General features: G+C 36.5%; 1 protein-coding gene across 2 annotated transcripts; it reads right to left on the bottom strand.

Moving 5' to 3' along the window:
- Positions 1 to 97,813: 97,813 nt before the first annotated feature.
- Positions 97,814 to 218,734, bottom strand: GABRA2 (gamma-aminobutyric acid type A receptor subunit alpha2). 2 transcript variants are annotated; one of them, XM_015534764.2, is made up of 11 exons: positions 218,510 to 218,734; positions 217,409 to 217,486; positions 214,639 to 214,754; positions 169,416 to 169,483; positions 148,763 to 148,983; positions 146,070 to 146,152; positions 141,452 to 141,595; positions 139,772 to 139,924; positions 111,405 to 111,607; positions 105,189 to 105,368; positions 97,814 to 100,000 (listed from the first exon to the last, which is right to left on the bottom strand). In XM_015534764.2, the coding sequence occupies exons 2-11, from the start codon at positions 217,477 to 217,479 to the stop codon at positions 99,704 to 99,706; spliced, it is 1,536 nt and encodes a 511-aa protein (XP_015390250.1). In that variant the 5' UTR covers positions 217,480 to 217,486; positions 218,510 to 218,734; the 3' UTR covers positions 97,814 to 99,703. The 2 variants fall into 2 exon arrangements, with proteins under 2 accessions (XP_015390250.1, XP_015390249.1); XM_015534763.2 differs by lacking the exon at positions 105,189 to 105,368.
- Between the last annotated feature and the right edge of the window lie 20,632 nt (positions 218,735 to 239,366).

The following is a 239,366-nucleotide window of genomic DNA, read 5'->3' as shown; positions in this document are numbered from 1 at the left end:
CCGGCACAGATGAGCTCTCGGGAGATGCTGAATATATAATTGAATGAATGAATGAGCGGGCTTGGTGCATTCCTGGTAATCACGTTTCCAACCCCCCGCCCCTTTCCGCTGCCCTTATGAGTGAGAGGATTGGCAGTCGCCTCTCCCAGGGCACCAAAAATGATGCTCATGAATAATCCCCGGCAAGAACAATCTCATTTTACAAAAACATAAGCAAAAATTCTATTTTAAAAAGGTCCTCTTAGCCATAGGAGTTGGAGACCTATTACATGGGTAGTCCTTGCTCTCTGCCTCCTCCCCAGTTGGCTTAGCGTTTGTGGAGCTCCAGTGTTTGGTACCTAACTTCAGAGGCTCTGCTTTGAGTTTGCAGCAGAGCCCAACAGTTACCATGGCAACCGGAAGCCTCTGGCAGATTGAACAACTGTACAGACGAAGACAGTGGTGGTGGTGGAAGCAGGCTCGCTCTGCCCAGCCATCTTCTGCCTTTATGCCTTCCTCAATCCCTGCTTCCCACTGAAGCCAACTGGGGTGGAGGTCTTTGGCGGTCTCATTAATCACCCCACCACTACCTGGAATTGACCAGATTCGGGGTGAACCGCATGTAAAAACCACGGAAGTTACTTGAGAGTATTTGTCTCCAGGGCAAACAATTCAAGGCAGAAGTAACAGTGTTTGCACAGGAGCATAAGGTAACTGTTGCTGCTACCTTATCTTCTGAAATCACTTAAAGGAACTGGATGGAGGTAACAAGCTTACAAATATTTTCTTGCCCAGAATAACAGATGGTGCAGTGCTGGGCTTTTCTCTTCTCTCTGATTGATTCTCCATCTTTTTAGTCTCCTCTGAAAATAGTATTGACTTCCTTGTTTTCCTTCTCCTACCAACCATTAATTAGGCGGCATTATTCTCTTTCACAAAGCATGCTAGTCAAGGTAGCTTATACCAAATAATTTATATAACAATAAAGTTTCATTATAATAGATTTAGAGGTGAATAAATTTAGTTAAAAGTTGATGCCAATATAAATCTGAGTAGGTTTTTTTTTTCTCCTTTAATTAAGAATGTGCTTTGGATAGCTATTTAACTGTTTCATTGGATGCCCACACTAATACACTGATCTGATTAGCCAGTGAACCAGGAATTAATTCACTATAAGTATCCAGTGAATACCAAATACCTGCCTGGTTACTCTTTGCATTATGTTAGCATTAGGGAAGATTTTTGCATATATTAATAGGAATATGACACTGCATGGTGTTATACAATAGTAGTTGATAGTTCATCCATCAAAAATTCTTAACAAGATTTCACTCTTCTTGTTCTCATAGATATCTGAAAGATGCTAAAAACAGTTAAGGAAAATTAATGGAGAGGAAAGGTGAAGGATATACCCTTGGGTAATTACATGTTGACTGTTTACTCTTATGAAAGATAAAAGACTGGAGTAATTTCTAGACTGGGAAATTTCCTGTGTTTTACAAAATCTAGATTTTTGAACAATTTTGTGTTGTAATATTTTCAAATTTATCTCGCTCTTTTCTTTCAAGTAATTTTATCTGACTTTATTTCTATCTCTTCCTTTGATTTTCCCCCTTTTTATAATATATGTCTTCTGGAAAACTGATCCTATTCTGCTGTCATAGTTAATTATAATTCCCTGTAAACTGAGTAAAAAGGATCTGAGCCCTCCAGAACCTGGAGAAGGAATAATTATTTTGGATATCAGCCATGTCTTGATCCTGATGTCTGTCTCATTTGATTTAATAAATCAAATGGGGCAGGGGAATGGTGACATATATTGTGAGTTCTAGAAAAATCCAAGTAGGTAAGCAAACAAACCATAGTCTCACAGACTATGTGCCCCCTGGCACTCAAGGGGAAACAGATCAGGTGCCTTGCACAATTCCAGAGGAGAAGGCCAGAAATTGGGCCAGTAAGGGACTGGAGGAAGCTCTCTGTCATCCATTGTGGCCATCATCTCCAACTTAAGACAATTGGACCACCTGAGACATTTATCAATATCTGGAGATATGTCTTCAGTTGTCACAATTTGGTGGGTGGGGGAAACTACTGGCATCTAGTGGGTAGAGTCCAGAGTTGCTGCCACACATTCTAAAATTCAAAAGAAAGCTGTCCCACCACAAAAACTTACAAAGTTCACACTATCAACAGTACCAAGGTTGAGAAGCTCCACAGTACAGATGAAGAAGATAGATACCCAGATTCTACTGTAGCTGATGATTTCCTTATATTGTCTTTGAGTCACCATTCTCTTCCTCCTTCCTTTGATAGGCTGAGCCACAACCATTATCCAGCCGTATCTGGCTGTAATGATGACCAAAGCATTGTGCACATCAATTTTCTTTTTTCCAGAATTTGTTCCAAAGGTATCATCTGAGAATAAAATGCTTGAGGTTCCTATTAAAAATGCAGATTCGTGGACTTCTCTCCAGACCTATGAATTATGATTTATAGCAAGAACCTCTGGCAATTATCATGCATTCAGAAAGTTTGAGAACAATTGTCCCATAATCATCTCACAATATAACCAATGCAATGTGACCTGATTATGTCTGTGCAGCCCTGGCCTTAGCAAAGCCAGGTTTTGACATACTCATCTGTCTGTTATTAATTTATTCATTAAAAAATAGTATTGAAAACTTCTGATGTCAGACACTGTGCCTGGAAGTAAGAATACAATAATGAACAAGAGTTGCAATTTTTGCTTCAGTTTCTTCACTTATATAAAATAGATAAGAATTACATTTAACTTATAGAGTTGTTTTAAGGATTAAATGGATTAATACATGGGGATCACTAAAACAGTACATGGATGGTAGGAATTACTCAAAAAAGTCATGGTTGTTAACTCATTGAGAGTAGGCTTCAAATTTGATTCATGTACCCCAGTCCTAGTTAGTCCCTGGCACCAAGTAGATATTTCTAGTAGGTACAGTCTAATAGGGTGGATGGAGAGGATTAGGGGATGGAGAGGATCGGCTGTTCTCACCACATCCTAAATATTATCATGATACCTGGTTTCTCCAAAGGGAGAAGACACTTTGAGTCCTGTTTGAGCTCTCCCAATGCACTTTTAGTCAGATGGCCACAAACTGTACATCAGTCAGAACAATAATAACAGATCCCTAAACTTATGTCTCAGTATCTTACTTGTTTTGTCTTGCCATATGCCACTCCCTCAGCTTAAGAGGTCTTTCCTGGGGTGCCTGGGTGGCTCAGTCGGTTGAGAGTCTGACTTCGGCTCAGGTCATGGTCTCAGACTCCGTGAGTTCGAGCCCCCCGTCGGGCTCTGTGCTGACAGCTCGGAGCCCGGAGCCTGTTTTGGATTCTGTGTCTCCCTCTCTCTCTGACCCTCCCTGTTCATGCTCTGTCTCTCTCTGTCTCAAAAATAAACATTTAAAAAAAAAAGATGTCTTTCCTCCTTTTCATTTGCCTTCTCTTGTCATTCTTTTCTAGTTAAGTTTCAGTCTTATTTCCCCCACCCCCCAAACCTTTATTGATTCTTCACACCATGCTAGTCTGTTGTATAGTCTGTCCTATAGTAATAGTTAAAATCTACTAAGTATTCACTACGTGTCACCACGCATTATACTTAACAGTTCTATAATACACATAGGTGCAATTGTCTTCTATCACTTAAAGCAACCATTTCATATTCATATCATAGAACATATCACCATTTTTGGAAACTACCTGTATTGCTACCTAAATTCTCAGTTTTATGTTTTTAAATCTTGTATCAAAGAGTTACATAAGTGCTTATCGGAACTCATATTAAATATGTGTATATTTAATATTTGTGTATATTTAATTAGTACCTTTCTGTCCCTAAAATGTAGCATGATGAAGGCAGAGATTTCATTTGTTTTCATCACCCTCTTTGCCAAAAACAGCGGCTAACAAGTACTAGACATTCAATAAATATCTGCAGAATAAATAAGTATTCAATGTATAATTGAATAAATAAACACATGAATGGCTTTAATCCTTTTATATATTTCTGGAGCCCTTAAGGGATCTCTATTCAACAGCACAAGTCTCAAGTGCCCGTCTCTAAGTGGACAAAATCTAAATTTTGTTGCTTGACTTGTTCCTTCCCATTGACCAGGGGAATTAATTATTTTTCTTATTTGCAGGTCAACATGATCAAATTTAACAAACCAAGACATCTTAATTTATGTAATCAAGTTATTATTTAAATCAAACAAGGAGGGAGGGCCAGCACAAAGAGATTTCAAGACTGAAGGCACAGACTCTTTTTTGTCAATCTGTTCAACCTCCTTAAACTTGTTATGTGGCCTCTCCAGTACAGCCAAGAGAGGGAGTTTAGAAGTGGAGCCTTGGTGGAAGACAGCAATGGAACTATAGCTTCCAACTCTAAGTCCATCCCATTTTTTTTGTTTGTTTGTATCTGTATTGTAATTTCTTAATATGGCTTTTTGCTGCTGGTTATCTCTAGTTTTTCTTGTATCTTCCATATTTTCCTTTCTATCTGATTTACCCACCAACATGCAAATATGCTCATATACAACATCAAAATATGCATAGACACACTATTAACCTCATTTCCCACTCTATCTTCCATTTTTATCACTGACTCCCATTAATAGCCATCCCTCCCTATTCCTTCATCATTCACCACTCACCAAACTCTGTGTTCTGGCTTCTGCCCCCATGACACCAATGCCTCTATGTTGCTAAATCCAGTAGACATTTCCCCTGGTCATCTTGTATGATCATCCATTCACCTGCATTTCTTCCAGTTGACCATTCCCTCTTTCCCAAAACCCTCCTCCATGCCATGGTACCATGCTTTCCTGCTTTTCCTCAAGTATCTTTAATAACTCTTTTTAGGCTTCTATACATGTTTGTTCCATCTGGCCCCAACATTGTAGAATTACTCAAATATCAGTTCAATTTCTTTTTGCTTCAAACTCTCACATTGAGCAACCTCATCTATTTTCCAAGATTATATATATATATATATATATATATATATATATATATATATTTTTTTTTTTTTTAATGGAAATATATCCCTTCAAATCACATTTCAAGTCTGGAATTTCTATTGGACTTTAGATGCATATGTCCAACTAATACCAGCCTAGCCAAACCAGAAACCTCACAGTTTCTCTAGATATATGTATTATCTGATCTATCATAAACTCTTCAGTTTAATTCCCATATGATTGCTATAAAAATTAAGTTAGTCAATTTATATAAAGCTCTTAGATAGTGCCTGGCACATAGTAAGTGCTCAGTTAATCTTAATTCTTGCTATTATTATTACCATTCGCCAATTTCTTTCTATTTCTCCTGCCAATTAATCCAAGCAGCCATCATCTTTTACTTGGACTACCACAACACCCTCCATATCCAATCATGCCTACCTCTAATTTGTTTTTTATATAACTATCAGATGGTCTTTTAACAAATAGACAGCTATGTTCTACTCAAACCATTCAATGATTTCCTATTGCATTTAGGACAAAAATGTCATATTATTATTATGGTCTTTGAGACCCTCTAGCTTCTGGCCCCTCCCTCTCTCCCCTACTCCACCTTAGCAGCTATCTCCTTCCTTCAATGTGTTCTAGCTAGAATCACACTCCTTTGTTTTTTTGTTTGTTTGTTTGTTTGTTTGTTTGTTGTTCTTGTTGTTTATTTTTTATTGTGACTTATTGATACTTTTGGCTTTTGCGGGTGATTTCCCTATACCTTGATCACTGCATTCACCCTTCACCCTTTGTCTGCTATTGTCCTCTTTTCTCAGCTTAACTGGCACATCTTCAAACAAGCCCCAATTCCCCAGTTTAAATTAAGTCCTCCATTGTGTCATCTAATATCACTCAGTACTTTTCCTTCCTTTCTTTTCCTTCCCACGGCACTTTTCCTTTCCTTCCTCAGTACCTTTCTTTCTTTCTTTCTTTCTTTCTTTCTTTCTTTCCTCCTCTCTTCCTTCCACTTGCTATATTTCATAATTCACTGATATATTTAGTTTGCGTTAGTTACTAAGCCTTATGGCTTCAAGCATTCTTCTATATACTAAAGATACCAAAATAACCAACAGTTTCATGGTCTTATGGAGCTAGCATTTTATTGAGCTCTCTATGATATAGATTATATATATCTTCATTCTTAAACATATTTTTATAAACATTTGTTTAATTTTTGTCTCTTATCCAAGCTGTCATTCTTTGATAACAAAAGTTTTTGTCTTTTCTTTGTTTCCAGTGTCTGGAATAGTGCCCCATCATGTCTGGGATACTGCCCCATCATAGCCATTAACTGAATGAATAAATGAATGAAGGAATGAATTACAAGTACCAGAAGTTGGAATTATATGAGTAAACCCTCATAAGCATCATGCATCATACGATTAATTTATATTTGGAAAAGATGGAATGTAGAGTTAGGTCACATAAATGTAAATCCTGTCTACACTAATTATTTTTTCATGATTTTTAGCAAGCCATGACATCTCTCAATTATCTCAGTAATGTCAGGTTTCTCAGTTAGAAAATGGAGATGACAATTACTCCAACCAAAACAGATATGAAGACTAAAAAAATAATTTTAGTATTACTTTTTGTAAACCATTAAATGATGTAGAAATACTAGTTGTTAACATTGTTGTAATTATTTTTTGATAATCAGTACCAAATTGTAGTAAGTAAAGAAAGCATGACAAGGAAATACAAAATATCAAGAGCTAACATTGATGTAGTCCTACAGTTTTCTAAACATTGTATGTCTTAGTTTATTTAGATATCCTAACTTATTGGAAGTCTAAAACAATCGTGGGAGGCAGGTACAATTATAATTCCTTTAGTTTACAGATGAGAAAACTGAAGAGCAGAGATTTACTTCCCCATATGACACAGCAAGTAAGTGCTAGAGCTGGGATTTGAATCTAGGGATTCAGGTTCCAGAGCCCATGTTTTGACCTGCCATGTGATATTGTCTTTTAGATGAGAGATAAAGCATAATGTCAGCTTCACAGAAAATCATCCATATTTCTTCTAAGACCACTTTCCCCTCTCAGTTTAACCAACACTGTTATTTCAGTGACTACATACCAGGGCATCATTATTGTGAAAACCTTTCATATTTTATTTTAAAAGACCAGCCCATAAAAATGTCAAAGGTGGGAAAGAGTTTTTGAAGAATGACCCTTAAGCAGCCATGTTTCAAAAGAATGTAAGTCCTGTTTAGGGTATGAGACACTTACAGGAAAGAGGTCCAGCTCTTGGAGATTCATCAAAGCCTGACATTTAATGGAAAACTTAAAAGGTCTTGATGGAGTTTTATTATATCAATTACTTATATAGTCTAATATATTTTATTTTAAACATACCTTGCTGGCAGGACTGGCATTGAAACAGTAACCCCAGGGCATCTTTGAATGGGCCCTATCCAGTACCTAACTCCCTTAACATCCAGTATATAGCCCTCAATGTGTCTATTTGTGTGGTTTTGACTAGTAGCTAACAAGTAATATAGTTTCCTATGGCCATTAAGGTCCAGACAGAGAGAACATCCTTTACCTTGCTTTGTCCTCCATCTTCTGTCTCACTGTAGCTCTTGGTCCAGCAAAGAACACAGCAACTACATGTAAATACTGGGAAACCATGGATAGTCTTCAAGTATACTCTTAGGCATGTGAGGAAGTGCCATACACATGAAAATAATTGTTTTTAATTACAAAAATCTGGGGAGCCCTTATAAACATAGATTCTAAGCTTATTGGATCAGGGTGGAAGGATTATAATGCTGGATTGTCAAATGTTTTAAATGAGTACATGCACTAAGCAAAGATTCTAGATTCAATATGTTTATTCAAGGGGTTAAGAGTATTTCCACCAGTTTGCTTAAATGGTTGATCATACCTTCACCCAAAGGTAACAAATAATTAAGTTAAAACATTTGTGATACTGAAAAGCAGATATCCAAAGTATGAGGAAGAAAAGGTAGTTGGTATGAATTTGTCTCACTCACCAACTCTAATCTATGCACCTAAATTTGTTCAAGGACACTCCGTTAACTTTAATGTATTAATCATGGAAGCTCCAGCAGCCTTGAAGGATTCTAGGGGGGACTATTACCTGTAGCCTGGGGATGACAGTGGAAAATGCTGCCATTAAATGGAATTCCCAAAATCCAATGAGGATAATGGGATACCAGGGATTCCTTACATTCAATGTGCATGATAAAACCCCAGAACAGCAAGAGCTGAGTGGCAGCACTTAATTACCAAAATAAAGGTGGGCATGGTTACAGAAATTGGCACTATAGGCAGTAACAGTGATCAGCATACTTTGACCTGTGGAGGTCCTCGGTGTTAGTCAACTGATCAAGGTGTCCTTAGAACTAACGTAGATGGTCAATCTATAGACTTCATATTGATTTGTGTATTATGAAAAATACTAGCTCTTGTGAAGAGAGGTGATTTGAATTTCCAGAAGAGCGTCCAAGCACCTCAACCAATTTTTACTCTTGAGTCAGTTTCTGGACCCAAAGTCTCTTAATAAAGGGGATATTCGGTTTCCTTGTAAAAGGTTGTGGCGACACAGACAAAAACTTATTCTGTAAATCTACCTCCTAGCCTTCCTCCCAGAAATTCTGCCAACATTTATCAGAGTGACTGTATTGCAGAAGTTGAATATCTAGACTCTAAGGCAAAAAAGGCCCTGGGTCTGACAGCAGTTCCTGGAGATCCAACATGCAACTGTAGTATAGTAACCACAGTAGAGATCTACAGAGATAACCGATGTATGGTTTGGTTACCACAGTGAGCCTGTGTGCACTTAAACTCATCATGTGATTTTATCCTAGTTAAAAATGCGTGGGTGTGAGGCACACACTCAGAAACCGGCAGAAGACCAGATTAGTTCCTTGACCTGTGGAGAAAAACCCAAGTAAAGGCCACAGAAAGACCTTTATCTATCAACATAATAAACAAAATGCAATACCACATTTCTGCCACATCAAGGACTTCAAAGGAGAAAAAGCAGTACTTCTTGCAACATTTGCATTCGGTTTTTCTGTGGGTATATGCCGAAGGCAGATGGATATAAAAGAATAACAGTGGATTATAAAATATCTAAGTAGTAATGATTCCAATTAGAACTGTTATCCACATTTTTTCATTGCTGGAGTTTCGACAATCCCCTGACACATGGTCTGCAGCAAATATTTTATTGCTGAATCCCATTAGAAGCTTACTTTTTAGTTGAGGTCAACAATACACTGTTGCTGAATTACCTCAGAGCTAAATCTAACATCCGTCCTAAGGACAGAATCTAGTCTAAAGGCACTTCTGTTGCCCTTCTATTGCATAAGGTGTCATAGTGTTCAATTACATTGATGACACCATGCTGGTAGGACTTGGGAAACAAAAAGAAGGAACTATTCTAAACACCTTGGTAAGGTGCATGCTAATGGAAGGCGGAAAAGAATTCCACAAAAATTCAGAGGCTTTCACCTTGATGAACTTTCTAGAGGATCAATGGCCTGTACATGTTCAGATATCCCTGTGAAGGTGAAGGGAACTTTGCTGTATCAGGTCTTTCTTATTATTGAGGAAGGAACATAATTCCTCTGGATTTTGGAGACAACAGATTCCTTATTTGGGTTCATTATTCCAACCCATTTGCCAAGTAACAAAGTCTATGCTTTATTAGTGCTTTTATTATTTTTATTGGGATTCTATAAAAGAGAAAATTGTGCACTAAGTTTAGATTATTGCACAAGCTGCTCTACCACTTGGGCCACAGGATACTGTAAATCCAATTATGTTTGACATGATTGTGGCAGATGGGGATACTGTATGGCACTTATGGGCAAACTCTTATTGGTGACTCACAAAGTAGACTTTTAAGATTTTAGAGCAAACCTACGCCATTCTATTCAGATTATTATCTTCTTTTAAGATATACATTCTGGCTTGTAACTGGTCTGTAACATAAAGAATGAACACTTTCCATGGGCCACCAAATTACCATACAATATGCGCTGCCCTTCATGAATTGATATTGTAGGGAACGGACAGAAGTCTATCATCAAACGAAAGCAACACACACGAGATCAGGATTGAGTGAAGCATGAAGCATAGATTAAGTCACATGAGCAAATGGCTCGTATGCCTATGGCCCATACTCCATCTCCATTGCCCTTCTTTCTCAATCATTGTCCTTAGAGCCCCATTAGGAGTTCCCTGAGACTAATTACTGAGGAACAAAAAAAGTCAGGCCTTACTTACAAATGGCTCTGTAGGATCTACAAGAACAATTCCAAAGTAGACAACTGCAGCTCTACAGTTTCACTCCATGACATTTCCAAATAAATTGGTAAAGAAAGGTCATCACAGTAGGAAGAACTTGTGAGTAGTGTACCTGTTTTGTTGTGTTTGTTTTTTTTTTCCTGAAATTAGAGATGGTCAGAGGCAGAATCCACACGGATTCACAGGCTGTGACTAAAGATCAGAGACTTGGAAAAGATACAGTTGGAAAAATAGTGACAAAAGGGTATGGGAAGAGACATCTAGATAAATTTATCTGAATGAACACATAATGCCAGCATATATTTTGATCCATCATCTGTGAATACTCACAAGGAATAGTTTCAGCAGAATAAGATGTTTATACTTTCATGAACAAGATGATGTTGTATGACTGTCAATTAGCCTCTTTCTCCAGCTATCCTCATCCTTACAGACTGTAGTCCTACATAAAGTGGGCACAGCAGCAGGGATGAATGTTGTACATGGTATCAACAACATAGATTCAACAAATATGGTCTGGCTTGCAAATTCCCAGGTTTTCAGTAATAGATAATAATACTTAGCTCCCAGTATGGTACCATTCCCCAAGGACATCAACCATCTACCCAGGAACAAATTGATTAAATTGGACCCTTCCAAGGATGCTGTTTTCTTCTGCAAGTTAGCTGAGGTGTCAAGAGGAGAGGTCGTGAAAAACCCCCCAGCTTCCAGTTTTTCTTCACTCTCTATCCTTTTGCTTGTCCCACAATTGATATCCTTGATGACCTGTAATCATTTCAGTCCTGCCACCACCCACAAAACTACACAAGCCTGACTCATTTTTAGCAAAAGTAAAAGGTGACCTGAAAAAAAAGTCCAAATTACAAAGTGTCTAAGAATATTAGTATCTAAATACCTGAAAATAAATAAGGTCTCATGTGTTGGTTCACAGTATTGAAGCCCTTTTACATTAACAGCTTAATGGACAAATCTCAGATAATACAGCAATCATTATCAGATATCTACATCTATTTCTTTGTACTTTTATACCGTATTTGTGTTCCATTTAAAAGAGCAGTTGCTCTTTTATATTATAGTGTTTGTCACTAAATGGTAAAGTGTCTATGGCAAAGGTTCTCTTTTTTTGTCTTTGTATTCCTAATATCTGGCTATAGTGGGCACCCTGTAAAACTGTTGAATGGAAAAGAGTGAATTTATGAATTACCTGCCACTCAGTATGTCCATCTATAGAAATGAGAACAACATTGAAGTCATAACAACGTAATCAAGCATTGGAGATTTGTTATATTTGGGTGCACAAGGTGGAATAAGTATGGGTTAATAAGGGTAGAGTTTTCTCATAAGCAATAGAGACGGTACAAGGATTTGGTGCAAGCTGAGCCCTTCAGAATTGTGTATACTGCATTTTTGTTGATCAAAACAAGACTTGAAAGTGAATGAGGGAAATTGTGTCTTGAGCACAAAAGAGGAATATATTTCTCTGGATATTCAGGATAGTGGTATATACCAGGAGTATGGATAATCAGTCTCTGAAGCAAATTGTGAGGCAAGGAATATAGAAACAAATTTATATTAAAATATTTGTAGGTAGAGTAGATAGGAAGGATAAAACTTATAAAACATGTGAATCATGGAAGAAACAAAGAAAGAAAGAAAGAGGGGAAGAGAGAGGGAAGGATGGAAAGAAGGAAGGAAGGAAGGAAGGAAGGGAGAAACAGAAAGAAAGAAATCACTAATACCAAATATAATGGCAAAACGCAAGTGATACATATTTGTTTGATGAATATATAAGTAAACTAATTAATGTTTTGCTAAATTTATCACCTTCCTAAGAATGTTAGAATATTTCTAGGAATTTAGCAAACATTTATAAGCCAATATAATAGTGATTCTTCTCTTAGGGTTTGGTGACCTTATAACGAAAGAATGGATGGAATTCATAGTCTTTGAACTCCTTTTTACACAAATAGTATGCATACCCTTTTTTTTTTCTGGGAAGAAGTTCCATCTCATTCTCATTGATTCAGCAAATACATGACTACCTACAGGGATCTGTACTTCCCTCTTTCAAAGGTTGAGAACTATTGCCCTAAAGTACTCATATAGCTGTTGATTTGCATGTGTGCCGATATATCCTCTAGGCCCACCACCAACATCATTTAAATTTTAAATGATCATGAATCCATATATCCTCAGAATAAAAAAGAATACAGTATGATCAAGAAAAAAAGTCAGATAATAAGACTTATCCACATTAATTTACACAGGGAATAGCCTCAGAAGTTTTGGGGGTTTTTTTGGCTTTGTTTTGTTTTGTTTTGTTTTTTTCATAAAGGGATCAAGATAGAGATTGGTGCTTTGAGATAATTTCGTCAATCCTCTTCTTTGGTTCAATTGTCTACATTGCAAGAACTTGCTGCTGACAGGGCGACAGTTCACAGTTTTGATGTCCTTGTAGTCCACATTATTTCAATCTGTCTAGTAGCTGTACTCTTTGTGAGTTTAAAGTTGTTTAGTCAACCAAACAAGGACAGTATAGATTGAATTGATCAATGTCACCTTGAAGGGAGATTAAAAGGCCTTTTTTGTAAGGTAGTGAAACACAGGAGGCTGGGAGAGAAAGCTTCCTAATATGCTGAATGACAGAATTAAGTTTTGAAAAAACCTTGATGCAGAAATGAATGTAAAGAACATCATTTCAGTTGTTTTAAATCATGGTTATTGAAATGTAATCTACAAATGGTAAATTTACCCTGTGTACGTGTACAATTACATAGGTTTTAACAAATGTATACCACCGTTGCTATGTAACCACTGTTGCTATGAAGATGTAGAATATTCCTATTATTACAAAAGTCTCCCCATAAACTTCATAGTTAGTCATGTCACATCCAGCCCTGGAAATTGTTGACTTGATTTCTATCTCTATACTTTGCCTTTTTCCAGAAAGTAATATAAACAGAACCATAAATTATGCAATCTTTTGTGTCTGTGTCTTTCATTTTGCTTAATAAATTTAAGATTCTGCCTTATCAGGTGTTCATCAATTTATGTTCCTTTGTTGCTAAACAGTATTTAATTTTAGAGCTGTACCAAGACTTATTTATTCATTCAACAGTTTATGTACATTTTTCCCAATGCATGTAGTTGCTGCTATACACATTCGTATATAGGTCCTTTACTGGATACATATATCTTTATTCTGTTAGTTGAATGTCTGGGAGGGTAATTGTTCACCACATATTATATTGTTGTACTACATTATTTATATTATATTATCTATATTATGTTATTTTCATACTATATCTAATTATGTTATATACTAATATTCACATCTTATATATTATATATGAGGTGCTAAATTGCTCTCCAAAGTGGCTGTACCATTTTGTTTTCCTGAATGCGATGTTTAAGAGTGGTTCTGCATCCTTGTCAACACTTGGCATTGCCAATTTTTTTAGCCATGTTACTAAGTGTGCAATGAAATCTCATTTGGGTTTTAATTTGCATTTCCCTAATAAATAATAACACTGAACTTCTTGAATGTGTTTGCCATCCGTATCTTTTTTTTAAATGTATTTATTTTGAGAGAGAGAGAGAGAGAGAGAGATAGTGTGAGTGGGTGAGGGGCAGAGAGAGAGGGAGACAGAGAATCCCAAGCAGGCTATGCACTGTCAGCACAGAGGCCAATGCAGGGTTCAGACTCATGAACCTTGAGCTCATGACCTGAGCTGACCCCAAGAGTCCGATGCTTAACCAACTGACCCACCTAGGTGCCCCTATATCTCTTTTATAATGAAGAATCTGTTCATTTTTTCTACTTTTAGTGGATGTATTATTATTATTATTATTATTGAATTGTGAGAGTTCACACAAGCCTTTTAATTGATACAGGTATATTGTGCTTCACAGATATTGTGTTTTTTAGAGATTGAAGTTTTGTGGCAACTCTGCATTGAGCAAGTCTATTGGTGCCATTTTTCCAACCGCATTTGCTCACTTTACATCTCTGTGATACATTTTGGTAATGCTCACAATATTTCAGACTTTTTCATTATTGTGGTATTTGTTACGGTGGTCTGTGATCAGTGATCTTTAATGTACTATTGTAATTGCTTGAGGGCACCATAAACCATGCCCATATAGGATGGCAAATTTAATTGGTAAATGTATGTGCTCTGACCGCTCCACCAACTGGCTATTCCCCCTCCTTTCTCCCTCTCCTCAGGCTTCCTTATTCCCTGAAATACAGCAATATTAAAATTAGGCCAGCTAATAACCTTACAGTGGCCTCTAAGTGTTCAAGCGAAAGAAAGAGCTACATATCTCTCACTTTAAATCAAAAGCTAGAAATGATTACGCTTAGTGAGGAAGGCATGTCGAAAGCCGAGATCAGTGGAAAGCTAAGACCATTGCACCAAAAACTAGCCAAGTTTTGAAGGCAGAGGAAAAGTTCTTGAAGGAAATTAAAAGTGGTATTCTAGTGAAGACAGGAATGATAAGAGAAACAGCCTTACTGCTCAAATGGAGAAAGTTTGAGTTGTCTGCATAAAAGACCACCAGTCATAACATTCCATGAAGCTAAAGGCTAATCTCATCAATTCTGTGAAGGCTGAGAGAGGTGAGGAAGCTGCAAGAAAAAAGTTTAAAGCTAGCAGAGGTTGGCTCATGAGGTTTAAGGAAAGAAGCCATTCTCCATAACACAAAAGTCCAAGTTGAGGCAGCAAGTGATATAGAAGCTGCAGCAGTTTTTCAGAAGATCTAGCTAAAATAGTTAATGACCATGACTACACTAAACAACAGATTTTTAATAGAGACGAAATGGCCTTTCATTGGAATAAGATGCTATCTAGGATTTTCATAGCTAGAGAGAAGTCAAGGCCTGGCTTCAAAGCTTCAAAGGGCAGGCTGACTCTCCTGTTGGGCTAATGCAGCTAGCAACTTTAAGTGGAAGCCAATGCTCATTTACCATTCCAAAAACTTCTAGAGTGTTTAAGAATTATGCTAAGTGCTCTGTAACTGGAACAGCAATGCCTGGATGAAGCACATCTGTTGACAACATGGTTTACTGAGTATTTTAACACCACTGTTGAAATCTGCTCAGAAAAAAGATTCCTTTATATTTCTGCTCAGTGGTGCCTGGCTGACTCAGTTGATAGAACATGTGACTCTTGATCTCAGTGTTGTGAGTTTGTCTCACATTGGGAGTGGAGATTACTTAAAAATGATATCCTAAAAAACAGATGTACAACAACATTAATGTTATTTTCATGCCTGCTAACACAACATCCATCCTGAAGCCTATAGATCAAAGAGTAATTTCAACGTTGAAGTCTGATTATTTAAGAAATATATAATTGGTAAGGCTATAGCTGTCTTAGATAATGATTCCTCTGATGGTGAAGTAAATTGAAAAACTTCTTGAATGATTCGCCATTCTAGATGCCATTAAGTCCATTTGTGATTCACAGGAAAAGGTAAAAATATCAACATGAACAGGAGTTTGGAAGAAGTGGATTCCGACCCTCACGGATGACTTTTAGGAGTTCACAACGACAGTAGAGGAAGTAACTGCAGATGTGGTGGAAATAGCAAGAGAAATAGAATGAGAAATGAAGCCTGAAGATGGGACTTAATTTCTGCCATCTCATGATCAAACTTTAAAGACTGAGGTGTTGCTTCTTAGGGATGAGAAAAAAAAAGTGGTTTCTTAAGATGGAATCTATTCCTGGTGAAAATTCTGTGAAGATTGTTGAAATGACAACAAAGCAATGAGAATATTACATAAATGTAGTTGATAAAGCAGTGACATGATTTGAGAAGATTCCAATGTTGAAAGAAGTTCGACTAGGGTAAAAACTTGTCAAAGAGCATTGCATGTTACAGAGAAATTTTTCACAAAAGAAAGAATTGATAAAAGAAAGAATGGATAGATATAGCAAACTTCATTATCGTCTTACTTTTTGCCATTGCTGTTTTATTTTAAGAAATTGCCACAGCCACCCCAACCTTCAGCAACAACCACTGTGATGTCAGCAGGCATCAACATTAAGACAAGACTCTTGGAGCACCTGGGTGGCTCAGTCGGTTAAGTGGTCGACTTCAGCTCAGGTCATGATCTTGTGGTTTCTGAGTTCGAGCCCCGCGACAGGCTCTGTGCTGGCAGCTCAGAGCCTGGAGCCTGCTTCAGACTCTGTGTCTCCTTCTCTCTTTGCCCCTCCCCTGCTCATGCTCTGTCTCTCTCTGTCTCTCAATAATAAATAAACGTTAAAAAAAATTAGAAAAAAAAAAAAAGATAAGACTCTCCACCAGCAAAAAGTTAACAACTCAGATGAAATCTCAGATGATGGGTAGAGTTTTCAGCAACACAGAATGTTTTGATTAAGGTATGTGCATTGTGTTTTCCAACATAATGATATTACACACTCAATAGACTATAGCATAGTATAAACAGAACTTGTATATGCACTGGGAAACCAAAACACTCATTTAAATCACTTTATCGTGATATTTGTTTTATTGCGGTGGTCTGGAACCAAACCCGGAGTATCTCAGAAATATGCCTGTATATGATTTGTAAATATTTCCTCCAAGAATGTAGTTTGCATATTTATTTTCTTTAGTTCTTTGAAGACCAAAAGTTTTTAATTTTGATGAAGTACAGTTGTCAATTTGGTTTTCTTTTACGGTTTCTGCTTTGTTTGTACTATCTAAAAACTCTTGCCTAATCCAAAGTCAGAAAGATTTTCTCTTATGACTTCTTTGCAGTTCTAGGTTTTGTGCTTAATTTTATCATTCAGTTTGTGTTGATTTTTATTTATTTTGCAAATGATGCATCAAATCCCCTTTTTTTCATTTATATGTTCAGTTGGTGTATGGACAACCAAATGGTCCAACCATTTGTTGGAAAGACTATCCTTTTTCGACTGAATTGCCTTACCACCTTCTGTTGAAAATTAATTTATAAAATATATGTAGTCATATTTCTGGGCTATCTCTTCTGGTCTTATGATCTACATGCCTATCCTTATGTCAATATCAAATTATCTGGATTACTATAGATTTAGGAGACCTCAGGAATAATGTATTTTAACAACTGTATTTTCTAGTCTCTTAGGTTCTTGATCTCTGCCGCCATTCAAATTTAGAGACCCACCACCATTTCTGCACCTAACTGCTCCATCGCTGAAACTATAATACCGGTATTTAATACTCAGATAAGAAATATACTTGGTGCAGCTTGTTTACTTGTCTTTGAGTTTGTCATCAGTCTATTCTGCTTGCCATTAAAGTCTTAAGAATTAACATTGAAGTTTGTGAGTCCATAAGAAAAGAGCCAAGTAGCAACTTGGTATACATAATGAAGATCATAGAAAAAAGTATACATTGCCTTCATGATACAAATATGTGGAGTAAAAAGCCTGTTGATCAGAGCTCAATGTTCTACACAGAGGTGTGGTGTCAGAGCCCTGCGACGGGATTTGCCAACGTGTTTCACACACAAACACTAATTCCATAAGATTTTAATCATTTCCAAAAATTCATTCCAAAAAGTAGTTATAGGTGACCCTTGAAAAAATGCAGGAGGTAGGGCCAATAACCTTGAAGTCAAAAATCCATGTAAACTTTTGACTCCACGAAAACTTTATTACTAAAAACCAACTGGCGACCATAAGCTGATGTTACAAATTAACAGTCAATTAACACATATTTTGTATGTGTTATGTAGTATATACTGTATTCTTACAATAAAGTAAGCTTATTAAGAAAAGAAAATGTTAAGAGAATCATAAAGAGAAACTACATTTACAGCATTGTACTATATTTATTGAAAAAGTCCACATATAAGTGGACCTGTGCAGTTCAAATCCATGTCGTCCAAGGGTCAACTGTTTCTGATTCAAATAAATATGATAATACTGGACTAAGGAGACTCGGGCTCCCATCCTATAGGGATTCTCAAAGGCTTTCATGTGTTTTGGGAATTTCCAAGAAGGGTAATTAATATTTAGAATTAATTATAAAATTTCCATCTTCATTTTTGTTTTCTTTTGTCTGTTTTCTTGGATTAACTCACAGTTTAAAGATTCTATAGAATGTTTTACAAAACGCTCCACTGTAATAAAAAATGACGTTGCTATAGTGTCTTCTTTGCATGTTTCCTTCACAAACATGTGGTAGCTTTGGGACACTGGTTTAGCATTCGGTGGTTTGATTTCCTAGTCAAATACCTTTCATCTGGAGATAAAGAGTTGATTTCACAATTGAGAACGAAGATTGAGATAGGAAAAAAAAACTATATTAGAAAAACTAATTGAAATCTTCTAGAATATTCAAAATAAAAATTAGTTGAAATTAGATACAATATTATTCTAAAATATTTGTATACTTGTATATACAAATACACATGGATTTGTAAAAATACAAATATTTGTATTTTTATTACAATTAAAAAATATATTGGTATATAAAATTAACAATAGGTGCCATTAAATGAACAATTACTTTTTAGTAGGATGTGTGTTAAGTCTTTTTGGATAAATTATTCATTTCATTTAATCCCTAGAAGAAGTCTTCCACTTTAATATTACTATATCTATTTTATAGACAAAGTAATGGAAACTCAGAGAAGTTAAATAACTTGCCCAGGGTTACACAGCTACTTAATGGCAGAGCTGATATTTAAATCTCAGATCTTCCTAACTGTAAAACCCTGCTGCTTTCTACTATACTTCAAAAGGATTTAAGGTTGCTTAAAGCTAAGAGCATATTTGCTTCATTTAAGTAACATGATGCTAGCAAAACATCAAAGAAGGAAATTGCAAATTAGATACCAATGGTAAAAAAGCATTGATTTCTTTAATCATCAGAGAAACTTGGGACTTGAATACTCAAAGTAACTAAAACTATGTATCCTACCTAAATTTAAAGATGTCCTCTCAATGTTTTTCTTTGTTCATTCTAATTTATTAGATGCATGGGTTCATTGACAGTACTTGATGATTGTAAATTAAGCTCAGGGTATCAGAATCTGCTAATGAAGAAATCAGTCTCACAACATCAGCTCAAGTGTCTTTATTATAGCATCTCATTAAAGAGATCATAAGCTTACTAAGAGACAAGATTAAATAATCACAATGTTACAGAGGTGAACATAATTTATCAGGTATAGAAGTACAAGCAGTAAATGTGACTACAGAGAAATACTAGAAAATAAAAATCATTCATATAAGCATATGAGCCATGGTCTCTGAATCTTTAAGTCACTGTCTGGTAATAAAATAGGTGCTTGGTAATATCTCAAAGCTATTTGAAGCTAGTATTATATATAACTCAAGGTAGAGAAGAGTTCTGTCAGGTTATGATATTTCCTTGTAGGACCATTTCCAATGAAGTCTGCAGCAAATTCTGATAAATTAAGCCTACACTGAGCTTCACCTCATGCATTACATGTGATATTGACTAGTACACGAATAAAAAGTCAGATCCTGAGCTATCATCCTGATGATGATTTGTTGGGAATGTCATCTGTGCAAACGCAAGCCCTGTTTTATGTTGAACAGAGGAAGTCTTGTAGCCAAAGGGATTTAAAGTACAACCCATCTCTAGCTACCAGACAGAACACTGATACATTTGGGAACTCATGGATTCAATGGAGACTCAAGAGACACAATTATTCAGATCAGAGATAGAGATCAGTCATTACAGTGACAGGGAGAAAAGCCTTTAGCAACAAGAAGTAAAATATGAACATTCCTGGATTGATTGGAAGATGTGGAAAAGGACAGGGTGAACACCCAGAAGAACAAGCAAAAAAACACCACAGATTCAATAACAGCCTCTCTTTTATAAAAAAGGGTAAATGTTATTTATCTGTTACTTAATGCAGAGAAACTAGAAATCAATAACAAAAGCCACTCCCTTAGAATTCACTGTGTATAATAATGGTACAGTAAATTACATGTAGTTTTCATAAATGAGTGTAGACTTAGTTATGCCTAATAAATCTTTTTGTCAACTTCAAACATTCCTGAGTAAAACAAAAAAGAAAATATCCAAATCCTGTTTCATACACATATATGAACCATGTGGATATTTTCTGAAAGTTAGAATTAACATTTTGGCTCCCAGAATGTACAAAATCAGGAATAAAAGAACTTTCTCAAATATTTCTGCTGTAACAAGCCTTAATTCTATTTGAGTATGATGCGCCTCAGTACCATTTACTTGTGTATTCTGAAAAATCTGTATTCACAGCTTGTCTTCTAAATAAACTGAGATTTTGGAGGGGAGGAAATCGTGTATTATTCATCTTCGTGTCTCTCTAGTGCTTAATGTATGCATGGAATACAGGAGGGGCATCATAAGTTCACTGAAATAAGCAATAAGGTGGAATGAATAAAGACTAACATAAAGAGAAACAATGTGTCGTTGCATAAAGACGATTGGAGCATGGATTAACAATTGGTCTTGGATGGTGATTTTGGCATTAATCTAAGCATGTTTTAAGGCTTAAATTCCTTCATCCGACATTGAGTCTCAACTAGATCAGTTGTTTTTAAATATTTGTTTATTTTTGTGTGTGTGTTCTCAGAAGAAAACTCACCACAAATCCCAATATACAAAAAGGGTAAAGATCGAGTCGTACTGGATACATCAGGAACATAGGTAATGGAGCCCTGTCTGCTTCTTCCATTCCTATTTGTTCTTATCACGTATCATGCAACAACAATCCTTAATCAACCTCCTAAATGAGAAGTGTAAAGAGTATAGTTGAAAACCATCATTCTACTACATGATCTTTAAGCAATGAGTAGATATAAGAAATGACATATTTATAGAATGCATGTGTAAATAACAATATAGATAAGTATATAATATATTAAAAGATATGACATATATTAAATATAAATACACAAAGAAATTATAATAAAAGAGTTTTTATAATTAAAGTAACATACCATCTCCATACCCCGTTCTTGGTGCATCTTGCTATATGATTGAGCAATCGTCGGGCTTTCCTATAAACTATTATAATGATCAATAAGTTGTTAGGAATGAAATACTTCTCTACTTATTTTTAAACATATTTGTTCTCATTTTTATAATTGTATGACCCCTTTTAATATACCTAATTTTTTTAAATAAATTTTTAATGTTTATTTATTTTGAGAGAGAGAGCACGCACATGTGTGAATGGGGGAGGGGCAGCGAGAGGGGGAGAAAAAAAATCCCAAGCAGGCTCCACGTCCCACATGGGGCTCAGCACAGAGCCCGGTGCAGGGCTCGATTTCACAAATTATGAGATCATCACCCAAGTCGAAATCAAGAGTTGGATGCTTAACCAACTGAGCCACCCAGGCATCCCTATACACCTGCTTTATAATGTCTAGCCCAGTTGTAGTACTAGAAGTATACAAAATAAGAAAGCAATTCAATATTAAAGATTCTTTCTCATGTGTGGTTCATTTTGAATTCCACGGTTTACTCTTCAGCTACTTTGTAAAGACTGTTTTCTTAATCTAATCAAATTATTCCCTTACTCATGAATTTAATAAGTGTACAGTTATATAGTAAATATTTTCTCTAAAAATAACTTGAAAATACTAATGAAAAATAATTTTTAAATTGCTATTACAGGTTTGTCATTATTTAAAAGTGGTGTAGGTTGTGTTTTACTTGATAATTACTTTGTAATCTTGACCTAAATATGATCATACATATTGAGTTCCTGCCTATTATTACCCTTTTTATTAATAGTGTGTCCTGATGTATACACTTTATTTTTTCTTTTAGTTTTCTTTTTAATGTTTATCTTATTATTTTTGAGACAGAGAAAGACAGAGCATGAGCGGGGGAGGGGCAGAGAGAGAGGGAGGCACAGAATCAGAAGCAGGCTCCAGACTCTAAGCTGTCAGCACAGAGCCCGACGCGGGGCTTGAACTCGTCAACTGCAAGATCATGACCTGAGCCGAAGTCAGATGCTCAACCCACTGAGGCCACCCAGGCGCCCCGTGATGTATACACTTTAAAACATTGTTTACCTTTTATGAAAATGGAAGATTAGCATTCGTTTGAAGTTATTCACTGCCAAGGAGATAGAATAAAATCTCCTTTGTATGTTTCAAATGCAGAATTTAAACCAAATATAGGTTTTATACATTTGTGAATTTAAAATAATGTTTTGAATAAGTTTTATGTTCCTTTTGTACTTACGTATTTAGCAAGGGAACATTAGTGTAGAAGATTCAGCTAAACACAGTCCTTGATTTTGTGGAAGCTATATAGTGAGCAAAAAGCAAAAATCCATTTAATAATAATACTCAAAGTTTTTTGAGTGCTCAGTTTGTGCCTGGCACTGTTCTAATATTTTTGAAAATGTTAAACAGAAAGGAATTTAGGAGCAGACTCAAAACTAAGCCCCTTGGAATGATTCTCTAGCCCTCTGTCAGCACCGGGAAATTGAAGGGTCAGAAAGCCACCACTGCAATTATTAGCTCCAAGAGCAACTCGTTTGCAGTTATAACCAGGATTTAGGAATTGCCATCTAGAATGTTGGATTCAGAGCCATTTCACTATCTCCTAGCAAAAATAAAATAAAATAAAATAAAAAGTCCTTGGGACGCCTCTCATACCACTTAGCTCATTTCCAAATTCAAATCTCTAATTCATCTGTTTGGCGAAGCTGAAATCAGATCCAAGGTCCCAAATCTAGGAAACTGGGAAAGACAGTTTCGGCACACTTGACAGAGGTTTAAAAAGTGTTTCGAGTGGGCCAATTCACCCCAAGTACTATTTTTGTGTGTTACGGTTGTACATTATTTTACAAATTGAGATTGGTTGTTTGAAAAGTTGAATCAAGGCAGAGGATCAAGAAAACCTGTATATTTCCTCCAGGCCTATATCAGGAATTGGCATAAATACTATTTTTTGTTCAGGGAAAACCCCTAATAGCCGTGGAAAACAAAAGTGCACCATTAGTAGGCCATGTATTTTTTAAAACTTTTAGGAGATAGAGGATCTTTAGGATCAAAATGATGAAGAAGTAAGATTGAAGCAAACTCATCACAATTTAAAATACAAACCAAGCCACTTCAAAGATTATCGTAATTCCACAACATTCCCAAACTAACATCAAGCAACAAGTGATCAAGGGGGACTCCTTGTCAATTCTCAGAGTTTTTAATTAATTAATTAATTAATTAATTAAGTTAGTTAGTTAATAATACACCTTCCCTTGAAGTTAAATTTGCTATAACAGCACAGCTGTCTAAAGAGTTTTAGTAGTGTTGTGTTTTGGAGGTGGGGGCTACTAAAAGGGGGCGACTAGAGACTTAGGACTCCTTAAAAAAATCAATATTCCAAGAATAAAAGACTCTTTATTTTGGCAATTAGGAAGGCACATAACCAGACTTTCTGTGTTTCACCCGTATAGTGTCAAGTGCAGCCTGCCAGGTAAGACTTCATTTTCTTTAAAAAAAAAAAAAATTAATGTTTATTTATTTTTGACACACACAGAGAGAGAGAGAGAGACAGAGCATGAGCAGGGGAGGGGCAGAGAGAGAGGGAGACACAGAATCCGAAGCAGGCTCCAGGCTCTGAGCTGTCAGCACAGAGCCCAACGCGGGGCTTGAACCCACAGACTGCGAGATCATGACCTGAGCTGAAGTCGGAAGCTCAACCGACTGAGCCACCCAGGCGCCCCAAGACTTCACTTTCTTATACAAAATATGAAGATGGCCAACAGCCTCCCTCCCCAGGCCCCGTTTCTGGGGTGAGACTTGTTTGGGAAATCAACCTATAACACTTGAATGGAAACCTACATTAAGTACCTATATAAATAAATCTGCATTTTCTTTCCTTAATGTAATAAATTTCCTAGAATTTTGAAGATAATAAACCTAAAGAAAAGGAAAAAAAAAATGAGCGATCAGAATAACTGAACCCAGAAGCAACAAAATGACTCAAAGAAAATCCTGAGTACTGAAATTCTCAGAGCAGTTTTGGGGGGAAATTAATCCAGGGGGAAAAAATTCTGCTTGGATAAAGGAGAAAGTATTAAATAATATGATACACTTACAATTTAAAAATATAAACTAAGTAAGTGTGGATTTGGCTAAAAATAAAATTTATTACCTGAAAGGAAAAATCAGCGAAGTCTTTCAGAACCTGGAGCATCATTCTAAAGGAGATATTTAGAGGCCTATCTAATGTGTTTTCCTTAAGAAGAGAACAAAGAAAATGGAAGAGGAGAAAGATATGCTGCTTTTGTTGTTGCTGTTGTTTGTTGTTGACCTTGTTTTACTTTTTTAGGGGTCAATTTCCCTAGAACTATCCTCAGATTGAAAGAGTCTATCGGGGCGCCTGGGTAGCTCAGCTGGTTGAGCGTCTGACTTTGGCTCAGGTCATGATCTCGCAGAGTTGGTGAGTTCGAGCCCCACGTCAGGCTCTGTGCTGACAGCTCAGAGCCTGGAGCCTGCTTGGGATTCTGTGTCTCCCTCTCTCTCTGACCCTCCCCCATTCATGCTCTGTCTCTCTCTCTGTCTTTCAAAAATAAAAACATTTGAAAAAAATTTTTTTCAAAAAGAAAGAGTCTATCAGATGCTGAGAAACCATTATTTCATTTTTTCCTTTAACGCAGACCTATTAACAAACTGGCAAAATTCTGGAAATCTTAAGATGAAAGATTTTAAAACCTTTCAGAGGGAAATAAACTATTAACTATAAAGGAGTAAGAATAAAATTTGGAGGCGCCTAGGTGGCTCAGTTGGCTAAACGTCCAACTTTGGCTCAGATCATGATCTCATGGTTCGTGGGTTCCAGCCCCACATCAGGCTCACTGCTGTCAGCACAGAACCCGCTTTGGATTCTCTGTCTCTCTCTCTCTCTCTACCCCTCCCCTACATGTGCTCTGTCTCTGTCAAAAGAAATAAATAAAATCTAACCAAAAAAAAGATTAAAGTTTGCATCAAATTCCTCTTTTTTGATGCTAAATATTAGGAATAGAATCATGTCTTTAAATTTCTGAATGAAATTCATTTTCAACTCAAAGCTATATTCTCAGTAATACTTTAACTTTGGAAGATGAAATGTATTTTTTCAGTCAAAAACTACTCTTCAAATAATCATTGTTAGTTCATCAGTTTATCATTTAAAGCATTTTTAAAGAATTCTATGAGAATATAAGGCAGAAATTTTACAAGGCAATTTAAATAAAGAGATAGATGTAGAATACAATAAAAACATTAGCTACAATTTAAAATGGTTGAGCCAGTGTTCCAAATCTAAATTACTTCTAAAGCATAATGAAAGACATTAAGCTATCAATCACAGTTCATATTTTAAAATAGTTGATTATTATGACATAAAATCTAGAACTGATTAAAATAATCATATATTATGAAAATATGATTAATTTCAGGAATGAAAAGAGGGTTAATTTCATTATCCTTCCTGAATACAATGGAAAAATCCCATTATAATCTCTATACACACTGAAAAAGTATTCAAGAAAATCTAACATGCGCTTATGATTACAAAGAAATAGTAACAAATTTGGATATAAAAATAAATTTATTTAATAGAAAATATCTATCAGAAATCTATCAAAAACTTCAAATGTAATGGTGAAAAATTAGATACATTTAAATTATAGTCAGACTAGATAAGAATGATGTTATTATTCAGTATCATCCTAGAAGAATTATTTTAATTGGCTTTATATTTTTAGAGCAGTTTAAGGTTCACAGAAAAATTGAGGGGAACTTGGAAGTATTTTGATAAAAAACACACACATTATATCTATTGAAAAGGAAGATTTGTAATTGTCATTAAATACATCATGTAAGTTGATGTGTAAACTCCATAAGAACAAGGACTATTCTGTCCTCAGAGGCTAGAAATTGCATTGCATATAGCAATACTTAATGCTTAAGTATTAAAGTGACCATGCAAAATAATGATGTGTAAATGTTGATAGTTTTTCTAAGCAACATAGAAAAAATTAAAATGAAGAAAAAAAACAACAAACTTATGAAAAATCTGGAATAGAACATAAATGTGTAGGGTCCAGGGGGTCCTGGGTGGCTCAGTCAATTGAGAGTCTAACTGCGGATTTTGGCTTAGGTAAATGATCCCAGGTCGTGAGACTGGGCCCTGAGCTGGGCTCCATGCTGAGCATGCAGCCTGCTTGGGATTCTCTCTCTCCCTCTCCCTCTGCCCCTTCCCCACTCACTCACATGCACGTACTCTCTCTCTTAAATAAGAAAAAAAAATTAAATTAAATAAGAGTGTAGGGCCCATGTAAAGATAATGCTGACACTTTCGTTAAGGACCTATAAGACAACTTGACAATAAATTAGAATATTTTATATTCTGGAATAGGAAATCTTTGTAAACATAAAGATGTGAATACTACTAAAATCAATGTTAAACTTTAAACAAAATAAAAAGACAAATGACAGACTCTAAGAAAATACTTGAAATATGCAAAATGCATTAGTAGCAGAATATATAAAGAGTTAAAGAATTTTCAAAAACAACATTAACAGACATGGATAGTTCACCAATAAATAACTTATAAGTATTCAGAAATACAATAAAACCTTGACTGTGAGTAACTTGTTCTGCAAATATTCTGCAAGACAAGCAAACATCTGTAAAACATTTTAACTTGATAAATGAGCAATGTCTTACAATACAATCAGTACGTGTTGCCGAATATCACATGATCACAACTGAGCCAATGGTTCTTGAAATTTGCTTTGATATACAAGTGCTTTGAATTCCAAGCATGTTTCTGGAATGAATTATGCTTGCAAAACAAGGTTTTATAGTACTGTCAAATCGAAAGGTAGTAATAAAAGTAAGCAAATGTAAATTAAAATGACAGTGGATATAATGTTTCACAATTTAGATGGGCAACGATTATTTGAAACTTTGTTATATTAAGATACTTTGCAGGTGAAATTTTGGTAAGAAAGTTCCAGCATGGAACCAACAGGTAAATATGTCAGATGTCATGCATTAAAGGTAAGAAGAACGTTTAAAAAAGAAAAAACTGAGAAAAACAATGGCCAACAGCATGCATGGACCAGAAGGATAGCTGGGTAAAGGTGGAAATGTGGTGGAGGAAGGGCCATATATGCCTAGAAAAGTGAAAACGGACAAAACTAAAAACTGAACACGATAGAAAAAAAAAGAAAAAAGGGTACAGTGAACAAAATTCATTTTTTTCCTAAATAGAAAATCCCTTGCACATTCCGAAGAAGTATTATGTATAATTCATATGGTTTAAGTAAAAAATGATAATATGCCATCAGAACACAGGGAAAAATAGCCTTCCTTTTCTGGATATTATCAACATGGCATAACAGAAGTAAAAATTGACCTAAACCTGAAGGGGAGAATCTCAGGCTAAGGATGAGCAAGTATGAAGCCCAAAGAGAGATAACATGATAATGGCCATCTAGAGATTAGGAATCACTAACGTGAGACCAATGCCTAGGGTAGATTTATGAAAGATAATTAATAGAAATTATGGATGTTTAGGCTGAGAAATAACAAACATTTTGAAAACATATAAAATGCTAATGTTTTTATATTATAAAAAATAGATACATAGCATAAACACACACACATTCACACATACACAACTGAAAACATACTCTGTCGTTAAAAAAAAAAAAAAAAAAAAGTTTTCCCAAGAATCTGTTTATAAAAAAGACAAAGAAAGGGAGAGAGGAAGAAAGAAGAGTGTGAATGAGAACTTGAAAGAATAAGATCCAAATACAAGTACTTATGTCACAAAGCAATAACTAGGTGGATCAGGGCACTGACAGCATTCTCCACATCATCTGGCATTTAATACACACTATTAAGTGTCGATCTCCCATTTTTACGTATGGGAACTCCAGTGAACTTTGCCCAGGTACTATTCGCACAGCTCTAACGACCAGCATTCTTAATGGATTGGATTATCTCCATTTTCTTTAGGGCAAGTGGAAATATTTAAAGTCACATTTACTTAGGAGTTTTGGCACATTATTTGCATAAACATTAACCTTACTGCTGACACTACTATTATAGTTAATATTTTTTATTGAAGATGAGCTGTGACAATAAGGAAATGTGGAGATCCTTTATAGTAATACATTATTCTTTCCATCTAAAAGAAAGCAAAAAAATAGTGCTGTTATCAAGCACAGTGAACACTGTTATTTGAGCAGTCCACTTGCTGGCTGTTAATCGTCCGTGACAAGACTTAATACTTGACTAGAGACCTGTGTTGTTTGACACGTAAGCCGTCATCTCTAGAATAGGGGCACGGCATGAAGGAACACTTATGGGTGAACGAGACAATGCAATCTAAATTTAGGAGCGTTGTAGACTGGATAGGGGTGGGCGGGGAAAGGGACAGAGAAAATGCTGCGCAGTACAGAAATTTAATCTGGCGTGATGAGGTAAAGCAAAGGCAACAGTTAGGCTTCCAAATACTACGAAGAGCAGGAATCCTGTATACAAACTCTGAAAGCGTGCCATCCTCATGATTGAACACCATCTCTAAGATGAATGATATTTGTTCTCTGTGTGTACTAGACAACGGGAAATCTGGGTCTTCAGCTGATAATCCCCAAGATTCACCAGAGCTGAATCCTGTCCTTGTCCTTGGTTAATACCAGGAGAAAGGGAAACGGTAGAGTTGCCTTTATAATTCCTCTCTGGGGGCGCCTGGGTGGCTCAGTCGTTTGAGCGGCCGACTTTGCTCGGGTCATGATCTCGCGGTCCGTGAGTTCAAGCCCCGCATCGGGCCCTGTGCTGACAGCTTGGAGCCTGGAGCCTGCTTCAGATTCTGTGTCTCCCTCTCTCTGGCCCTCCCCCGTTCATGCTCTGTCTCTCTCTGTCTCAAAAATAAATAAACATTGAAAAAAAAAATTTTTTTTTAATTTTATTTATAATTCCTCTCTGGAAGCATTTACTGTTGTTTTAGATTTAGTTAGCTTTTTTTTCTTTTTTTTTTAATTTGTTCTAGTCGTCTCTCTAAAAGTCTCAAAACCAGTTCCATCTTCATGCTGCTAATTTTATAAATATTAACCTGAAATTATTATTTCTTAACATGATCTGGAAAACAGAAGGAAGGTATGTGATCATTTGTAGGACTTACTTTTCAATATCTAGTATTTAAGCAATTGGATAACTATCCTTAACTTTAGCCTTTGAAAACTTGTAGCCTTTGAAAACTGAGACAATTTTCCTTCTTTCCCAGACTCTTAGAGAAGAGAATAGACTGACTTTCTGCTCATAAAACACCTCAGACTTTATAATTTATAATCTGCTGCTTCCTGCTCCCAGCTTTGTGCAAAAGAGTAGGAAAGGCAAGGTCTTTTCCAAGGTGCAATTTTAACTCACCACACACTGGTAAAAATTAGGCTTGAAATTCTGTTTACGTTCTTTACATTTTATGAATTCTCCTCATCTTTTTCAATCTTTATTTTTGTACATAAGTTCACAACACAAACGCTCCATTTGTTCACTAACGAATTCAGTCTTCTCACCACTTTATCTCTCTTGTTTGCTCTGACAACAGCAAACTTTCTTTCTTCCTTTCTTTCTTTCTTTCTTTCTTTCTTTCTCTTTCTCTTTGTTTCTTTGTTTTTTTATTGTTAATCATATTTCTCTTTTAAACGATATTTGGAGATTTTTTATTGTCTCTATTTTGAGATAGTATCACACTAAAACGGAAGTCACCTTGCTTGGATTATTATTTATAAATGCCAAAAGATGAAGGCTGGACGTTGGAGAGGAAAGACCAATTCTCTCATTTAACTAGTTTCCCCAGAAAGAGATCTTGACACTAGTAAAAGTTTCTGAATATTAGGGAATATAAAATCTCTGATTTTTTTTAAGTCTCAGAACATATTTATTTATGTTTATTTATCATTTTTAGGGCAATTCACATGTAAATTCTTGATAATGTGATAATTTTCAATGTTCTTTTCAAAAACTAAAGTAAAACAATTTTTAGAATCAAATTGATAATATCCATTAAGCGTCATAGATATTTAGGGAGGATACAAAACAAACTCTGTCTCTCTGAGTTTAAAATTTAGTTATAGAAACAATGTGTGGATACAATACAGAGGAATTCATAATACTAGGCAGTAAATAATAAATACCAAATGAATTTTATTGGTTAAAAGCTATTTAAGGAAACAAATTTGCTTAATAGGGGAACTTAACCTGCATATGGAAAGACGAAAACTTACTAGGACACTGGTCAGCAACTGACCACTCTGGTGAAAAAGTGATGTTTGGCTCATACTACTTGGATATAGAAGTATGGGAGAAAATTGAGGGTCATCTTAGGAGTGCTGTCTCCTGGTATTGCTGTCCTTGTTTTATTTGTACACAGTAGAGACAGGAGATTTACTCTAGTGACTGAATGCAGAATTAATAAGAAGAGGGGGACTGACTGCAGTAAACCAGTTAAAAGTTACTGCGGTAATTTCTGTGAAACGATAAAGGTCAAAATTAAAGTGGTGGCAGGTGGAAATGTGGTCGAAATTTGTCAGACTTTGGGTATTTCTTGGATATAAATGGCCACTTTCATCAAAGGAAAATGTAAATGTGGAAATAAGTAAAATCCCAATCAGGTTTAGTTTCTTCTTTCTGCCCTTTCTATGTAGCAGACACTATTTTGAATATGAAAATATATAAAATTGTGAACGAAGTCTCTCTTTTGAATAGAGAAAATCAGAATGTTTGGGACAAAATGAACATTTCTGGAAAAGAAACAATTATATCTGATCATAGTATGTGGTAGTTTATTAGGCACTTGGTGAATATGTATTAAACATCATATGTGTAAGCATGTGGATACGACAAGACATGGCATGTATCATATACCAACACTGACATACCAACCATATATGACACATATACACATATGATTTAGGATTTATATTAATTTTGTGGGATCAATACATACAAATCCACCTAGTATGATGATTTTATTTTAGAAGAAGTAGGTCACTGGTAATTTAGAGCTTTATGCTTTAATGATAGACTATAGCCTATTGATGGGTGGAAGTGTTGAATCACTCTATTGTACACCTGAAATTAATATAATACCGCACGTAAACTATACTGGAAATCAAATAAAATAAAACATAAAGAAAATAAAGAAAAAAGAAAAAAAACTATAGCCTTTTGGGAGCAAAGGCTGAATTTCTATTAATGCGATAATCTGAGAATTCAATAATTCAAGTTTTGCATGGCTCACGTTGATTTTAGTCAAGTTCAAAATTCTTATTTCAAATAAACTCGTTAGAAACTTACCATGTAAATGCTAAAGAAAGAAGGTGGTTCTTTATAAGTGTATCTACTATGCCCCCATGCTGTACCAGCCGTACAATTATTTTCAGATTAAATTCTCTCAACAACCTCGAAGACTAGATTTTAATTAACATAGTCATAATTCACAATAATTAATCATTTACTCCTAGCTACTATAGCACAAGGCACCATTGTATCTAGGGTTTTTTTTAGATAAAACTACTAACGATCATTTTAATGTGTAACTTTATGCTTTTAAATGCACACAAATGCCATTTATATACATAAAAAATATTTTTCCCAAATGGTGTTTCAGTGATAAAATGCTAAATCCTACTGCAGAAACAAACAATCACAGAACTGGACAAATCTACATGTCTCATGTATGTTCCATGTGCAACAAAAGCCAGCAAAGGAGCTCTGGTCATTGTTAAGTCAGAGACCTGGGCTGAGGACTCTGCCTTGACATGTTCTCAAGTTTACTGCAGTGGAAGGAATAACATACAATTAACCACTGGATTTGAAGGCTTTCGTTCAGAAAACAGACACATTACTGTAGCCAAAGCAAGTCGCACAGCCACATCAAACTTGGAAGGAAAACTGTATCTGAAGAACCCTAAGGAACACAACAAAGATGTGTAAGAAAATTTTTCTTTTTTTTATTCAAAAAGTCTTTTTCTTTTATGCTTATTTATTGTTGATAGAGAGAGAGAGACAGAGCACGAGTAGAGGAGGGGCAAAGAGAGAGGAAGACACAGAACCTGAAGCAGGCTCCAGGCTCTTAGCTGTCAGCACAGAGCCCAACATGGGGCTCAAACCCAGGAACCGTGAGATCATGACCTGAGCCAAAGTTGGACATTCAACCGACTGAGCCACCCAGGCGCCCCAAGATATGTAAGATAATTCTTCAACTTGACCTAAAAATGTTTGTGTGTGGGAGTGGCTAAAAATAATTTGCAGTAACTTAAATTTAATATTATAAAAATATTTGAAAACATTGTATTATATAAAAAAATAAAATTTCTATATTTTCTGGCTAGTGGTGTAATAGTAAACAGTTTGTGATCAGTCTGAGCGACACACTTTATCTAATGAATCTGTTTCTCTTCTTAAGAATCTGTAATATTTTTTATTGGAAAAATAAAGATGAATCAGATTCTACGTTTGGCCCAATATTTGGCAAAAAGACCCAAAATCTCTTCCAAATGACTACAAATCACAGTGAAGTAGTTGGATTATTTATAAAGAATAAGTTCTGAAAATCATACATTGAGATATTTAAATACGCCTTTCTAAATAATCCCCAAATGAGCAATGTTAAGTTGCCTGAGTTTTATAAGAAAATCTTCTGTATGACTTGATAAATACTTCCTTCAAGTGTACCAGAATTTCAAATTGTCGTTTTTATGGATGCATTTAACCACTGTTTATGTACTGACCTCATTTTCTCAATAACTTAAAGCCTGTGAACACTACTTCCTTTCCAGAAGTAATTTTACTTCAAGTCTGTGGGGAAAGGTTAGCACAATCAAAATGAATATATTACTTTAAATTTTATATCCCTTTAGCTCCCTGATTCACTGTATCTATCTTTTAAGCTCTTGGCCTTTTGACATCCCTAGACACAAATTCAAATAATGTGAAAAGTATATTACGTTGTAATTTGTGTGAAATATAGAAAAATGTCAAGGTTTTCATGGAAACGAATAAAAGTTCTGAACAAGTAAGGTGGCTATAATTTTTGAGACACAAAAATCTTTTTCTAAGTCATTGGGAAAGAAAGCTAGACAAATCAAATTATTATATATATGAGAAGGAGAAGGAGAGAAAGAGAGAAAGTTTTGCTGTTTAAATCACCTTGTGAACTTATAGTATTATACAGAGCTAAATATTAACTCATTGTAAGATTTTATTTAATCTGCATATTAAATATAGAGCCTTAATAAAATAAATGGAAAAGCAGATTTACATCCATTGAGCCCCTACTGTCTTTTAGACATGATGGTAGGCATATGGACAGGTAGGGAAGAGGTAAGATAGCTGATAGACAGGTGCTGCATATATACACACACACCTGTGTAATATACATAATATAATATGTATATAAATTCATATATACAAACTTGGGTGCTGTACATTACACCTGTGCTTGAATTTTCTTATTTATAAAATGAGGGCACTAATATCTACCTCACTGACTTACTATGAGGATTAAGTAAGGTAATTGTCAACATGCAAATACTCTCCTCCTGCATCTATTAAATGTCCCGTTTTATGGTCATTTTTTATTCATTCATTCAGCATCTTATTTTATTTTTTAACACATGTCAGTTTCCAAGTACCATGCAGACACTGGGGATTCTTTGTGTAATAAAACACATTCAAAGTAGCTGCCCTTGTGGAACTCATATTTTATTAACTCTGTACACTTAAAAAGAAAAAAAATCATTTATGAAACTTTTGATTTCCTGATTTTTACCCCACACTTTTGGTGACTAATTCTTTGAAGGTAATGTCTAAATAAATGACCCTTCCTTTGCTGTTTCAATGAAATAATTACCCTATTTACCTTCAGCCTTTCATAATCTTATACTTATAACCTCATTTTAATATTTTAATATTGAGTAGTGCCCAAGCATCCAAAAAAGATATTGTAAAAAAAAAAATACAGAAAAGGGAAGTTCCTACATTTGTCTACAGTTTTGTTCTCTTATTGTTCAATACAGCCATTTTCCCATTGGTTATCTTTGATATCCCCTAGACATAGCCTCTGACTAGTGGTCCTTTTTAAATCCTAAAAGTTGGGGCACCTGGGTGGCTCTGTCGGTTAAGCATCTGACTCTTGATTTTGGCTCAGATCATGAGCTTTCAGTTCATGAGTTCAAGCCCCACATAGGGTTTCATGCTGACAGTGCAGAGCCTGCTTGGCACTCCCTGTTTCCCTCGCTTTCTGCGCCTTGCCTGCTTGTACTCTCTCTCTCTCTCAAAAGGAAAGAGAGGAAGAAAGAAAAAAAAAGAAAGAAAAAGAAAGAAGAAAGAAAGAAAGAAAGAAAGAAAGAAAGAGAGAGAGAAAGAGAGAAAGAAGGAAGGAAGGAAGGAAAGAAAGAAAAAGAAATCCTAAAAGCTACCATTATGCCTAGGAATCAAATAGCAAAACACAATTCACTGTTGTCTTTACAAAAAGAAATTAAGTTTCCAAATATTCCAGGAAAAAAATCCGTGTTTTCACTACTCAATTTTGAATTAATAAGCCAAAGGCCTACAATTCTAGAATAGAAGTTTGAGGCCAGAAGTTATGAGGGCCAATGGCTAGCCTCTGTATTTGTCATCCCTTTTTTCTACTTTAACTCAAATACCCCATTGCCAATATTGTTAAAATAACTATTTTTCATAGGATAAGGTTGAACACTATATACAGGGGTTACAAAAGCAAACAACATAGAGGCTTACTCTATAACTCTAAATCTGATCATATTTCCTTTCTTATTGCAACAAGTTGCTACTCCAGCTGTTCATATTAAAGCTTATCTAGTAAGTCTTAATCTTAACCTTCCTCAGAACAGTAATTTGAACTTTTGAATATCATATGAGAATATTGCTAGCAAAATTATTGCAACGCATGATGTTCTTTTTTTACTATTTTTTTAAAAGTTTATTTATTTATGGTGAGAAAGAGGGAAGGGCAGAGATTGAGTGGGGGAGGGGCAGAGAAAGGGAGAGAGAATCCCAAGCAGACTCTATGCTGTCAGCACAGAGCCCAAAGTGGGGCTAGATCTCCCAAACTGTGAGATCATGACCTAAGCCAAAGCCAAGAGTCAGTTGTTTAACAGACTGTGCCACCCAGGCACCCCTCAATGGACGATGTTCTAATCTTTAGTAGTCTTGATAACGATTTTGATATTTATTGGACCCTAGATTTTTCAGAGTCACATATTTAGACAAAAATCATTTTGCACTTCTTCTCATGTCATTTTTGTGAGAGGCAGAAATTGAGTCGTAAAATGTCCAGGTAAGAAAACCAAAGTTTATAGAACCTGATCATCAAATAATCATAGTTAGTTAAAAGTTAAATTTGAAGAAAATCTCAGGTTCTGAGACCCTCACTGGAAGAGTCAGTCAATTAGTACAGATTCACAGTTTATTCTTCTCAGGCAGAATTTCACTTGTCCTTGGGTTTTCCTGTTTACAAATTATTACTAATTAGTCTTCAGGATATATATCAATTGATGGTGACTCTTATTAATTTCCTCTCCTACCCTTCCTTGTCTCCAGGAAATCATCTTGCTTCTGATTCCTCAAGCTCATCCAGCAGTGTCAGGCTTTCGAGTTTTTCTCATGAGCTCTCACTGCTCAGTTCTCTCTCTTTGTAGAGCTAACAACTTTTCCTCCTTCACCCTGAGCTCAAATGTGCTTTTTTCCCCCTAGGAAATATTGCCACGATTCCAAAGATGCTTCCTCAAAGTTCCCAAAGCATCTGTGGGTTAAAGCACCCGCCATCAAAGCATAAATATGTTTATAGAGAATTATATGTCAAAATTCTTGTTTCAACCACTATGTTACAACTTACTCAAAGGAAGATTCTGTCTCATTCATTGCTACAATCCTAGCATCAAATTTAATCCCCAACAGGCATGAAATAAATGTTAACATGACTGTTTTGGTGTAGGGATACACCAACACATTTATTCATATAATCTCTAATAAATAATTACAGAATACCCACCAGGTACCAGGTGCTATTCTGGATAAAAGGCTACACACTTTACAAGCAAATAAAATAGTTCAAAATTGCTATGAGGAGGTAAGCTTAAGTCACAAGTAAGAGGTATTTCTGAATCAGTTTTGGAATTCAGGGAAGGCTTTGACAAGAAGGTGATACTGAATCTAAGGTTCAAAGTGTGATATATTCCATTATCCCTTCCTTTTCGGAAATCCTGGAGCCGGATGTGTTTCCAACTTCAGAATTTTTTACATTTTAGTAAGGTAAATATGGTGCTTATATAGTAGGTCATGTAATATCCCTAACGGGGAATGGTAGCACTCCAGTATTAAGATATTTCTATTTCAGCAGAGAAATGGAAATGTTCACTTTAATTAGTAAATAATAACATCACATTAGTTCAAGTCAGATCTTGTTTCCAAATAAGCACAGGTCAGGTTAGGTCCAAGTTTCTTGCCAAATAAATTCCAAGACTCTTCTTGTTTCCAGAGCTTTTTGGGTTTTGAAATAGGAAACGGATGCTCTTGAACCTAAAATAAGAGCAAACATTTACTGGGTTCTTACATTTTGTTGGGCAAGGTTACTTTATATGCTTATGATTAAATCATTATTACAGCCCTGTAATGGATGTACTATTTTATGAGGCAGAGAGAGATTAAGTTCACTGAAAGACTTAAAATCACATAGCTGAGTGACTGAATCAGATTTAAAAGAAGGCAGTCTGGTGCTCGAGGCCATGTCTTTAACCACACACTGAAATGTCTTTCTGTAAGCTATGTAAATAAAGACAGTTGACAGCAGGATAGCAGGAAAAGGGAAATGAACGAAGAAGGAAGGGGAGTAGAGTACGTTCTAAACATTCTAAACCAGTATACCCAAAGTACAGAACAAAAAGCCTTATTCCAAACCAGTAACAGAGTTAGTATCTTATGATTTATTTGGCACCAAATGGGCAAAACTTAGGGGATAAGAGGTAGAACTCGGTAAACTCTATTCGGAACATTTTATGTTAAGTGCCTATGTGTTATTCCAAGGGAGATGTTCCTGTACAGTTGCACAAACGTATGGCTTGGTAAAGGGCGTAAGGTGAATATGTTGCCATGAGGTTATTAGCAAAAGAATTGTACTTAAGCCATGTGGATGAATGATATCCAGGCAAAATGTTTTGAAAGAGAGAAAGATTGTAAGGAAAAGAATAAATGCATCAAGAAACAAACTATGTAAAAGAAGATCTGAGGAAGGAGAATACTAGAGGAACCCAGAAATAGCACAGAGAGGTAGACAATACCGGAAGACTGTGATGTTCTAGAAGCCTGGGAAATACAATAATGCAATGAAAATAGAAGTTAATTTAATGCATATGAAACAAAATTCCAAGTATGTAATATGGAGGTATTAAGTATATCTTCTTTCTTAATTAAAAAAAATTGGTCAATGAAAAATAAAGATTACAATTATAAAATAAGTAGAAATCCTAACAAAACATTAAGAAAAAATCGTATGATAAGGTTAAAGAGTACAGTGGAAAATTGGCAGCCAAACACTCCGATTTTTTATGAAAAAGTAGTATTATATTGTGATTGTGAAATATGCTAAAACTGATCTATGGTAATGAAAGCACAATGTGGTAAAATCGATAACTGTTGAAAATATTACACTTGAAATGTGTGAATTGTGTATGTAAAATATACTTCAATAAAATTGTAAAGAGTAATGTTATGATAAGATAATAACATGATTATTATGAATTAATACTCTTTGAGTTAAAAGTCCAACTCCAGAAATTAGAAAATAGCAAAATTAAATAAATAAATAAATATATATATATATATATATATAAATAAAAACAAAAAAAATTAAACACCCTCAACTGGAAAATAATAAATATAAAAGCATAAATTAATCAATTAGATGAATAAAACCAGCCAACACAAGTAATCTTAGAGACATTTCATTTTTAAAAAATAAAGTAGATAAATATAAAAAAGAAAGCTCAAAGTCACAAAATTATAGAAAGGAGTCAGTAAATCCACAGCGATACAAAATATTTTTTAGAATTTCAAGAATTTGCCCACTATTTTTCTTATAGATGAGAAAATCTGGTATGGAAGGAAAACTTTTTAGAAAATACAATTTCTAAGTTTAACCTTAAAAATTAAAAAAGGAAAACCTGCAACTGCACTGAATTGTCATGAAAATAACAGAGAAAATTCAACATGAACAAACTCTAGATATTGACACTTCAGATGTGTTCTGAAGACAAGCTTCATCAGCATCACCTGGGAGCTTGTTAGAAATTCAAAACCTTGGGACATTTGGTGGCTCAGCATTTGACTTCGGCTCAGGTCATGATCTCACAGTTTGTGGGTTTGAACCCCGCGTCGGGCTCTGTGCTGACAGTTCAGAGACTGGAAGCTGCTTCGGATTCTGTGTCTTCCTCTCTCTCTGTCCCCACCCTGCTTGCACTCTCTCTTTCTCTTGAAAATAAATACACATTAAAAAAAAATTCATAATCTTGGCCTCAGAATCTTTACACTTACTAACTCAGTCTGTATAGTAACAAAATCTTCAGTAACTCGTATTCACTATGAAGTTCAGTATATATTGTTCTAGAGGTGAAAATACTTCAGAAGTGAGTTGTATCAAACATTCCAGGAGAAGATTATTCTAGTGTCATTTAAGTATTTTAGAGCATAAGGAGATAATGAAAGCTTCTAAGTTATGGAATTCTATGGAAAACTATTTTTAAAAGCAGCATAACTTTCATATGAAAATAAGAAGGATAATAAGAAATAGCCTAATTTCAGGGGCTCCTGGGTGGCTCAGTTGGTTAAGCGTCTGACTTCAGCTCAGGTCATGATCTCACGGTTTGTGGATTCGAGCTCCACATAGGGCTTTACTCTGACAGCAGAGCCTGCTTCAGATTCTCCGTCTCTCTCTCTCTCTGCCCCTCTCCCACTTGTGCTCTCTCTCTCAAAAATAAATAAACATTAAAAAAAGTCTCTATGTATTGTACACTATAAAATTTCACTAATAAGGGCCAAACTGAGAAAGAATTATGTATTTAAACAAAAAAAGGCCTAATCTTTCTTATATATCCTAATGTAAAACTTCAATATATTATTATAAAACAGTAGCACTTTAAAAATATTACACTGTGAAGCACAGAAGTTTAATGATATTATAAAATATTCACTATACTAATATGCTAAAATAAACATATGATCAACTTGATAGAATTTTAAAATGGAATTTCTAAAGCACAATATCAAATTATACTTTAAGAAAATGTTTATTGGGGTTTCTGGGTGGTTCAGTCGGTTACAGGTCCAACTCTTGATTTTGGCTCAGGTCATGATTTCACAGTTGGTAAGATCAAGCCCCACACTGGGCTTCATGCTGACAGTACACAGCCTCCTTGGGATTCTCTCTCTCCCTCTGTCTCTGTCCCTCCCCAACTCAAGCATTCTCTCTCTGTCTCTCTCTGTCTCTCTCTCTCTTTCAAAATAAATAAATAAACTTAAAAAAAAAAAGAAAAGAAAATGCTTATTATGGTGAAAAACTGAAACCTTTACATTTAAAATTGGCAACAAGACAAGGATGTCCAATCTCCCCACAACATAGTACTGGATATCCTAGCCTCAGCAATCAGACAAGAAAAAATGAAAGGCGTCTAAATTGGTAAAGAAATAAAATCATGACTATTAGCAGGTGACATAATAATATATATGGAAAACCCTAAAGACTGCACCAAAGAACTATTGGAACTTATAAATAAATTCAGTGAAGTTGCAGGACACAAAATTAATATATATAAATCTGTTGCATTTCTATACACTTACGACAAGCAGCAGAAAGGGAAATTAAGAGAACGATCCCATTTACAATTGCATCAAAAAGAATAAAATACCTAGGAATAAATTTAACCAAAGAGGTAGAAGACCTATACTCTGAAAACATAAGACACTGAAGACAACACAAATAGGAAGATGTACCATGCTCATGATTTAGAAGAAATAATATTATTAAAATGTTACTGCCCAAAGCAATGGATACATTCAATGCAATCCCTATCAAAATACCAATAGTCTTGTTCACAGAACTACAACAAAGAATTCTAAAATTTGTTTTGAAGCGCAAAAGATCTCGAATAGCCAAAGCCATCTTGAAAGAAGTACAGAACTGGAGATATCACCATCCCACATTTCAAGATATACTACAAAGCTATAGTAATCAAAATGTGTTGTACTGGCACATATATCAATGGAATAAGATTGAAAACCTAGAAATAAGCCATGCTTATATGGCCAATTAATCTACAACAAGGAGGCAAGTATATATGTAGGGGAAGATGGTATTGGTGTTGGAAACCTGGACGGCTGCATACAAAAGAATGATGCTGAACAACTTCTTATACTTTACACAACAATAAACTCAAAATTCATTAAAGACCTAAATATGAGTCTTGGAAACATTAAATTTCTGGAAGAAGACAGGCAGGAATCTCTTGGATATTAGCCTTAGTAACAGGTTTATATAAGAATATGCCTCCTCAGGAAAGGGAAACAAAAGCAAAATAAACTATTGGGACTACCCCAAAATAAAAATATTTTCTGCAGCAAAAGTAGCCACTAACAAAACAAAAGGCAACCTACTGAATGGGAGAAGATATATGCAACATCAACAAAGAGTTAAAATAATAAAACGTTAACAACTAAAATGTGTAAAGAATTTATACGACTCAACATCAAAAAAAAAACCCAATATGATTAAAAAATGGACAGAGGACTTGAATAGCCATTTTTCTGAAATGATAAACAAATGACAAACAGCCATTTTTCTGAAGAAGACAAACAAATGACCAAGGGACACAGGAAAAGATGCTCAGCATCACTAATCATCAGAGAAATGCAAAAAAAAAAAAAAAAAAAAAAAACACATTAAGATATCACTTCACACCAGGCAAAATGACTAGAATCAAAAAGACAAGAAATAACAAGTGTCGGTGAGGATGTGGAGAAAAGGGTTCCACAGTGGTGGGAATGTAAATTGGTACAATCCGGGTTGAAAATGATAAAGAGATTGCTCAAAAACCTAAAAATAGAATTGCCATATGATCCAGTGATTCCACTACTAGATATTTACCCAAAGAAAACAAAAACACTAATTTGAAAAGACATATGTACCCCTATATTTATTACAGCATATTTACAATAGCCATATATGGAAGTGTCCATCAGTCCATGAATGGATGAAGTGATATATATATATATATATATATATATATATATATATATATATAGAATGTTTCTCAGCCATAAATAAAATAGTATGTAATCTTGCCATTTGTGACAATGGATAGCCCTAGAGGATACTGTGCTAAGTGACATAAGTCAGACAGAGAAAGATAAATGTCATATGATTTCACTCATATGTGGAATCTAAAAAACAAAAAAACTTACTAAAAGCAAAACAAAATAAAAATACTCATAAATACAGAGAACAAACTGGTGGAGGAGAAGGCGGTAGGGAAGTTGGTGAAATAGGTGAAGGGGATTAAGAGGTACAAACTTACAGTTATAAAATAAATAAGTCATGGAGATGAAAAATACAACATAGGGAACATAGTCAATAATATTATAATAACACTGTATGGTGACAGATAGTAACTACACTTACCTGGTGAGCATTCTGTAATGTATAGAACTGTAATCCAATAATAAAAATTTAAAAATAAAATAAAATAAGAAAAATGATGAACTACAAAAAGGAAAAAAGAAAGTGCTCATTAAAATAAGCCAAATGATTGGTGTCCCTGGGTGGCTCAGTTGGTTGAGCGTCCAACACCAGCTCAGATCATGATCTCACAGTTTGTGCGTTTGAGCCCCCGCATCAGGCTTGCTGCTGCATAGAGCCGCTTCAGATCTTCTGTTCCCCTCTGTCTCTGTCTCTCCTCCACTTGCAATCTTATGTTCAAAAATAAAAAAATAAAAACATTGAAAAAATTTTTTTAAATAAGATGATTATTTATTTGGGTTTTATAATATGTATGTATATATATGTGTGTGTGTATATATATGTGTGTATGTATATATATGTAATCTATATGTAATATGGATGTATGTATATATGTATGTATATACATATATATACATATATGTATATGTACATATATACATATATACATATATAATATGTATGTAACATATATATAATATGTATGTATATATGTGTATATATATATACACACACACACATACATACATATATATAGAGAGAGATATCAAAATTCTAGCATAATGCTTAATTTTTTAAAGTTTATTTATTTATTTTGAGAGAGAGAAAGCACAAGTAGGGAGGGACAGAGGCAGAGGGAGAGAGAGGATCCCAAGCAGACTCTGCACTGCCAGCACAGAGCCCAACAGGGGGCTTGAACCCATGAACTGTGAGATCATGACATGAGCTGAAATCAGGAGTCAGAATTTAACCAATTGAGCCACCTAGTTGCCCCCATAACGCTTAATTTCTAACAAGTAACATGGTTAAAAAAAAAAAAAGTCGAGAAAACTCACTATGATTATCATTATTTAATATTTTGGGGGCTGCATTTTCCAACGTTATTTATAGAAGGGGAAAAATAGAGGACTATATTTGAAAACAAAGAGGCAAAATATCAACACCTTCAATTTATTTGATTATATAATTGGAAAATTCAAAATAATTCGTGAAAAACTATTAAAAATAAAATATTTAAAAATGATTCTTGACACCAGTTATTTTATAAGAATCAGTGGAAATAAACAACTTTGTTAAAAGTAGAAGAAAAAATATTCCATTTATAAAATCAAACATGAAAGTAGAGTGCAGGACCAAATCATAAAGATATCTGAAAGTAAAACTGTTAAAGAACGTAAAAAAATTAACTAAACCAAATCCATTTTTCATCACTATAACATGCAATATTGTTATAGTATAAATTATTCCTAAATTAATATGGCATATCATGACCCTATCAAAATTACCAATACTATTTTTATTTAGGGAAACTGTTTCTGCAATATACTTGGAAAAATAAACATGTGGAAATATCCAAGAAAATTCTGAGTAAAAGAAAAGGAAATCGTGGATAGTATTTCTCCAAGAGAGTAGATACATGTGTAACGCCACAGAAATAAAAAGTATTTGGTTTAGGGACAGAAACAAATAGACTCATGAAATAGAATTGAGACTTTAGCAAGAGAATGAACTGCTCACAACATTTATTATGATAAAGGTAGCATTTAAAGGCAGCAAGTAAAAAAAAATGCATTAATCCATAAATAGCACTGAGGCAACTGGAAAGATCTTTAAGCAACAGCATTAAAAACAAACAAACAAAAAAAACAATAGAAGGAAAGAAAGAAAGAAAGAGAGACAAAGAGGGATAGAGGGAGGGAAGGAGGGAGGGAGGAAGAAAGGGAAGAAGAAAGGAAGAAAAGGAAACATCTGGATATGTCAAAGAATTAATACAAAAAATGCAACACAAAAACATAAAGAAATAAAGCTTTAAAAGCACTTGAAAAAAATCATATATGCCATTTCATAATATTAGGATGGGAAAGATTTACTAATAAGGCATAAACCCAAAAGATAGAAAAAGACTGATAAAAATAGAGTTTACATAAAATTTTAACACATTTATAGAAAAACCATCATAAATGGTTATATGTATCATAAAAGCAAACATTGCATTGAGGAATCTATGGTAGGCAGAATTTTAATATGGCCCACAAGATTTCTAGCCTCTGAAAATCATAGGAGTGTAAATTCTTTTCTCTTAAATGTAGGAGGAATTTGTGACTTTTTTCTAACTGATAGAATATGGCAAAGGTGAATGGATTTTACAAATTTCATTAAGGTCCAGACGGTCAACTTTGAGTTAACCAAAAAGGGTTTTGAGTCTGTCCTGATCTAAAGGGTGAGCCACTTTTAAAAAAGATACAGACATTCCTTGAAAGAACAGGCAAAGCACCAGAATTTTTCCTCCCCATCTTGAAGATTCCAGCCCTCTTGTATAAGAGGGACTGTGAAAGGGCCATGAGGTGGGGGACAATGGGTGGCCTCCAGGACCTGAGATTGACTTTGAACATATTACTTTGGGAAATGAGACTGAGAGACTCTGGATTGTAATTATACATTCTTTTACCTTGAAATGTTTATTATTGCATCTATTACCTTCATAACTGATTTTAAGAAAGTATGTTTGAGGAGGGAAGTAAGTAGATCAGTGCAAACTGACAAGTGTGGAGAGACTATCCATAAAAATAAGATATTAGACAAGGCACAGTGACACAGAAATTAGATATTTAAATGCTGGTAGAAAAGGCACAGGAATAAAGAGAGTTTGAAAATAAAACAGAATGGCAAATGGTAGAATGAGAAACCCAAGAATGAAGAAATAAAGTAGTGGTTATGAAAATAACTCAATGCTTCATCACTTGGCAACCAGTCTTTTGTTGTTGTTGTTGTTGTTAACACTTACTCATTTTTGAGAGAGAGAGCATGAGTGGGAGAGGGGCAGAGAGAGAGAGCGATATACAGAATCCGAAGCAGGCTTCAGGCTCTGAGCTGTCAGCACAGAGCCTGAGGTGGGACTTAAACCCACGAACCGCGAGACCATGAACTGAGCCCAAGTCGGACCTGAGCTGAGGTCAGATGCTTAACCGACTGAGCCTTCAGGAGTCCCCCCACCTTTTTTTTTTAAGAGAGAGAGAAAGGGAAAGAGTGTGGGAGCAGGCAGTGAGAGAGAGAGAAAAAAAAATCTGAAGCAGGCCTCTCGCAGGGTGCAGAGACTGACTCGGGGCTTGATCTTACGACCTTGAGATCATGACCTGAGCCAAAATCAAGATTAGGCTGCTTAACTGACTGAGGCACTCAGGTGCCCTATTTGGCAATCAGCTTACTACTCAGGGAAGATTCACACACCTGGATGGATTGGACTTTGGGCACATCTTAAAACTATTTTCCAATATTTTTCTGTGTGTCTTCCCCCTCCCCCCCGCCCTAGCAACTTTGTCACTTAAGTCTTCCCCAGAATCATAGCACTGAATCAGAGATTAGCCTAGAAAGTATGTAGTCCAGTGATTCTCCATGCTGTGTTAAAGGAAGCAAAGAGAGCCCCGACTTAGACACAGTGATTCTCAAGTGAGAATGAAGGTCAGAGGGCAGAGTAATAGAACACAGTTATGGGCAAGTGCTCAGCAAGAGAAGATATTTCAAAGAACTGCCACATTTACAATCTAATTTTATCCTTAACATCCAAAAGACAGATAAGCTAGGGCTCACTATTTTTGTATTTCAAAGGAGTACCTGAGTGTAAAAAGGTTAAGTGACCATGTTACATGACAATATGTGTGCATATTTTGGTGGTTTCTATCTATAACACCATGTGAAAACTGAAAGTTTTAATGGGTTGTCTAAGGATCAGAACACTTTTTGACTGTTTGGAGAGTTTAAAGTGTTTTATATTCTCTAAAATTTCGTCTCTTTTACTACTAAGTGCAATTTTGTTTTCTGATCTAACGATTTCTTGACAGTAGTTATTTCTGTAAGGAGAGGATTATAGACGACTTTTCCTGGTTTCTTTTTTCATTTTTCTGCAATAAGCATGCATGGGATTTATAATCCCCAATCTATAACTGTTATAAGTTTTCAAAATTTATTTTAGTTCATTTTGAAACTTCCTGGCCATATAGCCCTTAAAAATATATCATGTAACATGAAATAACTTTTTAAAAGAACAAAATATTTCTATTAAAGACCAGAGGAAACATTTAAAACAAGATAGGAATAGCTTAGAATACTGGTTACAAACATGGCTCTGAAATCAAACTATTCGGGTTTCGGGTTCATATCCAAACTCTGTATGACATAATAAGACACAATAGACATTTGCTGGTAATGACAATTAGGTGAAATCGCTAAGGCATGCAAACTTTAGCATCAATACAACTTGTGTTGGAAAAGTGGCCTCATTATTGTTGCATGTATGACCATCTACAGACTACTGAACCTCTCTAACCCTCGGCGTTTTCGTGTGTAAAAGAAATATAAAACTTTGTTTACAAAGTCTGTCGGTGGCATCTGGGTGGCTTAGTTGGTTGAGCATCTGACTCTTGATTTTGGCTCAGGTCACAATCTCATGGTTCATGAATTCGAGCCCCACATTGGACTCTGTGCTGACAGATCAGAGCCTACTTGGGAATGTCTCTCTCTTTCCCTCTCTCTCTGCCTCTCTCTCTCTCTCTCTCTCAAAAATAAAATAAATAAACTTAAAAAAATACCCACAAAGTTTGTCAAACTAATAATGATTGCTATTCATTATTAATTAGATTATTGAGAATTATAAATTATTAATTATTACTGCTATCTTTGAGAATTACAAGGCCTAATTATCCTATGTGACATTTTGATCTTCATAAGGAATTATTTTGTGCATTATTACCCTGACTAGGTAATTTTATGAACCAGCATTAACAAAATAATTCAGAGATGTCTGACATATAAATATAATTCTACCAAGATCAATTAGTAAAAATATTAGAGGGCAGTTCTCTTGGTAAGCAACCATAAAAAGATGGTGAATGCCTTGCATATTCACTTAGCTTTGATGAGAAGAATCTTTTGCCCAAATAATATTTCAGGGAAAATGTGCAATTCATTGGTCAGTCTCAGAACCCCCCTACATACTAAGAAGGACAAATATCAACTTCTCTAACCCACTTATCAACACCGACTGTCTTTTTCTTTCAACAAATATTGACTGTATCCTTACTATAGGTCAATCACTGTTCTCAGGTCTAGAAACACATCAATAATGAACAAGATAGACAAATTTACTTTTCTGGTCAAGCTTAGAATACAAAGAGAAAAATAAGAAATAAATATATAAGTAAAGTCATTTTGGGTAGGTTAAGCACCATGAAGAAAACAAAACAGTGATTTGATAGAGTGACTCAGGAACAGGGAAAAAAGGCAAAATATTACACGGGATAGTCGGGGAAGACCTCTCTAATGTTATTGGATTGGAAATGAGATTTGCATGACAAAAAGGAAAGATGCATGAAAAGACCAGAGGAATGGAAATTGCAAGCAGAAAGAGATACCATGACCATCATTTATGAGATTGAGAATGGAGTAAGGTGAGATTGTAGCGGTAAACAATGGCCAGATCCTTTATTGTCTTGTATATCTGGTTAAGCCTGAAGGTTAACTCTCCTTAGTTTCGGAACAGCTATGTGAACAGTTTGTTACTTCTTGTTAATGGGGTTAACAGTATCTGGGGAACCCCATGTTGGCTGTGATCCAGGAGTGCTGTAGGAATGAGACTTCCTCAAATCAACTGTGATCACATGCACCCACTTGAATCGAAGTCTTTGTTTCTTGACTGCTGCGACAACTGGTTTAAAGATGTCAGGCATTTTGCTTTGCTTACACTTTGTTCTAAGCAAAGCCCATTATCTCAAAATCCAATAACTAAGTATTAATCATCTTAAACTAATTTTGTGTATGAATAGTTTCTTTTAAGAGGCTAAAAGGAAGAAAGTTTATTTTGTTCCCTTTAAGTACCACATGATTATACAATAAAAATGATATTAAAAATAGTGTATTACACTATTCTCTCCCATATTAGGGATTAAAATATTTCTTTAACAAGTCCTAAATCTTCTGTTTAACTCTTTAAGGAACAATTGATTTTTCTGGAATGCCCTAGGAATAACTGGAGGAATATAGAAATAAGACGTCATTCCTTCATTCTCTCTTTCCTGATTCACTCATATGTGAGTTTCAAAGTAAGCACTGAGTATCACAGCACTAAGGCAAGGGACCATTCATTTAAATGTTGAGGAAAAACAAGGAAATAGCAGACTGATTCTTTCCCTCCCCACAATTCTCCCAATCTCCCAATCTCCCAAGGCAAGAGCCTCTCCAGAAAAGAGCATTTCCCCCATAATGGCTTTAACTGGCAACAGTTTCTGCGGGTGTGACTCATTTGGACCGTGTTTTGATGGTTGCTAATCTCCCCGTTCATTGGCTTGCTATACATGGATAAGTTTTCCTTCTCTGGTGAGAGTAGGAGAGCATGAGTTAATCCTCTTCTAATTCTTTGCCCTTGACCATTTACACCGTAATGGGAGTTCAAGAGTGTGAGAGTGACCGGCAAATCTATCAAGCAAACTTTTACTCCTTTTTCCATGCGTATTGTGAGGCTACATTTCCTGTCTAACACTGCAGACAGATTTAGTGATTTATCTATTGCTGGTCAACATAAGATATTCAAAAGAGGGCTCTATCATCTTCTGAACCCTAAGTATGGCCAGGTGCAAATGATCACATTATTGCCTCACCCGTCAGATTGATGAAGACAAACACTGCAAACCTAAAAGCAAGGTACAGAAGATGGTGGAGCCACAGATGAAGAAACCTCAATCCCCAATCGTTCGGTGGAAAGCCACATTCATCAGGAATGCCCATTTGGAACTTTATGTAAGAAATCCAATTTTCATGTGTGTAAGCCATTTTTTGATGCATGTATCTTAACAATTATTGTCTTGAGGATAAAACAAGTGTTATATTTTATTTTTAAAAAATTTTTTTAACGTTTATTTATTTTTGAGACAGAGAGAGACAGAGCATGAATGGGGGAGGGTCAGAGAGAGGGAGACACAGAATCTGAAACAGGCTCCGGGCTCTGAGCGGTCAGCACAGGGGCCCGATGCGGGGCTCGAACTCACGGACCGCGAGATCATGACCTGAGCCGAAGTCGGCGCTCAACCGACTGAGCCACCCAGGCACCCCACAAGTGTTATATTTTAATTCAGAAAAAGAAAATTCGGAAAAGCTGGTTCTTTCCTGAAATACCAAACAAAGTGATGTTAACAAAGTCGTAAAGTATTTCTAAGAGGATCTGAAACATCTGAGTGTTCAGACACACAGCCCTTCAAGGAAAGTCTTCCTTTAGGAAAAATAAATCTTTCGCACTAGCTACACAGCCCTCTTATAATTATCAGACCATTGACTGCCAGAGAGATTTAACAAGAATGGATAAAATTGGATTATCGGAAAATAGAAAGGAGAACAAATTGTTAATAACATTTGTTGGAGTAAAAGAAATATGTTCACATAACTCAGAAAATTATGTTTTACTTTTAACCTACGTCTACACTCTTGGGACACTCATGTCACATGTTGGGATAATAAGAGAAGATTGTCATGTTCATTTCTGCTTATATTCAATAAAAGATCTGCATGCAGTATTACAGTTAGGTTTTGCAAGGGGTGTTTATGGTTCGGTTGGGGGCATTACATGCTCCTCTTATTTGGTCTTTAGATTGACATTTAGTCCCAATATAGCCCATATACAGTCCTATCTAAAAGGTGGCAACTTACATAAAAGCTATGAAATGGTATGAGAAGTCAATAAAGAGAATAAGGGTTACCAGGGAGGCTAAAACAATAGGCTCTAGATTAGTGTTGGAATTGGTCATTGAGAGGATGTGACTACTGATTGGCTGGTGAGCTAGACCTGGGTAATCAGAGGCTCCTTACTCTCTCCCCTGGCCTTGGAATGTACCTCCCATACTAGCAGCTGTTTCAAAGATGTGGCCTTGAAAGAGTAAGGTGTTGTTGAGACCATCTGGACTGAACATGTGACTGAACCCAGGTAAGACCTCTGTGTAAACTTTTAAGATGCTAGTGGATGGGGCTAGAGATCTGCTCTACTGGTGACTGCCAAAGACAAGCCTCTTATGTAGGCTCCCTTGCTTATTAAACCTGCCACTTACCAATCTGCAATGTCCCACCTCCTGTGGTCTCTCTTCACCTGTGTGTGCAAGGACCAGTTTCAGTTTTCACCCAGAAAACTCCTGAGGTTGCAAATGCACACAATTAGGCTTTCTGGTAACATACAGAAGTGATATGGTTACTCTTTTCTAACTTGCATGTCACAATTTAAAAGAACAGTAAAGTAAGTTGAAAAGTAATTTCACTACATCAACATTATTTACACCACACAGAGCATAATCAGTTCACACAAGATTGTATTATTTGGTGGTGGGGAGAGATTGATGACGGACCCAAAAGGTTGTACAGCATAGTAATCAACAAAGTTTTGAAGTTTGAATGGTCTAGATTTATTCTGTCCTTTGCCAACTGTGAGTCCTTGGCCATTTTATTTCACATCTTTGAACTTTGCTAGCCTCATATGTAATGTGACTAGAAATAATAAATACAATACACGTGAGATTTAAATAATATGATATGTTCATGATATTTAACACAGTGTTGGGCACATGACCAGCTTCCAATAAATGTTAAACATCTTTTCTAATAACCTTCATTATTCTTTTCCCCCCTAATTATGAAGTAACACGCAAAACTTCATACAAAATAGGGAATACATAGAAACACAGTAAAATGATAGGAACAAATCCTTGTTGAACATTTTCAAGTTGCTAGACTCCTTTTAAAGAATTTTCTACGTTTAACTCTTGTAACCTTTAAGAGCAATCCAGTTTTCTATCAAAGAGAAAACTTAGGCTCAGAAAAGATGAAGTAAACTAATCAAGATCACAGGACCAGAGTTAAGATAAATTAAAATGATTTCCAAGTGTGAACTTTTTTTTTTCAATATATGAAATTTATTGTTACATTGGTTTCCATACAACACCCAGTGCTCATCCCAAAAGGTGCCCTCCTCAATACCCATCCCCCACCCTCCCCTCCCTCCCACCCCCCATCAACCCTCAGTTTGTTCTCAGTTTTTAACAGTCTCTTATGCTTTGGCTCTCTCCCACTCTAACCTCTTTTTTTTTTTTCTTCTTCCTTCCCCTCCCCCATGGGTTTCTATTAAGTTTCTCAGGATCCACATAAGAGTGAAACCATATGGTATCTGTCTTTCTCTGTATGGCTTATTTCACTTCGCATCACACTCTCCAGTTCCATCCACGTTGCTACAAACGGCCATATTTCGTTCTTTCTCATTGCCATGTAGTATTCCATTGTGTATATAAACCACAATTTCTTTATCCATTCATCAGCTGATGCACTGTTGGTGGGAATGCAAACTGGTGCAGCCACTCTGGAAAACAGTGTGGAGGTTCCTCAGAAAATTAAAAATAGACCTACCCTATGACCCAGCAATAGCACTGCTAGGAATTTACCCAAGGGATACAGGAGTACTGATGCATAGGGGCACTTGTACCCCAATGTTTATAGCAGCACTCTCAACAATAGCCAAATCATGGAAAGAGCCAAGTGTGAACTTTTAAGTGTCATACTACACAAGGGTCCTCCATGATTCCACTACCCAGAAATCTCACTGCCCACCCATAAACCCCCTGACCAGAAGTAAGCATTGTTATATTCAGGATATGTCTTACCAGTACTTGTTTTGGTCAGATTGTTTATTATGATTTTTAACATATTCTTTATATTAGTTTCTTGGGGTTGCCAGAACAAAGTATCACAAACAAGATGGCTTAAAGCAACATAAATTTATTCTCCCAAGGCTCTGGAGTATAGAAGTCTGAAATTAAGATGTTGGTGGTGCCACACTCCCTCTGAAAGCTGTAGGGGAGGATCATTTCTTGCCTCTTCTAGCTATGGGTAGACCCAGGCATTTGCTACCTGTGGCTGCATAACTTCAAGCTGCCTTGGTCTTTACATGGCTGACTTACCTCTGTGCCTGCTTCTTCATATGGTATTCTCCTTGCATGTTTCTCTCTCCTCTTCTTATAAAGAAAATAGTTCATTGGGCTAAGGGCCCAGCCTAGTCCGATGTGACCTCAATTTAACTAATTACATCTGCAAGGACTCTTTTTCCAAATAAGGTCACTTGCTGAGCAACTGAGGATTAGGACTTCAGCTTATCTTTTTGAAGGACGCAATTCAACTCTTAACAGCCTTATAATAACATATGAAAGTAGATTTTTTCTTAATTTACATATTTTAAAGTACTACAATAAAGTACCTGTCAGGATAGTGAATAAGATGATTATAATTTTTTAGGTGATTTTTTAAGCTAAAAATATACTGGAAAACTATAAACTATTAGTGTATAAATACTTTTATTTCATATTGTCTTGGATTACCTGGATATATAGTTTTGTTTTGTTTTGTTTTGTTTTTTCACTTGCATTCTCCAAGCCTATAAAGTTTCTCTAACAGAATGGACTAGAAACAAAACCAAAATTGGGCTCATTTCTATCTGATGATGTGAAATTAGGAATTAATCATATTAGGAATAAAAGCTCCTGACAACTTTCTTGAGGTAATCCAAGGATGTTGAAAAAAGTGAAAGTAATTTTAAACTTTCTCTATCTGTATAATTAGAAAGTTCTACCATCTGGGTAATCGTGTTGTTCATTCAGCACCAATCAGTGACTATGCTTTTTCAGATCAGGCACTCTTTCTGCTCTATATTTCCTTTGCATCTTCACTCAATCCCTTCCATCTAATCACTGTAGAACACGAGTATCACAATAATTATGGAACCTTGATTTATATCATGATATGCATCTACAGACAAATTGAAGGATCAAGAGTGTTAATTCACTGTCGATTATTTATTGACAGCTATCAAGCATAGAGTATATCGCTAGATACAGTAGGTGATTCCAAAATGAGGAAACTTTCCATTCCTTAAGGACCTCAGAAACAAACTGAGGCAAATTTCCGACCTGTTGCTATGTAGTTTCAGAACTCCACATCTCTGTTTATTTTTACCCCATTTTATGCCACAAATAATTGATGTGACTCTTAAGATACATATTATGTAATAACATCAAAATTTTTTATTTGAGTATAGTTGGCACACAATGTTACATTAGTTTCAGGTGTACAACATAGTGATTTGACAAGTTTATACATTATGCTATGTTCACGGCAAGTGTAACTACCATCTGGCCCCATTACCACAGTATCACAATATTATTGACTGTTTCCTTATGCTGTGCCTTTTTTATCTGTGATTTATTTATCCTATACTGGTGTGTAATAACATTTTAAAAAAATAGTCTTTGGCATGGTGCCTGGTTGGCTCAGTAGGTTCCGCATCCAACTCTTGATTTCGGCTCAGGTCATGATCTCCCGGTGCATGAGACTGAGCCCTGCATTGGGCACTGTGGTAACAGTGTGGACCCTGCTTGGGATTCTCTCTCTGTCCCTCCCCCCCCCACTCACTGTCTCTCTCTCTCTCTCTCTCTCTCTCTCTCTCTCTCAAAATAAATAAATAAACTTAAAAAATAGTCTTTGGAAAAATAATCTAAAGTGATAGACTTTGACTACATCTTAAAATATTGTGAATATTCACATATGAAATATTTCAGAGATATCTATTGTTACAAATTCTAAATGTCTCTTCAACTAAAAGTGAAGCCATGTACACTTTCTCGTTTCTGGAACAACTAATAAAAGTGATCAAGTTTATAAAATGAGCTAGTGCTAAGTGTTATAATATGTATAAAAAACAAAATAGCCTACCAGTGACTTTAGCTTGGGTGAGAATGACTTATTTGCAAGCATGTTTCTCAAAACACATCAAAATAATTAGTTTTGCCTATTTTTCAAATAAGATCAATACATTCAGGATGTTGAATTTATATGTAATGAAAACATATGTGTGTATATTTCTTTAATATAAACTTTTTATGAAGTAGAATACACATACAGAAACGCATAAATCACAAGTGTGCAAATCAATAAATTTTCACGAATTAAACATGCATATGTAACCAGTAGCCAAGTCAAAAAGAATATGATCTGAATCCAAGAAGACTCCCTCCGACCACCTTCCAATTTACAACTTCACGAGTATAAGTACTTTTAACGTAACGGATTAGTTTAATCAGTTTTTTAACTAATGAAATCACACATATTCATCCATAATATTGGATGTAATTTTTTTATTCTCAGTCCATACACTACTGTACATTATTATTCCCAATCTGTAAATGACTATATATGTATTTTATATGTGTACTATATATATACAAAATATATATACATATATACATATGTATATATATACATGTATATATATACAAAATATATATTATAATACTATATAATTATTTTATCCAATCTACTCTTGATGCATATTTGAGTAGGGAGCATGTTGGACCACTAGCTAATTATTCCCAATAGTTCTGAGTTTTTAAAATATTTTTTAAATGTTTAAAACATATTTTTGAGTACTTTAAAAAACACTATGAAAAACCTCATGTACAGTTGAAAAACTACACGGTGCAAACGATCTATTGCAAATAGTGGAATGAGTCTTGGCATATCAATATTCTGACATGTGGAAGTCAGTGTTCTATTGTACAATCTTCTATTTCAAACTTTCAACAAATGTAAAACTTCTTCAACATATTCAACTTAGAAATTGCTTGACCATTAAAGGGCTTATTCTGACATCTTATTCAGAGATGCTATATTATTCATGATATGTGCAGAATTAGTTTCCTTTGCCCTGAGGGATTGTAAAGAATCCAAGATCATGCATCATGATTAAAGAGAAATTGAACAGTTAAATCCTTAAATACATGTGACAAGGAATAAGGCAACCCCTCCATGTTATCCAGGCTATTCTTTGGCCGCCTGCCAATGATGTTCAATCAGATGGGGACTTCCGACCAGATGCACTGCCTCTGAATTAGAAGGTCCATATTATTGCTCTCGATAAAAGCGCAAATGTACGTTGAAATGGCCCAAGTGTTCCAGCCTGCTGAGATTACTTTTCCTTTATAATTCAAATAAAATGAATATCTCTTCATCCACTCAGCTGGACATCTAAGACCCTTCGTGTATCTTCAGATGCCTGGCTGCCTGGTGCAGGCTGAGTCAGAGAAACTATTTTTCTTCTCATCACCTCTGGCCCCACGTGTCTCTTCTTTTAGGCCAAACTGAGCCCATGAAAGTATTTTGCTTAAACAAAAGTACATTTAACTTAAAAGGAAATAACACTCTCCACTAGTGGTACCATCAGTGGTAGTTTTAAATTATCATTTTTATTTTTTGCTTCCTTTATTGCATTACTTCGTTGTCATTCTTTATGTTTAAAAAATACATAACACGGTTTAAGTTCTATCATAAATATATTCATTGTTTTTTAAAGTTACTTTAAGACCTACCTCCCAATGCCAGGATCGATGGACTCCTGTGAGTGTTTAGTTCTTGGGAGACTCCAAGAATCAAGAAACTCCTGGAACGTTTTTCAAAATATTGCAGCAAATGTATTATTAAAGATACTCATGATCCTGAAATAACCTATGGGGACTGAATCACAATTTTACCATTTATTTGCTGGATGACATTTGACTGATTATGCTCTCTTCCTTACTTATGAAATGGAAACAATAATGGGATATATTCCATAGGGTTGTTGTGAGATAGTTTATGAAAGGCGGTGCCTGGCACATAATTAGAACCATATATGCACTGATTATTAATATTATAATTATTATCAAATGCTTCTAAAATACAATATATAACTATTATCTGTGAAATTCCAAACTAAAAGAAAATCAAAGTAATGTGTTCTTGGAAACGGGAAGGTTTTTGACTTCTACCTCCACTCTTTAACAGCTATGGAGCTTCAAGTTATTACCTAAGCCACCTGGGCTTCAATTTCCTTATCTGTAAAATGGGCACAGTTAATCCTACCTTGAAGTATTGTTCCAGGGATTCAGTGATACAATCAGTGGCATGCTCCAGGAGGTATATACAAAACTTCCAATAAATATGAACCTCCTTTACTCATTCCATTTTTTTTGATACTTGAGCGGGACGTTTTTTTTAATAGCTTACAGTCACTTGACAAGGGTAAAATAACCATTGTTCAAGGTGTTAGATTAGAGGTAGAGAGACAAAATGACTCATCACACCAAAACATGTCACATTTTATTCTACACTCCTGCCCAACAAACCAACAGAAAAGCATACAGTGTGGGATCTTAACACGAATGAAGTCTACTGCACAAATAAAACATGACACGTTCTGTACCTGACAGTTTCTCCATCACAGCAAGAATTATCGTTACACTCAACCGAAGAGAAGGATGTAACTTAGGTGGGTAAGATTTATAAACATTATGAGACTGGATTAAAATAAAATTCAAACAATACCTTGTAATCACAAGGATTAAATTGTTTCCATTTCAGAAAAACACGATCGTAAATATCATTTCATCTTCCAATTATTTTCTTTGCTGATAGTTTTAACCATTGTAAAACATATGATTTGGACAGAGCCAAAAAAAATGATCAAAATTCCAAGAAGCATGGTATTTACTTGTTCTACAATACGGCTGTTGACTTTTAAAAATACATTGTTGGAGGGGTGCCTAGGTGGCTCAATCGGTTGGGCGTCCAACTTCATCTCAGGTCATGATCTCATGGTCTGTGAGTTCGAGCCCCACATCAGGCTTTGTGCTGACAGCTCAGAACCTGGAGTCTCCTTCCAATTCTGTGTCTCCCTCTCTCTCTGTCCCTCCCCTGCTTATGTTCTCTTTCTCTCTCTCTCTCTCTCTCTCAGAAATAAGTGAACATTTAAAAAAATTTATAATACATTGCTGGAAATTTCATATATAAAATTATTTGTTGATTACTTATTGTAAGGGAAAAGACAGTTAATGATATTAAATTATATCGAAAAACCTCTTCTAAATATTCACTTTTTTCAACCAGAAACAGAACACAATTGTTCTTTTTTATTTTCTAAAACTGTAGCTAGTGTATTGCTGAAAGAGGAGGAAAAAAAGAGCAAGAATAGCTTTTGGAGTCTCAGGTTTCTAAAGTTTTTGACTAATGAGGGATCTTTACATCTATACCACAATATATCATTTCCTTGATGTGTTTAGTACCAAACATAATTGTTCTTTAGGTATCTTGTGATTGAAACACCACGGATATCAAAATACAGGAATTTGAGTGTCTAATGTAACAGGGATCCAATCTGATCTGTGATTTCAGACAAATGGGACTCTTGTTCCTAAACTTGTTCTAGATCTGGATTCTTTGGGGTTGAACCCAAAGAACAGAAAATCCCATTTTCTGTCTGTCTTCCTAAGACTACCAAGTTAGCATATTTGTATGGTATAACTCTAGACTAAGTCCATCTACCTAAGGGGGAAGGTCAACTCAAGAATGTTGAAGTGGAATAACTTTAATATCTTAAAATTTTTCTACTGAAAGTACATTTGTAAAAGACATAGTGACCCTCTCAGTCTTTTTTTTTTTTCGGTATTATCTGGAGGCTTTTATATTTATGCTTCTTTTGTAAATGACAATGTTCCTCCATCATGTTAGGGCTTAAGAATTCAGTTCTGTGTGTCAGACACATTTTTTCCTGATGTCATCCACAGCCATTGCTTCAGGAAATACTAACTTTGCTATTACTTCCAAATCTCTAGCTCTGGTTCAGTTTGCTGTAAGTTCCTTCAGATCCTCAAGGACTGCGAACTCAAAAAAACCAAACTCATTATCTTCCTTTCCCAACTTACTCCCCACTCCAACCAAATGTGTATCCTCCAATGCTCTCTTCATTTTAGTAAGTGGTGCCATTCTTATTATTCATCCAGTTTTGAAAGCCAGAAACACAATTAATCTTAGATCTTGTTTCTCCCTTTACAACCTATATCTAATCAGTTACTGAGATCTCTTCAACCTCCTAATTGGATCATAAATCTATATCTATATATATGCCCACATTTCCTGAATCTACTTGAAGAAACACCATCCTCTACTAAGATCACTACAAAAATCTTTTAAGTGATATCCCTGCATTCAGTCTTCCTCCATCTCCTTTTTCCATTGTCTTCACTATAGCCAGAGTGCTTCTAGAATGAAAAATATTGACCTATTGCAACACCTGGGTGGCTCAGTAGGTTAAGCATCTGACTTTGGCTCAGATCATGATCTCACGACTCATGAGTTCGAGCCCCACACTGGGCTCTGTGCTGACAGCTTAGAGCCTGCTTCAGATTCTGTGTCCCCCTCTCTCTTTTCCCCTCCCCTGCTCACACTCTCTCCCCTTCAAAAATAAACATTAAAAAATTTGAAAAACATATTGGCCTCTTATTACCACACATAAACCTTCAATATCTCCTCAAAGTACATAGAATTAAATCCAAACTTCTCCTTAGCTTATAAGACTCTTGATGACTTGCTTTTCCTTATTTGTTGAACATAAAATCCCATTACTTTATCAATTTATAATTCCAGCTACATGGTTCTCTCTTTTTTTCTTTAAATTCACATGCTTTACATACCATCATTCTGAAGCATCCTCTTGTTACTTTCCTACTCATCATTCAACTCTTAGTTTAGCAATCCCTGCCTCTAGAAGCCCCTCCCTGAACACTGTTCACCACTGTTGACCCCCAAATCAGTGTATGAGGGCAGAGCGAGAAAGTCTTAACACACTATGTTCATTACAAGACTTCCGTGGTGAAAAAGTGATAAAACGGCCGCCTAACTTTACTGTTAATTTAATATGACTGAAGAGAAGAAAAACCTTTCTGCAACTTAAATTATGCTTTATCATTAAGGATGATTTTAACAGATAGGAGTCACCATTCGTTTTCACTGCACCAGATAACAGTGCTGTTGTATGATTATTTAAGATGAATCTAATATCAACAAGGCCAAATTGAGGAGGAAAAATGAAAAACACATGTAAACATTTTCGTGGAGAAGTTACGCTCTGTTATTGCCAAATTGCTTAGGTTTAGATCCCCACTTTAACATTTACTAGCTCTACAAATGTGGGATGTAACTTAATTAGTTTGAATTTCGGTGTCTTTGCTTGAAAACAAGTGATAACAATTTCATCTCATAGAGTTGTTATAATAATTAAATAAGAGGCGCCTGGGTGGCTCAGTCAGTAGAGCATCTGACTTCAGCTCAGGTCATGATCTCGTGGTTCGTGAGTTCGAGCCCCACGTCGGGCTCTGTGCTGACAGCTCAGAGCCTGGAGCCTGCTTCAGAATCTGTCTCCCTCTTTCTCTCTGCCCCTTCTCTGCTTGTGTGCTCTCTCTCTCTCTCTCTCTCTCTCAAAAATGAACATTAAAAAATGTTTAAATAATTAAATAAGTTAAAACACACAAAACAGTTCTTATAACAGTGCCTGGTACATAGTGTTGATCGAATAAATGTTAATAGTAGTAATAGTGTTGTCAGTAGTTTTTAAGATGAGTAAATACCTGTAAATAAGCGCATTTTAGAACATTCAATGTTTTTATAAATGAAGAAAATTCGTTATCTCTGGACAAATATTTTCTTGAGCCAAAAATGAACAATCGTATAAGCCATCCCTTTCAGAAAAGGCCCTTCAATATTACAAATGAGGCTAATTCTCATTGTCAAGTGGTCTCTATTTCTCATTTTTAAGTAGTTTTTATTTCTTGCTACAAGAAATAAAGTATTTGAGAATTTCACTCAACTTGTAGTTTGAATTGAATCATTCATTGTCTCCAAAATTTTTTTTTATTGTACAAAATTATGGTATTAGATTTGAAAGACACTTTTTTTCACGTAACAATAATATCAGTACATCTGAGAAACATTAGCTTTAAGTGGAATGGTTACAAAATCAAAAGGCCATTCTTATTTAATATAAAAGTGATTTTTAACACTCCAGCTAAAGCTTCAATAATATTTCATAAAACCTGTTCAGTTATGTGATATAAATCCCAAAAGCTTAATTGCGCATTCTAACTGTTCATCTATTTATTAAGTGTTTATTATGAGCTGTAATTATGATGTTTTCTTACCATACTGTGAAGGATCTGACCCCTGACTATGACTTCATCTTCTGCCATCTTTCTCTGTTTTAACCATAATGTTTTCTTCCCTTTTCTTTAAGAACCTCAACCCCTCCCCCAGTTTGTACCTGGTGACTGTTCTGTGAGCAGTGCCCTTACTGCTGCAAAATTTCTTCTCATCCTTCCTGCTTTCTTTTCAACATCACCCTATAGAACATGATTTTGACCAAATTTTAGGAAGCAGTTCCCTCCTTCTATTATTCCCATATTTCCCTATTCTCTACCTTTTGTTTTCTTCATGCCATTTCAATTGCAATTTTAACGCTTTCTGTTAGTTTTTCTTTCTGTATGGAAGTTAAACTCCACAAAGGAAAGTATGATTCAGCCTTTGAGTCATTCACTGCTTTATCTCCAGGATCTGGAATGTTACCTAATATCTAGCATGTGCTCAATAAAAACCTGTCAGTGAACAAATTCACACATAAGCTAATGTGATTTCTTCTGAATACAAGAAAAGGAGGCACGGTTGGTGATAGCCAAAAATAGATGGCCTTTTCCATGCTGTTAAAGACATCACAGATGTTTTTCATTATGAAAGAACACCCGAACTGATTAAATGGTAAGATAGAGAAGGAAGGATTAAATGGTAAGATAGCAAAAAATATATATTTGTAAATATTATTTAATTCTTCAATAAGACAATTGTTTCTAAACTTAAAAGCAGAAAGAAGACATAAAATTAAGATCAGTAGGTTGAACTACATACAACTTAAAACTTAGTAGATACAGAGTAATGTAAAACAAAAATTTGAAACAAACAAAAAGAAAAAATATTTACAACACAAGTGGAAGGTGAAAGGTCAATTTTTAAGTCATAAATGTGTCATTCAGATGAGCAAGAACAATATAATTACATCAGAAATGAATAAGTAAACAACCAGAAATATATTTAATATATTAAATAGCCAGCAATAATTGGGTTTGGGTTTTTGCCATGTGCTCTATTTGAGACATTGTGCATTATACTTTACACACATTGTCTCATTAATTCTTCCAATAATCCTGTGAAGATAGACATTACTATTAACTCTATTTTGTCAAAGAGGAATCTGAGGAACAGAGATAATTAATTTGTTCAACATTAGACACTTCAGAAATAGGATATAGATTCAAACCAAGAACTATCTGGGGCAACAAAAAAAAGGTTTAAGTTGCTAATAACTCTGGTAGATGACAATTCTAAAATAGGGAAGCATACAAAGGAAGAGAATACAATTTCACAATTAAAGAATGGTCCTCTTGTTCCTTATTCCTTTATCACACTTCCTTGAAAATTCACAGCCTAGTTAAACGCCACCTACTCTACTTCTGACTCTGTGCAGCTCAACACATAATTCCTAACAGTGTACAACATGGTGAAATCGCCCCCATCATTAAAAAACTTGCCTTTTCTTTTCCTACTAGTTCCTGTCCCATTTATCGACACTTCTTTTGAATGAAATTCTGCAAAGTGTTTATAGTCCTTCTATCCAATTTCTTCCTTAATGTTTCTCTCTTAAATTCATTCATCTGGCTTTGACTTTTCTGCTTTTCAAAAACTACTCTTGTCCAGATTGTCAATGACCTTCACCTGGCTAAAATCAGGGGTAAACTTCCAGTTGTCACCATGTTATAGCAAACTGTAGCATTTAACAGAAACAACTACTTATTTTTCCCCATACATTCGTTTTCTTTTTCTTTTTTTTTTTTTTTTTAGTTTATTTATTTTTGAGAGAGAGACAGAGAGACAGAGAGAGAGAGCAAGTGGGGAAGGGGCAGAGAGAGAGAATTCTAAGCAGGCTCTGCACCACCAGCGCAGAGCTCGATGTAGGGCTTGAACTCACAAACCCCAAGATCATGACCTCAGCCAAAGCCAGTTGCTTAACATACTGAACCACCCAGGCGCCCCTCTATACATTTTCTATATACACATTCGTTTTCAGGATACACCACACTCTTGATTTTTCTATTTCCCCCAACATTATTTCTTCTAATTATTTTTGTTGTTGTTGTATGTTCTCCTCATCAATTGCTTAATAAGTTAATACCCCAGGAGTCAGTTTGGAACGTTTATCTTTTCTATCCAGATTCTGTCCCTTGGATATCCACCCAGTCTCATCATCTATACACTGACTTACTCGGTTTAATACTCAGCTTAAGATTTCCATCCTAGACCTCTGCCCTGGACATTAAATCATATATAACTTCATAACTTCATACTTGATATCTCTACCTAGACATCTGATATCTTTTCAAACTCAAGGTATCTACAACTAAAAACAAAACAAAACAACAACAAAACCCCTCCTCTTTTATCCTCCTTAATTCCCATGTCAGATAAGAGAAATTCTTTCATTTGCTCAGATTTTTAAAAATCATACTTAAGTCATTCTTTTAAAAAAATTATTCTTTTATTTACCTTATGATCGTAAGAACACTTACCAATAGATCTACTCTCAACAAATTTTTTTCAGTGTATATGTTATTGTTGACTATAGGTACAATGTTGTGCAGCAGATGTCTAGAGCTTAGACATTTCCTTCTCTCATCCCCTGGAAACCATCATTCCACTCTTTGATTCTGTGGATTCAACTATTCTTAATACCTCATCTAACTGGAATTATGCAGTATTTTGTTATTTCACTAGTTTATTTCACTTAGCATAATATCCTCAAGGTTCATTCATGTTGTCACATATTGCAGAATTTCCTTCCTTTTAAGGACCAGATAATATTGCATTGTATATATCTACCACTTTTTCTTTACCCATTCAGCTGTCAATGGATATTTAGGTTGTTTCCACATCTTAGATATTGTGAATAGTGCTGCAAAGATTGTGGAAATGTTCATGTCTCTTCAAGATCTTGATTTCAAATTCTTTGGATAAATACATAGAAAGAAGGAGTATTGCAGGATCATATGGTACTTGACTCCATTTCTCCCAAACACCACATCCAACTTACCAGGTAGTCCAGTTGGCTGCACCTCTGAAATACATCCTAAAATTTCGACCTGTGAATTTATAATTTCCATCAAATTTGGAAAGTTTAAAGCCATACATCTTCAAAATTTTGTCTCACCCCTCTGTTTGAAGTTATCTACAACTCATTTCTGCTCTTTCAGTTAATTTTTATTCCTCTCTTTATTTTGGATAGTTTCAATTCCGATGTCTTCAATTTCACTAAACTTTTCTTTTGTCATGCCTAATTAACCATTTTTACCCATTAATATCATTAATCCCACCCAGTGTATTTTTCATCTCAGTTCTTGTAGTTTTTATTGCTAGATGCTTGATTTGTGTCTTATTTATATCTTTTGTGTTTCTATGTAACGATTTGACCAAATGTAATACAGTTACAATATCCTTTTCTGCTGATTCTAAAATACAGGTCAATTTTTATTGATTGATTATTCTCTCCATGGTGGGCTGTGTTTTACTACCTTGAGTAATAGTTGATTGAATATCAGACATTATGAATTTTACCTTCTTGGGTGCTGGATATTTTTGAACTCTTATAAATCTTCTTAACCTTTGTTCTGGGATGTAGTAAATTTAGTTCTAAATGATTTGATCCTTTCAAGTCTTACTTCTGATTTGGTAGGTAGGTCCTGAGCAGGGCTCAGTCTATGACTAATTATCCCTGAGTATTGAGGCCAGATTACCCTGAGTTCTCTATTCAATGCCTTGTGAATTGTGAATTTCTCTAATCCGGCTCATGAGATGAGGCATTGATATCAGCCTGTGTGAGTGTTGTGTGAGTCCCTCTGTCTCTTTGGATGGTTATTCCTCTAACATTGATTCCTCATACATTTGTTCTGAGTAATTTTTCAGAATGCTTATGGTACCCTCTGCAGATTTCCAGAGTTCTCTCCTTCTGTGAAGCTCTCTCATCTCTAGCAGTCTGTCCAATGAACTATAACTGGATTGGTTTTGTTAGCTTCATCTCCTCAATTTATGAAATCCTCCAGGCTCAGCTTTAGTTGCCCCACCCATGCTGTGGATTCTAAACTCTCTCAAAGCTGTGGCCCTCACTTCATCTGTTTCCTGTCTCCCAGGGATCACTGTCTTTCATCCCCTGATATCTAATGTTTAAAAAAAAAATGTTGCTTTATCTATTTTGCCTGATTTTTTTGGAACTTTCAGATGTAACAGCAAATCACATCCCTGTTGCTCCAATTTGAACAGCTGCAAAAGTTGTCCTGTGGATTTTTAAAGGAGGAAAGAAAATAAGAGATGATATTTTCAAATATAGCTACATAACACATATATGTACTTCTTAGTACAATTACTGTGTTGTGCATTTTTTCTTCTTTTAACTACTTCATAGAGCTTCATTTTCACAGTTACTCTTAAAATATTTATGTAATTTACATTTTGCTAAACTATGAAGAAAGTTTACATTCATTTGAATAAGCTAAAATAAATGGGAAATAAAAACTATTACATTTTCTTATCTTCAGTAGATAGACCAATTACACTTGCTCCTTAGAGACAGAAAGAAAATATATTGTCACTTGCAATCTGACATATAGAAACAGTTTTTGAGTTAATTAAAATTAACTTTCATCAAGAAATGATTCTTGTCACTTAATCTGCATATCTAATACTGAATGCACTTGAGTAATTTACCAAAAGCATGCTCAATTTAAATTATTTCATAAAATCCCAGTTGACACAAATATGGACAAATATGAAAAAGGATGATTAATTTTCAATCAGCAATAATATTCGCATGTCTTACTTCATTTGACAGATTACTGGCTCAGAAAAAATTGAAAAAGACTTCACATAATTTTCTTTTTTTATGTAAACCTTTCTGAAAAATCAGAAAAAAAAATACAAATGGTATAGGCAATACAGATAATGCAGGAAAATGAAAGTTAATGATCTATTTTGATTGGGGTTGAGACAAATTAGTGTTTTATAGACAAAAAAAATAGTTTTTCTGATTCAGTGATTTGTACACTCAACTTGGAACAGAAAAATAAGTTAGTTTGGATTCAGCATGTGTTTGAGCTTGGAAAATTACTTAAATTTTCTGAGTATGAGTATCCTCATCTATAAAATCACAATATTAATTCTATCTGCAAATTTGCTGTGAAAACTAATTTTGCAGAGCTTTATATATGCACACTTATGATATAATCATTCTGCATTATTAAATATTTCAACACCTTTATTGTAATATATAAGATTAACTGGGGTGCATGGGTGGTTCAGTTGGTTAAGTGTCTGACTCTTGATTTCAGCTTAGGTCATGATCTTATGGTTCATGAATTCAAGCCCCACATCAGGGTCTGGGCTGACAGCATGGAGTCTGCTTGGGATTCTCTCTTTCTCTCTCTGCTCCTGTCCCACTCATTCTCTCTCTCTCTCTTTCTCTCTCCTCTCTCTCTCTCTCTCTCTCACACACACACAAACACACACCCACCATACATAAATACACATTTAAAAAAGATTAAATGAAATATACTATGAATTGTAGCAAACTGAGAGTGTATCTTCTCAATTAAAGATTTCTTTCAAAAATAATTTCCCCAATTAGAAAAACATTCTTCCTAATATGAAGATTCACGTGTCATTCTGTCAATGAGCACTAAAGAACACGTGTGTTTTAGCTTGAAACTGCCATTTACAATTTAATAAATAAGCAAAAACTATTCAATATTTTGCACATTAGAGGTTATTCATTATATATATATACATATATATATTATAAATACTGCAGACTATGCTATAAGTGATAATATATTTTAAGTTATTGTTGAGTGTTTTTAGAAGTTAAAACTATAAACTTTGTCCAAGTAGTAATAAGGAACTTGAAAAAAGAAATCATTCACAAACAAAAGACAACAAAATACCATGGGACAACATTGTCTGGGGATATAATAAACCAGGAAATCTGAAAAGAATCTTAATATAACTAGATCCTACATAAATCATTATTATTAATATCTTAAATTCAAAGAAGGAAGAAAAATCTCTGTGGAACATTTCCTCTTCTCAAAAAAGCAAACACAAACAAACAAATACCAGTAAGCTAAAAAGTGTGGAAGCCTGAAGGAAATACTAATAATAACTCAGAGACTCAATCTTGAATCCGGGTTAAAGTGATAACACTAAACCTGTGTACCTTGTATTTACAAGGGACAAGGCATCTCAGAAACATAGTACCCTTGGAGCCATGTAAGAACAAATACGGATTTTATCTGGACTAAAAGATACCCAACATGGATTCTCTAGATTCCCACATATTAAAATGAAAAATGTTGAATTCATAAGCAAAAATCATTGAGCATATAAGAGAATATGGAACTATTAGGGTCAGAGAAACAAACATATTGATGAAACATTCCTAATTAACTTAAATCCCCTAAAACATTTTAGATCATAGAAGAGAAAATAGAAAATAAAAGTAATTATTGAAAAAACATTTTTAAAATAAAAGACAAAATCATAAAAAATGAGTAGGAAATCAGTGAATATAAAAAATTCCCATAGATATAAAAATGAAACAAGAGAATTTTAGAAACATATACATAATATTGATATACACATCAGTGGATGAATAACAGTTTGGATACAGTTGAAGAAATCTCTAGTGAACTGAAGGACTTGAGGAAATTACCCAGAATGCAATTCAGAGAAACAAAGAGAAGAAATTATGAAGGAAAAAAATGAATCAATGTAAAGGATAGAAGATGATATTCTAATATTTAATCGAACTATTATAAAGGAATTTAGAGAAAATGGGAGAAATCTGATATTGGAAAAAAAAATCACTGAGTAAACTCTACAATGGTGAAGGACACAAATCCACAGACATAAAATCACAGGATATACTAAGCAGGATGAAAAAACAATCTATATAAATTGAAAACATTTGAACACAAAGGGTTGACCCTAAAAGAAATCAATAATATTGAAATCAGACCTCTTAACAGAAACAGTATAAGCCAGAGAACACAGGGATCATTATAAAATGTTTGAGGATTTTTTTAAGAAAAACATGTACTAGTAAAGATTGATATTAGTATATTTTTGGAAAAGTGACTATGTGTACAATTATATGAAAGTGCTTTCTACAAAATGTAGAAAAAGGGGAAATGAGAAAATGAATTTGGAGAAGATGTGAGATTACAAACAGGACAGGTACCAACTAAAAAACAAAAATAGAATGCATAAGAAAACTAAAGGTATAACCTCTAAACATACAAAAAGGAAAAAGTAGAGTATGAAAGAACAAAATGTCAAGTATTGAAAAAAAAAAAAAAGAGGGTAGAAAAGAAAATAGAAATTAATCCAAACATAGTTTTAAAAACTCTCGATAAAAATAAATTAAACTTAATATTTAAGGATAAATTGACAATGCAGGTTGAAAATATCCAGCTATATGCTATTTAAAAGCAACTCATGGGGCACCTTGGGTGGCTCAGTCAGTTAAGCGTGTGACCTTTGATTTTGGCTCAGGTTATGATCTCAGTGTTTATGAGATTGAGCCCTGCATCAGGCTCCACACTGTCAGCGTGGGATTCTCTCTCTCTTCCTCTCTTTCTGCCCATCCCTAACTCACACACACTCTCTCTCTCAAAATAAATTTAAAAAACATTTTAAAAATTGTTTTAAAAATGCAACTCATTTAAAGTATATGAATAGTTAAACGTGTGAAGCAAAAAGATGAGAAAATGTTAAATCAGGAAAAATGTTCACACAAATGAAAATTACATTAAATTTAGATAACATATTTTTAAGATAAAAAGATTTATTAAAAGTAAGTAGGATCACTACAAAATTATAAGATATTTATTTCACCAAGAAGATACAATAATTCTAAATCCATATGCTCCTAATAAAATTGTCTCAACCATAGAAAGTGAAAATGGATAAAAACTACAGGAAAACATGATAAAGTGACACTCATAGTTTTCTCAGTTATTGATTGATAGGACAGAAAATTTTTATAAATATTTCTAAATTTTGAATAATAAAAAATAATTTAAAAACTTTTGCATAGTGAAGGAAACCATCAACAAAATGAAAAGGCAACCTACTGACTGGGAGAAGATATTTGTGAATGACATATTCAATAAGTGGTTAATATCCAGAATGTATAAAGAACTTCCACAACTTGACACCAAAAAAACCCAAATAATTTTATTTAAAAATGACAGAGGATCTAAATAGACATTTCTTTTCCAAAAAGAGACACACAGATGACCACCAGAGACATGAAAAGATGTTCAACCACCACTAATCATCAGAGAAATAAAAATCAAAACCACAATGAGATTTCACCTCCATGAGTCAAAATAGCTAGAATCAAAAAGATAAGAAATGATAAAATGCTTTTTTGGTGAGGATGTGGGGAAAAGGGAACCCTCCTGTGCTGTAGATAGGAATGTGAATTGAAACCAGGGTAGAAAACAGTACAGGGATTCCTCAAAAAAATTGAAAACAGAAATGCCATATTATCCAGTAATTCTACTACTGGGTATTTACCCAAAGAAAGTGAGAACAGTAATTCAAAACGATATATACACCGCTATGTTTATTGCATCATTATTTACAACAGCCAAGATATGGAAGCAACCTAAGTGCTCATCAGTAGATGAATGGATAGATAAGATGTGGTGTATATACACACAATGAAATATCAGCCATAAAAAAAAAAAAATGTGATATGCCATTTGTGACAACATGGATGGACTTAGAGGGTATAATGCTAAGTAAAATAAATCAGAGAGAGAAAAACAAACACCTTACGCTTTCACTCATATGTGAAATTTAAAAAACAAAACAAATGAAAAAACTAAAAAAAGGGAGAGCAAACAAAAAAACAGACTCTCAAATACAGAAAACAAACTCTGGTTGCCAGAGGGGAGGTGCATGGGGGAATGAATGAAATAGATAATAGAGATTAGGAGGGACAAACTTTCAGTTAAAAAATAAATAAGTCATGGAAATGAAAAGTACACCATGGGAAATATATAGTCAAGAAGATTGTAATAATGTTGTTTGGTGAGAAAAGGCAACTACACTTATTACTGAATAATGTATAGAATTGTTGAATCATTATGTTGTGCACTTAGAAACTACTATGTTAATTATATCTCAGTCAAAACTAAAACAAGATAAAATAAAAAGGAAGAAGTGGAAAATATTTTTAAATAATACAAGTAACAATTTTGTTTGAAAAGTTATATTTAGAACTCTCAACCCAGCATTTGAAGAATAAACATTCTCCTCACACAGTAAGCTAATGTCAACAAATTAAAAAGAAATCTGTATCAAACAGAACCTCTTTCCTGAACTTATTAAAAATCAACAAAAAAGAGGGGTGCCTGGGTGGCTCAGTCGGTTGAGCGTCCAGCTTCAGCTCAGGTCATGATCTCACAGTTCGTGAGTTCGAGCCCCGCATCGGGCTCTGTGCTGATGGCTCAGAGCCTGGAGCCTGCTTTGAATTCTGTGTCTCCCTCTCTCTCTGCTCCTCCCCCATTCATGCTCTGTCTCTCTCTTTCAAAAATAATTAAAAACATTAAAAAAAATTAAAAAAAAAAGAAATCAACAAAAAAGAAATAAATAAAAATTCCCCCTTATTCTGGAAATTTTTAAAGCATACTTCTTCATAACTATGACTAAGAAAGAAATTTTGAAGGAAATTTAAAATTAAATATAATGGAGTAATGAAAACTATTACACAGAAAATTTGTGAAATACAGTTAAAGCAATATTTTGAAAATAATACGTAGCTATCAATGTTTATATTAGAAGAGTAGACTTTTCTTGGGGAACCTGGGTGGGTCAGTCAGTTAAGCCTCTGGTTCTTGATTTCAACTCAGGTTATGAGCTCATGGTTAGTGAGATCAGGCTCTGTGCTCTGTGCTGACAGTGTGGGGCCTGCTTGGGATTCTCTCTCCTTGCCTCTCTGTCCCTTCCCCATTCTCAAAGAAAATAAACTTAAAAAAAACCAAAAAACAAAAAAACAAAACAAAAAAAAAAAAACAGAAAACCTGACAATTTATTTTTTTCTTTTTTTTGAGAAAGAAAGAGAGAGAGCTCCTGTACACACACAAGCATGGAGAGAGGGACGGGTGGAAGAGGAAGAAGGAGATAGAGAGAATCTTTTGACCATGAGATCATGACCTGAGCTGAAATCAAGAGTTGGATGCTTAACTAACTGAGCCACCCAGGCGCCCCAAAACATGACAAGATTCCAATGATTAAATGAAAAAGTAGCAAAAAAACACAAGAATGAAACCTGAGAATCTAAAGAGAAATAATGAAGATCACAGAAATTAACAAAAAAAGAAATATATGCCTATTAGGGAAATTTTCACCAAAGCCAAAAGTCATGTTTTCTTGTAAAATATTAATAAAGTTAGCAAACTCCCCATTAGATTTCTATAGTAATAGAATCCCTATTACTGGCTAGGCACTTGGTCACCCGAATAATTGCTACATTCTTTAGCATCTCTGGTAGCTGTTTTGCCTATGTGATAAAGTTCTGAACAGTAAGAACTTAAGAATGTTCCTTGAAAAGAAGCATGAAGAATGCTTCCTTGAAAGAAGAATGTTCCTTGAAAGACAGCTGGCACATACCACGTGTCCCTTTTGCTTTGGCCTTTTTGCCTTCCTTCTTGCTTATACAAATATGATGGCTGAGAATGACTAGCCATGTTAAGGCAGGAAGTGATTTTGGGAGTAGAGGCTCTGAAATATTGAATAGGCTAGAACAAGATGAAACCCTATAAATCTGTAAAGCAAAGCCTTATATCAGCCCTGGACTGCCCGCCCTCAGACCTAAACAAAAGTAATGTATTTCGGGGCACCCAGTGGCTCAGTCGATTGAGTGTCTGACTTCAGCTCAGGTCATGATCTTGCAGTTGGTGAGTTCTAGCCCCACATGGGGAGCTCTGTGCTGACAGTTCAGAGCCTGGACCCTGCTTTGGATTCTGTGTCTCCGTCTCTCTCTGTCCCTTGCTTGCACTCTCTCCCCCAAAACATCAATAAACATTAAAATTTTTTTTTTAAAGTAATGTATTTCTACCTTACTTAAGCCACTGTTATTTTTAGTCACTATTAACTTGCATCCAAACCTAATCCTGATATAGATAAAATGTAGAAGGAAAAGACTATCACAAGAGATAGCTTCGGGGCGCCTGGGTGGCTCAGCTGGTTGAGCGTCTGGCTTCGGCTCAGGTCATGATCTCACAGTTTGTGAACTGGGCTCTGTGCTGACAGGTCAGTCTGGAGTCTGCTTCAGATTCTGTGTCTCCCTCTCTCTCTGCTCCTCCCCCACTCATGCTCTGTCTCGCTCTCTCCTTCAAAAATAAATTAAAAAACATTAAAAAAAATAGATAGCTTCTATTTTTTTCAGTTAAAAAATAAAAGGTGACTCATAAATTGAGAATTAATTGGGGAGAGAGGAAGAGATGAAGCTTTAAAGAGAGACAAGATACAAAATAATCACAATCTGGAATACTACTTGGCAATGAGAAAGAATGAAATATGGCCTTTTGTAGCAACATGGATGGAACTGGAGAGTGTTATGCTAAGTGAAATAAGTCATACAGAGGAAGACAGATAACATATGTTTTCACTCTTATGTGGATCCTGAGAAACTTAACAGAAGACCGTGGGGGAGGGGAAGAAAAAAAAAAAAAGGTTAGAGAGGGAGGGAGCCAAAACATAAGAGACTCAAAAAGAGAACAAACTGAGGATTGATGGGGGGTGGGAAGGAGGGGAAAGCGGGTGATGGGTATTCAGGAGGGCACCTGTTGGGATGAGCAGTGGGTGTTGTATGGAAACCAATTTTATAATAAATTTCATATTAAAAAAAATAATCACAATCATTTCAGAAAGTAAATACATTAGGGAACAAGCTAGTATTAACAGGGAGTTCTCAGGGGCCCCTGACAATCGTGACAGTGATTTAAAATTGCACCAATTTGCCAAGTGGTATAACTTTTCTCCAGCCTGGTTTAGTTGTTTGGGTTGAAGTATAGAGAAGGCAGATGGTTGGAAACAACCAGATACAGGTTTTACTGGGAAAGTATTAAGGAGAGAAAGTATGCCAAAAAGTTGAGAGTGTTTGCCAGGTATTTATTATCATAAATGGTGCACAAGACTGAGACCAGTCCAAAGGAAAAGAAGTGAGGAAATGATGAGGTCGGTAGGTTGTAGGTCTTAATGAAGTTCAAGAACTTTGTGGATACGTGGGAAGAGATGTGGACAATTCAAAGATTGTTGTCTGAGAAAGTATGATTATTGAAATTGAGTTCAAGATTTTCTATCTTCTCTTTCTAATAATTTTTCCCCCTGTCCTGGTAAAAAAAAAAAAAAAATGGGACAAGTTGTCTTCTGTATTGCAAATAAAATTAAAGTTCTTAATGAAAAAATTTTAAACATTTCAAAAAAAGAAATAAAATGATCTTCAGAGAGACACGATCCCAAGGGCTACACAGAAGGTTTTCTTGAAGTGTAGAACTACTATTGCCCAAAGGATTATTTTAGCAACTAGTGTAAACGTACAATTCTAATAAAAATATAGGCATCCCTCACCATTCGAACTCATGTGAACTGACAAACCTAATAGAATCATATTGTTTCATAGATTCTTGTGGAGGAAACTATATCCTTCCCTATATCTAAATTCTTAGATCTGAACTCTCTTTGATATTTGAAACAGGGAATCAAATATATTTTTTGCAGTAAGAGAATACATTTAGGTATCTATGTTACAATTTTCTTCATATCTTCAAACTAAATAAATTTTCAATTTCAAATTTTTGTACTATATTATTAATAAACCTTAGTAAAATATTTTAATTCTGCTCTTCACATTTTTCTTCACATCTCCACTTAATAAATCTGACGCTTCAATGATATCCTGCTGGCTTCAGTCTTAAAAGTTTTCTACTTCCTCAGACGTTTTTAAACCGTTTTACTTACGTTTTTCATCTGGCTATGTTTTAAAAGACAATCTTGACAAAAACACAAAAAAATACATTAAAAAAATCTATGTCTCTGAAACTTTTTCATGCTAAATGGCTTATAAGATTTCAAACAGCTGCGTATGTCAGAAGCTATTTTCAAAGAGTGGTGTTCAATGTACAGAGGTGGTCAGGCTTGGCTGAGATTGCTGCCGCTAATGGGTATTCACGTCTCTTTTGTGTTTCCCAGGTGGGGGAAATAGCATAATAGTATAGTTCATTAGCATCGCCAAGTGATTTAAATTGGATAGGTTATGAGCATAATTTCGGATGCTTGGAAGTCTGCAGACAAAGAAAGATCATAAATTGTAATATATGATTGTGGGAGTCAATTTCATTCCTAGGGGAATGAGGATTCTTGAAACAGACATAAGCTTTAACCTCCTTGTTATTTCCATTAAAGAGAGAAATAGAAAAAAATTTCCTTATCAATATAATGTATAGATGGTGAAGAATTATGGACTTTGAGAATTTATGAAAGGCATGATTTAAAATGATCTGTGGAACTCACAGGCTTCCATAGGCTATTAGCCTCAGACACATTGAACAGAGCCTAAAAAAGAGACTGTCAGACACAAAATGAATATACTTTGCTTCGATAGGCATTATTCTTACTCTTGAAACATAATAATTTCTTTAATTTAAAGTTCTAATGAGGCTTAAGTATAAAAACTAACTCTGGGAAATATAAAAGTGACTCATAGAAAGAGAAGAATAAGAATAATTCACAGGTAAAACTGTGTCTCGAAGAATTTTCAACAAGCAGAAATGGAGGGAAGATAAGGTATACACCCAGGAAAAGGGAAACACAAAGTCACAAAGAAGGAATAAATACATACAACCCATTTGCAGGTCAGGAAATCCTCCACTGAGGATAGCAGATAAAGTACTCGAAGGAAAAGACAAAGACAACTAGGCTCTATAATTTAGGATATGGTCAGTTATATTATGAAGAACTATCTCTATTTAGTTTGAATTTTATCCTTGTCTAATGATTAGCTATGAAATAGTACCCTGACATGATGAGATCTGGATTTTAGCCGGAAACTCTACTAGAGAGATGGAAGATGAACAGGAATGGAGACAGACAAGGTGAGGAAGTCATTCAAGAAGCCAAGGGAGAGAAACAGAGGTTGAGTGAAGGCAGAAGCATTGCGATCAAGAAAAGGAGAGAAATAAAAGAGATGTTTCAGGGAAAGAAGCAACAATTTCTTTTTTTCAAATGGACACAAGAACTGATGAGGGATTGAACACGAGAGTGGAAACAAAAACCAGAGACAACAGTGATGATAAGCATTCTTTTTTGAAACAGATGGTCACCAACATGGTCAGTACTAGGATGACCTTTCTGAGTGGATGGTTCCACCACTCAGATATTCACATGGTGGTGGTTGTGAGAATTTTCATACATACACATGAAAGTCTTAATAATATGTTTCCACAAAGGCTTTCAGATACCATTCTCTTTGAAATTACTTCTTCACAGAAAACAAGATGAAACAAAACAAACAAAAACCCGTGTAACTAATTGAGAAAAAAAAGGTGAATGTCACTCCACATTCACTAAAGAACCCTGGCAGTCAACTGTATGTTGCTCGGGCAAATCCACTTTGTTAAAATGAGGCGTTGACGATAATAAATATAGATACCTTTAATATACATTTTCCCTAAGTGCCACCACTATTATTTATCCACAAAAAAAATATTACTAAAGCATTCACCTATATATGAAGTGTTGCAGATTGGTCACACAAGTTACACAGACCACATCTTTCAGAGACTACCAAGGTACAAAGCTTTATGAAGGAACATCACCTCTCTGAAATAGTTCTCCTTGGTGAGTCCTGCATTATCAACACGCCTTTACTAGTGGCTGCTTGGAGATGGGCCTTTGGGGATTGATTCGTAAATAAAAAGCCTCATGAAATCCAAATCAAAGTTTATCAGTCTGAAATAAGGGTGCCAGACCCATTATTACCACCATCCTCACAAAAACAGAGATTAATTCATTTTATGTTATGCCCTTCATTCATCGCAGGAATTCTGGAAATTACCAAAATGATGGTTCTACAAGGTCATGCAAATATCCCTTGAGAAGGAGATGTTAAATGGATGAATCATGTACCTCACGGCAACCACAAATGCCCTTATTTGTCACTTCTTTGTAAGCAGTTGTGTCTCTGCACTTAACAATTATGTTTATTGTGTACTAAAAACGTTTTTCCCTTTACACTGTAAATGATATTAGTGAATATAAACCAAAAATTAAATGATCATATTTGCATTTGTTCCCAGGTTTCCTTGACTACCATACATCTATGCAATTAAATCTTGAGCATCTCCTAAAAAAAACTATTTCCAAGGAAAAGCGTTTTAAGAGTATCACTGTATTTTAAGACAGCTTCCAAAACACGGCTAAATGAGTTCACTCCATTGAACATGAGCAATTTGTCGAGATTTTAGTAAAAAGAAACGTGATGCAAAGATTAAATCTTACTCAGGACTTGGACAAATCAATAAAATTCAGGGTATTTTAATTTATATATCAAAACTATGCAACAAAGAATCCAGTACAATTTGTGGTTGTAAGAATCTAGCAGCATAAGTTGTGGCTGAGGTAACCTGAAGTATTCATCTACGTGATTTTTGTATATCCCTCCTTCTGGGCATTTTCCCCTTGTTCCATTTATAATTCACTAGGTTTCAGATATTCACTTCATGAGCAATCAAAAAGACAATAAATAGACAGAAATGTTATCATACATGTATATCAGCAAGATTTTCCACCCTCAGAAAATAATAAGTCAGCCGGTGCTGCATAATAATAAAGCTGATGCTTATGTCCCTTCTTCCACCTCTTCCTGGTTGTGTGACACTGGGCAAGTGACTTAACTCCACTGTGCCTCAGGATTCCCACTGGTAAAATTGCCATAGTATTAGTACTTGCCTTGTATTTCCTATGATCCTTAAATAAGTGGATTTATGAAAAATTATGTGTGTAGTGCCTACCAAACGAAACCTAGCTCAATAAATGTTAGTTATTATTTTCTTTAAAATTTTTTAATGTTTTTATTTATTTTTGTGAGAGAGAGAGAGATACAGAGACAGAGACAGAGAGTGGAGGCGTGGGGAAAGAGAGAGAAGAAAACACAGCATCCGAAGCAGGCTTGAGGCTCTGAGCTGTCAGCACAGAGCCCGACGTGGGGCTTGAACTCAGACCGGAGATCATGACCCGAGCCGAAGTCAGGTGCTCAACAGACTAAGCCACCCAGGCACCCCTAAATGTTAATTATTATTGGTAAGAATTGAACTGTGCAGAAAGGAAGAGAAAATGAGACAACTTAAAAGGCAAATAAAGAAGTAAATAAATCTGGATCCTGGTAGACTCTATGGTGAGGCTGGTAAGAATGAGGACCTCTCCAGCAAGGGAACCTGGAAGCAGGTTCAAGGCCGAGTTACTTGAAGAATTCATTCCCAAGATAGAGTCTGGAAACCAGCTGACGATGGAAGATAATCCCAAATACCTCTGAACATGTGGACATGGCGACTGCATGGGGGATCATGGAACATTGGGTCAGTTTCACCCTATGATCAAGGTAGGACTGGAGATGAGCAGATAGAGATTTCCCTGTGAGTAAGGTCAGCAGTAGACATATTATCTCTGTTACACAGGGTTCTGATTTGTGGGGTCCAACACACTTCTCCCTTTTTAATTTAAACATCTATACATACACACACGTAAAAATTTTAAAGTTCAAACTATTACAATCAAAAGTTCTAACAGTTAACCTACTGCTAGTTCCCATAAGACATTTTTTTGCTAATTACAAGGATGATGGAAACTTTATTTAAAACAAAACATGGATCATTTATTCATACCTGCCACCTGAAAGTTGAGCAGGACAATTCTTTCTTCCACCATCTATATATCCTCTGAAATAGAAAGTCCTATAATAGTATATACCAGACCCACTAATTAATACTAATAGTATATATTAATGCTATTCATTCTTAATAACAACTCTTGATCTAGTTGATTGGGACCTGGGAAATGGAAATGACGCTTGAACATTGTACCATGAAAAGCTTAATTCCCAAAACTTAAGTGCTCGGATGAAGAGATAAAGATCTGTGGCAACAGTGTCTTCTGGTGATTGGATTTAGAATAATAATAATGACTAGAAGAATGCCAATGATTTCTAATATTTACGGAACAATCCACTTGTACTGGGCACGGTATGTTATCTAATTCAGGGAATATCTGATAATGAATATAAACAGCATTAAATATATGGAGGAAATATAATAAGGAAGTGATTGTGTTATGGTTAACTATAGCAATAAGCTATGACCTGGGGAAATATAAATGTGTGACTTTTTTCTTCCTAGCACAGTGCTAGAGAGATGGGGAACACAGGCTTCCCTTCAAAAAGACTCTCAGGAGTCCACCTGTGACATTGGTAATTTTACCTAATTACCTGTTCCTAATATCTAATATCTGATTCAGAAATAAGACACTGTCAACAGACTACTGACAGTTCTTCTCTTGGTGACAGACCCATAATAATAAAAATGTGAAGGTAATGTATAAAATCGGAACAATTATGATGCTAATCTATAATAATAACAAAAAACTATTAAAGAAGCAAGAACATTCCGGCGTTCCTGGGTGGCTCAGTCAGCTAAGTGTCCAACTTTGACTCAGGTCATGATCTCACAGTTCGTGAGTTCAAGTCCCACACCGGGCTCTAGTGCTGACAGGTTAGGGCCTGGAGCCTGCTTCGGAGTCTGTGTCTCCCTCTGTCTCTGCCCCTCCTCTGCTCATGCTCTGTCTCTGTCTCTCTCTCTCAAAAACAAACAAATATACAAAAAAAAAAAAAAAAAAAAAACCCAAAACCAAAACCATTAAAAAATCATTAAAAAAAAAAAAAAGAAGCAAGGACATACTCCATATGTCTTAACACATTATCTCACTGTAGGCAGATCTAAATGAGAAATCAGATACTGGTGAAGAGTTAGCTCAGTGTGTAAGTAATCAGAACAAAGAAATATGATAAATTGAATATTAGTTTAAATTAGGCTTACTTTGCCTGATGCAACCATCTGCCAATAAGGATGATTTTGCCCATATTCAAGGACCAGGATATTCTAATAATGTGTTTGCTAAGTCTCTTCCTCCTCTAGTAGAGCTTAGATGGGCCCTGCAGACATTTGCTTCCAAGGATCTTTGTTAGGCTTCTGCAGCTGACTAACAACACTTGGCGATTTAAATTTTCTATTTTGAAATGTTGAAACTTGGAATCAGGTTATATTCCAGTCCATAAAACCTGGAAGATATTTTGTCACTTAAATGCGAATTTGAAACTTCTTTTTTGACTTTTGTGTTCAACGCTCCGAGACCAAATTTAATTCTTTGATTTCCTGCATTTTGAGATGTTGGGGTGCATACCTAATTGAGCCCTTAAATTTTGAATTATGTAAAAAAAATTCTGATTCTAAAATTTTAAGTCAATTTTCTGATTAGCCAAATTTCTCCCTACCGAAATGTTCAGCGTGCCATATGCGAGTTTACTATGTAATTCTTAGAATAGCCTAAGAATAATAATTGGAACCACATAAAAAGTGAGAACACATGCCGTCGTGATCTGCTTGCTCAGAACCTCGGCAAGACAAATCCCATTCTCCCTGACTTTCAGTCTGCAATTGTTATACCATAAATAACTTCCCTTTCTTTGTACATTAGCTTTAAATATGCATACCCACTCATCCCATTATTCTTAACCTGCGTGAACAGCTGGATTCATTACGGAAACAGAACTTTCTCTCTCTTCTGCAGAGAATGAGATGAGAGAATAATTTAAAACATTTACAACAATGAAGTGGCAAATAGGCACGATGTGGATGCCTTTCCTGGCTTTCTGTGCCAGTAGCTCCTTGTTTCCCTGTCTCCAGAGCACTCTGCTCTTCTTAATGGAGCCCAAGTGTCCTGTATTGCTTGCCCTATAATTTTCTGGACAGAGCGAGCTGGTGTGTGTGCCAAGAGAGAACGATACACTTCATTATCTTTTCAATTGGCCTGAAAATTATTTGTTTAAAAATCTTTCCCACTGTCACTTTTAGAAGTGTTTGCGAGAGTGATTGTTATAGATTTCCCTCTAATTATAATTTTGGAGTTGCCTCACATTCATACTCTCCGATAATTCAGGAAGAAACTGAACTTGAAGTTTAAAATCCACTTGTCTTCCCTGGCTTTGTTTCTTTCCCAAGAGTTGCCCCGTCGTTATTCATCGGTATTTTGGTTCACAAACTGCTCTCTTTTCATGCATTCAGTCATTCCCTTTTCATTCTCCTGAGAGCACTTCACAGTGCATCTTCTGAGGGACAGATTGTACCATGCTCTTAATTTCTCCCTTCACTACCCACAAAATTATCACATAACAGCACCGGAAATTTATCCAGTACAGCACTTCATCGCTGATGTCATTTTAGCTTGAGGAATGCTGTAATTTTAGGGTATTCTCCTGCCACATTTGCCTAGTGTACATTTCTAAAGCATTTCATCATTTTGTTCTCTAAACATTTCTACAATTTCAAGAGTCTTATAGAGATTCAATTGTGGTCTGTACACAAATTACATTAAAAAAATTCTGACCCAGGGGTGCCTGGGTGGCTCAGTAGGTTAAGTGTCCGACTTCAGCTCAGGTCATGATCTCACAGTCCGTGAGTTCGAGCCCCATGTCAGGCTCAGTGCTGACAGCTCAGAACCTGGAGCCTGCTTTGGATTCTGTGTCTCCCTCTCTCTCTGCCCCTCTCCTGCTCATGCTCTGTCTCTCTCTGTCTGAAAATTAAATAAAAACATTAAAAAAAAAATTCTGACCCAGACTTCTCAGGCGCCTTATTCTAGGCCTATATAACTACTGATGAACAAACCAATTTGAAAAACTATTGGCTTCTGACATTATCATATTTTAGTGTCTGATACATAATTTTCTTTCTCACCATATAGATTCCACTTCCCACAATTATTCCTCTTTTCCTCATCTTTCTGCAATGTGGCAGATGAAAGTTCTGCCTTAAAGAAAGGGCATTAATCAGCTCAGATCCCTTTGTTTTTCATACTAGTTTACGTTAATGAGATCAAAGGGTAGCTCTAAATCCATCTACCTACATTAGGAGTAGCAGGAAGGCATCAGAAAATGAGAGCCAAATGCAATCCTTTCTCTGCTGTTTACTAGGTTGTAATTTTCAAAAAAAAAAAAAAAAAAGAAGCAAAACCAAAACCTATTTGCATATCATTGTGATTTTTTTAAATGTTGTGGTTGACTTGGAGCAGAGTTTATTTCTAACACATTAGAAATCAATGTTTTGTCAATAGTTTGATGGAAAAGTTCTTAATATCCATGACATCACACTCTGAGAAGCCAGGCTAGCATCTTCATTTTTCAGACTCCTGTGTGGCAAGAGGTCCAGATTTGATCTAGATTCAGCCAAACAGGTAAACTTACACAAGACCTGAAAAGTGAAAGCCAGAAGAATGAAGGGCATCTCCTGCTCCTGTTTATTCTAATAAAGCATGGCCTAGAAGATTTGGAAGTTTCTCCATCAATATTAGCCATAGCAAATAACTCTTCCAACTTCACAGGACTTGGAAGCAGGGTACAGGCCTTCTCCTAACTTGGATTGTGGAGAACAGCACTCTTCTGCATCTGGACATAACAGCAGTTACATAACAGCGCTTCCTTGGTTATGATGTTTGATTGTGGCAGTGGGGTTAGTTCTGGAACCTGTGGCTTCCTGATTATAGAGGAGGTACTAGTTTTCTTGGTAGCTGTTCTGTAGCACATCTTTGAGAGACTTTCCTAACCTAGAAGACCTTCTTTTCTAGTCTTCCAAAGAGTCTCTCTACAATTTATATCCTATACGAAATCCATTCTTTTTTTTTTTTTTTTTTTGCGGGGGGGGGTGGTGGTCTACACCTTCACAATGATTGGTAAAATAGCTGGTGGCAAAAGTGTTTGAAAATAATAGATTCTTAAAGAAATGAAAATTTGGAGTTGATCAAGGGATCTGGTTCAGTTTAAAAAGGCAGTGTACTTACTAACATGAGATAGGCCACAGGTAGTCTCTGGTAAAGAAGTTGCTCGAATTCTGAGTTGTAGTGAGATCTTTGCCAAGTTATTTAATTTAAATTACCTGCCTCAATTTCCTCATCTGTATAATAGTACAAACTGGTGGCTTTGTTAGAAAGATAAATAAAATCATATATTTAAAGTGCCTAAAAAGATGTCTGGCAGGAGTGGTTTTGTTATTATTTTTTTAAGTATTGTTATCATTGTTGTTACTATTATTGCTGTGGTGGTTGTTTTTGTCAAGAACTGTGAAGTCTTGTTCACAAGTGAACTAGCCACAATTTTCTGAATACTGGCAGAAGATATGAGATTCCTGGGTCTGAGACAAAAATCAGTTCTATACTCAAAGCAATAACAGTAGCCAGCATAACGTCAAGTTGGCATCCATTTCCTGAGCCCATTTCTTACAGAGCAACAAGAAGAAATTCAGGAGGCACCTGCACACACACAATGGGTTATATTATAAGAGAAGATCTTCCAGTTCAGGGAAACTACGTTTTTGTGGGGTTTTTTTGTATGGAAAATAAGCCTGACTTGTGCCCCAGAGAGAGACATTACCTTTATCATACTGCACCGAAAACAACTTGACTTTGCTACTGTCTTTATCTTCTAGGGCTGTTTACTATACAAACATGTTTGAAAAGATCATTTGAAACAAAGGCAGCCAGTGCCTTTACATATGTGCAGAAACATGAAAGACTCATAGAGAATTGTTTCAAAAAGATCTCCCTCTGACTTGTATACTGCCTTGGCTTCTGGTGAATTTTTCCATGGGTATATGCCACCTTAGTGATTCCTCTGATAAGTCAGACTGATAGAGGCTTGGATTATATCTGTTCACTTTATCTCATATAGCATTTAACTAAGCCTATTATCAAGGCAACTTTAAGAAACAGGATGAAGCAAACCTGCAGTATTGACCACAACGGTGGTCTCCCGGGTTCTCAAACCCAACCAGCCGAGAAAATCCCATAAATCATCAGGGCTTATTTTAGGAAACCAGGAAATCTTCTCTATAAGCTTTCATATAAACCTTTCCACTTGTCCTGACACATTAATCCATGTAGAAAAGAATGCATTAACAATCACAGACTCTGCCCTGGCCCTCAAGAAGGAAGTCTTAGGACTATTCTATCATCCCTAATAACCCCAGCCAGTGAGTTGAGGGTGAGCTGAATGTCTTTATGGGTCAAGGTAGTGTCATTGATCACTTCAGATAAAGTCAGGAAACAAATGTCCTACTACCTTTTCTAATTGGATGACTCCAATTATAGGGATAAACTGCCCTCAGGATGCATATAAATAATGAGTCAGTTATCTCTCCAGGAAGCCCCTTTGAATAATCAAGGATAACCTCATTTTGGAAAGAGTTCTGCAGTCTGAAGTCTAAATGATCTACTGGCAGGCAATGTTTCCTTAAATACTTGAAGGTCTCTAAAGTACAATTTACCATGTTTTAAGGAGAAAAGAAAGTTTGTGCCTAGTTTCCATGCAAAAATGTACTCCTGGAGCACACGGGATACCCTTGGGGAAAAAAGTGTTATTTGCAATTGTCAGAGATCTCCAGCTGGGACCTATATAAGTTGAGAGAAGCACAGGATGACAGTGCTTCCAATGTGGCTGAGGACAAAATAAACATGAAATGGCCAGAAGAGGAGGGAAGTTACAATTATGAAGCATATTTCATCATCAGTTGGAAAAAAAAACAACGAACAGAAGTATTTATTCGTAATTTCTCTTGCCCTACTCTTATAGCTTTCTTTTTGTTTCTCTCCCACTTTGGTCCATATTTCACATAGCCTATAGTTGTGGAGATAGTTTAATATAATTACGAATATCAACACAGAATTATGACTGTACAAATGAAGGATTGAAATTAAACAGGTTCCAAAGAAAAATTCAAAGGCTTCTAGAATATTTTTTTTTCCTTTTGGAGCATTGTTGAATATATTTTTTGCTGTTCGGTGATGGTTTCATTATGTTTCAGATAAGCTTATTGTTATTTTTATTTTATTTTATTTTCTAATTTTAAGTATGGGAAGGGTACTAGTCGAAATAGAATAGGCAAATGGGCAAACTGTGGTTAACATGGCAAATTGATGGTAGAGTGACTTTGTACATTTTGGGAGTTTGACAGCTATTAAATATTATATAACCCAAGTTCTGGATGATGTATGTATGACCAATCAGAAGCAATTCTCTGAGATTTGGGAGAATTATGCAAGATGAAAACTGTGCATCTCTTTTCACTAACATGATAGATGTTAAGAGGCAGAACACAGAGTAAGAATTTAGTTGCTAAAAACCGGAAGCACAAGGTGGATCTGGACCAAGCAATATCATACTAGCTTTCTGGTTAGGGGTTTTCTTGACTGTGGCTGTAGTGTATGTGGATTCGGATCAGTGATTTCTTAATCATAGAACAGATAACAGCCTTCTTGGCCCAGTCCTCCAGTGTAGATATTATAAATTTTTCTGAAAAGTCATCCCAAGTTCTGTTTTATTAGCCTTCCTAACAATCCCATGGGCTATTTTTAAAACTCTGTAATAAGTTAGTTCCTGCTTAAAATACCTCGGTAGACTATTTTTGGCAAGTGAGGTATGATTAATATAGTGCCATAGGTTTACTCTATAAAAGTATTTATTTTTTAATGAGGTATATATCTTTAATGCCCTACAAACTATGACAGAGCTCTTATAAGAATATACTTCATGTTCCTATAGTTTCTTTTCTAAAATTATATCCAATAGTTCTGACTCCTTCAAACCTAAAATCAGAATCATTTCGATTTTACTGCTTTGAGTAATTGTCCCCTCCAGGCACTGAATTTTTAAGTAATTCATATTTCAGTGTTTATGGAGATACTTGCAGTTTTTCTATGAGCTGTTAATTACAAATGAAGTGGCTTTTTTAACAGCAAATACTAACACGATGGCCCCAGCTGCATCCTGATGTATGCAATCTGAAGATGTTTTCTAGACATTTATCTCTTTAATAACATAAGTCTACTTTGTTATTCAATTGAATAATAGAAGGCACAGCTATCACAGACAATGATGAAAGATCGAATGTTTCCGCATCATTAAGATAAAGTCACTCCCCTTTGAGATTTCAAGTAAAATCTGGCTAAGTCAATCACCAGAATTTCTTTTTAGAGAATTACTCAGTCAGGAAATCTGTTCACGTTTATTGAATATTTAGTATATACAAAGAACTGAAGTCTGCAATAGAGCATAGGAAAAACAATAGACAAAGCATCATTTCGAAATGATGACATTTAGTTACCCATGCCTGAAACTACATGCAGAAAGAGAAACAAACAAAACTCTAAGGGCTAGGATCTGAGGGCAACCAACTGAGCTGGTTTCCTTGAATACCTTTCCTAGTACTCTGTCACAGATCACAGAGTTTCAGCCTGGAGGTTCTTCATGGGCTAATATGATTTTTGTGAAATACTATTAAATATGTAAGGTGTTTATATTCATATTAATTCCTTTCAAGCCAAGAGACTTACAGAATGACTGCGTAATTTAATGGCAAGACCAGGGAATTTGAAATTCAAAATATTAAAAATGTGGTTTTAGGCAAGTCATTTAACCTTAGCTCAAAACAAACTATCCAGAATGCAGCACATAGAATTAAAGACATGGAAAACAAAAGTAGAAAGTTTAAGGAACATGGGGGATACAACTATAAGAGTTAACATAATGAATATTCCAGAAAGTGTTGGGAGAAAGGAGAAAGAAGGATTGTTAAAGATACAATGGATGACAATTTTCCAGAACTGATAAAAGAAACAACCCACAGGTTCAAAGACTCTCACTGAATTTCAATCAAACACTTTGATGTCAGATGGCCTTACTGCTTGCCATTAAGAATATTATATGACAGGGATGTCCACTCTCACCACTGTTGTTTAACATAGTGCTGGAAGTCCTAGACTCAGCAATCAGACAACAGAATGAAATAAAAGGATCCAAACTGGCAAAGAAGAAGTCAGACTTTCACTTTTTGCAGATGACATGATACTCTACATGGAAAACCTGAAAGCCACCACCAAAAAAACTGCCAGAACTGATAAATGAATTCAGCAAAGTCGCAGAATATAGAAAGAGGATATAGAAAGTCAGTATACAGAAATTGGTTGTATTTCTACACACCAATAATGAAGCAACAGAAAGAGATATCAAGTAATCGACCCCATTTAAAACTGCACCATAACCATAAAATGCCTAGGAATAAACCTAACCAAAGAGGTAAAAAGATCTGTATGCTGAAAACTATAGAAAGCTTATGAAGGAAATTGAGGAAGACACAAAGAAATGGAGAAACATTCCATGCTCATTGATTGAAAGAACAAATATTGTTAAAATGTTGATACTACCCAAAGCAATCTACACATTCAATGCAATCCCAATCAAAATAGTACCAGAATTCTTCTCAGAGCTAGAACAAATGATCCCAAAATTTGAATGGAACCACAAAAGACCCTGGATAGCCAAATAATGTTGGAAAAGAAAACTAAAGCTGAAGACATCACAATACCAGACTTTCACCTGGACTACAAAGCTGTAATCATCAAAACAGTATGGTATTGGTGCAAAAACAGACAAATAGACCAAAGGAATAGAATAAGGAACCCAGAGCTGGACCCACAAATGTGTGGCCAACTAATCTTCAACAAAACAGGAAAGAGTATCCAATGGAAAAAAGACAGTCTCTTTAGCAAATGGTGCTGTGAAAACTGGATAGCAACATGCAGAAGAATGAAACTAGACCACTTTCTTACACCATACACAAAAATAAACTCAAAATGGATGAAATACCTAAATGTGAGACAGGAACCCGTTCAAGTTCTAGAAGAGAAGACAGGCAACAACTTCTTCATCCTCAGATGCAGCAACTTCTTACTTATGTCTCTGAAAGCAAGGGAATTAAAAGCAAAAATGAACTATTAGGACTTCATCAAGATAAAAACCATCTGCACAGCAAAGGAAACAATCAAAGACTAAAAGGCAACCGATGGAATGGGAGAAAATATTTGCAATTGACATATTGGATGAAGGGTTATTATCCAAACTCTATAAAGAACTCACCAAACTCAACACCTGAAAAACAATCCAGTGAAGAAATGGGCAGAAGACACGAATAGACATTTTTCCAAAGAAGATATCCAAACGGTTAACAGACACATGAAAAGATGCTCAACATTGTTCATCATCAGGGAAAAACAAATCAAAAGTACATTGAGATACCACTTCACACATGTCAGAATGGCTAAAATTAACAACTTAGGAAACAACAGATGTTGGAGAGGATGTGGAGAAACAGGAACCCTCTTGCGCTGTTGGTGAGAATGCAAACTGGTGCAGCCACTCTAGAAAACAGTGTGGAGCTTCCTCAAAAAATTAAAAATAGAACTACCCTACAACTCAGCAATAGCACTATTAGGAATTTACACAAAGGATACAAGAGTGCTGATTCACAGGGGCACATGTAGCCCAGTGTTCACAACAGCCAAATTATAGAAAGAGCCCAAATGATCATCAACTGATGAATGGATAAATAATACTACTAGGAGTACTGGAATACTGCTTGGCAGTGAAAAAGAATGAAACCTTGCCATTTGCAACAATGTGGGTGGAACTGAAGGGTATGATGCTAAGGGAAATAAATCAGAGAAATATAGGTATCATATGTTTTCACTCATATGTGGAATTTGAGAAACTTAACAGAAGACCATGGGGGAAGGGAAGGGAAAAAAAAGTAGTTACAAACAGAGAGGGAGGCAAACCATGACTCTTAAATACAGAGAAAAAACTGAGGGTTGATGGGAGTGGAGGGGAAGGGGGGCGGAGAAAATGGGTGATGGGAGTTGAGGAACCACTTGTTGGGATGAGCCCTGGATGTAATATGCAAGTGATGAATCACGGGAATCTGCTCCAGAGGCCAGGAGCACACTGTACACACTGTATGTTAGCTAATATGACAATATATTAAAAAATGAACATTATAGATTAATAGGGAAAACATATATTAGTAAATGTGGGCAACATAGGAGCCCACTGATAAGCACTGGGCCATGCAAGCATAAGTTTTCCACAAAGGTGACTTATGCTTCATGCACAGTCCAGGTCAGTGAGAAGGGCGTGGAAATAGTATGAGCTTCATACATAAACAGAACTCCCCCACTCCAATGCAATGCCTATTTGTGAAATTGCTGAGAAATGCAAACAAAAAAAATGATGTGGAGCCTAATTTTACTTAGTGTAAGCTTAAGAAGTGTTATAAAAGTTGGCTGATGGTGTGCTCAAATCAAAAAAATTATAAATTGTTATCTAGTGTTTCAGTTCTATTGCTATTAAAATATCAGCTATAGCTCCATCAAATTTAAAGTACTAACTGGGATTCAGTATTATAGAAATTATAAAGACCTAAGCTTAATAATGATATATGCTTAACAAGTCATTGATAGTGACACCTTGTATAAACAAAACTTCATTTTTCTGAGTAGAAAGTGAAATGGTAAAATCGTGCCTTCAGAAATTAGTGCTGTACTACCTTGAAATATGCTAATCAAATAAGTTAAGTACATATTAAATTTTAGATGCAACTGTTAGATCTGTATCAAAATTTCTCAAGTGGTATAAAAAGTGCCCTAAGTAATTATGTTTGAATAAAGAAGCAGCGATGTACTCCATGCACATTTTAACTGTAAAATTTAATATTTAAGTAACGGTAAATGGCAAATTTGAGTGTGTGGAAACAGAAAAGACGAAGTCTTCAAATCTTGATGGCTACTTCCCTTTACTGAAATTCTAAGACTAATTATTTAGTCTCTTTTTCTGCCACTAATTGAAATAACATTGTATTCTCTTCTTAAAACTTTTATTTCGTCTTACCTATTTTATGTAATATTAGTGTTACCCAGCATGCATTCTGGGGTGATGAAAACAAGGTTTTCTAGCTCATTCTTGGTCATCAATACGGACTCCACTTACAACACATGTTCCAATTCCATTCCGCTCATCTCTTAGCCCTCTAGTTTTGGCATTGTTCCTGCAATTGAAATGTGTTGTTTGTAATTGTTCTATAATATTTCTTGCCAGAATAATTTCCATTTGACATTCAGCTTTAGTCTCTATTTAGTTCTGGAAATTTTAGGAAAGGAAACAGAAAGGCCAAACTTCTAACTCCATAGAAAACACTTTGATACCTCAGTTCCTCCCTTTCTGAAAACTACTGAGCAAAATAAAAATGTTGTCCTTTTATATATGGAATCTAAAAAGTTAATTTAATTAAAATTTTTATAAAATGTTTATTTATTTTTGAGAGAGAGAGAGACAGAGTGTGAGTGTGGGAGGGGCAGAGAGAGAGGGAGAAACAGAATGCAAAGCAGACTCCAGGCTCTGAGTTGTCCACACAGAGCCTCATGTGGGGCATGAACTCACAAACCATGAGATCATGACCTGAGCTGAAGTTGGTCGTTTGACTGAGCCACCCAGGTGCTTCAAAAATTAATTTAATTAAAAAACCTGAATTCATGGGTATGCAAGCTGGTGCAGCCACTCTAGAAAACAGTATGGAGATTCCTCAAAAAACTAAAAATAGAACTACCCTACGACCCAGCAATTGCACTGCTAGGCATTTATCCAAGGGATACAGGTGTGTTGTTTTGAAGGGACACATGCACCCCCATGTTTATAGCAGCACTATCAACAATAGCCAAAGTATGGAAAGAGCCCAAATGTCCATCGATGGATGAATGGATAAAGAAGATGTGGTATATATATACAATGGAGTATTACTCGGCAATCAAAAAGAATGAAATCTTGCCATTTGCAACCACATGAATGGAACTGGAGGGTATTATGCTAAGTGAAATTAGTCAGTCAGAGAAAGACAAAAATCATATGACTTCACTCATATGAGACAAAACAGATGAACATAAGGGAAGGGAAACAAAAATAATATAAAAACAGGGAGGGGGACAAAAGAGAAGAGACTCATAAATATGGAGAACAAACTGAGGGTTATGGGAGGGGTTGTGGGAGGGGGGATGGGCTAAATGGGTAAGGGGCACTAAGGATTCTACTCCTGAAATCATGGTTGTACTATATGCTGCCTAATTTGGATGTAAACTTAAAAAAATAAAAAATAAAAAAAATAAAAATAAAAAAAGAATTTTAAAAGAGGTAAAAAACCAAAACCTGAATTCATAGTAACAGTAGAATGGGAGTTATCAGAGGCAGGGATGTAGTGGAAAGGCAGGGGGAAAGGTAGGGTGGTAGTTGCCAGGGGCTAAAGGAAAGAGGCTCATGGGGAATAATTGTTTAATGGATACAGAGTTTCAGTTTTGCAAGATGAAAAGAGTTGTGGAGGTGGATGATGGTGATGGCACAACAATGTAAGTATACTTAACACCACTGACTGTACACTTAAAATGATTAAGGTAGTACATGTAATGTTATATATATTTACCACAATCAAAAAAACTGGAAAAAACACTTATGGAATATTTCTCTCCTACATTTTTGTGATGAAAACATAATTCTTTTTCACTCTTCCAACAACAGCAAATTTTTTTCTATCAGAATATAATTTCTAGTAAATTTCTTTTGTGATGAAAAATATGTGTCCTCTAGGAGGACCTGACATCTAAATCACAACCCACTTACCTGAGTCACCAATCACCTCTATACTTCTTGAGGGACCGTGTTGAGATGGGCAGTTGTCAGTATCATACAGTAGACGGCTTGTCATCCCAGTGTAGACTAAGCATGGGTGACTTTGGTAATGGAGACGTATGTGACAAAATCTATGATTTGCATGTGTTGTCTGCTCTCCTACACGTTAATTAGTTGTATTTCTACGTTACATACATTATGCAGACATACACATATTAACAGCTCAAATATAAACTATATCATCCTTAAGTAGTTGATTTGTATCGTTTGGAAAGTACAAAGATATGTATATGAGCATTGAGAACAATAGTATTTTTATTTGTCTCCCTTTTTTACATATTTTTAAATTGCGTCTTCCTTTTTGGAGTTTTCCAAAGGAAAAATAATTGTCTTTGAGTGTAACGGCCAATGTTTGAGGTGTAGGCTGAGCGTCACCCCTCTTCAATGGGCACTGCCTCTCTCTCTGTAGGCGGGGAGAGGGGAAGAGTGGCTGTGTTTATCTTCTTTACTTTAGATGATGCAGCTAATTGAGATTATTTTACTCAAAAATTTGAATCAAGCTACACAAGCACTGAGTTGTTACTCTAACACGTCAATAAAGTCCATAAAAACCCAGTTCTACCTTCCATCACCTCAGGGGCCTTAATGCTTACTCTGAGACCTCATATATCCTTTTGCTGGGTTCCTTTTGTGCTCATAGTGGTGGGCTTTCATTTTTACATTTATCTGACCTTTCATGTGCATTTTAGTTTGGAATTAAAGTTAGCTTTTAAACAGTAAGTATAAAAGCAACTCAAAACTGGTATGTTTCAGTTACTTTATTTTTTTTTAAGTTTATTTTATTTATTTTGAGGGAGAGAGGTAGATGAGAGGAGCATGCACATGAGCGGGGGAGGGGCAGAAATAGAGCGGGAGAGAGAGAATCCCAAGCAGGCTCTGCACTGACCAGGGGCTCAGTCTCAAGAACCGTGAGTTCACGACCTGAGCTGAGATCAAGAGCTGGTCACTTAACCGACTGAGCCACCCACGCACCCGTCAGTTATTAGTTCAGATGTTTTTATTATTCCACATATTAAGACATACTTTAGAAATTCTCTGTAAGACTATTGATTCATGGAAGAAAGGTGTAAAATCTTAAACCATTAATGGAATAAAGTGTTCCACAGGAGTGAGTTTGGTAAATGGACACCAAGTAATTAAACTCCTTAATGTGCACTAACGAAAGGTTAAAATTTTTAAAAATATTCATTTCCTTGATTTCTTAAACCAAAGACACTGGATATCATTCAACGTTTTCTCAAGGGGCAATTGAGGGATTCAGTGCTATTTTTACTCTTTGCTTCTGGTTGTTGCACTTTTCTAGTTTCCTATCTGCACTGGAAAACCTTCAAGAGTTAGTATGGACTACAGACCTGAGAATATAAACGTTTTTCCGTGTTGTAGTTTAACAATCTTCAGGTATGGCTATTATTTGAGTCTTACTGCTTTCTCAGCAGTTTCTTTGGATTTACATTTTAAAGGGGGGACAAAACTTCTAACTCCGCAGAAAGCCCTACAAAACTTCAGTTGCTCCTTTCCTGAATTCTTCAGAGCAAACGTGACAGAAATGCTTCCATTTATAGCATGCTTTCATCTACAAGAATTTGACAGCGCTGAGACTATCTATTGGTACTGGGGAAATGAGCCGAATGTTGTTGAAGAATGTAGCATTTTGCTGGCTATAATTTTACGGAGATGTGAATTTGAGGATGTAAATACTTACCTCAGTATTTAAATTTAGCGTACTTTCCCCTCAGGAAAATAGTAGCAAAAACATGTTAGTCTAAATGACTTTTTAAAAATATTTAAATTAAGAGTAAGAGTGATTTTAATTAATTATTAAATTTCCAGAATGCATACTTTGTTATATAAGGTTTGAAACTGTCACTTAAGGTCACTATATGATGTGAAAAATTAACTCGTAACATTCATTTCGTTTTATGGTTCTTTTTTTTTTTCTTTACTAATAGTGACTAAACTAAAAGCTATAGGCAAGCAGTGTAGGACCAATTTTTTTTTTTTAACTTCAAGTGATTTTAAAATGTGGATAGAGTTGAGAAATATTGCATGAGAACTTACCATGTTGATAAAAATTGCTTTGCTCTTATATCTTTTTGACTTTTAAAAGTATATCATATCAATGCTACTTGCAATAATAATAAAAAGAGCTCATTTAAATAATATTGCATTATTAAAAGAATAAGAAAGCTGTAATATTTCCCATTTACAAACAGAATGGTGAACTTGAGTCTATCTAACAAAAAGAAAATCTTATTTATTTTGTTGAATACGTTTATGTAAATGTGAACTTTTTATGATAGAAGGCAGTCAATTTTCTGGGTGAACTTAGGTTTTCCATAGCACCATTTTCTTAAAGTGTTAAAGGAATTGACATTTGCAATTTATGAACCCCTCCTAAAATTTCAGGGTAGGTTAATACTTTCTTTGTCACCCTGTAATTTTTTATTTTAAAAAGAAATTTAAGAAACTAACAACATTTAAAATCACTATTACAAAATATCAGTGTTATATCCCAATATAAAAAAAGTCACATTTACAATAAGTTCAATTCTTATAAGCAAACATGTAGTGAATGACCAGAGTACAAAAAACACAATTTTCAGATCAAATATATTTAAATTAATTTTAATAAGTACAAAAAGATAATGTTTAGCATTAATTTGCATGGGACTGATTAGTATCTTTTTTTAAACAGCAAGCATAATGACACAGCATATTGAATGACATTCAATAAAGGTCAAATTATCTTACACATGTGAAAAATAGTGACTTTTCCCAATTACAACAAGGTCACAAATTACAAATATTATTAGCTCTCAAATGATTTTCTCAAATGAGAAAAACTACCATACAAGTGTATTGTCACCCAGAAAATTTCAAATTTCACCTAATGTGAATAATTAAAGTTTGGTGTTAGAGCTTTATCATGCATTCCCTATGCATGTAACTTTATTATTAATGTGTAGCAAGGGAAAAACATTTCATTTTTTTTTTCAAATTTAGCAACAAATATGAAGCTTTCATAAGTTTTCATGCATGTCAACTCCAAAGGGAATATTTCATGAAAGGTCACATTCTTCGTTTTAGAGCCCACCAAAACCTGAATTTGTATATGCTCAGAAGAATCTTGAAAAAAATTTGGATCCCAATAAACGTGAAATCAATTATGGAGCAGGCACCTAAGATCAATAAGTAATCGAGGATTTATCCATGGATGGTAAAGTTTAATTTGTAAAAACTGGGGCTCAAAGTTCAGTTTCATTTAGACCATTCTAATCATATATCAAATTTCACACATTATGTAGAGTTTAAAACAGTCAAATGCTTCAATTACTATGTGGAAGATTTTTTAAAATAAATAAATGGGAACAAATCTATCAGCCATTATGTCTAAATTAATTCTATACCTAACTTCTTTGTTTTGCTTTCTTAATATGATTTGTTCTCACAAATAAACTTTGTTGGAGACACTCATATTTATTCAATAACATAGGCTGGAATTTGACAGTATGCTATAGGTAAAGTAAGTCTTCTAAAACAAAGCATGAAGAACTGAAATTTTCACACAAACTGAGCTAATTCAACACTGACAATCCCAATTCTGGCATTTATTTGTGGCCACTGTAGACTTCTTTCTATAAATAGTAACTTGCAACAAACTGATGAAGTCAATACATAATCCTTGTAGTCCAATGAGTTTAAATGTCATGAAACCAACGATATGGTAAACAAAAACAAAACCTCTCTGACCCCAACAAAACTGGCAAAAAAAAAAAAAAAAAAAGAAACAAAAAGAAAAAGAAAAAAAAGAGAGAGAGAGAAGAAAATAAAGAAGAAAACAAAATAGTGTTCTTAATCAACTTTAAGCATTTTTATATATTATCATTACCTATGGATCAAAAAATAAAAATGCAACATATTCCTAGAAACTAAATTGTGACTGATATTAATAACTAGTTTCACAAAAATGGATTCTTGGTTGCTGTACAGTTTAGTGTTTGCTGTTTGCTTGGTTTTGTCATATAGAAAACCAGATAGTGGTCTTTTTATTGGATTGGTGCTTCCCAAAATGTATGAATATAAATTTGAATTAAAGCAAAGAAAAATACAGCTTTTTTTTTTTTACTTCGTCTAAAATATGTGTTGGGTTGGCATGTTGGTGTCCAGAACTTCAAGAATCACACAGTGATTTACGGTTGTTGCGAGGACTGAATGAGGTAATCTATGTGAAGGGCTTAGAATGAACTCAGAACCATTTCAATTCAAAAAGGTATGAAACTAACCATAATGCATATAGAGGACTTGGCATCTGCATACGATCAACCAGATATTTAATTTAATGAAAGCTTTTACAAACCTTCATTGAGAAACTTGGAATTCAAAGATTTTCTTTCCTACCTTACAAGCAGAATTGTGAAATCATCTGGGCCAACTAGAAATACATCAGAACAATGTTGACAACTTTTATAGGAAGGATATATGTAACCATATGTATGGCTCAAGACTAAATTCCAATTAGTAAGTTTGTTATGGATCTACTGAAAAAACTATTCTATTGACTAAGTTAATTGCTAGTAATAAGAGCTACATTTGGGATTGGGCCCATTAATAAAATAAATTTTATAAATTTGTCTGAATTCCTCAAAATGTTCTTTCATACCTGCAAATACACACACACACACACACACACACACACACACACACACACAAACTCACATACACACACTCTTCTAATCAAAGCTAAGAACTTATTAAGGGTTCTTGGGGAAGATTACTATAAACTGAAACATCTATCAGTTGTTCTTCCCATCAGGCAACATATTAAGTGATGTTATGTATAAACTGCAACATAGAGAAAGTGATTTGAAGTGGGGTATATTAGTATGTATATAAGAAAATGTTCTTTACATATACAGACAAATACAGAATACTTCAACTAAATAAAATTGAAAACGGTGGTCCAAATATGTTGGATGATTAAGAATTTTCAAGAAAAACATGAGGATACAAAATTCTGATAAGAAACAGATAGATTTTGAATAATTTTTTGATTACCATTCCCACATGCCTTCACAAGAACTCCATCTATTTTAGCATTTTAATCATGGTGCTTACCATGATAGAATCATAACTGTTAAATGTTTCTGTATATATTTATGCATATTTAATTTCTCCCTTTTCTTGGGCATTAAAAGGGAAAATGCTTCACTGGGTTTAATTAGTAACAGACTCATTTTTTCCAGGAAGTTTTTCTCTTTGATATTTCTTTCACTATTTTTGAGGTCCTGAATTTGTTCTGAATTTGATGAAAATATGAGTGCTTACACTAATGGAAAACATTATTATCTTTTATACAAATGTTGATTATGAAAGACGGATATTAAAAATTTCATTAAATACTGAATTTCATCTTTTAAGCATGAATTCAATAAAGAAAAAGATTATAATTTGTCTTGTCCACACTGTTGAGTGATTTTTATAAAGTGTCTCTGGTTTCCAAGCATGGATATTAAAAATAACCACAGCCTTTTCCAGTTTAAATGTTATGCTTCTGTATACTCTGGATTAATAAGAGGGAAACCCACGGTTCCCATGAGACCTCAATTACACGGAAAAATGCACTACAGGGTAACAATGAGTTAGCTTGATTCCCTTAAAATTCCAAACCTTTTTATATGAAAAAAAAAAAAATCCTGGAAGTTGTTTCAGAAATATGCAGATGGTTGTAAGACTGTTACAAGACGAAGAACAGGATCAACCTATACAGTTTGATGTTTGGTAAAGTTATTAATATTTGGTGTTTGGTGAAGTTATTAATACTAATCAACCTATTGATATGGTCTTGGATCGCAAATTAAATAATAAACATTTCAGTGCTTCATAGGTATTGTCTAAGGTATCAAGAAGGAAGCATTTGAAAAAAGTCTTGATGCTGAAGAAACATGATTTTGCAGAAGGTGACTTGATTTACTTCCCTTGTCCTCCCACTGAAATGATAGGCTATGCCAAATATAGTAGAGACAAATACAGTAGAACAGGTTCCATAGAGCTTTGGTGTCCCTCTACAATCTACGATATCATGGCAGAGTTCAGTTCCCTTAGCCTCAGCCAGGACTATAAAAAGAACCACATCATAAACACATGAGATACACACACACACACACACACACACACACACGTACGTATGTATACATATATATATACATATATGTGTGTATATATACATACACATATGTGTGTACATATATATATATACCTATATATATATGTACATACACACACCAAAGAAATATATGAGTGAAATAATAGCATCTATGTCCTTTATAAGATAAACTATGAAATATTTAAGAAAAAAATTGAAAATCTCGCTCAAGGGGATCACTTATTCAAACCTGAGATAAATTCGAAAGAGAGAGATCCCTGAAGATTGCTAAGCAGTAACACTGGCATTTTAAAAATCACTGAAGTTTAAAATAATTACTAACCGGTTATATTTGTTCCGTTTTTGTATTTAAAACATAGGAACACGAATAGGAGGAAAAAACAAGACAGACACTATCTTAGCACACTCATGATCTTATAACTTATTAAAACAACTCTCAGTGCTAAATTAATTCACGTGTTCCATTTCGTCTTTGATTTTCAGTCTTTAGAAGAAGGAGATGCACTTTAATTTTCATCTAAATTCTGAGGGTGCAATATGAGTGTTATTAACACCATCATGGTGTGACACACAGTACGAGGTAAAAAAAAAATTGTTGAATAAATATTAGCTGAATCAGAGCAGCAGCTATACAAAAATGAGACTTTATCTCTAATATATGTACATGTACTTATCTACATTTTTTACATACCATAACTCTTTATGTCAATGTACAACTGCATAAAATAGGCATAATGTGGGCCAAAGAGACCTCTGATAGTGTATTAAAAATGTAATTCTTGAAAATTTGGTCTTATTTTAATAAATTTGTGTCACTTTTCTTTTGCATCTTTACAATGGTTTATGGAAAGCAGAATAATTTTAAACACTACGGTTCTATGATTTAAAATAATTTTCCATACAGCATCCTCCCTCTCTCCAGAAACACCAAAAGTTCCCTTTGATGTATAAATTTTAAAAGTTGGAGAAATGTGTAAAAAAATACACCAACATGAGAGAAATAATCAAAAATCCCAATCCACATCATCAGAAAATCTGAACTGTCAGGATGTTCTTAGGTTCAAATAAGATTTTGGCAATTCAAACTAAAAATAAGAATAACAAGAATAACTTTTCTGGCCACTCTACCTTAAATTTTAACGAAACTGGTGTCATCGATGTAGGCGCAGCCCTTTGTCAAAGGTAAAGAGGAGTCTCTTCTGTTGTCTTACAGAAACTGCTATTTACAACTATTTTTACATATGTACATATTTATAAATTTATAATTTAGAGTCAGATATTAAGGGGGAAATGTAGAACTTACAAGCACAATGTTTTTAAAGTGTAAAGTAATGTATACCGTACAAAGCATTTTTATTGCTTGCCTTCAAGCAAGGTGCATGTTCTCAGACTCTTACACACTTCCCTAAACTCTACAGATCCATGTTATATTTAAGTGTGTAGGAAAATAGGGTGTCTTCCATTTCAACGTACAAATAAAGTGTATGTGTTAAAACTTTTTAGATGACAAATAAGCTATAATTGGAAGGGAATTAAAGAAATACATTTATTAGCTCATGTTAACAATTTTATTTTATTAAGGATTATGGATTACCTTTTGTGAGGGAACTTTTAATGTCAAGCCTGTCTTCACGGCAAATTCTGTTAATAAGATGCATTTGTGACCTTGGTATTAATACAGTCATGCAAAGCACATAATAGAATCACACTAAAACAAAGAAAATGAAAAAAATAAATTTAAACGAGGCAAAGGAATAGCAATTTTTGTTGTGATTTTGCTTATTTCCATAAGATACTTCTTTTATTGATTTTATGAACATACTTATTTATGCACTATACTGAAATACTGTACAAAACTGCAGGAAATGCCACTATTTGACTACTTATGTTTCTACAAAAACACCATCATAAAGGTGTATCTATTAGTAAAAGTCAACTAATAACTGCTAATGTAGATGTGAGTCAAAAGGATTTTGGGTTTGCCAAAAATCTTAAATCTAGGCATGAGACACAATTGTTAACTTCTATTAACATATTTCAGGGGCATAGAGAGTATATTTTAAATATTAAAAGAAAAATGAATTTTACCCATTAATATTTAGTAATTATATAAAATTGAAAATTGTGGTTTCTAATTTAGCTATGTGTGTGCACTCTAATTTAGTTAATTAGTGTGTGTGTGTGTGTGTGTGTATACGTGTGTGCACGTTTATATTTGTGCATGTGAACTAATCCACAATCTGTTGGTGATGCTTTAAAGTTTCTGTTTAAAAATGTTCAACTCTTACCAAAACCTCTTCTGGTATACAAAGCTGTTGTAAATTTGAGTCAATGAAATTTAAAGTTGCAATTTACAAAAGCAGATTTACATAATTCTTATCTGAAAGCACTGCTTCAAGACAGAAAAATGTGCCAATTCACTGCCCTTTCCTTTGTAATTAGTGGCTTCTGAGTCCTGATGAAAAGAAGCCTTAAGGCAGAATTTGCAGTAAACAGGAAAGAAGAGAATCGTATAAGTGCTCATCTAGATACTGTGACACCTATGAATTCTCATCAGTGGGAGTTTTTGGCACAATTTTCTAATCCAATGTGAATGTTGTTCCACAGCAGCCAAACTGGATGCTTTTTCCAGTCTCCAGCACCAAGAAAATTTAGCTGATCAATTTCAATACAACACATACCTGGAAAGAGTAAGACACATTTGTCTTTTTTTTATTTTTATTGTTTTAATTTAAGGTAGTTTCCAATGATTATAATACTCTGTAGGATTTGAATTTTACTTTCAAATAAACTCTGATGCTAAAATGTAATGGCCATGACGTTCTGATAGTTATTAAATTCTAGGCATAATTAACATTCTGTCAGGAGTGACTCTTAACTATTTGAGCTTGTCATGCTGTAATATGTGCTATAGATGCTATACAGAGTAATTAAAAGCTGATTTCAGATCTCTAGTTTTTCTTCTGATGTGTGCTAAGCTTCCAATTACACTAGCAGGGATTCTGAGCACTCATGAAGGGCACTGATGTGGCAGATACAACGAGTTCTGTGATTTAGAAGAATTCCCCTTGGAATGAAAACGTTATCTTACGTTATAGTTAGGCAACAGTACAAAATAGTTCTATTTAAGACTTAAATCAAAAGAGTTCATAAAGTGTGGTATAGGATCCCCATTTTCATCACAATTAGAACAGTAGGAAATAAATCAGGTCACGTGAAATCCACTTTGAACGAGTTCCTAGGGTAAATCTTTAAAAAAGGCAATGGCTCTTTGGGCACGGGGTGCTTTCTGCCTGCGGTTCCGCAAGTTAGCAAATGCGTGTCTCCATTAGAGGTCTACTGGTAAGCTATATAGCTATATACATACTGTACACGTTGGTTCACAAATTAGCAGTTATTAGTCAGACTGTACATAGCAAAACAAAGGTGTATGTTCCTATACATCCCAAAGATCACCTGTGTCTAGATTCAAGGACTGACCCCTAATACAGGTTCTCTGTTTAAATACGTAGCCCAGTAAACTAAATTAAATGTACCAAACAAAACTGGGAAAACTATTCTAGACATTCTGTCAATTTTGCTAACACTGTTGAAGGTTTTCTTGGCTTCTGCTGGCTTGTTTTCCGGCTTCTTGTTGGGTTCTGGTGTGGTTGCACTCTTGGAGATGGTGGAGAGAACTGGGTCTTTTGAAAGATTCGGGGCGTAATTGGCAACAGCCACGGCGTAAGCATTGTTCTGTATCATGACAGAGGCTTTTTCTTTTTTCTATTGAAAAATACAAGAATTAACAGAATGTGGGTTGAGCCTGCCACTTAACATTTTCCAAACTCCAGTTCAAATTCTGCAGAAAAGCATCTTGATAAAAACATCATTATCAATTAGAAAGATGAAATTTAGGAAAATAAATAAAAGGAGTCCTAAAACCATGAGGAAATCCCCAGTGTAAAAATCAATGATACCATTTACCTGGAGAACCATGTTTTTTTGTTGTTGTTTACATGGAAAACAGTCAGAACCATAAATGCAATAAACGATGCAACATTTTGACTCTTACAAGTAGTTATTCAAATATTTGTTGAATGAATGAGTGAATGAATAAATGGAATGTAGAGACATTTTAACAAGAGAAATGATCATCTACAACATATGACCTCAATTTCTGAACAAAGAAATTTATCTTCTTGAACTAGATAACAGTATTTCTCTCCCTGGTGTCAAATGCTTTATTCATATGGTGGTAAACTAACCATATACAGGTGGCAGTGAAATAAATACTAAAAACATAGGACAAAGATAAAATACAAATTCTGCTTTTTGCCTAGCTCAACCACAAGCTGTTTCTCCTCATAATCCCCAGTTCAGTTCCCACCCACTCTAATCTGGCTCACAATTATCTCCTGCCTGGACCAAATTAAATGCTTTGTGCTCTCCCAGCTTGGCTTGACCTTGTCCAATCATTAGACACACTGTAGTCACAGGGATTTTTTTCAAGACACAAATGGGATCACGTCACTCCTCAGCTTAAATCCCTTAAATACACTCTCAAGGTCCTGAGAATAAAATCGATACCTCTTACCATGGCTTCTTTTCTTTGTTATATACCAGTCCCAGGAAATAACTTCAGTTTTCAGAATATTTCCTTGTTTGGTACCTTTGGCCATGCCACTTCCTTACTTGAATTGCCTCTCTCCATCCTGCATTTCCTGTTATCAATCCCCTCTCATACTTTGGTCTTGGTTTAGTCTTTGTCCTCAAAAAGACCTTCCCAGCCACTCTATGCAGCACAGTCTTTTTGCCCAAATGCATGCTTCACAGCACTCAGTTTACTTCCATCGTGGCATTTTTCAAAATGTATAAATTCTTTCTAGTGTGATTGATTGACGTTTTCTTTTCTCATTAGAATCTAAGTTCAATAAAGGCTGGTGCTACGTCTGTCTTGTTTACCATTATAAACTTACACTTAGCATGGTGCCTTCTACCTGGTAGGCACATAATATGCAGCTGAATTAATGAACCTGGAAACATAAATAACATTTATCTGCATTTCTATCTAACATAAATGTCTTCTTAGTTATCTAAATGCAAACAAAATTGAGCCAGCTATGAATTATCCAAAATAGTGAAGAGTGTAAATCAACAGATTTAGAGGACGAAGTGGCCTAGAACAGAATTTCAAATATCAATTATTTTCAATTAAGAATTCTCAAAATGTTCGGGGTGCCTGGGTGACTCAGTTAAGTGTCTGACTTCGGCTCAGGTCATGGTCTTGTGGTTCGTGGGTTCGAGCCGCGCATCAGGTTCTGTGCTGATAGGTTGGAGCCTGGAGCCTGCTTCAGATTCTGTGTCTCCCTCTCTCTCTGCCCCTCCCTACTCATGTTCTCTCTCTCTCTCTCTCATAAATAAACATTAAAATTTTTTTTAAAGAATTCTCAAAATGTTCAGGTAAAATGAGATAAGAAAGGTCCTCAGGGAGCCCAGAAGATCTAAAAACGGGCCTGGTTTTCCTGTCCTTTAGTGACATCAGGTTTCTCCCTCCTCTCTTTCCCTAGCTGATGAGGCATTCTTCCAGATGTGGCTGGAGTATAAAAGGAAAGGGGTTGAGGGTCTACCACTATGAAAGCTATAAAACAGCTTTTCTTCTGCAATGGCACACAAAGTTCCCATGTTACAAATGCAGGGGAATTTCCAAGTATGTAACTGACAGCGAGATGGTAACACGTGCTGAACACTAGGATGTGTCAGGTGGAGGGTTAAGACTGACAGTATTATTTGTAAAAAAACATCACTGCTGGGTAGGAGGTAAGTTCAATACTTAACCCCATGTTACAAATTTCAAACTAGAGGCTAAAGAGGTTTCGTGATATAACCAGGTCTCCTGTCTTAAGTGGCTGAAAAAGCACAAAAACTCCCATGTGTGTGACTTCTAAACCTCTGCTTTAAATATCATACTATGTGATATTACTCTTTGGAGAAGGTGTTTGAAACTTGGGAGTACACTCTTTCCTAAATTCCTAGTTTATATCACTAGGTCAATCTTCTAAAAAGACCCTTTAAACCATAAAGTATGTAACATACGGGGTTTATATTATCATTATTTCGAATATACGTAGATATCATTTAAAGTAATCTCAAATGGCACTTATAGAGAATTTGGACTGACCATGAGAATATTCTTTAACCTCTACCTGCTTCAGCTTCTAGTTTGAAAACAGGGAGATAATTATACCAAAGCCATAATGAACCACTGTGAGAATTAAGTGCGCAAATGAATACTCAAACCACATTGAAAAGCACAGTCTCTTAGCGGAGAGTAGGAATGGGTATAACTCAGTTACAAAATCTTGATTACTGGCTTACAAGATCCATTTTATATCTTTGAAAGAAGACATAAACATTGCATGGAGGAACCCAAAAAAGGTATCTTGGAAGAGGGACATTTAAGTTAGGTCAGGATTTATGGTGCAAGGTTTAGACATTTTGACAAAGAAACATAAATGTAAATGTCTTTTGTTGCAAGAAGCGTTTACAGATAGACTTTGTACTCTCACCAGCACCCTTCCTGCCTGACTTAATACCCTTCAACTGTATACAAACCCATAGGTGATGCTAAATTATTTAACAAACTCTGAAGCAGGGGCACTAACAAAACAAAACAGATACTCTGGTCAACCTGAACAAACATTGGCTGTAAATACCCAGAAGGGCTGTGCCAGAATGTACCAGCCAAATATCACCCTCAAATATTTTTGTATGTTGCTGGGTTTTTTTTTCCATCCCAATACTGTGGATATTATCATAAGCAGTGTTAAAAATAATTTTAATGTGTATTTGTAACTTCTATTGACTTAACTACGAAGAATAAAATTTCATCTTATTTTTTCTTCATTGTTCAAAGAATGGCTTCAATTTCTGAATATAAGTATGAACTTTGGAGGCAAGCTTAGTACCTGACAAGATGATGGCTTGGCTTCAAAATGCTCTCTAGGAACTTGGAAACTTGATTATTTTCAGAACCAATAGCAAGAAAAAGTGCAAGAGTCCTGAGTACTATGTTTAGTCAAAACCCAGTGGTTGGCACTTGTAATTTCTTACCAATTCACTGAATGAAGCGCAGGGCACTCTCATGGTACTAAAACTTCTCAATTCTTAGCCATAGCCCAGTCAAGCCTTTCTGGCGTAGATCTTACAAAGTCTTACAAAGTTATAAAATAACTCCCCTCAGTCCATTTGAAAGTAATTATCACAAATATACAGTAAAGCAAGTTGCTCCTATCTATTTAAAATTAAAATCATGTATCTAGAGAAAAATACTATTGAATTGATAGCTGACTTACAGTTCTTAGATCTGCTAAAGCAGAGTATACAGATTAAGTCCACATAATATATTCTATTACTATTCTTTGTAATTCATAGATCTACTATTGATAGTACTAAAAAATATTAGTATGCTAGGCCATTACAGAAGATATCACCTTGCTGTATTCACTGCTAACTTCTATCCACTGCTATTTTCTATTAATTTTAAGTGACTCTTGAATGGCTCTGTTACCAATATGCAGATGACTGACATAATACCTCTCACCAGAATTATCACCCATTATGTTTCATTAGACTTCTCTATCTACATATTCCATAGGTAATTAAAATGCAAAATATCCAGAAATGATTACAGGTTACTTTCACTCCCAACCTAATTCTATACACTCTCCTTTATTCCCTAACCTGTGAATGATACCACAATTGAGCCAGGAACTGATTACCAACCCATGCTGTTCCCCTATTTAGATCCATTTTATACAAACTCAGCTCAAAATCACATGTATTGAAACATTACTTCTTATTGCAATAATTACTCTTTCCATGCATGGGCTTCCACGACACCCTAGTGTTTGTCTCTATAGTGGCATGTATACTTCTTCCACTTATTTTTTTCTTCCACTTGACTGTAAGCTCCTTGAGAGCACAGACTGTGCAATGCAGAGCTCCTAGCATAGTTCCTGGCACAGAAGAGGCTCAAAAAATGTTTGCTTTATCATGAATGACATGTACTAGAATGATCACTGTGAGAAAAAATATATATTTAGAAAGTATATGATATATACAAACATGTAAAGTTATTTTGTAGAGTATAGTATTTATGAGATTCATAAAATTTAGATTCCCATAGGCTGTTCTATAATTCTATTATGTAATTATCCTGAAAGTCCACAATTTTACCATTCCACATGTTTGTGGAAGCTGTTTTGCTTGTAATTGAGACTTATATTAAGTGGGAAGGGGAAAATGTGGCTAATCACAAAATCAATAGATTATGTGTTTTTACACATTAATTGGGGGGAAAAGAGGAAAATACGCTACTATAGAATTTGTTGATGCTGTAGCTGAAGTGGAATTAAAAGTAAATACAGCACATACTAATTACATTTTCTATTTTTTAAACAATGTTTTATAGGATTCAGAATGTTCTGAGTTTATTACTTCATTAGAATGTAAAATTTCAAGTCTGGAAAATTCTTGATTGTAGAAATCAAAATGTCTTACACCATGGGGCAAACCAGTTTCAGCTTCCTTAGAGTGGTAGATAAAATACCGTGTTAATAACTTGAGCAAATGCTCTTGCTAAAATATAGACATCTGTTAGCATAGTGACCTGGGATATGAATAAAAATAATAATCACATGGTTGCAGAATTGGAAAGAATCGCAGATATTGTCCTTAGAATAAGGAAAGGGAGCGCTCATAAATGTAACACTAGATAAGACAGACTTTGGAAAAAACCCAAGGTTGCCAGAGTGGCAAATATATGCTCTTTCTATATACCATGTTGCTTTTTTTACAGTCATTGTGGCTACTAGCCAGCCCATTTCTTGTAAAGCAACAACATGCTCCTGGGTCAGATAATGCTATTGTTAACTGTCTGCTAACCATCCTGACTGAGAAAAGTGATACTTACAGAAGATTGTTTGAAGGTTATACAGTCCATCCACTTCTCTAAGTACTCTAAAGTCTTTCCTTGGATTAAATTGGGCCATGAGAAAGCTATATACTTGGACCATATTAGCTTAGCTCCTTGAAGAATTGCCTTCACTGAGTTGTATGTTAATGTAATGCCTTCAGCTTTTATTGAAGGGGACTACAAGAGACATCAATATGAAATTCATTACTGAGTTTATTGGGAAAATGTTGACATTACTTTCAATAGTACCCAGCTTTCCCTAATATAAAACCCATATGATATTGTTTTTAAAGAATTCAATGTAGGAAAATATTTTCTCTAAGAAAATCTATGCTTCCATTTTTTGATTACAAATAAGAGTAACTCCCGCCCCCCACCCCATGGTTTACTTTGGCATCCAAGAAGCTCAGAATTTAAAACTCAACTCCTCTAGCTATGGACTATAGCTAATGTTCTGGCCCAAACGGTGGACACATTTGCATTGTATTTTCCTTCATCCTGATATCTTACTTCTATTTATATTTTATTTTATAATAGTTAAGTGCATGCATTCTTTTGGTAAACTGCCTGAAATGCTTTTGGAACAAGGCAGGATGTTGAAAAATGCAAATAAATGAAGAAAACACTTGAAATGTGATGTTTTCTATGAATTGCATGGAGTGAATCACAAAACAATGGCACATTTCATGTTAGTTTGGATACTATGTTGTTAAATCTTTTTTTTAAATTTTTTAGTGTTTATTTATTTTTGAGAGAGAAAGAGAGACAGAATTGGATCTGGTAAAGGGCAGACATAGAAGGAAACATAGAATCAGAAGCAGGCTCCAGGCTCTGAACTGTCAGCACAGAACCCGACATGGGGCTCGAATCCATGCACTGTGAGATCATGACCTGAGCTAAAGTCGGTCACTTAACCGACTGAGCCACCCAGGTGCCCCAACTAAGTCTGTGTTTTAAGTAATTTAATATATGATGTGTTTGCAGAGAATATGCTTTTCTTGGCCAGTGGAGAACCACTGACTCAGATTGAGAAATGGAATCAGTCTCAAGAGATTAGAGTTATTTATTTTTTAAATTTAATTCAAATAAATTATGTGCTATTATTCCAGGTTATAGCAGAGAAAATGATGAGTGTGACAATACTACTATCTTCTTAGACCATGTAACCTACTGTTAGAAACACAAATTTATGATAAAAGTATAATTTACTAAGGTCACATAGAATGAATTTGTGTCAGGTACTGCAGAAAGATAAGAGAGGGCAGTAATTGGATTCACTTAGAAAGTTTCAGTGTTAAGTAAAAGCAGATGGGTATTAAGAAAGAAGTAGGAATTCATCAGTTACAGAAGGAAGGAGGGGGCATTTTGGTAAGAGGAATCTAATGTCATGGAGATGTGTAGCAGCATGGATATTGGGGGATGGTTTAACGGCTAGAGGAAGAACCCAAGCATGGACTTCAGGTCTGTGTTCAATCTTGGATGTACCACTTATTAGATGTGATCCTGAGTAAGTAACTTTATGGGAACAATCTATGGTTTCTCATTTCTTTTTTTTTTTTTCTTAAGGTTTTTATTTATTTATTTGTTTGTTTATTTGAGAGAGGGATAGAGCATGAGTGGGGGAGGGGCAGAAACAGAGGTAAGGAGAATCCCAAGCAGGCTCTGCTCCATCAGCAGAGTCCACATGGGGCTGAAATTCAGGAATCAGTGAGATAATGACTGAAGCCAAAACCAAGAGTCGGATGCTTAACCAACTGAGCCACCCACATGTCCCTGCAGTTTCTCATTTCTAACACAGAGATATTCCTAGGCACACGGTGGTAATGCACAATGAATAATAATAGTAATAACTTGAGCAAACGCTCTTGCTAAAATATAGACATCTGTAAAACAACAAGTAACTCAACATGTGAAACAAACTTATGAGAAAGTTATGTACTTGGACGATATCAGCTGACCAACTTGAAGAATTCATGAAAGAGTTCAATAATTAGCATTAAGATTTCAACAATTCACTGAAGAGCTGAAAAATGACCCTAGCACTAATGTAGAGGATGGACTGGAGGGAGACATGATTAGAGACAGTGTTCTCAGAGAACACTGAGCAAGGGCATAGTCCATGACAAGGACAAGAAAATAGGCACCATGTGATGACAGGTTAGATGTTAAGGGGTATTTCCAAATTGTTGGTATGTGAGATTAGGTTTTGCCAGAGATTTAAAAAAGGAAATGTGGGCATGGGAAATATACAAAATCAATTTAGAAGCTTTTATCTTTGTTTGTTGTATTTTTATTTTAAAAAAGATATGTAAAGATTGAGATAGTAGAGTCATATAGAAATGCCTAGGGAATAGGATGGATATATGATCCTAGAACTTAAAAGAAAGGTATAGGGTACAGTTATAGATACTATAAAAGCATGAGCTGTAGATTTGATTGGGCCGTACTTTATTCATTCAGACCATATTTACTGAGCAACTAATACACACAAGACCCAGTGCAAAAGGCCAACAGTGGATGATTTACTGAAATAAACATGGGCAGGTTATAATGATCAGTGAAGGAGATGAGGCATTATATACAATTACAAACTGTAATAAAAGATTTAATGTAAAAAATCAGGGTGCTAGACACACTTAAATGGGACTGAATCATTTCGGGGGGGTGCAGGGTTCAGAAATTTCCTGAAGATTGACATTTGTTCTCAGCACGAGTAGGATTATCTATTTGGGGACAGTAAATGGGTGGACACTGTTTAGTGTTGTAGACATTCCCACAAATACTATCTATAAAACCCTTAAAGTGAGAATCACATAGTGAATAGTAAAACCAAAAACAATAAAATAAAGCCAAATGACTGTCTTTAGGGGTAAACAAGAGCAGATGTTAGGGAGACAGTATCTACTGTGAACTCGGGCAAGGACTCTCAGAATAGAATGAATAAAGGCAGCTGCCAGGCCAGGATTTGAGGGCAGGAAGTTGCTATTCGAAGGCTTCTTGTAAAGAAATGCTGCTGACTTGCACCTGAATGGAGTTCTGAAGCCCAACAATATTCAATGGGTTGAATGGGGATCCCTTGAGAAAAATGAAAAATTATTATCTGATCTGAAAACGTGGAGGTTATTGGTGTCCGTCGGTTACAGGACAATACATGAAAAGGAAATCAGATTACAGTGGGCTGAGAATTAAATTGAAAGTGAGAACACAGACATCGTAGCACGGTTTTCAAAAAGCTTGAATGGAGAAGAAGATGGTAGAATCTGAAGGTGGGGGAATGGGTGACCTAGGATCTAGAGAGAGTTCTTGCCTCCATGGTAAATGAAACAGAGTAAGCATACTCCTTACTGAAAGGAAGGAGGCAGCTGGAAAGGAGAAGATGGCCTTGATGAAATGAGAAGAAAACAATAACCGATGCTTCAAGGCTGAGAAAAGAACAAGAGAGAAAGAGATTGAGAGCTGCAGTGGAAGAATTAGTCTAGGGCAAGCGGAAGAATGTTGGTTGTGAGGGAAGCTTCCAGAAGAACTTGGGGCATTTCATAATAAGATACGTTCTGTATATGGAAAGGAATAACAACTGGAGATGGAGCATTTGATCCAGCACTACACTTTTAGAGTGAAAAGTTTTGTAATCTAGTGTCACACCTGAGGCTAAAAGTAGTAAAACATCTCGTCCAAGATCACAGAGCACAGCAGGTAGGCTATGTCTTCTAACAGAGGGCTCAAATGTAGCTTGAATATGAATGGAGTGGATTTATGTATTTGCAAAAACCAACTTTCAAGATCAACAGAGTGCAATCTACATATAAATTGTATGTTAAATGTGTACTTCCTTTTTCAAACATATGCTAGTGGTATGCATCTTTGAGTCATTATTATTCTTATGATGCAAATTAATACTTGCCAGTTTACAAATGTTTAAGAACTTGTCATATGCTCTTTCTATTGACAGATGATTGAACTGCATTGACTTATGACACCAACTTCGAAAGCTGAGGACTTTTTCCAGTCTGATAAAACTGGAAGGACACCAACATGGGCAGTGGACAAAAATTCTATAATTCAAATAAATTATCATTTTCCACATAAAAAAATTTCTTCCTAAGGAAAACTAAAGCAGAGAAGCCTGAAAGTAGACTGCACTGAAATATTTTTTCAGGCAGATGTGCTAGTTTGGGGCACTCGATTTCCTTTCAGTCCTAAGAATGTGATTATTTCCAAGCTAAGTTTAGGGAGCACCTCCCAAAATTCATTTGAATCATGAAATTGGGTTGAGTACCCACTGATAAATTCACCACTGTAAAGACTGAACATTCTTTCCGTGAAGGCAGTGAAGTTTTTCCTTGGTGTTACATGTGCAGACTTCATAAAAGAAACTCTTAGATTCTTTATTCAACAAAAAATTCTCAAGGGCCTAGCTATGGAAAACTAAGAACAAGCAACGTGCCTGATACAATGTTCCCTTTAAATTAACCACTGAATTCCAACCACTTAGAACTGAAATAATATAACATTTGTTAGCTGTTTTCTTGCAGATGAGATGGGAACATCAATGATTTTGTCCTGGATTTATCTTTGCTCTGTGTGATTTGATATGTGGTTTGACTTAATTCCAGCATTCCTCAGTACTAGGTAATTGCTTTTAGAATGCATCATCATGAATGGGTTTTTTTGCATTTATAGGTACTTCTATTTTCCAAGTACAGGGAGAAGGTATTTTATTTGATATGCCAAATCACAATGTCAATTTGATTGGCACCCTCATAGCATTAAAAAGTGATATATCAATGAATATCTATATGGAGAATTTACCACAAACCACTATTTATCTTTTGTGACATATTTATAAACTTGTCTGGCATTTATAAATACATCTGGCATTTCATCTTCAAAAAAAGTTAGTATGAAAGCGCATGTGTAACTAATATAACTAAAAAGAAGTAATTGCATAGATAGCAATGAAAAAGCAGTACATTATATGGAAAATGAAAACATAAATCAATAATAAAATGTAATGGAAATGCTGAAATAACCTAGAAGTTAAGCATAGAAAGCTAATTGGATTCCCTTTAATATTTACTCAGTGGCTGTTAGTATGCAAAACGTTGCTTAGAAAATGAAATAAACCAGCACTTATTAAAACTTACAGTTTACAAAATTAGGAAAAAGAGCAAGACTTTTAAATTATAACATCAATCATTTGTATGCTTAAACTGCAATATGGTTCTAGAAATGAGAAAAAATTATATTTAAATAACTGACAAAGAAGTAAAATCACCAAGTATGTTATTCCAAATTTAATGGAAGAAGCATTTTAATAGGTGTATTATTAAAAAGAAGCCTTCCAAGTAGAACTTAACTATTAAGAATACTCTATATCTCACTGTGATACAGCCAAAGCTTCCTCTTAATGCAGATGAATAATAATCCATTAAATAAGAAAGGGAACAGATGTTATATTAATGCTCAAAACTTCCACTAGCTTCAGTACTTGAAACCTAAAAATGGACACCAACAATTCCCAAAGAAATTAATCTTAGAAACAAATGAGTCTCATAGACTACATGAGCAACTTAAACTTTCTGAGCATTCCAGCAGCTAAGTACTTATTCCATACAACATGGAAGAGATAACAATGTCGCTTGAACCTTTCTATCCAAGCAACAGCGATGAGGGTAGGTGAAGAGTAACTCAACTGCTGATAGAGCCTGAGATTCTACAACAGGTAAATTAAAGTCCACTTTCTTTTCAAATCTCTTTATTATAAAGCAGTGTGGTATTTAAGAGCATGAACTTCATGGTCAGATCTGCCATCACATATAGCTACTAACTAGTTGTGTGAGCTTGGGCAAGTAAATGACTTCACTAAGCCTTAGCTCCTTCATCAGAACAATGAGAATTAAAAAGAGACACTAGTCATAAAGTTGTAAAGATTACGTGATAGAACATATGTAAACAACTTAGCACAGTGCCTGACACACAGTCAGAGCTCAGCAGATGCTAGGGAGTGGTTTCAACAGAAGTCATACTCTAACAAGCACTCCTAAAGGATTTCAGGCAAAAGCATACTTTAAAAGAAATATGATTCACACACACACACACACACACACACACACACACACACACACACACACAATTTATATTTGAATGTTTTTAATGTCAATTTTTAGGAACATGTCTGTTATAAACTAAATCTGTTAGGGGATTCTCACTTACCTTGTCATTGACTACACTCTTCCCATCCCAAGCCCATCCTCTTTTGGTGAAGTAGTTAACAGTTGCAAATTCAATTAGGGCAGAGAACACAAATGCATAACAAACAGCAATAAACCAGTCCATGGCGGTTGCATAAGCCACTTTGGGGAGGGAGTTCCGAGCACTGATGCTTAGAGTTGTCATTGTTAGAACAGTTGTGACTCCTGCAGAAAGACAGGAACCAAAAACATCAACAGATACAAGACAGCATTGGAAATACTCTTTTTTCAAAGTTACTTTCACTGCCACTGTATCCACTTAAAAAAAAAACTGGAAGAACAGAGCAAAGTTAATTATCACAAATGGCTGTTATAATTCTTGAAGTAATAACTCCGAAATGCTTTAAGTTTTCATTTTTGTTGCTATGAATCTCCTTTTTCTCTTTTGAATACCGTTAAGGGTACAAAGGTTGGTGATAACTGAAGTAGAATTTCCTATGAGGAAAGTAGGTACTTTAAATTGATCCATCGTGCATTAACATTATTTTCAAAAAATCTCACACAAAGCCTCACATGCATTTATTCATCGTTTATTTAAAACATGCTAAGCAATGGACCAATCATCCACACCAGTGATCACAATGGAACTATGATTAAGACGTTCTTCATTCTAAGTATAGCTACCTAAATATGAAATTAATTCTGGATCGCTTAGCGTCATGAGGACATAATTTCTTTCATAACGAAGCTTAGAATCTATAGAAAATAAAACAAGCAACTAAACCCTAAATCTTATAAAATGCAAATCACTACATTTTAAGGAATATTTTATACTCTGCTCATTTAAAAAATAATTTAGTTCCTTTCACTGCAGAGCTTTTCTGCCAGTAGTCAGGGAAGTCAAAATGATTAAGTAAAAAGAAAGCAATAACGCAGGAGGTAAGCTGTAACATCAGCAGTCAAATGTCTGCAATTACCTGTTTTATCAGAGATCCAATAGAAGTTTAATTTCGTACATAGAGGGCACATTAAATTAAAAGAGTTAAAATGTTAAAGAAATGTTCATTCATATGTTAAAGTTGTATACTATTGTATTTTTTGCTTTCCCTGAGGATAAATAAAGCAGCCTTTTCTTCTCATCTGCAATAGAGTTAGGAATTCAAAATAGCAGTGAGTCTTTCATCATGAGTGAATGCATCTAGGAATACGATGGTAGTAGTAGGAATAAAAGGTAGAAAAGTAAATTTACTTCACCTACTACTAAGTCAATATTAAAAAACACATTTACAGAAACGCACTGCCCTTTCATGTCTCAAAGTGCAAGGTTTTAGACGACTGTGAAGATGTATTCTTTTGACAACTGGGTACAGGAGAATACTTAAACAGGAAACAAGACAGATAAAACCACACATATCCACAAGCAAAACCACATCTTCCCCAACGCATGTGCTTGCACAAACGCATGCATGCACACACATGTACACACACACATGCAAAATATAGCGATGCAAATGACAAATCAATATAGGAAAATATATTTAACTTCCTTAGCAGTTAAGGAAATATAAACAAAGTGATAATGAGATGCCTTTTTAAATTTTCTTTTTTTTTTACATTTATTTATTTTTGAGAAACAGAGTGAGACAAAGTGTGAGCGGGGGAGGGGCAGAGAGAGAAGGAGACACAGAATCTGAAGCAGGCTCCAGGCTCTGAGCAAGCGATCAGCACAGAGCCCGACGTGGGGCTCGAACCCACGAACTGTGAGATCATGACCTGAGCCGAAGTTGGATGCTTAACTGACCGAGCCACGCAGGTGCCCCAAGATGCCTTTTTAAAACAATATAGTCACCAAAATGTTAGCAAACTTCAAAAGATTTATACCACGCTAGTGTTGAAGAGAATGTCGGCAATGGGCATCCTTTCTGAATAGGGATTACAAATTGGTGTCATACCTAAGAAATTGTTACGTAATTCAAGGTCATAAAGATTTAGGGACGCCTGGGTGGCTCAGTCGGTTAAGCGTCCGACTTCATCTCAGGTCATGATCTTGTGGTTCGTGGGTTCAATCCCTGCATTGGGCTCTGTGCTGACAGCTCAGAGCCTGGAGCCTGCTTTGGATTCTGTGTCTCCCTCTCTCTGCCCCTCCCCCACTCACGCTCTGTCTCTCCCTCTCTCAAAAATAAGCAGTAATTTTTTTTTTATTTAAATGTATTTATAGGTATTTTATTTCTACTATTTTAATTTTTTTTTAATTTTTTTTCAACGTTTTTTATTTATTTTTGGGACAGAGAGAGACAGAGCATGAACGGGGGAGGGGCAGAGAGACAGGGAGACACAGAATCGGAAGCAGGCTCCAGGCTCCGAGCTGTCAGCACAGAGCCCGACGCGGGGCTCGAACTCGTGGACCGTGAGGTCATGACCTGAGCCGAAGTCGGACGCTTAACCGACTGTCTCGGGTCTTTATTGAGTGTTCACAAAGCTCTGTGTATACACGTGGACTTTTAGATTCCAAAATACATGTCAGTGCTTTTGAAACTACTTTTGTACAATTCTTCCTTAGCCCTTCCTCTCAAACTCTTTGGTCAGACCATTGTTTGTCCCAAATGTTATCCATCACCTCAGGCAGAAGCAACTAAAACATCTGCCTATAAATACTTTCAGTGACATCTTCCTGGTAGCAACTTTTGCACCAGGAGAATTCTGAGTCAGGTAACATACAAAGACAAGCTTTTTGCAAATGTCTTCCAGGGAGGCACCATAAAGTGCTGATAATACTTTCTGAATGAGCCCCATTTCCTCACCCTAATACCAGGAGGCTTTTATTTGGAATTTCATACTCCACCATTTTTGCTGGTATCTACCCTGATCCCCAGCAATTCTTCTAGATGGGGCGGGACAGTATAAAATACCGGTTAACTGTACTGTTATGTCCTCCGATGGCCTCCCAGTCACATGGCCTGGGTTTGAATCCTGCCTCCAATACTTGCTGTTTTTCTGTGACTTACAGCAAGTTCCTCAACCATTACTTTCTTCAAATACAAAATAGAATTATAAACTCTACCTTCTTTAGAGGTACGTTGTGACGGTTTAGTATGAATTTGGCATAAAATCTGGCACATCATAAGTGTTCAGGAAATGTCAGCTACTTTAATTCTTTTTTGTTAGCACTATTGCTATTAGAAATGTCTCTTACTGAAATGACAGCAGGAAAATATAAAGCGATAAATGATACACAAGGCTCTTTACATGAACACATCTTGTAAAAGTAAAAAGGTGGCAACCATTGGCATATTCATCGATTGGGAAATAGTTTAATAAATTGTTGATTACCTACACTAGTAATACCACAACAATATTACAAAGAGTAAAGCAGGGCTGTTAATTCATTGCAAATGTATCTACCATACATTTTGCTTAAAAATAGTTCATGATTCAATTTTCATGAAAATATCTGCACTTGGATATTTGTATCAATATAGATATACCTGTATGAGCTTAGTAAATAGAACATAAAACGAAAAAGGACACTTCAGTTACCACTTTGGGGAAGAAAGTGTTACGTGGTCTGGATGGATAAAATAGACAATGGACTTGTGACTGATTTTTTGTTGTTTCATTTCTTTGGTATTTTACTAGACAAGCATGAAAGAATACAATCTGTAAGGATATAATCTAAGATGGTAATATTAGTTACTTGGGGAATTAACATTGGAGGCAATTCATTTTTTTATTTTTTCCTTTTTTCTTGCAGTGACCTTGCTTTGTTTTTGCGATAAGACAAAAAAAATACAAGATTTTTAATTTAAAGAAGGGATACCTGATGACATTTATCATTTATAATTCAAGTGTGAATTTCTGGGAATGATTGATTGTTACATGAATGTTGACTAATTTAAAGTAGGTTAATCAAAAAATGCAAAGTTCAAATTATGGCAAACCACAAATTTAACTATGATTCTAATTCTACACTGCTAGTTTAAAATTAGATCTGGGTCTAGTCATTCAAACTACTAAAACATTCTAGCAATTCAATGAGTCTACTATGAAGTTATTTTTCACCATATTCAAATCTTCCCTATATCTAATTTTTTTCTTTCATCTGACTGTGTAAACTTGACAATAAAATTGGTAACACGGACTATGAGTTTCTACCTTTCCCCCCTTCCCCTTTTTTTCTTTTCACTGGAAGGGTGTGGTTCTCATATGCTAGCTTTCCTGCCTGCTAGTTCAGCCTCGCCTGTTCCCATGACACTATAAATAGAAGATCTGGGCATTAAAAAAAGAGGTGCACTTACTTGGTAAGCTCAGACCTTCCACATGCCTGTCTGCCAACAATGGGCATTTTTCTATACCTACTAGGGCCTCCAAAAATGAATGTTCCCACATTTTTTACCAGACTGTCTCTTTCTTTATCTCCTCTGTGTGACTACCATAACTCAATGCGTCCTTGGGAGGCCCAAGTTTCTTTCTCAGTAAAACAAAAGGCAAATAACTTACAGTGCTTTTAGCACTAAAATTCGATGCATATATGTGAAATACGTGTCACCATTCCCCACACACAGACAATATCTGACATACAGTTCTTTGATATTCTGGTTTCATTCTATGTTAACATTTCTTATGTAAGGTATAAGTGGCAAGACCTGAACTCAGGAGCTGAACAAATAGCATCAAAGTAAAGGAACACCAAGTGTTGGCTGCAAATATGTGCTGAGAGTATAAAATCAAATCGGGGGGTCGGGGGGGTGGTGATTTCAGCACAGAGACTGACACTGCGAGCTCCACAGCCAGATGCCTAAATCTTAATCTTGTGACCTTGGGGGACATTCCCCAGGCCCTTTGTTCCACAGTATCCTCATTTGTGAAGTGAAGATTATGAATAGTGTTTTCCCATAATGTTGATACAGTGACCAAAGAGTTACTGCATGTGAACCGGTATCTCTATTATAAAAAGGTGCCTCAGTGCATGTGCAGAAAAATATTACCCTGAAAGCAAAGTCAAGACAGATTTAAATCAGAGAAATGAAATGAAATGAAATGAAATGAAATGAAATGAAATGAAACAAGATGAAATGAAACAAAATCGATACGATACGATACGATACGATACGATACGATACGATACGATACAGTCCTCCTTTAGACTTTCATCCCCATCAGATGTTGTGTGTGAGTCTTTGTGGTTGGGGTGTGGGGTGGAAGTCTTGGAAACCAAACGGCACAACGCAATAGGACACAAATGTAAAATTGTGTGACACCACCTGCTGGTTACTGGCAGAAATGGCAGAAAAAAAAAACCCAGACATTCTGAAAACAAAAGTGCTAGATTTGTTTTTTTTTTTTAGCACTTACAAATAGAGTAATAAATGCACTTATTTTATTTTTAAGGTTGCAATTTTAACTCGTGACTGTCCTACATCTGAAGGATAAAAACACTGAAATTTTGTGTTAGGTGCAGAAATGAGAACTTAGATAACATATCTTGTCATAAAGCCTAATGAACTCAAACTCCACTAAATTAAAATTTGTGAGAATTTAGAAACCATCAACTATAATCTAGAAGAACATGTCTGAAAGGACACTTTTAGTGTGCACAATATTGTGAAAGACTATAACTTTTTTTTTTTTTTTTTTTTTTGCTTACCTGAATGTATCCTGGACTTAATACATTTAAAACTCACATCCCTCTACCCAATCCTTTTCTTCCTGAAGCCATTTTTCTCGGAGAAAGGCCCCTATGACCTAAAGGAAGCCATTTTCATCTTTGAGGTTGAAGCTGCAGTGACATGAATGTTTTCTCAGTTTGAGCAATTTGTCAGTCTAGGCAACATATTATCTCCTCTACCTAGGATCCTTCCCCCTCTTTTTTAAGAATACCTAATTCTCTTTCCTTCCCTAAGTACATTACTGAGTGCCTACTCAACGCCAGTTATTTTTGTAGGCACTGGGAACACACCAACGAACACGAGTGCAAAGATTCCTGCACTTCAGAGAGCATACTCCGCTGATGCGTTCTGCAGGATTTCACCCCTAAAGGCACCTGTGACCTGGTCCTATGGCTACCTCCATCACGTTGTGTCCTTCTTGAATTTTCTGTTGGTTTACATGACTGTATCCTCCCAGTGAACTACATGGAGTAGAGCCTTGTTCGTTGTCTTCTCCCCCAAAGGTAAAAGGGTGCTCAGCAGAGAGTAGGAGGCCATCAAATAGTTTCTAAATGAATTAATACATATTTACTGAAACTACGTCTCCAATGATCTGCAGCTGATAAGCATTAACTTCATTAGGATACCTGCAAGAAATCTATTCCTTCTTTTATAATGCACATAGGGGCGTCTGGGTGGCTCAGTCGGTTAAGCGGCCGACTTCGGCTCAGGTCATGATCTCGCGGTCCGTGAGTTCGAGCCCCACGTCAGGCTCTGTGCTGACAGCTCACGTCAGGCTCTGTGCTGACAGCTCAGAGCCTGGAGCCTGTTTTGGATTCTGTGTCTCCCTCTCTCTGACCCTCCCCCATTCATGCTCTGTCTCTCTCTGTCTCAAAAATAAATAAACGTTAAAAAAAATTTTATAATGCACATAAACATTTAGTCCTCATTTTGTGCTACACATGGTAGAGCTGTGAACGGAATGTGAGCAAAGCCACAAAAAGATAAAAGTTAAAATATATATTTTTTTAAAAGAGCACAAAGTAACCTAACATCACAACTGGGCAAGGTCTATGATGGACTGTAATCAAGCGATCTACCTAGACTGGGAATTTGAGTTAGGCTTCGCTAAGGAAATAAGGGGAAAAGTTAAAGCGGTCACCAGGCAAAGGAAGATAATGCTAGACTGGGGAAATAGCATGCATAGGAAGCCAGGGACATAAGGAAAGCATTTAAGAGAAATGAAAAGAAGCCTGGAAGGCAGGAAGACAGATTAGAGTTTCATGGAAGATGAGGCCAGAGTGGGAGGCAGGAGCCAGATCATTCAGAACCTGTTGGATGGTGTTAAGGTAATCTAACTTCTCATCAAGAGCAATGGGAAACCATTATACTGTTCATTTTAAGCAGGGTAATGGCATGATCACTTCTTATGTAAGATCACTCCTTTTGATTCTTAGAGCTTCCAATTCTTTACTTACATGACTGATCTCTTCTTGCATGTTGTTTATTTTTTCCATTAGGGACATTAACAGACTTAACAGATTAATCTTAGTTATTTTTAATTCCTTGTTTAATCATTCCAACATCTCTGTCATAACTGAGTCTGGTTCTGTGGTCTGCTTTTCCTCTTCCAACTGGTTTGATTTGTATTTTTTCCTTTTGGCATGCCTTCTATTTTTCTTCATCCGCCCTCCCACCCCCAAGTTTTATTGAGATATAATTGACACACATCCCCGATACTGTTTCGTTGAACTTTGACCATGTTCATTTGGGTAATGGAAACTGAGATAAACAGACGTTTAGTGCAGGATTTATGTCAGTCTGGCTATAGGGTGGCTGTGTTTAGTGTTTGCTATCACTATAGGTGCCACAGGATCCAAGTTCCTTTCATTTTCTTATTGCGGTTTTACCCTCTTGACTTTGGACTTCCCAAAGCACTCTTCCTCCCAGACTTCAGATCTTTCTGCTAAAAGCTATTGCTAGGTCACTCCTGGAGCTTTGCTGGTGTGGCAGGAAGGCGTAAGGGAGGGGGGCTGTTCTATAATCTTCTGATTGAACCTCAGTCTTCCGGTGGGCCTGTATCTTAGGCTGTAATCTTCACAACTGTGTCTCCTCTGGTACGTTTTATGCCCCATTCTTCTTACTCCCTTCCCTGGCTGCCGCATGCCCAATCCATTTCCTTGAAGTTCTGATCTCTGTTGAGTTTTCATGAGTTCACACCCCTTAGATGAGGGAGCGAGGCCAGAGGGGCTGGAGTGGGAGGATCGCCCTCCTGTTGGTTGGGATGAGGTTCTGCCCGGTCCCTTCTCCTGGACATGGCTTCAGTTATAGATAAGGCTCTCAGTGTATCATTGCAGTGCATGATGCTTTAGTAGTATCCCTTTCAGGTTAAACAAACAAAAAAAAAAACTTAGCTGCATCCCTCTCAATGTGTCTGCCTCTTCACAGTTTGGGATGGCACTTTGCCTGTCACCTCGATTCTCTTACAAATGCAATAAAAGTCTTTAATTTTCAGTTTGCTCAGCTTTTTCTTGTGGCAAGGATAAGAGTGACAACTTGCAAGCTCTTCACATGTCGGTGCTGAAGCCTGGAGCCCAGTGCCTTGATTTTAATGCATTATTTTGTATAACTTCCCATGTTATTAGTCAGATGTCTATTTTTTCTACTTCTGAATTTCTGGTTGTGTTCTGGGTAGTTGAGCTTGACAGATAATCAGAAACACTGGGGAACATTTAGCAATCAATATAATATAGGCAACCTTCTGGAACTGATGTCAGCAGATGACTGATAGTCATAAGGCAAATTCGGAAATCTCTGAATTCGGCCAGCATAATTAAATTTGAAACATAGATGCTCTGACAGTTCACTGTGTTCCTGATAACTGAATGTTAAAAGGGGGACTTTGAAAGCATATAAACATGAATCAAAATGAATTATGAGAGTATTGCTATAATATTGCTGTATTTACATCATTTTAAAATAACGTGTGGAAAATAGGAAAATTCAAGAAAAACCAAGTTTTTAATTCTATGCACCTAATTTATTCAATTAGCTTACCTAATATTCCACTCCCCCAACCCCCCACCAAACACACGCATTAACTGCCTTGATTGTATTTTTGGCAAAAAACGTTATGTGTGAAATCTGGCCAATTATTTAATTCTTTCCCCGTAAGCAAAATCAAAATTATATTTTAAGATTGAAAGTAAGAACTTCATACAGTAGTGTTACTAACCCTAATTTAACATCTATATACACTGTTAAATTAGCACTATGTTAAAAGCTCATGGCTACAGACTAAAATTTATTTGCAATCACGATGAATGTGAAAGTACATACATGAAAATGTATATGAATATTCAGAGACTCTAGAGAATCAGTAACACAGCCTCAAGCTATGAGGATCAGTTACTATTCCAAATCTGGGTTAAGTGCCCCTTTCATGTTACCAGAGAGCACCCTGCATATTCCCAAAACACAACATTCATAATATATGTTATATATATTGTTTACCCTCCCATCTCCTCAGACAGACTGTAACCTCTGCGAAGAGCAGGAATTATATCTTTCTTGTTTACCTTGTATCTGAAAGGTGTAGCATAGTGCCTGGAACATATTTTTGCATTAAATGAATGAATAAATATAGTTTATGAAGCAAGTACCCTATTTGTTGAGGTACAGAAACAGAAATGAGTGCCTATATTTGTGTGTGTTTGGAGTTAAATACATAAATACATAAAAATAACCTAATGCAGGGGCGCCTGGGTGGCTCAGTCGGTTAAGCGTCCGACTTCAGCTCAGGTCATGATCTCGCGGTCCGTGAGTTCGAGCCCCGCATCGGGCTCTGTGCTGACCGCTCAGAGCCTGGAGCCTGTTTCGGATTCTGTGTCTCCCTCTCTCTCTGACCCTCCCCCGTTCATGCTCTGTCTCTCTCTGTCTCAAAAATAAATAAATGTTAAAAAAAAATTTAAAAAAAAATAGCCTAATGCCAGCTATTTTTTCCAGAATTCAATTTCCAAGGAAATGGATGCCTTGTAATATTTAAGATTAGAGAGTATGTATGATCATTGCAACAGAGTTTTTATAGAAACATTTTATGTGTTCAATAACCTCATTCAGAATATTGTATATATAATAGTGTGTATATGGAATATAGAGAATATTTAGTACATAATGTGGAGATATATATGTATATATACATATTACACATATATAATGTTCCAGTTAGTTAAGCTTTAGAAAGTTATTAAGCTAAGCACCAGGTAAAGACTATGGTCTGGAACAGGTAGGAAAGTGGACAAAATACACTGAAAGCCCCCACCTCCCAACTTTCCTTTGACAATTTTGGTATAAGACATCCAAGGACATGATGGCCTTGGTACCAAAGACTTAGGCTTCCTCTTTCTTATTTCTTTTCCATTTTTAAGGTGTTGCCCATGTTCTGGAGGTTCAAGAGGGCTTGCCAACACCTGATCTGCATTTCAGCAAACAAAAGGGGAAAGGAGGAGAGCCACATCCACTCACTTTAAGGGCAAGTTTCTGAGCCTAAGGCTACAAATGGAAAATTATACTTAATTTTTGCTCCTATGTCTTTGAGAACTAGTCATACGACTACATTGAGCAATAAGAGAGGCAAAGAAACGTAGTCCTGATTGGGAGTCCACTGGTGGACTCAAGATTTCTAGTATTCTGTAAGTTATTAAAAGACAATTAATCATCTAACAAATGTACACTTGGGACTATCCAGAAATTTTCCTATGAAAATTTAGGAAAGGAAGAAAGGAATGTTTTGTATTGACCCTCTAACATGCCCAACTACCTGATAAATACATCTAAACTGAACAGACACACACTGGCCTCCGGCTACTCATGCCAATGTAATGGCTGTGCAAATGCAGCCTAAGACAGCCCCAAGGCCCACTTCGAAACAGTGCAGTCCCATTAAGTAGAGACTCCACAGCTACCAGTATTCGATACACATTCTGTCTTTTAACTACTCTTCTTCCATTCTCTTTGTGGGCTGTCCTTCACCACTGATCACTTAATTGTTCACATTCCACAAAGCAACACGCTGCTTTTCTAGTCTTCTTATGTTACTGCTCTCTCTTGACAGTATCATTTATTCCCATTTCCTAACCTCCTTCCATATCATGAAGATCTTCAGGGATATATCTCATGAGCTCCAGTCCCAAATATCTGAACATCTCCTGAATATCTCCACAAAATTTACTGAATCTCCTATACGACATTCATTTCCTCATTAAAGATGTATTCAGTCTCCTACATGCGTGTCACTTTGTTAAACATGCCTATATAAAAACATGAATGAAATGCTCAAGGAGAATATAATCTACCAGAAGATGCAGATAATTGGTAGACATGTTACACAGACAGTATAGCAAATGATGGAAAAGTATAGGGTCCTCTAAGACTCCCTATGGATATCTATTCACATTTTGGAGTAAGAGGAGGTTTCCAGGAAGAAGCAAGACATAAAAGGAGATTTGAAAAGTCTGGGAAATATGTTTATTGAAGGAAAAATATGGTACTAGGTCTGATGTAGGTCAACATAGCAAAAGGGGGCTAATAGAGTGGGTTAGGCTAGTGAGGCCTCACAAAGTTGTAATCATGGTAAAAGTTTCAGTCAGTGGTTGCATTGTAAAGCCACAGAAAGGGCTCATGCAGGAGAGGGTTATATAACTAAATTTGAGCTTCAGAAAGATCACTTTTGCTGTACTGCGTAGAATGGAACAGAGGAAGGTAAGATTAGGGGCAGGGAGAGCAGAGAAAACTTTTATAGTAATCCGACACAAAGGAGTCCCACAGAAATCTCAAATTTTAAACTGTCACAACTGAACCCAAACCTACGATGTCTTCCATAATTCTCTATTGTAGGGGAGAACAGTACATTTATCTAGTCACTCAGTTGGAAATCTAGGGGTGTTCTGCAATGCCTGCATTTCTCAAACCCTTCAGACTCACCAGGTCCTGCATATTCTCCCTCCCTAGTGTCGACATCTCAAGTCTGTAACTCCCTCTCCACCAATATCCATTGTCCTATTTTACGCTTTTATTATTTCTCACCCAGCTGATGTCAATTACCTCTTAATAATCACCTTGTATCATTCATACCGTTTCAGTCTTTTTATCTGTTATTCCGTATAAGACTCTTCGCCAAGCTCAAATATATCGATCTTACTCCTTTGCTAAAACACCCTTCAAGCAGTTTCCATGGCTTTAGCATGGGATGTAAGGCTGTAGAGGAACTGGCCTCCATCTGTCTAACTATCGTTACAAATAAATGAATCCCATGCCTAAGGCACACCCATCAATAATTGGTTGTTCTCTATAAGCTTCATGTTGCTTTTGATAACTATGTACCCTCTGCTTAGAATATGTCCTTTTCCAGCATACTAATTTGCAAGGCTTGACTTGATTCTTCTTCCCTTTGGGATTCTCTGAAGTCTTCTTCTTCAGATATAATTGTTTCTTCTTTTTGCTCTTACCTTATTTTAACATACTTCTCTCTTGGCACCCATAATTCTTTACTTCTGTCTCACTCCTCCACACTCTGAGCGGCTTGTGGGCATGTGGCTCATTGTGTCTTTTGAAAATGCTGCCACCTAACTCAGATTCTGGCAACAGTGAATACTCATTATCTGTTGGTTCACTGATTGAAAGAACTAATTTTAAAAACTGAACAGTAACAGCGGTGGACCATATCTGTAATTCTATACGAAGGAAAATACAAGTTAAGAATTTAGTAAGCTTTAAAATAAAGTAAGTTTAATCAGAACATTGTAATATAAATGTGATGTAAAGATAGTATAAATCTGTTGCACACAAGTCTCATATTCTTATATTACTCCAGATATGACAATAAAATGTGTCACTTAGAAGCACCTACTATAAGTACTATCATCATACTCACTTGCGGTTGAGGAAACTGAGGCTAAGTGAGTTGACTACCTTACTGAAGTTCATACTGTTACCAAGTAGGGGAAGTGGGATACAAAACTAGCAGTCAATCTCAAAAACCCACACTACTACATTACCCTGCCTAATCTATAAATAGAATCCTCTTTCAAAGTCAGTTGTATGACCATATCATGTATTTTTCAAGATCATGAATTCTAACCCTTGCATTTTACTGCTAAAGCCCCTAATATCTTAAGAAATTTTAAAGTTATATCATGCATTAAAGTGTTTATACATTGCTTGAGCAGTGGCTATGCACAGAGAAATGTGCACTAAAATCAGGCAAGAGTTTGGATTCTGCTTCTGCCAGAGCAGTTAGGTGACTTTCCTAAGCTTCAGTCCCTCCCCCATCTGCAAAATGGAAATGGTATTTTTAATGGATTTGGGAGGATTGTAGAAGCATCATATACGCCTGGTACACAGAATTGCTCAACAAATATTAGATTCTCCCTTTTTGCTCTCTCTCTCAGCCTCAGTGACTTTATCTCTAAAATGGGAATTATATATTTTATATGCCTGAACATTAAATGATATAAGCGAATGTCCCTTTTAGAACCCGTAAGACAAAGGGTACTAGCTTCTCTGTTATTTCTGAGTTTATTAAGGCCCCCAAAGTTTGGATAAAGAAGCTAAGAATCTAAACCAAGGATGCAAGAGTCCCATCTAGTGGTGGTTTAAGTAAAATCAAAAGACACAGGATTACACTGCTTAAATGGATCTCTAGAAAGCCTTGGGCTATTTTACTTTAGTTATTCATTTCCTATCTTGAGAAACCAAGGGGCTTACAAGCGAAGAGAAAGGAAAGCTTTGAGATTACCCTCCATTCTTCCATTGTTCCAAGAAAGCCCTCAGGTCTTTTCAGAGTGGATCCACAAATTTCTGGTCTTGTTAACCTATCATCTTCATGACTGAACTACTTTCTTCCTAGATTTCTAAAAGGTTATGATTCAGCTCTTTGATTAGGCATATTTTGATAGCCTTTTGCTGTCACATGGGTTTAGAAGTGTCATGATGACTTAAGACCAATGTCTTGTAAGAATTGCCCATCAACCATAATTTATTATATTTGAGAGGTGACTTATAAGAAACCTAGCATGGTTCACATCTAAGCTCAAATAATAACAGGAAAGAGGTAGACGTTCTGGATGAAAGTAAGGCTGGATGTAAAAATGGTTGAATACAGCTGGTCAGGAGGAGCACTGTGAAATCCCTGAGCCTCTATTTCATTACTTAAGAAATAAGAATCTAGTCTGGTGTTACTATAAATGTCACAGTAATTGTTTTGGACAGCACAATTCATATGTCTATGTTCCCCCAAATTCATATGTTGAAATCTAATCCCCAGTGTTAGGGAGGTGGAGCCTTTGGGAGGTGATTTGGTCATATAGGTGGAGCCCTCATGAATGGGACTACTGCCCTTTTAAGAAGAGGCCAGAAAGCAACTCTCTTTCAGCCATGTGAGGACATAATGAGAGATCAACAGTCCACACCTGAGAGGGCCTCACCAGAACCCCATCATGCTAGCATCCGGATCCCAGACTTCCAGTCTCCCAAACCATGCGAGATAAATTTCTCTTGTCTACAAGCCACGCAGTCTATGTACTTCATTGATGCAGCTTGAATTAAAACAGTAATATTCAGATTTCATGAGTTTAAAAAAATAATATATCCAGTATGATGACAATAAGACAATGAAAGAACAGGAGACTGCATAAAACACCATCTGTATAAACTCTCCATTGTTTTCAAATCCTTTTACTATTTCAGCTTTGTAATTGCATTGCCATAAAATGCAGAGTGACTGTTCAAATGTTAATAGTTTTGGTGACTTCTTATAGCTCCCTGAGGTGATTTAGCTGGGAGATAGTATGTTATTTGTGATGAATAATACATTATTAAAAAAAAAATTTATCACAAAAAAGTCGCCCAAGTGGAAATCATTTCCTTGAAAGACCAGGATTTTTGAAAATAAATAATAGCTTTTTTTTTTTGGCAGTTTAAAAACTAAGGATAAGTATGCAGTCAAAATTTTGCTCTAGTGAAACTAAATATTTAATGACCTAAACCTGTATGAACAGTGAAATACTCAGACTATAAAAGACATTATTTTCCATTTTGTTATTGCAAAGCTTAGAAGGAAGAAAACAAAAATTATATTTACAAAAAAATTGAAGCAAAACGCCCTCCTTTTGAAACACCTGAATTCTCCCTCATATATGCTATAAGGGTATCAGCTTTCACGGATGAGTTCCAAAACAAAGTAAATTATAGAGAAATGACTTTATAGACTGCAGTCAAAAGCAGTAATCAAATTCTTCACCTAGGACTAAACAGAAGTTTCTAATGACTACAGTGATGTTAATTCATGGAGCTATACTTTTAAAGACCTGGGTTAACCCAGTTAATTTTGCTAAAAAACGCAGAATATGACACCTGGAAGGACTGAACTTTGAAAAGCCATTTAATATATTAGATGCTGAACCATAATCAGATTGCATCAACTTTGGGGCAAGGAATAGGGCAAGCAAGGAATCTGAAATACCTTAATAGGTAACTACTGATACTAACAGTTAACTAGCAAACTCAAATCTGAAGGTTCACCTCAAGTTCTGATCTATGTTTAGTAAGCCTGACTCTCAAACAGAAATTAGCCCTGTATGAAGAAATCACCCAGGATATTTCTGACTTCAGGCTCTAAAAGAAAAAGGGAAAAAAAGGAAAAAGTAGTTTCACAGCATAACAGTGCAATAGAAAATGTGAAAGCATTGGAATCAAAGAGCTGTAAGGTCAAATTCTTTGTTACTGACCTGCTGTCTGATAATGAAATAGTCGCTTATATCTCCAGGTTTCAATGTTCTTGTCTGAAAAGGGGGATAATTACTTTCCTAACTGGAGTTCTGGTTTTTGTTTTCTTTTCAGAATTAAATAATGAGTAAATCTGAAGTGTCTAAGAGAGTATATGAGGACCAGAAGGTGTACAATAAATGCTATTGTATTTTTTTCCTCATCATTATGATTACACAGATTTCGGTATAGACAATGGGATAGGATAACCTGCCCTCATGATTTGAATGGTTATAACTCTATTGAAGTGATACTTGTACATCCTCGACAAAATCATAGGATACACTTTTAACTCTTTTCCCGTGCCCTTACTAATAAGTCATTCTCATCAATCAAGCTTAACCAGGCCACCTATATTCCCGAAACAGCTTCTAAATCTGCCTCCAGACTAGAACTAGCAAGGCTTTCTAATTTTCCTTGCCATGGTTTATTAATGTATTTTGCCTCAGTCACTTTCCTAATTGGCAGTGGCTGACTGGGATGCGTCGCCGACAGTGGGAAGGAGGGCGGCTGGTGGGCTGGCAGCTTGCTGATTAGCATGTGCTGCCTTGTGCCAAAGTCAATTCTGGGATGCCAGGTGTGCCTCCTGTTAGCACTCTGCAGCCCAAGCCTTGTGGAAGACGGGGATCTGGAATGCGTGTTGCAGAGACTGCTTCTGCCCTGCACGGGCTTTCCTTTTGTTGGTTTCAATTCCTGTTACCACCCAGGCATTCTACTCCCTTGGCCAGCTTCTTGCTGCTTTCCATTTAAAACCATGTACGTCTCCTTCTAAGGCTGCTCCAAGTGACTTTCTGAGTTTCTCTTTTTTGCTTTTAATTAAATTTTTTTTCCACCTTTCTTGAGGTATAAATTGACAGATAAAATCGTAACATATTTAAAGTGTACCATGTGCTGAATTGCTATACACTGTCAAATCCCCACCATAGTTAATAGACCCATCACCTCACATATTTACCTTTCCCCCCTTCTTTTGGCAAAAACATTTGAGTTCTAGTCCCTTAGAAAGTTTCAATACAATACAGTATTATCAACCACAGTTACCATGCTATACATTAGATCTTCAAACCTTATTCTTCTTATAACTGAAAGTTTGTGCCCTTTTACCAGCCTTTTCCTATTTTCCTCACCCTCCAGCCCTTGCCAGGCACCATTCCACTGTTTCTGTGAGTTCAACTGTCTCTCTCTTTGCTTTTGATTTTTTGTCCAGTTCTTACGGAATGCTTTTTCCTATCTCTTCGTGGCTTAATCATAGGCTGCAAATTCCTATGTCCATAGGAACTAGGCAGGGAAAATACATAGGTAAGGTGGGCAACAGTGAGGAGTAGTAGGGGCTGTGGCAGACCAGAGACTGCATGTCCAAAGGGGTTGTTGCTACTCAGTTCCCGTTCAGTGTTGCCATGCAAGAATACGAGTCCCTGTTTTACCAAATTTTCAGATTTTTTACAATCACCCTTTTTTAAACAATGGAAACGACTAGCATCTACACATATACATATGTTCCCATAATTATATATGCATATATTAAGATAATAAAGGATATATTATATGTAAAATCTATCTATTTACCATCTATCTACTATCTTTTCTATCCTATGTAACTCTATGGTATTCAGCAGCCGGTTCAGATAAAGTGAAAGAAATGGTCTTGTATATGAATATGGGAAATAGTTGAAACTGCAGAACCGGAGATTATAAACTCTAGCTAAAGGAACTTGAATTCAAGAAAGAAACACACACACACACACACACACACACCCCACTTGGATTCACAGAACATTCTACAGTATCCTTGGTTCTCAGGAAATAATCAAAGTTGCTCTTTGTTAAATATATAAAGCAATAAAAGTATCCGTTTGCTTTAAGACTTAAGAAACCCTGTGCACATACTGTTTCATGGATCCTCTCAGCACCTCTGTGAGGTAGATGACACACATTTTACATCCATTTACAGTGGAGAAAATCGTGTTTAGAGAGGTTACACACTTGTTTAATCTAGAAGTGGAGACAGGACCTGACAGGAGACAGAAGCTAAGCTCTCTTTGCTCCTGGTGCAGTATTTTTTCAAACATGTAGTAAGCACTCAAGAGTATTAGCTGCTTTATAATTAAAGAAAAAGATCTATATTCATTATTTCAGATCACAATTCTCTATTTACTGAACACCAGATACCTCATAATTAAGGAATTTTCTGCCAGACAGATGACTGGTCTCCCCAAAGTTTTAGTGGAATGTTTTTCTTATGTACCAATTTTATGACCACCTACAGTATGTAGCTCATATGTTCACATACCAGGTGCACAGAGCCCATTTTGTGTATAGCTTTTTAGAACTAAAGGAAGAAACAGGTTTTTCACTAACCAATTCCACTGTAAACAAGATGTTTCTAATATTAAATAACTTGCTGGACATGCTGCTGAGGGGAAAGGAATGCCCCAGAGTAGGACTAAATGTTGAGAGAATCAGACAATGATGAGGGAAACAGGATAAAGGGAAGGTAAGAATGGGGAAGGGAGGAAGAAGACTAGAGACAACATTGATAAAAGTATGAAGAAAGTAGGTATATTGATAACTCAAAATGAAAATCTTATAATTAGATATTTAACATTTGGCTTCATAACATATAGTGTATGTTGAGTAAAGAATTTTAACCTTACCCAAATAGAGGTTTGGCCTTTGCCTTCAGCTTCTGGGAGGAAATCTGTAGGCCTTGGAATAACACACCTGAGAGGAGTGGCTTTGTTTGCCTGAGGGCTATGGGCCAGTCAGCCAGTAACAACTGGATTTAAGGTGGCAGGTTGTTTATGTTTTTTTTAATGTTCACTTATTTACTTGGGAGAGAGAGAGAGAGAGAGAGAGAGAGAGAGAATCCAAAGCAGGCTCCATGCTATCAGCACAGAGCCTGATATGGGGCTTGAACTCACGAACCGTGAGATCATGATCTGAGCCAAAATCAAGAGTCAGATGTTTAAACAAATGAGCCACCCAGGCGCCCCAGGGTGGCATTTTGTTGTTGTTTGTTAGTTTGTTTGTTTGTTTTTACTATGCCACATTAGCTGGTCCTTCTAGGCAATGGAAACTGAGATCAGCCACAAGACCAGTCAACCATACCTATGTGACAGAGCCCCAACAAAGACTCTGGACATTCAAGTGTAGGTGAGCCTTCATGGTGGGCAACGTTCTGTATGTATGGTCACATATCAATGCCAGGAAAGCAATGCTGCCCATGGCTCCGTGTGGAAAGGACAAAGCTCTGCATCTGAACTTTGCTCAGACTCTATGCGTTTCTTCCCATGGCTGATTTTAGTCTGTACCTTTTCCCTGTAATAAACCATAACCGTGAGTATAACAGCATTTAGTGTATTTTATAAGTTCTAGCAGGTTATCAAACCTGAGGCTAGTCTTGGGAACCCCTTGACCTTACAGTTAGTGTCAGAGTGATTGCAGCCCTCTGCACTGTGTTCCTTCTAAACATAATTAGCTGATCAATTGCAATGGATAATTTTTTTTAATTGCTTTCCCAATAGCCATTCAATCTTCTTTTGGAAGTAGCCCTCTGACTTCAAAATTTAAAGAATTAAGAAACTACCTTTTAGTTTATATGATTTTAGTTTTGCCAGTCTACCTCTTTTTGAATTCACAAATGTATATGCTTGTCTGTCTACCTATCTCTACCATCTACCTATTTAAAATCAGTTTTCATTTACTTATTGTCTTAATTCAACTTATTTCCTATCCATTTAGAAAGAAACAAAAATAACTGCACTCTTTAAATTTAAATTCCAGAGGGGGAGACAAATTACATAAAAAATATTTTTCTGTAACATACCAAAAGATGATATATGCAATGGAGAAAAAAAATAGAGTAGGCTGGAGGAACAGAAATAGGATTGGGAAGTTGTTTACAAAGTTCAGGTAGACTGTTAGGTGGTTCTCTTTGAGAAAAAGACAGTTTAGAAAAGCCCAAAGGAAATGGAAGGAATGAGCCATACAGGTATCTGCGGTGAGAGAGGTCTGGGCAGTAAGAAGAGACAAAGCTCATAAGTGAATGAGTGGCATGTTCATGGAATAAGGAGGAGGCCAGTCTGGATGTTAGGCTAAGCGTAAGAGATAGGAAGGGTAGCAGAAGTAGAGCTTGGAGGTGGAGCGAGTTCATACTGCACTAAGACTTACTGACTTCTGAAGGGCCTTTCATTTTTACTCTGACTATATTGGTGAGCCAGTGGGTTTAGAGAACAGGCGTGACATGATCTGACTTATGTTTTGAAAGTATCCCTCTGGCTACCATGTTGGGAACAAAGTCCCACAAGAGTGGAAACACGAAACAACAAAAAGTCTAGTGCAGTGTTATGGATTGAATGTTTGCATTCTTCCAAAATTCATATGTTGAAGCCTCAATGCTTAGTGTGGCTGTATTTAGGGATGGAGTCTCTAAGGAAGTAACTGATATTAATTGAGGTCATAAGGATGGGGTTCTGATTCAATAGGACTCAATAGGATTAATGTCCACCCTGTCTTTCCCTTGTCCCCCCTCAACCCCATGTGAAGGCCAGGTGAGGACATATGAGAAGGTAGCCATCTGTAAGCCAGAATGAAAACTCTCACCAGAAGCCAACCCTGCTGGGCCTTGATGATGGATATTTAGCCTCCAGGATTGTGACAAAATAAATTTCTGTTGTTCAAGCCTCCCAGTCTGTGGCATTATGTTGTGGCATCCCAAGCAGACTAAGACATTCAGTGATCAAGGAGAGATATGATGGTGGTTCAGTCTAGGGTATGAGCAAGGTTATAGGTTTTAAGGAGAGGAGGAATGAAAGTTCAATTTTGTGCATAGTGAGTTTGAGATGTATACTGAAAATCCAAGGGGAGATGTAAGGAAGACAGTTGGAGGGAGGAGGTCTGGACAGAGATATAAATTTGGTAATTATCCCATCAAAATTGTAGCATACCATGATAAAGGATGAGATTACCCAAAGTAGAAAATATAGAGAAGAGAATGGCTAAATATTGATCCCTCGAGCCCTCTGATATCTAAGTGGTCTGGAAAAGAGTATGGAGCAAAGGAGACTCAGAAAGCATGAAAAGTAAGGGACAGCTCAAGACCATATGCCTATCTTGGAAACCAAATGAAGAAATTGTTTCCAACAAATATCTTCTCATTTAGTAGGAAGAAAGTACCCTTTCAAAGGCTGCTATTAGATCAAGTAAATTGATCTGAGAATTGGCCACTGGATTTAGCAATGATGAGGATTTCGACAGGAATAGTTTTGGTGAAACAGTAGAGACAAGCGTGAGTTGAGTGGGTCTGAGAGATCATGGGAGAAGAAAAATTGAAGATATTAAATAAACATAACTCTTCCAAGTAAAACTACTGAAAAGAAGAGAAATGAAATGAGGTGGCAGAGAGAGGGTTAGTAGAGTCATGGGAATTTGGTTTGAGGATGAGGTAAATAACATCTTATTTGTATTTCTGTTGAGATTATAAAGGATCACAGACACTGCTGATGTTAGAGAGAATGGGCAGGTATTGTTGGAATAATGTCCTTGAAGCAGCTGAGCAGGGATGAGTTATAGTGCACAGGTGAAAGGGTCAGCATTGTATAGAAACATAGTCAAGCAGAGTTTGTGAGTGTAGGCGCTTGAATAGATGAGGCTTTGGGATTCTAGGGAGGTTCTTTCCAATTGCTTCAGTTTTCTCAGTGAAGCAGAAATCAAGGTCATCATCACAGAGCTAAGTGAGATATAAATGTGATACAAACAGCAGTGTGAGGATGTGTGAGGAATTACTTTTTCTAATAGGAGCCCACAATTCTTCTTTCCTGTAGGAACTAGTCCTTCTCCATTTGCACAGTGGATCTGACAATACCCACTGGTTCAAAGGGTGGCTTGTAACCCAAGTCCCGCTAATAATTGTGTACCTGCCCACGATTATGCATTAGGACAAGAATGTGAACTGTGTTAAACCAATGAGACTCAGTTATGGAATTTTGAGATGGAATGCACATCTAAGATGTGTTTTTTGTCTACACTTACACAAGCTCATGGTTAATTACAAATGAAGTTAACTAAGGGGTATAAGCCAGCTTGACTTGTGTTTCACGTCACTGTAATTAAAAGAGCCTTGACTAAAATTGAATACACGCTAGCATATATGAAAGATTCTGAAATTCCCTTCAGACAAACAAAACACTGATGATATGATGTCAAAGAAGCTGGATTCCTGCCCAGATCTGTCTTCCCCAGAGGTTTACGGAGTTCATAACTCTCGAAATATGCCACTTGGGAAGTGATTACTGCTACTAAAACTAAAGCAAGATCTGACCATCCTTTATGTATATCCTGACAAGAAGGAGAGAATTAAGTCATAGATAATAAATAGTAACAATAATGCAAATAATTGCATAGCACTTATTATGTGCCAGAATTGTTCTAAGTGTTCCATGTGTGTACAAATATGTGTATGTGTGTGTTTATTCCTTAAACTATGTCATGAGGGAGTTTTTAGAATCCTAATTTCACAGAGGGGTGAAACTAAGGTGCAAATAAATTAAAAAAATAATAAACTGGCCAGAAGTGACCTAAATTGATAGTAACAGAACCAGATTTTGAACCAAGAAACCATGGTTCCAGAATATGTGCTCTTAATAATTTTATGGCCTTTATAGCAAACTACTATATTTTTCTTATGGTAGCAGAAACTACTAGCTACCAATCCAATATTTAGTCAGAGTATAATATTTGAACACTGAATTTATTCCACATGGCAATTTCTCAGATTCTCAGTTATGAGACCAAGTTGGGCTAATGATATATAAATAGAGATTATTGGGTGGGACTACTGGGAAACCTTATGAAGAGGTCTTTTGCCCTTTTTGCTTATTTCTTCCTGTTTCCTGGATATGAATGTGATGGCTGTAGCACCAACAGCCTTTTTGGCCCATGAAGCAAAACTCCATGCTAAGGATATCCAAGAAGAAAGACAGAAAGAAACTGAGTCCCTGATGCCCATAGTATGGCCATACTAGCCTTGGACCATCTACTTGTAGACTTTTATATGGGAAAAAAAAAGACCCTCATATATTCAGTCACTATATTTTGGATTCCCTGGTATATACAGTCAAACGGAATCATAGAAATCTGTAGAACTAAGAAGAAAAATGAGCAATCCAAATATATCTTGTTTGGAATTTTAATTATTTCCTAATTACTCACAGGAGCTTTGAAAGCACAAAGCCTGAGTTATAAGGTTAAAATCACCCAAGTGCTTTCTTATTCTATTGGCAATAGGGGGCAGTTACCTCATCAGGAAGGGAGCTATGTTTGATTTTTATTAAGGTACATCCCCCAAAGATCTAGAACAGTGCTGATAAATAGATGCTCAGTAAGTATTTCGCTGGTGTTGAATGAATTGAGCATGAACACTCAGAGAAATATCAAAGAAGGCTTTTATCATCGCAAGATACACGGGCAGTTCCTTTGAAAAAAGATCTTTGAAAAATATCAAGCTGGCTCTACAGTCACAAAATAAATGCAATAGACAAAAACTGAACAGATAAAGCCCAATATAATGGAACAAAGTCTCTAATACCAAGGGATACATATTATACTTTCTTTTTTTTTTAACATTTATTTATTATTGAAAGACAGAGACAGGCAGAGCATGAGCATGGCGGGGGGGCGCGCAGAGAGAGGGGGAGACACAGAATCTGAAGTGGGCTCCAGGCTCTGAGCCATCAGCACAGAGCCCAACGCGGGACTCGAACTCGCCGCGAGATCATGACCTGAGCAGAAGTCAGATGCTTTACCGACTGAGCCACCCAGGCACCCCCATATTGTAATTTCTATTCCTATGCCTACTATCTTGTTTGCTCTATTTTCTTTTTTGTTTTAATGTGTATTTATTTGGCGGGGGGGGGGGGGGGCGTGGCAGAGAGGGAGACACAGATCCGACTCCAGACTCTGTTCTTATTCTATTCATAGCATGAAGCCAGATCTCAAAGGTTGAAAAATTTGACTTCTGTCTCTCAGGGCATATTAATTTCTTAACTGTGATAGTTTTTAACCTGAGTGGGTTATCCATCACAGAAGGCCTTACAAGCATGAGGAGGGCAGATGATTTAAAGATCTCTCACTAGCTTGTAAACCCGACTATGAATTCAGAGACAGAGATCTGAAGAGGTTAGAGTTTGGCTTAGGTATCTGCTCTGTATCAGTCAGATGATGATGTTCAGATACAGATAGAGGCAGAAAACAGGGAATGGTGGAATGAAGGTGGAGTAGGATGGCTACGCAGCTTTCAAGTTCCACTGAAGCAAGACATCAGATTTTTGTTCATCTTCTACTTGTGCACACGCACATAACACATACACTCACACAGGATTATATTTATTACAAAACTTTACACAGAATAATTTGTAGAGATAATACTAAAAATGTTCTTACCACCTAACGGTTTTAATTGATACGAACATCTGACTTTTGGATGGATCCCTACATCTTTAGTGTAAATAATTCACATAAAGTGTACACATTCAAATATAGCCTGGATTCTTTTTTTACAAATGTATTTTTTTTTCAACGTTTTTTATTTATTTTTGGACAGAGAGAGACAGAGCATGAACGGGGGAGGGGCAGAGAGAGAGGGAGACACAGAATCGGAAACAGGCTCCAGGCTCCGAGCCATCAGCCCAGAGCCTGACGCGGGGCTCGAACTCACGGACCGCGAGATCGTGACCTGGCTGAAGTCGGACGCTTAACCGACTGCGCCACCCAGGCGCCCCTGGATTCTTAATTTTATACATGTTAACTTTCACAACCAATCTTTAAAAGCTTTGGTACATTTGATATACGCCAACCTAGCAACCTGGACTCTAACACATTCCATTGATTCAAAGTTAAATATTTATTCATGTATATATCTCTCCTGTATATTTAATTGGAGTCCTGTTGGCCTCTTTTAATGTATACATCTATGTCATTTATACTATGAAATCTGTCTTTATTTGCCTCAATTTATTTTCTTCACAACCTCTATTAAACAAATACTTCATCATTCTATTTTATCTGACACATATTTACATATAAATTTAGATCCTTCTGGAATATTAACTCAGTAACAATTATGTAATTTTATCCTAAATGTTTTTTCTGTATTACTTGTGCTCTGAAAATCATGCACCTTTATTGTTTAAACTATCTGAATGGAAGTTTTCTCTTATTTTTTGCCACATCATTTTTTTTTCTGCTTTTGACTCAAAAATTTGCAATTTTTGAAATAGGTATCTGAGAAGATACTTCTGAGTCTAAATCCTTGGAAATCTTTGATGTGCTCATTCCTTGCTGTTTTTTTTTTAATACGTGACTTTTAAAAATTATTTTACTAAGGTGAAATTCATATATATATATGTATATATACATATATACATGTATATATGTGTGTATATATATAATTAATATATATATATAATATATAATTAACCATTTTAAAGTATACAATTCAGCGGCATTTATGCATTCACAGTGTTCTGCAAACCACCACCTCTCTCTAGTTTCAAACCCTTTCATTACCCTAGAGGAACATCCTGTTCCTATTAAGGAACAACCAACCCCCCATTTTCCCTGCCTCCATTTACTGGCAACCACTAAATGTCGTCCATCTCTATGGATTTGCCTATTTGGGTAATTCTTATGAAAGGAATCATACAAAGACGTTTTGTGGCCACCTTCTTTCACTTAGCATGTTTTTTTTTTTTTTTAATTTTTTTTTAACGTTTTATTTATTTTTGAGACAGAGAGAGACAGAGCATGAACGGGGGAGGGGCAGAGAGAGAGGGAGACACAGAATCGGAAGCAGGCTCCAGGCTCTGAGCCATCAGCCCAGAGCCCAACGCGGGGCTCGAACTCACGGACCGCGAGATCGTGACCTGAGCTGAAGTCGGACGCTTAACCGACTGAGCCACCCAGGCGCCCCACTTAGCATGTTTTTCAAGTTCACCCATGTGGTAGCATGCTATCAGTATTTAGTCACTTTTATCGGTGAATAATGTCCCATTGTAAGTGTAAAGCATATTTTGGCTATCCATTCACCTGCTGAAGGAAATCTGTGTTGTTTCTACCTTTTGATTATTACAAACGATGCTGCTATAAACATTTGCATACAAGTTTCCATGGGAACAGATGTTTTTGCTAATCTTAGGTATATACCTCAAGGTGGAACCATAGGTCATATGGGAAAAAAATTCTATATTGAACTTTTTAAGGAAGTGCCAAACTACCGCCCACTGAGGTTACATCATTTTACATTCCCACCAGCAATACATAAGGGTTTCTATTTCTCCACAACATCACCAACACTTATTTCTTGTGGTTTTGTTTTCTTTTGTTTTGATAGTATTATTATTATTACCATCCCAATGTGTGTGAAATGTATTTTATTGTGGTTTTGATTTGTATTTCTTTAATGTCCAATGTTGTTTCACAGCATTTCATGTTCTTGTTTGCCATTTGTATACTTTCTTTATAAAAAAAAGCCTATTCAAGTTCTTTGTCCATTTTTTAAGTCTGGTTTTAGGGGTTGTTTTTTTTTGTTTGTTTGTTTTTTTTTTTGGAGTCTTAGAGTTCTTTATTAATTCAGGATATTAAATCCTTATCAGATATACAATTTGAAAGTATTTTCTCCCACATGTAAGTTGTCTTTTCACATTCTTGATAATGTTCCTTGAGGCACAAAGGTTTTCAAACTTCACGAATCCAATTTATTTACTTTTTCTTTGTCACTCATGCCTTTGGTGTCAAATCTAAGAATCCATTGCTAGGCTATGGTAAAGATTTATCATATGCTTTCTTTCAATAGCTTTATGGTTTTAGATTTTATGTTAAAGTTTTATATCCATTTGAGTTCACTGCTGTATCTGGAGTGAGGTAGGAGTCCAGCTTCATTTCTTTGTATGTGGTGGTCTTCTAGCTGCAGGTACCCTTGCCAAAAGTCCCTAGAGTGGTGTTAATACACTCAATTCACCGTGAATGTTTGTTTCTCTCTTGATTTTATTCTATTGATCTATATGCCTATCCTTATGCCACTACCACACTGTTTTGATTAATGTAGCTTTCTTTGTACTGTTTTGAAACTGGGAAATGTGTAGTAGCCAACTTTGTTTTTCTTTTTCCATATTATTTTGATTATTTGGAGCCTCTTATAATTCCCTATGAATTTGAGGATTGCCTTTTGCCATTTCTGTAAAAGAAGGCCATTGGACTTTTGACAGGTATTGAACTGAATCTATAGACCACTTTGGGGATTATTCCCATTTTAACAGTACTGTCTTCTAATCCATGATCATGTCTTTCCATGTACATGTCTAATCCATGTACATGTCTTTCCATTTAATTAGGTATTCTTTAATTTCTCTCAGCAAAGTTTTTTTAGTTTTTCAGTGGACAAGTCCTTCACCTACTTGGTTAAATTTATCCCTAGGTATTTTATTCTTTTTCAATGCATTGTAAATAGAATCATTGTCTTAATTTCCTTTTGAATGATTAATTGCTGGTGTTGAAAATCAAACCAATTTTTGTGCATTGATAATAAGAATAGCTAATATCATATAGCACGTATTAAATGTCAGTCATTGTTCTAAACATTTTGCATGCCTTCAAAATACTAAAATGAGTTGCTGTAGCCTGTTAAGATGGAGATACCTTGTGCTAGCCTGGGTTACAAGGCTCTTGTCATCTAGGCCTCAAACAATACTTCTATGTGTATGTATCTACACTAACACTGAAGAAGTTCACGGCAACTGAACACACTATGTGCTTCCATCCCTTGATGATATGGCACAGACTCCCTTTCTGGTAGGATTCCTGCCTAATTCCATCTGTCTGGGAAACTCCCATCATCCTTCAAGACTTAGCTCAAGTGTTAACTAAACTACTTAACCAGTTCTTTTAGAGAGGGTCCTTGCTGCTTTCTTGTAATAACTTTTATATACCTCTTTTATAATGCCTTAATCTTGTATCACCATTATCTCTTCTGCTTATTCTGTTGCCCTCCGCTATTACTGAACTAGTTGAATGCAGGGACTATATTTTATATGTATTTGAGCTCTAAGGCCTGGTACAATATCCAACAGAGTGTATCCTCAATAAAACGTTAAATGAATGAGGGGAACAAACACACAAAGGTAATCTACTTTGTGCAAGATGTGTTCAGCCTACTTCGATTCATCCAAAAAGCAGTAATTCCCCTGCATCGTTAAAATCAAGAAAATTACTTTATTAAACACACTAGTCGTAGTGAATGAGGGGTCTCTTTCTCTTTCTCTTCTTCCCTTTCTCTGTCTAACCTGAAATACAAAAATCATCTTTGTCCATCTAAAAAGAGAACAAAGCAGAAATAAACATAGAAAACCCAGAAATACAGTACTGTTATACTCCAAGTCAAAGCCTCTAAGAATATTCTCTTTATGCTAACATGGAAATAAATGATGAAAAGCAAAATGAAAAGAAGAGCAAACAGAGACGAAAGGAAGCAAACAATAAGAGACTCTTAAATACTGAGAACAAACTGAGGGTTGATGGGGGGGTGGGGGAGAGGGGAAAGTAGGTGATGGGCCTTGAGGAGGGCACCTGTTGGGATGAGCACTGGGTGTTGTATGGAAACCAATTTGACAATAAAAGAAGAGCAAAACAGAAAGAAGGCTGAATATATTTCCATAAAATCTGAGTAGTGTTTATATCTCTTATTAACAGGGTGGCACTGACTCTGTATTTAACTCTCTGAGCCTCAGCTTCCTCACCTCTAAAAGGAGCGGATATGCCCAGCCCCACACACCACAAATTACTGGTGTGAGTATCAAGAGAGATAATGCCTTTGAAAGTTTGCTACAAAACATAATGTGCTGTACAAGAAAGTGTGTAGTTATTCACTCACCGAACACAGTTCTTGCAGGAACAGATTCTCTGTTAAGCCAGAATGACACTTGGGAGAGAATGACAGTCATGATGCAAGGCAGATAGGTCTGAATCACAAAATACCCAATTTTTCTTTTCAAGTGGAAATGAGCTGTCATTACGGTATATTCACCTAGAAGAAAAATTTAAGAAGCTTAAGGAACTGTAATAGTCAATAGTTTGAACATTTTGGAAATGGAACAGATTTGAGAAAGAACAGTCCCTGATTTAAAAAAAAAAAAAAAAAGAATTTATCACATATACGCCATGAAAAGTATAAACCTTTAAATGCCTCTTTAGCATAGCAAGGATTTTTAAAAGTGAATTTTAATATTACCAAGAAACTTGCACTACATGCCTGAGGTACGGCATTTCTCTTTCTCTCCAGGTCATGCTTGTTGACCAAGAGGATACAGGATGCACAAATGCTCTCTGATCATGAATTATCTTACTTGCTCAGGTCTCTTATCCCCACTGATACCAACTTCCAGTCTCTGCTCTGATTGTTCTAACTCTCCGGCTTTTTAAAGTGCCAGTCTCTGGTCACATCTCCAAAACTGACCCGGTCTTTTGGCCCAAATTTTCCACTTTTGACCCTGTCACCCATTCTGATTGTCTCAATGTTGTATGTGTACTCTAATTCACTACCATTATTTCTATCCAGTCCTGAGAGCTACCTTCCTTTCTGGTCTCTGAGGTTACACCTGACAGATATACAATCATTAGTTCAACGTGACTGCTTTTTCTTAGATGAGTGTGGCCCTTAGAAAAGGCATCAGCTTGGGGCACCTGAGTGGCTCAGTCGGTTAAGTGTCTGACTTCGGCTCAAGCCATGATCTCATGGTTTGTGAGTTCAAGCCCTGCATCAGGCTCTGTGCTGACAGCTCAGAGCCTGGAGACTGCTTCAGATTCCGTGTCTCCCTCTCTCTCTAACCCTACTCTGCTCACGCTCTGTCTCTCTCTCAAAACTGAATAAACGGTAAAAAAAAATTTTTTTTAAAGAAAGAAAAGGCATCAGCTTTCCCATGCAGGCCAGTAGTAATTATCCAGAAATCGAGAGTTGAATAGTCATAAATTATCCAAAATAGGACGAAAATAATTAGAAAACTGGGGAAATTGTAACACTGTTTGAGGGTAAAATTGTCTTGTCTGAAAAGACATGCACTTTTTGAATTGGCAGTATATTTTAGACCACTGTTTCTAAACTTTGTGCACACCTCCTTGGAATCTCCTTGGAATCTTGTTAAAATGCAGATCCAGACTTAGTAGGAAGTCAGGTCTGAGACTGTAAATATCTAACAAGCTTCTACAATCTGTGCTGCTAGTTCTTGAGCCCAGGAGCAAAAGTTGTTAAGCAAACTAACGTATTTCCAATGACTTCAACCCATCAATTTTATTATAAACGTGCTTTTTTGCAGGGGGCACCTGGGTGGCTCAGTTGGTTAAGCGTCCAACTTCGGCTCAGGTCATGATCTCACAATTTGTGAGTTCCAGCCCTGTGTCGGGCTCTGTGCTGACAGCTCAGAGCCTGGAGCCTGCTTTGGATTCTGTGTCTCCCTCTCTCTCTGCCCCTCCCCAACTCATGCTCTGTCTCTCTGTCTCAAAAATAAATAAACATCAAAAAAAAAAAGTTGCTCCTTTTTAGGCTCATTTTACTAACCTGTACTGGATTTAATTGTCTCCTTCCCAATTGATTGGCCCAGAAGATCATATTGATTTAGCCTGGAACCATCAGGAGCAACTTGCACTGAATCAGATGCATTGTAAGTCCAAATATAAGTGACTTCTGAAGTGGTATATGCATCTGTAGAAAAAAAAAATTAAGCACTTTAGTTAAGAACCATCAACAAAGTGCAACATCAAAACTTATATATTACATAGAAACACTATTTATTATAAAACTTGATATTTATAGATAATATTTTATAGAGTAAAAAAAAGCCTTTGAAATTTACAACTTTCAATATGAAGAATGTTGAAGCAGATCAAGAGAGAAAATCATGACCGCAGAGTATTTTCATTGCAATCACTTTGAGAAGTGAACAGCAAATATCTCTTCAGAGCTTACAAAAATCACTGAGCCCTGAGATGGTTAAAATATCTTCCATAATTCCAAGGCAGTAGATGAAGACATTGTAATAAATAGCTTTTAAATACCCAAAGTCCATTTAAATGGCTTGCTTCGAAATAGCAATAGCAATCTCTTACGAAATAACATTTATAATTCAAAATGATAGCACTCTCTGGGCATAAAGGTAACTTATTACCATATGAGAATACTGATGAATTGCATTGTATTTAGTTTAAGGACTGTTTTTGTAATTAGTTTTGTAAGTTTTTCTTCAAAACCTTTCCCTGGTTAAGAACTAAATGACTTGGCTCTCATGATTCAATGCATTTCACTAGAAGAATGAGAACTAGTTATTGCAGAACATGTAAAATAAATCAGAATGCCATAATCTCATCAAGATATATGTACTCCTTAAAAGATGTTCATTTTAAAATCAATGCACATAGATCTCACTGGACTATACTTTCATAGCATCCCAGTTAATTTATGGACTGGCAATAGACAAAACATATACAGACCCGGTATAACCTTCTGATTTATTTGGCCAAAGATACAGAACTTAGCAGAAGTTAGATGATTCTAGTGCTGGAGGGCAGGCAGGATATCTTGTCTTAGCCTTTCTCTGGCCCCAGCATTTCCCCTGTAGCTGTTATGACCTCTCCATGAAGATAGTCTCTCCAGCAGTTGAATTAACAGATAATTATTGTTATACTACTGACCTGTTGAAGAACTTCTATGTACTTTTGCTCATGGGAATGTTTTAGAAGCATTAGTTACTCCTGGTTCTTGAGCAAACCTCAGCATTAGAGTTACTTGTCAATTGGAAGAGAGAAAGGATTAGCTGTCTCCAGCAATATCCCTGCCCCTAGCTCTCTGGGATTCCGGAAAATTCATTTACATGCCATCGACAAGTTTTCTAGTTTGATAACATTGTTCTGGGATGACCCTGCTACCTACGTTGATCCAAGGTCTGAGATAACAAATAAATTCACACTTAAGCATCAGTAACAATAAAGTGAATGTTTATGAGTTTGCATCTTATTTTCTGTGTGGTCTTTAATAGCATACTACAATGTTGCCTGGTTTCTGAGTGTTACTACTAAATGTTAGTATCAGTGAAATACTCTTTTCACTGTTTCCATATTCACATATATCCATAATTATATTATATTCTGTGAACCAATATTTGAAATAGGATTCTAAACATATATATATGTCTGTATATCTTTGTATGTGTGTGTATACACATTTAATAGCAGTTATATTCCTATAGTTGGCATATGAATTCTAGTTACTCTAAAGTCTAAGTCTGTATTAATTTCAATTAATCACTGATGATTCTGCTATTATGATTAAATAAGTAACATTGGTAATGTGGATAACTAGCAATCCATTTGCAGATCATCAAGTGGCTTGTTTTGTTTTCCCCATGAATATACATCAATAGTTGTGAATATTAATAAATTATGAAGTTTTCTTACGTGTAATCATTCTACTTTTGAATTATGATGTTTAACATTTAAACATCAATAAGAGAAAATAACACCCTACAAGTGCAGTGACACTTTTGAGGAACTAGTGAGACACTGAAGGGCTGGGACTCTATCTTGCTCATGTCTACACTGCTTGCACCTGGCACAGAGGCTGTCACCCAGAAAAAGTTCTTGGTTCATTCTTGCTAGATTGATCAATAAACTCGTAATATTTTCTTATGCTATTTAATTTTACAGAAGATGGAAATCTGCATAGGAGCCCAAGAATCTGTTAAAGAAAGTGACTGATACTTCCCATGTGTTTCATGAAAAAGCAATGATAGCATTTCATTAGTCAGACAGGAATATGGTTTTTAGAGACTGGTGAGAGAACACAAAGCAGAAAGTTATGAAAGACCAGAAAGGCATTCCTGGCCCACAAACACACATATAAACCAGGAGACCATTGCAGTGTTTATCAGTAAAGTGTAAAAAAGGAGAGAAAGATAGCTTGTTTTACACATTTTACTATAAACTCTATCTCTAAATTGGATTTTCATTAAATAATTACATTTAATTCTGGTAACTAGCCCATTTTTGAGTCCTAATCTGCATTAAACATCAAATGCACATTGACTTGATTCTGAATATTTGATAACCAGAAAAAAATCCCCAAATTATTTTTAATTATTAACTTTTATCCCAGAAGATGATTTACAATCTCCTTTGGACTAATGGACAGAATATATCCAGACTCCCATTCAGGAACTTTTAAATAGCAAGAAAATGTATAAAGAGGTAAGGCAACAGAAATAAGGCAAAACAAAAATGAATTCAAAATTGTACATTTATACAAAAGATGCTTCTTTAATTTGAGGACAATGATAAGTTTCCATAAATTCTATCACTTTAGGGGAGACAAGGGGGCTTGTAAGCAAGAGAGGAATAAATAAATGGCTGTTTCTGCCAAAATCTGTTGTGCCAACATTTTAAGGTTTGGGTTGGTTTGTTATACCATGCTTAATGTCCATACTTTTAACACTTATGGATCAGGCACCTACTATCGTCAAGGATCAGTAAAAGAATATACAAATTGTTCATTCAAAGTGTCAGAAAACAAACATGAATAAAATGAAATCCAAAAGCAATTACTTAGAGAATGCCTAACAATAAACTTTGCGTGTTGTCAGTATCACTTTGAGATGGAGAAAGCCATGTTCTCAAGCATGCAATATTTCACTACTCTGTGGACACACTACAGGGGATTTTTAAATTTAATTTAACATATTTTTAAGCATATTTATTGCATATGCAAAATGGAGACATCAAATCATTTATATTTGGTGCCTTAATGGTACTGACTTGCCCAGTGAAAAATTCCTTCCCCTCTTGAGCCGTTGCTGCATTTTGAATAAATCCTTTCCTTGGTATCAAGCCTTTTCAATTTTCTCTTTAATGCCATTTATGTAATGCAAATGAGGTTTTCTCTGCTGCATCTGCTGTAGTTTTTTCAGCATCATGTTTATGTTGTATAACATGATTGACTATCTTAAATAATTTTGGAAAAAATGCCAGTATTGAAGTGATGGTTTCCATGACAATAAAAGAAGGCTTTGTACTTAAAGAAGAGAGTCTCAAAGAAAATTGAAAGCTGACACCTTTTGTCAGAATGAACAGAACAAACGAGATTGAACTTCTCAATCCACAAGACTGTGGTCATCAAAATAATTAGAGGAGTTTGCATTCATATTGGCTATCTTTCTTCCCTTTTCTTTCACTTGATACAGTCTGTAGGGTAAAGGCACTTATTCAATCATGCATCTTTTTAACCAGGTGAGAGCACTTCATTTCTATTCAAGGGAATGAAAAATCAAAAGGTGCCCTGAATGGACAAAGATGGGGATACCTGAAAGAGCAAGGTAGGTTTCTGAAAAGCTTAGGTAATGGGACAGGCTAACACAAGAGAGAAGCTGTGACAGTCCTCTCCATGAATTTATCCCAAACCTGCCCTAAATGCTTTGTGGGCCTTGGGAGATGATTTGACCTTCCCTCTTTTCAATTATTCCAGCAGAGTGGATGCTTCTGCTTGACATACAAGATATAACCTCAGTGACCCAGAGAATAGCCAAATACACAGAGCCTTTTCTGAAATATTTCATGTACACAGACGGTGCCTGCATGCAGCAATCCAACTGCATCATCCCCTTCAAATTTATTTTAGGAAATTAAAAAAAAATTACTTCCATTTAGTTGAAAAGTAGGAAGATAATTGCACAGATCCAGCTTCTGTGCCTGCCATTTGCAACACGCTGATTATTGCTTTAATAAACAACAGAATCTAACCCTTACCATTCATTCCTAGTTATCAAAAAAAATTATTTTTGCATTTTTAGTGTGCTGGAACTTGGAAAAGAAGGTAAATGATATGGTCTGGACCTTGACAAGGAGCTACTAGACTACCTTTTCCCATGTATAAAAACACATGATGTTCTTTATCAGCAGTAAAACAAGGGATAATTTAAACACCATGATTAAAATATAATGACATTTGAGAGTACAATAGGGCTAGCAAATTAGTTCCTTGAGGGAAATCAGCAAGTCTTTTACTTCTATATCTTTTTGGGTAAATATTAAGCATTTCACAATACTAGAAGAAAAACTCTACAGTTGAGCATTGCAGCAAGCTCTCCTTGATTATATAGACCCAAAATATGTACCTCCATCCCCATACTTACAGCTGCCAAATTTCAGAGGACACGAATGAGCATCCATAGGGAAATCCTCCAAGTGCATTGGACATTCAGCTTGAACTGTAAGCCTAAAAGTGAAAATTTCACTCTTTGTTTAAGTAAATTGGCAAGTGACGACAAATCACTCCCTACTGTTGGGAACAGCATCAGTGATGAGGTGGGATCTTCATTAGAGCATTGTATTAGGCTAATTCACGTTGAAATGTTTTTGTTCTTTCACTTTTAGGTGATCCTTCAGAAGACATTAGCATATACAAAATCTGAGCTCAAATAACAATATTTATTTACAAATATTCTTAACCAATTTGTACTCTGTGATTTGTTAAGAAGAAGATATATATATATATATATATATACATATATATATATGTATATATATATATATATTTGAAGGGCTATTTGCACAATAACATTCACTATTAACATTTGAAATCCTAGAGAAAAAAAATAAAAGAATCTGTATTATAAAAAGAACACGACTTTCACCCATCAGCTCCTCAGCAACCACAGAGCAAAACTGATACAAGAATTCAGTATCGGCTCACAGGAGCTCCCTTCAAAAATATGTAAAATGAGTATCACATACTACATTTAGGTACATGAATTTAAATGTAGAAGTAGAAAGAGATACATATATAACTGTGCCTCCTAGAAATATCTTGTTGAAATTAGACTATTTGCTAAATTATGGACACATATTGTTAAATATTTTTTTCTGCATCTACATGATCACATTAAAGAGTAATCACGGCAAACTTGCTATAAAGAAAACTATCAATTATTCCATGTCTCACATAGGTAAAGTGTATAGAAAAGGTATTAAATTGAACTTATAGAAGACTCTTATCACAATAAAAAAATGTGGCCAACAACTTAATTATAGTTTATATACTTCTAAGTGAGTATTTAAGTAGAACTCCATGCAATATTTTCCAAAACTGTGTGTTCTCTGCCAATTATTTGTTTAAAGCCAAAATTTCCAGTCATTGGATTAATCCACAGGAATGATCAAAGTGTACGTTCAACAGGGGTAATGCATCTGTATTACAGGATTCAGAGAGAGAGGCAGAGAATAGCTAGCATCTCTGTGTTAGGCAATGGTCATTTAGTGAGTCCTTAAGAGTTTCTTCTTTAAAGATGAGAACTCTATGATTGCCCCTTCTTAAATAATTTACACAACTGAAATCCACCACTTAACATTTCATATGAAATAATATTACATAAAATGTCTCAAATATATGATTAATCTATATTTATTTAGTTAAGTTTATTTATTTTGAGAAAGAGTGCAAGTTGGGGAGGGGCAAAGAGAGAGGGAGAAAGAATCCTAAGCAGGCTCTGCATGGTCAACACAGAGCCTGACACGGGGCTTGAACTCACGAATTATGAGATCGTGACCTGAGCCAAAATCAAGAGTCAGATGCTTGACCGACTGAGCCACCCAGGCACCCATGACTAATCTGTATTTAATGCTGATAGTTACCAATGCTTCAAAGCCTTTATTAAACATTTACATTTTAGATTATACACCACTTAATTAGATTTGTGATTGTTTTGCTATATAAGTAACTTATTTTAAAAGATTAATTCATGAGAAGAGTTTAATGGAATACTTGCTAAAGTCAACAGCTATATATTTCTTTATATGATTTTCGAAAGGTTGAATCACATAAAATTGACACTACACGATATTATTTGATTTACAAGATGGCAATTCAGATTACTTAATGTATGTGCTTATGGTACCTGTAAGCCTTATTGAATAAAAACTACCTCTTTAAAAATATTTTTTTCTTTAGAGTAACTTCTATAAGGAGGACCAAAATATTAAGTAAAAGTTTGCTTAAAAAAAATCACTTAAAATTTTGATGGCATATCTGATGAAATATTAAAAATAAAATTACAGGTTGGTATAAAGGAAATTTTAAATCACGATATTTAAATTCCACTTAATTAAAATGTAGTGTCAAAAAGAAATAGCCAAAAATAATCAATTCGTCTTCTTCTTTATTTTTATTTTTATAATTAATTAATTAATTAATTTATTTATTTATTTTGGTGCATGCTGCGGAGGCGCAGGAGAGGGAGAAAGAAAGTCTCAAGCAGGCTCAATGTCTAGTGAGGAGCCTGACCCAGGGCTCGATCTCATAACCATGAGATCGTGACCTGAGCTGAAACAGTCTGACACTTAACTGACTGAGGCACCCAGACACCCCAAAAATAATCAATTCTTAATAATTAAGGTAATGTTTAAGCTTTAACACTAAGATGAGAATCAATCGCATAAATACTATTTTACCTTATTTTAATATCCAGGGATTTACAAAGCATACTATAAGTACTTCCATAATCTGTTATAAAAATGTTCAACTTGTGCTAATACTTGATGACTAGGTTGGTTGGTTGTTAATACATAGATTTCTTAGTATTTAAATTTTTTTTGATGCTTATTTATTTTTGAGAGAGAGAGAGAGAGAGAGCATGAGTTGGGGAGGAACCGAGAGAGAAGGAGACACAGAATCCGAAGCAGGCTCCAGGCTCTGAGCTGTGAGCACAGAGCCTGATGCGGGGTTTGAACCCACCAACTGCGAGATCATGACATGAGCTGAAGTCAGAGGCTCAACCGACTGAGCCACCCAGGCACCCCTAAATGCAACATATCAAACTTAAAAACATACCTCATTGTGTACAGCAGAGTTCCATCATCCTGGATTCGAAGAAGCTTATTTGGCATTGTCATATTATGAGCTACTGATTTTTTCCCATTATGAAAGAAGGTATCAGGAGTCCAGATTTTGCTAGCCATTAAATTGTTGAGTCGAAGAATGTTCATTGGGCCTTTAAATTTTAACCGTTCATCTTTCCATTTTTGTCGAAAGAAAACATCAATTGTATATTCCTGAAATATAAAGTATAATTCTTTTGAAAATAATAAATGTTTCAGATACAAGGACACTATAAAATTCCACCAAAAATAATATCAATAGTTTATAAAGAGGGAACACTATACTGACAGAAGTTTTGAAAGGTTATTTCTTTATCAATAAATGTTGACACTTCACAATGGGATAAGTATTGTGTTTATACAATTAGCTACATATTACTATTAAAAGAAAAGAATAAATCTATCTGGCTTCTTTAAACTGAACAAGGTTTTAAATGGTGTTACTGCATCCTATAGTTTCCAAGTATAGGAAAGGGGGCATGTTTGGCCAGGGTCTGGGTGATTATTCTAAGTATTTATCTCAAGGAAAAGCAGGTGGCCTTCTTAGTAGCTCCCCCGCCCCCCAAAAAAAGAAGGAAAAAAGAAACAACTATTAAACACACTGTCAAATCTGTATGAGTCATCATCTGCTGTTGCCAAAGGAACTATAAAATATCATATTTCTTTTTTAATCTTAAAAAATGGTGAGATACAGTATTGCTAGCAAGAAGTATTAGGGGATGATTATTTCAACAGAATTTATTTTATAAAATTAGTCATAAAAAACATACATGACAAGTTATTGGAATACTTAAAATACAAATATTTTGGAGATAAACTCCCTCAGGTTGAAACGTACTTTTAAATATTCATACAGACCAGCTAGTGATCGATTCCTATATTATGATTCTCTAACACTTTAAGTTAGCTTAATCAAGCTCTTTCTTGCCCTCTCTCTTTCTCATTCCTCCACTCCCTGACTTCCTCTCTCTCTCTCTCTGTACAAGAGGTACAATTCACAATTGTGATTAATACTGACAATCTTTAGATATTAAAACTTTTGTCAATATATGTTTGTGCAAACTCACATGATAGATCACCAAAGTGTTCAATTACACAGCCGAGACTGGAAAATCAGAAACTGTCTTTTGAGCCCAAAGCCACAGTCATCACATTTGAAATTAACACCTTAGCAATTGGCAGTTTCACAAACTACAATTATGCGTGTAAAAAAGGATAGATGAAAAAGGCCATCTACTTATGAAAATATCAAATCATTTGTACAAACCTTAATCAAACAGATGATTCTCAGTGAACTCTCAAAAACTGAATGGATGAAGACAGTAAGTATCAGCCATAGGTCATGACATACGAACAGAAAATAAGGAGAGGCTCTGGGCTGTGTCCCTGATCCTTAGGAGAAAATTTCACGGTTGAATTGATGCATTCAGTGAGTCCTTTCTTAAAAATATTTAATTTCATATAGGTGTAACTCAATTTTTTTAAGGAAAGATTTAGATTAAGAGATGAGTCTTTGTTATCTTAAGTTTTTCTAAACGTGTTTCTTTCCAACCACGTTCCATCAAATCCAAGCCTAACGTGAATACATAGGATATTTACTTGTTCAGGCAAACTGAATGCATTTTGTAACTTTTTATAAAACATCAAATTCAGATTTTCCATTTCTGTAAAATTAGGATAGGTTTTATCTGTTTCAGAAGCTATTTCTATGGCAATCATTTCCTGCAGATCTAACACATAGGAGATATGTAAGCTTTATACACAGTAAGTTTCAGGTGAGTTCTTTTTAAAAACTGCTTTCGGGAATACTGTTCGTTCCTGAGCATTCATGGTGTCCCAGGTGTGCCTGCCAACCTCTTAGAGAGAGCAATCTCTGACTCTTTCTCCCCCGCCCCACCCTAACCAGGCGTTCGTGTTATATTGCAGGCAATTTTAATAACCCACACTACCAGGCCTCACCTAAAGCAAGTTTCCTACCTGCCTGAGTGGGGAACTACTCACAACCACATTCCCAGTCCCTTGAACACCTGGAAAATACCCAGTCAGCTATCTGTGTATCTTCATTACTCCTAAAGCTTTCCATTACTTTCAGATCCCATACTGCAACTGTATGTTTCTTCCTCCCAACAAGCTTGCAAATCTTCACAAAAGGCACCATGGCTTTCTTTTGTGTATTATCTTAGCTTGTCTTCAGACATATGCAAGAGTGTAAAGAATATCATAAACATCTTGGAACCATCACCAGCAGAAATGCCATCACAAATATTATTGAAGCCTTCTTTCTCGTTTCTTCCTCCTCAATCACATTCCCCTACTCCCTGAGGAAACAATTATCTTGGATTTGGTGTTTATCATTCTCCTACACGTGCTTAAAATTTTATTACATAAGTGTATGTTTCTGTGTCACATTTTTAACACTTACGTAAATGGTATTATACAGTGCATACATTTCTGACACTGACTTTTTAGTCATATTACTGAAATCCATTCATGGCAATGTATCTTGTACTTGGACTCATTTTCATTGCTACATAGCATGACTTTTCAAGACTACTTCACAATATTCATCCTGTTTCTATATTCTTTTTTTTTTCTATTTCCAAACTGTAACTACTGCAAAGCAATACTGCCAAGAGCCTTATTATACAACGCTTTTAGGACAAAGGCCCCAGAGTTACTCTAAGCCAGAGGTTAGCAAACTTTTCCATAAGGGGCCAGTAAGTAAACATTATAGGCTTTATATATGGTATCACAACCACCCAACTTTGCTACTGTAGTGTGAAAGTCCTCACAAATAGTACTTAAATGAGTCAGTGTGGCTATATTCCAGTAAGTCTTTATATATAAAAATAAGTAACTGACAGAATTTGACCCATGGACCATGGTACGCCACCACTATTCTAGAATAAATCTACAAGTAGTATTACTAGAATGTACTATATGTGCATCCTCAACAAGATATTTTCTAGTTGAAATCCTAGAAGTCTTGTTTCTGTACAACCTGGTATAAACAGAAATGTTTCATTTTAGCCATTAAGATTCGTGTGAATGGTTCATAGTGCTACCATTCTGTATTAATAATGAAATTTACCACATTTTCGTATGTTTATTAAGTACTCTAGTTTTCTCTTTTATGAAGTGTTCATTTCATTTACTCAACTTCCTTTTAGGTTATCTTTTTCTTATTGAGTTATAGAAATTATTTACATTATATATTTTATTAAATATACTACTCAGTAAGAATTATACTAAGATTATAAAGATATACAAGTATCACAAATATATCCCTGTACATTTCCTCTAAAGATAAAAGTTCTGCTTTTTAAAATTTAGGTCCTGGAATTATTATGTGTCACATGAAACAGATTCTACTTTGTTTGTTTTCAAATAGAAAACAACTTTCTAGTTCATTTCGTGACTGTTCCATCTTTCCCCATAGATCTGCAATGGCATTTCTCTCATGTATATAGTGTGCATGTAGGTATGAAAATGTTTCTGAGATTTCTCTTCTTTTCTATTGTTTGTCTATCCAAGCATCAATTCCAAAGCCATGATTGCTATAGCTATCTAGTAAGCATAATTAATAGTATTTTCATTATTATTCAAAGACATTTTATAATTTCCATTATGTCTTTCCTTTTTCTATATGTAGGAGATAATGTGTTTTTATGTTTCCAAATGTGTTGGTTTCTTTTATTTATATTTTTTGTCATTGATGTTTAATTTTACTGCATTTGTAACAGGAAACTATGTTCTGAAGATACCATTTCCAATTTATTAACAACATCTTGGGAGATCTTTTATTATTGAATCTGACCATCTCTGTCTTTTAATGGTTATTGAGCTCATTTACATATCATGTGATTATTAATATATCAGACATGTCCCCAGGCTATACTGTTTTGAGCAGTGACAAAATGATAATTATGATGGCACCCCTAATATAGATATTCTTCATGATTGATGAAAATAAATAAGGAAAAAAAACTCTAGAAAATTAACCATGAAAGAATACACATACACACACACACACATACACACGTAGAAGAAAAGAAAATACCAAACTAAGAGAAAACTTAAGAACCATATGGTTCTTTAAGAACTTAAAGAACCACTTTATTTCATGTGACATATAACTTAAGATAAACAGTGTCTAATAGTGCTGAAAGATCTTGAGCTTAGTTTAGAAAAGAGTTCAGAAGCCAGAATGCAATGGGTTGAGAAATGAACAGAAGATACAAATGGGGGAAGCTTAAAGTACTCTCCCTACTCCTGAGTTTGTAAATGCCATTAAGGGAAATCAGTTTAACCATAAAATCTAGAGACTACTTAAGAGCAATTGGCTACTGCTGTGTAAGAAACACCTAAAATGCAGTAGTTTATAACAGCACCTATGTATTATTACCTCAGAAGACATGAGACCGGGAATCAGTTGATCTCACCTGGGCTCTGCTGATCTCAGCTGTTTCTGCTCCTGTGGTAGTGGCCACTGGCTGATCTAGGCTGCCACTGTGTAGGGCCACGGGGCAACTCAGCTCTGCTCCATGTGCCTCTAATCCTCCTGTAGGGGCCACAGGGCTACCTTGGGCTCATCTTTCTCATGACAGTGGCAGAAGTACAAAACGGCAAAACCCAATGCCATTTCAAGTCTTCACTTATGTAAGTACTGTCTCTTAACATCCCATTGGCCAAAGCAAGTCACATGGTTGAATTCAGTGACAAGTGTTATAGCAGGTCACCCTGTTATAGTAGGTCCACTCTCGATGGAAAGGCATTATACAGTTAAATGGAAAAAGATGTGTACATAAAAAGGAGTAAAGAGTGGGGGCTATGACTGCAACCTATCACACCAGCCCATGTGGGAGGAAATTAAAGGTTTTTATGAATGAATGAAGAATTTGAGAAAATCTGAGACTTTACTTCATTAGGGACTCTAAAGAAAGTTACATGGGCCTAATATCAGGGAGGCAGTTTGGTTTCAAGTCAGTAAATATAATACAATCAGCTGTATTGTAATAAATGAAGAGAGAGACTGTGAGCAGAAACAGGATATTCAGCTTAGAGCAGTGGTTTACAAAGTGGCGTATGTACATTCTTTTAGGTGTAAGAAGAAAATAGAGAATCCTTTTTTTTGTATAAAATTCTTATCCAAATCTAAGAAGTAAATGAAACTTTGTTAATAGTTCACATAGATAATAGCTAATAGATAATATAAGGAATGATATTGGCACTCTCAGTGCACCCATAAGCCATTCTATGGGAAAAGAAGGCACAGAAAATGGTCAAGTGATGTCTCATTCATTTGCTTGTAGTGCACTGTGATTTGGAATTGGGTGAATTTGCAAGTTACAATATCTAGTTTTGATTAAGCTAACTCTAATAAAAATATACAAGTGGCTTCAAAAAGTATTGCTACAGGATGCCATGGATTGAAGAAAAGACAAATAATCACACGAGCATAAGTGACAACAACAAAATCAGGGAGGTCAGTTCTGTGCTTAACCTGAGCTCTTCAGTAGCCACATAAAGACTGATGAACAAATCAATTCTAAAAAGAAATCTGCAAAAGCAAATTTATAATTATCAATGAGGCTATTTAAACTATGAGTTTATAGCCACTATTTTTGTTAATATGAAGTTTATTGTCAAACTGGTTTCCATACAACACCCAGTGCTCATCCCAACAGGTGCCTTCCTCAGTACCCATCACCCACCCCCCACCCCCATCAACCCTCAGATTGTTTTCAGTTTTTAAGAGTTTCCTATGGTATACCCACTATTTTTAATGCTAACATTCATCTTAAGCACATGCTGTACCCTGAAATACTGGTTACTGTGCCAAAAGGTTGGAAACAGCAAGTTGTTTTAAAAACTAAACATCCAGAACATAAGGACAAGCATCTAGAATTTCTGGATGAGTTTTTTAAAAATTGGCATAATGGTTCAGTAACTAATAGCTAATGATGTACTTCTTAAGTTTGAATTTATGTATCTTTTTCATTCATGAGTTATCAAAATATATATTAAAATATAAATTTAGAATCAGACTTTGATTGCTATTATTTTAAAGTACTTAAGAGGGGCGCCTGGGTGGCTCAGTCGGTTAAGCATCCGACTTCAGCTCAGGTCACGATCTCGCGGTCCGCGAGTTCGAGCCCCACGCCGGGCTCTGGGCTGATGGCTCAGAGCCTGGAGCTTGCTTCTGATTCTGTGTCTCCCTCTCTCTCTGCCCCTCCCCCGTTCATGCTGTGTCTCCCTCTGTCTCAAAAATAAATAAACGTTAAAAAAAAAATTAAAGAAAAAATAAAGTACTTAAGATACTTAAAAATAATAAAGTCCATTTAAACAGATTGCTAAAATATTATAAACAGCAATCTTAAATGAGAGCAAAAATAAATCTATTTTATTAATAAATATAACTATTTCTGAAATAATATATATTTTAACTTTATATTATTCCAATTTCTACTTTAGTGCTTATCTTACAATATTTCGTATGTTAATATAAAAGCATAAAGGTATATAAATATATAAATAAAAAGTTGATTCACTAGTTTTTGTGGTTTTGTTTTCTAAATTAAAAAGGCAGAGTAAGGAGATATTTCTTTTTTTTTTTTTAATTTTCTTAATGTTTATTTGTTTTTGAGAGAGAGAGAGAGAGAGAGCGAGCGAGCTGGGGAGGGGCAGAGAGAGAGGGAGACACAGAATCTGAAGTAGGCTCCAGGCTCTGAGCTGTCAGCACAGAACTGACACGGGGCTCAAATCCACGAACCTTGAGATCATGACCTAAGCCAAAGTCGGATGTTTAACTAACTAAGCCACACAGGCACCCCAGGAAATATTTCAATCAAATAATATTTATTGCATATCCACTAAGAAAAAAAGGATTTCCAAATTATTTGCATTTGAATATGCATATAAAATGCACATTCTCAATATATGAAAAAAATATTCTTGAAAGATTCCTTAAAATAAACTTCAGGTTTGCCATGAGTATGTGCTAACAGAGTAAATAATTGCTTGATTTGTGTGTACAAGAATATTGCCAGAAATACAAAACAATGCAATTTCTTCATACATCCTAAGACTCAGACCCATGAATTGAGATTCTAAAAGAAATAAACAATAACAAGATCAACTACAAAATCCCTCAAGTAATAAACAAATAACTAAGAAGCAAATTTAGAAAAAAACAAACAATTCACAAAGATGTAGCAGCATGCAGCTGTCCCATGGTCTATGCTCAGGAGACGTGAGCCTGACTGTGAGGTGAGACTGAGGAGTTGAAGAATCCACACACTTCAAGTATTGAAAAATTCTTTACAGGAAACTTAATCCAAATTCTTTTTCTTAGAGATGCAGTTATAGATAAATTGAGTCCACTTCCTGTTTCCAAGCTTGGTAGGGGCAGAATGTAGACAAGGATATAATTTCCAGTCCAATATTTTAACTACCAATAAGTATGGCTTCCATAATTTGTATTGCAAACAAGGAAGTCACTCTTTATTGCAGTTCATTGTATAAACAAGATTTCAAGACCACGTTAAGTCAGCGGAGGCAGCATATTTTTTAGTGCCTGACTACATTAATTATAAGTCAATGCATGTGGCCAATTTCTGAAGAATTATATCTACTCACTGAAATATAACCAAATCGCAAGGCTGCTCTTGGGGTGATTTCTCATTTACTTTGATTTAGTGAACGTATTTTAAAGTAGCAAAATTTATTTTATTTTACCCTTTTTGCTAATAAAGACTAGTCTCTTCTGAGTAAATCCAACCAGTGTATTTCCTCTATAACAAAGAAAAATGTGGTTTATGAAGCAGGTATATAGCTATTAAAGAAACGATACCCTTGGAACATATGGAATGGTTAAGCTCAAACACTTCAAGCTGGTACTCAAAAGGGTGTGAACAACACATGTAGCCCAGTATTAGCATTGCAAAAAATGCAAAAGCAAAACAAAACAAACAAAAAAAACCCACAAAAAAAAACAGAGAAGCTTAAGAACAGAGCAGCAGAGTGCCAATCAACCCCATTAATACAAGACCATAAAACTCTACTATGCAAGCTCACACAAACAGAGATTGCAGAATATCACAGCTACCGCGTCTTCTGACCACTGTGCAAGGAAGATAGATGTCTGGGATTTCTACTTGGAACCAGAGGTCGGGTAAGTTTCATGAAAAAATTAAAAACTGATACTGAAGATTCAGAATCTGATAGCGGATTGTTAAAATCTATCTAATTGAAATATTCAAAATGATTAATAGTTATAATAGTTAATTGCAATTCACTTTAATATAATGGTTTATTTAAACTTCACAATAACCTTATTAAATATGCTAAATATCCCCATTTCACAGTGGAAAATACTTCAGAAGCCATACTCATTAAAAAAGAGAGAATGGCAATTTTTGCACTCAATTATGCTTTCTAATACCACGCTCTTTTTGTTATACCATATATAAAAATAATCACTGGAGGCAGGACGTCACAGTGAAATTTCCATCTTTTTAGACCAATAAACAGATGAGAGTCACGGATTATGGAAGATTATAGGGAGAATTTAGTTGCAGAGCTGAAAATGAAGCTTTAGAATCTCTGCCAAAGTCTTCTTTCCACATTCAAAACTGACTTAAACATTAGATAAAAAGACAACAAAAATAATAAGTTAGGTAATATAAAATAGATGTTAAGAGCATGGGCTCTGAAGTCAGATTGATTAGGGTTCTTGACCTTGACCAGTTTATTTAATCTTACTATTTCAGTTGACTTATCTATAAAATGGTGATAATAATAAAACCTACTTCTTACAAGGATCAAGTTAAATAATATGTGTGAAGTTCTTAGAAACAGTTTGGACATCAGGAGGGGTAGCCTGATATGAATCACCTTCAAAATCTATTTCTCCCCCCATTCCCCAGACTCAACAAAAGGGCAGCGGGACAAGTAAGAGACACTCAGCAACAAAAGATCACGAAGTAAAGTGCCAGGGGCACAGGCTGAGCCACAAAAGGTCACAAAAAGCCCATTAAAGAATAAGCTACCTGTGTTTTGGTGTGGGGGGCAATAAAGAAGTAACTGCAAAGAAATCACAACTGTGTCCCATGAGAGAACCTGCATATGTCACCCACACAAATGGCACTAATTGCCAAGAGAGAACCACCAACAGAGTAAGCTGTAAGTGAAACATATTTTCCTCCTTTGTATGTCTCTTTCCCTTGCCCCAACTCTGGAAGACTCAGAAAGAAGAGAGGAAGAGCCTTTTGTCCATGGCACATGCCTTAGCTGTGAACATGGCTGAGAAAAGGGGAGATGATCTAACTAGCATAAAAGACTGATGTTTAAATCGGACTGTCTTGGACCCTTTGATATTTGAGTGAATGGAGAGCTACAGGGTACACTCAAGATATTGTCATGATGTGGGAAAAGGAGATCCAAAAATGAAGTGTTGGTGAGTTTGGTCGGTTGAATCTCTAAAGCCCTTGTGGGGGATGTCCAGATACTTTCTTCACAGCATCCAAGTCCCAGCATGATTTCTCCCTCCCTCTCCTCTCTAGCCTGGTGTTAAGCAGTCCCTCCTCCAACTGCACTCCGCCTGTAGCAATGCTGGATACTGCCTCTGATGTGCCATGTTCCACCTTACTACCCAAACTCACTGATGTCTGCTGCAGCGGCTTTTCCCTGCCAGTCCCTACATTTGGCCAACTTTGACTCCACACTGAGAACAAGGACTATGAACACATTCTTCAATGCTGTATCACCAGCATTTAACAAACTGCCTGGAACATAGGAAATAAACAACAATTAGTCCATGAAAGAGTGAATGAGAGACATCATTAGAAATGATATGTAGTTGAGGCACCTGGGTGGCTCAGTCAGTGAAATGTCCAACTCTTAATTTTGGCTCAGGTCATGACCTCATGGTTCGTGGGTTGGAGCGCAGAGCCTGCTTGGGACGGTCTGTCTGTATCTCTCTCTTTCACTCAAAATAAGTAAATAAGTAAAAATAAGAATAAAAAGAAATTAAAAGTAGCAACAAGGATTCTGGGCAAAAACAACTCTAAATCTATAAAGAGAAAGTCATCAGCAGACAGATGGTAGAAAAGCTCTCAGATATCTTGCAGCAACCAGTTACCTGCATGTGATACCCCAATCCTTAATTTCACAAGTGTGAAGTGTGCATGTTTACATGCGCGTGTCTGTGTAACTATATTAAAATAACCACAGTAGTCCTTTATTGTGTACAATAGTTGCATTTAGTTATGTTGGCACATCTCAAAAAAGCCATGCCATAACAAATGCTCTGGGAAAAGCGATCTACTATGTTTTAAAGTTTCGCTTGTGGATGGTTTTGCAGCTTTCTTTTTTGGGCAATTGGCTATAAGGCCTTCGTGATCTGGCTCTGAGTTCTTTTCTAGCCTCATCTCACCCCAAATCCCTTGAAGCATTCCAAGCTCTAGTCACACTGAATTTTTGCATTTTACTAAATTCAATCGGCCCTTCCAATTTATGCTAAAACTCTCCCCTCATTTGTCCTCTTTGGTTATGTTCTTTTCCTGGAAACCTTCTCAGATAGAGATATCCTATACCCACATCCCCTCTGCTCTATATTAATCCATAAGTACTTCAATAAAAGCGTGATCCCACTGTTCTAGAGTTGATAACTTTTCTTAGCTGTTTCCCCACATCACTGTGAACAACTTGAGGATAAGCACTGGTTATACTTAGGTATTTCAGCTCCCACACTGTGACAGACACAGAGCATGTACTTAGTAAATCTTGCTGAAATGAACAAACACAACTCATGCCTTGTAGTCACTCTGATGGTGGTAAAGAAGAAAGACATGTAAAGATTTTTATATTCCAGTATATAAAGACATAAAAACGTGTGAACACCCTGTGAAAGAACACAAGGACAAAAAGGACTGACCCTACTTGGAGTAGCCGACAGAGACACCAGAGAAGATGAAATTTGAGCTTGGCCTTGAATAAATGAAAGATCTCCAGTTGGCAAAGGAGAAGGGAAGCCTAACAAGAAAAGTGAAAAACATCTCCACGGAGTTGTTAAAGATAATAGCATGTTCAGAAAACAGTGAGAAGTTCAATGTGGTCTTTAAAAATAAAATCCTCACCAATAGTTATAATGCCTTACAGCTACTGCCCTCTGTCTCGCCTCCTCTCCTCAACCATGTTGCTTAAAAATGTTGCCTCCACAATTTCTGCATTTCCTCACCTCCCACACGCTCAACCCACTGCAATCTGGTTGCTTTTACCACGATCAGCAAATACCTCCTTGTTCCTAATCTAATGACACATTTGAATCCTTTTCTTGGCTTTACCACAACACATGACACTGTTGTTCTCTCCCTACTTTTGCACTGATCCTTTGCATTTGGCATTAAACTATTTTCTCCTGGTGTTGTGGGAAACCATTGGGAAAATCTTCACCATGGGATCCGAGACCTTCTGTGTCTGCCAACAATCTACATGCAACGGTAACCCCGGGAAAATGTATGGGAGTAGCCCCAATAGATAATATCCATTATTCTTGACCAAGGCAAACAAGTTCTACGTGGCTCTCCCCAAAAGACAGATTCCACTCTTGAAACCTGAGGAAAGAATACGCGACCTCAGCGATTTTAATTGAAAAAAATCACTCATTTTCAGCAATCACAGCTGTTTATTATTTGGTTTATAAAAGGAATGGGCAAATATTAAGCAATACCCCTCTACTTAGGAAGCCAAGACACCTGCGACTTGATGTATTTGGTTCCTGAAACCTCCCTCTTGCAAGAAGATAGGATGGAGTCAAACTAGTCACACCGCCTTTATTTGCCCTCTTTTCTGAAACTTTTGCCACATCCCCGAGGTTTTACTCTGAGCAACACCCTTGGGTTCTTCTCATTACGGAACAAACAATACCACCTTCAGTATACAGAATCCTACCTTGACAGAAGCCTGTAAGTGATACAAATATATGACTATTGCACATCACTGCATCTGAGGAGGAATAAAAGTCAGTAGTTTCTAACTTCTGCTGTTAAGGATCAAAACATAGTCTGTTTCAGAGAAGAGAATCCCCCTTCATGTTGACAGATATCCATGGCTGCTTCTCAGTCTCCTTTAATTTTTTTTTTTTTTTTTATTCTCTGGGGTGCCAGGGTGGCTCAGTCAGTTAAGCATCCACCTCCTGATTTCGGTTCAGATCATGATTCACCGTCGTGAGATTGACTCCCATGTCGAACTCCACACTGGAAGTGGGATCTGCTTAAGAGTCTCTCTCTCCATCTCCCTCTGCCCCTCCTCTGTCCCCCCCCCCCAAAATCTTATTTATATTCTTGTATTCTAGAGTTTCTGTGAAAGCATGATGAGCATTTCACTTGAAATCTCTTTCCTTGCCCAATGTTATGCATGCCCATGGTTTCAATTACCATCAAATGGCTTCCCAAACTATCTGCACTCCAGCCCTTCTTCTGAGCTCTGGATATATACCTGCACTTAGACATCTCCAATTACATTTCTCACAAAGACCCTAACTCGGTGACCAAAGGCATACGTTCTCATTCCCCAAACACCAAAACAAAAGCAAACTAAATTTTTTCCTGCTGTTTGTCATATCCCAGTGAGTGGTACCATCAACCCAATGCCCCAGGCCTTCATCCTGTGCTTTTCCTTCAACTCCTACATCCAACAGATCACCCAGTCTTACAGATTCTATCATGTGGAGATCTAATAAATCTTTTCAGGTTTTCCATCTTTGGGACCACAATTCTGGCCCAGTCCAGAGTCATTCTTGAGCGGAATAAAACAGCTTTCAAACTATCATTTCCTTTCCCTATCCTTTACTACAAATTACTGGATTGAAGAAAATCTGACTCCATCACATGCCTTCTGTATTACCCCACCCCCCCCAACCTTAAAATGGCTTGTTGCTGCCTTCAGCATAAAATCAAATACCTTAAACTGTTAAAATGCAGACTGGCATCCCACACAACTAGCAATTATGATCGCACAGATTGTAGAAGGAGCTCAGGAAACAGTCCAATCCAAGTGCCTATTGAATAACATTTTAAGGAACATTATTAAAAACTCTAAGAGGAGGGGCACCTGGGTGGCTCAGTCGGTTGAGCGTTTGACTATTTTGACTCAGGTCATGATCCCAAGGTTGTGGGATTGAGCCCCATTGTCTGGCTCCGTGCTGGGCCTGGAGCCTGTTTGAGATTCTCTCTTTCTCTTTCTCGCTGCCCCTCTCCCTCTGCCCCTTTCCCCTGCTCTCTCTGTCACACACACACACACACACACACACACACACACACATACACACACTCCCTCCCTCTCTCGCTCTCTAAAAAACAAACATCACACAAACAAATAAACCTTTAAGACGATACTGAAAAATATTGACTGACTAAATGAATGCTCTCAAAGTCTAATTTCTATCCTTCCAAATATCAATACCCTTCCAGTAACCAAATTCTACACGCTAGCTTTGAAGTGAGTAAAGATGATTACTTTACTTGTGATACGGTATACAGAATTCACCACGTTTATAACAGGTCTCCTTATCTAGCTACATTGACAAATAACAAGTTGATAAGGGTTATCACCTAAGTCTGGTGTCAATTTTTGACCAAATGTCAAGATCTAATAACTCTCAACCTCCCTATGATGTTAACTACCAGAATACGTTATATCTCACTAGCTTCTGGGGAGTCTAAGAGATAATGCAGTCTGTTTTCATAGAGACAGAAAAGTATCAACCAAAGGACTTTGAAATGATCAACAAATCAAGGTCAAAGCTTACCTGACTGCTTGCTGCTTAACAGTCTAATGGGAAACTTTGGCTCAGAAACCTGGAGGTGACTTCAAAGTTTGTACTGTTCGATTTCTAACCCTAACACTTAGCACTGCAAGAGATTATTGTTTGGGCTGAGGTTCTAGTCTAGCTTTTAGTGCAGTAATTGGTAGCTCAACCTGAAGAATATGCACATACAGCGAAAATGTTTACTAATATGAAAAAAGACCTATATAGAAACCAAGAAGAAAAGAAAAAACAAAACAACAGAGGAGTGAGTTACAAATTGCTAAAATGCACATGCCTACTACAAACTTTGTCAACTGTCAGCTACTAGTACATTCCCAACTTTAATTACCTTCTTACTCATGCATTTTTTAAATGTTGAAATAAAAGATTTTTAAACTTAATTGCAGACACTGCAATTAGAATCTTTAATTATAATTTAGATATGCAACTTTCTTTGGACAATTACACTAGTTAATGATTCTGAGCTAGCAGTGTGTATGTGTGTATGTGTGTGTGTGCATGTGTGTTTGTTCTTTTGGTTCTTAATTCTTTTTGCTATGCTGCTTTTTCCTCTCAGGCTAATGTCACAACAAATCTGCATCACTGACCTGAACAGGACGTAAGGGTTTGGGTCTATGCACACTGCATAGAAATAAATGAGTGTATCAGCTAAGCTACTATAAGGGAAATTAGACTTATTCTTTACTTTTTTTTCTCATTACCAAATTGTTCCTATAAGATATGAGTTAAATATCTTCATATCTACCTGTATATATGAGTAATAGTAATATAAGTGCATCTTCCATATATAATAAATGTCTTCCTCTTTAGAGTGTCACATGTAAGTTTCATTTCTTGGCCACCTATACTAACACAAATTCAAAATCTTCCTCATTATATATTGCTTCTCAGGAAAAGTAATATCAATACTGAAAATAATTCCATTTGGTTATCATGAAGACCAAATAATTTTTTTTCATAAAATGTGCATATGTTTTTGAATTCTGTCTTTCCTAATAGGTTTACAATATGCGTGTGTGTGTGTGTGTGTGTGTGTGTGTGCGCGCACGTGCATGTGTTATATGTATATAGAGGTCACTCAACTGTAATTTTTCCCACCTTCTTTCTTTAGATTTGAACTAATATCAAACAGCACCTGATGACTGACAAAAATACCTCTTGACTCTCACTCAAAATCCTTCCCATATCACACATTATTATGTACACCAATTATCAGTGTATCAACTCTCAGCTCCCATCCAGGCTCCCCTTTTTTGTGAGAGAGTATGTGTGTACCTGTGCATGTGTGTGTGTGTGGGGGGGGGGGTGTGTTCCTTGCCTGTTCATGATGCTTCACCCCTAGAAGTAGATGCTGCTTTCTGAATTTGCTAGTTCTGTGTTGCTTAGAGTCTTCTTTTACCCTGTTTTATTATATATATATACATATATATATATATATGTATACATATATATATTTTTTTTTCTTGAGACAGAGAGAGAGGGAATCTTAAGCAGGATCTATGCCCAGTGCAAAGCCTAACACACAGCTCGATCCCACAACCATGAGATCATGACCTGAGCCAAAACCAAGAGTCGGATGCTCAATCGACTGAGCCACCCAGGCACCCCTACCCTGTTCTATTATTAAAGCACCTGTTCTAGCTAATAATTCATTTTATTAGATTTTGTGTGTTCAAGTTCTGTTATAGCTCCTTTGGTTTGACTGAACTGGTCTGATGACAGAATAAGTACGTACCCACTCAGTGGTCTTGCAATTCATCAGACTTCTTCCAAGCCAACTATTGGTAAGATTAAGTAAGCAAGGTGAATAAAGATGGAAATAATGTAGAAAATCTGACATAACCAAAATAATTGCATAGACCGTAACAGGCTAGGTAATTCAAGGAAAATGTATCATTAGGAAAAAGGTCTAGGGCCTTCAAGTGTCTCAAGAGCCTACTAAGATGTTAAATATGTACTTCAGTTTAGGGAATACCTCCATATAAAAGTGCACATGTACACACACACATACACACTCCAAAATAGAAAAGGGAAAGTAAAAAAATAAAAATAAGTAATTTTGTTTAAATGTTGCCAACTTCAATTCCACTCAACTCAATTTAACCTATATCATATGGATCCTGAGTGCATTTTAATGTTTAATACAAAGTGTGGCAGGGCCCCCCATATATGAAGCGTATTTGGAGCCGGCTAGAATTGTTTTAAAGTTCTTGAGCTAGATTCACTGAAGAGGGCAAAATTTTTAATTCAACTCAGATGAAGGAGCTTAAATTTGTTCTGCTGCTAATGACTGCACACCTAACAACAGCTACCAGCTTTTTACTTTTAACTTTTGTGCATCAGCTTGTTAATATGTACCTTATTTTTAAGAATGACCGCAGCAAACAGAACCAAAGGCATGTAACTGCTAGGATTATGATTCCCAGATAATGACTGCTTGACTCACACATGGTCCTGCCCAGTTCTGGGGCATGTTGACCTTAACCTTTCAGTCTTCAACTTCACATGTCAGCACTCCCCGCTCTTGGTTTCAACTTGACATCCGTGGATTCCTAATGTCGAATGCTAAGCTTTAATTCTTGCAGGAGAATCGTAATGCTTTTCCATTTTTTTTTCTTACTTGACTTCAACCAGAATTTAGGATTTGTAAAAAAATATATATATAAATTTCCCAGGGCACCTGGGTGGCTTAGTTGGTTGAGTGTCCGGCTTTGGCTCAGGTCATGATCTTGCGGTTTGTGGGTTCGAGCTCTGCGTCAGGGTCTGTGTTGACAGCTCAGAGCCTGGAGCCTGCTTCCGATTCTGTGTCTCCCTCTCTCTGCCCCTCCCTCATGCATGCTCTGCCTCTCTCCCTCTCTCTCCTTCCCTCTCTCTCTCAAAAATGAATAAACATTAAACAATTACAAACAAAAAAAACAAAAAAAACAAAAAGAAAAAACATAAATTTCCCAACAAATGCCTGCAAGGAATTCCTGCATGAAGCACCAAATGATCACAGTTTCTTTTCCTTTTGTCTTTTTTTCCTCTAAATTTCAGCTTAAGTAAGGTATAATTGACAATAAAATTATAAGATAATTAAGGGTACAAAGTAATGACTGATATACGTATACATTGTGAAAGGCTTCCCCCATTTGGTTAATTAACACATCTATCAACTTATATTTCTCTTTGTGTGTGTGTGTGTGTGTGTGTGTGTGTGTGTGAAAACATTCAAGCACTACTCTCTTAGCTAATTTCAATTATAAAATATAGTGTTATTAACTACAGTCACCATGTTTTACACTGGATCTTCAGACCTTATTCATCTTGTAGCTGAAAATTTGTACTCTTTCACCAACCTCTCCCTATTTCCTCCACCCCAGCCCCTAGCAACTACTTATCTATCCTCTGTTTCTGAGGTTGAAATATTTTTATTTTTTTAATTTTTTTTTTTTTTTACATTTATTTACTTTTGAGAGACAGAGAAAGACAGAGCACAAGTCGGGGAGGGACAGAGAGAGAGAGGAGACACAGAATTTGAAGCAGACTCCAGGTTCTGAGCTGTCAGCACAGAGCCCGATGCGGAGCTTGAACCCGCAAACCACGAGATCATGACCTGAGCCGAAGTCGGACGCTCAACCAACTGAGCCACCCAGGCGCCCCGGAGATTTTTTTTAAATGTATTCCACATACAAGAGATAGCATGCAGTATTGGTCTTCTTCTGTCTGGCTTATTTCACTTAGCATAATACCCTCAAGGTCCAGATTGTTGCCACAAATCCAGATTTTTGTTTTTTCCCCCATGGCCAAATATTATTCATATACAAATCTATATGAATTACATATGTGTGTATAATATATATAACATTTCCCTATCTTGGCTCTTGTGAATAATGTTGCAATGAACATGGGAGTGCAGAAATCTCTTCGAAATCCTGTTTTCATGACCTTTGCGTATATACCCAGAGGGGGAATTGCTGAATCATACAATAGTTCTCTTTTCAAATTTTGAGAAACCCTCTTACAGTTTTCCACAGTGGCTGCGCCAATATACATTTCCACCAACAGTGCACAAGGGTTCCCTTTCTTCCACATCATAAACAACCCTTATCTCTTGTCTTTTTAATGACAGCCATACTAACAGGTGTGAGGTGATACCTCACGGTGGTATTGATTTGCATTTTCCTGATGCTCAGTGATGTCGGGCACTTGTCATGTACCAGTTGGTCATTTGTATGTCTTCCTTGTAAAAATGTCTATTCGGTCTTCTTTTAGAAATTGGATTGTTTGTCTTCTTTTCTATTGAGTTGTGTCAGTTTTTATTTTGGCTATTAACACCTTATCAGATATATGATTTGCGGGTATTTTCTCCCATTGTGTAGGCTGCCTTTCCATTCTGTCGACAGCTTCTTTTGCTATGCAGAAACTTTGTAGTTTGATGTAGTCCCACTTGTTAAGTTTTGCTTTTGTTGTTAGATCCAAAAAACCATTACCAAGACTGATGTCAAAGGGCTTCTCTCCCACGTTTTCTTCTAGGGGCATTATGGTTTCAGGTGTTCTGTTCAAGTCTTTAATCCATTTTGAGTTGAAGCTCCCTGCTTTCTAAATGTATGTTAGTAACCCCACAGTATGGTCAGAAGAAAAAGAAGGAGGATTAGTCTAATCCATTGTCACCACTGGAAAAAAGTCAACTTAAACATTTTGCCAAAAATATATGAGTGAGTGTGTCTAAAACCTCCATGAAATAGGGGCGCTTGGGGTGGCTCAGTTGGTTAAGTGTCTGACTTCGGCTAAGGTCATGATCTCACAGTTCGTGGGTTCAAGCCCTGCTTCGGACTCTGTGCTGACAGCTCAGAGCCTGGAGCCTGTTTCAGATTCTGTGTCTTCTCTCTCTCTCTGCCCCTCCCCTGTTCACGCTCTGTCTCTGTCTCAAGAGTAAATAAACATTTTAAAAAATTTATAAAACCTCCAGAAAATAAACATTTCATATGTCTAAAAGAAGTATATATTTTTCTATTTTTGATTTTTTTAGTTAGAATAATAAACTTTGCAAAAATAAAAACACAAAAAAGCAAAAACATTAAAAGTAACTGTAAGCACCAATATTCACAACAAAAAATCCACAACATTGAAAAATGTGATATTTGGGGTCCTATCTTATTTGCCTTTCTGATTTGGCTGGTAATAAGACATCAAAAGTAACATTAAAAGAACCTCCATTTATATACTATCCTGCTAGTTTTTCAGTGTAGTGCTTGACGAAATTCTGACTCTGATTCCACATAGAGGTCAGGTGCTCATTCTCTCTCTTTCTAATATTTGAGAGCATCTACCGAGACCAAGTGTACAGATATATTGTCTTTATAGCCAACCAGTAATGTTTGGAAGATGTATTCAGGCTAAATAGGTCTCTGTCATCTTTTCAAGTTCCTGTACACTTAAAATTGACCTGTAGAAAGAGGCAGATTAATATTTCAGATCACAATAGAGATACTGCAAGGGAGGGAGGAGGATTATGTTGAAGAGTAGTATTTTTTTCTGTTGCTGTACAATTGTGGCTAAGGCCTGGAGTTAAGAGGGAAAAAAGCACTTAAATCTGCACATTATATAATACGAAAGAACCTCAAAGACTTGCCAGTGTTCGGTATCAACCCCATCCCCAAAGCTGGGGATCATCACCCCTCTGCCACCTTTCATTTTCAGGTGTCCAAGTCAATTTATGAAAAGGCCCATGAGGGGTACCTGGGTGGCTCAGTCGGCTAAGCGTCTCACTTCAGCTCAGGTTATGATCTTGATCTCACAGTTCCTGAGTTCCAGCCCCAGGGCTCTCTGCTGTCAGGGCAGAGCCCACTTTGGATCCTCTTTATGCCCCTCCCCCAAGTGCATGTGGGTGAAAGTGCGTGCTCTTTCTCTCTCAAAAGTAAATAAACATTAAAAATTTTTAAACGTACTGTGAGGTCAAACAAGTGATTCTGGTGGAAGACAAAGCAAATTTCTTAAAGGACAAAAGTAGCATATCTGCTTCCTGAAGGAAAGGTAGAGAGGTCCCAACGAATTGGCTAACGTTTATAATTGTCCGCATTAAAGGAAAACTTTGTTTTTGTGTTTATTCCAATGAAAAACCTCCACATTTGGCATCCCTCCCCATGGGTTATCAGAGAAAGAAGTCAGGGAAGGGTGACATGGTGGAGGGTAACCAGACAAAGAAGGGATAAGGGCATTTCCTCTAATTCTCACTTCCTGGGCCATAAGGAAGATGGATAAAAAGTATTTCAACAAAAATTTCTATAACTGAGCACTATAGTTAGCAGTAGAAATGGAAGAGTTAATACTAAAATTGTTATGCTTAATCAATAATTATCTATGATGTGTCTAGCCCACCAGTTTCTACCCCAACTTAACAATTTCCCTCTTACACTCATCTCATTAAAAATAAATAAATAGACAGTGGTCTACAAAACTGTCCAGATTTTACTTATCAAACTCCAAGCAGGTCCTTGAATCCTAGAAAATGGTCCTCAGTAATATAATTATTTTTATTTAACTAATTGTTTACCACACTGTAGCTAGGTAGACAAGCTATGAAAAGAATATGAAATACAAAGTGTTAATATAAACACTCAAGCAGGGGTAGTGTATTGATATAAACAAGTATCTTTAATTCTCCAAGTATTGGGATAGACTAAATAGGCAGACACATAATTCTACAACACTAAAATTGCCTGTTTATTTTAACTTCCCCCCATATAACGGGAACATTTTATGAAGTAAAAATACTATTTAATGAAAAACTCACCATATCTGTATCTGAGACAGGGCCAAAACTGGTCACGTAGATGTTAGTGAAGACTTCAGTAATACTGTCTGGCATGAGAAAAAGAGATTAAACATAGATAATACATAATGAGAGCCACGGAAAGAGAAGGGGTCAAGTACATGGAATGATTAGAAGGCTGTGTGATACTTAGGAATATTGCTCTTTACTTTCTTTTCAACCTTCACAAACAACAAACATTTCTACATTGCTCAATTATTTTATAGGTTCTCACAATCATAAATGCTAAACGCCCAGAAGTATTATGACATTCTTACTTGGAAACTACACTGGATTTAGAGCATTTCGTTTTAAACATAGTTCTGAGAATTAGTAATGTCTTAGAATCTATCTTCGATGAACTAGTTTACAATAAATTTACTATCAGTGCTAAAAATAAAGTATGGTTCGTATGGTTACTGTTTGATATAGTCCTAAATTTTATTTTTAAAGTAAATATTTCAGATGGTATTTCATGATGGTACAGGTTTAGTTTGTAGATTGTAAACTAGTATATCTTCTCAGTAAAGCATAAAAGTGAATTATTAATCATTAGAAGTAGTTCAAATTAATATAAAAAGCATAATTATTCAGTGCCTTAAAAATAAAAGCAAATAACACATTAATCACAATGGATTACTTCCAAACAAACTTGCCTTTACATGTCCTTAGGAATGTATGAAATGCTAAGATTGAATTGAATTAGATTCAAAAGTTATGCAACTTATTAACTATAACACAATTAACTAGACTGCTCTTTTAACCAGGTATTTAGATCTTTGGTTTTAAATAAGCCAAATGGTGATGGGGGAAAGGCTCAAGGAAAAGATTTCAAAAGAAAAATTCTTCCAAGGTACTTATATTTAAAAAAAACAATAAATCCCTAATTTTTATTATCATGAATTGAGTGTCCCCTCTCCTGTCAAATCTGTAATTCCACGCAAACAATATCACAGACTATTTTTAATATTATGCTGGACACTAATTCACCACCATGAAAGAGAGAGTAAACAAAGTTTGGGGTATTGTTTCTACTGAGGCAAAAATTAAAAGTAAAAAGGATTTTGAAGTAACAGAGGAGGCTTTGAATGTTTACGCTTCAAAAGGCTTGAAAGATAATAACCTGCATGACAGACCTACGAGGTAGTATCTCTGTTACCATCTCACTATACACGTACACTGATGTGCACACATAAAGGTAAGGAAATGTGCCCAGTGACCCCACATGGTAGAGTGAAAACGGCCAGGCTTTAGAACCCAAGCAATCAGGCTCCTAAGCCGTCAGGGTAAATAAACCAAAGCACTAACCACAGTCAATAATACATTTGAAACTAAAAATGTTTTCTCATTAACTTTCTGTTCGCTGTAATACTCTGCACCAAAAACATGTAGTGTTCTAAATAAAGGCATTTATTCAACTTTATTATTTTTCTATCCTAGTTGATTCCCAAAACTGTTTTCATGAAATTTTACCATAAAACTCACATGAGACACAAATATATTTATAAAGTTAATTCTCAGCCGCCAGATACCCCAAAGACCTGAACAGGGTCAAGTTCATGGGCATGCAGCTCCTACAGTGTCATACAGCCCTGTGCCCAGAAAAGCCCACTTGGGTTTAATGTCCTGTTTTTGCTCTCCTGAAATTTCTTACTCATCTTTTGAATAAAGGGCCCTTCATTTTCATCTTGGACTAGGCCTAGTCTTTTTAGGCTGGTCCTAGCTGTGGACCAGTTTACGTAGCTGGTCCTGGACGTGAATTATATGTGCTATTAGAAAGAACTTACGGAAATGAGACTCAGGTTTCTTTGCTTTTTCCTCTTATTCATACCGAATCAATACTGTCACATTTATTCAATAAGCAATTGAATACAACTTTAGTCACTATAGATATCGATTTAAAATGTTCCAGAGACGAAAAACGTAAATGCTGAGGTAGTCTTCAGCCAAATAGAGGCAAATGAAATTACTCTCCTTAGTCTGGAGTAGTAAAGTTAGAGAAGAGAGATGACAAAATGTGTGAATATATTCATGCTAAGGATATGAGAAATATTCCCTATATGCCAAATGGCAAGGAAAGAGTACAGAAGAGTGTTATCAGTACCTTGTGGCTGCAGGAAAGTGCCAGCTAAGAATCCAAAGAGAGAAAAATAAGATTACCCTCAAAGCTCTAAGCAGTAAGAGCAACACCTAAAGACACAGATATGCAAAATTACCTTAAATAAATGATTTCATGGTTTATTAACTTCATAAGCAGAGTTAAAGAACGTATGCATTGCAGGGAATATTCTCCTGCTAGAGAAGTTCAAAAGAAGGAATATCAGCAAGGCAAACACGGACCATGAATACCCAAGAGCTGTCTGAGATCGAGAACGCGATTCTTGGTTGTGGGAAAAGAGTTGTAAACAACAAACGTGAAACAATAAAACATTTTGCTGTGATGACTACAGATATCTAATACATCTAACACAGCTTTCTAAGGTTCTACATTCAAAATGCTGTTGTTGATTATAATTTGCCTTTCCATAAGAGAAGAGAAGGGAAAGGAAGGAAGGGGAGGGGAGAAGAGGAGCAAAGAAATGAGATTTTGTGAGTATAAGTTAGTTTGATATCTTGTGACACTAATATGTCAAGGTCCATAGTATCTTCTGGTTAATTTTTGTTCCCCCATATGGATTTAGAACAGGGTTGAATTGTGTTGTTAATACCTGCTATAATATTCTGATTCTCGTGGACAGTTGTCTATTAGAGTAAGCAAATGAACTGAAAATCTGGTGGCAACCCCTGTCTCTTCAGTTTAAGGACTATGAAGATCTTCACCTTGACTCTCCTGACTCACTGCTTTCACATTGACTATTATCTCTTTCTCTTCCCTTCTTAGTTGATTGCTTATCTGCCTCTAAGTCTCTATTTAAATGTTCTCTCCTCCAAGAGAGGTCCACTCTGCCCCCTGTATAATGTAAGTCTACTTCCCTCATTTTTTCCCTCTTACACTTAATTTTTTCATAAGATATTTTAGAATTTGTCATTATTTTTATTCCTTAATTTTTGTATTCATTTTTTAGGGTTTTTGTTTGTTTGTTTGGTTGGTTGGTTTATCTCCCCAACCCAATTCAGATTCACAAAAAGACAAGGACTATGTCATTTCTGTCCACTGTTCTATCACCAGTGCTTAGCACAATGCCTGCCACATATTAGGTGCTTTATGTTTGAATTAACAAATAATTTCTAATTATAGTTCATGTAGATTATACACCTTTCTCCCAAATATCTCATCAACATTACAAATGGCTATGAATAGCTAAATGGGCACTGTCATTAGTGAAGACAGAGCCCAAACTATCCACTGACAGAGGGAGGTTGAAAGCATATGAAATTGCATCCCAGTGAAGAAAATTTAAATCTAGGAAAAGGGAAGAATAGACCTAGAGAAAGCACTATTTTAGTGGAAACAAAGACTTAACTGCTGATCAGTAAGCGACTTTTAACAGAAATGTATACCATGAGTTACCTCAAAATAATTATTTATAAGCTAAATTCTTGGCCTTAGAAATGCCAACAGCATAATATGCCAAAGAGGATCTTCTATATAGATTTTTCCAAAGGCAAAACAACACGAGGTTAATATTAGGTACTTGAGGAGAAATAATGAATGCACGCAGTAAACGTTAACGAAGGTGTGATCCTTAGGAACAATCATCAAATTCAGGATTTGAAAGGCACCTATCACTGGGGAGAGAGAAGGGAATAATCTGCACAAGGTTACAGAGGGGGTTTCTAATATATTCTGTTGTTTTCCTTCTTTTAAAATTCATCTTAATTTTGGCAAATTCTAAGATTTGATGAAGCTTGACATGAAATAAATGATACTATTCTCTATACTCTACTGAATGTTTGAAATACTTCATAAAAAACAGCAAAAATGGCCCTGAAGGCTATCCAAAATGAACATATCAATAGTTTTAAGAAGGGCTTAAATTCATTGATAAAATTGTTCTTCATTGAGTAATGCAGCATACAATAAAAACCAAACTCACTTTTTAAAAATCCTTTGCAAATAGCTAAGTTTGGTTCCTGAAGACAGTTAACATGTGTAGGAATGTGGGGTATCAGTTGCAAAGAAAGACAGATGTTGTATCAAAAGAGATACAATGTGCCACAAAGATGAGAATATTCTCTCTACATATATGGCAGCAGGGAATTCACTGAAGGACTCTGGGAGAATGTTAGTTGCAAGGCTATTATACTGGAAATGTTATGTTACATTTTTAATGTGGTTCTCCTGAATCAATGGAGATTGAAGACAATGTATCCAGTTTGGAAGATGGTGCAGTAGCTAAAGAAAGAAAACACAAAACAAAGAAAAACAAAACATGACACAAAACATGACATTGAGAAAAGGAAAGTGTAGAAGAAATCAAGAGAATAAAGTTTGGGTTTTGTAAAGTAGTACTGTTTTTTTTTTTGTTTTTTTTTTTAAATCTTTATTTCTGGGAGAGTGCAATCAGGGGAGGGGCAGAGAGAGGGGGACAGAGGATCTGAAGCAGGCTCTGTGCTGACAGCATTGAGCCTGATGTGGGGCTAGAACTCAAGAACCGCAAGACCATGACCTGAGCAGAAGTCACATGCTCACCGACTAAGCCACCCAGGTGCCCCAGTAGTATTGTTAAAAGATGCTGAAATAGGACCTTTTGTTTGGTACAAAGGACCTGTAGAACCTGAAAATGAGCAGTTGCCATAGAATTGTAGGGCATAAAACAAATGAGAGAGGACTGGAAATCATTACATCCTCAATGAGGTCCCTCTTACCATCCTATTTTAAAGTGCAAGTGTCCACAATGTTTCTCCCTGGCTTTACATGTTCACCGCCTTATGTTCACTGTTTACTGTCTATATCCATTAATAGGGTAGACACAAGCTAAATGTGGCTATCTAAATTTAATTTCAATTAGTTAAAATATTTGGTTCCTCAGTTGTACTTGCTACATTTCATCCACATGTAACTATTGCTACCACATTGCACAGCCCAGATGAACATTTCTATTGTTGCAGGAAGTTCTATCAGATAATACTGGTTTACATCCTCCCACTAGAAGCTAAACTCCATGAAGACAGGGACTTCTGCTTGTTTAGAAAAGTAAAGCCCTAGCACAGAACAACCCCTGGCATAGTGCATTTTCTTAATACATTTTTCTCAAATAAATTAATACATGAATTATCATTCTTAGTTCCGAGTCATTTAAAGCAGACATGGCATCTGCTATCATAATGCAATAGCCTATTGAGGAGAGATACTATGCAAAATCAAATAAATACACAATTACTGACATGATAATATGCTATAAGAGCATATAAGACTCCTGGAAATACCCAATTCACCTGGTGTCTGAAAATCCATGATCTTTTGATCATGCTTAACCTTAGAACATTTTTATCATCATAAAGAAGCCTTGCACACATCCCCTATCCTACTTCCTCCAGGCTCTCAAAACTAATAATTCAGTTTCAGTTTCCATGGATTTGCCTACTGTGGACATATCATATGAACAGAATCCCTTCTATTCCTATTCCTAGTTCATAGAAAGGTTTTGTTTGTTTTTTTTTTAAACTGAAGAAACGGTGTTGGATTTTGCCAAATACTTTTTATGGAATATGCAGATAAACTATTTGCCCTTTTTATTCTATTAATATGGCATATTACACCAATTTATTCTCATGTATTAAAGCAAATTTACATTCATGGAATAAGTTTCACTTGTTTTGGGTGCATAATTTTTTATATGTTGCTGGATTTAATTTGCTACTATTTTGTTGAGCATTTCAATGTCTATGTTCATAATGGATACTGGTCTGTAGTTTTCTTTTCATGTAATGCCTTTGTCTTATTTTAGTATCAGAGTAATACTGGAGTAAAAGAATGAGCTGCTAAGTATTCTCTTATTTTTAAAGAAGAATTTATGAAGTATTTAGTATCAGAGTAATACTGGAGTAAAAGAATGAGCTGCTAAGTATTCTCTTATTTTTAAAGAAGAATTTATGAAGTATTGGTGTTAATGTTCCTACAAATGTTTAGCAAGATTCATCAGTGAAGCCATATAAACCTGTAACTTGCTAAGACAGAAGCTGTATATTATTATTATTATTATTATTATTAATTCTATCTCTTTATTTAGGTCTATTCAGATTTTCAATTTTTTTGAGTGAGTGTTGGTAGTTTGAATCTTTCTAGGAATTTGTCCAATTCATCTAGGTTATTTAATTTCATGTCCTATAAATGCAATACAAATATATTCCCCTAGAGTATTTTTGTAAGACCATTGAAGCATTATTTACAACAGCCAAGATATGAAAGCAACCCAAGTGCTCAATGACTGATGAATGGAGAAAGAAGATGTGGTGTATATAAAGAATGGAATATTACTCATCCGTAAAAAAAGAAAGATGTTGCCTTTTGCAACAACATGGATGGACCTAGAGGGTATTACACTAAGTGAAATAGGTCAGAGAGGAAAAAAACAAATTCTGTATGATTTCATTTATATGTGGAATCTAAAAACAAAACGAACAAACGAAGAAAACAAACAGACTTTCAAATACAGAGAACAAACTGGTAGTTGTCTGGGGGAATGGTGGGTGGAAGGATAGGCAATATAGAAAAAGGAGATTAAGAGGCACCAAAAAAAAAAATCCCACAACAACAAGAACAAAACACTCCACCTAAAAGAAAATGATTAGCCAGGAAGGAGAATCCAGAGAAGCAATGGAATCAAAAGTAGAGAAGAATATGGTGTCTGAAAGATTAGAGATAGGAGTGTTAGAAACGCAATTTACACCCCTATGAAGAAGGGAGTGATAGGCAGTCACTGTTGGTGAAAGACGAAGCAATCTGAGGTCTAGAATTTTCACTGCATTTGAAGACATGGGGGCCATTCATGGAGGAAAGAATATGCACAGAGGCCAACATGGAGTAGGAGAAATGGGAGAGAAGAAGAAAAAGCTGCAGTGATTTTAAACAACTCTTAAGACGTTTGACTGTAAGGGGGAAGAGAACTCTAGCAACAGAGGAAGGTGCAGGGGGAAGAGACAGTTCTTTGTTTGCTTGTTTAAGGTGGAAGATGTTTGAGCAGATGGCAATACAGATGGAGGGACTGAGGTAGAGAGAAAAGATCAGTGATAGAGGAACATTTCTGAGTAAGCAGGCAGTGCATGCATTAAAAGAGACTGACAACGCATACACAGAAAGAAGGAGGAGGAGGGAATATCCTTGATTACATTGGGAGTGAACACAGTGTGGAAATAAATGGAAGTAGGTTTTTAGGTCTGGTGGCAGGAGGGTAAAGTAAGTTACTGGAGAAAAGAGAAATGTTATGTGCAAAATATCTGTACCTCATTCTCAGTATAATAGATAAAGATTCCAGCAAAAAGTTTGATGTTTCAGCAATTATAGTAACAACATTTAAAACAGTACCTATGCATTGAAGACCACAGTGATGTCTGCTGCCAGTTCTTTGTCCATACTCCCTTGACAATGACAATTCTCCTAAGAGCTAAGGTATTCTGACGCGAGCACCTTTGATTCTCTGCCTCACGGCTCTCCCTGGCTGTGCAGGCCAGACTGGAATTGCAGGGAAGTTGGGAACAACCATCAATCACTGATTGATGGGAGTGGGAGGACATAGAACGCAGCTTTCACTCTTCCTCACTGGAGACAACTCTCAGTCCTGTCCCACACCATTTCCTAGAAAACTCAGCGGGCGAGAGGGAATTAAACCCCAGTTGCCCTCAGCAGTAACCTGCTCAGTAGCATACCCTGTTTTGGGTCCTTTCTCTTCCCTGTGTTGCTTAGCTGTCTCCTCTTCTAGTACCTCCTGATACTAATTCCAAAGTTAATGCTTACCTGAGAGTCTGCTTCTGAGAGAAACCAAAGCTAAATGCAAAATTATTCAGTTATTCTAAGAAGAAAAAAATGATAATAATGAAAGACATGGGAAAGATATTAATTGTATTCACTGGAGCTAACCATCCAAACAATAAGCTATATTGTCTTTACGTCTGTAGTTTGGATATTAACAGTGATATTAATAAGGACACAAACTTACAATACTGGTAGAAAAATCAAACTGTGGATGAAATTAGATCATACTAATAATTTTGCTTACCATGTATCATAAATAGAATGTCACGCATATATTTTAAAACAAGTTAGTCACTGCTGTGTTTTACTTTAACTCTCTCAGCAACAACAAAGACACTTTGCTTCCTGGGATGATTCCCATCACACCTACATGTGCCATTTGTCATCATTCAATTTCCTTAAAGTCAACAAATACTAAGTGACTTGGGTATAAGGCATTTAGTGTTCTCTATTAAAAGCTGTAAACTTTGCATTTGATGATACAATATGTTGCCATTCTACCTCAAAGGAACTTTTGCACCTTGTCCAACATCTTCCTCCCAGTAGACACTCAATACATGTTTTTTAAAAAGGAATGATGACCCATACATGCGGTGCCTGGGTGGCTCACTTGGTTAAGCCTCCAACTCTTGGTTTTGGCTCAGGTCATGATCTCATGGTTTTTTGGGTTCAAGCCCTGCATCAGGCTCTGCACTGAAAACAAGGAACCTGTTTGGGATTCTCTCTCTCTCTCTCTCTCTCTCTCTCTCTCTCTCTCTCTCCCTCTCTCTGCACCTCCCTGCTCACTTGTTCTCTCTCTCAAAATAAAGAAATAAACATTAAAAAAAGTGGTGCACCTAGGTGGCTCAGTTGGTTAAGTATCTGACTTCAACTCAGGTCATGATCTCATAGCTCATGAGTTCGAGCCCCATGTCGGGCTCTGTGCTGACAGCTCAGAGCCTAGGGCCTGCTTCGGATTCCGTGTTTCCCTCTCTCTCTGCCCCTTCCCCACTCATGCTCTATCTCTCTCTCTCAAAAATAAACATTAACAAAATTAATAAAAAATTAAAAAAAAAGAAATGATGACCAGTACAGTGCTGCATTTAAATGGTCAGCAAAAATGCCTTTAAAAGCAGGAAGATTAAGAACAATAATAAAACCAGTATGTACTGTTTCAATACAATCATTTTTCATTATAGCTTTACATTTTGGTCTTTGATTCTTTGTGAGGATTTGGAAATTTTAAATTATCAACATATATTAAATATATAAAATTTCTTCTCAGTGTTAAGATCCCTGGTGCTTTTAAACTGTTGCTTCTTTATATATTGTTTGTTTTTGTAGTTTTGTTTACTGTGATCTTTTTCTACTAATGAAAATGCATTAGTTTAATAGGTAATTTTTAAATTACCTATTTAAGAATCGCCTATTTCAGAATCCTGAACAAGAAGCAAGATGACTATATGCCTATGAAGAGGACACAAAAAGTCCTTAAGCAATAAACTAAATACATCCAATCATGACAGTCACTGATTATGGGTTACAAATGAACCTGAATTAAGATCCCTGTAGGTACGGTCTGTCCCCAACAGAGTCTGGGACTCTTCTGGCCAGGTAGAACATTTGTAGTGCCTTCTCCCTCTTTGAAATGTCTTTTCTTTAATACTTAATCATCCCGCTTACTCTGGTGAGGAAGCTGAAGCCACACTTCTCTCCCCAAAGCACTACTAAAAGAAATCACATAGGAAAGGGAAGGAGACACTGAAGACACCTGATTCCCATCAGTTTAGTGGTCCCATTTGGTCCAACTAACAAACAGCTACTAAGGGTTTACTAACTACAGTTCAGAGACATCCACAGCCTGACAGACAAGTGAGAGAATGTTTCCGAAGGGAGGTTGTATGTGGCACCAGAAGCAATTTACATTCTTCAAGGTAATGTTTCATCAAGCAATTGCTACATTCTCAGCCTGGGACCCTGACAAGCAAAAGACAGAAGATGTGCTCCAAAATATCACTGCTACTACTCCCACTTATTCCCTTGTGAAAAAGATCTAGTGACCCCCATCCTTTCAGATTGTAAAAGATGACATACACAGCACATGGGATGTCCATATTCCAGGGGCACCTGGGTGGCTCAGTCGGTTAAGCATCAGACTCTTGATTTTGGCTCAGCTCATGATCTCAGGGTTGTGGGATCGAACCCCATTCCAGGCTCCCTGCTGACCACAGAGTCTGCTTGGGATTCATTCTCTCTCTCTCTCTCTCTCTCTCTCTCTCTCTCTCCCTCTCCCTCTCCCTCTCCCTCTCCCTCTTTCTCTCTCTCCTTCTGCCCCTCTCTCCCAGCTCTCTGTAAAATAAAAAAAATGAAATAAAATAAAGAGTCCATAAAATAGAGTCTGGGCACAGGATGTTACAAATCTAGTATTCCTGAGTTAGTAACCTGGAGCTTTTTAGTTGTTTTCTAAGTACTGATAGAAACGAGATTAACAACTAAGCTGTGAGAATTTAAAAATAAAAACTGTGCTCATATAAATTTATACTTTGCTCCCCAAATATACATTAATAAGGATTCTCATATCCAATATACAATAAGGATAAACTTTTATCTTTTTAAGAGTGAATTATTTTATAAGCCAAAATGAATTGAAAATTCTTAATGCACTAAGAAATATAATTCATATATATTACTATCATGGAATTGAAAAAATCTTACTATATTCATTTTCTTTATTATAAAATGGTACATAAGTTAAAGCATGCTCACAGTTTTTTTTTTATGATCTTTTCACCATCCCCGTAGAATACTGCTGTCAACAGCAAAATAATATTCACCTTGAAAAATAACTTTTCTGCTCTTTCTTCACTATTTTGTAAAAGGGAAGTGTTTAAATGTAATACAAGAATAACTATTGAAAAATACAATCCGAACAATTTCAAAAGCTTATATTGAACATGGCTTTCAAATATTCAAATTCTGCCTCCTCTATTTCCAGTCTTGGTGAAAGGTACCATGTCAGTCGTCACTCTCTTAGACTCAGTCTGACCTTCTTACACATATTCTACATCTTCATCATTCGCCAGCCTCTGTCAGTTACATTTCCTACAGATTTCTTGAATTTTCCTTTCATCCACATCTCACTGGCAATGACCTCCGGAATGGCCTCTTGGGCATTTTGCTAACTCCTATCAACCCTCCGTGATACTGGTAGAGTATTCCCGCCCAAGTAGAAATTGTGATGTTTCTTCTCTGATCATCTGATCAATCTTTTTCTCAATGACTCTCCTTTACCTAAGGGTCAAGTTTGAAGATTATAGCATGGCACATAAGACCATTCATGATCTGTCTTTGTCCACATTTCCATTCTCACCCATTGCTGTTCTATAATGAGTACCTTAACCATACAACACTCCATGTCATTCTCCTTCATTTCTTTTCTTTGTTTTTTTTTTTTTTACACTTGCAATTTCCTCTATATAAAATGTCCTCTCAATTAATGCTTGTTCTTAAAAATTGAGCTCAGATAACAGTTCAAGTGAAGCTGCCCTTACCATCCCTGGGGTATTTAATTAGTCTTTCTCTTGGTTCCAGGAGTTTTTACTCCTTCAAATGAAGTAATCAAATCACCTTGCAACTTTTAATGCATGAGAAGTTATCAGATCGTCCTGTGTTCCATACTCTAATTCACCACTCTACAACTCCCAGAACTTTATTTTATAGGAGTACCATAGAGTGTCATAGATAATCATAGAATGATATAAAGCAACATCCTAATAACAGTCATTTAAGTCATTTATCATTCACTGTTTTCTATCATGCAATTTACATTTTCTTTAGAGATACGGCTTAAGTAGGAAATTCATTTTGATCTTCCTGTTCAACTCTAAGTGGATAGCAGATTATGATCAAGGATAAGGCCAATACCAATCCTGACACACTTAAATATGAAATAAATCAAGTAATACCTTTATAACTTAGATAACTTTTTTCTGAAATAAATTACACATAGGAAGGAGTATTATGATGATGCTAAAATTGCTGAATTACATTAATCATATTTGGAAAAAATTTTAAGGCAAACTTTTGGATTTAGATGCTAAAAACAGTTCATTTTCTTCTTTTCTTTTCAAGTAGAATGCAGTTCTCACATTCAAAAATCCAACATTTTCCATCTACAACATTCCAGAGTTAAATGCATGGGGAGCCTTGTTGGCAATATTACAAACCCTTGCTATCTTTCCCTGAATCTCCTGGATCAGCCTCGAAAGAAACTGTACTTATAACATAGAGCTTATTGATATTCTAATTTGATGATAGTATCACTTTTCTTCTTAAAACTAAATTTGGCTTAAAGTAGAATGGAAGGAAAAAGAAATCTTTTGAAGTAATTAACTTTATCACCCATTACTGGATGCTGTTTCCTGATGGCATGTGCATTGAAAAATATTATGATTACTCTACATTTAACCTATAATTAGAAACTTTTAGAAACTTACATAGCAACTCTTAAATACTTGTCCTATCTGTTGAATTCTCCTTGTGTGATAATAAAAGGAACTTACTGTCTATTAAGCATTTACTGTATGCCTGGACTAGGTTAAATTTTTATATATAGTTGATTAAAATTTATTTTCAGGATCACCCTATGAACTATACATAATTATATTCAATTTATTCTTCATCTAAATTCAATAGCTAATAAGACACAGAGCTGCACTAAAACATTTTTCTCTAGCTTAAATCTCATGCTCATAACTACTCAATAATAAAATGTCATTCAAAAATTCAAAGATTTTTCATTTAGTTTCAGACTGTTTGGTATCATGAGTAGTGCCAGTATAATCAAACCATATACATTTACTACACATCTGTCAAACATGAGCCTCAGGGTATACATATATAGAAAGATATAATAATATAGAAATAACAGTAAAGAAACCTGCTGTCCAGTTCAGTAATCAGTGCTAGTTTTATGCAAAACATAATGTCATTTAAAGTTCAGTATGAAAAGTTTATATGGATATGCATGGGACACACACAGAAGTTTTTCATCTTATCATATATATCATATATGTATTTTATCATGTATATACACAATACATGCTATATGCGTGTGTTATATAATGGTATATATAACATATACATGTTGGTGTATATATAATTATATACATATATATACATATATATATATTAACATGTGTTATATGTACATTTGTGTGTACACATACCAATATATAACTTTTGGTGCTGAACTGCCCCCATATTGAAATCAAAACACATATCATTCTAGCTTAAATCTGGAACTTCTGAAGACAGCTATATGTAGAAAGTCACAGAGAAATGGATACATGAATTTTCTTCTTGCCTTGTTTCTTTCTTCCTATTTTTCTTCCTTCAAAATAAAACATAATTGAGTGCCTGTTACACTATAATTCTCTTAGATAAAAGACAAGGAACATAGTATGTGGCCACTGTGATCTTGGAGGGAAAAGAATCAAATAAACAGATTATTGTCCATGAAGTGTGCACAAACGATAAAGATGGTCAAACATGCTAAGGTGCGGCGTGAGGATGTGGGAAACGTGATGGTGAGGAGACAGGAAGCAGTGCAGTCAGAGCTGGGGAGTCGGAGGAGGCTTCTTAAGCTATCCTTTTTCATCTTTTAATTTTTTTAATGCTTATTTTTGAGAGAGAGGGGGGGCTGGGGAGGGGCAGAGGGAGAGGGAGACACAGAATTGGAAGCAGGCTCCAGGCTCTGAGCTGTCACAGAGCCCGATAGAGGGCTCGAACTTTGAATAGTGAGATCATGATCTGAGCTGAAGTCGGATGCTTAACGGACTGAGCCACCCAGGCGCCCCAGCCATCCTTCTATCTACAAAGCATGCTTCTTTTTACTCATTTTTTTTTCCTTTTGGTCTCAGAGCCTTTCCCTCTATCACTTCACCTCATTTGATTACAGGGCTTCACAGCTGCAAGCTAAGAAGAAAGGGGAGGGGTACCTATTACCTTTACTAAAATATTTATACTTGTGATAGGCCCCTTGGGTGAAATTTTAGGAGACCTGGATTTTTGCCGAGGAAGAAAATATTAGGCAAGTAGATTATGGAATTATAGAATTTGTGCCTCAAAAATGAGTGCAAAAACCTGTAGTAGAAGAAGCTCAAATGATTCACTAGATGCAAGAGAGAAATGGGAGGATTTTTAAAAATTAACTATGAAATTAAAGTGATCTAGAACTTTCTGGTGGTCTTTATAACTGTTTTGGATGCTGCACCTAGATGTGGTCAGGAATGCTCATTTTCATTTAATTCAAGCTCCCAAATTCATCATTCTTTGTGATTCGCAACACTATTTTACTTTGATCTGTCCTAGATCTATCCCTGAATACTAATTACATCTGCGTATTTTTTAGAACAAGCAAAATATTTTTATTTTAGACAACTGCAATGTAGAGATGCCAGAATTTTTTTACAACCAAAATTTTTTAAAGTCAGAATACTTGGGAAGATATACATATGTAATAACACGTAAGACTTATGTATGAAAAACTGACATTTTAAAATAGTGATTTATTAGTCTATAGCATGCTTTTAGTTTCTCAGCTCTGATCATACGTCTCACATAAAATATTTCAATGTAAATATTCCAGTTGCTTTATACCTTTTGTATTTGCACTTAAATTTTATCCTTTTTCCTTCTGCGCTCTGATACAATGTTATCGACAGGAGATCCCCACCCCACCCTAAAGTCAGACTCCAGCACTAAAAGTATTTGTTATATAAATTTGTCAGTTGATACATTTGGGGTTTTCCCAGAAAATCATTCTCCCTGTTCCCCCTTACTTATTCCAGTCGTTCCTGGTAGTCTTTTAAACTGCTGTTTCAACTCTCCAGACAGTTTTAAAAGGCAGCTGTGGTACAACCCCAGCTAACAGATCAAAGATATTCACCCCATGTTTGCCTTCACTGAGCTCAGAATGTGGGACTCTCAGCCCTTTGCTGGAAGGGCAGAGAATCACTGACAAATGAGCCTTTGCACCTCATGCAATAAAAACACAGACGGTTTATTTTCACAGGGACAGTTACAGCTAAATCAAGGTATTTCATTTGTGCCCTGATATGCTTCTTCACCCACAGCTCTCCTGGTCGGAACGGACACTACATCTCTGAACTCTATTTACAACTGTTAAGCTTCAACATTCTGCTTATATTTGTGACTCACTGATTACGATGAAAAAACAGAAATAGTAAGTGAGCTACAGAATTTATTTTTCCTTTGGTCCTCCCAGAAATAATGTTTGCTTCTCCTCTCAGTGTGAAAGTTTTTATGTATCCCATCTGTAAGTATTCACAAGAATATAAATCCAATGCAGAGAGAAAATACATCATTTCCAGAAAATATTGTGGCAGTTCTCTTTAGTTCCTAAGGATGTATCACCACATAAAGAGAAGAGCTAAAGTCCCCTTTTGCCCATGTGGGAGGAAATTTAGATAGACTTTTTTAGGACTTATTTAGTCAGGTAATTTCATCCATTGTCCTTTTCCACTGACTGCATAGTACTTGCCTCTATGTGGCCATAAAAAAATGAGGCCAGATCACTACCAAGGCTCTTAACAAGGGAGACTATTTTCTGCAATCAAGAAGGCTGTGGGCATCCATATTGATTTTGGAGAATGTCTGTAGCAAGTGCCTGGATCAGACAACTTGATAGGGGATGAATAGGCAGGGCTGGACCTAGATTAAGCTATAAAGAAATTTTCTCCAAAAGGCCTTGTTATTTTTTCATGCATACTGCTTTCTCTGAGTAATAGAGCTGCCCCCATACATCTCAAGGGTTCAACAATTATTCAGCACCAACTCTGTGCATATCATTTTCATGGTGCTGTGAAATGCAGCAAAGAAGATGCAAAGAAGCACAGGTGAGTTCACTGTTTTTTAAGTGTGTAAAACGAGAAGCTACAAATGTTAAGATAATAATAATCATTGTATTTATTGTTAACCATTCCAGATGCTTAGGCCAAGACCTTGTAATTATCCTTGACTTTCATTTTCCATACCCACATCCAGCCATGAGGAAATCTGTTGGCTCTGTCATCAAAATATATCCCAAATCCTACCACCTGTCCACCTGTGATCCACTCCATCATTGTCTCTCACCTTGATAACGATAATGCCCTCTTAACCGGTCCCCCAGCTTCTATCTTTGCCCTCATAGAGTCTCCTTTCATCACATCACACTGAGTAGATCTTATAAAACATAAGAAAATGGAATCTTGCCATGTTTCTCCTGGAACTCTGAGATTTATTACCCATTTCACTTAGAGTAATTGCCAAGGCTCATAGGATGGCCAACAAAGCCCTAAGTGATGTGAGCCATCCTGCCCATTACATATCTAACTTTGTCTCCTAGTAATTTCCCCCTTTATCAATTTGGCCTCCTTGCTCTAGGCACACTTTCACCTTACAGGCTTTGAACTGACTGCACCCTCCCCCATCCTAAAGTTGCTCTTTTCCCAGCTGTACACATAGATGACTTCTTTGACCTTCTTGATATCCTCATGGAAATGTCAGTATCTCAACGTGGCCTATATTGACTCTGTATAAACTGGAAAACGCTCTCTTACTCCCAGTTTTCTCACTATTCATGTCCCTGCTCTACTTTGTATTCGTTTTTAATTTTCTCCATAGTATTCATCACTTATAGCCAGACTATATATTGTACTTATTTTCTATGTTTATTTATTTCTGCTCAATTCACAAAAATGTAAGCAGGCGCAGGACTCTGTTTTGCCACTGATGTATGCCAATGGATTAAAACAACTGCTGGTAATAAATACTAGGCACCCAATAAATACTTATTAAATGAATGACTAAATTTATGAAAGAATGAATAAAAATAGCTTTTACTGAATGCATACTCTATGCCAGTGCTCTGCTTAGTATTTTGCATACATTATCTTGCCTCCTCTCATAAAACCCCGTGAGGTAGGTACTATTCCTCCTCTTGGCAAATGCAGAAACTGACATGTAGAAAAGTTTGTTACTTGGGGCACCTGGGTGGCTCAGTTGGTTGGGCATCCAACTTTGCCTCAGGTCATGATCTCGTGGTCTGTGGGTTTGAGCCCCGCATCAGGCTCTGTGCTGTCAGCTCAGAGCCCGGAGCCTGCTTTGGATTCTGTGTCTCCTTCTCTCTCTGCCCCTCCCCACTCTCTCTCTCTCCCTCAAAAATAAGTAAACTTTAAACATTTTTTTAAAAATTAAAAAAAAAAAAAAGGTTTGTTACTTGTCCAAGGTTACACAGCAGGTAAGTGGCAGAGCCGGGATTGAAACTCATGCCCAACTCTGAGACTTTGGATGTTAGCACTGTGACATGCTGAAAATAGCAACTTGATTCACTACTCAGTTCTGCATAATCATAAGCTCTGTTAGATTAGGAAAGGATTTAAGCTTTGTAGACTGGGAAGAGGAAAGTAATTATCAAGAGAAAGGTTATTCCCAGAGTCTAATCCTAATTTACAACAATTTTCAAAACAAGATACTGGCTCACAATGTTTCATAGAAAAAGGCAAGAAAAACACTGGGAACATGAATTATTTTTAATTTGTTATCCTTTTAATTCATTTCCTTATATCTTGATTCTCAGTTTTCTCCTGGGAATTATTCCTAACTTTCTCTAATGCTTGACCTCTGCTCTTGACCTTCAGTGAATCCCATACCTATCTATACCTTCCCTCTTCTTGTGCACATGATCTCATTTCAGATTTGAATCTGCCATCCAGTTTTGCCCCATCCATGCCAGACCTGGCACCACTTGTGTCTTAGATCCCAAAATTCCTTGGAGGAGGAGAGGCCTAACTATAATTATGCACACTAACTCACTTGATACATCCCTTACAGGCAGCCATCAACGGAGCAGATTCTTAATATGTGCATTCTGATAAAAATATCCTGGTCTACTCCCTTCGGAGGCACCCTCCACCCACACCAACACTTCACTTTCTTTCTCATTTGCCTGGTGAGTCACATCAGTGCTGGCAATTTATATTAAATGCTTCAATCCCAATTTCTTGCTTTCTTTTTTTGCCAGTATTTCCTTAACTTGAATAGTCCTTATAACTGCAATTGTTCACTTCCTACAGTAGAAACAGGGAGGAATGTATGGCAGTCAATAGACTCCTACTATTTTCAATGCGCTAAACAATATTTTTTTTAGGATTAAACATCCATCATGCTTTAAAAATACTTCAACAGATTGTCTTTCTAAATGGTGCCTTAAACAGCAGTTGTCCCTTTCTTCACAAGCTCAGTGAAGAGATAATACATCCTTTGGGGTCAGGCTATGCTCCATTTTCTCCCCAGTAGACCCTTTAATTGCAAATAACTTTTCTTAAATGGATTCTCAAATTTCTTTTTAAATCAAAGTTATTATTATATTAAAGAAAATAAGAGATGAATTGTTACATGTACAAAGCATTCACGACAGCACTTCCTGCAGGGTGGCTCATTTAAATATGCAGGATTCCTGATTTTCCCACTGCCAAACATGCCCCCTTGAGCATAAGAGCCCTCCAACAATCAGGACTATGTTCGGCATAGCACTACCAGAACACCACTGGAAGAAACTACATCACAGTCTAATATGCTACAAGTTTTCTGCCTTGTTTTCATTTCTTTATAATTTTCTGCATCACTTTAAAATATAACTAGGTCAATCAAGAATGGCAGTTCAACAGTAAGACTCATTACGGCTCTTTCTAAATATACGCTTCATCAGCTTATTAGACCACTTGGAACTAAATGTGGTTACACTTTTGTTTACGTCGCTCTTCCATTATTCTCATAATGGCACCGATGCATTGTCTATTCCAAGAGTCATGAGCACTTCTCTCCAGCTTCATTGAAACTGCTCGAATGTAACATCTCTTGCTTCCTGTAAATCTCCAACGTCATGTCCCTGTTCGCTGCTGGCTGGACCACACCTCCCAGTGCTCCAGACCACATCAATCCTCATGAAAGTATACCACTTACTTCCAAATTCACCTTTTAAGCTCCTAAAATCGATTTCCTCGACCACTGTTCTACTATGCTTCTCGCAAAACGTTAACAATTCTGGAGTTCTCTAAAAATCAAAATCTGCTTTCCTTTGCTCAGTTGTAATCTCTTTTCCCAAGACCTCTGATTTCTGATTTTATCTTGTCCAGTCCTTCTCTATGAAACTGCCAGAGCCAGGCAGCTAGTCAATTTTGTGACTTTCTTGAAATCTCCCATTCAAGAATCTGTTTGCTACAGATTCTTTACATGCTTGCCCGGGTACAAAGCATCCTCACAATTACCTGGGGGATACAACCAAACCCACTGAGCAAAAAGTGGCCACTGCTTTCCAGCTTCCCAAATTATGAAATCGACCAGCTCCTCTCCTGGATGTTTATCAGGCAGTCACAGGGGCTGGTGGCAGCTGTATCAGAATAAGTATGCCTTTGAGGGATCTGGAATGTGCATATCCAAATCACCAAGATTTACGTGAACCCCTGGGTCTGCAGAGATTGTCACAGGACAATCAGGGACAAATCTAATGGTTTCTATATTAGCATATTCTAATTTCCTAAGGAGGCAGGAGGATCAAGACAAAACTGCTGCCCTGCGGTGGTTTGATCTAGTGTTAGACGGAACCCCTATCTCTCATTCCTCACATTTTCATGGACCTTCCCCTCCCAAGTGGGAGTAATACTGAAATACCACTTTTAGCTCCACTTCTGGTGAGGATAGCAGGGTAGAGATGCTGAATCACTATGCTCTATACCTGAAACTAATATAACATGGGTGTCAACTATACTCAAATATGATGATGATGACGATATCCAAAGAAGCATACTGGGCGGGGAAGGAAATGACATTTCCAGTCCCATTCACTACGTGTTCATACCTCCCTGAGAGACAAGTAACTTTTATGGCAAGTGAGGTTGGGAGCAAGAACTGAAGATATCAGCTCTGCCACCTTCTCTGGTTTACCATCTACCTGCCCCGGGACAGCCACATCCTGTGTTCTTTTTTTCTTCCCATGACAAGCATACATCAGGCATAAGCCTGTCATCTAGAGACACAGCTGACAGTGTCCCCTTCCGGTTCTACTTTTGGTAGTTCTACACACCTGGAACGGTGACCGGGGTATGTGTGTGCCTCCTCGGGCCCAAATACTCCTTAGGGTGGAGTATTAGGGAGACTGAGGATGACCAACACCTAAACGATATTCTCCAATCTAGACTTGCCGGTAACAAAACTGATATTCTGTGCTCTTTATGTCTCGGGATTTAGGATGGGGAAAAAGAGTCTTCATACTGGCCTTACAAACCCTCAACAGCTGGCAAGGAGCAATTACACGTACTTTTCACCCCAAATGTGAAACTTCACTTAATTAGTGCCTCAGTTTCCTCAATTGTGCATTCAACTAATATTTAATGAACACATAACAAGTGCCAGGTACTGTTTTAGGGTCTGAGCACAAACAATGAACAACCAGACTAAAATGTCTGCATTCACAGAGCTTTCATTCTGTAAAATGGAAATAGTTGTATGACTTATGGTTGGTATGAAGATTAACTGGGTTAGTATATAAGATGCACTTACAGGGGCAACTGGGTGGCTCAGTCAGTCATGCTTCTGGCTCTGGATTTTGGCTCAGGTCATGATCTCATGGTTGGTGAGATCGAGCCCCATATTGGTCTCTGCACTGACCCCGTCGAGCCTGCTTGGGATTCTTTTTTGATGATGATGATATTCTTTCCTCCAGTTAGGGAAGCAATGCCAACCCTAACTGAGCAATTCTTGCTACTAATGCATTCTTCTTTCTCTGTGATTATCTCTGAGTTTCAGAGCCCCAGGATGTAATGATGCTTCTCAGGTGAACATATCTTCTAACTCCTGATTTCTCAACTACACTTGCAAACCCTATGCTTGGCTCCTTAGAGGACACTGTTGATTAATATACCATGCTGGGTCAGGGGAAACATTTTTCTGACTTTGAAAATACAGGACTTTCATTTGGCGTGTGTTTTGTTTTGCAACATTCAAGTAAAACATCCTCTGTATATCATACTTTTAATTGGATTGTGGTGGCAATACTGAAAAAATTATTCCCTCATAGTCTTCTTAGGACAGTAGGGCACTGCTAAATAAACACACAACCATGCAGTCAAAGCGGATGTTGACAAACAGAGCTGGCATTTCTTTTTTTTAAACTCATGATCTAGGATTTTATTTTACTGTCGAAGGAACCAGGCAGAAGTGTAGAGAAAGAAGGAGGGGAGAGGAAGGGAAGGGAAAGGAGAGAGAGAAGGAAGGAAGATGTTTGTTGGTTGGGGATGGTGAAGATCTCAGAGGCCTTTGTACAATTACTGGCTCATTCAAGTTGTTTTTGCTATTGCAGAGACAGGTCATTAAGCTTCAATGGATTTTCTCCTCTTTCTTCTCAAAAGCTTCATCCCAATCACAGAGCTCAGCAGCCCCTAGGCCTCCCGCCATCCCGCCCAGCACTTTTGCACACAGAACTGGCATTTCTTTAAGAGTATTCTAATTATTATCTCAGTTACACACATTGGCCAGTGAGGGATTCCAGACTTACATATATGCTGGGTTGGTTCTGGTATAGAAATGGCTACACTAACACACTCCTGACCTTAGGTCCACGTACAGCCATGTTCTCCCATGCAACTAGTCTAGACTTGTCTCAGATGGAACTCTCTGCATACTTTTCTCTCAGAGTCCTTTTATCTACATGCCATGACAGTTATGAGGATCTTATGTAGTAGCTTGGTTACTTGTTAGAATTTGTCCATTTGGATTCCTGTTTAACCATCTGTGACAGATCTATTTATCAGCCACACTAATGTTCTATACAGAAGGACTGATGAATTGTTTTCACAGGTAATGTATTAACTATCAAACACAGCTCATTTCTTCATGCATCCGTTCAACCACCGAGACTCGTGTTGTTATTTCCAAATGCTGTGATCTGCAATTTTGTCTTCATTTTGAAACAGGAAATCAAAACTTGGAGAACTTGAATATTGTAGTGTACATGGGGTCATAAAGATAATAAGTAGCTGACACATTCACTAAAATATGTTCCTCCTGACCCAAAGTCTATCAAAGTACAGATACTGGTCTGAAGAATTTTGTCAAAAGCTGGCCATTCATGTTTTAAAATCTAATGAAAATAATTCACTGAAAATTTAAGAAGATATTGTGGAACAAATTCCTTATGATACCTAACATTCTTTTATACATTGTCTCCACTTACACTTCAAATTTAAGGAGATATTCTTAAACTACCACTTAATGGGACTTAACATTTCTGACACTTTAGAGCCCACTTTTTATAGTGGCCACTCATGATATTCATTATTCTTAACTCTGTAGGACCCACACAAAGGCAGTAGCAGTCCTGTCACATATAACCGCTAAGTGTCCTATCCTCTACCTGGTTATGTGTTGTATATGTTAAACAACGTATCTACAATTGCCTGTTTCTAATATATTTTTAATAAACCAAGAAATATTTGGAAAACATTTGATGAGCTTTCTGCTGTTGGGAATTCTTTTTTTTTTTTTTTAAGTAATTACTTTCAGCATGGAAGGACTCCTCACAGTGACTTTTATTTTTACGTTACAATGCAACGATAAGTGACCTCAAGAGCAGTAGGATCTCCATTCACATCCCTGAAAAGACAGGGGTGGAAAGAAGAAAAACTGGGGAAAACAAGAGTCCCCTCTCCTGTCCTACCAGTTGTGAATGAACGAAACTGGAGCAATGAAACTAGATACAGTGCCTCAGAGCTCTTTGGGAATGTCATACATTCAGGAAATCCAAAAATAATAAAGATTGCATTCCTTGAAGCTCGAAAAAAGAAACTTCATTAAAAAATAAAAAAGGTTTTGTATGGTAAAGGTTAACTTATATTCCATCCAACAAGAAAACACAGTTTAGAAACAGAACTAGATTCAAAAAATCTTTAGATGGTATCATCACAACAAAACCATAAAAAGCTACTAAGCAAATGATTTGGGATTCTTTCTAAAGTTTTAATGACTGGTTATAAGCATCTACCATATGGTTGCTGGTCATTATTAAGAAGAGAGAAATTCAAGTCTTAGCAGACTCACATGCAGCAAAGCTATGGTTTGCCAACGGACAAAGATGATGAAGTTAAACCGGCTTATTCAATTATTAAACATTTGCTGAGTGACACTCTATGCAGGGTGTTGTGCTCAGTGCTGTAAGGATGAAACAATCAAGAAGACTTAGCTCCTACAGTCAAGAAAGTCATAATCTTCTCAGGAAGCTAAGGCATGTACAAAAATAACAATAATTCAGATCTTCCCTATTTAAGTAAAAGTCAGCAATTTTTTTCCACCGAATTTGCCTAAGTCAAAATCCTTTGAGCCATCCTTGGCTTGTCTAGTCTAACAAGTTATATACGCACTAACTGCAAGACACATCCATAATCAGGTGTTTTTGAAAATGGGTGAAGCAGCAATGGATACGATAAATGATAAAGCATGGATAATGAATATAAGGAATTAAAGAATAAAGTATTTCAAAAGGCCAGAAAGGAGACAGGTGGCAAGGAGAGTGTTAAAAATTAGTGGAGATAGCTAATAGGTAAGCATTAATGGGCAGAGCTAGGAGATGTTTACACCTGCAGAGGTACAGAAGGCATGAAGTCTCCAAGTTAAGAAAAGACTTTAGAAACATGAACACACAAGAGCAGCTAAGTCCCTGGGAATAGACGAGACCACCATCAAGAATGAAAATGAGAGCAAGAAATATCTACATGGATGGAAGGAGAAAGAGAAGTAAGTGGTCATCAGAGAGAAAAGAGGAAGAAACACACGAATAATAACACGACAAGATAATGGCCTACTGGAGAATATATAATGACTTTTAACTAATTTAAAGATCAATTTAGCAATGGAATGCTTAAAGAAAAAAATGCACTTTATTATATACAATTTCTAATGTGCATTAGTTTAGCCTTTCAACTGTAAAATTAATATTCTGAGATTTCATAAAATATTTAATAAAGATGCAAAACAATTAACAATCTTAAACTGGTTTCCAAAGACATTTATTCAATATAGGCAAGGGTGATAAAAATAAAAATAATTACTATGAATTATCAATAATGCACTTTAAAACTCAGTCATTTCAGAATATGTCATTTTATTCAGATGAATGTCAATTCTGAGCAACAACAGACATCTAAAAAACATTATTAAACCTAATTCAACTTTTCCAGAACAATTTTAAGAGAAAAATGCATTCACATATAATGGCTTAAAACTACAACACCTACAGCTGGTAATCTTGTCACATAAAAAAATAAAATGGAATTTCTTTATCTCTTGCTAAGGCTTAATAAAGAAGATATTTTGAAGATCATGCATCACATCAATGCTGTATCTCATCCTATCCATGGCATGTTACCACCTCCATGAAATGTCCATTCCTACACAATCAGTGGACATATAGTATCCCAAAACTTAGAATCAGAGAAATCTAAGTTCAAATCAGAGTTATATACTAATAATTTTGTAGACCTGTGCACATTACTTAAATTGTACGTGTTAACAATTTTCTTACAGATAGGTTTTAGAATGCTAACCTCACCGTGTTTTTGTAAGAATTAACTGAAGTGGTGTTTGTAAAGTATACCGTCTAGCACAGTTTAAACAATTCTTAAAAATGGTATGTTTTAATTAGCAATAGGAATTGTATTAATTTTATATTGCATAACAAATTATTGCAGCTTGAAACAACACACATTTCTTAGCTCTGTAGGTCAGTAGCCCAGCTTGGTGCAATTGTGTTCTCTGCTCAGTGTATGGAGCGGAAATCAGGCTGGGCTGTGTTCCTTTCTGGAGTTGGGGGACAGACAGATCAACTTACAAGCTCATTCAAATTGTTCACCAAATTCAGTTCCTTGCAGTTGTAAAGTTAAGGTCCCCATATCCTCGCCGGCTGCCATGTCTCATCCCCTAGTGGCTGTCCATGCTCCTTGCTGTGTGCTCCACTCCATCAGTGGAGAATCTCCTTCACATTAACTCCCTATCCAGTTTGAGTTCTCCCTGACTTCTCCACCTCTGGCCTCCAGAACCTGATTTAAAGGGCTTATAAAATTAGGTCAAGTCCACCCGAATAATCTGTCTTTTCTTAAAGATAAAGTGCCATATAACAAAGTCTACTCATGAGACTGGTAAGTTCACAGTCCCAGGGATTTTAAAGGACTTGTAAAACATGCTACAGGAATAATGAGGGACATCTTAGAATTCTATCTACCACCATGGTTGTGGTAACAGTCCTAATAACTGTCTATTGGATAACACTTTCAATCTTTTTAAAAAGTTACCTTTCTTTAAGTTTCGAAGAAATAGGTAATTAGGATGAGAAGCCTAATAAAGCCCCTTATGTTGTCATGCCAATTTAATGTTTACATATATTTATACACAGGAGATACAACATATTTATGGGAGTTTGAATTTCTAAAGAAAATCCAGAAGAAACTACCTTTTACCTGGCAGCTCATGTTTTCCCAGAAACACCTTCTTCTCCTGTTTTGTTCTACACTTCCATAGACATAATCTTGAAAGCCAGAAATTCCCTTTCATTTGGTTCCAATGTGTGGCAAGAAATACCATGTGATTCACAGATTCTGACAAACCTCTGAAGTTTAATTCTGTAACAAACTTTTACTGGAAAGGTATACCATAAAGGAAAAGTTTAATCACAAGTAACCCTAGGGTAACTAGTTAAAGATCATCCAACTTCATGAATTCTCTTTAAAAAATAGCTACTCATGCCCTATTTTTAAAGGATCTCTCATTTAAATTTGTTATTTCCTAAACTGTGAACAAATCTCCATGGGATGACATATTAGCAAAAACCAAAGGGCAACTGGGAAGTTGGCCACCAAGGAACACCTACCTACCTCACACCAGACACTCTTATGGGATCATTACACACATAATTTCATTTAATCCTTTTAACATTGCTGTGAATGGTAGTTTTTTTTTTAAGGTAATTGATTTATTTTGAGAGAGAGATAGAGGGAGAGCACGAGTGGGAGAGGGGCAGAGACAGAATACCAAGCAGATTGTGTCCGGTCCACGCGGTCAGCGCAAGAGCCGGACCTGGGGCTCCATCTCATGAACTGAGATCATGACCTTAGTTGATCTCAAGATCAGACGTTTAACCGACTGAATCACTAAGCCACCCAATGGTAGGGCACCTATTTTAATACCTATTTTACCCATGAAGAAACTGGGGCTCGGAGAAGGTAACTAATGTGTACAAAAACCACATAAATAGAACATTCTAAAGCCAGAATAGAAATCTAGGTTTATCAGACTCCAAAGCCTGATCTCTTTCCAAAGTACACTGCACTGCCTCATAAGGTTAACATGAGTCAAATAGTGGCAAAAGAAAATGCATCTAAGAAAAAGGCTTCTTGCATGTAATAATCCTTCATTCCTTTGGCTTTCATAGACTTACACCTTCTTCACATGTCATATTCTTTAAATTTAACTTACAATAAGCCAATAAAAGTGGAAATTTGTATGAATGATTGCATTAATTGCACAAATAATCTAAGTACCACTATACTATGTATCAGATAACGTTTGAATTATCTACCTAAACCACATGTTTTTCTCGTGTCATCATTAGCTACTCTTGAGCACAGAAACAGGAAAAAATTCTGACTCACATCAAGTAAGGGGTAAAAGCAGCAGAGTGAAATCAAAGATTCTGGCTTTAATTCACCAATGCCCTAAGAGATTTTCTACTAATAAATGTTCTTTCTGTCTCTTCGTATCTAAAGCCAAATCTAAGTCCAGGATGTATGTCAATGTCAAGGCTAAGAAATGTGATAATAAGAACCCCCAAGCAAATAGATGAGTAGTGTTGCAAACCATCCTTCTCTTTCCAGAGGTACTTATCCAGAAGCTAATGGTTACATGATTGTAATAAACAATGACCTCCCGACTTCCAGAGCAGAGATATTCTCATTGCTATTCAGCACCTTTGTTGGATTAAGGAGTTCTTTTTTTTTTTAATTTTTTTTTAACATTTATTTATTTTTGAGAGACAGAGCAACAGAGCATGAGTGGGAGATGATCAGAGAGAGAGGGAGGCACAGAATCTGAAGTAGGCTCCAGGCTCCGAGCTGTCAGCACAGAGCCCGACACAGGGCTTGAACTCACAAACTGTGAGATCATGACCTGGGCCAAAGTTGGATGCTTGATGGACTGAGCCACCCAGGCGCCCCAGGATTTGGGAGTGCTTGATTTCTGATTTATCAAAGGCTGTGGAGAAAGATGTATCCATTGGAATGTCCACACTATCTCAACATAATTATGTGACAAAGGGCAAACACTTGGCCTCTGGTTCTCTTTTTCTTACTAGGAAGGTAAGGGTCACCAAATTACCTACCTCGTGGGACTAATAAAGAGCATTAAATCACAGGTAAAGTGCTTAGCATATTACCTATTACCCAAAACATGTTAGATATTAGTAGTAATTTATTATGATTAGCAATATTTTATAATATTTAATTAACCTCCATAAGACAATTGAGAAATCTGAATAGACTGCATAATGTTAATAATGGTTGTTGCATAATCTTAACACAAAAAACATTTTAGACTTCGGCTACCCAGGTTTTTGAAATACATTTCTGCAGTTTTGTTTCTGTTTCTTTCTTATGGAACTAGTGGCTCTTCCAGAGCTTTGGTTTCAGACTTAGAATGCAGCACCCCAAGCACTACAGAAAACAGAACCCACGCCGTCTTCTGTCCATGACCATCGCTCATATGGTCCCCAATTCAGTAACAGCAAGGGCCACTACATTAGTCTACTTTACCGTATTAAGTATAAGCTCATCTTAATGGTTCTAATTTCATGTGCTACTGAATTCAAAGTTTGGCATAGCCACCGAACCCATTTATCAATCAACATTGTTTCTGAGAAAGATGACTCATTGTAAGGGATGTCAGAAGTCTAAGTCACTAAAATTTAAAGATAAAACTGACTGTTAAATGCCTACAACGTATATGGGAACCCAAAATAAGTAACTGTCCTAAGGATGTGTCTATGTATTTTCATATATATGAGTGTCGGATTCCCATACATACTCATTGGCAAATAATGAATTCTAGGTACTATGCCAGCCCCTGAGGACCTAGTAATGAACTGGAATGACGTGGCCTCTGCTCCTTGCCCATTTAATTGCACTCTCCCTGGCAATTACTGTCACAGAGGTTTGAGAATTCAGGCTAACACTTCAATGACTAGCTCCTCTTAAACACCTGCAATTCAGGTTACGGTTTTACAGCCCAAGTGGCAGAACTCTTTATTCCTGGGATCTGGCAGGGGCCCTGAAGGCATATCAAGTCAATACATCAAAAAAGTATTAACAATTAACTAATAAACATACTGTGTATGTTATACACAAAACACAGTTCATAAATTATACATCTTGAAAGAAGATATGACCTGTGCCACCAAATGGTGTATTGTGTGTCACGACTGAAGATAGCTGAGCCCTGAGAAAAGGGTACTTCTTGCAAGTTATGGTAAATATGAAGCTGCCAAGGATCTTCGATTCTACTTCTGAGTTGTACTTCCCCTCCTCCTTGAAGTTAAGCATGTCTACATGCCTGCCTTTGAGCAAAGGATCTGAGCAGAGGTGATACAGTGTCACATCTGGGCACAACCTCTAAGTAACAATATGGACCACACGTCCTTTCCCTGACACAGAGTCCAGCAATATTTTAGGTGGCGTAAGTCCAGCAGCCTGAGACCTTAAGTGAGGCTGATGTCTTGGACGGCTCAGGCCCTACAGACCCATCCACCCTCAGTGAACAGAGGTAGGTCCTGAGCAAGGTAAATGGGAGAGAAATAACACCTGATGTTTTAAGCTAAGCGTTGTTAATGACGCCTAAGCCAGTTAATTCAGACTCATACACTTAGGAAACAAAAGGAGGTCTCTGACCCTATAAAACAGAGCTGGCTCAGAACAGTCGTGCAAAAAAGCCCCTCTTGAAAGTTACTGAGGAAAATGCTGGTAACAGACTGATCCTCCTATACACGTTGACTTCTCACTTTTCACTAAGAGGGCACGAAAAAGTACTATGAGAGAAAAGAAAGAGATACCATCATTTTTAAACAGACACTTGAAGACGCATGATTCAGTCCAGTCAGTCCACACAGACCACCTGCGCCAGAATCAAGAACATTTCATGAAATGCAGATTCCTGGACCCAAGCCAAAACTGATTAAATCTTTGAGGATTTGCTAAATTGGTATTTAACAAATTCCCCAACTGATTCCCTCATAACCTTTATAAAAAATCCTGGTGTGTGGCCAGAGGCTGTAAACTAATAACGCTCAGGTGCGTTTTGTTTGCGATGCACCAAGATTTTATTTGTTTTGATTTGAATTAGAACTGGTTGGCCTTTAAGTATTAAGAAACTTCTCAAAAAACTGGTATTTCCAGCTTTTGAAAACTAATTAGAATATCCGGCAGCTCTTACCTAAAACACTTACGTAAAACTCAGCCACCTTTGCACAAGACATGCACGTGCCTCAGTTCTCTCAGTTCTCGGCTCCGTAATGTCAACTCATTCTTTTATTTGACCTGCCCAAGGGAATAATGGAGTTTGGTCCCTTTATTCTGATTTCTGACTGCCGTGTTTATAGATTGGAAATTGTATTCCGGAAAGTGAGAAAAAGGAAAATCACTGAAGAATGTTGAGCAAAAGAATTCCATAATCAAATTTAACTAAAAAAAAAAAAAAGCTGGAAATATAGAAGATAGACTAGGGCTAGGTTTACATACTCAAGTGTTTGGGGTTGGGGGCACAGCACATGACTTACTGGCCAGGCAGGTGACCTGACTAAGTGACATGGACTAAATGAGATCTCTGGCTAAACGTGAAGGACATACCTCCTCCATTTGGAAAGCTGTTACTTAGTTTCAATTGCTATCATCAATTCAATTTCTATTTCAGTTTCTGTCATCAGGAATTTCAGCCTGGGCTCACCAGCTCTGCGATTATTAAAAGAGAAGACAGAAATCCACATTTTTATTGGAAATGTCCTGATTTCTAAATGCTTTAAGTTGATTATTTTCAACAAAAAAATAAGCCAATCAATTGGGTTTATATCTACGTATTAGGGGACAGCAGAATTGGAGCCGGGAGACTGGAAAGAAGTCAAGAGCATTTGAAAAATTGTTCTCAATGGATTTTTAGCCCTTGTAGATTGACAAATATGGACTCCATTAAGAACTACAGGATGAAAACAAGTTTTAGGTGACAAAATTTCGCATTTCGTTTCTGGAAGTTTAAGAAATTCATACAAAAGGACACAGTTTATCAGTTCCTCATTAGTTCATCATCTATGCAACAGGTACTATGATTACTATCTCCCTCCTTGAAGCTCTACATGTGGTACTGGGGCTAGAACAAGAGGCAAGGGGTCACAAATCTTTGCCTGTAGAAATCTTAGATTCTAATAGGTGGGGCACCGAGTTACAAAACAGTACATTCATGTTGTGCCAAATATAGTAATGGATGACTTGTTCCATAGATATGTGTTGTATGACAGGGTGAGTCATGTAAGTAGTGACATCTACGCTCAAGCCTGAAGAAAGGAAAATGTATGTCCCAAGAGAAGTAACAGCCTGTGTAAAGGTCCACAGACTCAGGAAAGCCAAATGTATTAAAACATAAAAACTGAAACAAGGAGAGTGAATCTAAACCACTTTGTGAAAGGTAGTGATTAGTAGTGAGAAATGAGGACAGAAAGGTGACTAGAGGCCAGAGTCTGGAGGGACTGACTACCCTACGTGCTCTAGACTTGCTCCTGAAAGTGGTGGGTGGACACAGATGGGAGTCCATCTGGACAATGACAAGCAAATCCACGTCAGAAAACAGCGTCAGAACCAGAGAAAAATCTACATATGGGTCAATATTTGAGGATATGGAATTTAATGAGAATGTTCTGAGAAAATCATTAAAGTGCTAATCAGTAGGTGTTGAAAGTAAAGAACCTCAGGGAGCACATTTAAGAAGAGAATAAAGAGAAACCAAAGAATGAGACAGATCCAGAAGGGTAAAGAGACCAAGAGGAAAGAGTTTCAAGACAGGGCAGATCTATGACATCAAGCAGAGCACAGAAGTCACAGAGGGTGAGCTCTGAAAAGGAGCCGCGGTTCGTATCACTGACACAAAGCGTCCAGAGCAATGTGTAGGAACGTAAACACCAGTATCGGTAAATATAATTTTGTACACTTATCGCTACCTCACTGTGGCAGTCACTTACTTCCTCATCAAACCGTACCCAGCTTTAAGAGAAGCTCTTGATTGAAATTTTCATGCAATGGAACTACCGAGTTTTGTGCAAACTCCTAATTGCTGGCAGTGGGAAAACCCAACAGCCTTTGTACTTTCCTTGGCAGGCCAGACTGGAGCCGTTTAGCAGCCTTATTGGGCTAGCTTGTATGCAGGCTCGTACTCTAGTTCTCTACCATAAAGAAAACAATTGGTTTTAGACTTCTGTTCCAAGAACCTTATTTTCTACTCTATTTGCCTTGAAACAAGCCACAAAAGATGAGAGAAATTTCAGATGGCGGGGCCACTGCCGTTCTCAGCTACAGTCTCTCCCTCTTCATGTTGGGGAAACTGAGACACAGAGATGATGACTGGCTTGCTCAAGGTCATAGAGCTTTTATTTTAGAAAATGGGGCTTTTCATATATAAATAGTGGTTTTTATGCTTTTATACACTGGTTTGCCATCACAGCCTCTTCTGATCAAGGCAGAGGCCCTTCCCCTCTCAGTGTCTTTAAAATTAAAATATAAACAGTTATTTAAGAATTTAGGATCCTCCAGGTTTATAACCTTGTCTCTGTCAGGCACTAGAATACAAACCATGTATAATATTTTTTAAAGGAAATCTCACTTTTTATCTGTCCAAAGAGAAAAATTTGAAGCATCTTAAATAGAACATACAACAAGGAGAGGGTTCTATTATATTTTTACCCTGGAGATTACACACGTAGTAAACGTTTATTTACCACAATTCTATATTAAGGATTAAATTAGTTCTTTTATAATCAATTATTTACACTAGCTTAGTTTACAACCTTCATGTTAATAATATTTTTTCCACAACTAGTGAGTGCTGCAATATCCAACACATTTTAATGAAGCAGAGGTCAAATATCATCATGGCATTACCAGAGATTAGTGTTAATTTGTCAATAAGTATAAGGATACGTTCTTACTTATAGACTATGGTAGAATTAAGGTATACTCATAGCTGATAAAGAAACTTCACTTATTTTATGCAGCATATTCACAGAAATCAGTGGTCAATCTAATAATTTACTAGGAATCTTATGAAAGCATATGATAAGGAATAAATCGGTCTATGATTATACTTTTGATAAAAGTAAGGTTTATCACCACAACCTTTAGAAACAGAAATTATGAATTTCTAATTGTCAGAGTGAAGCATGAAAATAGTAATAGTAGTAATAATAACAACAACAAAACAACATTTAATGGGCACTTAAAGAATCTCCACCTTGCATTATATTCTTTATGAACGCCCCTAATGTTGTACAACACGGTAGCCATAACTGAGTACCTCCTGGCTACTCAAAGTGCAGCCCAGGGACCAGCAGCATTGGTATCATTTAGGAGCTTGTTACAAATGCAGCATCTTGAGCTCCACAGGGACATATGGAATCAAAATCTGCATTCTTAACAATCACTATCCAAGTTATTCACATGCAAATTAAAGTTTTTAAATACTTCAGGAAAATCAACTCATTGGAACTCATGTTTTCCATTTTACAGAGCAGGAAATTGAGGCACAAAGAGATTAATTTTTCTATTAGCATCAGTAGATGTGACAGCCATTGCTAGATACATACTGAATATCCAACGCATCTTTCTAATAAATCTCCAATTTTCCCAGATGCTCTCCTAGCTTGAAATAGCAATGAGATAAATGTGGAAATCAGCTGCAAGACCTGGGAAGCTTTACTTTTCTAATGAAAGGAACTAACAGAGATAGTGCCATCCCCTCCTTTTATTCCAGCCTTTACCACGGATATGATAGCTGGAGCTGCAGCAGCCATCTTGGGACCATGAGGTGACAGCATAAGGACAGAAGCCAACCCTAAGGAAGAGGAAGTGGTAAAATAAAAACAATCTGGGTTCTTGAGGCTCTTGATGCCATCACTTAAGAACTCAGTCTTCATTTGGAGCCACCTACTTACAGACCTTTGTGAGGAAAAACTGACTCCCACTGAAATCACCATAGATAGAGTTTTCTGTTAGTTTCCGACAAACACATCCCTAACTGATAAAGGCCATAATAATATTGTTTCACCTATATTTTATTGTTTTATTCCAACACTAGGAAGCAAGGTTTCCTTTATTTCCAACTGGCATTAAATCTGCACCCTAAAAAGCCACTCGGAATTACTATATCCTCCTCTAACGTCTTCAAGCAGAAGCACGTAAAGTGTCATCCATCCTCTCTGACCAGGTGGGGGAAATGATAGAAACGACAGGCCATAAAACAGTTCCCTAAAAGGAAGGGATGTGATGAAGAGACATGTGCTTTCCACTCCACTAACTTTCATATCCACTCACTTAAACACGCACCTGCCCACTTTGCTTAACCTCCCAGCTGGTCCAAGGCAACAGCAACAGCAGCAGAAATTGCAGCTGCCCTCTGCACCTGGTGGCAATCAGATGTCTGAGAGGAAGATGCCCGTATTAGAAGCTGTCGCCAAAAATGACAAGGTCTGGATTGGGTGTGGCAGCAGTCAAAGGAGAGTGACAAAGGCGGGCAACAGCAGTGTAACACACAGAACTGCATCGAAATGTATGCATTTCTGAGTCAGCAGCTGGGTCCCAGGGGACTTGCCATCACCCCCGTATTTCACGGAGAGTAATGTAAATCTTAAATGACCCACCCTGCCTGCTAGAGTTATGTATGAGTCATTCCATCAGCTTGGTGGCAGCCAAAAATACCTCCAAGAGCCCTTCAGATTATCTGGGAACCTTGAAACAAGGAAAGTTGAAAAGAAGTCGGCTGCACCAACAGTCCCCTCACTCCTTTATCTGCCTGGTCCTCTCCTTTAAGAATTCAGACACTGTTACTCGAATTTATCTGTTTCGAGGATAATGAGTCCATTTTTTTTATGTTTAATCTATTTTAAAGGGTGACATATTCTAATATAAGCACTGCTAATCATATGGTTCTAAATATAGCTTTCTTGTTAGTTATCTTTGATCCTACAATTCTGTTATCCTTATTAAGGCAAAAGCTACTCAAAATGATGAAAGGATAGCTTAGTTTTAATTCTTAGTATCGAGGGACTTGCTGTTCTCCCAGCAATGCCCTAATGATGACTTCTTTTTAAATGGGTCTACATTCACCCCCATTCTTTTATAACATTTTCACCACCTAAAACCAGCCCGCTTACTCTCCTAAGAGTGTAAAGTTTCTCTTCTTCTGATATCTGCTGGACGGATTCTTTTGCTGTTCTACAAAGCACGATCATCAGCCTCACATTTTTTGCTTCAATGATTATCTTCTCACATGTCCTAGATAACTAATTAAATCTACCCTCCCATATTCCCCTCTACCCGACCTGAACACCAGCCTTGTGATTCCATTTTCTTTTAATTAAGACTTCCTCTCTCTTGGTATCCAAACTTTAATCTTCCTTGTAAACCTAGCTGGCATTTTAGCCCACTCTGTCCTTTCTTGAGAAATTGGAGAGTTTATGTAATCTTGGTAACAAAAATGAATTTGTTCTATGTCCCTAATTTTCTGACTATGGCTGATTTGCTTAATTTCCACTGTAAAGGCTTCTAAAGAATTCATATAATTGAATATATTTGGACTCTCCAACCCAAATATATGAGTAGGAAGTCAGCATCTTGCTTCAAATGCTGAAATCTTCTTATGAGGAATTAGAGGTAAAATGGACCTTTCATCTTTTTCTAAAAGCCCCCCCAGTGACACTCTCTTCCTCCAAACCACTCCTCCAGTTCAAGTCTGGAGATCTTTTAGGTCCCAGAAAACTTTTTAACATATACCATTCTAAAACCACCTGATCCTTTTACCTTCTTAATGAAAATCAAATGGTTCCCAAATACTTGCTAAAATACCATAGGCATCCCAAAAAACATAATCTAAATATGGGCTTGGGGATGCTATTAAAAGATACTGTATATGTGTATATATATAAATTTATATATTTTTTTAATTTACTATTTTATGAGAGAGAGAGTGAGAGCATGTGCCAGGAGAGGGACAGAGGGAGACAGAGAGAGAACCTTAAGCAGGCTCAACACTCAGTGCAGAGCCCAACATGGCCTTGAGATCATGACCTAGGCCAAAATCAAGAGTCAGATACTCAACTGACTAAGCCACCCTGGCGCCCCAACGTTTATAATTTTTATCCTTTCTTCAACCTTCCTTAACCTTGTGACATAACTCTATTCTTCTATTCAGACACAAAATTCAATTGTACTACTCATTATATCATAATCATAAAATATCCCCCAAATCGATTACAATTTACTAACCACCTCCACAAAATAGTTGAAATAGCAGTTATCTTCTTTTTGACATATATTTTTCCTATGGCTACTATATCAAAAGAAGAACCATACTTTTTCTTTTATTGTGTTTTAAATCAAATTAACAATGCCCTAACTGAACATATCCTTGAAGAATGCTGAAATACTTTTATGCAGAAAGAATGTCACCACACATGTTCCTGGAACAATCTTTGTACTACATTTTGCATTCATTCCCCTAAAAAAGAACTAAGATCCCAAATGTTAATAAAGATACTTTTGAAAATGATGCTTTTATAAGAGTACTATTTTTTTAATTTTATGTGAAAACTTTTTTTTTTTTGTTTTGACATACTTTAAATATTGAAATAAACAAGAAGGAACATAAAAGGATAAAATAAAAACCAACATCACAACTTAGGTCAAGTTAAGACCTCATATGAACTCATATTTTTCTACATGCTAGTTTTTTAGTTTATTAAAAAGGTAAAATGAAAACATACAAAGATATCAAATTACTACTTAATCGAAGTTACTAAAAATGCAACAAACTAGTGGAAATTTGAGAGATCTACATTTTATGGTAAGTGATATCCTTAATTTTACAAGCTTCTATATGAAATACTTTTAGATTTAAACATTAATTATATTCTTATACATTACTTTTAAATGATAAGTTCTGTACCTCAAGGGATGAGGGTATTTCAAGTTAAAAACAAGTTTTCAGAATTCTGTGTTGGGTCGGGACCATTAAAAATTCAAAAGAAATAAACTGAATACTCATCACATTACACATCATGTAATTTATTTTTTTTTATTTCACAGGAAATGTCTAGTTATTATTTAACTCATCTCTAGCTCAAAAGAAATTAAAATAAGGCAGAAAGAAAAGTTTTCTTTACAAAGAGAACTGAGAAGGGACCCCTGGGTGGCTCAGTTGGTTAAAAGCGTCCGACTTCGGCTAGCTCATTATCTCATAGTTCGTGGGTTCGAACCCCACATCAGGCTCTGTGCTGACAGCTCAGAGCCTGGAGACTGCTTTGGATCCTGTGTCTCCCTCTCTTTCTGCCTCTCCCCCACTTGTACTGTTTCTCTCTCTCTCAAAAATAAATAGACATTAAAAAATAAAAAAAAAAGAGAGAGAACTGACAATTGTCCAGAAATTTCAACTGGAATTAACACTTACCTTACTACCTCTGAGAAAGCTTTTCTTAACATAGATACCCTCAACACCTCTGCTACATACGCAGAAAGACACGCTTTCTGGATGTTATACTCTTCTACAGATAAAATTCTCAGTCTGACAGTAAATATACCCCGAATCACTCTTGCCACTATGAGAAAAGACAATAATGTCCAATAAAGAAAACACAGGGTAGTTATACAGTATTTTTAATTAGGCAGGGAAAGAAGAAACCAATGTCTACAACACTTGAAAGGCAGAAAGCCCCCAAATATGGTGTGAAATGAATTTCCGCAAAGTCTAGGTCTTATTCATCAAAATATTTCCAGCATTTCAAATAAAACCCAGAAAATACTTGGCCGTTAGCAAGAAATAGTTGAATGCATGAATCATGTTATAGACATAGAACTTGGCCAACTCCAGTTATAGTACAAGAAAAGTGATTTCTTACATCTCTAAATTTCAATAGCATGTTCTTATAATGAAACATATGTTGTACTATTTCAAGCTATTTCGAGAATCATAGTATATCTACCTTATCTGTCCTCCAAGGGACTTCAACCACCGGAGACCAATACCTTACCCTGTACATCTTTATATTCTGCAGAATGTCTGACACATCATCAGCCTTCAATAGACATGGATTAAGAAACAGAATACTAGAATAATTTAATTTGACTCTTTCCATGTTAACACACTGAAAAGTAATGATTTGCTGACTGGCCAAGCTGTTCACTTGGCCACCTCTACTACCAATATAGATTTCTACAATATGATTGAGCTGTAGCAATCAAAAAATAACACCAAAACAAATGGATCGGTCATGCTTATGGTCCAATTTATCCACTGTGTTAAGGGGGTACAAAGAGAAACACTGATTGCACCTGAGTTTAAATGCTAGTGAGAGGCATGCTTGTGCCTGAAAAAACAAAAATAACAGTCCCTCAAAATTATGACTGAGAGCAATGCTTTTCCAGCAGTGATGGTTGAGAGAACAAACTGCTGTTAACCAAGTACGTTTTAAGTTGAAAACAAAGCCTTGGTTTACGAAAACATGAGCAGTATTCTCTTGGTCATGCACTTCAGTGATGTCACCATGAGTTTTGCTGGAGAGATGCTGTTTGGGAAGAAAATGCCACCATCTAATCCAATGCATACCTCTGCTGCCGTGTATCCAAGTCTGCCTTTCCTATCAAATAAATCACAAGCTGTGTACCTAGTTCAAATAACGGACCAAGAAAGAGTTCTGCAAAACTACCTCAATCTAACCATTTCTGAAGAAGCCTGTCTTGGTAGCATTCTCTGCTGGGCAGTGGACAAGCAGCACAGCGTTAGGGAGGGTGTGCAGAAATGCTAAGATGTTCCTCGGTCTTGCCTCGAAATACTGAGAAGAATACAGAAACCTGTACATAACATTACCATGCTTCCAGCTTAAGGTAGCATGCATTGTGGCGAAGCCCATACTATGTCCACACCAGAAGGAGAACACTGCAAACAGACCCCAGACAAAATTGAAGGAATTGATTTTGGAAGTCAGACCCAGAGTTTCCAGCCTCCCAATAGCACCCCACTTCAAGCAGCCGAGTACCTTTCTGCTTTTTTGTGTTTCATGCCTCCGATAACTTTACACAGGAAATGACAATTGATAATGGCCCTCTGCACTTTTAGCAAAAATTCTTTTCCACACTTGTGTGAAATCTCCCCAACTTATTTCTATTTTCTCATTCATGAAATAATCAAATGCACTGTTCCCTGTGACCTTTAGGCAAACTTAAGTGAGTGGAGAAGACAGTAGCCGAGAGCACCGAAAGACTGAAATCTTCTTTTGCCTACAGCTTATTCTGAAGGATATCCTACTCCAGCACTGCAGGGAACCCCAGGAGCCTGAGTTAGAAGGGAAGAGAGATAAGATTCTCAGCTGCCTCAGGCCTCTTTGGGAACGTGGTCCCAACCACAGCCGCTGAATGAGGAGAATGCCAAACATCACAGCTTTACAGAGAGCAGAGACCCCAGTAATGGCGTTTACTCTGTCTCCATCTGAGACAAGAACTTCTTAACAGGCAATCTCTCTTTTCCTGCTCATCTCGCAATCCACTTTTCCCCCCTCCCCCACTTCCAATTCTACCTAGAGATTTCAGACTATTCTTCGTGCGTTCCTTCAGTCCCAGTGGCTCCACCGCCCGTCACTTCCTAAGACACTGTCAAGCATCAGACATATACTCTGTGGCTGCAAGACCCACTCCAGAGCAATTTGCCATCCAAGTACCTAGCACATCCCAGGTTAGATTGATGGACATGCTTTCAGTTTTATGTCCCTAAAATCATCATTAATGTTATATAGCAAAGTTTTACTCTGTAAAATATATCTTTTTCTCCTACAGGCAAATTCATCACCATGAGTTGATGATGCCAAATTATTACATGTCATGATAATAATTATAAAGAGCAATACATATGTCATACCTCTTCTGTGAGTGGTTTTGTTTTCAGAGATTCTGTACATATACAAAGGTGTGTCTACAAAAATGAAACTAATCACATAAGAAATATACAACCTCTCCTGTCTTTAAAACTGGGTTATGTGTGCCACAAACTTATCATTTTTTTATGAAGCCATAGCTTTTATAGATTAAGTGAAACAGAGTGATGCCCTGTATCGCATTCTATTATAACAACAGCAGCAATAACACTTACAAGTATTGAGGTGCTACTCTGCTTGCCATATACTGTCCAAAGGATTTAAATGTTAAAAAAAAAAGTCTCTAACAAAACGAGAAGTCACATATTTTTACTCCTATTTTACAAATAAAGAAACCAAAGCAAGGAGAGATTGAGTAGCATCCTGAAAGTTTTGTAGTTATTTTACAGTGGCAACAGAATTCAAATCCAAAGGTGTTGGTCTCTAGAGGCATTGATCTTAAGCATTACTTTATAAAGTAATAATACCATGCTGTTTTGAGGGCAGAACCCCTCTTAGGTTCTGGGACAGATCAGATTTTTATTTATTAATTTCTCCCACTGAATAGCCTATATTTTATTTTTTATAAATTGGAGAGTAGTAAAATCCATAGAAACATGTTGTCATCCATCTGTCTACAGCCTGAAGTAAATATCCATGAGCAAAGCTGGAAACCGACCCTCAGACCCTAAGCCTACGATCTGACATCATATTTTTCATAGCTTTAAGCATAAAGTTTCTTCAAGGTTTCAGAGTATAAAACAAGAACATGGAAAGAAAAAATCTATCTAGATGACCTCTTCGAAAGAGCTTTTCAAAATGCAGTTAAGCATGGTACTCAATCTAGATTTTCCAGATTGGATCTATAATTTAGATACCAAGCCTTGTCATTTCTAATAGTTGTCACTGTTGAGCATTGTGGATGCTAGCTGTCATAAATGTCCAAGGCCTGTCTACACATTCATTTTTCCAATGACCCCATAAAATTGGTCCAAAACACAAATGCTGCTTTTTATTTAGTTAACAATTTGAAAGCTTCTTATGGAATATAAAAATATATGTGTTATACTCCAAGTTGTTAGCTCTAATGACTAAAATGAAGAGGAAAAACTGATTCAGTTATTAGTTCTAGCTAATCTAAATGCATGGTCTCAACAGATAAGATATCAAGGCAAACCCATCTCAGGTTTCCAGGCTCACAAAGAAGTAAGCCTACCAAATGTACAAGAACTACCAATATTTCCTTGGCACGTTTTCAAAGAACACTACCTCCTAAGATGTTTTTCTTGAAGAATTCTCCTCGTACTCCTAGCAACACTAACACTTATCAATTGTATGTCACATTACGCTCTCTTAAGAATTTTAATTTACTTGAACCACATCACATTTCTGTGAGATATAAACAGACTAAGTGGATCCTCTCTTGCCATTTCATAGATGAGTAAATTAAGTCACATATGGGATAAATGAATCACCCCAAATCACACAGTTCAAAGGCAGAATCACAACTAACATAAGTCAGGCTTTCAGTAACTGGGGTTATAATAGCTCTAATTCACCAAGATGTCATCCCAAAATATGCTGATGCTAATAGTGGAAGGTCAGTGTGTGAATTAAATGATAACTGCTCCACCAATTTTAAGGATAAGGTAAGTTCTATAGTTGATTCTTTTCATGGCAGCACAGTATAAATAATAATAATAATGATGATGATGATGATGATAATAATAATGATAATAAAGTACATGAATAAAATTAAAATCCTTCAAGAAATATTTCAGTGCTTACTATATGCCAGGTCCTGTTCTAGATGCTGGGAACAGATGATGCACCAGTGAATAAAGCAACAAAATAGACAAGAATCCCTGACCTCAATGAGCCTACATTCTAGCAAAAGAGACAAAAATAAGCAATTGCCACTAAAGTAATAAAGAAATAAATTATTCTATATATTAAAATAAGGGGGAAAAATAAGCTGGTTAAGGGAGATTAGAATTATTAAGAGGTAGCCAGGTTATAGTATTTATTTGTTTGGTCAGGGTAGGCCTCATTGAGGAGGAGAGATCAAAGGATACCCAGGGAAGAGAGAATAGTCAGAGGAAAAGCTCCAAAGAGTATCCTGGTGTGTTCAAAGAACAGAAAGGAAGCCAATGCGACTGCAGCAGGATGAGCAAGAAGGTGAGTTGTTGTGAGGTCAAAGAAAGAATAAGGAGACAGATCATCATGCACGGCCTTGGAGACCACCACAAGAAACCCAATTTTTATTCTGAATGAAGTAGAAACGATTGCAGAATTTTGAGCAGTTGAATGGCATGATACAACTTAAATTTTAAAGAAACTCCATTGTTAATCATAAAATATCTTAAAATTTTATCACTCAATGTATTTTTAATTTTTTTATGTTTATTTATTTTGAGAGAGAGAGAGAGAGAGAGAGCACAAGCAGGGAAGAGACAGAGAGAGAGGGAGAGAGACAGAGAGAGAGAGAATCCCAAGCAGGCACCACTCTGTCAGTGCAGAGCCCCATGTGGGTCTCGATCTCATGAACCACCAGATCATGCATGACCTGAGCCGAAATCAAGAGCCAGATGCTTAACCGACTGAAGCACCCAGGTGCCTCTTTCATTCACTCAATGGATTGTATGACCTTCATCATATATATGAATCTCAATTTACCTTCCTCCGTTCAGCATAAAAAACCATTATTTCCATTTTCCCAAGGGAAATCCCAAGGCTCAGAATGTCTAAGGAACTTGGCCAGGGTAAAATCTAGTAAGTGGTCGAGCCAAGTGAAAAGAACAATTTTTTTTTAACTCGCAGTCCGAAACCGAGTGTGCTTTCCTATATAGTGATTTGTATTAGTTATAAAGGAAAGAAATGATAATTGAAATTAATTATCCAGATTTTTCATCAATAGAGATGTTCTGTTTGATACATTAAAACTGAATCAAATACATATTTTCCTTCTTATTAATTTCTGGGACATAATGACACAAGTAATTTCCTTGGACTTTCTATGTGAAATGACATATGAACAAGCAGGAGAAGAATTTTGGATGCAGAAGTAATCACAATAATGATGTAAATTTACAACAGTACATTTAGAAAGTTTCTGAAAGTCTTTTAGGTACTGTTATTTATTAATTCTCTACCATATGCCAGGCACTGTGCTAACTTCTTAGCATATATCATCGTACTTAATATTCATCAAATGCTCTAAGAACAGTATGAGTAATCACACTCTATAGATGACAGATGTGGACCTAAAGAGGCAAAGTATTGAAAGGTCATTGGACCGCTCAGGACCAGAGCTGGGATTTTACCTAAATCTCCAAAATCTAAAGCTAGGTCTTTACTAAGCCTCGTTACCTTCCTGTAGCATGCTGCCCAACATATCACTCAACATTCCTAACCAAAAGGTCAGCCAAATATGGATAACCCCATTTTACAGATGATGAACTGGTCGTAGAAAAGTTAGTCAAGCAATCAACATTTATTTGATGGCCACAATATGCAAATCAATATTTAGTTGCTGAGAGCATAGAGGATTTATGATACAATGCCTTGCCTCAACGAGCTTACAATCTTGTTAAGGTAACAAGAGGCACACAAAAAGGTAATAAATAATCCAAGATAGCACATAATAAGTTTCAGATGAAATATAGAGCCAACAACTGCTAAAGAAATTCAACAGAGAGAAAATTGAATCTGGGTGTTTCAATTCACTTAAGAAAGATCTTTACTAGAGGACCAGTGTTGAGGTGGTCTTTATAGAAAAAGGGTTTCCATCATCAAAGATGATGAGAAAAACACTTCCAGTGAGAGGAAATAATACGACCAAAGGCCAAGGGAACAGATGTGAATGGATTATCAAGAGAAGATGAACAAATGCATCTGAAGTGCAGGATGAAAGGGAGGCAAAATACAAACGAAATCAGGAAGTAGAATGTAGAAAACCTTACTTGGCAAACTAGGAATCTAAGGGAGGAGGGACGAACTAGATCTTTGTTGAATTCCTACTATGGGGCACCGGCTTTGTATGTACTTTTTGTTTATAGAATTCTCTCAACAATCCTGTAAGGCAGAAAGGTAGCTGTGTCATGGCCCTTTTAGATGAAAAACAGTTGATCTGGTGCAGAAAACATGGGGGATCAAGAAAAGATGATCAAGAAAAGAGAGGGATATGTGGAAAGCATTGTAAGAATAAAAGAAAACTATCTGAATGGGAGATATTAGCATATGCCCAATATCAGAGAAGGATTGAGGAAGACCCTAGACAAGAAGAGCTGCTTAGTCTATTGCATTAATGCAAATAATACAGTGACAAGGATCTATGCTTCAGTGGTGACAATGGAAGTAAAAAAGAATGTAAGAGATATTACAGAAAAAAATATGAAGAGCTAAGTGGCAATAGCCACGTCCTGAAACAGGTAGTTTCTACTCCCCAACCACATACCCACAAGGTAGGTATTTCCCCTAAGAACTCACAGAGACAAAACTCAAGGTCTTGGCTCAAATACTGAGATTTTTGACAGCACATAATTTATTTTAAAAAATAAAATCTATGATTTAGGACAAACGTCTGCCTTAGTGTAATCTTCCTCATAAACCACCAGCTTGGCAATAGTTCATTTCCATATGCTAACATGGAGACTGATTCCTTATATTCATGCTCATTAGAGATATTAATTACTAAAGAAGCATTATTTTCCTTTCAGTTTTTTTTTCCTTTTAGAAAACCAAGTGTATAATAAACAACTGAGTTTGCTCTGAAAAATACAATAGGCCTTATTTCTGAACATTATTCCTCCCTGTACTTCTAAAATGAGAGGTACCTCTCAGGGATTCCAAGAAAAATTAACTGCATTAAATAGTATACTATTTAACAACAAGTTGGGTCTTTTCTGACTTTTTCTGACTCCTGGACAATCCAAACCATACACTGGCAAATATATATAGAATTAACAACAACCTAGATTTTTCAAAGAAAGTATTTACATAAACACCTAGGCATTAATCAATATGCATCTTTACAAGCAATTTAATATTACAAAGTTGTCAGCCTCATAATAAACTAGCTAACTATATGACTATATAAATCTTTGATTAGTACCAATTGTCCAACTAATTTTCCTTTATTTTTAATTAACAGTTAACCTGAACATCCAAATAAGTATAACATACACGTGTGAAATGTGTGTATGTATAATTGAAGAGTAACAATATTTTGAGTCAGAATCCTTTAGAAATTACACACCTACTTTACTTTTACCTAATTTCCTTAGTATCACCTAAGGATAAATAGAAGTTAATTAAAATTTAACATATTTTAAAAAATTAATGTATTAGCCAAGCCTAATTTCCTTTATCTTTATGGATTAAAACAGATTTGTTTTTCTGAATTGAAAGTTAATGTTTAAATCTGAAATCAAACTATGCCAGTCCAATAAATTTAGGCCTACAGCCAATGTATACCTGAAATGTCTTTGAGAGTTTCAAGAACGCCAAACCTGTGCTGTACTTTAGAAATACCATAAGCATGGATAAAGAAATATCATCATAGAATCCTAAGTTGTGTATTTGTTAAAATATAACCCTAACATACTTTTTATTATGTGCCTCATTTCTTCATATCTGTACTGCTGTGAAAATAAACGTCTGTAAAATGTGAAGATACTACACGAGTATGTCTGCCCAACAATGTTTCATTTTAATATACTTTAAGTTTTAAAAACTTAGCCATTATATATAAACTAATTTAAAAACCTCATGCAGAAAGTCTGGGCTCTATATGACTTTAGGCATTCTACAAAAATATGTTAAACACATTGTGTGTGTAGAAAAGGAAACACAAATAATGTTTATTTCATATACCTTACTTTCTATTATTCAGTTATTTAATACATGCATTCATATATAGAGTGTATTAAAATATGTATATTACTCTTAACTTTTAGAAGCATTATTTTGTAAGAGTTTAAAAAAAGTAAAACTACTTTTACCTCCCAGTCCTGGTCTAAGCCGATTATCGTAACCATCCAGAAGTCTGTCTAGAATTCTTGTAAAGATGGTAATGTTATTTTTAGCTTCATCTTCTTGGATGTTAGCCAGCACCAACCTAAACAGATAATTTTAGAAGCTGATATATATATATATATGTACATATATATATACATATATATACGTATGTGTGTTGTACCAGTACCAACATGCTCTACTTCCTTGATTTGAATTTTAAGTCTCTCTAAGCTATTAGGGCCACCCATTTTCCTTCTTTGGTCACTTCTATAAATACCAGCATGTCTATGGAGAAGATAAATATGTTGTTGAAAATGGATACTAAATACTAGATTATCAGAAAGACTGACGTCAAACTTATTTCAGGTTTCTGCCACTTAGCACCCAGTGTGGAATATTCATTTTCTAAAATCCGTCCCCTAGAATATATTATGATTGTAGATGGCCACATGCTGACACTGTTAGTAATGTGACTCTGCATTAAGAAAAGGTACAATAACAAAACGACTCCTGAAATACTACTGCAGCGATTTGAATATTAATTGGAGAATAAATTGCCTCCTTGGAGGCAGAAAATTTCTCTATCTTCCTCATAAGTGCCTTTCCTTTTTTCTTTATGTCGTTTTTCTCTTTCAAACAGAGATTATTTCCTTACTTTGGGTATACCGCCACCCAATGGCCAAGTGCAATATAGACATCAGGGAAACTCCACTGGCTGTGTTCCAGGCTCCACTGTAGCCAGGTGGTGGAAGTGGGCTCTGAAAGGAGCAGGGGCACATACAGGGGTACAGACAACCCTGGAGGCATACCCGTCCTGACTGGTCTCTGAGGAGAGCGCTAAGGGTTACCTAAAGATTAAAAATCTTGCTACTTGTGTGCGTGCGTGTGTGTGTGTGTGTGTGTGTGTGTGTGATAAATTTGCAGAGAAAACAAATGGTCTTAAAATATCACCAGAAAAGGGTCAGAAACAGTGATTTTCTCCATTATTTCTCCATCAGAAAGCCAGAGACCTGATTTTGTGACATCCAGCAATTTGGCGCATAAAACAGAATGTCCCTTTTCACTGCCATTTTTTTTCCCCTAGAATGATTCAGAGATTTAAATTACTGGCCCCAAAAAAGAATCATTTATATAATAGAATAAAATACTGGCATGAGCATTACTGGTCAAATATATAACAGAAAACTAGTAGAGGGAAATAATGGTTAAGCACTGAGGACCTTCAGTGATTGTTAATTGACCATGGTAGGTTCACTCCTTTAAAATCAAAGACTATATGTGAGAGCTGTCTGATCAAGGTGTACCGTGTAAAGTATCATTGACAGAGTCAATTTGCATTTAAATGATTACACAGCTAGAAACAGTCATAACACATTAAAAAATTGGTAACCAACTTCAAACAAATATTGTCTTGAGAGCACGGAAAATACTGAAACACTGATATACAGGTAAACATTTAAAAATTATGTCAGCAAACGAGTTTATCAAAACTCCAGCATCAAAAGTTTCTATGTTACCTTAAGCTAATTCTAAAACCAATCACTACAATAACTGTAAAGTTCCACACAGAGGTTTTCACTGAAAAGTGGTATTTAATCATATGTCAAATTCTTTTTCTAAATTCAGTATTAAGCTGTTAAATGAGGAGCTACTTTCAAACTAAAAATAAGCCTTTATGAAGAGATTTCTTCTCAATTCCACAAAATATTTTCATTCTTTGACAATTACTTGACAGGAAAATGAAAAATTAAAAGGCAAATAAAAATATAATAAAGACATTATTTTTTAAAAGGAATGATTAGATGAACATTCTTATCATTTATATTTCAAGCTCTCTAATATTTTGAAAATCATATCCTAAGTTTAGACAAAATAAAAAATGCCCATTGATAATACAAAATCAGAAAAGACTACAACTAAGATGATGTTATGGAAAGCAATAAGAATTAATTTTATGTTTGTAGAACACAGGCAAAGCAAAATTAGTTACATGTTTAAAATAAGTACTGTTTATGACAGTGACCACTTTAGCAATAAAAGATCTCTAAATCAGTAATATGAAAAGTTGATGAATAAATCAAGCTTTGTTTTATTGTATACTACCTCTACCTAGAGGTTAAAGACTCACACATCCTTTGGGTTTTCTATGTTGACTAAAGAGCACAGACCACTAAAAAAAAAAAAAGAAGAAGGAAGAAAGAAAAGAAAAAAGGAAGGAAGGAAGGAAGGAAGGAAGGAAGGAAGGAAGGAAGGAAAGAAGGAAGGAAAGAAGGAAGGAAAGAAGGAAGGAAGGAAGGAAGGAAGGAAGGAAGGAAGGAAGGAAAAAAAAATCAACTTAACAACCAAACCATTTTAGCTTGTGCTTTTCTGTTTGGCTTAAAGAAACACTGTTGGCTTCTTTACTGAATGTTGGTGTCATTATAAACGCATACAACTTAACCACTTCAAAACTTGCAAGAATATGCCATCCAAAAGATATTTTCTTTGGTGATTTTCTTTTCTTTTTGTAAGAAAATGTTCCTGATCACTTGCGTATTTTATCACTAAAATCCAGAAGCAGTGAACTTTTGATAGTCTCTCCCACTTCATAGTTCAATTTCTTGATACAAGCTTTTTTTTTTTTTCTTCCCTTCATTAGAATTGATTCTTCAAAATACTTCGGCTTCTCAAAGGCCAGCCCTGCATTGATGACATTCAAGAAACACACCTTTACCCCGAATCTAAAAAGTCAAATACAATAAATAAATGTCTCACCTGGCTGGGTCCCACACCAAGAAAACAAGAAGAAGCAAATGCATGTTGTAGGTGTTTAATTTCGTCTTCATTGTCGCTCTTTGGAAAGCCATGGAAAAAAAAAAATACACTTAAAATTACATTCAGTCCCAGAAAGCCCAAAAGAATGTCATTTGGTGTGAGAACTGGAGTTAAAGCTATTGAATTATTCCACTGGAGCAGTGTGGGGTGTGATGAATGGGGTGGGTGGGGGGGGGGGGTAGTCTTTTCTTTCTTTCTTTCTTTTTTTTTTTTTTATCTTGGCAGTAAGATGACCAAATAATCAGACTGCTCTGCCAGGAACTTCCCCCAGCCCCATCGTCAGCAAACACTGTTTTGTGCTCGCACACACACACACACACGTAACAACAACACACGGGACCCTGAACTGACTTACATAGGAGCTAGAGAAGAGAACGGGTCCGGAGGGGGAGGGGGGGAGTGAAAAGGGGGAGGAGAGATGGGTCCCCCATGCCACAGCCCCCTCAGCCAAGACCACCCCCGCAACCCCAACGGGAAAAGCAAGGGGCAGGCAGCCCACTTTTTTCGATTATTATTCTTTTCGTTACAGGGAACTGCAGACCTCGCGTCTTCACTTCTTCGCTCCCTCTAAAATAATAGAAAATAAAATAAAAGAAGCTCCCTCCCCGCCCGTGCACAGTTGCCCGAGACCACGTCTCGGAGGCAGCCGGGTTCGGCTCAACTGCTGCGAAACGACGCGTTGGACAGCTGTTCCGGAGCCGAGACCACAATCGGAGCAGGAGCGTGAGGCTCCCGGATCCAGCACCGGCAGGCAGGCAGCGGCAATCACAGTGTGCAAAGTTGCAGACTATAAAAGAGCCAGGCTAACGCGCTGCCTGCCTGGCGGGCGGGCCGGCGTCTAGGATCTTATTGTAGTTGCAGATGCGCTTCTGGTGATGAGTATCGAAATTATGTTTTAAACGTGTTGGGGAGGAGGAGGCGAGCTGAACCGCCTCGGGTTGCAGGGAGCATCGGAGAGTGGGGTGGGGAAGACGAGGCAGGCACGCGAGGCAAAGGCAGGCGCCAAGGGGTCCCTGCTGGGGCCAACGTGCGCGACCTTACCTGAGACAGCAGGCAGAATCGGGTGTTTTCCTCCCTTTGCCCTGATCTGAGGAGACGGGAAACTTGAGGGAGAGCGAGAGAGAGCGCGAGTGAGAGAGAGAGAGAGAGAAGAGAGCGACTGCAGCAGCCGAGCGAGCGGGCAGCGATGGGCTGGTGGAAGCCGGAGCGAGCGCGGAGAGCGACGGCCGCGGCGCGGGGAGTAGATGGAGGCGAAGGCGTCCGTAGTGGCGGTGATGGGCGGAGGAGGAGGAAGAGGAGGAGGGGAAGCGTTGGCAGGAGCGGGCGGGGGGGGGGGGGGGGGGGGACGCGAGCCCAGGCGCGGTGCGCGCCGGCAGTGGCGGGCACGAGCCCCACGCCTGGAGGAGGAGGAGCCAGGCCCGGGAGGAGGGCTAGCGAGGTTCCCGGGAACGCAGGTCCCCCCCCCACACACCCCCGCCCCAGTCCAAGGTAACCGCCCCGTCGCCCGCCGGGCACCTGCAGCGGCACAGCCCGGGGCGGCGGCGAGCTCCCCGGTGCGCCCCGAGCGCTGCTGCCCGCGCCCACGCCGCGCCGGAGGAACGGAGCCCACGCTCCACCCGGGACTGCTCCCGGCGGCAGCCCGCTGGGGCTCCCCCCGAGGCCCCGGGGTTCCTGGGGGGGCGGGGGCTGCCGGTGGGTGTTGGTGCAGAGTCGGGAACGCAATGTGTCTGCGCGGCCCTAGATCCCCGGGGCCTCGCCCTGCCGCCCGCCCCCCAACATCCCCTGGCTCTGGAGCGACGTGGCTGCTGAGGAGAGGTAAAGAGATACCACTCCCGCTGGAGGGCGAGGGGACTCTAATCAGCCTGTACTTAGTCATCAGCGCATCCACGCAGGAGCAAGTTCAACGCATGTTGCGTGGAATCAGACAGCAGGAAGTTTCTTTGATTTCCTGAGCCGTCTTGATACACCACTCATTCCTTCACACTCCTGCAGTCAGCACCAGTTTCCCTACAAAGCCCTGAGGGCTGGAGACCTCCCTCCAGCTGGTCGGGAAAGTCCGTCTGCAGATTATGCACCTGGGGAAACCTCCCGCTCACTCTCAACCATTCTTTTCCCCAACGTCTATTCACAGGCGTCCTCCCTTCGTGGTGATCAAATTCAATCCACAGCTCTAAAAAAGTTTACATTCTGCAACCCCGCACCACCACCACCCCAAGCAAAAAGGTACCTGTTGTGCTTCTACTACGTCTGCAATTCTTTGGGGGCGGGGGGGGGGGGTAAAGGGGGCGGGAAGGAGATGTAGTGTAGTGGGGTTTGAGTTTTTCCCCCTGTAGGGCTTTGTGGTGGTGGAAGGACCTGTTGTAATTCCAGTCCTACAGTGCACTTTAAGCGTTGTGTTTCATCTGTCTCCTTTCTCTTGTTTTATCTGAGGCGATAAAATCCAAACGTGCAACTTGAACCAAAAACCAAAAAACAAAGAAAAAAAAGAGAGAGAGAGAGAGAAAGACATTTTCCTTTTTGTACTGCACATAACAATGTTATGCTTGTATCTTACTAAGGCAAAACAGAGCGGGTGTTTATCTCTTCAAGAAGTTGTTATAAACGTTAGACACTTTAAAAGGGGAGAAAAGAGAAGTATGCTGATACGTTTTTCTCATATTACACTTGGAGTCAATATGTGCCAAACACTTCAATTTCGTTAGTTATGAACCAGAAATTCAGACGTTTTTCCTAGATGGTGCAGTTTTCATAACAACGGGCACTGCTAATCTACAGTCAATTTTAGCTTTGCCTTGAAGATATGTGAGGAGAGTAAAACCTTTACCTTGTAAATATTTCAAGCTGTTCTCTTTAACCTATTAATCACCACTTTCTGAATGAGCATTGAATATGCTACCGCCTAAACAAACATTTGCTCTCTTATGTAGCTGGCTCTGTGAAGAATGGAACACCACCCAGCTTTCTCCTCCATCATTAATATTCCCTTCCTGACTTTCCCTTGCAGAATCTAATTGAAATTCACAAAGATAAAAAGCTTGCCATTTAAAACCTTGCAACTAGGGAATCTAAACATCTACTGGTGTGAACACTTTACTTCCTGCTGTATTTTCCCATTTTCCATTTCTGTAAGTCAGTCTTCATTAAGATCTCTATCACTTTGCCATTTACATTACTACTAAATTGTTTATATTTTGATAATGGAAGTTGAACAGCTCGTGGTTTCTTCCTGACCTTAATTGCTATGCTCCAACAAAACTTCTCTTTTATCAATGTCACAATTTTTATAAATATCTTCATAGATTATTTTCATATTTACCACTGTAGTATTCCCCCCCGACCCCTGGATTCTAATGCTGAGTTACAGTATTTAGGTTTGTTTTATCTCAAAATCTGTATCTATTTGAATGATTTGTCCTAAAAAATTAGCCTTTCCCTTTAGCGCCCTTAATAAATTTGTAATCTCATTGCCATATGACCCATTTACATGGAACTTGACAAAGTTCGTGCTATTTGGGATGATTTTCACCATTTGTTTACTTTTTTAACTGTATGTTAGAACTGGCTATAGATTTGACTATGCACTTACTTGAGACAGACTCAGTAAAAACTAGATTCCAAAATTTCATTATAAACCGTAATTTTTAGGGACGCCTAGGTGGCTCAGTCGGTTAAGCATCTGACTTCGGCCCAGGTTGTGATCTCGTGGTTCATGAGTTCCAGCCCAGGCTCTGTGCTGATAGCTCAGAGCCTGGAGCCTGCTTGGGATTCTGTGTCTCCCTCTCTGTCTGCCCCTACCCCTCTGGCTCTCTCTCTCTCTCTCTCTCTCTCTCTCTCTCTCTCTCTTTCAAAAATAAATAAATATTTTAAAAATTAAAATACAAAAAAAACATAATTTTTAGTTCTTCCCCACAAAATGTTTTGCAATTTTACTGAAGTTGGGTAGCTGTGATTTAAACTTCAAAGCACCTTAAAGGAAATGAAAATCAGAAAAGCTGATTGCAGGCAGTGGACCTCTACTTTTACTGCTGTATCTTTACTGGTATTTCACTGTGTTGCTAGTCCAGCTGAATATCTTCTAGGATTGTCCCACAAATATTTAATAAATCCAGTCTGATTTTTTTCTCCTCTCTGTGATGGAGCACAGTGAACTGTGATTTGAGAGCCAGCCTGGGTAGGTCATGACTAAGCTCTTCCTACCCACTCCTTCTGGAGCATGTCTTAAGGCAACCAATCCTGTAGAAGAATTGACAACTAATTGGTTGCCAGTAAATCTAAATTCGTTCCTGCCCAGGCTAGGGCAGTGCAAAACCTCCTGTTTGAATTTGTTTGAATTACCCTCCCACAGATTAGATTGGGAGGTACGGGTCACTTCTTAGATATTCCTCATCTTTAACTCCCAAATCTGAAAGAGGATTTCCCCATGAGGAACAAGAATAAAAGAAAGGCAAGGAATTAGCGAGATCTTGGTTTTGTTTGATTTTTCTTTCCTGATATCTTACAATATTGTACAGTTTAAAAATTCATTATAAAACCATTTGTGCTCTTGAACAGACATTTTGTAGAGTTTTCCCTTTTAGGGCCCAGCTATATAGACTTTGCACTACTGTTCCAGGGAACTACCACTCTATATGCCCTAGGCGACCTCATAAATCTTTAAGTTCCATAAGGTAATATGTGTATATTATATATAATGCACACACACATATATGTAATATACACAAATACATGCATACAGATATACAGATATTTATCTGTAGGAAGATAGGTATCTAAACTCATAAAAATAGGCATAAGCATTTAAATGAGAATAGCATTTATATAATGCATTTGTACAAAATGCATTTAGTCTCACTAACATAACTTAATCAGGGTGATTTTAACATACTTTGAAAAGAAGTACCAGAATTCAACAAGAATAGCCTCTCACTATATTTACAAATTTTAAAATATAAGCATGTATTCCACAATAAATTTATTCTATTCTAAGCATGTATTCTAATAAATTTATGTACACTTTAACTACACCTTCCCATCTGTGTCATCCATTTGAATGAGAATATAAATTTGTGAAAAATTAAGAACCAAAGCATAAATTTTCCTGTTTTCACAGAATTAAATACTATCCTGTACTTTTCCCCAGAATGCTTTACTAATTTCAAAGTTTGCTTGGAGTACTAGTCTGTTCTCATATATTGGCCACATTATCATTAAAAACAAAACAAGCAGACAAACAAACAAAAGCTAGAGCAAATACCAATTTGGTAATTCTTAGGTCAAAACTATGGTTTGGTCAAGCTCCATTTTTTCCCTGTAAGTTGAATTTAGATGAACGGTTCTAATGTGTGCACTAGACTCCAAGCTTCTGAAAGAAGAAACAGCTGGAAAGGGGGAGTAACCAGCCTTATAAACAAATAATTCCAAAACTACTCTCTTACACCAATGCATTTAGATCACATTTCATTAGAACTAAATATATCATGTATACTAGCTTGGATATAGTATGCATATCACCTTCTTCAAGCAGAGTAACTCTGTTAATAAAGTAAGTTTGCAGATCCTTACCTAAGTTGCAAATCAAGTATATAATGCATTCAGGACATCCTGGTGGTTTCTGAGATTTTGAAAACTACTTACATCAAACACTTATAAAGAGTAATTTGTAAGGAAATCGTTTACATTCATTTTGTGAAATTGTAGATAAAATTTATTTTCAAGTTATTCAACTACTTCCTAAAACAAAGATAACATTCCAGTAACGCAAAGCAAAAATTTACTGTGCCTTTCCTGAAGCTATGTGATTGGCAGCTTTTCCCTCTGAGGCATGTTTTATAAAAATTACAGTAATGAATAATAAAAATAAACTTAAAATATCTTCACTTGTAAAATAAATAGATCCCATTCCAAGTATTTTGCATGTATTTACTTATTTAATCTTAACAAGTAAGGATTAGGTTTTTATTATTCCCATTTCACTGATGAAAAATTGAGGCACAGAAAGCTTAATCTGGCTGAAAGTCTCCTCCTGGTAAAGTCCAGTAATATGGCTCCATAGTCTCCATGCTTAACTACCATACCATTGAAGCTTTGGGCAAGATATTTAACTGTTAACATGGTGGTGTTATGAAGGCAGTGTAAATCTGTGAATAATAGCCAAATATTCATTCAACAATTCTTGCTGAGTATCTGCAATTTACCAGACACTCTATTCTGTACCACTCTGGATATAATAATGATTAAGGCATGGTCTCTACCCTCAGAGAGCTTACAGCAAATTGAAAAGCATGAAGTAACATAAGACCAAGGCTTCTACATATACTCTAAAAACTCACACTATCTTCACTAAGGAGTAACATGCAGCTTAAGAAAAAGAATGCGAGACTGGAAGCTTTACATTTAATTAATGATTTACAAATTTAGTTGTTCCCATATTACTAAGAACATAAGTAAGCATTTTCTAGGACACTTAAGAACTCCCAGGACTGGGAAAGTTCATGTCCAGAATGAAAACAATTCCTGTTTTATATGGATGTTTTCTTTTCTTTTTTTTTTTTTTTTTTTTTAGTTTTTTTTAATCTTTACTTTTGAGAGAGAGAGACAGAGTGTGAGAGGGGGAAGAACAGAGAGAGAGGGAGACACAGAACCCAAAGTAGGCTCCAGGCTCAGAGCTGTCAGCATAGAACTGGTCTCAAAGTAACAAACCACAAATTCATGACCTGAGCCAAAGTCAGAAGCTCAACTGACTGAGCCAACCAGGGGCCCCTGTATGATATGGATATTTTCTGAATAATACCTCATCAGCCAAAATTATGCAGAAGAAGCTAATAACAAAAACAACAAAATCAGAGGATAGAAGGAATCCAGGACCCTATTTGAGCCCATTTACATACATTTCAAGTGGGCTAGGATTGGTCCCAAATGAAGGATTATTTCAATATCATTATTTTTAGCATCAAAAGTATTCCATCTTGAGAGGAAGAGAGAGTATATGAATTACAAAGAAATAAATTAAAAATATAATCAGGCTATGAGTATTTAGTGGTCAGTTAAAAAGACATGAAAGAGAAAATAGAAACCAATTACTTCTAAGAAAAAGTGAATCATGCCATGGCAAATTAATTATGGATATCAAGTGATTTTAAATAATAATATGGAGATCATTTCTCCTTGCCACAAACCTCTTTGTATTTGCCAAAGGGACTTGCTCATAGATGCACAATAAATAATTGCTGATTTCTTTGTAGAGTTAAGCACTTTAGAATACAAATTGGGAGTCTTGGTACCAGAGGCATGACCTTGGGTAACCTCGACTATAATATCTACTGAAAAGTCTCAAAGCTCTCTATCTCTAAAAGCTCACTATGCATCACCAATAGACATTTTTTTTTTCTCAAAAAGAATCTCCACTGGTGTTCTCTATCTTAGCACCATCCTGCCACCAAAATCCTGAAAACTGAGAGTCATTCTAGACTCTTTTTTGTCAACAGACACACACACACACACACACACACACACACAGCCACCACCACCGCCACCGCCACCACTCATTTGCTGTTGCTGAGAAAATGCCTCCTATCTATCCATTGTCTCTGATCCATTCCCTTTATTACCAATTCCATAGCCTTAGCCCCTTCCTTGCTTGAACTACTGCATTACAAGTAAGCAGTAGCTTGCTAACTAGTCTCTCCTCCAATCTCTGCTTTCTCTAATTGGCTTTCTATAGGGCCAACATGAGTCTTCCTAAACCAATTTGATAGTGTCATTTGATCATCTAAAATCCTTTCTTGATAAAAGTATAAGGTGTGAGCTCCTTTGCATATCACCAGTGTACTGTTTATATCTCCAGCCTCAACTCTGCTCTTTCTGCACACATCTTGTCAGACATGTGCACGTGTGTATACACATACACCCTCCATAATCACCATTATTTTTTTTAAAAAATTTTTTTAATGTTTATTATTTTTGAGAGAGAAAGACAGAGTGCAAGCAGGGGAGGGACAGAGAGAGAGAGGGAGACAAGGAATCCCAAGCAGGCTCCAGGCTCTGAGCTCTTAGCACAGAGCCCGATGCGGGACTCGACCTCACAAACTGCGAGATCGTGACCTGAGCTGAGGCCAGGCACTCGACGGAGCCCCCCAGGCACCCCAGCATTAATTTTTCAACATCACTCTGTCCTCTTTGCTCCCTGCAAAGGAAAATGTCTATGTTTCTCTCAACAACTAAATATTTCATGCCTCTATGCTCTTGGTTCCCATTCCCCCTTTCAACTGGAATATGCCACCGTCTGCATGGTGACACTTCAGGCCTCAGCCCTACAAACTACTTCTTACCCTTCCAGATAAAATTGTCCACCCCATCCTTTGTACTCCTGCTGGACTTAGTATAGGCATTTAACATGAAACCTAAAGACCACCCCATTGAACTTATTTACTAACTTTTCTATCTTACCCTATTAGCCTGTAAGCCCTTTTAAAGCAATGAACTCATCTCAATTATCTTTACCTACCAAGTGTCTAGCACAGAACTGGGCATATATCATCTCTCAAGAGATTCTTGAGGAATCAATGAATGGGTGAACAACTGAATGAATAAATAAGTGCCTACATGAGCATCTGTGCCTTCATATGGACATGAGAACCATGGTACTTTCTTCCAAGGAAATGAGATGCAGTACAAAAAGCAGTTATTGTTAAGAATTCCAATCCTGGTGCGAGGGTCACATCCTAGTTCACATCCTAGTTCTACTACTTACCCACCATGCAACCTTGGATTAATTCCTTCACTTTGCTACGCCTTAGTTTTCTTACCTGTAGAGTAAGAGTAATTGTGAGTCCGCCTCACATGATCTTTGTGAATACTCTGCAAGTTGATATTTGTGCACAGGACAGCATCTGGATCATAGATAATACTACACAGTGTTTGCTGATGTTACTGAAGTATTTGAAAGCTGTTAGTTCACTGCCTCGACATGTAGTAGATGAGATGAGATGCTATTAAATTTATTGAATCTTCTGACTCATCTTTTTCCATCTGTTCCCGTCCGCTCTTTCCCAGTGACATTCACGTGCCCACCTTTGCAGAGCAGTCAGTCAAAACCCTCATCTCCCCACATTCTCTTATGGTGTCTTTTATTTTCTCATGAATGCATTATTACCCTCATTCTCTCTCTCTCTTTTTTTTTCCTGCGCTTTTTTCCTCATCCTCTTTTTAGTATACCATGCCCTCCTTTTCATTCCAGCTTGGCCGGCACGTCCCTCTTTTATTAGTTCTCTATCGTTCCCTTTTCCTCTCCGTTTCTCAGTAAGATTCATGCACAGCATAAGTCTGCATTTGCGTGTACACTTGTCTTTTGGCATATGGAAGAAGGTGTGTTAGAAGAATAGATATGGATAAGGAAGTGTCTCTTTAGGCATAGAAATGTGAATGCCGGCCCTGCCAAGGCATGGGTATCCCTGTCTGTGTTTTGGTGTGTAGGTCTCTGTGTAAGTCATGTATCAAATCTGCTCAAGTGTATTTTATTGATTCGCTGTATGAATTGAATAGAAAAGTCAGGTGACTTTCTCTTTTGAATTGGCTCCTGGTTTGCCTGCAACAAAGAAATTGCTATATGTTGAATCTTCAGTTTAAAAGAGATCCATATCTGTAATATGCAGAGAGCCATAGTCAGTAATCAACATAGAAGTTTCCTGCTATCGTCCTAGTCATACCCTCGATTAAAATATGGTTACAAGCTGCTCTTCCTTTTTGTGTATGTGTAACTTCTCGGTAGCTGTATCCTTATGCTACTCATTTGGAAGCAAGAAATAAAGGAACTCGGCATTATGAGTTAGGAGATAACAAATCAATACTTAAAATGATTTCCTTTTGAAGAGAGATATTTTCAAAGAGACTTACGACAGACATTAGTGCCACCCAGCAAACAGTGCCATTTTGCAGCCTAGGTATATGAACAGATTGAATTACTTCACTCTCCTTGAAATTACAGGTGGCAATGAAACTTGCTTCTCTGATCAATGAAAAGCAAGAGACATGGGGCATTTCTAGATGGAGGCTGAATGAGCCAGTGTCAGATTCACCGTGCTGCCTCCTGCCCTACTGTCTGCTTGTGGCCAGTGAGAACTCTGTATGTCGGTCACTAAGTGGGACCTTGAGTGAGGACAACAAAGATCAAAGGCCTAGCTGACCTTCATTGGATTATAGTGTGAACTACAAATAAACATTTGTTTTAAGTCTCTAAAATTTGGGGTGATATATAATCACAAAATAACTTGGTCTGACTTTTGAAAGATGAAAAGGAAATTTCGTTGTGTGTCTTTTTACTTCTTCTTTTTGAATTGTCCATTTATTTATTTTGAGAGAGAGAGAGAGAGCAAGCAGGGGAAGAGCAGAGAGAGAGAGAGAGAGAGAGAGAGAGAGAGAGAATCCCAAGCAGACTTCATGCTGTCAGTGCAGAGCCTGATGTGGGGCTTGATCCCACGAACCATGAGATCATGACCTGATTCTAAACCATGAGTTGGATGCTTAACCAACTGAGCAACTTAGGTGCCCCTATGTATCTTTTTAAAATACCAACTATGGAATGTTGGAGTGGCACATAAAATATTTTCAGGCAGAGGAGACTTTCTTAAAGATCTTGAAATCACAGCATATAAATGGTCACTTGCTTAAGTCTGAACCAATTGATCTTTGGTAATATCTGTGATTTGTTTCCATCTCTTAATGGTCCTTTGCTGTCTTTCTGTATCTAAGCACTCAGAGGGATTGAGACAAAGTCTGAGGTTATTTTTGACAAATAGTTCAAAATAGTTCATTATCCCCATGGTGGCCAGACATTGAAAGTGGTGGCAATGGGAGTTTGGGGGGAGAGGGGTGGTGGCAGGAGAAAGGGGTGGTGGTATTCATTAAATTCCAACAGGAACTCACATTGCCAAACATCCAACAGGTCCTATAAATGGAGTGAAAAATGATAAAAAGAGAAGGTGAAAAAAGACATCTAACTGGCCCAGCAAGTGCTAGATGTTCAAGTCGAAGAGAGATGGGTAAGAAGACTGGTTCTGAATAGAAATTCATGTTAGGAATATACTTCCCTATCTCTATTTCATAAAGAAAAACAAAAGAAATTGACTCTGACCTAAATATAGAGTGTGCAAATTTCAAAGCCATTTTCAGAGATTTTTCCAACAAGGTAGGAAAGGCTAGTTAGTCATGGATTTTAATACGAATTATGCTATTGTCATTACACAACTCACTGGACCAAAAATTTCTAGGTTCAAACTGCTTTTAGATAGTCCATCAACATCATTCAAATACAAACCACTATAACAATTTAACATTCACATTGTGAGAAGAAAACTATATAAGTTTTTAATAAGCTCTTGAGGGACTAGAGATGGGACTATGATTTGTCTCTTTTTTTTTCTATCCCTTACCACGCTTCTCATATTGTAGGGATTCAGTAAGTGTTAATAGAAGAATAAATGAATGGATAAATAATTGAATAAATTAATAAATTAATGCAAGTATGTGTCGAAGAGTTCATAAATGTTCACTGTAGCTCCTGTTCTCCCCTTATTCATGTTGATGTTCCAGGCTGGCCTCCATGCAGTGGTCTGAGTGATCTTTCCAAAATACAGACCTGTTCATATCACTGCAAAACTTAAAATCCTTTAGGTATTTCCTATTTCTTGTAAGGTCAAGATGAAGATCCTTATCATGGCCTTTGTCCTGGATGCCTTGACTCCTGCCTGGCCTTGAACCGTTGTTTTCTTTGCTCCATAAACACCAGCCTTTCAGTTCCTGGAATGTACTTGGCTTCCTACTGTCATTTCTTCTCCTGCCATAAGGCATTGTAGCACAAGTTCTCTCTGCTGGAAAGCTCCTGGCCCATCTACACACCTGTTCATCCTTCATATAAAAAATTAGGAAGCACTTACTCAAGAAGTCTCCCTGACATATCCTCTACCCACCAGTCTCCATTAGATTCTTTTATTATATGTACTTTCTGTTGGGGATTTGTCTCTGTCTTTCATGTCTCTGTTTATCATTGTGTGATTATTAACATCTGTTAACCAACTATGCTATATGTTACAGGAGTTCAGAGACCATGCTTATTTTTACTTAACATTGTATCCCCTGCAATTAGTGCACTGCCTGACTTAGAGTAAGCACTCAATAAATAGCTGTTGTGAAAAAAAAATGAAGGAATAAATGAATGTATAGCACACATAGGTTTAAATGTGTAATGTTACTTTTAAAACATTTCAGGGGTGCCTGGGTGGTTAAGCGTCCGACTTCGGCTCAGGTCATGATCTCACAGTTCAGTAGTTCGAGCCCTGCATGAGGCTCTGTGCTGACAGCTCAGAGCCTGGAGCCTGCTTCGAATTCTGTGTCTCCCTCTCTCTCTGCTCCTCCCCCGCTCATGCTGTCTCTCTCTCTCTCTCTCTCTCTCTCTCTCTCTCTCTCTCTCTCCCCTTCAAAAATAAATAAAAACATTTAAAAATTTTTCATATCTCTGAAATAAATACTGCAATTGCAATTCAGTCACTTGGATTGTTGCCACATTCATAGAGTCTATGGAGAATTAATGGCTGAAGACATGTCATGAGAAATGAGAAGAAAGTACATGTTATTGATAGCAAGGTGCTGGAAAGTAGTTTGATCAAGGTAGACCAGCAAAAGAAAATGATAAGAAAGTTAACAATGTATTGGTTCACAACACGGAAGGCTGTTTCTGCTTATCCAGTGGTGTTTGGTAATTATAGAGGTCAATGGATTCTCGACTTCAAAGGATAAGACCATATACATGTGTTTTCCAGTGTTCAAGAATAGAGAATTCCAATAAACCTTGCCTTAGTATTCTCTGCCTAGAATGGGATGATGCATTCTTATTTAGCTGGGATATAGGATTAATTAGCTGCCCTATAGCTGAACCATGTGGATGCAAAATCAACAATTATTCTCTAAGATCTTTGTCATGAAGGAGTTGCAGTGGATGAACTATAAGATGCCTTTTATCACTTATATATTCTTATTTTATAAAAATTCTCCTTATCTGCTAAGAGACTAATTTTCTTAGGAATTTTATTACAAATGATAATTATCCTTCCGAATCACTTATTGCTATATCTTAAGGTCTTGAGTCAAATGAACTGTTCATCTGTTCTTTATCCCTATAAATCCAAGTGTATGTTCAGAGAAATGTTTTCTACTTAAATATATAACTAAAGGAATATTTATATATCTGTATATGCACACATTTATAGCATGATAAGTACTATAGTAATTACCATAGGACTAGTTAGTTAAGACAGGAGCCAGTAAATAGCTGTTGCACAAATATGTTCTGCCACCTGCTTTTGTGTATGAAAGTTTACTGGGTCATAGCCACGCGCATTTATTTATGTATTATCTAATAGCTCCTTTGTGCTATAATGGCAGAACCCAGTAGTTGCAATAGAATCCATGTGCCCACAAAGCCTGAAACATTTCCATCTGATCCTTTAAGACAAAAAATTTTCCAGCCTCTGAACTAAGTGAACTAAGTGAAAGAGTTGTTCATTGAACTGCATAAACAGATGGTTCTTTTATATCTTCCTTTGACAATTACTATGTAAAAGGCTTCTTTCTAGCTAGCTCCTATGGAAATATTGTTCAGTCAGTATCAAAAAAATGATTTGGATAATTAAGTAGTTATCTTTTTGTTTTCCAAAAGAAGAATTGAAAAATATTTTTGCGTATAATTTATGAAATGTAAAGCACTATGGTAGGCCTTATTTTAAATTAAAAACAGAAAAAAACAGTCACCGCCTCTTCAACAGTTTGATGAAAGAATGTGTGATTTGTACCAAAAAACTAAAATAAAAGGTCTGTATACATCCTCCGTATTGGTGCATGCCCTTCCCCTCTGTGCCCATACCACCGTCTGCTCAAATCATCACACTACATTGGCAAAATACGTTCACCCATCTCCCCAAGTGGAATGATTTATTTCTGTGTCCCCTTCTGTATAGCACAGTAATGAGTTCTCAATAAAAATTTGTTGAAAAAATGGATAAATGGGTATATGGATGGATGACTAGGTCAAATGAACATTGATATTCTGTATGATTATACCAGCCATCAGTCATATCCTGAAACAAGTTGGCCTGAAGAGGTGGAAAAATATGTTTTGTACAGATAAACATCTTCCTACCTGATAATTCTATAAATACTTGTGTTGATGTCACCTGTGCATTGTTACCTACACTCAATGTAGGAATGTCCTGGTGTTTTAGCACAGTTTTTCTTTTGTCACAGAATTGTCCTAAAACATTTCTACTATTTAACTTACCAAATGCAGTCAACAGAACAACAACCATCATTCACATGGACTGAAGTTTTACCAAAGTACCTGAAAGCAGAGATAAAACTAAATTGAATTAAACAAGAGCAGATTGAATTCTTTATTCAGGTATCATTTCCTGCCAATTGTCAAACAATTGATTCTTTTCAAAATCAAATTCTAGTATGCTGGTCTCTCTACAGATGAATATGAACTCTTGAGCTTTGACTTTTCTACCATTATTTGGTGGAAGTTATAGATATCTAAATAAAACATGGAGGCAGCAATAGAGAGAGAGATTTCCTTCAAATATACAGTAGGAACATTGAATGACTACATGAAAATATTAGTGTAATGACCTAACTATTCTTAACGCAGACAAAATTAAGAATTGACAGAACTTTGTGGGGAAAGCAAGGAGGTGCTATTTTGTTCCTGTAAAATTTTTGTAGGTCATTTAACTGCTCCCAAGGATGGATCCCACCCTAGGCTCAGAAAATAACTAGAGCAAAATAATGTAGAATATCCTGGAACTAGAATTTGATGACCAGACCTTAAGTCAACCTACTTGGGGTTCCATTCTGATCTGTCCTTATAGTTGTAGTAAGTAATAGAGTTCTTCGGTTGAGATTAATTCCCAACTAATACTTGGTTTTGGTAAGCAGGATCCCACTTTATTACTTCACACCTGACTCTGGCTTTGGATCCTTCTTTAATATCCCCTCTCTTTAAAGAATCAGTTACCATTTTGTTCTTTTTTGTCCTCTGGGAGCTCAAATCACAGTCTTGAACTGTGTGACTGTGTGTCTCCCTAGCTCTGTTCCTATTTTTTTTGTTGTTGTTTATTCTGTTCCTTTGCCTTTTCTTAGGGTTTTATGTAACGGTGAAAAAGGGTCTGGCCCATAAAATAGCACAATCCTAGAAAAGGCTGACAAAGCCTAATGGATAAAGAAAAACACTGACTTTAGAGAATCATAGACTTAAGTGTTGCAAGAAACCTATACCTATTCTACTAACCTCTTCTACCTAGGAGTATGTCTGATCTGTAAAGCTGAATAACCTCAAATTCCATTGACTTTATTTATTAAGTCATGGAGGACATTACTGAAGAATCCTCTCACCAGCTAGTTTGTTTGCTTTATTTTCTGGGTGTGATTAACTTTAAATATTTCAGTATAAGTAGTATGACATATGTGTATGGACAAATTAAATTTAACTAACAGTCTAGAGAGAGTTAATTAGCCTAAGAAATGTCTCACTATCAATCAACCCCTTTGGGTTAATTAATTTACATGAGACCTATAGGAAATAACCTTTTGTTGGTAATAGTAATGGGATTTGGTATATATGAAAAGTAAAGAGGAGTTTAAGATCCTTGCATGAATAAAGTATGAGAAAACTGAACTCAATAACAATCAACACCCAGAGTGCAACACTCCATCTTTAGGATGTTTTATCCAGAGACATTTTGCCACTGGTTCCAGTTACAAAGCCTGCATATCCTGCCATTAGAACCACTTGTGCCTTACTCAGAGTTGAGTGTTTTTCATGGACGATGCTCATCTGTGAACCTGAGAGGGCAGAAGAACAAACCTTTCTTAATTAAGCTTAAAAAGTTCTGTGATTATGTCTGCTTGTTAATGAATGTCTTTTATAGGGCAGGCAGATTTTGGCCTAAGATTTGTTTTCACTGTGACTAACATCTGCCAGAGAGGTTGCAGGGTGGGGATTGCCTCTAACCAGAGGTGGTTACTGATGTTTACCTAGAAAACCTGACATTCACTGAAGGACTGAATTGGTTTTGGCACACTTGAGTAATTTGGAACTGTTCAAAGGAACTGTAGAGTTTGAAAATGAGAAAACAAGGAGTGAGCAGCTGGTGTTTAAGAAAATGTTGCCAGGGCTTTATAGTTGGCATAGGGCTAAAGGTAGCAATAGTGACACAAGTTGGCTGGAGTGGGTACAGAAAGGGAAGGCTTACTCACATCTGAGCCTAGGCTCTTAAATTTGCACAGGGCTTCCCTGGGGAAAGAAACTTACAACATAAGTAGGAGAGTTTGGGGCAGAAAAGGTGTTTTATTTCTAGAACACTTGCAGATAATATGGAAAGCAACTCTTGAACATGGTGGTTGGTACATAAGTCAGAGCCAAAGATATTTTAAGTCTTAGTATCTTTCCCCAAAGAAGCCTCACCATGGCACATGCTAGCATGAGTAGGATTGAAATCGAAAGATAACAGATTTATAGCCACAAATCAGAGCTCAAGAAAACGATGAAAAGTTAGTAAGTCTAAGCTGCTGGCCAAGAAACCATTTGATACTATTAGTATTAGCTTCTCTACTTGGAGGAGGGCATGATTAATGAGTTAGTAACCAGAATTGGGAAGGTTAGAAACAGGAACAGAAATTGCAGGAACAGAAAACTACACAGAGTCTTAAACCATCTGACCTTGAGGTCTACATTGTCCCCATGTGCAGATTGACATTTATATCAGAGTCTATTTGGAGAAGATTAATGTTCAGGTCACTCTTTCCCTTCACTTTCCATCATCTTTTTATCAAAAAAGCAGCAAATAAAATTAGGAATGTTTCGGTTTTTTTCTATTTGGCCCAAACTCTGGCTGCCAGGGAAGGAAAGATATACTATGATTTTATTTTCTTCAATTACTTTTCACAAGAATTCTAGCATACTTCATATGGTAGATGTAAGGTTTATACACAATCCTTTTTCAAATTAAAATAAATTGTCTGTAGTCGCTTTTTTAGGAATTTGGTCAAAAATTTAGTTTTTCACTCATTTATCAATCATCAAAACAAAAAATTAATGTAAATTGACACACAGTTCATAAAGTACATGGGCTTCGTATAAGCTAAGGAACCTGATTGTGTAGCACAAGACATTTCAGTTTAATGCCATCAGTTATCTTTATAAAGAACTCTTCTAATTGAGTTTACCTACCCTCTCAATCAGCTTCATCCAGCAGCAATGTAGTGTTAAAAGGAAGAAATGGAGACAGAGAAATGGAGCTCTTTAGCCATTTTACTATGGAGGCAAATGCCCCGTTTTTACTAAAACAATACTATTTCACACATACTGAGCATCAACACTGTGCATGACACTATATGAAGAACTTTATATATAGCATCTCACCAGTTTCTTGTAATAGCCCTCTCAGATGTTAGCTCTGCCTTAAAGATTAGGAGAATAAGGTTCAACCTGGTTAAGCTATTCATTCACGGTGATAGAGCCACTCAGATACATATTATAACTTCATAAGCCCCAGGCTGTTTTACCTTTGTGGACCCCTTCCTCTGTAAATAAATGATAGATAGATAGATAGATAGATAGATATAAAATAAAAGCAATATTTTGTTAATTGCCTAAGTATAAAGACTTATTATCCAGGCTAGGTCTGCTTTTATTTCTGTTTTTAAGAAAAACTAAAATCGGGGTGCCTGGGTGACTCAGTCTGTTAAGCATTCAATTTTGGCTCAGGTCATGATCTCACAATTTGTGGGTTTGAGCCTTGCATCGGCCTCTGTGCTGACAGCTCAAAGCCTGGAGCCTGCTTCGGATTCTGTGTCTCCCTCTCTCTCTCTGCCCCTCCCCTGCTTGTGCTCTGCCTCTCTCTGTCTCTCAAAAATAAATAAACATTAAAAATATTTTTAAGAGAAACTAAAATCAAAATATTTTGTGAATCACTAAAAAGAAAAAATTTAAAAATTTAAAAAAGCATGGGCCCAAGTACCATGCCTGCAGTGCCTCAGAGGTATGCTGGCCATACAGCCACAGGATTCAAACTCAGTCCTATGAAGTGAATTCAGAAGCCATGTTCTTCCACTTGCTTTTCTCAGTTTGACCATCAGATCACCAATCTCACATTTTTTCCCACTTCTCCCAAATTAAAAAATGATAATAATATAACAAACTCATCTGCCTGAATTTTATGAGAGGTAGAACTCTGGTTTCTTTGCTTCCAAAGAACAACACTCCAGAATCAATTCAAGAATTTACAAAGAAAGTTGTCACAGTGTTTGCAATGCTGCAAAGTGAAAGGAAATGTTCTGTTCATAATCGTTTGAACTCTTAAAGCCATAAAGAACAAAGACGCCTAACCTATCTTTATCATTCATTTCTGTATTATTGAACTGCCTGCAGGTGCATGTGGCTATTTAAAGTGAATTGTAAATCGCTTTCATATCTTACCAATGTAGTGAGGATGTATAAATAGTTGCACATGGCAGATAATTAGTTTATGCCAACACATCATTGTGCTTACGAGCATCTGGATATCAACTACTTGGCAAAGGAGCCAAAGGCAGTTATTGCTAACAAAATACGCTGAAGTCGTTTGCAAAGCGCTGAGTAGCGAATAATTAAGTGACAAAAAGAATATTTAAACTTGAGCTAACGTAGAAGATATAAGTTAACAAAATTCAAAGAAAGTAGCCTGACAGTCAAGTAATGGTGTACGTAATATATTAATGTTTCTTGAAACCTGTTTTGTTTTCCTTTTATTCTTGTAAAATAACAGAGAACAAGCATAAAGATACACATATAAGTTACACTTTGTCTACTTTACATTATTAGAAAATATTACAAGTCCTTATTTCTACAAGAGATATATATATAGTATAGCACACTTTTTAAAAATTAGAAACTAGGATAAATTAGCACTCTTTTTCTTGGGAGGCAGTCTGAAATCTGTCTATCCACGGAGGGCTAAATTGCCTGTAGTCCTCAGAAACTGGGGCCCGTTTTTCTGTTATGTCCCATGTACCACTAAGCCATTACTTTGTCTCCTGTGCTAGATCCTTCTCACCATCCCTACCTCTAAACTTCGGAGTGACTAAGACTCCACCCTCAGACAGTATATTTTTACTCTCTAAGCTCACTCCTTAGGTGACCTCATTCATTCATGGCTTTAAATGCCATCTATACACTGACTCTCCAGTCTGTATCTCTATCTTAGAACTATTCCCAAATTCCAGACTCCTATGTCTAAAGACTTACTTGACATTTCCGCTGAGATGTTTGTTAGGTCCAGCACGTTTCTCATGTCCAATGCAGAACTGCTGGTTTTAATCCCCCAGATATGTTCCTCATACAGTCTTCTCCATAAATGGCAATTAAATTATTTATGTTATACAGATCCAAACTGTAAAGTCCTTGTTGATTCCCCTCTTTTTCTCAGAGTCAATATCCAGTCCATCTGCAAGTCTGTTGTTTCTGCCTTTGAAACTAGAGTCCTTCCCATGCTCACTGATTCTATTGTTTAGTCGAGGCTTAAGCTCTGTTGCTTAGACTATGAAAGTCACTGCTGAATGTTCTCTCAGCATCTCTTCATGACTCCCTACAGCCTAGTCCCTATATGTCTGCATTTCTGTATAAGAAGTGCTTTTACCACTTCTAGCCCCAGCCATGGGATCGAAGCCAACTGTACCACCTGTCCTCCTGGGAGAAGAAGTGGATGCCAGATCTATAAATATATATCATTCTGACTAGTATTAAGTATTTCTCATTTCTTAAATCACTTAAAATAAATGTTATTTCTAATTCGAGTGATATATATGTGTGATTAAAACTTCCAGTATTACAGAGATGTATACTGAGAATCTAAACCCTGCTTCCCATTCATAACTTGCACCACGTCAGAGGCAACAAGGTTTAACCCTTCCCACTGGTTTCCTCTGGCAGCTGTTTCTCTTCATACAAGCAACATGCACAGACTGATGTTTTCTGATTGTTTGATTTCAAACATTATCCACAGAGTTCCTGCTGGGAAGATTTAGACTTCTTACAACTCAGCCTCACCTTTCTATCTCACAGGCCCTATTTGGTTTTATCACTATATCTAGTTGAATGAATAAATAGTACATACACGATTATGGCTAGGTAAATATTTTGCTCTAGAGAGCCAAGTAGGGTAATTCTTATTCCATTTTCTTTCTTTCACAGTATTTTCTTTTTCCCTAAAGTTTTAATTATTTTTCACTTTGCTGGCTATATCCTCAAATGTTGCCTCAAACACTCAATGATGTCAGGTATTCTACTGAGACTCTCTCTTTACTTCTTCCTTTCCCTCGTAAGGACCTTCTTGCTGGAGTCGTCATTCTCCTAAACTGAATAATAAAATTTGCAACAAAAATATTTAGTTAAGATTCATTTGATTACATATAACACAGAGATAGGAAAAATCTTCTATGTACCATGTATAGTTATTATGAAGCTTAAATATAAGAAAACACCTGATCGACTATAAACCACTAAAAATACATGATGGTATTATTATTTTTTAATGTTTACTTATTTTTGAGAGAGAGAGAGAGAGAGAGAGAGAGAGCATGCTCACGCATGCGCGCTCAAGTGGGGGAGGGGCAGAGAGAGGGAGCCACAGAATCCCAAGCAGGCTCCAGGCTCTGAGCTGTCAGCACAGAGCCTGACACAGGACTCAGACCCACAAACTGTGAGATCATGACCTGAGCCAAAGTCAGACACTTAACTGACTGAGCCACCCAGACGCCCCTTTATTATTATCATTATTAAAATTACTATTCTCATGTTGAGTTGTCAAATCAACTTCATGAATGCAAGATACTAAGTTCAAGACATCAGAAAGAAGGGGCTCCTCTACCAGTAACCCTGCCTAGCCAACACCAGTTAGTTGTTTAGCTGGGAGGCAGCATAGACTATTCAAAGGAGCACAGCCTTTGCATTGAAAAGACCTGGGTTGGAAACGGGTTTTTCATGAATTGACTTTAATTAAGTCATTTAACTTTTCCACATTTCACCTTCTATAACATACTAGAGTAGAAATAGCTGTTTTTATTTCATCAGGGTAACTATTGAAAAATAGTCCCAGCCAAATGAGAGCGAAGGGGGTCCTGTGTAGATAGTCACTCTTCAGCAACTACTTTATGTTACAAATGAAGAAATAGAAATTTCGTGGGCAGCTAGCCATCTTCTCTGCATTCTTTCACAGATGTTTATGGACATAAAAGCTGATAATACACCTTAAACTATTGTGTAAACTCCAGCCTGTGATTAAAATATGAGCTCCACGTGTGAGTATGCATGTGCGTGAAGTGTGAATATTTCATTATTAGGACCACATGCCTGACTAAATATCAATCAAGGAATACCCTGCCTTGTTCAAGTCCATTCAACAGATATTCCTTGAGCATCTATTATATGCTAGGCACTGTACTAGGTGGCAAACATATATGAGGAGATAGAAGGCATTCCCTGCCATATAGCACCTACAGGGAAGAATGCAGGGAGAGATACGATGAATGAGTTCCAATGCATGACAACCATATCTGTAGGTATTCAGGAAGCTGTTATTTAGTGTTTTATTTAGAAAAATTTTTTAAGTGTACTATAGGGAAATAAAATAGAAACTAGCGGTACTAACAAAGCTAGACTGATTTCTTTACAGCACAGCTTCTCATGCACGGTGAATCACCAAAATAAAACAAAAATACAAATTCCTAAGCGTGTCTGATCACTGACATGTGCTCCCACTAAAATCTGACAGAACATTGCCATTTGAGAATTTGACAAGTAGAGCATTTTCTTTCA

Source organism: Panthera tigris, chromosome B1 (genome assembly GCF_018350195.1).
Source record: "Panthera tigris isolate Pti1 chromosome B1, P.tigris_Pti1_mat1.1, whole genome shotgun sequence".
NCBI classification, from domain to species: domain Eukaryota; kingdom Metazoa; phylum Chordata; class Mammalia; order Carnivora; family Felidae; genus Panthera; species Panthera tigris.
The sequence above is the reverse complement of the archived record's forward strand: the minus strand, read 5'-3'. Positions and strand labels throughout refer to the sequence as shown.

Bases quoted from the DNA above. Each gene is read 5' to 3' on its own strand.
- GABRA2 (XM_015534764.2), bottom strand. From the start codon at position 217,479: ATGAAGACGAAATTAAACACCTACAACATGCATTTGCTTCTTCTTGTT. The intron at 169,484-214,638 runs GTAAAAGTAGTT...TTCTCATGCCAG, and splicing joins GCTTAGACCAGGACTGGGAG to ACAGTATTACTGAAGTCTTC. The intron at 105,369-111,404 runs GTAAGTGAGAAT...TGTCTCTTGTAG, and splicing joins AGAGTGTAGTCAATGACAAG to TCCCCTTCAATAAAAGCTGA.